Source organism: Erythrolamprus reginae, chromosome 10 (assembly GCF_031021105.1).
Source record: "Erythrolamprus reginae isolate rEryReg1 chromosome 10, rEryReg1.hap1, whole genome shotgun sequence".
Taxonomy (NCBI): domain Eukaryota; kingdom Metazoa; phylum Chordata; class Lepidosauria; order Squamata; family Dipsadidae; genus Erythrolamprus; species Erythrolamprus reginae.
Genome location: NC_091959.1, coordinates 49,757,435 through 50,025,545, shown reverse-complemented (window position 1 = coordinate 50,025,545; position 268,111 = coordinate 49,757,435). Strand labels below are relative to the sequence as shown.

The 268,111-nt window shown below is 58.3% G+C and overlaps 17 protein-coding genes across 46 annotated transcripts in view; 7 read left to right on the top strand and 10 right to left on the bottom strand.

Moving 5' to 3' along the window:
- The window catches only part of MYO18B (myosin XVIIIB), a 33,516-nt gene extending 3,888 nt beyond the window's left edge, over nt 1-29,628 (bottom strand). The window contains 45 exon segments of the mRNA XM_070762018.1: nt 529-570; nt 1,803-1,924; nt 4,163-4,348; nt 4,435-4,572; nt 4,832-4,915; nt 5,185-5,301; nt 5,385-5,498; nt 6,766-6,924; nt 7,009-7,113; nt 7,208-7,318; nt 7,407-7,607; nt 7,718-7,841; nt 8,234-8,388; nt 8,632-8,756; nt 9,359-9,467; nt 10,060-10,179; nt 11,816-11,905; nt 12,610-12,753; nt 12,883-13,011; nt 13,106-13,171; nt 13,859-13,968; nt 14,709-14,904; nt 15,080-15,263; nt 15,841-16,000; nt 16,168-16,300; nt 16,442-16,522; nt 16,776-16,968; nt 17,342-17,432; nt 17,980-18,138; nt 19,899-20,043; nt 20,425-20,488; nt 20,876-20,976; nt 21,076-21,218; nt 21,290-21,488; nt 21,609-21,785; nt 21,897-21,953; nt 21,955-22,010; nt 22,371-22,458; nt 22,818-23,216; nt 23,218-23,301; nt 23,303-23,335; nt 23,337-23,348; nt 23,536-23,691; nt 28,418-28,546; nt 29,378-29,628. Of these exon segments, the coding sequence (XP_070618119.1) occupies nt 529-570; nt 1,803-1,924; nt 4,163-4,348; nt 4,435-4,572; nt 4,832-4,915; nt 5,185-5,301; nt 5,385-5,498; nt 6,766-6,924; nt 7,009-7,113; nt 7,208-7,318; nt 7,407-7,607; nt 7,718-7,841; nt 8,234-8,388; nt 8,632-8,756; nt 9,359-9,467; nt 10,060-10,179; nt 11,816-11,905; nt 12,610-12,753; nt 12,883-13,011; nt 13,106-13,171; nt 13,859-13,968; nt 14,709-14,904; nt 15,080-15,263; nt 15,841-16,000; nt 16,168-16,300; nt 16,442-16,522; nt 16,776-16,968; nt 17,342-17,432; nt 17,980-18,138; nt 19,899-20,043; nt 20,425-20,488; nt 20,876-20,976; nt 21,076-21,218; nt 21,290-21,488; nt 21,609-21,785; nt 21,897-21,953; nt 21,955-22,010; nt 22,371-22,458; nt 22,818-23,216; nt 23,218-23,301; nt 23,303-23,335; nt 23,337-23,348; nt 23,536-23,691; nt 28,418-28,480 (5,525 nt within the window). The 5' untranslated portion in view covers nt 28,481-28,546; nt 29,378-29,628.
- Nucleotides 29,629-29,933: 305 nt separating this feature from the next.
- Nucleotides 29,934-43,324, bottom strand: GRK3 (G protein-coupled receptor kinase 3). The gene is given in 24 exon segments (XM_070763402.1): nt 29,934-31,778; nt 31,987-32,058; nt 32,060-32,101; nt 32,187-32,246; nt 32,248-32,324; nt 32,556-32,718; nt 32,909-33,003; nt 33,080; nt 33,111-33,171; nt 33,647-33,747; nt 34,062-34,128; nt 34,335-34,442; nt 34,658-34,752; nt 35,100-35,230; nt 35,412-35,490; nt 35,987-36,086; nt 36,521-36,612; nt 36,896-36,947; nt 37,586-37,647; nt 37,935-38,009; nt 38,150-38,251; nt 38,650-38,723; nt 41,620-41,696; nt 43,130-43,324. Coding segments are annotated over 24 exon segments (2,061 nt in total). The 5' UTR covers nt 43,243-43,324; the 3' UTR covers nt 29,934-31,616.
- A 3,171-nt stretch (nt 43,325-46,495) lies between these two features.
- On the bottom strand, nt 46,496-47,988 carry LOC139173495 (beta-crystallin B2-like). The gene is made up of 5 exons (XM_070763401.1): nt 47,880-47,988; nt 47,621-47,739; nt 47,355-47,487; nt 46,952-47,094; nt 46,496-46,811 (listed from the first exon to the last, which is right to left on the bottom strand). The coding sequence occupies exons 1-5, from the start codon at nt 47,925-47,927 to the stop codon at nt 46,643-46,645; spliced, it is 612 nt and encodes a 203-aa protein (XP_070619502.1). The 5' UTR covers nt 47,928-47,988; the 3' UTR covers nt 46,496-46,642.
- A 1,291-nt stretch (nt 47,989-49,279) lies between these two features.
- KIAA1671 (KIAA1671 ortholog) lies at nt 49,280-68,732 on the bottom strand. Of its 15 annotated transcripts, XM_070763399.1 has the most exons (14): nt 68,654-68,732; nt 66,657-66,845; nt 63,381-63,496; nt 61,886-63,197; nt 61,499-61,601; nt 58,274-60,595; nt 57,980-58,030; nt 52,491-52,570; nt 51,743-51,965; nt 51,465-51,645; nt 51,214-51,326; nt 50,952-51,094; nt 50,737-50,816; nt 49,280-50,603 (listed from the first exon to the last, which is right to left on the bottom strand). In XM_070763399.1, exons 4-13 carry the CDS (start codon nt 63,157-63,159, stop codon nt 50,738-50,740), a joined length of 4,569 nt encoding a protein of 1,522 aa, XP_070619500.1. In that variant the 5' UTR covers nt 63,160-63,197; nt 63,381-63,496; nt 66,657-66,845; nt 68,654-68,732; the 3' UTR covers nt 49,280-50,603; nt 50,737. The 15 variants fall into 15 exon arrangements, 14 of the variants coding, with proteins under 14 accessions (XP_070619500.1, XP_070619499.1, XP_070619487.1 ...); XM_070763398.1 differs by lacking the exons at nt 50,737-50,816; nt 66,657-66,845 and having other exon boundaries at nt 51,214-51,323; nt 51,453-51,645; nt 57,980-58,108; nt 68,654-68,708; XM_070763386.1 differs by lacking the exons at nt 66,657-66,845; nt 68,654-68,732 and having other exon boundaries at nt 51,453-51,645; nt 57,980-58,108; nt 63,381-63,469.
- Nucleotides 68,733-70,571: 1,839 nt separating this feature from the next.
- SGSM1 (small G protein signaling modulator 1) lies at nt 70,572-88,457 on the bottom strand. Its single transcript, XM_070763383.1, has 24 exons — nt 88,177-88,457; nt 83,820-83,895; nt 82,969-83,131; nt 82,220-82,372; nt 81,928-81,995; nt 81,410-81,555; nt 81,046-81,177; nt 80,640-80,764; nt 80,381-80,448; nt 80,045-80,208; nt 79,664-79,790; nt 77,338-77,476; nt 76,731-76,795; nt 76,383-76,528; nt 76,169-76,297; nt 75,795-75,968; nt 75,536-75,607; nt 74,881-75,414; nt 74,537-74,661; nt 74,337-74,419; nt 73,971-74,080; nt 73,684-73,780; nt 73,273-73,440; nt 70,572-72,978 (listed from the first exon to the last, which is right to left on the bottom strand). The coding sequence occupies exons 1-24, from the start codon at nt 88,342-88,344 to the stop codon at nt 72,890-72,892; spliced, it is 3,321 nt and encodes a 1,106-aa protein (XP_070619484.1). The 5' UTR covers nt 88,345-88,457; the 3' UTR covers nt 70,572-72,889.
- Nucleotides 88,458-88,592: 135 nt separating this feature from the next.
- On the top strand, nt 88,593-98,219 carry LOC139173488 (sodium-dependent serotonin transporter-like). Its single transcript, XM_070763381.1, has 13 exons — nt 88,593-88,768; nt 92,305-92,439; nt 92,703-92,925; nt 93,071-93,209; nt 93,386-93,520; nt 94,337-94,440; nt 94,831-94,958; nt 95,401-95,513; nt 96,061-96,192; nt 96,640-96,739; nt 97,034-97,134; nt 97,810-97,977; nt 98,081-98,219. Exons 2-13 carry the CDS (start codon nt 92,331-92,333, stop codon nt 98,159-98,161), a joined length of 1,533 nt encoding a protein of 510 aa, XP_070619482.1. The 5' UTR covers nt 88,593-88,768; nt 92,305-92,330; the 3' UTR covers nt 98,162-98,219.
- A 397-nt stretch (nt 98,220-98,616) lies between these two features.
- On the top strand, nt 98,617-99,414 carry C10H12orf76 (chromosome 10 C12orf76 homolog). Its single transcript, XM_070763382.1, has 2 exons — nt 98,617-98,815; nt 98,903-99,414. Exons 1-2 carry the CDS (start codon nt 98,698-98,700, stop codon nt 98,986-98,988), a joined length of 204 nt encoding a protein of 67 aa, XP_070619483.1. The 5' UTR covers nt 98,617-98,697; the 3' UTR covers nt 98,989-99,414.
- Nucleotides 99,415-99,675: 261 nt separating this feature from the next.
- On the bottom strand, nt 99,676-105,250 carry ANKRD13A (ankyrin repeat domain 13A). 2 transcript variants are annotated; one of them, XM_070763379.1, is made up of 16 exons: nt 104,636-104,839; nt 104,522-104,549; nt 103,837-103,969; nt 103,609-103,733; nt 103,260-103,305; nt 102,940-103,083; nt 102,654-102,849; nt 102,441-102,507; nt 102,226-102,307; nt 102,068-102,129; nt 101,810-101,940; nt 101,374-101,531; nt 101,180-101,293; nt 100,891-101,051; nt 100,592-100,659; nt 99,676-100,338 (listed from the first exon to the last, which is right to left on the bottom strand). In XM_070763379.1, exons 4-16 carry the CDS (start codon nt 103,687-103,689, stop codon nt 100,146-100,148), a joined length of 1,503 nt encoding a protein of 500 aa, XP_070619480.1. In that variant the 5' UTR covers nt 103,690-103,733; nt 103,837-103,969; nt 104,522-104,549; nt 104,636-104,839; the 3' UTR covers nt 99,676-100,145. The 2 variants fall into 2 exon arrangements, with proteins under 2 accessions (XP_070619480.1, XP_070619479.1); XM_070763378.1 differs by lacking the exon at nt 104,522-104,549 and having other exon boundaries at nt 104,636-105,250.
- GIT2 (GIT ArfGAP 2) lies at nt 104,871-113,100 on the top strand. Of its 8 annotated transcripts, none has more exons than XM_070763373.1 (19): nt 104,871-104,934; nt 105,652-105,785; nt 106,348-106,460; nt 106,802-106,907; nt 107,056-107,142; nt 107,238-107,368; nt 107,541-107,635; nt 107,757-107,802; nt 107,984-108,032; nt 108,164-108,236; nt 108,370-108,467; nt 108,732-108,843; nt 109,035-109,180; nt 109,367-109,471; nt 110,663-110,896; nt 111,106-111,188; nt 111,296-111,469; nt 111,559-111,622; nt 111,716-113,100. In XM_070763373.1, exons 1-19 carry the CDS (start codon nt 104,886-104,888, stop codon nt 111,926-111,928), a joined length of 2,112 nt encoding a protein of 703 aa, XP_070619474.1. In that variant the 5' UTR covers nt 104,871-104,885; the 3' UTR covers nt 111,929-113,100. The 8 variants fall into 8 exon arrangements, with proteins under 8 accessions (XP_070619474.1, XP_070619472.1, XP_070619473.1 ...); XM_070763371.1 differs by having other exon boundaries at nt 109,367-109,516; XM_070763372.1 differs by having other exon boundaries at nt 107,981-108,032.
- A 160-nt stretch (nt 113,101-113,260) lies between these two features.
- On the bottom strand, nt 113,261-117,062 carry TCHP (trichoplein keratin filament binding). The gene is made up of 12 exons (XM_070763384.1): nt 116,261-117,062; nt 115,954-116,164; nt 115,808-115,864; nt 115,639-115,707; nt 115,373-115,546; nt 115,039-115,151; nt 114,655-114,721; nt 114,362-114,534; nt 114,146-114,227; nt 113,848-114,033; nt 113,618-113,761; nt 113,261-113,503 (listed from the first exon to the last, which is right to left on the bottom strand). The coding sequence occupies exons 1-12, from the start codon at nt 116,449-116,451 to the stop codon at nt 113,471-113,473; spliced, it is 1,500 nt and encodes a 499-aa protein (XP_070619485.1). The 5' UTR covers nt 116,452-117,062; the 3' UTR covers nt 113,261-113,470.
- On the top strand, nt 116,701-121,709 carry GLTP (glycolipid transfer protein). Its single transcript, XM_070763385.1, has 5 exons — nt 116,701-117,321; nt 119,887-119,948; nt 120,157-120,290; nt 120,412-120,562; nt 120,810-121,709. The coding sequence occupies exons 1-5, from the start codon at nt 117,219-117,221 to the stop codon at nt 120,990-120,992; spliced, it is 633 nt and encodes a 210-aa protein (XP_070619486.1). The 5' UTR covers nt 116,701-117,218; the 3' UTR covers nt 120,993-121,709.
- Nucleotides 121,710-123,366: 1,657 nt separating this feature from the next.
- Nucleotides 123,367-134,173, top strand: TRPV4 (transient receptor potential cation channel subfamily V member 4). 2 transcript variants are annotated; one of them, XM_070762558.1, is made up of 16 exons: nt 123,367-123,438; nt 127,058-127,437; nt 127,547-127,719; nt 128,102-128,254; nt 128,705-128,845; nt 129,417-129,715; nt 129,862-130,041; nt 130,134-130,292; nt 130,447-130,539; nt 130,750-130,823; nt 131,046-131,211; nt 131,911-131,977; nt 132,096-132,412; nt 132,497-132,624; nt 133,266-133,387; nt 133,484-134,173. In XM_070762558.1, exons 2-16 carry the CDS (start codon nt 127,064-127,066, stop codon nt 133,636-133,638), a joined length of 2,601 nt encoding a protein of 866 aa, XP_070618659.1. In that variant the 5' UTR covers nt 123,367-123,438; nt 127,058-127,063; the 3' UTR covers nt 133,639-134,173. The 2 variants fall into 2 exon arrangements, with proteins under 2 accessions (XP_070618659.1, XP_070618658.1); XM_070762557.1 differs by lacking the exon at nt 123,367-123,438 and having other exon boundaries at nt 126,922-127,437.
- Nucleotides 134,174-135,787: 1,614 nt separating this feature from the next.
- On the bottom strand, nt 135,788-201,350 carry LOC139173485 (mevalonate kinase-like). 6 transcript variants are annotated; one of them, XM_070763366.1, is made up of 11 exons: nt 201,022-201,200; nt 199,464-199,611; nt 198,848-198,995; nt 197,895-198,050; nt 196,617-196,720; nt 196,315-196,360; nt 193,615-193,705; nt 192,660-192,776; nt 192,358-192,511; nt 147,679-147,808; nt 137,485-137,574 (listed from the first exon to the last, which is right to left on the bottom strand). In XM_070763366.1, the coding sequence occupies exons 1-10, from the start codon at nt 201,097-201,099 to the stop codon at nt 147,699-147,701; spliced, it is 1,152 nt and encodes a 383-aa protein (XP_070619467.1). In that variant the 5' UTR covers nt 201,100-201,200; the 3' UTR covers nt 137,485-137,574; nt 147,679-147,698. The 6 variants fall into 6 exon arrangements, with proteins under 6 accessions (XP_070619464.1, XP_070619465.1, XP_070619467.1 ...); XM_070763365.1 differs by lacking the exons at nt 137,485-137,574; nt 147,679-147,808 and adding exons at nt 190,492-191,322; nt 201,259-201,350 and having other exon boundaries at nt 201,022-201,106; XM_070763368.1 differs by lacking the exons at nt 137,485-137,574; nt 147,679-147,808 and adding an exon at nt 190,492-191,322 and having other exon boundaries at nt 201,022-201,201.
- A 68-nt stretch (nt 201,351-201,418) lies between these two features.
- MMAB (metabolism of cobalamin associated B) lies at nt 201,419-205,587 on the top strand. The gene is made up of 9 exons (XM_070763350.1): nt 201,419-201,601; nt 202,110-202,174; nt 202,312-202,405; nt 202,747-202,804; nt 202,938-203,010; nt 203,351-203,448; nt 203,632-203,696; nt 203,985-204,044; nt 204,439-205,587. Exons 1-9 carry the CDS (start codon nt 201,474-201,476, stop codon nt 204,530-204,532), a joined length of 735 nt encoding a protein of 244 aa, XP_070619451.1. The 5' UTR covers nt 201,419-201,473; the 3' UTR covers nt 204,533-205,587.
- A 1,261-nt stretch (nt 205,588-206,848) lies between these two features.
- UBE3B (ubiquitin protein ligase E3B) lies at nt 206,849-221,079 on the bottom strand. Of its 2 annotated transcripts, none has more exons than XM_070763346.1 (28): nt 220,955-221,079; nt 220,486-220,674; nt 220,191-220,359; nt 219,853-219,967; nt 219,595-219,654; nt 218,660-218,764; nt 218,441-218,537; nt 217,693-217,778; nt 217,372-217,454; nt 217,173-217,278; nt 215,877-215,997; nt 215,031-215,208; nt 214,100-214,269; nt 213,413-213,580; nt 212,743-212,914; nt 212,522-212,640; nt 212,290-212,404; nt 211,309-211,408; nt 210,975-211,094; nt 210,695-210,871; nt 210,486-210,596; nt 210,088-210,225; nt 209,641-209,706; nt 209,449-209,507; nt 209,123-209,305; nt 208,019-208,130; nt 207,712-207,804; nt 206,849-207,212 (listed from the first exon to the last, which is right to left on the bottom strand). In XM_070763346.1, the coding sequence occupies exons 3-28, from the start codon at nt 220,349-220,351 to the stop codon at nt 207,021-207,023; spliced, it is 3,207 nt and encodes a 1,068-aa protein (XP_070619447.1). In that variant the 5' UTR covers nt 220,352-220,359; nt 220,486-220,674; nt 220,955-221,079; the 3' UTR covers nt 206,849-207,020. The 2 variants fall into 2 exon arrangements, with proteins under 2 accessions (XP_070619447.1, XP_070619448.1); XM_070763347.1 differs by having other exon boundaries at nt 220,621-220,674; nt 220,955-221,058.
- A 147-nt stretch (nt 221,080-221,226) lies between these two features.
- On the top strand, nt 221,227-228,648 carry KCTD10 (potassium channel tetramerization domain containing 10). Its single transcript, XM_070763349.1, is given in 8 exon segments — nt 221,227-221,310; nt 222,277-222,490; nt 224,587-224,756; nt 225,560-225,646; nt 226,047-226,099; nt 226,261-226,456; nt 226,686-226,787; nt 226,789-228,648. Coding segments are annotated over 8 exon segments (942 nt in total). The 5' UTR covers nt 221,227-221,307; the 3' UTR covers nt 226,906-228,648.
- A 1,011-nt stretch (nt 228,649-229,659) lies between these two features.
- Nucleotides 229,660-266,511, bottom strand: MYO1H (myosin IH). The gene is made up of 32 exons (XM_070763348.1): nt 265,942-266,511; nt 256,780-256,944; nt 256,037-256,152; nt 255,440-255,638; nt 255,052-255,132; nt 254,345-254,524; nt 254,143-254,241; nt 253,921-254,034; nt 253,527-253,598; nt 252,442-252,561; nt 252,195-252,262; nt 251,164-251,269; nt 249,729-249,809; nt 248,292-248,383; nt 248,053-248,147; nt 247,286-247,332; nt 246,546-246,626; nt 245,326-245,431; nt 244,997-245,114; nt 244,517-244,630; nt 243,762-243,838; nt 242,560-242,628; nt 238,365-238,449; nt 237,960-238,119; nt 237,195-237,278; nt 237,010-237,103; nt 235,201-235,256; nt 234,938-235,073; nt 234,648-234,718; nt 234,142-234,239; nt 232,929-233,028; nt 229,660-230,343 (listed from the first exon to the last, which is right to left on the bottom strand). The coding sequence occupies exons 1-32, from the start codon at nt 265,957-265,959 to the stop codon at nt 230,320-230,322; spliced, it is 3,126 nt and encodes a 1,041-aa protein (XP_070619449.1). The 5' UTR covers nt 265,960-266,511; the 3' UTR covers nt 229,660-230,319.
- Between the last annotated feature and the right edge of the window lie 1,600 nt (nt 266,512-268,111).

Here is a 268,111-nt window from a genome sequence, read left to right as displayed (position 1 = left end):
GGGCTTTGGGGCAAAGGACTTGCAAACATATGGACATCTGCACTGCCCTTTCTCAACCTTGGCACCTTCCAGCTGTGTGGACTTCATCTCCCAGAATTCCCCAGGCCGCACGTCCTGTGTCAGTTGAGACCAGCCCCCTCCTGCTGCTCCTGCGGGATTCTGGGAGTTGAAGTCCACCAGGCTGAAAGGTCTGAAGGCCCCCCCACCCCACGCGTAAGAGCCAAGGGGGGCTCCTCAGTGCCCTGAACCCCCCCCAGAGGCATCCCGTCCAGTGGGCCCCCCTCCACTCCTAGTGGGCAGCCTGGAAAAAGCCTCTTTTGGCCGCTGCTGCCCTGGACCACCAGGCGGGAGAAGCAAGCGAAGTCTGGATTCTGAAGCGCAAAATGGGATAAATCTCATCTGCCCCCCCTCCCCTTTCCACTGGCTCCCACTCAGCCAGACGCGTTTCTCACAGCTGCCAATCAAGGGGCTTTATTCTGCAGCCGCCCATCAGCCCCAGCCGGGACCCCCTTGGCCTCCTCCACTTACGTCTCCTGCCGGGCACCGAGGGAATCCTGGGCCACCTGGACACTGCGAGGAAGGAGAGGTCAGTGCCAGAGACGCCTCCCCTCCCCTGCCCTCGGACCCCCAGAAGGCAGGATCGGGCCCCTCTGGAAAGACAGGCGCTCCCCGACACCCACGCGGGGAAACTGAGTCCAGCCCCCCAGGACGGAGGCTTCAAACAAGGGTGGGGCTTTTTGGTTTTTAAACCCTCTCAGCATCCGTCTCCTTTGGAAATTCGGTTGATGTGAACAACAGGTGTTGGCATCCTTAATTATTATTAGATAAACACACCTGCTCAAGACCTGAGAGTGAGGGGGGGGGGCTCTGGGAACAGGCTGAATCACTGCTAGCCCCAAGGGAAATAATTCTGGACACCCCCTGCCCCCCACCATTGACTCCTGGCCGTGACTGGGGGGTCCGGGGAGCCCCCAAAAGGTTCCTTGTTCTGGTCCCTCCGAGAAGCATCTTGCTCTGAACTGCAAGGGAGGGGCACCATTCTCTATGCCTGCCCCCCCCCCGGTAGTGTTTGCCATCCTCTCTGTTTCCCCCTCCCAGCCGGTCTTGTTGCTGGACTTTGTTCAAGTTGCTGCTCCGATGGAAGCAAGCGGGAGGGGGGGAGGGCAGTGCCCCCCCCCACTTTCCTTTCCCCCCGACTTCCATTTCAGTCACGCTCAGCAAGGCCCACATCACAATCGGCTCAGTCTTCACACACTCACGCACACACGCACGCACACATCATCCCTGGTGGGTCTGCTTTTGAAGAGGGTCCCTTTGGGGGTGGGGCTCCTGGGATCCACCCCCCTTCCTGTCCATTACACGAGGCTGAGAACAAGGGGGGCAGAGGCTCTGTCTGTGTTGGCCCCCCTTTCCCCAAGCCACGAAAATGGCTCAACCTCAAGCAGGAGGAAGCTGGGATGGAGCCCAGCAGTCCGGACCACGGCTGAACCCCCAGGGGGCAGGGGGGGCAGAGACACCTGTCCACTCGCTGCACAATCCCCGGCTACAATCACCTGGAAGCCCCCCACCCCTTCCGGCCTGTCTGGACACTGGAGCCAGCTATCAAAGCCCCTGGCGGAGGTGACGGCAGCTGCTCCCCACCAACAGCCGGGGTTCTGGTATCCAATCGCCTCCCGGCCGCTGTCCGTGGTGCTGACACTCTCTCGGTTCAGCCAGGGGGGGCCCTAAATCTGGCTGAGCAGCTGACAAGCCGAGCCCTGGTGGGCAGCGGGGAGAGCCGGTCTGGGCTTTGGCGCACTCACCTCTCCTCGCTCGACTGCCCCTCTTCCAAAGCCCCCTGCAGGCCTGCAATGCGCCGGAGGGAGGTCTCCAGGTCCGCCTGCAAAGTCTGCCTGGCCACCAAGAGCTCGTCCACTTGCTTCTCCTGGGGAAATGGGGGGGGTCTCAGGAGGGGGGCTCCCTCTGGGGATGCACGCGGGGAGACAGCGCGGGACTCCTGGCTCAGTTACGGCTTCAACCTATTTCCTGAGCTTAACCCAAAGCTGAGCCTGGCACAAGCCCCTTGCTGTGTCCACTCTGAATCAGCAGGGCCAATCTGGCTGGCACCGGCAGGCCGGAGCATCTCAGGGCAAGGAATTCTCACGCCCTGCTCTCAGGTGGACCCCTCCCTCCCTCCCCCCTGCCAAAGAGCCGTGGGTGCAATTCCTCTGGATGGACGCTGCCAGCAATCAAAGCCCCATCACTGCACCGGTGACAGGCAGCTGACCAAGAGCCAGGCACCCACCAACAGCCACAGGGCCGGCTCTGAAGGCCCGAAGGGGGTCAGAGGAGGCAAGAGGGAACCGAGCAGGTGCAGAGTGCGGAAGGAGAAACCCCTCCGAAAGAGGCCCTGCCGGTTGCAGAGCGGCATCCTTCAACCCCAAAGGGCAGCCGGTGGAGAAGGCCAGGGAAAGCGGGCACAAAGACCCCTCCCCTCTTTTCTTGGAGAAGAGGCTGGGGAGACACAGCACGGCCAGGTCTTTGGGGAAGGGGGGCAGGCTTCAGCCGGGACCAAGGGAACTGGGAGAGCCTTGGCCTGCCCCCCCCCCCTCCAAGGCAGCAGAGCAGCACCTTCAATCCCAGCCTCCTAGACGCTAACAGATGCAGGGCCTCCTCTGGGGCTTCCTAGAGAGCAGGAGCCTAACTGGCCATTTGGAGGGCAAAGAGCCTGCGGATCCTCAAGGTGCTCGGCCAAAATTCGCCAGAACCCCTTCCTGGTCTTTTCCCCAGGGAGGAAGCTCCGGTCTCGGGGAAACGGGGCCACCAAGGGGGAGGCCTTGAGAGAGGCGGCTCCTGTTTCCTGGGGGCGGTTTGGAGACTCAGTGGGTGGAGGCCGCCTCTGTGCGAGCGAGAGATATGTTAATGCCACGAGAGGGAGGTGGGTGAGGGGGCCGGCGTAACTGGACGTCTCCCCCCTCTCTTTTGCCCTTTGCCGTTCTAAGTCTGCCTGGGACCCTCGGACCTGCTCAAAACCTCCCTTGGGAGCTCTGGGAGCAGGAAGCCAAGCGGGGGCCCTCCCCCTCCCAACTGTCCTGTGAGGGAGGCCAGAAGGGCAGCCCAATTCCAGACTCCCCAGGGGCAAATGGAGTAAATCCCTTCGCAGGGGAGAGAGCCCCTCCGTGGCTTTCACTCAGAGGCCGAGGGTTTCACGTCTGGGGAAGAAAGCCCCCAACCCCCCACCGCTTCCACTCCCAGCAAGGGGCATTCAGGCACTGCTGCCCCTCCCCCCCCACGAAGCCAAAGCTGAGAAGCGATTAAGGCCTGAAAGTGAGAAGCGGCAGGCGAGGGAGGAGGTGTCGGAGTAACAGCTCTGGCAATTAAGGAGGGTGCCCGCTGTCAGGGAGGCCCAGTGGCAGGCAGTCCCAAGGGGGAGGAGAGAGAGTTCGCCCTTTGCCTGCTTCTTGCCCGGAATCTTTGCTTCCTCCCCGCCAGAGCCTCCGGGTAGAGGAGAAACCCCTCCCTGTTGCCCCCCCCCCGCAGCTCCTCCACCCACCACGGCTGCTTTGCAGGCAAGCCAAGAGGCCGGAACCTAAGGGCAGGTGGGCAGCAGGGCTTTGCTCTGCCAAAGACGCCCTGGCCTCCTCCCGCCAGTGCCCAGACCAGGAGGGTCCGTGGGCAGTTTTTCACACACTGTCACACAAGGATTGGCCAGACTTGGGAGCTCAAGGCCCAAGCTTCCTGCAGCCCCCCAGGAGTGAAGACAGCACCCTCCACAAGGTCCCTCCCCACACACACATTTCCCGGGGAAGACCCCTGCCAACCACGCGGTGAGTGGCTCCTACGGCAAGAAAGGGGGCGAGCCACTAGACTCCCCCTGCCCGCCCTGATGGGTGGAAGAGGCCCCCGCGAGGGCAGGTGTTCTGCCCCCAAAGAAGGGGGTAGGAAAGCCCTCCAGCTGCCTCCCCCAAGGAACCAGCCCAGCGGCTGAACCGCAGAGGGGCACAAACCACCAGTGACGCGTTGGTTGGCCAAGGAAAAGGGACCGGGGCTTCCCAAGTCAATAGAGGCCCCACCTACGGCCATGCGCCCTGAGCCGCCCTGCCAGGAAGGGCTTTTCTGTCCTCCCCCTCCCCCTCCCTAACCAGACCGAGCCCCCCCCCACCCCCCCTCGCTTGACTCTCACCAGATCCACCCGCCTGCGACTGGCCTCCAGCTCCCTCTGGGCCACCTCGCTCATGTCGGCCTTCACCTCCTCCAGCCTCAGCTGGTAGTAGTGGACGTTCTCCCTCTCGCGGGCCTCGCTCTCCTTGGCCTTCTCCAGCTCCTCCCCCATCTTGACCATGCTGTCCCGCAGACGGAGCACCAGAACCTGTGGTGGGGGGGAGCAGCCCCAGGGCAGCTGAGCAGCCCCTGCCCAGGAAGGGACCCCCCCTGCCCTGCCCTCACTCCCCCTACCTCAAAGCGCTTGATCTGGACGCTCTGGAACGCCACCTTGCTCTCCAGGTCGCAGATGACCGCCTCCTGCCGACTGACGATCGACCGCTCCACCGTGGCTTGCTCCAGGTAGGAGAGCCTGGCCTGGGCCGCCTGCAGCTGTTGCGGGGGGGAGGGGAAGGCGGGCCTCAACCTGGGCTGCCCCCCCCCTCGCCCAGTTCTCTGGTCGGTGGAGGGTGGGGGGGCAATGGGGTGGACTTGCAGCAAAGCACCATTGAAACCCAAGAGGGGAGCAACCCCAAAGCGCTATGGGGCAGGCGGCATTGCTGGCTGGCAGCTCGCCAGGGATCGAGGCCCCCGGAAAGGCCCCTTGCCCCCCCCGCAGAGCCCCCCCCCCTCCCGGCAGCCCCACGCTTACTCTCTCCTGCAGGGCCTGCTTCTCCTTGGTCAGCTCCTCCAGCTGCCCCTGCAGTTCTCGGATCTGAGCGATGTCCGTGGCCGACTGAGGGAGGGAGAGAAGCCGAGGCCCCTGAGTGGCTGCGGGTGGGGGGCCGAGGTGGGGCAGGATGTGCTGGCTGACCCTCGGCAAGGGGGGAGGCTGAACGCGCCTGCCCCCACCCACACCCCTGAGCAGAGTCCCCCGTCCCCCCGAAGGCTCCCTCCAGCTCTCTGGGGGGTGGGGATGGGGGTGTCTTGGGCCGGATGAATGACCGCAGGCTCCCCCAAAAGGAGAGGGGGCCAGAGGGGAGGGGGGCCTAGCGATGGGGAGACCTGTGCAATCAGGGCCTTGTGCTTGGCCATCAGGTCGTTCAGGTCCTCCTGGTCCTCCTCGAAGCGCTTGAGCAGGTCGGCCGTCTCGTGCTGCAGCTGGTACAGCTGTTCGTCCACCTGCACAAGAAACAGCAGGGCCTCTAGGCGGGGGAGAGGGGAGGGGGGCATCTGGGCCAGGGGGCAATTGTCCAGCCTTGTACCAAGTGCTTGTTCCTGGTGGCCGCCTCCAGCTCCGAGTGCAAGTTCTCCACCTCCAGGGACAGCATCTTCTGAGACTCCTGGGCTTCGGCACATCTGGCTGCACTCTCTTCCCACTGGCAGAGCAGGGAGGGAGGGAGGGAGGGAGGGAGGAAGGGCCTCAGCGTTGGCCGGCTGGCTAAGCCCCCCCCACCCCACCCCCCCACTCCTAGGCAAGGGAACCTGGGCGAGGGGGGGGAGAACGGGGCTGAGATGGAAGCAACTTGAAGGCAGAGTTCATAGACCATTTGTTTCTTAAGCAGCAACGACTGCAACCAACAGGCACAAACCCAGGGGGCCTCAGGGCTCTTCCCCCCCCCAGCGGCCCCCTGCCACCCTCGCCCAGGTCCGGCTGTGCAGCCTGAAGCCCCCTCCCCCCCCTCCGTGCCCCGTTTCTCCACCTGGTCTGGGCCGCAGCATGCCCACTGGGCCTCGCTGCCCTCACCCCCGACCATGCCCAGCCTGGACTCCGCAGCTCCCGTGGGCCTCCCTCCAATCAACCCCCACAGCCCCCCACCCCAGTTTGCTGACCGCAAAGGCCGGTCTGCGGCTGGAAGCTTCGGTGGGCAGGGGTTTTGCCCTAAAAGCAGCAGCAGCAATGGCTTTTTAGGCAGAGGCTTTGGAGATGGCAGTTAAAGCCCCCCGCCCGGGGGCTCCCGTTACCCCACATTAAAGGATGGGGATTGAAAGAGCAGCAGAAATCCCTGCAAGGGGGGGGACCCGAGCCAAGAGCCCCCTGCCACACAATCTCTGCTGGGCCAGGGGACTTTGGAGGGAACCGGCAAGGCACAGCCCCCATGAGGTCCGTGGGGCAGCCCCAGAATCCCCCGGCCCAGATCTCTCCATGCAGAGAAAACCAGGCAGGGCAGAAAGGGGGCAGTGCCCCACATAAGGCCGACCTAGAGGCTGGGACCGGGCTCCAGGACAGCCGCCCCCCTCCTCATCTCCAGAGGCCCCTGGGCTTCACCCGCCTCTTTGTGGTTGGACGGCTGTGGCCACGTGGTCCCTCCCATCGCCCGGACAGCATCTCTCTCCCAAAGGGACCGGCCACTCCCCCGCCAGGTGGAAACATCTGCACTGCACAGATGCTGTTTACACAGAATTATGATCCCAATTACCGGCTCTAATTGCTCCCATCTCCGGAATGGGTGTTTTTGGTGGGAAGAAGCCAGGGGGGTTATTTATGGAAGGTCTCCGGAATGCTTGTGCATCTCCATTGGAACTGCTCTTCCTGGGGGGCCCCAGCCATGCCCCCCCCCACCCCACAGTTGCAGGATCAGATGAGTGGCCACCTCTGGCTGCCCCCTCCAAAGCCAGCCAAGGGGGTCTCCGCCCCCTGCTCACCTGGCTGCGGAGCTTGGCCCACTCCTCCTGGCTCCCTGGGGGTCCTGGCTCGGCTGACCCCGAGGTCTCCAGCAGCAGCTGGACGTCTGCCAGCAAGGCGTGGGTCCTCTTCAGGTCGCGCCGGAGTCGCTTCTCCACGTCAAAGTCCCGGTGGCCAATCTGGAGGAAGGGGGGAGCTCAGGGGGGGAGGGGGGCCCGGAGCCAAGATGGACGTTGCCTCCCTTCCCTTCCGCCCCCCCTCACCTGCTCGCAGAGGGTGGCCACCAGGCCCTCCAGGTCCCTCTTCTCCCGCACGAGGCCCTGCTTCTCCTCCCCCTCCTGCTCACACTGCCACTCCAGCTGGCGAAGCTGCAGCCGGGCCAAAGGGAGGGGTGAGTGGAGGGGGGGCTCTCCTCTCTGGCCAACCCCCCCAATCTCCCCCCCCCACACACGCAGGCCGTACCCTCTTCTGGCAGGCCGTGCGAGTGTCCTCCAGCTCCTCCTCCTTGTCCTCCAGCTCCTTCTGGTGCAGATGCCTCGTCCGCTCGATCTCCAGCTCCAGCCGCAGGTGAAGCTGAGGGGGCCAGTCAGGGTGAGCGGGGGGGGGGAGCAGGGACCCGGAGGGAGGGGCTCCCCCCCCTGCAGAAAGGGAGGCAGGTCACCTGCTCCAGGTGCTCCACCGCCTTGGCCCGCTGGCTCAGCTCCTGCTGCTGCTCCCGGGTCCTGGATTCGAGATCCCACAGCTTCTTCTGCAGAGCGGCTGGGGCCCCGGCGTCCAGGCCGGAAGAGCCGCTGAGTTCCTCCACCTGGCGGGTGAGGGTGGCCACCCGCTGGCCCAGGCCCTCCTTCTCCAGCTCCTTCTGCTGCAGGGCGGGGCAGGGGAGGGGTTCACTCATGGGTGGAGGGGGGGGGGTTCAGCCTGGCAGGAGGGCGGTCCCGGCCAGCCTCCCCTCCGCCCCCCGCGGTGCCTTACCTGGAGGCTGTGGCGCAGGCTGCCCAGCTGGACCTGGAGGCCGGAGTTCTCCTGCGCCACCTTCTCCCGGAGGCTCCTCTCAAAGGCCGACTCCCCCAGCGCCTGGGCCAGCTGCAGGTCGAACCTGCGGGGAATCAGCCTCCCTACAGAACCCGCCCAGCTGTGGGGAGGCGCCCCTGGAAGCCCCTCCCCACATGGCCCCCCTCCTCCTTCTGGGGCCTTCCCCGCTCACAAGAGGCCCCTGCCGTCACCTGGGGGAGGGAGACCAGGAAGGACCCCCCCCCCAATTCCCTGATCCGCTTGGAGGGCCGGTGGCTGCCACTGCCCGGCTGAAGGAGACCGGGGACCGTGGCCGAAACGCCACCTGTTCAGCCGGGGTCAGCAGTGCAAGGCCTTGTGTGAATGCGCAGAGGGGGGTGGGGAAGTGTGTGCCTGGGTGGCGCTTGCGGAGGGAAGGGGATTCCCCTCCTGGGGTGTGTGTGTGTGTGTGTGTTTGTGTGTCTCCTGTGCTCTCACTTCTTCTGCTTCTTCTCCAGTTCGTGGTGGCGGCTCTGCTGGTTGTCCATCAGCACCCGGGCGTCCTCCAGCTCGCCGGTCAGTTGCCGGCACTTCCGCTTCAGCTGCTGGGCTGCCCGCCTGGCCCCCTCGTACAGCTGCTGCACCTGGCTGAGCTGCAAAACAGGAAGGCCCCCCGTGAAGAGAGCCCCCATCGGCCCCCCCAGGGCGCGTCACACGGACAGCCCCCCCCCCTCAGGAGGCCTCAGGGCCCGGCCACGGAAGAGGAGTCGGGTGTGACCCTCACAGCCCCCCCTCCCCACGGGGGACCTTGCAGAGGCTCTGCCTTATCCCCAGGGCCGGCCAGGCAGTGGGGGGGATCCCTGTGCCCCCCCTCATGCCCCCCTCGTGCCCCCTGCCTTCTGCTCCAGGCCAGCCTTGGACTGTTGCTCCCGCTCCAGCCTCTCTTCCAGCTGGACGATCCTTTTCCGCAGAAAGGCCGCCTCTGTCTCTGCGCAGTCCAGGCGCATCTGCCACTCGTGCCCTGTGGGTGCCAGAGGAGCCACGTTCGCCCAGCCGGACAGCCACGCCCAGCCTCAGGGCAGCCCTTTGCCCACCCGCGGAGGAAGGGCTCCGGCAGCCTCCAGCCTTCTGGCCTCGGGGACCCCTTCGCAGTCTTAGCCCAGGGGTCCTGCTTCCTTCCCTGGATCGGAGAGGCCCGGGGGGAGGCGGAGGGGCCCCAGAGCCCCCCAGGGGTGTCCCGCCCAGCAGCCCAGCCGTGCCGCGGCCTCTCGAGCCTTCCCAGGCGGGTCATCATCCTCCGAGGGAGCCGGGCGCCTTTCACGCCACACTGGCCATAACCTTCAATGCAGCGCTCAGCTCAGCTGGGCTCCCTGAGACTCCCTGACAGATCTGGGGCAGGGCCTCGATGGGGCCGCCAGGGGCGCCTTGTGGCTTGACTCAAGCTGACAGGCCCCCACAGCCCCCATCCCACCCCATTGAGAGGCAGGTGTCGCTTGGGAGGACTTTCAGGCGCCCCAGTCCAGCACAGCAGTGGGGAAGGTGGGGTGCTGCTGCCCCCGGGTGACCCCCCCCCACTCGCAGCCAGGGAAGGGAGGGAAGGGCGGCCCCCCTCGGCCCCCCCACCTTTGCCGGAGCTCTTGGCCTCGACCTCCCGGAGATGGAGCTGCTGTTGTGCCTCCTCCAGCTGTTTCTCGGCCTCTTCCAGCCGCTTCTGGAGCTGCAGCTGCCGGGCCTGGAAGGGAAGAGGCGGGTGGGGTTCCAGGAGGGGCCGGAGTCCCCACCCCTCCAGGGCTGCCTGTCCCCCTGCTTCCCTCATGGCCACGGGGCTCTTTCGGGGGCACAGCTGCTCAGGGGTCCACTGGCCAGGCGCCTTGGGGCAGGGATAGGCAGGTTCAAGCAGTGCCTCCTTGGTGGCGGGACCGCAGTGCCTGACCTGCCGCCCAAAGAAAGGGGTCAGCTCGGCTTCCTCCTTTCAGAGCCCCTGTTTGAACCAGCAGCTGCCCCGAACGGAAGACGGGGAGTGAACCTGTGCCTGTACTGCCCCTTGGGGTCGTTTGCGCGCAGGCAGCCTGTGCTGGGCCCCAGGGCGGCTAAACTCCCCCTCCCTGGTGGGGCTCATGCTCGGTGCGTCCAGGCCCCACGCTGAAGTCTCCCAGGTAGACAGGGGGGTGGGGAGGAACCCCATGGGGGGGAGTTGAAAGGAGGGCAGCTGTGGGGGATGGGAGTGGCAGGAGGAGAGTGGGGTGGTCATTGCTGGTGAGGCCAGGGATGGAGACCTCTGCCGGCCTCTCTGCCCCCATCAAACGCCCCCCCTTCACACACACCTGCAGCTCCTGGGCCTCTTTCGACACCCGCAGCCTCTCGGCACGTTCCGCATCCAGCACCCGACAGGCGGCGTCTCCTTTCAAGCGTTCGTCCGACAGCTCTGCGGTCAAGTCTATGACCTAAACAGAGCAGAAACAAGCGGTGGGAGGGAGGGAGGGAGCCCTCTCCAGGGACACACACACACACACACACACACACACACGCTGCAGGGGTGCTTTGGAAGAGAGAGAGATGCCTAGGAGAATCGCCCAGGGCTCCCTGCGTGGATTGAGAGCAAGGGGCCAATGTTTCCCAGCTTCAGCAGCTGGAGACATATAGACATATAGATCTATAGGGGGTGGGTGGCAGGTGAGAGAGGGAGGGGGATGGATGGATCCTCTCTCCCTGAAGCCACGCGGTGGGCACCAATGCCAGCAGCGCTCACAGGATCTGCCAACATCTTCTGGCTTCCAGAGTGGCCGGCTGGGACTGGGGGGGGAGGGGGGAGCAGTTTCCATTCAGTCAAGTGGGGGGGGAGGGGAAGGAGGGGGCAACGTGGGGGGGCTGTGTCTGAGCGCAGGAAGAGGGGTTGTTGTTGCTTCGGACCCCCCCCTCTCACAAATCCTCTCTGCACGTTTATTGGAAACCTGAGGCCCTGTGATAATCTCTGGGGGGGGGGGTGCTGGGGGCATAATGATAGTGTTAATTAATTAATTGCTGGAAAGAGGCTTTGGTGGGAAGGTGCCAAACAACTGTTGCCTAATTCCCTGCACAGCCAAATGTGCAACCAACGCCTGCCAAGTCCGGGGGAGGAGGGGAGGGGGCGGGGGGGGGAGAAGCCCATCTGGCCAAACTCCAGCTTCTGCCTGGGAAGCCGGGAAGGGCCCCCCCTCCCCCCCCCGGCCGGGCCTGGCAGAAAGAGAGTGGGCATACGAAGCCCCTCCCGCCCGAGACCAGAGCATGAAAGACCCTCCTGCCCCCCCACCCCCCAGCCTCTTGAAATGTGCCCAGGGCAGTTTGCAAGAAGAGGAGGGGGGCTTCCCTTCCCTCCTCCCACCTCTGCCCTCCCCTTTTATGCGCCACCATTTTGCAAGCCCTCCCTGTTCTCCCCAATCTCCCCATTGTTCGTGGTGAGGAAGGAGAGAGGAATGCCACCACAACCACAACCACAACCACAACCACGCAGCCCTTTCGTGCTCCTGAGGCTCCTTCCAAGGAATCCACGCCAGGCACTACCAGCCGGGGGTGGGGGGTGGATAAAGGGGTGGGGGTGCTTCTAAGCCTTTTTCCAGGCTGAGCCCCCCTCCCGCTAGCAGCAGCAGAGCAACGGAAGAGCCCCCCCTCTGTGGGTGTCTCCAGCCGCTAGGCCACCCAAAACGCCCGGCTGGTGGAGAGGCCGCGCGAGGCAGCAGCCGTCCAGGAAAGGCCCCCAAATTAATTCCCCGACTGGCAGAGCCCGGAGTCCAGCTGGACGCCCCTCTCTCCTGCCAGAGAGAAGCTGCCCTACGCCAGCCCTGAGCCATTGGGGGCGCGTGGGGGCCCAGAGGAGGGGGGAGTTGTGGCTCAGTTGTGGAAATGGACTCCACCCCCCCCCCAATGATTTGTGCAAGAGCGGGGGGACCTGGCCCCACCAGTAGGAGAAGCCAACCTGTAGGCCCCAACCTGCGGGGGCAGAGCATGTCCATGCTGCCCCCCCCCCCATGAACACTTGTGAACATGCAACTGAATCATCTCCTGGATCTGCCGAGGCAGCAACCCCCCCACCCCCCCACCTACCTTGGTCTCCAGCAATTCAGTGCTCTCCCGAAGCCCCTGACGGGAACCCTCTGAACGGTCCAGCTTTTTCTGCAGCATCAGAAGTTCCTCCTGAGGGGGAGGGAGGGAGGGAGGGAGGGAAGGAAGGAAGGAAGGAAAGAAGGAAGAAGGGAAGGAAGGAAAGAAGGAAGGAAGGAAGGAAGAAGGGAAGGAAGGAAGGAAGAAGGGAAGGAAGGAAGGAAGAAGGGAAGGAAGGAAGGAAGGAAGGAAAGAAAGAAGGAAGGAAGGAAGGAAGGAAGGAAGAAGGGAAGGAAGGAAGGAAGGAAAGAAAGAAGGAAGAAGGGAAGGAAGGAAGGAAGGGAAGGAAGGAAGGAAGGAAGGAAAGAAGGAAGAAGGGAAGGAAGGAAGGAAGAAGGGAAGGAAGGAAGGAAAGAAGGAAAGAAGGAAGAAGGGAAGGAAGGAAGGAAGGGAAGGAAGGAAGGAAGGAAGGAAGGAAGGAAGGAAGGAAGGAAGGTGGTTAGTTCTTCAGGGCTGATTCGCCATCTGCAACCTGACTTCAGCCTGGAGAGGCTGCAGGGGCCCCTCCCAGAATGGCTACCTGGAGGAGGGGCTCAGGGGCCCACCACCCCAATGAGAGGGAGGGCTGCTGATCTGTGTCGGTCTGGGGCATTGCAGCCAAGGGAGCTGGGGGTGAGTGGTGGTGGGGGGCAGGTGGGGGATATTCTGTCGGTCAGAGGACGGATGAATCAAAGGGAGACCAGGATCTCAGCCTTGCCCCCCCCCCTTTTTTTCTTCCCTCCTGGCAACTCAGGTACCTCCTTGAGTCGCAGCTGCCCTTCTGCCAGGCTGATGGTCAGCAGTGGCCGGACACCACACATCAGCCGCCACCAGGGCCAGCCCTTCACGGCTTGGTAGGCGGCCAGGTTCTTCTGGATGCATCGGGCAGCCAGGCTCTGGATCTGAAGGGGGTGGGGGGCAACACCTCAGAGACAAGCATTAAGGACCCCCACCCACCCCCGTAGGACCCTGAGGCGGGAGGGGAGCAGGGAGGGGCCGCAGGAGCCCCCGGTAGCTGGATCGGGGCCCACCTTCAACTTCCTGAACCTCTGGCGGGAGAGGAAGCCCCTGCCGGCCGCCTGGAGCAGCACCAGCACCGGCCACACCAGCTTCTCTCGCTGCCTCTCCAGCCGCAGCAGGACGCCGGCCTTCAGGAAGACCTGGCCGGAGGGAGGGGCGGAGGGTGAGGCCGCTGTCCGTCCCCCACCCAGAGCGGGGGCCCAGGAGGACGGAGCAAGGCGGCTGCCCCAGTACCTGAGTGTGGCCCACCGCCAGGCTCCTCTTCTCCAGGTCCAGCGCCCGGAAAAGCTCCTCCAGGGCCTGCAGGGGGAAGAAGGGGCACCCACGTCCAGCAGCGGCCGAAACCCTCAGGCTGCCCCACATCGAGCCCCACAGACAGCCGGGCACCGACATTTCAGCTGCAATGGGCCCAGGGGAGATTGGGCTCTTCTCTCCTTCTCTTCTCTCTCTCTCTGTTATGGGTCAGGTGGGGCAGGGGGGATTTTGCCCGCTAACAGGGGAGGAATTTACCTGGCAGGCAGAGCTTCACGTGGGGCAGCCACGGCTGCAGAGCTGCAGCAGGAAAACCCCCCTGGCCCCCCACCTTCAGCTGCTGGGCATCTCTTTGGGGAGACGTGGGGAGGAACCAGCCCTGTGTCCCTAGCACGGAACTCGGGAAGCCTCCTCGTCTGCCCCCCCTCCCCACAGCCCCACATTCCTCGGGCCTCTCGGATCCTCAGGACCCCCGGGGCAGGCGAGGGAGCGGGAGCACTTGTCCAACACGTCCCCCTGCAGCGCTCCCTGCCCGGCGTGGCCTTTCTCCGCTGCCGGGCGCCTCTTGTGCTCAGCCCCACACGCTGGGAGGAGCCCCCAGGGCAGCTGCTCTCACAGCACAACGGCACAAGGCTCCTCCTCCCCAGAGGCTGCGGGGCTCATGGCCAGGGGGTGGGGGTGGCAGTGGGGGGGCTGGACCCTCCCTCCCTCTCTGCCCCCCTCCCTGCCCCTGACCTTCTTCTCATCCGTCAGCTCATAGGCCGAGCTGAACCTCTTCATCTCTGGCTGAGCCAAGCTCTGGAAGCGCCGCCGGAACTGGGCCAGCGCCATGCGATCCGCGTAGCCTGCCGGAGCAGAAACGCAGGTGAAGCGCCCGGTGCACGAGGACTGGACTGGCAGGCCACCCGAGCCATGGGGACCCCTCCCACAAGAGTCCGGAGCGGCAACTCCCACCTGGCATCCTCAGTTCAACACCAGGCGTCCGACCCCGGAGAGCGGAGGGCTGCCCCCCCTGCACAGCTGGAAATTAAACGGGGGGGAGGAGGGGAGGGATGTTGCAGCCCCCGAGGCCCCGAGAGCTGGTCCAGCAGGGAGGGGGCTCCTTGGCCGGCCTCCCCGGCAGCTGAACCTGGGGGGCTCCGGGCTGCCCGTCTCAGGGTTCCCGCTGCGTTTCCTTGGCACCACGGCCCTGCTGGAGATTTACGCGGCTCTTTTACTGAGCTCCGTGGTGTTTGCACTTATCATTTGAAAGCGTGGGCTGCCCTGGGAACCACGTGCAGGAACACTCTCCATAAATCCCCCCCCCCAAAAACACACAAGGAGGAAGAAGTGGCCTTTTCTCATCGCAAACAGGAACAAGCTGCTCACAAACATTGGGGGCACTGCGAATCAGACAGCTGTGTGGAAGGGGAGGGGGGCAACCTAGTCCTACGCACCCCCCCCCAGTTTTCTGGAGATGCTCCGCCCCTCCTAGGCTCCCTCCCTGCATCCCTCAGTCGCCTGTTGTGGAACCTGCCCCACAACTGCCCTCCCCACCGGGCAGGGAGACCCTCAGGAACCCCCCCTCCCTCCCTCCCTCCCGCACCGATTCTGTGCAGCCGCAGGGCCTCCAGGACGAGGCTGCCGGAGAGCTGGGCGCGCAGGGCGGGGAGGTCCCACACCAGGGGTCCCGGGGTGGCTTCCGTGGCCTGCGTGGGCAGCCGAGGCTCCTGCAGGGTCCCCGGGTCCAGGCAGTGGATGAAGTGGAGCCTAGAGCGCTTGAGCAGGTTGCAGAGGGCGTCCTGGGGGGGGGAAGGAGGGGGGCTGGTGGGTTGGGATCCCCAGCCTCTGCTGTGGGGGGCCCCCATGTGGACACCCTCCCCGCAGGGACCCCCCCTCCCCCGAGAATGCTCTCCTGCATCCCCAACCAGCGTCCACTCCCTCCCCCCCGGCCATCGGTCCCTGTGGGGAGCTCACCAGCTGCAGCTTGATGTGGGCGCACACCGACCTCTTCTTCACGGCCGCCAAGCTGCCACTGAAGGTCTTCCGGAGGCAGCCGATGCGCTGCAGGGCCTGCTGCGAGTGGCCCTCCCAGCCCGCCACTGAGCGGCAGAGCAGGGGCACGCGGGCGCGTGGCAGGAAGACTTTCCTCAGAGACCCTCTGAAGGGGGAGAGGAAGGAAGGGGGGTGCGTCAGGAGGAGGGGCCCTCCCTCTTCTCGGCCTCCCCAAATCCACCCAAAGGGGCACCCCGACTTCTCCCCTGGCTCAGCCATTCCTCTCTCCACCCACAGGCCACCTGGCCGGGGCTTCTGGGCAGGAAGACCCCCACCGAAGGTTTCATTCCCACCAGCCCCCAGCCTGCTCTAAAAACGCCCCTCAACACCCCCCCCCCAGACCCTCCAGTGCAAAAAAAGCTGGTTGGTTCAGGAAAGAAAGGGCAGAAACCCCCCCATCCCCCAACTGCCCTCCTGGCAAGGTCTGTGGGGGAGGGAGGCAAGAGGGGGCAGGGCAGCCGGGCCCCAACCACCCCCTGGGCCTGGAAACGCCCCCCCTTCCAGAGAGGCCCTTCCTTGCTTGCACAGTTGGGTGGACAGATGGGGAGCCCCAGAGCGTCAGTGGGGATGAAGAACGCAGCCCCCCTGGAAGCTCACCTGGCCACCCCCAGGCAGGCAGGCAGGTGGGGGGTGGGCAGCCCTTGAAGCCCCCCCTTCCCTCCGCCCCCCGCCCCCCTACTCACATCCTGGAGTGCTGCAGGAGCTGGATGGCATTCTGCACGGAGAGGTTCCACTTGGCCTTGCCCACCCAGCCGGAGGCATCGTAGCGGACGGGGTCCTGGCCCAGCCGGTGGGCCACCTCGAACTGCAGGGGCTGCTCACACCTGCGCAGGGCCCCCTCCTCTGCAGCCGAGAGGTGGAGGGAGGCTCAGCGGCCTGGCCAGGGGGGGCCGGAGGGGACGCAGGGGAGGCAGGGAAAGGCCCCACGGTCACCCTGCCCCGAGAGAGACCCCGAGACCCCAAGGCAGCAGCTGGCATTGCCCAAACCCTTCCTCCCCGGCCTGGCCTACCTTCCTTCCCGAAGGCCGAGCACAGGCGGTCAAGGGCCTTGCTGTCGCTGGACCCCTGCGCCAGGGCCTCCTCCTCCAGGATCCAGAGCAGGCCCCGGGGACCCTCGGAGGGGCCCCCAGAAGAGAGGAGCAGCTGGAGGGGGCAGACTGGCTTCAGCCACGTGGCCCCCGGCACCCACAGATTCCAGCACGGCTCTCGGCACCAGGGAAGCTTGGCCCGTCCAACGAGCCCTCGGCAACCTGCCCCCCGCAGCCACGCCAGCCTCTGAACTACCTGGGGGGGGTTCTGATCCACGAGGGCCAACACGGCGGCTGGCGAGAGTTCAGGCAGATCAAAGGGCACGTCCACCTTTTCCTGGGAAAGAGAGACGGGGGGTGTTATGCCTCGGAGGGGAGGGGGTGGGAACAGCCCCCCTTCTTCTCTTCTGCCACACTGCGCCCTCTAGTGGCCTTTCCCCAACGTGGCCCTTGACCGGGGTGTGGGGGGCGCAGCAACGAGCCCAACGCCCAGCCAGCCTCAGAGCCCACCCCCCCAGTCCGGGAGGCCCTCCTGGGAGAGGCAAGGAAACCCCCCCGGGGGTGGGAGGTGGGGGGGGGGTGAGCCTGACCTCCCGGTATCTGCCCACTTCGGCCTCCAGGGTGGCCCTGTGGAAGAGCCCCTGCAGCCGCTCCTGCCCGTAGTTGTGGCAGAACTCCTCAAAGGTGGCCGCCCGCTCTCTCTGCTGGTGCCGGGGGCTGAGGAAGCCGGGGGTGTCCACCACCATCAGGGAGGCCATGGAGAGCTGGCTGGAGGAGAAGGACCTGCCGGGGAGGAAGAGGAGGGGCCCCGTTAACCCCCCCCCCCCCGCCGTCCCTGGGCCGCCTCCCCCTCCACCCTGGAGCAAGGCTGCAATTCTGGGCAGGGGTCTGCTTGCCTTGCCCAGCCACACAAGGGTGACCTTCGCCACCTCTCCCCCCATCCCCTGAGGCCCCCCTTTCCCCCACCTGCCCATGGCACAGTCCCCACCCCCCAGAAGCCCCCCTTCCTCAGGGGAGGGGCAGAAAAGTCTCTCCTTTGCCTCCCGCCCTCTGTTTATGGGCCTTCCCCACCGTTCACTCGGTCCCCATTCATTTCAATGCAGTCTCTTTCCCAGGGAGTCTGCCCCCCTCATCCTGGGGGCCAAGGGGGGCCCACCTGTTGACCAGCATCACAACGGCTGCAAAGAGCTCCTCGTACAAGCCGGCCGCCATCCCCTCCAGGCACTCCACCCCGCTCAGCTTGGGGCCTGGGGGAGAGAAAGGCTGGTAGGTGGAAGGCCCCCTCCCCGTGGAACCAGAGCAGAGCCAAAGACCTTAGGAGTCCACTCAGCCCCCCTCCCCCCAAAGGGACCTCTTGAGTGGAACAAAAGGCCGCTGGAGAGCGTGGCCACTCCCAGTTCTGGTCAGAGGCGGCTTTGGTGGCAAAATTGAGGGCAGTCACTCCTGGGTCAGTGGCCTCCCCCCCCCCAGGAAAAGGGCCTGTTGGGCACATCTGCTTTTCCCCCCACTGAAGTAACAAGTGGGGAGGGGGGGACAAAGCCTCTGGGTGGCAGAAACGCCCCTGCCTTCTCCTCCTCCAGGAGACCCCTGCCCGTCCTGAACAGGGGCCAGCTGCAAAGGAGCCAAGCCGGTCTCACCTGGCCTCTGGTCTGGTTGCTAGGAGACCGTCTGGGGCTTCCTGGCTGCCTCCCAATTGGGCAGCCCCGACGGAGAGCTGGTGGCAACAGAGCGCACAAAAGCCAGGCCCAGCGGAGGGGAGGGGGACAGGGAGGGGGGGGGGCGCCTCCTTCCTACCCTCCAGGGCCTCCGCCGAGGGGGCCCCGGCCGTGACCTGCTGCAGGATGCGTTGCAGGTGGTGCTTGAAGACGGCCGTGGTCAGCTCCTCCGTCTCGCAGCCCAGGACATCCGCCGCCCGGTTGACCCACTCGAACCTCAGGAACTGCTTCCTGCCCACTGGAAGGAGAGGAGAGCCTGCACACCCAGAACACGCACACAAACACACACACACACGCACACACACACTGGGGGTTACTCAGCCCCCCTTTCCCACTCCCCAGGTCTTGGGAGGGGCAGTCCCATCGCAGCCCTTGGGCCAGGCCAATGCGCCCCGACAGGTCCAGGGCAGCCACCGCAGCTAAACCGCCAGGCACAAGGGGGCCATCCCTTGTGAGACTGGCAGTGGACGGAGGCGTTTCCTCTGCCGATGCGCCCAGGAGAGCCGTGACCTCGGAATCAGGGCTGGGCCCAGCGCTGCTCGGCGGGCCCCAACTGCCACGGCCCAACCACACAACAGCCACGCAGGCTTGTGTGAGCGCCGCCATCTTGGCTCTCCAGCCCCAGAGCCGCCCAAGAGTGGACGCTGGCTGCCCGGGCAGGAGGTCAGGATGGGGCCTGCCAAGCCTTCCTCAAAGGAGAGGGAAGAAGGGAAGAGGGGAGCGGCCCCAATGAATGGCTGCCCCAGGGGAGGGCGTCTGCAGGAGCCCCCTGCCCAAATCCGTCCCCTCCTCAGACCCTCTCTGGCCATCCTGCCACAGACCCTGCTGCCCACCCAGCCGGAGAAGCCCAGTGGCACAACCTGCTTTTTCAGAATCACCATTTGACCCGGGGACAATTATTTCTGCTTGGCGGGTTGGAAAGAAACCAGTCAACAGGCAGAAGAAGCAGGTTATAGAAGCAGCAGCCACAATGGCAGAGAACCAGCCCCAAGCCTTCTTTTGGGGGGGGGGGCTGGAGGGGGGAGGAGAAAAGGGGGGAGGAGAAAAGGGGGGAGGAGTTGCCAGTGGAGACCAAGAGGGGCAGGGAAAAGCCTGCGGATGGAGCCACGGCTGCCCCACCACCACCAGACCTTCCCCAGACCAAGCAATGCCCCACCAGGATCAGCCAACGGAGGCCCAGCCCCTTCGGCCCCCTCCCATCTCCATGCTGCCAGGCATCCCCCTCCCCAGCCCCCTGCCTGCCTCCCTGCGGCCTCCGATCGCCCGGAAGCCTCCCCCTCTTGAACCGGGATCCTCCCTCTCCTGCCAGTCCCAGCAAAGGCCCCGTGGAATGCCACGGCCAGCGGGCCTCTCCCTGCCCACAATGGCCACGCGGGCAAAGTCCACGGGAAAGGCTCTCCTGCTGAAGTGGGCCTGAACCGGGAGGGCCCCACAGTCCCATAAGGCCCCACACGTGCCAGGGAGAGGCCTCAGCAGATTCCCCAGCCGGCCGGCCTGTCTCTTTGAGAGGGAAGTGCAGAAATCACCAGGAGCGACTGCAGAGGGGGAGGGAGCCCCCCACCCTCAAGTCTTCAAGAATTAATGACCAACTTCACAGCTTCTCTCTCTCTCAGTCTCTCTCTCTCCCTCTCTCTCGTGGTCACCACCTTGAGAGGGATTCCCAAGCAAGAACCGCTCCCAGCCAAGAGTCTCTCCCCACTTTAACTCCAACCCAGTCGGGGAAAGAAGCAGAAAGAGGGAGGGCCAGGTCAGGGGAGGGGGGGTCCTTGAGCCCGTCTCCCAACTCCTCGGGCACACAGACAGCCCCGCCTGGGCCTCCCACCGCCACCCTGGCCAGCTCTCCGGCCACCTCCCCTGGCAACTCGGCCTCTTCCGGCCGGCTCAAGGGGGCCCAGGAGTGGCTTTCCCCAGCCTTGCCCAGGGAGTCGGTGCCCATGGCCGGGCTGACCGGCCTCTCCTTGGCCTTTGGAGCTGTCCTGGGCAGCATCCCGGACGTACCTTTGCAGACACCGGCAGCCCCCAGGTGATAAATGCCGGCCAGGACCCGCCAGAGGGCTTCCTGCTCGGCCGCCTCGACCCCCAGGGTGCCCAGGGCCGCTTGGAGCTCTGCAAAGGCCTCCGAAGCTCCCCGCTTCTCTTCGCCCTGCAAGGAGGAATGGTCAGCAGCACCTGGTCACTCCCAGGCTAAGCATAATGTTAAACATAATGTTGTATGCCGCCCCGAGTCTGCGGAGAGGGGCGGCATACAAATCTAAATAATAATAATAATAATAATAATAATAATAATAATAATAATAATTAAAAAAATAATAATAATAATAATAAATGCTGATGCAACTCCTGTCCAGCCAGCCCCTCCCCTCCAATTCCCTCCCCCCCATCCCGTCTGTGAGCAAGGAAAAGGGGAGCCGCGTCCAGGGACTGAAAAGGGGCAGAGACCCAGCCGAGCCCCCTCCTCCGGCGGCCTTCAGCCCCAGTCAGGGGGGTGGAGGGGACAGAGCGGGGGGGCGGGGGGGCGCCTTACCTTGAGGCTGGCTGTGATGCCAAAGCAGCTGTTCTCTGCCATTTGGTGCAGGTGCAAAGTTGACCTATTGGCAGAAATTTTTTGGGGGGGGGGCAAAGTGAAGTACTTGCTGAAAGCAGGGGGGGTCTGTGAGTCTTTAGGGGCTAGTCAGCCTCCCCAGTGCCAGGCAGAGCGCATCGAGAGGGCTGAAGGAAGGGCAGGGGGCCAACACATGGCCGTCTTTCCTGGCTCTCTGGCACCCTCTGCTGGGGACGGCCGATCAGAAGCCGGTGTGCGGCAGCCTCTCCTTTGGGGTGGGAGGAGGCGTAGAAGAGCCCCCCCCCCCTCCCGTGACGGCTCCCTTCACTCCCACGGGAGGCCCAGGTGCCCCTCCCAAGCCCTGACTGGGTCCCGTGAGTTCTGAGGAAGCCCAAAGCCCCCCCCACCTCCACCCTCTGCCCCCCCCGCCTACCTCTGGTCCAGGTCCAGCCCCGCCAGCATCTGGGGGAAGACGTTGAAGGTCCCCTCCCCCTGGGGCTGCCGGGCCACCCGGGCTCTCTCCAGCAGCATCGTCTGGGCAGAGAGAGGTGGGGAGGGGGCTCAGTTGGAGGGGGCCCCTCAGCCGGGCCCAGCGAGAGCCCCCCGCCAGCCTGTGTCAGCCCCCCCCCTCACCTGCAGATGGGCAGCTGTGACGCGCCCAGAGGCACTGAAATCCAGCGCCACCACCATGGAGAAGCGGGTGGAGGCTGGGTTGAGCCCGGTGGACACCGTGCCGAAGGCTCTGAGCACCGTGAACATGGCCTGGATCTTCTCCACTGCAAAGGCAACAGGGCCTGGGTCTTCCCCCTCGCTGCCCCCGGCCCCTCCCTCCCGGGGCCTGGCCTACCTGTCACCCGGCCGTCCAGGCTGCCCGCGGTGGCCACCAGGTGCTCCAGGAGGCTCTGGCAGGCGGCTGTCTTCCCCGCGTTGCTTCTGCCCAGGGCCACCACCGCCTGGTCCTGCCTCTGCGCCAGCAGATCCCAGTAGGCCCTCTGCCCCACTGCGAAGAGGTGTGGGGACAGCCGGTCCCTCCTGCCCGGGAAGGCCTGGGGGCGGAGACAGGGGGCAGCGGGTGCCGTGCACAGCCAAGAGGGGTGTGTGGGGGGGGGGAACAACGCCTGCCCCTCCCCTCCCCCCTCCACGCAACGGCAGGGCCCCCCCTCTACCTTTCTGGAGCTGCTGGCCGAGGGAGGATCCGCCTTGAGGGCCAGCAGGTGGGGGCCGGAGTAGGTGTAGGGCAGCTGGGACTGGTATCTCTGGTGCAGGACGTGGAGGACGCTGGCCTCGTTCAGGCTGACCAGAGCGGCCAGGTCCTCGGTGTAGTCCAGGCTGGATGGGTTGGCCTGGGGAGGAGGAGGAAGAAGGATAAAGCCTTCCTCTGCCCCCTCTCCTCCCCCAGCCAAAGGGAGGGAGGGGCCCCCGTCATTAGGGGGACAGGGGATGGGGGCCCTCACCTTCTGGACATGCTCCTCGTCCAGCTCCACCACGGAGCCATCGGAGTCCAGACGGGCCGCGCACAGTTCCTGGGGGCAGCTCCAGGGCCCCCACGTCGGGCTTCAGCTCGGTGGCTGCAAAAGCAAGGCTGACCGTCCGGCCCCTGGGCAGCCCTCCCCCCTCCCCCTGCTCTGGGCCGCTGCTTGTGGCCCTCTTCCTCCGCCCCCCTGCCCGCCTTCCCCCCTCTCCGCCTGCTTCAATGGGGCGCCACTCACTCACACACTCACACAGCAGTCACAAAGGCCCCCGGCAAGGGGGGGGGGGGCTCTTTGCCTTTCACCTTATTCATATTCCACCAAGGCCTCTCGGGAGCTTCCACAATATGAAAAATTAATTAAAACATTCGCGCTACATGGAACATCCAGAAAAATAAAATTCTAAATCATCAAATCCTAAAATAATAAACCGTCTGGGCGAAGCGCAAATCCCGGCACCAGCACCGGCACCAACCCACCCAGAGCGAGGGGTCTCCTTCCGGGCCAGCCAGATCTTCCCCGCTTCGAACCAGGGGTCCTCGGGGGCCTGTGGGGAGAATGGGGGGGCACCGTTCCACGGGGGTCCCTGCAAAGGCCTGGCCTGGAGGCCCCGTTCAGCCCCCTGCTTCTCCTCAACTCTTGCACACACCCCTTGCAATCCCAGGGGCCTTCGGGGCAGAGGGGGGGGCACGTTTCGTGGGTGCAAAGCCCCTTCCCTTTGAATGGGGAGAGCCAGGGCTGCACCCCCCCTTTCAGCGGAGGGGAAAGAGAAGCGCTCTAAGCACCTGTTTTTGGGGGGGCAGGAAGGGGCTGCCCAACACACCTGGCTGGGAGGGGGGCTCTCTTGGGACGCCCTTCTCCCTCCACTGCTGCTTCTCCTCTTCCTCTTCCTCCTTCCGCTGCTACTTCCTCTTCACTTCCTCCTCCGGCTGTTGCTCCTGCTTCCCGGGCTCCTTCAGCCGCTGCCACGGTCTCTCCGGGGCCCTTCCAAGCTTCGGCCACACCCGCTGCCTTCTCTGCGCTTGCCCCCGCCTCCTTCTCTCCCTCTGCCCTCTTCCTCATCCCTTGGGCCCCCCTGCCTGGCTCGGTCCCCCCTTCGGCCGGCCCCTGCCTGGCGCTCTCGCGGCCTCTGCCCTGCGTGGCTGCCCGGCCAGGCCCGGAGTCCGGCGGTCCTTGGCCGGCTTCTGCGGGGGAGGCCTTGGGTGAGGGCCCTCCGGCCAGGGGCGCCTCCTCCTCCTCGGCCTTGGGAGGGGCAGCCGGGCCCATGTGGGGCCCAAAGAGCCTGGCATTCCTCCTGGGGGGGCCCTATCCTGAAGGGCAGCGTCTTCCCTTCCCCGGCCGGCTTCTCCCCGTTCAGAGGCCCCTCGTGGCTGGCCATGTCGCCCCCCCCCTTCCAAGAGCTCCGTCTCCTTGATGGCCGCTGGGCTTCCCCGGAGGCTGGAAGCAAAGAAGGGGGGGGGCCGTCAGGACTCTGGCTGGGGGAGTGGGGGGAGGCAAAGCATGGAGGGGGGGCTTCCTGAGAACTGGGGGCTCCATTGCAGGGGGAGATCCAGACTGGCAGCCTCCTCTCCGGAGCGCCCCCCCCCCCGCCTTGGGGCACTCCCACCAGCCCCCCCCCACTCACGTCTTCCTGGGCAGTGGAGGCCGGGTCCCCCTTCAGCCTCAGGGCCTGGGCCTGTTCCTCGTTCTGCCGCACCAGCTGCTTGATGAACCCCCCAGGAATGAGGGGGAAAGGCAGAGGTGGGGAGGTGGGTGGGGGGCTTCGGTCCTCTTCCCTGATCTGCTCACACCAAGGGGCTCAGTTAATCGGGGGAAAAGCCTGAGGGGAGAGGAGACCCCTCCCCAAGCCCCACCTGCAAAAAGGGGACTGCAGAGGCCAAGCCAGAGCCCCACAGGCACTGCGGGGGTGGGGGAGGCACTCTGCACATGCTCCAAAGGTCCTAATGGGACTGAGGGTGTTTGCAGAACAGCTCTGTACACACACACACACACACACACACACGGTTTGCAAGTTCTGAGATCTAGGAAGCTGCCCGTTTGTTCGGACAGAGGTGGCGCTTCAACGGCTGTCAACTCTGAAGCCAAAATCTGGGTTAGTTGCCCGTCCAAAGCAGAGCAGCTCATGAACGGAAGCCCGGCCCACGCAGGGGCGTTAGTAGCAGCCGCGGGGCCTTCGTTTGGGGCTGGCGGGGGTCTTTCCAGGGCACTAAAGCTCCCCCCCCCACTCTCCTGCAGAGCTCATGCTGCTCCCCACGGTGCCTCATGCGCAGGAGGTCCACTTCCCTTCTGCTCCCACAGAGCCAGTCGTGAGGAGATGGCCATCCTGACGAATGGAGACTCGCCACAGCCGCCTGCGTGTGTCTGTCCGGAGGGGCCGGAAGGAGAGGAGGGACCGGTCAGGCCGGGCGGGGCAGCCTCCACTTTCCCTCTGCTTTCCCAGGCCCCCCCTCCCCTGGGCAGCCCCTCTCCCTCCAGGATGTGGGGACGCACCCCCCAAGGCCTCCCCCCCTCGGGTCTCAGCCGGCCCATCTCCCAGGCAGCCCCTCCCCAATATTCCAGCGGCCTCTCCGCTTGGCCTCCTTGCCCAGCCCCACACACCTCTGGGACAGGCTTTCCCTGGACAACGGGTGACCTTTCCTGCTGACCTCCTGGAAATGCAGCCCCCACCCCACTCCCAGGCCCCTCCGCCACCCAAAAGCCTCAGCATGGAAGTCACCGGGTTGTGCCCAGACCCAAGCTGACCTTGGGAAACGGCATAAAAGCCCCCCAGCTCCACCTAAAGAGAGAGGCCCCCATAGGGCACCAGGAGGAGGGGCTGCTAATTGCCTGAGCCTCCCCCCACCCCCCCAAAGGCTTCCCACCGGTCTCTCCCACTGAGATCAGGACAATCCGGGGGAGGGGATCCCACTGGGACGCCCCATTTCGGCTGCCGGTGCTTTGGAGAACGGGTAGTGGTGGCTGTGCAAGGCCACCACCGTTTTCTTTAGCCCCCTGTGGACGCGCATTGGATGGGAAAGTGCGTGTGAGGGTGGCACGCGGGCACAGCCTGTGTTTCTGAACCAGCAGGGGGGGTGACCGGATTCCTCCGCTGGGCAGGGTCCGTTCCTGGAGAAGGCAACCGACCGCCCCCTCTGGGTCACAGCCCCAGCCCCCACCAGCCCCCACTCTTCTTCGAAAGGCACCAGGAGGCCTCAAGGGGGGGCCACATTGGGCTTGGCTCCAAGGACAAGGGAAGTGGGGGGGGGAGTGACCCAAGGTGGGGAGAAGGTGGTGGGCCAGAGCTGAAGGCAGGGCTCCATTCAGGGCTCCCAGAACCTCTAAACCAGGGGCATTATCACTGCTATTGTCATTACACGCACACACACACAAACACACCCAGAGCGCCATGGGTGGTGCATTGGGGAACAAGAGGACGGCAGCCCCCACCCCCCCAATCTCTGTCTCCCTTGAGGCAATTGGCCAGCGCTAAAAACTACGTGAATGTAAATGCCTTTTGGGGGCGTCCACCCCAGCCACCCCCGTAACCATGGCGACATTTTTAACGGCCAGCTGGCTGGGTCCCTCGGCCACAGAAACGCAGGTCGAACCCATCTGCACAAAACAGGGAAAGCAGCCCCCACCATCCAAACCACAGACAGGAACGGACAAGGACCCCCACCGCCAGCCACACCCTCGCCCACCGGCAAAGCTGCCCCGGCCACCTCCAGCTCAGCTCAGCTCTGTGCAGAGGCCGAAATCGGAGCTTCGGCCACCAGAGAGGCAGAGACAGGCGGAAGGAGGGAGGGAGGGAGGGAGGGGGAGGAGGCCTTCTCCAGACACCCAATCTCTCCCCTCCAGCCGAGGGGCTGCCTGGGGGGCTACCCAGAGTCTGGGTCAGGCTGGATCCCTTGCGGCCTCCACCCACCCACAGCCGCCCAGCCCTGCTCTGACCGACCAGGGGGACATGTCCTTGCGCACGGCCGCTTCCACAGCCCCAGGCCCAGCCCCGGCCCCTCTCGGCCGCATTCTGCCAGGCTCGCTCAGGGTCCAGAATTTCCAGGCTTCTCTCCGGCCTTCTGGACTAAGCCACCATCGCTCTCCCACGGCCCCTCTGGGCTCACACAATCCCGGTTTCCCAAAACAGCCCCAGGAGAGACCAGGCCCGGCCCGGGGGCCACGGCACGAATCTGCCCCACCGAGACCGTCTCGGGTTTCTGGATGGACCCATGTTCCATCTTTACAGAAAACACAGCAACAAAATTCACCACCCCCCCGGGGGTATTTGGTCTTGGGTTATTTCCTTTCCTGTATTGGTCCAAAACAAAGGAACCCCCCCCCCAACTGACAAGACGGGAGGAAGGAGAGGGTTCCCATACAAGGCCAGGCTGGTGGGAGGAATGGAAAGCAGAGACGGTCAAGGACTGGGCAGCAGCTAGAGGCCCACTTTCTGGGAGGGACGGCAGCCAGTGACTGAAAGGGGGGGGAGATACATAGAAGCAGGCTCTTCTGCCCTTTGTGGGGGGGCCTTTTCTCCCCTCGGCCCCTGTGTCCTGCCCCCTCCCCAGCCGGGCAGGGCAGCCTGTGGACCCCGGTTGTGGGTTCCTGGGAGGAGCCACGGAAAGAACTGCCCAGGCGAAAGAGGGCGGCTGGCCAACGCCAGTGCTAGAAATCCCGAAAGCCTTCGAGGAAGCCCAACTCTGCCACACACACACACGCACACCCCCGTGCCCACCACGAGAGCCCACTCTCCTTCCCAGCCACTTTGTGCTTTTCCTACACAGCCACAACCTTCTGGATTCCACCTTCCGCAGCGTTGGGGCACAGCAGGGCCCCTCCCTGTAACAGAGCAGCCCCCCAGCCCCAGGATCTCCCCCTAAAGCATGCAAGACAGGTTGGCCTTCCAAAAAAACCCCAAGTTTGGGGGCTTAGGATTCCACAGCAGTGATTTCTAAGCCAGCCGCCCCCATTACCCTCCAGGGGACACTGGGATCAGGCCCCGAAAACCCTTCAAGGACCTGGAGGCCTCTCCTGACTGACAGGAAAGGGTTAAACACACAACCCACACAATGTTCAGGCGTTTAAGAAAATCCCCCGAGTCTCCCAGGCTCTCAGCTGGTCAGTTCTCCCAGGGGGGGGGTGTTTGTCCCCATGAATGTCTCTGGGTCCAGAAAATGAGGGTCATGACCCCCCTGGGCTGGGTCATTCCTCCCCCCCTAATTTCCTTGGGGATCGAGCACAAAGAGAAGCCACAGCCCTGTCCACTTCTGGTGGACAATCATCCAGGGAGCTTCTTCCTGAGGCCTCGGCCGAAGGAAGGTCTTGGTCAGCCAGGGCTCTCCGACGTTCCTGCTAAAAATAGCCCCCTGCTGACCCCCAGGCCGACATTTGGGAAGCCCAGGCAGGGTTCACTCCAGACCCTCGCCTCCCCGGTCGTCCCCCCCCCGCCGGCCGGCAGTCCCAGAGGTCGCCTACCTTCTCTATCAGCCCCCCCTCGGCTTCCTACACAAAGAGCCCCCGGCACAGCAGCAGCAGCAGCAGAATCCCAGGAAAGAGCAGGAGGAGGAGGAGGGGCGGGAGAAGCGGCTAAGACGACCCCTCCCCTCCCACCCACCCACCCACCCCAGATGAGCGCCAGCAGCTGAACTGGACGTGTCATGGCTAAAAATACCGCCGGGTGTCAGGCTGCCTGCCTGCACACTGCCAACCAGCTGGGCAGGGAAGGGAGGACTGGGGGCCCCTCCCTCGGGCACCTCCACGTAGGGCCTGGGACACAAGAGGGGCGCAGAGGTGGGCTTGGACGCTGCAGTCTGTCCTTCCAGGTTGAAGAGGGGCCATTCTCCGCCCAGGGCCGCAAAGGAACCGCAGCCCATTAAGTTAAGCGGCACCACAACCACAACCTCTAGGTCTCCCTCCCAAGAAGCCGCTGACTTCTGCCAACTGAGCCTTGAGGGGGGGGACACCTCCTTCCGCCTTTGCTAGGGGCTCCCCCACACCCGTCTACTGCTTAGAGGACTCGCTTAGGGGCCAAGAAGATCCCTGGACACCCCCACACACACACTCTGGCCATCAGCTGGTAGAGCCCAACTGACCCCCACCTGGCTTGCTTTCCCAAGGAAGATCCTGGCTCTGACCGGCACTGCCCAGCCTGGAGTGAGTCATATGGCTTTGTCCAGAGAGGTTGGGTGCCTCTGCCTCGTAAACGGACCTCTGACCGGTTTCCTTGAGCCATAACACTGCTCACCATCTACCCTGACCATGATGAGTCCCAACCTATTAAAAGCAAGTGCATATGTTAAACAACTATAACAAAAAGAAAACCCTACATAAACAACCAACACACACACACACACACAAAATGAAAAAAGAAATTTTAAAAGAGAGAAATATCCTATTTCTCTCTCCTATTTTTTGATTATAGTTGTTTAACTTATGCATTGCAATTTGGATATTGTATATGTTTTTTTAAGATTCTGAATAAAAATAAATTGATAAAAGCAGGCACAATTTTAGAAATAAGGATGACTCACGTGGAGGGTCAAGGCGCTGGTCCGAGGGTCCCCGGGAGCCTTTGCTGTGCTTCTGCTGTCCATCGGTCACCAACGCTTCCACTGGGTCCCACGTGGCCACTCACACCTTCTTCAGATCTTCATCCGGGTCTAAGGCAAAGCGATGACCCAGCTGAGAAGCAGCCCAGCCGTGGGCACAAAAGCCCCCCACCTCCAGGGCCAGGGAGGCCAGCAGGCCTCACCTGCCACAGAAACGCGAACATGGATGATGGGGTTGGAGGAAGCTGTCCAGGAAGCTCCTTCTCCCAGCTCCAAAGAGCCCTGGAGGATAATATGTCAGGTAACACCTGTGGTCACTGGATACCCTGAAAAATGGAGCCTTTGGGGGAGGAATTTGGGGGGAGCCGGGTCAACAGCACAACCGGCTGCTGTCCGTCCATGAAAGGCGTTGTGCTCAACCTCCGGGCCTGGGTTCAAGAGGACGTGTGGCCAAATGGGAAGAAGAGCAGCCCTGGTGGATCGGGCCAAGGGCCTCCTCGGCTAGTCTCCAGGGTCCCAGAATGGCCAGACAGGAGGCCCCAGTGGGGGGGATCGCACAGAAGAACAGGGCCCAACGGGGAGGGCAGCCGTGGTCTCACTGGCCTCAACCTCCCATAGCCCCATAGAAGACCCTGGGGGAGAGGGACCCATCTCCACCAAGGACACCTGCAGGCAAATAACACAAGGGGGCCATTCTGCTCTCAGTCTTCTCTAGGGTTTGCAGCCTCCCTCCTTTTCATGGGGGGGGGGGGAAATGAGATTTTTCAAAAACTGCACGATCCACCAGGGGGCAGCAGAGATGAACTTTTGGGTGAAGAGAAACTCAGGTAAAACTCCACAGGGCTCCTTTCCACCTTTAGCAGGCAGCCCCCCCCCCGGAAGGGAACCACCAGGGACCTGCAGAGCAACCCCCCCCTCAAGGTGGGACTCTTTTCTGCTCACCTGGTGGAGGAAAAGGGGGCAGCCCCAAACAACGGGGCTCCTTCGTGCTTGAAGGCTGGAAGAGCAAACGCACCGACCGGCTGAACCTTCGTGGGCTCGGGATGTTGAGAGGCAGGTCCCTTGGCCTGGAGCGGCAAAGTCCTTCCGCCGGCCCTCTGGCCCTTGGTCTTGGGCTCCCTGCACCGACTGAGCTGCCCACCGGACGATGTCCTGGGAACGCCCACCCTCTGTCCTCCACGGGCAGCCTGGAACGTCCCGGACTCTCCCTCCCTTGCGGGACCCTGCCAGGGCTCGGCTCTGCACACGGGCCCCCAAGCACCCACCTGCCCAGCCCGGCACAGCTGCAGGCTCTGTCCAACCCCCCAGACACACACGAGACACACACACACACGCACACACAGTGAAAAGGCTGCGCGACCCCTGAAGCCGGAGGGGGGGAGGAGGGGGGGGGAGACCCGCTTCTGTGAACCCGCCTTATTGGGGAGGGTTGGTCAAAGGGAATCCGGCTTGAACAGCAAGTTTATGAAAACTCTAATAAAAAGTTATGGAGCCCAGCTGGAAAAGGACCCTTGTTATTATTGTTTGAATAACGTACAGAAGATGAAGAAAGAAATTGTACAGGGAATTAAGCAAACCAAGGTGCCCAGGCTTAAAAATAAATAACATAAAATTATGCCTCTTAGTTAAAAGGTAATTCTCGGATTTCTTAAAATACTTCTGAAGATAAAAGTAACTTAGTGTTGTACCAAAATAAAACTTTTGATTATTAGTTTAACGCTTTAAAAAAATAACAAGTTATCAGATGCTCTAATATTCAGGAGTGCTGAAACCACATAATATTTACATCATGGAAAATAACAGCAGGCACAAAAAAATTTCTTATGATCTTTTGGATATGCATACATATTTCAGTGTTTTTAGGTATATTTCTCCCATTTCGTGTGCAATACTGAAAGTAAGCGATGTAATCTTAAGGTCTCCAAAATGTATATTATCCCAACATTTTAAAACCGGTTTTTAACTAGAGGTTCCTCTCTCTCTCTCTCTCTCCAGCATATGTCATGCTCCAAGGTGGTTGAAGTGCTCTAAAACAGACCCCTCTAATGGCAGCGGTGCATTGTCGGAGGAGGAAACACTGTGGATTACAATTTGCCCTCAAGAGATGCTGCACGGAGGCCCTATTCCCGGAGCCCTTTAGCCTCCTCTGGGTCAGTGGAATTGCCCCCACGGCCGGCCCAGACCCTCCGCCCGGGGCTGCTTTGCAGGAAGCCCCTCCACCTGCTGATTTCACTCTGCCCGGGACACAAGCGAGCGGCCACTCGCCACAGACAGACAAGAGGCGAGGGCGGGCATTTCAAGTCGGAGGAAAGGGGAAGGAAACTTCCGAGGCCTTTGTGAACCTCCGTTCTCAGGACTTATTTCCCATCTTCCACCCATCAAATGCCCTCAGGAGATGCTCTCTTGACCAATTGGCCTCCGCAAGAGGCCCCAGGCTCCCGAGACCCAACCGCAAGGGGACGGACGGACGGACAGACGTACCAGAGGGACGGAAGAGTCGAGCCAGGCCAACTGGCTGCCTGCAGGCCAATTCCAGCGTCCAGAGGCTCCACGTCCAGTGACTGGATTTGTTTACAGTGTTTTTAAAAGTGCCACCAAGTCAGGAAAGTCACAGGCGCCTCCGTTGTGTGGCTCCCCCAGCAACACGTGTGCGAGGAGAGGAAGACGGGCAGACAAACACACACACACACACACACACACAGACAAGGGCAGCACAATCACCGGGTCTCCCCAGCTCCTGCTTCTACTGGCACCAGTCCAGGCCCAGGTCAGGGGAGCAGGGCCCACGGTGGACGCTGGCAGGACGGGCAGAGCAGCAGGCGAGGGAGGCGGAACGAGAGTCCGGAGTCACTTCGGCCGAAAAGAAGCAGCAGCAGAAGCACAAAACTGGAAGCCACACAAAACATGTCGAGGTCAGCTGGTCAGCGTGTGTGAAGGCCCCAGGGAGGCCCCAGGGTCTCTTCGGCTTGGCCCCAGGGTCTGTGGAGCGCCGTCCCTGACCAGGCCAAAACAGGCGGCAGGCAGGGGCCGATCCCTGGGGCCGGACGGCTGGGTCTCCTCCAGGCCGGGCAGCAGCGTCTCCCTCGGGCCGGCTCTCCTTGTGCTTCTCCCTGGCCGGCCCCTTGCAGGACGCGGCTCTGAGGCAGCAGGGCTCACCCGCCAGTCTCCTGCCCACCAGCCGCTACAGGCCGTTGCTGTTCCTGTGGCTCAGGGGGGGCTTGCTGAGCTCCACCCCCACCGAGCGGGACTTGTTCAGGAACTTGGGGGCCCTTCGGAGCAGCTTCTGGGCCTCCGTGAAGGCGTCGGTCAGCTCTTTCTTCCACTGCACAAACTCGGGGTCGCTCTGGGGGGAAGCGGAGGGGGGGAGGTTCAGCCCCCACCGGAGAGACCCTGGAGGCTCAGCCCCCCCTCCAGGCCTGCAGACCATGGGATGGATTTCGTCCCCCCTTTTGGTTGAGAGGTCAGGCGAGGGAGGCGTCCCGAGAGATCAGCCCAGGAGCCCCAAAGCCCCCCCAAAGAATAAAGCCCCCCCCCACTCCCGCCCCGCTTACCTCGCACTGCAGGACAAACTGCTTCCCCCCCTTGATCCGGAGCATGAGGCACCGCTTGTCCTTCACCTGCGTCCTCCTCCACCAGCAGGATCTGCTCCATGGTCAGCAGGCTTTGCTGTGGGGCGGAAGGAATCCAGAGGTTGCCCAGCCTGGGGGAGGGGGGAGCCAGGGGGGAGGGGGAGGGCAGGGGGGGCACTCACCCGGGACTCTCCTTCCCCTCGCCACTCCAGCCGGTTGGGGAAGAGGTAGAAGTAGCGGCGCTTGCCACTGCGTCAGGAAGGGGTTGCCCAGCTTCAGCATGTAGCCGTGCATGATGCAGTCCTTCCCCAGGGCGTAATCTGGGGGGGCAGTGGGGGGGGGGGAAGAAGAACAGAAGGGATCCCCTCGGGACAGCTGGCACGGCCGGGGTGGGCTGCCCCTGTGCTGGAGGGGGTGGGCACGGCTGGGCAGGCGCTTCCCGAGGCCCAGGGGGCCCAGCTGTGGCAGTTTTGCCCTCCGTGGGCAGGAGGCCACCGGCGGCCCAACCTCGCATGCACCCACGCAGAGGGGCAGGAGGGCCCTGGGGGTACCTTCCTCGTGGCCCAGCAGCTTGTTCTTTGCTCGCTTCCGCAGCTCCGTCTTGTCCGTGTCGGCGTTGACCGCCTCGAAGACCGTCTCGGCCACCTCCTGCTGCCAGCGCTCGGAGACCACCAGGGGAAAGTTCTTGTAGAGCTCTTGATCGCAGTCCAGCAGCTGCCGGGGGGGGGGAGGGAGGGAGGGAGAGGGGAAGGATTCGCTCCCAGAACCAGCCCCTGGCTTGCAAGCGACAGGCCCAACGCCCTCCCTTCCACCACGTGAGTAGCAGACGTCCCAGTGCTGTACCAGCCTGGCCGTAGGCTTCAGGGGGGGTCCCTCAGGCAGGTTGCAGAGACCTCCCACCCACCTTGATTCCCTTGGTGTCCTCTTCGTCGAATGAGCCAATGTCGAAAGCGTCCGCTGCGTTGACCTCTCCCCTGGGGGGGATCAAGGGGGGGAGTACTGGCAAAGCAAGGGGGGCAGAGTTACAAAGGCTCCGGATTTGGCCACTGGGGACCAGCCGAGCCTTCATTTGGACACTGGTGCTGAAGGGCCACCGCTAGGCTCACCTTCTGCAGGTAGACGTGCTGCCAGTCAATCCCTTGGAAGAAGGGGTGGGCCTTGACCCTCCTGGGCACTGCGGGATGAAGCACAAACACAAACGGGGCGTCACAGCCCCGAAGCCCCCCCCGGCCGGCAGCCCCTTTTCTTCCCCCGGGGGGGGCATTCAGCCCGGCAGTGGCCTCTTCAAGGACCGATGCTGGGCTGCAGCCTGGGGGCCCAGAGTGCCAGGACAGGCAGGCAAGGCAGGGGGGGGGCAGGCGGCTGTGAGGACCCCCTGGGGGAACCCCACCTTTCCCTTGGAAGAAGAAGCCGCTCTGATGCCATCCGGGGGCAGCTCCGCCCAGCCAGGGAAGGCTCCGAGGGGGGGGGTCCCACCCAGGGGCTGCAGAGAGGAGGGGACAGGGGGGGGCTCCACCCTCTCTGCCTTCGTTTGGACTGCTTGCATGGAAGGGTCATCGGGATTTTGGCCTTGGTTCTTCAGTCAACTGGCGATCAGGAAAACGCCACTGGACTCCCACCGCCCTCCCGGGGGGGGACTCACCCGCCACCCTGGCAGCCGAGCCGCTTGGTGATGTCCCGCTGGAGAAGCCCCTCCAGCAAAGCCCTGAGTTCGAGGGAAAAGGAGTCCGGCAGCTCCACGTTCTGGGGAGGGAAGCAGAGGGGGCTCTGGGAGCTGAACCTGCCCTGGGACGGGGGGTCCTCCCGCCAGGACCCCAGGGCCGGACTGCCCCCCTCCAAAGGCCCCTCCCCCTCCAACAGTGGGGTGTGTGGGGGAGGGTGGAACTGAAGCCGGTGGGAGGCCCGTGGCTTCAAGGGCCCGCGTGGACTTCCTTGGAGGGGAGGGGGCCCCTTGCTGCTGGCTGTGGGAGTTTTGTCCCCGTCTTTCAAACTGCCGCTGAGTGGCCCCCACGCGCAGAGGGCTCCCCTGGCAGGAAAGGGGGGCTGAGGGCACTTACCACGGTGAGCGTCATGCGGTCAATCTCGTGCTTGTCTTTAGTCTTGTGCTGCCTGAACGGGCTGTGCCTGCGGGGGGGGGGGGCAGGGGGGGAGAGGCGGCACAGGGGCTCAGCAAGGCAGAGGGGCAAAGGAGGGGGGGGGCAAAGGCCCCTAGGGGCAACTCCCCTCCCTTCCCTGGAAACGCAGCTCCGGCCCCTTGTAGACCTCGGAGGGTGGCGCCCCCTGCTGCCTGGCCACAGCCCCCCCCTCCCCCCCCCGGCCGGCCGGCTCACCCTCTGAGGAGCTTGAAGAGCATGCAGCCCAGGGAGAACCAGTCGGCCGTGCTGTCGTAGGACGTCCCCTTCTGCAACACCTCCGGAGCCATGTAGCCGTGAGTTCCCCTGGAAAAGGGAGGCAGACATGGGGGAGGGGGGTCTGCGGAAGAGGCCCTGGCCACTACATGGGGGAGGGGGGGGCTGGCCAAGGCTTGGGGACGGCTCCCTCCCTTGGCCGAGGGGGTCCCAGGCACAAGCTCCGGCATGACCCGCAGGAACAGCTGAACTCAGGGCTGGGGGGGGGGTCAGGCGGGGGTTGCGGCATCCCCCCTCCCACTCACACACTGGCGTGGGGCTTCTTCTTGGAGAAATCGCAGGCCAGGCCCAGGTCGGAGATTCGCGCATGGCCGTGTTCGTCCAGAAGGATGTTTGCTGGCTGGAGAGGAAGCAGGGGGGCCCCCCGCATGACCCGGTGAGCCAGGCAGCAGCCGAGGACGAGCGGGGCAGAGGGCGAGGAAGGCACAGCCCCCCGCAGAGCCTTTGTGGGGGCATCCCCAGGGGAGGAGCTCCAGTCTGAGCGGAGGGTCCAGGAATCCCCCAGCCACCACGGGCCCCAAAGGGAGCGCCCTTGGCCAACCGCCGGCCTATTTCTCCCGCTCCGACCCACAACGTGTGTGTGTGTGTCCCAGGACGAGCCTCTTCAGGGGGCAGGGGCTGGTCGCAGAGGCCGTCCTGCAAAGCCCCCGCCCCGCCCTCCCCCGGGGGCTTCCCGGCAGGAGTGACCTTCAGGTCCCGGTAGACCACGGAGCGTCCGTGCATGTGTTCCAGCCCCAGGACGATCTCGGTGGCGTAGAAGCGCATCTCCTTCTCCGAAAAGACCCCGTGCTGGGAGAGGTGGTAGTGCAGGTCCCCCCCTACGGCCAGGAAGGTCCGGGCTCAGCCACTGCCCCCCGGGTCCGAGTTCCCCCCGTGTCCCCGCCCGCACCCTCTGCGGCCTGGCCCTTCATGTCCAAAGCCCCCCCCCTCAACACACCCTTGGGGTCCTGCTGCAGAAACGCAACACAACACACGCACACACGCAGGTCCCTCGCTTACCGTTCATCAAGTCCAGAATGAAGCAGAGCTTTTCGGGGGTGTGGAAGGCGTAGGTCATGCACACAATGAAAGGACAGTCCTGCGGGGCGGTGGGGGGGAGATTGGCTCAATGCAAAGACCCCCTCCCACCTCAAGGGGACCGTGCTATCTCAGGGAGAACGGCTGGCCTGAAAGTGGCAGGGGGACCCGGCAGCTGCTCGCAGGACCCCAGGCACCATGGACCCCCACCCGGCCACACACCCCCTCGGGACAGAGGCCCTGAACCGGGCATGGAAGCAGGCGGGCTGGCCAGGGGGTCTTGAGAGGAAGACCCTTGCCATTTCTTTCTCCATGCCCCTCCTCAGGCCTGCCCAGCCCCAGATGGATTGACCAAGGCAGGGACGAGGGGGGGGTGACGTCAGTGTTCAAGGCCCCCCCCCCCCCCCCAGGATTCCTGCTGGAGATGTTCGGGGCTTCTCCTGCCGACTGCCCCAAAGGGGCTGCAGCTGCGTCCACCCGGGTCCACTGGGGATCAGCCACCGTAGGTGAGGACCCCCCCTTCGTCCCCCCCCCTTGCGCTGCAACCTGGCGCTCACCCCGGTGCTGACGAGGGAGAGCATGATGCGCTCGTTCAGGGCCAAGGTCTCTCCCTGCTTCATCTTGATCCGCTTCTTATCCAGACACTTCATGGCGTACCTGGAAAGTGCCACAAGGAGGCTCAGGCCACGCCAGGCCACCAGGGCCTCCCCCCCCCACCGAGAGGGCAGCACCACGTCCTCGCTTGCCCCCAGGAGCCTCGCTCGGCCACTTGCCGCTTCATGAATTAGAAGGATTACAGCCGGGGATTTCCTCTCAGGCCCAGCCCATCTCCGCTCCGCGTGGGGGCCTCTCAGGAGCTGTGCGCAGCCCCCGTGCGCCCTTCCCAGGGGTCCGGCTCCCCAAGGAGGGAGTCCAGGCGGGCAGCACCAGCACAACCGGTGGCCTTTGCGTGCTCACAGCTGAAGCACCACTCCAAGCAGAGGGGGAGAGAGGAGCCCTGCCTGCCTCCACTGGGGGGCATTAAAGGCATAATAATAACCCCCCCCGACCCCTCAGGGTTTGCCCTGCGACAATCCACGTTTCCAACTGACATTTTCCCTGTGTCCGCTTTGCGGCAGCCGTAGACTTCTCCGAAGCCGCCCCTCCCAATAATCCGATGGACACTGAAGTCATTCATGGTCAGCTGTGGAGAGAAGAGGGGGCAACGCACAGCCATTCAACACCCCCCCAACTTCCCAGGGGCACTAAAAACTTTGGAAAGCCCAATTACACGCTGGACACTTCAGGCCGATGGAACTCGGTGGGGGCTAAAGGCGATCTCTGGGTCACACTGAGCCCCTCTGAGACCGACGTCGCTTACACGACCCTCAAGCCATCATGACCCCGCCCACCCCCAATGCCATACCCCTGCACAGAACGTCCAGCAGAGCGCCAGGGACACCCCTCAAAGGTCAGGAGACACTCACATGAATGTTCAGCTCCACGTTTTTCCACTGGCAAAATCGCGTAAACTTATCACTGGAAATGAGGAGGGGGGGGAGTTATACTCCAGGACCACAATGAAAACAAAACTCTCTCCGAAAACAAAACAAAGTTTACGAAGGTCCCTTGACCAGTGTCCCAAATCAGACCTTTAGCAAGAGTTTTTTAAAAATCATTTTTAGTATTTATTGGATTATTATTGTACATTGTTTTGTTACTGCTGTTAGCCGCCCTGAGTCTCCGGAGAGGGGCGGCATACAAATCCAATAAATAAATAAATAAAATAAATAAAAGGCAGGAGAGATTCCAGTATTTCCTAATCTCCCCCCCCCCCCCCCCCCCCCGTGAGGCTCTATTTGAAATGCCTGTTAAAAGGTGCTGGGGGAAAATGAACAGTGTCATTCAGAGAACTCAGCATATAAATAAGAGAGAGACTCTTCATAGAATCTCCCCGATATGACACAATGGCTACGGTTGTTCGTTTGGCACAAGACGTCTGGGGTGCAAGGGCCCCCAAGATTTCTGGGGAGGAGGGCCCACGGGGGAGGGGGGGAGTCCACTCCCAATGGGTTTCCATCTCGCACCTCCTCCCCAGCCGCTGCCTCCTCCCTCAGCTGACCCTGCAGTGACCGCCCCCCCAGAGGTCAAGGGGGAGGGGGTGCAGGGAGCCCCACCTTTCCAGAAACAGCTGGAAGACGCCCCCTCGCAGGCTGTCATGGATTTCTTCCAGGTAGGGCTGGGGGAGGAAAAGCCGAGACGATGATCTGCCGTCCTCCAAACCACACCGGCTCCCATGCCACAAACCCAAGACTAACGTCCACTTCCCCCAACCTGAGGAATCACTTGGGGCCATGCCTGGACTGGCTGAGGAGGATGGGCTTCAGAATCCAATGCATTTTAAGACTATCAAATCGGGAGAGGCTGACCTAAGACTTTTTTGAGTCCACCTCTCTCTTCTGGAACCAAACCGTAGCCCTTCTTCTTTGCTTTACAGCGGTCAGTCTGCCCAAATCTCACGCTCACCTGGAAAAGGGTGATGGGCACCTGCTTCTTGGCCAGGCGGGTCTGCACGTGACTGACCGACTGTTTCGAAAAGGGCTGCAGGGAAAAGGCGCCTCTTTATTCAGGCACTCCAGGACGTTTGCAGCGTGACCGCCCTTCCCCCCCCGTCAGGCCAGAGTCCCAGCAGCCCCCAGGCCACACAGTGGACCCCGGGGACCGGCCCTGCCCGCACGCACATGTGAGCAGGAGAGCAGCTCCTTCATAATGAAAGTGTCGTAGATCTGGCGGCTCTTGACCAGACGATCCTCCTCGGAGTCCAGTTTCTCGTACTCTTTGATCTGCAAGAGCCAACAGGGTTCAGGGGTCAAGACCAGGCTTGGAACAAAGCCCCTTCGTGGTCACGATGGGGGTCCCCCAGGGAGGGCTGCAGGTTGGGAGTGGAAAGCTGTGGGTGGGCAGACCCACTTGGAAACGAGTCTCAGGACCCCATGAAACCAGGCCACCCGACCCCTTGAAAGCCATCCTGGGAAGTCCCCCCCGTCCCCTGACCACTGGGGGGAATCACTCCTTGAGACTCACGGGGCGACAGGTGTGTGTGTGTGTGTGGAGGGGCTCTCTGCTCCTCTGTTCAGGTTGACTCCGTGCCTAAATGCGCTGAGATTATACTCCACTCGTTCCCCAAATGTGGCAAGACCCCCCCCCTTCTCCAATTTTTTCCTTTTGAAAACTCCCTCACCTCTTCGTAAAACTTCAGCTGCGGGATGCCCTCGTCCACGTCACTCTGGCAAAAGTCTCGGAAGAGGAGGAATCCTAGGAGGCAAAGGAGCCAGCGTGGTGGTGGTGGCGGTGGTGGTGAGAGGCGCGGAAGACCGGACCCCAGGCCAAAGTGCCAACCGCTGGCAGTCGCCCCAGAAGCCAACCCACCGCCGGGCCTTCCTCTCTGGGCCTGTGACCTTGGACAGAGGACAGGAGGGGTCCCTGCTGACCCCCATCACACACATGGGGAGGGAGGGCTGAAGCTCCCAAGGACACCCCCCCCGAGGGGGAGGCTCAGTCCGACCTCTTCACGCGGCCACTAAAGAGGACACGGCTGAAAGGAGGAGGTCAGGGCCTGCCTGGGTCAGGATGACCTTTTGGTCAAGGTACAATGGAACGGAGCCCTGCTGCCGAGGCCGGGCAAAGGCCGCTGTGGCCCAGGTGACCCTGGTCAGGGCATGGCAGGGCTCGTCCTCCTCTCTTCCACCGGCTGCCAGGCCACCCCGTTTCCAAGCCGGGAGAGGCGAGAGGGGCCGTTCCCCACCAGGCCAGTTCAGGGGCCTCCTGGGCCCTTTGGCCTCCGGTTGCCCTCATCCCCCCCCCCCCCCCCGAAGGGACGGCAGCTTCATCCCCACCTTAGCCGCTGCAGAGGGGGTCACAACCTCAAAGCGCTGGAGTGGCTCACTTGCCCTCACGGAGAGGAGGTCTGTTTGGGGGAGGGCTGAGGAGGGGAGAGTCCGGCCTCCCACTACGTAGCCCCTGGCACTTGCTGATGGGTTCAGGGGCTGCCTGAGCTTTGTTTGCAGAGCAAAAGTAAATATTGGTTGGGAGAAATAAGGCATCTTCTCGGCAAGGCCTGGCAGCCCTGGCATCGATCTCTGTACCCGAACCTGCTGCCCTCCATCAACACTGGGCCCCACCCTTTGCACTGTGCGCTCCGACCCCTTTCGGTTAAAACACAGTGGTCAGCATTTCTGGTCCCCAGAATCTCGGCCGCTTATCATCCCCCCCCCCGAGTGCTTTTGGGTGCCCCTCCCACTGCCTGTTAACAAAGGGAGCAATTCAAGGGAAGCCACCTGCCCCACCTGTAGCAGGAAAACCACGAATGATGGAAGATTCAACAAAACAAAACCATCACAAGACAAAACCCACGTCAGCCCAAGCGGGGCCGCCCCTTTTTCCTAGCACAGGTGAGCCTCCTCAGGTGAGCAGCTTGTGGCCAAAGGAGCTGGGCCGGAAAGAACCAAAGTCCAGCACATCTGGAAAGCAGCAGCTGGCGAAGGGCCCAAATGCCGGGACTATTTTTCACGCATTTCCTGCAGGACTTTGGTTCCTTTTTGTGAACAAGGGACCGGACCGAGCCGCCTGGGATGTTTTCGCCTTCGAGGGTCAGGAGAGGAAGGAGGTGGGGTGGGGCGCTGATTAATCAGCAGATGAGCCTCGGTCTGAAATTGACCGTCCTCCCCCCAAATGCTGGGACTATTTTTAAACCCATTTTATTTCTGCATCTGCTTCCTCCCCATTGCCTTTTTTAAGAAGGCCACGTCTTCTGCCCGGTTATCCCAACGGCCAAGCGGGCGCAGAAGGACTCGGCCTTTAGAAATGGGGTGGTGGGACCCCCGGCGGAGGCTACGGCCCTCCTCAATGGGGCTGCTCACAGGGTCCCTGCCTGCCTAGCAGCCCTTCAGGGTAGCCCAGGCTGGGAGGCCAGGACCATGCGGGCTAACGTTAGATTGACACTTGCTGGTCTTGGGTCCAGGGGGGTCAGAGGCCTTGTCTGGCACTGTGCTTCTAGTCAGGGGGTCAAGGCTATGGTCTCCCTCCTGTTCCTTACTGCCTCCAACACTGCATAGCCCCACAAGCGGTGCTACGCGATACAACCGACAAGGTAACAGCACCACAGTGTGTTCAGCAGCAGCTGATTTTTCATATTTTCAAAATACCCTTTTAAGAAGCCCAGGCCTCTCGGTGCAGAGGTCATCCCCTGTAAGACTTGTGGACGTCAACTCCCACCTGTGCCGCCTGGAGAATTCTGGGAGTTGAGGTCCACAAGTCTTAAAAGTTGCCAAGCTTGGGCAGCTCTGCCGTGGTGTATAGAAGGGTGTGTCCCTTTGACCACTGGTGTTGCTTTGCCGCCCAAACAAGCAGCTGGCAGGACCTTGACAAGCCTTTCAAAGTCCAGACCAACGTTTAAACCGTTCTCACGCGAGTGACCCCCCTGGATGAAAAAAAGCATCTCTAGAGAACTTCGGCACATAGGGCCAAGCACCTGACCTCAGACGCGGGTGAAGCTTTTGCCTTTTCCTACCGACAGCCCCACCGTCCGTCCGGGATTTCTTCCATCCCAATCTGATCACAAGGGACAAGACTGGAGTGGGGGGGGGGGACCTCCCCCTCTGAAGATTAGTTCACGACAGAGAAGCGCCCGGAGCAATTGGCTGGATTGTCCACAAAGCCCGCTTAGAGATTTGGCTTTGCAGCCATGACACTCGGCCAGGCGTTGCTTACACTTGCCGGGATTTCCACAAACTGGAGCCAACCCCCCCCCCCCCTCAGCCTGCACTGCCTGTCACCCACAGTCCCACGGAAGGCACCCCCCCACACACACCTTCCAGGAGGTTCCAGCCGCTGCAAGCAAAATCCCGAAGGGCAGGCGGGGGTCCAGCTCTGCCACAGAGTGGCCACCGCTGGCCTGAGCAGAGAGCCTGAGGCAGAATGCCTGTAGAGCAGCTCAGCCACACAAAGAGGGCCGATGTGTGTGGCTGGCAGGAAAGGGGGCCACCCAGCAAGGCCACGGCTCAGCCCCCCACATCCCCCTCTCCAGCTCAGGCCTCTGCAGACCGGCCCAAGCGCTCCTCTGAGGCGCCTGGAGGTCCAGCCATGCCTCTGCCCGCGCTCCCCCCCCCATTGGCCAGTGTGACCTCAGGCCCCAACGCACCCCAATACTTACCGATCTTCTGGTTGAAGACCTTGTCAAAGGTCAGTTCTCCCCTCTCCTCCAAATACTTCTGCATGACACTGCGGACACTGAAAGGCAGAAACAAGGGGAGGGGGCTTCCTCTGGCGGGAGTCCAGGCAGACTCAGGAGTTGTATCAGGGGCTGCCAGACCCCCCCAGCCCCCCTCCCAAGAGCCCCTCATGAAGCCCCCCTGGAGCCCCCTAGTCACTTTGTGGGGTGTCTCTTAGGGGTCCCCCCCGCCCATCCCCTCTCGGAGTGGATAAAGAAGGCAACTGAGGGCAGAGACGTTTCAGCCAAAAAACCCCTGACCCCCCGATTCTTAAGCAGAGGAGGGGCTCCTTCCCAGCACCCACTCTTTTTTCTTTAAAAAATCCATTTCTTATTAAAACATTGGACGCCCCCCAGCACCCACTATTGGGGCCTCCCCCCCACCCTGAAGGAATGCCCACCGCTCCTACCATTGGTCTCGCTGGCCAAGTGACAGGTAGCCCCCCCTGGGTCTGAATGCTATTTCTAACAGCCCCAAAAGGTTCTGCTGACTGGTGAGGAAAAAAGCCCCCCCCCCACCCCCATGGCTCTTGCTGCAGGAAACATAAATCACACAGGTGGGACATTTTCTCTGGCCCCTTCTTTGACTTCTAGGTTTCCCTCAGCCTCTGCGGACTTCAACTCCCAGAATTCCCCAGTCTTTGCCTCAGCTGAGGTAAAGCGGCACCTGGCAGGCCACAGACCCCCCCCTCCCCCTCTGAGACTGGCCGGAGGGAAGGCCCCCCCCTGAGGTTCATCCCACAGTCCGGCCGATCGGAGGCCTTTGGGGGGGACTGATCCACCACAGCCCCCACAGCCCCGACACTGAGCCAGGCCCAGATTCAGGCATGCGGCCACCAGACGGACAAGAGTGCAGGGGGGGGGTCTCTCGGCCAGGAATCCAGAGACGGGACCCTCACACGGAAGGGTCGGCCCCCAACTCTGGAACGGGGGGCAGGGGCAAAAAGGTAGCCGCTTCACCCCCCCTGCCCCCTTGCCCCCCCCCCCCGCCCCGGGGCCTCTTGTGGGGCTTCAGCTTCCCAGGTTGGAAGGCGCCTTTCCCTCAGCCCAGCCCCCAGGCCTTGGGGCAGAAGGCCGGCTCAGGGGGGCCACCCGGGGTCCAGAGGGGCCTCCAAGGGGCTGCCCGAAGGGGGGGCACCACACTCTTTGCCCCTGGAGTCCAAAAGGTCGCCCGGGGCTTTCGGGGAGGGCCAGGGGGGGGGATGAAGGGGCCCTGGGTGGCGGGAAAACGAAAGGCGCCTCCTCAGCCGCCCTGACCGACCCAGGCGGGAGACGGGAAGCAGCGGCCCTTCAGGGTCTGTTCAAGTCCATGGGGGGTGAGGGGGGGTGTAGCGCCACCTGGAGACCCCCCCGGGAGTCCGGCCCCTTTGGGGGCAGGGCGGGAAAGAGGCACCTGAGGGAAAGGCGGGGGGGGCCGCGGGGCGGGGGGGGCACTCTCCCCCTCCCCCCTCACCTGGGCTCCGGCAGGGCGAGCTTCTTGCTGGCGCGGGCGGCGGGGGAGCTGCGGCTCTTCTCCATGGCCATGAGGTAACTGACGTCCGCCAACACCGCCTCCAGGTCTGCCATCTTGGCGGGGCCCGCGGGGCCACTGGACGCCGGACGCCTATCGCCCGTGCCGCCCCATCGCCCGCCCGCCTGTCTCCGCCCCCCCCCCCGCCTCCGGGCCGAGCGCAGCCGGGACGGGGCTCTCTAGGCGGCGGGGCTGCGGAGGGATGCGCTCCGCCGGCCCGGCATCGTCCTCCGCGCAACGGCCCGGCCCGGCCGCTCCTCCGCGCGCCGCTGCACGACACCGTCTCGCGACCGGCTCGCCCCACCGCTGGAGAAGGAGGCGGCGGCGGCGGCGGCGGCGTCCTTGGTGCTGCGGCGCGGGGCTGCGTCTCCGCGGCGGGCGGGGCGGGGCGAGGGGGCAGCGGCGGGCGGGGCGGAGGGTCCCGGGCGCCCCCCCTTCAGCCCCGGCCTTCCCCGCTGCGCCGCCCGGCCCGGCCGCACCTGAGCGCTCCTGCCCGGCCCTGAGCGGCCTCCTCCCTTGCCGGAGCCCCCCGAGCGGCTGCTGGGGCCTCGTCCCCCGCCCGAGGCCTCCCGGGGCCAGGCAGAGGGGGGCGCAGCGGGGGGGGGGGTCCTGAGCCCCGGGGGCCAGGGAGGGCTTCCTTGGGGGGGGGACCCTCCGCCCGGGAGGTTTAGCCAAGAGTTTGGGGGTTATTTTCCCTGTTCCTGCTGCTGTAGGTCCCGTCATAGTTGGGGCATAGAAAAAATAATAATTGGGAAGGGGTCGAATAATGCTGCGAAAGTGAGTCAGTGAATTGGAGAGTGAGGGACTCAACCGAGGAGCCCTTCCTCCTTCCTAACTGTGCGGAAGGGAGACAGGCTGCGTGTCCCCCCCCCTCACCCCCCTGGCAGCAGAGAAGCATCTGGGCTGAAGGTCCTGCACCTCCGGCCTCCTCTCAGGTATGGCCTTCCAAAGGTTAAGGGTCAGACAATTGGGGGGTGGAGGGGTCATGACCGGGTTTATTACCTGCAGAGCCTTCCCTTAAATTGCAATAATCCCTGGCTTGCTTGCCCCTCCCAGCACAGGGAAGCCAGCTGAGGTTGGGGGGTGTCCCCTCTGCAGCCCCCCTTTGGAGAGAAGCGGCCTCAACACAAGCATCACTGGGGATTCTGTTTCCTTCCGGTTCCTGTTCCACCAAAGACCCCACCCGGCTCAGCCATAGCTGTCACATTTGTCATTCTGCAATGGGCCTATTGTCATCACTCTCCCCCCCAACCCCCCCCCCCCCCCCAATCACAATCTTTGCACCTCCTGGTCAACAAGTGTTTTTAAGAAGATATAGGCCAAGGGATTGATTGTCCTACACAGAAACACCTTCCCGCGTAAGAAAAGCCCCCCCCCATCTGATATGCAAACCCTCCAATGAGGAATTGAAAAGGCCACAAATCCATTAGCAGCAGCGCCACCACCACCACCACTACCACCACCACCACTACCACCACCACCACTACCACCACCACTACCACCACCACTACCACCACCACCACCGTAGCAGCCTGGCTGGCAGGTTTCCCTTCCCCTAAAAGCCATTAATGAGCCGGGAGCCGCCGGGAGCCGCCGGGAGGGCTGCAGGGGGCAGGGGGGCATCTGTCGGGGGTCCCTTCCTTCGCGGGCAGAGCCAGACACTGCCAGAAGGCTCCCGTTCTGGTCCAAAGGTGGCGCCCTCACCAAACCCAGCCTATCTCTTCCTCTGGCAGCTGCCTTTGTTCAGGCTGTGTGGGTGGGGTGTGTGTGTGTGTGGCTCCCCCAGTTCTCTCTGCTGCAGCCTGGCTAAGATGGCCAGAAGCTCCCAGGGCTCCAAGGAATCTCTCCTGGGATCCAGTCCCCTGCCAAGGCCGCCATCGGGAGGGAGGAAAACTGCAGCCACGGGGCTCAAACTCCCTCCCTGCACCGCCTCCCTGGGGGAAATTGCAGGGGACCCCAGGCTGCCTCCCCACCTCTCCCCGCCCAGGAGGGTCCAGCTAAGGGGCGCTGGGTGAGCTGGAGCCGAAGGAAGTAAGGTGCCCGGCGTCTCCAGATGTCTAAACGGCTTCCTTGTGGCCTCCAGGGAGGGAGAAGAGAGGGGCGGACAAAGCAGCCTCTGCCCAGGGTGGGTGACATCTTCCCTGGCTGCTACCGAGCCTCCTCCAGCCACCTGGGCCCCCTGACTCTGGCCACCCTGAGGGAACCCACCCGCTGCCCTACGCTTCCTGGCAAGGGCTGCCTGAAGCAGGCGTCTCCGGCCTCGACAAGGCTCGTGGACTTCAACTCCCAGAGTTCCTCAGCCAGCGTTGCTCCTCTTCCTTCCTCAGCTGGGCTGGGAGTTGAAGTCCACAAGCCTTGAAGTGGCCGAGGTTGGACGAACCTGGTCTGAAGGGGGAAACTGCTGGCGGCCCACCCATCCCAGCAATGAGAGGCACAGGCTCTTCCCTGTGTGTGTGTGAGGCCTAGGCCCCCTCCCCCCTGCTCCCCCCCACCTGAGAGTGAAGAAGAGAGCCCCAGTGACCATGGCAGAGGCAACCCGGCTCCCTCGCGCCCCCCTTCCTTCCGTCCCGTGGGCAGAATGTAAAAAGGGGCCCAAATGTTTTGCAGGGCCACCCGGTGCCTGGCTCCAGTGCTCTTGCTCTCTCTGCCCTCTTGGGACACGGGGCACAAACTGCTCTGAGCCGCCCCCCCCTCCCAGGGCCTCCCGTCAGCTGGCACCACTTAATCCCATCTGGCCCCACCTGGCTGGGCAGTGAGGAGGCGGAGGAACGGAGGGCGGCCGGCCAGTAGCCAGCTGAGTCAACCTTTTGCTCTGACTGCTTCCTAGAGGGTCCAATGCAGGCGCCCCAAAGATTTGTCCCACTCAGTGTCCACCCACACAGGCCCAGGCCCTTTGGCCATGATGGGGGGGAAGGAACCCGGGCTGCCTTGTGACTGTGTGTGTTTGTGTGTGTGTGTTTATCAGGCAAGCAAGGCCCCCTGTGGGGTCTCTTGCTCCCCTTCAAACCTCGAGGCCCCTGGAGTGGCTGGGAGGCCAATCGGGGCCAGAGAGACGGGGGGCGGGCTGCACCCTGAAGGCCTGGTGCCCCCATCCCGGGCACAGCTGTTCTCTGAGACCCCCCTCCCCCGCATTCAAAGGGGAGGATGCTTATTCAGGGCTGCAGAGGGGCACCCCCAAACCGAGAGCAACCTTCGCTGGCCCAGCCCCTCCTTGCAGGCATCTTGGAGGGCTGATGCCGGGCCGCCAGGAGCTTCTAGCCCCCCACCCTGCCCCACCGCCAGCAGAAACGGAAGCCGAGGACCAGGGAGGGTGTTTCAGATGACAAAAGCTTTATTCAGGGTTGGAAGCAGAGGCAGGGGGGGCAGCGCGTGGAGGGGGGGCCCGGCCGGGCAGCGGCGGAGGAGGAGGAAGACCGGGAGGCAGGGGGGGGTGCTCGGGGGCCCTCCCGGGGGGGCTTAGCTGGTGCGGTAGAAGGCCCCCTGCTGGTGCCACTGCATGTCCCGGATGCGCCGGACCGACTGGATGTGAGGCTGCTGGGCTCCGAACTCCAGGTTGTCCTTGTAGTCGCCCTTCTCAAACAGGCACTGGTAGCCGCGGTAGCCCGGGTACTGGTAGCCCACCCACCTGCGGGAGGGAGGGAGGCCGGCTCAGGCGGGGGGCGGAGGGGGGGGCTCAGCCCTCCACTCTCGACTGGATGCCCCGGGACTCAAGCTGCTCCCTTCCCGAAGGCCCAAGGGGGCTCCTGCCCAGGGGGGGCCACTTACGTGCCGCTCTGCACGCGCACAGAGGACACCTTCTCCTGGTAGCCATAGGCATGGAAGCTGGGCACGTCATCGTCCACGATCTCGATCTTCTTGCCGCTGAAGCTGGGGTTCTCGTAGAGGACGATCTTGTGCTCCTGGCTATCCTGTAGCGACACGGGGGCGGAGGGGAGTGGGGGGGGCATCCGAGTGGGGTGGGGGTCCTGGCTGAGTTCCCCAGGCCCAAACACCAAGGGGCTGCCCAGGTCAGGGACCAAGGGGCCTCTGGGCGCCCCCTCCAGCCGCTGCCCCTGGCTTTCTCCCTGCCCTCCCCTGGGGGCTCTGCCCGGCTGCCCCTGCCATCCCTCCCCATGGCAGGCTTGTGGGGGGCTGCTCCCTCCCGAGACCCCCGCCTCTGGGCACTCACCACTTTGATGGGCCTCAAGGCACAGAGGCTATCGCTCCTGCGGCTGCTGCTCCAGGAGTCCCAGCGGGGGTACTCCCCCTTCTCAAAGATGAACTGCTCCCCCTTGAAGTGGGCCTGCTCATACCCCACCCACCTGGGGGCAGAGAGAGGCCAGGGTCAGCCCCACCGGGGCAGGAGAGAGGAGCGACCCACAGGGGCACCAGCCCCACATGGCCAGGCCAGCCCCACGGCCTCCGTGCGCCCAATGGCCTCCCTGCCCCACTTACGGGCCCGAGTGCACCACGATGGAGCTGACTTTCTCTATCCCGGCCTCTTTCAGGTTGGGGCAGGGGGAGTTCAGTTCCTGGCAGCGCCCCTGGAAGTTCTCCTGCTCAAAGAGGGCGATCTGGAAGCGGAGAAGGGGGGCCGTCAGGGACCCTCCGCCTGGGGGCCTGTCCAATGGAGGAGCAGCAGCCGTGGGGGAGGTCGTCTCCCTCCTCTCCTTCTCAGTGGGCCCCCACCCAGCTTGCTCTCTGCCCCACTGACCTTGGAAGTGGCTTGCAGCTGCTTCGAGGTCTGATGGTCCAAGGCCATGGTGAAAGGGGGCTGCTCCCTAGGGAGAGAAGCCACAGCAGGGATGGCACGCAGCCCCCCTCCCCACACGCCCCAGAAGGGCCCCCACCCCTCCCGTCTCCAGGCAGGGGAGGAGAGGGACGGCGAAGGACCCGCCAAGGGGCGCTCGCCAACGATGAAGGCACCGGGCGCATTTGCGAGAGAGCAAAGGGAATAAGGAGGAAGGAACGCCGAAGCCCCTTCCTCCAATCCTGGGAAGCTCAGGGGGGATCCGGGCCTGTTTAGCCAGAGAGACCTCGGCTCCTGCCCCCACGACCTGCTCGGCCCTCTGACCCTTCGTCCACTGCGGGGTCCCTGTCCTGGTTTTGGGGAGGGGGCTTCCCACCGTCCGCCTCTGCTCCGCCAATCTGCCCCTTTCGCCTACAGGACCCAGCCCCTCTTGGGGAAGAGCCCCACGCACCAGGCGCCCTCCAGCCCAGGGAAAGGACGCCGTGGAGCCCTACCGGTTGCACCAAAATTGGCTTCTGCTGCTGAGGACCGGCCGCCGAGCCCCACCATTTATAGCGGGCGGCAGAGTCCCAGGCCAGCAGTATTGATCGGCATGTGACCCGAGCCAAGAATGCCGGATTAAAGTATAATGCAAACAGAGGCAGCTGCCCCCCAGCCTCCCTTTGTCCTGGCCGAGTTATTTCATGAGCTGTCACTTTGGAGCGCCCGCTTTGCTTGCTCAGCTCCAGGGCGAGGGGGGCAAGGAGCGCCTGGTTTTGTTGACCTCAGCACCCCCGGCCCCCCTCTCGCCCCCCACCCGAGTGGACCCAGGGCTGTGTCAGCCGGAGCCGGCCCCTGCCACACGCCCTGCCCAGAGCGAGCCCAGCTGGCAGCCTTTGAGGGGGAGAGGCAGGGGGGCTTCTGCACGGCACGAAGGGCCCCCCTTCTCTCTCTGTGGGCAGCCAGAGACCAAACCCTCCATCGGGTTCTGGCCTCTGCTTACAAGCAGGCGGGGGTCCCAGCAGGGACAGAGCCCCCTCCCCGAAAGAGGCTCCAGCCCAGGGGGCTCTCAGCAGCCAAGCCGTCCTTTTCCAGGTGGTCCCTTTCCAGCGCTTGCTGCTCACAGGGAGACCGACCAGACGGGGGTCTTTGCAGGCACCTGCTGGCTTTGGGAGACAGGACGCCTCAAGCGCTCCCCCTTGTGGCAACGAACGGAAGGGCGTCTGACTGGAGGATGACTGGCAGGGTACAATGGGGTAGCTGCTCCCTTTGAGGTGGAAAGGAGGCAGCGGGAGGGGGTCAACACATAGGGGGCCCTCTGCACAGCGCCCCCCCTGGGAAGTAATCAACGCTTTTAGGAGAAAGAAAACCTCAGCCACACCAGGTCGCTCTGAGCAAGCTCTTTAATCAGATGGCGGTCGAAACAGAACGGCTCCCTCCGTGCACAGCTGCCCAGGGACCTGCCCACCACATCCCCCTGGCCTCAGAGACGCTGGCACTGCCCGGAGGGGCCTCCTCCTCCAGCTGCCACGGGTGGTGGGGTGGGTGTCCAGGGAGGGACAGGGGGAGCGGGGAGCTGTGGCCCAGGGCCTGGATAGGAGGCAGCTGGCGGTCTCACCCCAGGCCCATCGGCCGGCTGCCCCTGCCCCCTCTGGCTGAACCCTCGGGGGAGCATTTTGAGAAGAGCACTTAGGGGGGGGGCTGGGTGGAATGCAAGATTCTAAGCACAGCAGGGGCTCAGGGGGCAGGAATGCCCCACCCCAGGAGGCAGCCTTGGGGTGCCCCCCATGCTGCTAAGAGGGCCTCCAAAGGGGCACAAGGCAGAGTGACACCCCCACCCCACAGCAGAGCCAAAGGGGTCTTCATCGCTCACAGACGCCTTCACAGAGCGGCCCAACTCGGGATTTCTCCAACTGACCAGGATGGAGCAGGGAGGGGCCAGGGAGGGTCTCTGCCCTCTTCCCAGGGACACCACCACCACGGAGAGGCCCCTTCGTTGGCTGACCGATAGCCCAATTGGGAGTGGTCTGGGCACTGGGAAGGACCAGGATGTAAACATTCCCCAGATATTTACAGGAAATTCTACAGCAAAGACCAGGAGGATTCTGTGGCTGAGGCCCAGTTTGTCTTTCTTTCTTTCTTTCTTTCTTTCTTTCGTTTTCTTTCCTCTTCTCTCTCTCCCGTCTGTCTCCCCTTTCGGAAGGGAAAGGCCGTGGGGGATGGGGGAGTCGGAGAGGGAGTGATCTACAGCCACCCTGGAGGAGACGCTGGACTTCATGTCTCTCTCCTCTGGGAAAGGACGGCTCAGTTGATCCACAGCCGACAAAACTCTGGCCGCAGCAAGACCCCCTCTCCCCTCTGAAGAGCAAGAGGGACGGACCATGCTGCAAATCCACCACGTGTCCAGCCGATTAAAAACAGATCCTGCCGAAATCAGCGGGCCCTTCCCCTTCTGCAGAGGGCAGCCAGGAGGATCCTCTTCTTCGCCCGTCTGCGGAGGGGGGGAGAGGAAGGCTGCGGCCCCTCCCTCCCACAGCCGGAAGGCAGCCCCAGGGGCAGGGCGGTGGGGGCAGGCCCCCTCCTCTCGTCCTTCTGGGGCTGGAGCCAGGCAGGGCCCCAAGAGGAAGGCACTGAGCGCAGAGCAGTCGGTCAAGGAACGGGTGGTGGTAAGTTAAGGCAACTCCTCCTCCGGCCAGTCAGGGTTTCCACCTGGAAAAGAGGGGGAGGGGCTCACCTGACCTGCCTGGGACTCCACTGGACCACCTGCGGCCTCCTCCCCCTCCCAGGCAGGCTCACCCCCCCACACCTTTGCCTGGCACCCCCAGCAGTCCCCCCCCCGCACCTCAGATGGGGCTCTCGGGCTGCCCCTGCTTCCTCCTGGACTTCAGCTCCATCAGCCATGCGGGGGACCCCTCCTCCGCCCTGGAAGGCAGCAGAGCCTCAGCAGCCGCAGAGGGAGGGGGATATTGGGGGGTTGGCTTTGCAACCCTGCCCTCCCACCCCTTGTGGCCTACATGGTCATGTGACGCAAACACCCCCATGCCCTCCTTCTCTCACCTGCCTTCCTTCTCAGGGGGGCCCCCCAGTGCCTGGCCCCCAGAGCCCCTGGCCGGAAAGGAGCCCTTGGGCGACTTGCAGAGGGCGGTGGGGGGGCCTCCCTCCCTCCTCTCTTCCGACTCCGGCCTTTTCCTGAGTTGAGCCTGCGGAGGGAGCCCCAAATCCCCCTCAGGAGAAGACGGGGAGCAGCCGGTGCCCCCCCCAAACACACTCCCCCTCCCCTGCAGCCTCTTCCTGGAGGGGGTGGGGGGGAGTGAGGTACCTTGAGGGCGGAGGGGCCCAGGCCCGGGAAGAGGGGCAGGCGTGGCTGGACAGGGGGCAGCCTCTCTGCTGGGGGGGGCTCCTCTTCCTCTCCTGCCATGGGGGGGCTCTCTTCTTCACCACGGGAGGGAAGGAGGGAGGGGAGAATTACCACCAGGCCAGAGGGGGGCTTCAGGGCTGAGAGGGGGCTGTGGCTGCTCCCCCCACCCTCTTCCCACAGCCCCCCCTCCGGTCACTCACCAGGGGCCCCACCTGCGGAGTCCCTGAACATCCAGGCGCCGGCTGCCCCCTCCAGCCCAGAGACAGGGCCTGGCTGAGCGTCTCTATGGGGCCCCCGCCTGAGGGCCTGGGAGATGGGGGTCCGGTGCTGCCGCCGCCTCTTGTCCAGCAGGATGCGGCTCTTCAGGACCCTCGAGTCCAGCCGGGGGGTCTGCTGCAGGAGATGGAAGAGGCCGGCTTGCAAGGGGAGCTCAGAGGGCCCTCCCCCCCTCAAAAGAGCCAGAGGGCCCCTGACCCCCCCTGCAACCCACCTCTAGGAAGGGAAAGTCCGGGCTGGCCCTCTCCGAGGGGGGGGAGGCTGAATCGGCCTCCGGGCTGGAATCGTCCAGGCTGCGGCTCCTGGGGTCCCTGGAGGCCTCCTGTCGGTCAGTGGCCGGAGCCCTCTGGGCAGAGTACAAGGAGGCTCGGCGGCCGGGAGATGGTCTTTGTGTGGGGCCCCCGCTGCCCTCCAAGGACGGAGCTTCTGGGCTGAAGCTAGGACAAGGGGTGGGTGGGGGGCTGGGATTAGAGCCCAGGGGGCCAGTTGGGAGCACGGCTGGTGGCAAGGGCCCCTCCCTCACCTGAGCCGGGGGGGGGGGGGCAGCAAGGGAGGGGAAAAGGGTCCTAACTCCTCCAGCTCATGGAGGGGGTGCGTGAAGGGAGGGGCACCTAGAAGCGTTGTCCTGCAGCAGAGCCCAGCAGCCACAAAGGTTTGCAGGAGAGGCCGGCTTGAGGGGGGGGGCTGGCTGCAGTCGGCCCCATCCCTCCCCCAGGAAGCCACTTGGGCAGCTGCATGCCGGAGGGGGCCTCTCGCCACCTGGGTCCTGGGCAAGGAAATGGCTGAGCAGCAGGGGGCGCTGTGGGCTGGGAGAGGCCCTGCCCCACTTCCCTGGCTGCTGGGAAGCCGGAGCTGCTTTGGGGGCTCTTGCCCATCTGCTGGGCTGCAGGAAGTGGGCGTGTGGATGCCCTTGATGGCCACAGCCTGGAGACCCCCTCCCCGTCCCTCCCCAGGTGCCCTACCTGCCATCGGCCTCCTGCACGAGGGCCTCGGTGTCCCTGGGCTCTGCTGACCGCCGGCCAAAACACTGCGCCAGGTGGTCCTGGGAAGAGGAGAAGGGAGCGCTGGCCTCGGGCTCTGGGTCTCAGGGGGGGAGGGGGGAGGCTGGGGGTCAGCGGCACCTCCTCCTCCTCCCTTTCTCAGCCCCAGCCCGGGGCCACCAGGCCGGACTCTGAGACTTCCCCAGGGCAGCAGATTCCCCGGCCTTCTCTGCTCTCCAGGGAGCCTTTCATGAGGACCAGAAGCCCAGAAAAAATCCCCTTTGCGACCATGTCTGTACAGGTTCAATCTCAACAGATGTCGGAGAAGTTCAGGACGGTGAGTTTAATTGGACACGTCATGGATTGTTTCTTCTTGGGGTGTAAGAAGTTTTAAGGAGGGAATTTTGAATAACACAAAATAGAATTTGGGTTCAGGAAAGTTTGGACCGGCTGGCAGACCGGGGAGATTGGAGACGCTGGGGGCTTTCGCATGTCGGTAAGTGGGGAACCACCGAAGTGGAGCGGAACCGGGGGCAGGAACGGGGGGGCAGGGGGGGCTGCAAGGGGCCAGCTGGAAAGGAGCTGAAAGGGCTAGATGGTCAGGGGGCTTTTTCTTAAAAGGTTTTTAAATGTGGACTGAAATATCAATAACTGACGTCTCAGAAAAGGCGCAGAGTTCAACGAATCCACTTTCAGGAGATGCCGAGATGGGACGGACGGACGGATGGACAGACGGACAGACGGAGGCCCCAGGGAAGATGACAAAAGTGAAACGGACGGAGTGGGACTCCAGGGAAGGGTCTCTGGCCAGCGTTCGCTCTGTCCCTGAGTGTCCAGGGCCCCCTTCAAGGCCAGCAGGGACCCCCCCCTGAGAAAAACCTCCCAGGAATCTCTCTCTGACGCCTCCCAGGCCCTGCTGTCTCGGGGGGGGGCACCCATCACCTGGCTGTGCAACCCCCCAACAATGCAGCTTTGCTACACAACTACTCACCCAGATACACATTCGCGTGTCCAGGCTGCGGCCAATCCCTCCGCCTGCTTGGTTGGGGGAAGCTCTGCGCTGCCCCCCCCCAGCCAGCCAAAGGAAGTGGGGCTGCGATCTCCCCCCACCCACCAGGGAGATGAAGGAGGGGTCTTCCCTGGCACGGACGGGCAGGGCCAGCCGCTCTCAGCCAGCGCTCCGGAGGGTCACCCAGGGACGAGACCCCCGCTGGAAAGAGCGCAACCCAGAGGGGCTCCCCAGCTGACCCACTGGCCAGGGAGGAGCCAGGGGTGGCCGAGACCCTCGTGAGAGGCTTTTCAAAAGGAGCCGAAGAAAACCTCCTCCTCCTCCTTCCCAAGGGGGGGGTCCCCTTCTCTTGGTCTGTGTGGCAGTCGTGTCTCCTTCGAGACCCCCAGCTCAGCCACCACAGCCCCGGGCCCTGCTCATCCCGTGGCCAGTGCACAACAGCACACACCCCAAAATAACAATACAACCCCTGGCTCACACACACACACACAACCCCGGAGGAGGGAGGGAGGGAGGCCGGCGTCTGGAGCCACCGATAAGCAGCGGTTCCTAGAAGGGGCTGATCTCACCAATGACAGGCGCTTCTCCCCAACCCCCCCCCTCACGTCACCACAGCTCTTTCCTGGGGGGGGGGTGTTGTGTGTGTTGTGACTCCTTCCTAGAAGCAGCAGGGCACAGAGCCAAGGCTTCAGCCAGAGATGGGGGGGATTCACAAAGGCCCCCAAAGGAACAGCCAGCCATGGGGCCAAGCAGGGGGGGGAGGAGGGGGCTCCCCTGCTCTGCTTCTCCCCTTCAATGCTTCCGACTCCAGCAGGTTTTCTATCTCCGCCCCCCCCCCACAAAGTTCCAGAGTATTTTTAACCAGGGCCAGAACAATTCAGCCCGACATCTGCAGCCCCCCCTGTGCAAGTGGATTGGGGACCCTGGCCCAGTTCTCCCTCCAGCGGGAAAGCCCCCAAGCAGCCACAGCTGGTCCAGAGGGGGCCCAAGCAGCCCCCGCCCTGGACACCGGAAGGGAAAGCCGACCTCCGGCCAGGGGAGGCAGCAGCCCCTGCGGTGGGCTTTCCATGCCTGTGGGGGGGGGGCAGAAGGGGAGCTGTACTTAACCCCCAGGCTCAGGAAGCCCCCTCCCTCTCCCTGCTTGCTGAAGGAGGCTCTTGCCGGGGTTGCCAGGACCAGCCAAAGGCATCCTGGGCATAAACAGACCCACCCCCCAAAGGGTCAGCATCTCGTAATGCCAAGGCCGGGCTGCTGAAGGGGCCAAGCAGCTAGTGAAAAGGGGGGGGGGCGCCTGGCTGGGCCCACAGCCGCTCAAGTCCCGGGGGGGGGGGGCCGACTGTGCCAGGGCCTTCTACCTGAGCTCTACCTGTGGGGAAACCTGGTCTATCACCAAGCACCGTCTGTAGCCATTTTCTGGAGAAGGGCTGAATTCTGCCGAGCATATGACGGCAGGAGGTGCTGTCCGGCCGTCCAGGGTTCAAATCCCCCCCCCCCAAGAAGCCTCTTGCCAAAGGATGCGCTCGGTTCGTAATGGGAAGCAGTCCCCCCCCCCTCCAGTCTCTCCACCAGCCACAAGAGGTGCCACGTTCCCACAGGCGGAGAGGGGTTGTGGCCCAAGGACAGGTCTCCCCATGGACAGTGCCCAGCCACCCCCTCTCCCCCCAGGGCTGGCACCTCCCAAAGAACGTAACACCCCTCCCCAGCACGTTTTCCTGGCAGACCCTGTGTGCCATCCATGCCGCCCGGCTAAGTCCTCGGTGGGCAAATATGTGCAGAGAGAATCAAAGCAGGCCAGGCGGCTTCCCCTCCCCCCCCCCGGGGGTCCTCAGAGAAGCCCCTCCCAGCCTCAGCCCCTTTAAGCTGCCTGGACTTCAACTCCCAGAATTCCCCAGCCAGCACAGTCACGGCTATGGCAGGGAAGCCAGGAGTCCAAGAAGTCCTCGGTCTTAAAGGGGCCGAGGTGGAAAGAAAGGCTCCTGCAGCTCAGCTTAGGCCTTTTCTTTGGGGTGGGGTGGGGGTGCCTTTCCTCCTCTGGGGAGGCTGGGCGGCCAAAGACCCAGCAGGCAGAAGGGAAGCCCACTCCACTGGAGCCCCCACCCCGGTTGGAGGCAGCTTCTGCCCAGGACATCAAAAGCTGGTCTCTGCCCCCAGCCCCCCACCCACCCGAGGCAGCCTGGCCTCCGGGGGGGGCGCCTCTGCCCTGCCTGCAAGGAGCAGGAGAGCCTTCCCCCCTTGAGCCCCCCCTCATATTCCGGAGAGGTCAGCCACCTGCCCCTTTTGGGTCGGGGGTCCTGTCTCCTCCCCCACCTTCGCCCCCCCCCTCCGTCCCGTCCTTACGAGCTCCGGCGAGGGCTGGTCGGGGCCGCCGTCGGGCCGCTTCCTGAGCGAGGCGAGGCGGCGCTGGCCGCGCACCGAGAGCTGCCGGAAGGAGTCCCGGCCCCGCGCGGCCAGCTGCCTGAAGGAGGCCGGGCGCTTGAGGGGGGCCTCGCCCGCCGCTGCCCCCACCAGGCCCAGCGCCTCCTGCAGCGAGCGCCGCACTGAGCCCGCCCAGCGGCTGACCTGGGCCGGCGCCCCCGCCAGCTTCTCCCCCAGCGAAGCCATGGGCGGCGGGCGGCGCGGGGAGGGGCCGGGGACCCTCCGACTCAGCCCCCGCCCCGACCCTCAGGATCCCGCGCACGGCGGCTCGGCCCGGCCAGCCCGCGCATCCCGCCCGCAGGAGCCACCGCCGCCCGCCAAGGAGGCGCCAGTCGCCCGCCCGGAGAGCGCAGGAAGGCGGCGCGCACGGCTCGCTCGCGAGGAGCCGCCTGGAAGCCCCGCGCAACGCCCCCCCCGCCCCCGGGATGCCCCCCCCGCCGGGAAGGGGAGGAGGGCGGGGGGGCGCCGCTGGAGTGCGGGCGAAGTCGCCATGGCAACCACCCGAGGAACAGCCGCATCCCTCGGCCCGATGCCGCCGCCCCTGCAAGCCGCTTCTCGCCCCCCCCCGTAAGCACCGCCCTGTGCCCCCCCCTCCGCGGATACCCCCGCTGCCCAGCCCGGTCCTCCCGCACCCAGGTGGCTGAGCTCAGGTGGTCTCGGGAGAGCGGAAGGGAGGCCTTCTCCTGCCCTCCCCTCCCAGGCCCTGAGCTGCCCCCTCCCACTCTGGGGGCCTCTGCCCAGGTGACGTGGCCTTGACTGAGCTCTCTAAAAATAGCCCCGGGAGGGGGGGGACACAGGTGCTTGAGTGAGGGCCCCCCCCCCCCGCAGTTCCTGTTTATGCCACTGGCCCCAGGAGAGGCGCAAGGAGGGCTAAAAATAGCCCCAGCTTCATTGATCTGAAATCTGAGGGGGGCAGGTCCTCCCTCACCAGCCCCCCCCCTCCCTCCTTAGGCAGCAGCCTCCAGGCATTTGTCACCCCAGCACCCATCATCCTTCACCCTGACTGAGCCGGTTGGGGGAAATGGGAGCCCAAGGCCTTGGAAGCCCCCCCCCCCTGCTTGGACCCTCCCTGCGTGTTTGTTTGTATGCTGCCCCTCTCGGAGGACCCAGAGCAGCCCCCCTTCCAGGCAGACCGGCTTGAAATCCCCCCCCCCCCCCGAAGACAGGTCTGTCCCAAGCAGCCCTGGTCCCTGGGCAGCCCAGCAGCTCCAGAAAGGCCAGAGTCCAAAGCGCCTTGGAAACCAGCTGCCCCAGGCCCTGTGGGGACAAGGCTGCTGCTGCTGCTGCCCTCGTCTGGCTGGCCCCAGAACTGCATGCATGGAAGAGGAAAAGCCTGGCCAGCTAGACTCCCCCCAGATGCCCATGGGTGTGTGTGTGTGTGTGTGTGTGTGTGTGTGTGTGTGCTGGGGCAAGAGGCACATTCGACACCTGTGGGGCTTATTTGCCAGGGAACCGCTCTCTGCCCCCCAGGCGGCCCCCCGTTTCCAGTGGGCCAGGCAGCAGGAGGAAAGCTCTCACCCCCCCACCCCCCCAGAGGCTGCAAAGGGGCTTCCAGCCCCTTCAAGGGAGCCAGCCACGGAGGGAGGGAGGGAGCGGAGCCCCCAGGAGAGTCGGTCCCAGGCCAGGGGGGGCATCTCTCCAGCCCCCACCCCGTTGCTAAGCAGGGAGAGGCTGCAGCGCCTTCCTTTGTGGCCAGTGACCTCATTTCCTGCAAGGGGGGGCAGATGGGGGGGCAGAAAGCCGCTTAAGGTTTCTGTTGAAGCTGCTTGGGGGGACGGGACAAAATCCTTCCAGGGCAAGCAGCCGTGAAGCCCCCTCCCCTCTCGGGAGCCCCCAAAATGCAGAACCCACCAGGATCCTTCAAATTCTCCATCAGCCTCCCCCTCCCGTCCTGCCCATGGGGGGCTCTGAGGCTGCAGGACCCCCCCCCCATGGAAACCATTCTGCTGGGGAAGAGCCAAGGAGCCCCTCCCCTCCACCCACGACCCCCCCCCCGGCCCACGCTGAGTGACCCAGGGCACCCCAGCCCTGCAGACGCCCCACTCACCCCTGGCCAGTGGTCAGTCCTCCTCTCGTGGTAGAAACTGCAGCTCCGTGGCTGGGGAAAGAGGTAGGGAGAGCGCTGGGGGGCCGGGGGGGACTCCTCCTCCACTCTGAGGCCGCCTGCCCCCAGGTCCTGTTGGGAGGTGGGGACCCATCAAGGGGGGAGAAGTGGCCCTCCCTCGGCCACTCCCCCCCCCAAAGCATCGGGCGCTTTCTGGAGCCTGGAGGGGCCCGGCGTAGACGTCTGCAGGGGGGCCAGGCCCCCAGCCCTCCCCTCTGCCAGGCCCCACACACGTACCCTCAGGTCTCCCTTGCTCCGCCGGAGCCCCCCGGGCCTCTCGGGGGTGTAGGGCTGATCCAGCTGGGGCCCCAGAGGGAAGCTGAGCCTGGCTGGGCTGCGGTGGGCCTTGTGGGGGGAGGGGCACTCCAGCTGCTGCAGGGGCTCCGGGGACTCGCTGGCCCTGGTCCGCTCTGCTGCAGGGGGGTCCGTCGTCTTCACCCCGGCTCCTGCCAGGGGCTCCACTTTCCAGCCGCCCCTACCACCCCCCCAGTCCCTGCTGGGGCCCCATCCCCCGGCCGGCCCCAGGACTGCCCATTGCTTCGGACTGGCTTCCTTCCACAGGCCCCCCCGGTCCATGCGGGCCCCGGCCTCTCTGGCCTTCTGCCCGTCGGCCCCTCCTGGCTCCAGGCCACTGAAGAAGGCCGCCTTGGTCCTGGTCCCGGGGGGTTTCTCTGCGTCCGGTCGGCCCCACTGAGGCCTGGGCTCCTGGGGGTGGGTCTCCAGGGGGGGCGCCTGGCTGGCCTTCTCCCTCTGCTCAGAGCCGCAGGGGAGGGTCCCGGAGATGCTGGGCCTGGGGGGCCACTTCTCCCCCGGGAAGAAGCTGCTCTCTCTGTGGCTCTCCCGGGCACAAAGCCTGTGGGCCTCTGCCCCATATTCTGCCATCAGCTCATCTATGTCCACCGCCCTGGACCTGTAACGGTCGGGCGCCTCCTCTTCCTCCTCCTCTCTGCCCAGGCAGAGCGGGCCAGGTCTCTTCTGCTGTCTCTCCGGCTGGAGGGCAGCCAGGCAGGGCGGGGACCTTGGCCCAGGGCAGAGGGGCAGCTTGGCTCCGGCCTGAGGCCTTTCGGCTGATGCCTCCGGCGTCCTCTGCGGCAGCTCCTGGGCTCCAGCCTGGCTCTCCCCGGCCCCCGTGTCTGCCCTGCCCCCTCCCCCCGGACTGGGATCGGCTCTCCTGCCAGGGCTGACGGGGGCAGCCACAGCCGCAGCTCTCTCAGGCCGCGTATGGCTCTCCTCCAAGATTTGGCAAGTGACCGCAAAGTACGTGGCCTTGGGCTCGGAAGGAGAGCGCGGCTTCTCCGGGCTGCCGGGGGAGGTGACCTCCGCCTGCCTGGCCTCGAGTCCGCGGAGGCTCCTCTTGGCCGCTGGGCCTCCCCCCAGGCGCAGAGCGTCTCCCCCGCTGGCTGACTTGGTGGGGTCCTGCGGGGGCTCCATGGCAACCTCGAACCTGGCGGAGCCGTGGGGCAGCGTCCTCCTTCGCCAGCGCTCTGGGCCTCTGTGAGCAGAAGCGTCGCGGAAGCTGCTCGGCCACCTGGCTTCCATGGGCGGCCCTCGCGATGCCTTTCCTTCCGCCGCAGCCTCCTGCTTTTCTTGGGCCGAGTGCAGCTTCTGTCCCTCAGGGTCCTCCTCCGGCCCCCGAGGCGGCTTCAGGTCCGGGCTGAAGAGGAGTCCTGGGCATGGGGCACTTTGCCCCCGGCTGCTCTGCGGACCAAGCCCGCCGGCCCCGCCTTCCCAGCCCTTGGCCTCGGTGCCCCACAGCACTTTGGGCCCCACCATCACCCCAGCAGGAGCAGGCCGCCCCCCCTCCTGTCCAGTTTCCAACCACGGGGCGAAGGTGCCGCCGTCCTTCCTGCTCCTGAAAGAGTCCGCTGGCTGCCTGGCCCAACTTCCCTCTGGCCCGGTTCCTTCTCTGAGGAAAGCCGGCTGGTCCTCCTGGCCACAGCCCCCGGCTCTCCGGTTCTCCCTCAGGTTCCTCTGCCGGCGGAGGGTGACGGCCTTCCCTCCGGAGACGGCAGCCACCGCCTCGCTCCGGGCCCTCTCCCCCACCGTCTGCAGGACCTCGTACCGGGGCTCGATCCTCTGGGCCGCCAGCAGGGAGTCCTCCGAAGCGGGCTGGTCCCCCTTCTCCCCCTGGGTCAAAGGTCTGGGGTCTCTGGGTCTCCCGGGCTCCCCTGAAGCATCGGCCTCCCGGGCGTTGGAGGCCTTGGTCCACTGGCCCCCTGCCATGATTCTCTCCTTCCGAAGCTCCTGGCCATGGGACAGGGAGCCCCCGAGGGGCAGCACCAGTGACAGCAAGGCCGGTTCTCCGCCAAGCGGGCCGGCCACCAGGCTGTGCCTCTGCACGTGATGTTCAAACATGGTGGCTCTGACCGTCTTCAGGCAGCCGTCCTCGGTGGACGAAGTGGACGGTGTTCTGGCTTTGGGGCTGAGGGCCGGGTCTGGGTCTCCCTCTGTCCGAGGGGCATCTGGTCTGCCTTTGGCAAAGCTGCCCTGCCCCTTGGACGGTGTTTGTGCCACGCCGGCTTCTGCGCCATCTGCTCCACCCGCAGGCGGCGTCTCCCCCTGAAAGAAGCAGGAATACGGGGGGGGGGGGGGTTATGAAGCCGTTTGGGACGCAGACCGAGTCTCCTTTATTTTAAGGTCAGAGGTGAAAGCCTTCAGGATCACGATGTGGTCACCCCCGGGGTCCTTTCTCTTTAAACACTTCATCGCATTCTCTCTCTTTTTTAATGCAGGGAACAACATGGACTACGTTACACTCCACCATCCGTCCCGCATCCGGGGGGGGGGGAGCTTTGCCCCCTCGGGTTTAAATTTCAGGCTCGTCCAAAGAATGGACTCCGCCTTCACACAAAAGAAGGGGGGTGTCTGGTGGGCTCTCTTTGTGAAAAGACCACACTGGACACCACAGGGGGCTTTGCAAAAGGGCCCAATTTTATTAAACTGGGATTTATACAAGGAAAACTGCCCCAACCTCTTGCCCCCCCCTCCAGCCCCACCTACACACTCTCCCTCCTAGGGGGCAGGGCCCGCTAAGCAGCACAGTCCTTGGACAGACCAATGAGTCACCGGGAGGAGGGGGCCAAAGGCTGTGCGGCCACAGGCTGCTTGGGAGGAGCCCAAAAAGGGCACGGTCCTTTCGTTCACCTCCGGGGACTCCCGTTCCCATAACCCACACCCTGGCTGAGGGATTCTGGGAGTTGAACTTTAACCTGGCACGACAGACAGGCAGCGATCGAACTGACTGGTCAAAAGGGACAAATCCACCACTGGTCATCCTGGGGAGCTGCTCCAAGCATTCCCAGGCCGGGGGGAAAACGCCGTTTTCTGGGCCACCCAAAAGAGGCCCCGTGGGGACGAAGCTCTTGGGGACCAAAGGGCCCGTCCAGCCCTCCTGTCCCAGCTACCTCTTCCTTTGGGGGGGGGAAGAAAAGGAGTCTGTGTGTTCTCCCCCCCCCCAAATACCTCTGGAGCCTCTTGCACTTCCCCGGCCGACGGCTTCTTCCTGCTCCACTCAGGGGGCTCCCTCTGGGGCTTCGGCTCGCCTGCCGCTATGGGGCCAGAGAACCTGTGGGCAAAGATTCCACACGGTGAAGGAGGAAGAGGGGAAACACCTTTTGTGCAGCCCCCCCCCAACCTTTGCAGCAGGTGTGTGTGTGTGTGTGTGCCGGCTGTAATTGTCACGCACTTGCAAAGCCTTCCATGCTGGACTCTCCCGAGGGTCTCCACTCCCCCCTGCCCCGGAATGGGTCTGCCCACACAGGGCCAACAGGGGGCTATGGGGGTGGGTGGATTTGAGGTCCCACTCCCCCGGAGGGCATCGGCTCCAGGGCTTCTCCCACCACTCCTCACCTCTTGGTCAGATCCGCGGAGAGTGGCCGGGAGCGGAAGGACCGTCGCAGGCCGCCTGCCTTGGCCCCCGCGGCCTCTGCCGTCAGCACTTGAATCCGCTGCTGGATGTTCAGGGCCCGGGCCTCCTTCCGGGGGCTGCCACGCAGGGACTCCCTCTCGGTGGGCCGGGCCGGCAGGTCCAGGAGCGGGAAGGTCATTCTGGCACAGCCCCCCTGGCTCCCCAGCCCCCACGGAAGAGCCCCCTCCTCCTCCTCCCCCTGGGTGCAGTTCTGCCCCACGTGGCCTGGGCCCACCTGGCTGGGGGCAGCTGAGGGCAGAGGGATTTTGGGGGGCTCATGTTTCGGTCTGGGCCCTGGTGGGGCAGCCCCACTCAAGCCGGCTGCTGCGAGGAAGCCCTCCTCCTCCTCCCTGGTCTCGGCCGGGCCGGGCGTCTTCTGCCAGGGGGGCTCCTGGGTTTCCAATCTGCCCGTGAGGTCCGTGGGGAGGGGCCTTGGCTTTGTGGGGCGTGGGCCAGGAGGAGCTGGGGGTGTCTCTCCCTGCCAGGGGCCCCCAAAGCCAGCCGGGGCTGCCTGGATGTGCGTCCCAGTGGCCAGAGTTGGGCTCTTCCGTGTCTCAGCACTGCCAGCTGGACCCCTGGACCCTCCCGCTGAGGCCTCCTTCCAGGGAGGGGCCCAGGAGACCGGCCGGAGGTCCGCGGAGGGGGAGGGCTGCCTCCGGGGCCACTTCTCCGACTGGGAGCGCAGCAGCTGCCCCTCCTCAGCCCTCCCCTTCCCGGGCCGCCTGCTTTCAAAGAGGATGACGGTGTTGGCCTGGGGGCTCAGGCAGAAGGGCAGGGGGGCCACTGACTCCGTGGGGCTTCTGCCGTCCATCGGTTTCTGATCCAGCAGCGGTGGGACGTTTCCAGGCGACCCCTTGGCAGCGTCTTCAGATGTTTGGGCAAAGGCGGGGGGCTTTGGCATGGCACTGCCGGGCCTGAGTGCCTGGACAGGCGGCTTTACCGTGGCAAAAGTGTCGGAAGAGATCTCCCGGGAGAAGGGCTTGGGGGCCCAGGGGGGCCTGGAGGCGGTGGAGGGCATGGTGGCCGGGCTGCCCTTGCCCTCCGGGAGGGCCAGAGTACGGGGACCCTCCCCAGGCTTCCGGCTGGCGTCAGAGAGCGAGTTGATGACGGAGTGTCGGAAGGCGGCCTGGCTCCTTGGTTCGTTGATGCCGGCCAGCGAGGTCAGGGCAGAGCCGAGTTCGACCTGGGTGGCCATTGCTGTCCTTAAGGGCCTCATGGGACCGGGAGGGTGAGGGTCCCGGGGGAAGCAGCCCCCTAGGAGAAACGGAGGAGACACCGGGCATTAAGGGCAGGTTCCAGCTAGGGCATTGTCACGGGAAGAATCCCAGCCGCCCGGCATCTCTGCTCCCTTTCTCTCCAGCACAGAGACACCCGGGTGTGCAAGCCCCCACACACCCCCTCCCACGGCCACGGCCCCACGGAGCTCTTCCACGCCACCTGAGCATCCTGGGTCGTTTCACACGGACTCCGCCTGGGAAGGGCCCTGGACTGGGGCAGGGTCATCCTGGAGGGAGCAGGTCTTCTCAACCAGAGCAGCCGGCAGGAGGGCGGTCCTGGGAAGGGGGAAAGGAAAGAGGGGACGTTCGGGGGCCTGCTAGCCAGGACCGAGCCCCCTGCCCCCTCCCAGCCCCCCTCCCTCCAGGCAAGAGAGGACTCGGGGCGGCTGACAGTCTGTGAGCAATGGCACTTTTTAACAGGGCCAGCCCTCAGGGGGCTCTGCTTAAGCCTTTCACCACAGAGGCCCCTGGACACCCCACCCCTAAGTGCAAGCCAGGCTCAGGGCAGCTCCCAGGTGCTTCCTCTGCAAAAGCCCCCCCCCCAGCTCCGTCGGCCAAGGCGGAAGGCCCAGTAACCGAAGGACCCCTCCCCCCCCCCCGTGAGAGGTCTCGGCCTCTGGGCTTAGACAGGAAGCCAGCCGCGGTTTGTGGACGGCATTATAAGCAGGCTGGTCTCTGTAATCAGGCCGGATTGCGGCCTTCGCCCTGAAATTACAGCAGAGCAATTAAAGCGGCTTTACAGTAACCGGCAGGCCTTAATCCCCCCCGGCCCCCCCTTCCCAGGCTGGCTGGAACCCACAGTGGGGGGGGTGGGAACCCAGGGCCCTTGACCCAGAAGCAGAAGAGGAGAACTGGGGGTTGGGGGAGACTCAAGGGACTGTCACGGACCCCCCCCCCCCCAGGGCCCCTCCCTTCAGCACAGGGAAACCCCTCCAGGGAGCAGGAGAACGGAGGCGGGAGGCTGCCCAGGGGGAGTGGACCTCTGCCCAGTGCAGCCGAGGCCAAAGCCAGCCTGTTCTGCAGCTGACCCCGACTCCGCCTGGCTCCCAGGATCAGAGGGGGCTTGGGGTGAGCTGAGGGGCTCTGGGGACGGCAGGAAAGGAGCCCATGGGCCACAGCAAGGCCGGCTCCCTCTCTCGAGCCCCTCCTCCGGCCTTGCGGGGGCCAGAGGGCTGCTGACCCACCAAGCCCCAGGCTCAGACCCACTTCGGGTTCTCCAGCCGTGGCAGCAGTCGACCCGAGACCCCAAAGACCCCAAAGGGAAGCCCCGGGTGCAAACACACCAGCAGAGTGGTGTGGCCAGGCGGCCCAGGAGGGAGACTCTTGGGCACAGCAGCCCCCTTGCGCCAATTCCTGGCAGAGGCTCTGCTCCCCCCACCCTCGGCAAAACTGACCCTCTTTGTCCTTTCCGACAAGGCCACTCAGCACATTAAACCATGTCTGCAGCTGGCGCATCCATGCACGCTGCCTGCAAACAGAAGGCCAGGCCGCTCCCCTCCGCAACGGGATCCCCTCTCTGGCTTCACTCAATTTATTGGACTTCTACGCTGCCCAATCCCCATGGGACTCAGGGCGGCTAACAACAATATGACATGCCATATAAAAAGGCAAATATGCTAAAGGCCACACATTCTAAAACCCTGCAGCTCTAAGGGCCCCGGTGTCCGGAGAATGTGGATGGGCCCAGAACGGGAGCATCTCCAGTGCTGGGGGGGGGGGGGGGGGTTGGGGGGAGGAGACTCCCAGAGCCCCAGCCGTTCCCAGGCTGCTGGTTCCAAGGCAGAGTCCCAGGCGGGGTGGGTGGGGGTGGAGGCAAGCTGGCACAGGACCGGCGGCATCTCTGGGCAGCCAAACAAAGGGCTCTTGCAGGCCGCCCACGATTCCTGGCACCCGGCACAGGAGGAGGGGGGGCGGGAGAGCCCCACAGGCCAGGAGGCCCCTCCCCACACAGCCGGGTGTTCTCACCATGGCACAATGGGAGGCTCACCTGTCTGACCCTCCCCAACCTGCCACTCAGCAAAGGGGTCCAAGGCAAACAGCTCAACACCCTGCCTGACCAAGGGGCTGGACCAGCCTCCTCCCAGCAAGGGCAGCCCCCCCTCCCCGCAAAGCCCCCCCTCCCAGCCAGCGATCAGGGCTGCTGCTTTTACAATCCTTTGACCGCCCTCAAAATCCACCATAGACGGCTGCAGGTTCTGGTTTATTTCACCCAAAACACGGAGCCCTGATTATTTCCGGGGGGGGGGGGGGGACACCCACGATGGCCTGCCTCCATCCCGGGCCCTCTTCAAAGGGGTCCCTGCAGGGGAATCGGCCCTTCTGCCCAAGCAGCCTCTGGCCCCCATGGACACACCCGAGGGAACCTTGGCCCACTGCCCAGCCGAGGGCAGAGCGCTCCGTCCGAGCCGCCCCTCAGCCTATTACCTGCAGGCAGCCGGTCACCCCCCTCCTGCCTGGGCCAGGTGCCTCTCCCGCAGCACATACAGGCCGCGGCCCAGGGCTGCCTTCTCTTCACCGGCAACCGTGCCCACAGGACATGCTCCAACGGAGACGGTAAGCAATGCCACCCTGGCCAAGGACTGGCAGTGGCCTGCCCAGACCGGTTCCACCACACCTCGCCTGGCGTGCCGGGCCGACCTTTGGCCTGAGACTCTGATTGGGGCTGGTTCTCCTCGGGGCCTTCGGAAGGTGGCACCAGCCCCGTTATATGGCAGGGGACGCCGCCCCCCCCCTCCAAGATGGACTATGGAACCAGCTCCCTGCGTCTCGCCTCCGGCTCCACGCCTCTGCCGAGAAACCCGATCCCTCCCAGCTGCCTGCACCGAAAGGAGCCCGTTTCCTTAAAAGCAGAACTGTTTCGCCACACCTATCCACTTCAATTAACCTGGGTGGAACTCACAGCCCCCCCCCCCCGCCACCCCCACTATTTTCATGAAAAGGCAGGTTCCTGCGAGGGAGGGAAGAGCAGGCAAGTTCTCACAGTCCTTGAATTAGATTAATAAACAGATTGATAAAAGTTCACCCAGCTGCAATCTCCGAGCCTCGCCCTGAGCTGCCCTTGGGAAGCCTCCTTTCAATATCCTATGGGCATCGGGAACAGGGCCGGAATAGCCGTTTCCCCTTTAAAACCTGTCCCGTTTGTCTTCTCTGATTCACCTTAAACAAAGCAGGCGCCAATTGGGGAGCCCCACAGCTGAGGAAGTCTCCCCCCAAAGTCCAGCAGGCTCTGTTCCCCCTTGGTCTCTCTCCCCGCCTTCTTTAAGGCTCTTTCAGACCGGACTGGCCGTCCTTCTAGAAGGCCTGGACCTCCGGCGTTACCATTTCGCTTCTGTTTTGCCAAACCCAGGGCTGCCCGTGGCTGCTCTCTGCCCAAACCAGAGCCGTGTTTGTCTCAGAACAGCCTCAGCCGCCACCTGAGAAGGAGCAGCCATCTCACCTCCAAGGAGCCAGTCTCTGCCCCGGTGACTCTCAGCTCCCTCCTGGTCGAACTGGTCGGACTGGCCTCCGCATTCCTTCGGAGCTCCGTCCACACGGCTTAATAGGTGAATTAACTCTTGCTCCAGTGAGTAAGTTACCACTTAAGCAGCACCGTCCAGGCTCGTGGTGCTGGGCAGGAAGGCCGAGGCTGAAATTTAAGGCAATTAGGTGATGGGATGGCTGGAGGACTTGCACGGATGGGCAACTGAAGAAGCCCGGGGAGCTTTGCGCTTCCTGCCTCCCAGGATGTGGGATCCTGGGTCAAAAATCTCCCATCACAACAAAGCAACCAACCTTGCGAAAACTAAACATTGTATTTGTATTTATATCATTGTCGTAAGTCGCCCTGAGTCCTTTGGGATTGGGCAGCATAGAAGTCAAATTAACAACCACCACCACCACCGCTCCAATCGATAGAGCCCAGGATGGCCAGGGGCGCGTGAGCTGTCCAAGCAGCCTTTCTTCCTCATCATCGTTGGCCAGGAAACCCCAAGAGAAAGAAGCAGACAGGTTCCTTCCGATTAGCTGCTCTATTTCCTGTCATGGTTGAGAAGAATGCCAGGAATTCTCTTCCTGAAACACTCGACAAAAACACACTCACAAGAATTGCAGCCAGCGCAGGAGGGTGACCGGAAGGCCCCCCCCCACACACACACAGGTGGGTTGGCAGCCTCTCTTCAACAGCCGCCTCGGACGGAGCGGCTTCAATGTTCCCATCTAATGCACTTCCTGTTCACAAAGCCTCCCACCTCTGGCGGCCCACCTGGACCTTTCTGCGTGGCCTGGACCTTTCCCCCAGGAGGCAAAGCCCGGCAGCAGTACGGCCTCCTCCCCTCCGCCACCATCCCGAAGGGCCCGGCAGCTCCAGGAAGGCGGCCAAGCCTGGTTGTTCTCCTGGGCAGCTTCCCCAGCAAGGCCTCTGTAAACACGCATTGTTTATGAAAGCTGCTTAAGAGACTCTATTCATAACTCTCCTTGCGCAGACACACCTCTCTCTCCGGCGGCACAGCCCACGTGAGAGGGAAGAACTGCTGGGCACAGATTTCCCTCCACAGCCACAGCAGCAGCAGCGCCCAGGTTCCTCGGGGCAGAAGGGCTCTCGGGATCTGGCTGTTTTCCTGGCCACAAGGCCTTCTTAGAATGGCCACTCAGGACAAAGGAGATTGACCACCCAGCCGGCCCTCACAGGCTGCAATGGCCCAGAATGGCATGTCCACTTCAGCGGTTCTGCTCCCCAGATCTCAGGCCTCTGAAAGGCCTGGGAGGGGCAGGGGGGGCACCCAGAACTTCTGCAGCCAGTGGAACATCAGACTGGCCGCCTGGCTCCCTGCAGCCCCAACAGGACTTTGCCTGACCCTAGCTTGGCTGCTGGAGACACGGCTCCCCTCCTTCCAGAATAGGGGGCTCCATCGAGGCCCCGTTTGCAGGGGGGTCCTCCGAGGGGCCAGTGGGGTTGCTGGGGGAAACGGAAGGCCGCAAGCGGGCAGGAGGGGAGCCCCAAGTGACACCTTCCACCTGCAGAGCCTCGAGCCCCTCCAGGCCCCAGAAAGCCCCGCGGGTCCCACCTGGCAAACGGGGGGGGGGGAGGAGGCCCCGGGGGAGGGGGAAACAAGGGGGGGTGACTGGGGCGCCGGGGCTCCCTGGGCCTTTCGGGGACTCTGCCGCCCCCTCCCCCCCACGCAGGGCTCTCGGCCGGAGAGAGCGGGAGAGGCGCCGCCTGCCTGCCTGCCTGGAGAGGGGGGGGCGGCGGGGCCCCCTCCTCAGAGACGGCCGGGGGCAGACGGGCTGCGGGGACCACCAGGCCCATACGCCCCAGCCACCCGCTGCCAGGCCGGGGTGAGGGGGGGGGGGTCTTCCCGGGGGGGGCGGGGCTGTGGGGGGGTCAGAGGTGGGGCGGGGGTCCTGCCCCCTCGCGCCCCTCACACACGCGCACGCACACCGGGCCGCAGTCCTCACCTGGGTCGGGCCGCCGCCTCCCCGCGCGCCGTCCTCCTCCGCGGTGCAGCCGTGATTGCCGCTCGGGGAGGCGTGGCCTCGATCGCTCAGGGGGCGTGGTCCGCGCAGCCTAACCTGCTCGGTCGGCCCGAAGCCTGGCGCGAGGGAAGCGCCTCCGTCGCCATGGCGACCACACGTCCCCCCCCCCCGAGAGCGGGGCTACGTCCGGCCCGGCCCACAGCGCAGGCCCAGCTGCCCCGGGAATGAGGGGGGGGCGGGGGTCCACCTGCAGAACCCCCCCCCGATGTGAACGACATACTGCGCCCCGGAAGAGCCCCCCCCCCCGCACCCAACTCCCCCCCGGAATTGAGCGGGGGTCCTGGCGGGGAAAAGGCGGTCGGGCTCCTGCAGGCCGCGCCCCCGCCCCCCACTGAGGCGCCCAGAGGCGGAACCGGTGCCCCCTCTCCGACCACCACCCCCCCCCGCGGCAGAGGGCGCTTCAAAGACTTGGGGGGCTCTGCCTCTTTTTTATTTTTCTTTTACTTTGGATTTGAAAATACAGAAAACCATCTAGACAATATAGATATAGAGATATATACAGTATATGAACTCTCTCTTTTTCTGGCCCCCCAGAGACAAATCCCACCCAGAAGGAAGAAAACCCCAAAGCTTCGCTGAGCAACAGGCGCAACAGTCAAACTGAGTTTTTATAAAAACCCCAAACCTGCAGCATTTTTTTAAAAAACCGGACAAAACGTGACCCATAGAAACGCTGAAGCCAGGAGGCCCTTCCGGGATGGATGCACACACAGACATAACCGGCTCCTTCGCTTCCCCAAACCCTCCTGGGGAATATTCCTGGGGGGGGCTGGAGAAGCCCAGAACTCCCAGTCCCCCGTGTCTCAGCTCCCCAGAGAGGGAGGCAGGTCTGCTTAGCCCCCTGGCCCACAATTTGAGGGCCGAAGCCCTGATCCAATCTTTTGGCACCCTCACCCACCCCCGGCCTTAAAGCGGTCAGTGCCCCTGAGACCCAGAAGCAAAACCGTCAGGGAACTTGTGCATCGCAGCCTCTTCTGCCCACGCAGCCTGGGGGACTCATTGGTGGGGTAAAAGAAGGAACGCAGGGACCTTTGAAAAGCTCCTGGTGGTCTCTGCTTTGAAACCTGGATCTCAACTCCTCCAATTAAAACCCCTGGAATGGGAAGTGCACCAAACGCTCACGTGTGCACACACAGACCCACAGTCACAGGGAAACAGATTGGTTGCGTCCTTCGGGTGGTCCAATAATCCCCATCATCTTCATCACCCCCACCCCCAATGCATCCAGCATCAGAATCCAATGGCAAGCAAGGATGAAACTGGGATCCTTTGCTCAAGACTTCCTGGCTTCACTGTTCCAACGGTGGGGCCTCCCTCCTTCACCCCCAGCCCCCCCTGGAGTTTCCAGGCCTGTCCACCAGCTTTACATTGGATTAGTTTTATTCTAAGGCAGTCAACAATCACCAGGCTGAGCCAGGACAATCCCTGTCCCCCCCCCCCTGCCCTACAAGACAAGCACTCAGCAGCCCCCCCCCCCGGCCCAGAGGAATTATCTGGACGGCTGAGGCCGGCACCCACCGCTCCCCCTGCGGGTGGAACGATCATCGCCCTGTGAAAAGCCTCTCCCGGCAGCAGAGAAAGGGGACGGCGGCTTCTTATGCTTATCTTGGGGTGAACCTGGACTCTGCCCCCTGATCATACAGGCACTCTGGCCAAAGGGGCGTAACTGATAAATGGTTCCCAGGTATTTCATGGGAAGCCGTATATCACTTCAGCTGTAAATCAAGAGTCATGTCATGAGCTGAGAAGGCTTCCCTCAGAACGCTTCCTTTCCCAGACACTGACGAGGAAAAACGCCTGTTTCGCCCTTCAACACACACAAGGCTCTTGCACCGCATGATCCAGACACCTCCTTTATGCATGGATGTGTGTGCATGCACACTTGCTCACGCATAGATATGCATACCATAGTTACCTGTGTAATAAGCAGCTTATATACAAGACAATTTCCTGCTGAAATGTTTACAAGACACGTCTGAGACAGCGACAAAAAACACACCTCTAGTTTGCATAGGGATTCATGCACACAGACCTCAAGACACACAGGATTCATAAACACACATAAATAATAAGTCTCTGTTGCATTGTAACTATTCCCCCCACATGGGCAGCCCCCACCGAGACCCTGCCCTCCCAGGGACACCATCCACTCTCTGCCTCAATCGGCAGCCGGGCCACGAATCGACCGCTGGCCCTTTGCAAGGAGAGAAGGTGCTTTCAGTGGAGTCCTTCCAAGGGGCCTGAGCGGCTGCGTCTCCCTGGGAGGGTCTCTCCTGGCTGGACATACCGGGCACGCCCAAAGGAACCAGGGATTAGCTCCTTATAAACACTTGCTGCCCTACAGGGTTTTTTTTGGGGGGGGTCACCCAAGAGTCACTGTGGGTCTTGACTGTGGCATCGTCCTGCCCGGAATGAAATGCCCCCACCCCCATTGACCAGAGGGCCCCCGCCCCAGCCTTTACGAAAGGGATCTGGCTTTGTTTTCTTGTTCAAAAGCCCCTCGGTTTCCTCTGCAGGAAGAGACCACTGACACAGGATTGTGCTTTTAAGACAAATCACATACCCAAAATTCGATAGCTGGGCACAATTTGCACACATACACACTCGCACACGTGCTGGATTTTCTGGTTGTCCAACTGGTTATAACCCAGAGAAAAAGCCCAGAGGAAAAACTTTCAAAAGTCTCGAAACCCCCCTCTCTAAATGCTCCCTTTCCTCTCAAGTGGGCTGGGGAGACTCAGAGAATGAAAGACCCCCAAGAACGGAGCGGGCAGCCTGGGCAGTTTCCTTGCCTTCTCCCCAAGACCTGGGCCCAGGCTGCCCTTCCACCCTGCTGTTCTCAGGATCACAAGAAGCAACTTCACTAAGGAAGTTTGTGGAAGGGCAAAGGGGGAGAGTGGTTTGCCCCCTGCTCCCCCCAGCCTCACCCTCTTCCTCCTCAACTCAAAGATGTTTACCTGCCCTGGTACCTCTGCCAAGTCTGCTTCCTCCCTGGGCTACACAATTGGGAAGCCGGCCACTCCCATTTCCTGGAGGGAATCTCCCTGGGACTGGCAGGAAGGAAGTCAACGTTTGAAGTGACCGTAGAAACAGCAGCCAGAAAGGAGCCGTAACTGCAGACCTTCCTTTCTTTGGAGTCCAGCAAGGACCTCGCCCAGAACGGCAGAAGGTTCTGCTTAGCTTCAGCAGACAGTGTTAAATACACACAGACACACACACACACGTATCTATGTGTACCAGGAGTGCACAAACACATATGCAGGCAAGCTAACGGAGAAGGACGGAAGCCTTTAAAAGCGGCTCCCCAAAACGGACTGGGGAGATTAGAAGCCCCCAGCGGAGGAGCTGCAGCACTGTTAGGAGGAGGAAGAATGGGGGGGGGCTGGGGGGGGCGGGGGGGGGGGCAAGAGACCTCTATGGCTAAACGTCTTCTGGCTGCAGGGAAACATTTTCATGGCAAAAACCTGGGAACTTGCTCAGACCAAACGGAGGCTTTTTCCTGGCAGCTTTTGCTTCTCTTGAGAAACACCTGAGTTTAAAGAGGAGCATTGGCAGGGCTCTGGCCGCACTGGCCCCTTTCCGTGGCTTCAGAAGGCGGCCGGCTCCCTTAGAGGAGTTGGAGGAGTCGGGCTGGAGAAAGGATTCCCTGCTCCGGGGTCAGAACAAGGAGGAGGGGGCCAGGCTAGGTGGTCTCCCTGGCAGCCGGGGAGGGGGGAGGCCCCCAGCAGGGGGAGTCAAGCGCAGGAGCCAAGGTCCGTTTCCATGAAAACAGACGCCTGTCAGTCAGCATGGCAGCAGGAGGTTGGCACAAAGGCCTCCAAGAAAAGCTTGAGGGCAGAGACAGGGGGGCCAATCCTGAAGGCGGAGAAGGCCCATCCCGAGCGTCAGCCGGGCCCTCCAGTGGGGCCGCCCCATGCTCCCGGCCCACAGGCAGGGCAGGGAGATCTGAAGGGAGGGGGGAAGCAAAGGCCGGGCCCCTTCTTGCCTTCTTCTCCTCCAAGGCCCCCATCAAACGCTTCCCCCTCCCTGGCCAAGACGGGGGAGAGAGGGAGGGAGGGGCCAAGGTCTTTGGTCAAGCGTCAGAAGCAGCTGCTGGGCAGGCCAGGTGGTGGGACACCAGGAAAGACCCTCCGGGGCCACTTTGCATCCTTCACCCAATCACTTGTTCTCAATGAGGGTCTGGACTTTGGAGACAAGTTCCCGGGCCAGCTGCAGGATCTGCTTGGTGTTGTGCCGCTCGGCCATTTCTGGAAGGGAGAAGCAGGGCGGAAAGAGACCCAGGGGAGACCTCAGCGCAGGGCCCCCCGAGAGGGAGCAGAGCCAGCTGGGGAATTCTGGGAGTTGACGTCCAGAGGTCTGAACAGGGGCCCGATTTGGGCAGCCGCAGCGGGTGAAAGCAGGCGGTGTCTGCCTAAACCCCAAACTGGGGCCTCTCTCTGCTGACCGCTGCAGAGGGAGGGGGGGGTTCTCTGGGAGTAGCAAAGACTCCAAGCCAGGATCCCCCCCCTGACCACCACCACTACCCGGGGAGGGGCTCGTACCATTGAAGAAGCGGATGATGTCGGTGAAGTCCATGTTGTTCTCCAGGATGATGTCCCGGTAGACCTCCACCAGGGCCAGGGCAATGAAGAGGCCGCAGCAGGGGGACGAGACCTGGGAGGCCGCCCAGATGGTCTCCCAGACAGTGAAGACATCCTCGTAGACCAGCTCTGGGGGAGGGGGGAGCAGAAGCCATGGGAGCTGCCCGGCCCCACACCAGGTCCTAGGAGCCTCCTTACACACACACATACCTAGGCCCAGGCCATGCCCCCAACGTCCACAGCCAGGAGGACCACGCTGCCCATAAAGCTGTGCTGATCAGGGCAGCTCCGGCCAGCCTCCCTGGGGCCTCTCCCACCCACCTCTCCCCAGCTGGCCCCCAACGGGTCTCGGGGCCTCTCCTGCCCACTCACCTCGCTTGAAGTCCAGGAGGAACCAGCGGTAGCAGAAGTAGAAATGCGTGTAGTCCCCGTTTTGGTGCATCAGTTCAAAGAGCTCCGAGTCCAGAATCTGCCAGGGAAGCCCGTTTGGGTCTCTGCCCCAGCCGCCCCTTCCAGGAGGGTCCGTTCAGCCCCTCCCCTCCCCCCCCCACCCCACAGCCCCTCCTGCTTGAGAGGAACAGCCCCCCATAGGCCCCTAAGCCAGGCCAGCCAGGCCACGGGGGCCCCAGTGACAGGACTGGCCAGCTGCCCCTCCGTACCTGGATGAGGGCCCGCATGTTGGCAAAGTGGGTGTCCATGGCCCCCCCGTGGGGAAAGTTCTGGTTCATCCTCTTCATCAGCTCCGTGAAGCAGCTGAAGGCCAAGGCCTCTGCCAAAGGAGCAGAAAGGACCCACGTCCACGACCCCCCCCCCACTGCTAATGCCAGAGGCTGCCAGCCCCAGACGTGAGGGTCTGCCCTCCCTCATCCAAGGGCCCCAAAGCCTTGCCGGTCATTCCTCCCACTGCAGCCAAAGGAAGGCTGTTGACCAGAGCCCCCTGGTGGATCTCCGACCACGGCAAGCAGGCCTCTGCCACCATTCCCCCCCCAGGCCGGCTGGCCCCTGAGGGACCCAGGGCCACTCACCCTCGTCCAGGATGACCAGCAGAGGAGCCAGCAAGTCACACATGCCCTGCACGTAGCCCACTTCCAGGTGGTGCCAGATGTAGCTGCAGGGAGGAGGGGGCGGTGAGGAGCTGGCCGGGGGTCAGCCGGGGCGGGGGGCATGGGGAGGCTCTGCAGCAAAGAGCACATACCCCACCCCAGGGAGAAGGCGGGACCCCCACCTGCACATGACGTTCCGCAGCTTCTCCAGGTTGGCCGGAGAGAAGTACCAGTAGTTCCGGTCGCACCTCTGGACGTCCTTCTCGATCCGGTGCAGGTTGACCGTGTAGAGGTCCAGCAGCTCCGGCTATGGGGCACAGATGGAGGGGAGGTCAATTGAGAGGAGGGGGGCACAGCACCATCTGGGATCCCCCCCCCCATGTGCTACCGATGGGGGGCGGCTTCTGACTGACCGCCTTTCCCCCCGAGAGGAACTCCGGTGTTCACAGGCCCCAAATTGGGGCGACCTTTCCAGAGGGCAGAACCCCCCCACCCCCCAATTCCTCTGCAAAGAAAAGGAGCCCACCGCGTAGGTCACCCCCGAGGAGGAGACAGGGGAGACTTCGCTCAAGGTGAGGTCGGTGACGGCCAGCGAGTGCGAGTCCAGGGCCGGGTAGAGGCTCTCCATCTCGGGCTCTTCCGAGAGGTCGTCTTCGCTCCCCATTGAATCCGGCTGCTTTGCGCTGGGGAGGGCCCAGCGGTCCGTCACAGAGGGGGGGCCCTCCTCCTTCCCGACAAAGGCCTCCAGGGTCCCGGCGGCAGAGGCTTCCCCCTGGGGTTCCCCGGCCTCCCCCTTGCCCTCCTCCATGGCAGGGAGGTGCCCCTCCCCATTGGTCTGGGCGGGCCCCCCCTTCCCACCCTCCGGCCAGCTCTCCTCGGTGCTGAAGCTCTGCTCCGAATAGGCCGAGGCCACGGAGAAATTCTGGGAGGAAGGGTGGCCGGAGTCGGGGGAGCAGGGCCCGGCCTCATGGACCCCTCCATTGGGCAGAGCCCCCCGCCGGCCGGCCTCCAGCTTCAGCTCGGCTTCCGTCGGCTCCAGCTCCTCCACCGACTCAAAGACCTGAGGAAAGACACAGAGTGGCCGCCAACCCCCATTGCTGCTCTCTGTCCCCTCGGCGGCTGGTGGGGTCGGCGGCTCTCCCCAACGGCTGCCCCCAACAAGGAGGGGGCCCTTTCCTCACCTGGGTGCTGCCGCTGGAGTCGCTCTGCAGCCGGCTGAGGTTCTGGGGGCCAAAACTGCTGCTCTGGGAAGACTGGGGGGGAGGGGGGGAGGCAGCCTCAGCCTGGGCTCTTCCGCGTGGGTAGAGGGGAGGCTCAAACACGACCCAGCCCACTTCCAAAGGTGGGCAGGGTAAAGAAGTGGGCGGTGGCCAGGCCAAAGCTGCCCATTGCATTCCAAGGCTCGAGGGAATCCCTGGGGAGGCCCCGGCCGATGCTTACGCCACTGCTGACGATGGAGTCGCGGTGCCTTGCGTGGGAGTCCAGGCTGGCCCCCGAGGAGCACTTGGCCAGGGCCACTGCGTGGGACTCCTTCTCCCGCTGCCGGACGATGGCCTCGCAGCCCAGCCACTCGGCCATGGTTTGCTCGTAGTGGGCGCGGGTCTGCAGGTCCACCTACGGGCCAGAAAGACAGGGGGAGGGGATAGCACGGCCAGAGCCTCCTAAAGACAGACCCCCATCCCCACCGGACAGAGAACCAAACGAACGAGGGCTCAAGCAAAGGTCCAGTGTGGAAGCCCTCCCGCTGACCCCAAGCATAAAGGGGGGGGCCCGAATGCACACTTGGGGTCCCAAATGTCTCCAGCCAGGCTGACCTCTCTCCGCTCGGCTTCCAGCATCCCAAACTGATAGTGTCCGAGCAGGAAAGGCCAGGCGGATTTCCGGATCTCGTGTTGGATCCCTCCGAAGTAGATCAGCCGCAGCAGCTCTTTCTCCTCGTAGCTCTGCAGACAAAGGTGCCCTTGAAAGGGGCTGAAGGGGGGGGCAGGGGGGAAGGAGGGGGGGGCTCCAGAGGGGGCCTCTCTCTACCGTGCCGTCCTGGAGGAAGCGCTCCCAGATCTCCACCGTCAGCCCCGAGCTGGCATCGCAGGGCACCTCGGGAGACACGATGGTGTGGTTGACCAGGGCCGAGAGGTGCGTCCGGACAGTGGACAGGTGTCGGCAGTAGGCCAGCCCTGGAAGAGAGGGGGCAGGGGGAGGAAGAGAGGGTCCCCAAAGGGCTCCCCTCTGAGAGGCTCTGGTTCATCTCCACCAAGGAGGGAAAGAGGGCACTGGACACCCCCACGAAGCCCAGACCCCGTGCCTTCGTTCTGCAGGGACCCAGAGGGCAGCCAGGAAGGCTCGGCCTTGGACGGTCACCGGGTGGGATATACTCACAGCCGTAAAAGGCCCGAGAGATGATTTGGTACTTCATGTTGTCACACAGCAGCTTCAGGGGGGCTCTGCAGAGGGGGGGAGGGAGAGGGGGGGGCAAGTCCCCTTCATTGGACCGTGTGGCTTGTGGTCTCAAGATTTTTATTAATATGGGTTGTTTCCTCATGGCTTATTTGACCCCTATGACCATCATTAAGTCAAGTGCATCTTGTCTTTCATGCACACTGAGAGCCTCTGCACCAGAGACAATTCCTGGTGTGTCCAGTCACACTTGACCAATCAAGATTTAGATTCTGTTCTATTCTGCCTCATGGAGGCCGAACTGAAGACCAAGGGGAGTCTGGGCTGCTTCTTCCCCCCCCTCCCTATCCCCCCCCCTTTTAAAAAAAGAGGCGCTGGGGCAGACGGTCAGTCCTGGCAGCCGTCTTCCGGGTTTGCAGCCAGGCCGTTCTTTACCTCCCCTGCCCCAGGAGGAAGAAGACCACCGGGCTGCCCAACCCGGCTACCAGAGGGGCTTCGGCCTTGTTGCAGGCCCTCATTTTGGGCTCCCTTTGCCCCCGGGGTCCCCCAGCCCTCCCCCCCTCCCCCGAGGCTGCCTGGCCTCCTTCACCTCTCGTGGTTGCAGCCGTTCAGCAGGCCGTTCTCGCTGGACACCCCCTGGCTGCAAGAAGCACAGGAGGCCTTGCGGGCACTCGGCTGCCACATGGAGGGGAGGGCGCTCCCGGGGGTCTCCATCAGATCCTGGGCGGCTGCAGGGGGAGCCGGAAACGGGCTGTTAATACGGCATGTGGGGGGGGCAGAAGCAGCGCCAATCCAGGGGCCGAGAGAGAGAGAGAGAGAGAGAGCGGAAGCCAGGAACAATGTCCAGTCAACGAAGCGGTGGAAGTGATGTGCCGGTGCCTGGAGGCTGTTGGGGCCTGGATGGGTGTCAACAGACTCAAACTCAACCCGGATAAGACGGAGTGGCTGTGGGTTTTGCCTCCCAAGGACAATCCCATCTGTCCGTCCATTACTCTGGGGGGGGGGAATTATTGACCCCCTCAGAGAGGGTTCGCAACTTGGGCGTCCTCCTTGATCCACAGCTCACATTAGAGAAATATCTTTCGGCTGTGGCGAGGGAGGCGTTTGCCCAGGTTCGCCTGGTGCACCAGTTGCGGCCCTATTTGGACCGGGACTCACTGCTCACGGTCACTCATGCCCTCATCACCTCGAGGTTCGACTACTGTAATGCTCTCTACATGGGGCTACCTTTGAAGAGTGTTTGGAAACTTCAGATCGTGCAGAATGCAGCTGCGAGAGCAGTCATGGGCTTACCCAGGTATGCCCATGTTTCACCATCACTCCGCAGTCTGCATTGGTTGCCGATCAATTTCCAGTCACAATTCAAAGTGTTGGTTATGACCTTTAAAGCCCTACATGGCATCGGACCAGAATATCTCCAGCACCGCCTTCTGCCGCACGAATCCCAGCAACCAGTTAAGTCCTACAGAGTTGGCCTTCTCTGGGTCCCATCGACTAAACAATGTCGTTTGGCGGGACCCAGGGGAAGAGCCTTCTCTGTGGTGGCCCTGACCCTCTGGAACCAACTGCCCCCAGAGATCAGAATTGCCCCCACCCTCCTCGCCTTTCGTAAGCTCCTTAAAACCCACCTCTGTCCTCAGGCATGGGGGAACTGAGATATTCTCTTCCCCCTAGGCCTATACAATTTATGCATGGTATGTTTGTGTGTATGTTTGGTTTTTAAATTAGGGTCTTTTAAACTATTTTAAATATTAGATTTGTTATACTGTATGTTGTTTCACTATTGTTGTTAGCCGCCCCGAGTCTACGGAGAGGTGCAGCATACAAATATAAATAAATGAATGAATGAATGAATGAATAAAATAAATAAATAATAAAATAAATAAAATAAATAATAAAATAAATAAAATAAATAAAATAAATGAAATAAAATAAATCATCTTATTTTTCTTCATTTTCTACTTAATCTAAACCTGTCCGTGAGAAACGCTTCCATCTGGGGCTCTTTCAGCGAAGGCCGAGGGGGTGAAGTTAGTTAGACGTCTCCAACTGGAATAAAAGGCCCTTCTCCCCTCTTAGGGTCCCTCTCTCTCTCTCTCTCTCTCTCTGAAGGAGGAAGGGGGGGCCCAGGAGGAAGACACACTTTCCCCCCTCACACGAGGGGCATGGGGAGAGGGTCCCTGCCTTGCTTGCCCAGCCTCAGGCCCCCTGACACCACCAAGGGTGAATGGGGCATTACAGCAGGGCTGTCTGGACTCCGAGCTGGTGGGGGAAGGAAACCCCCCCCCCAGGAAGGCTCAGGGGCCATTTGGGGATCACCACGACTTTGCCAGGGATCCCGGCCATCCACGTCGCCTCTTGCCCAGAAGCACCAGGGTTGGCAGAGGGGGGGGGGCAAGGCAAGAGCCGTTAACCACAGCTGAAGAAGCAGAAAAGGGGGAATATAAGGACAGCCCCCCCCCCAACCAGCCTGTTTGAAAAAAAGAAACGCCCAGAAAGAGTTTGGACGTTTATCTAAGTGACCGTCCCTCTGTCTCTTTAGCAGGCTCTGGAGGCTGGGGGGAGGGGCGAACCTCTTGGAATTACAAGACTCCCCCCCCCAAAAGAAAGCACCGGGGGTGGGGGGCACCCGAGCCCCCTCCCCTGCTTCCCAACCTCTGGGCTTTCAGAGGCTCCTCCTTTTGCAAGGGAGCCCCAAGGGAGTGGGCTGGATCACGAAATGCCCCCCAGAGACCCCCCCAAGCCATGCCCCCCCCACTCTGGCCAGCATTCAAGGCAGCTGACCAACCAAACCAATTCGGAATGGTCTCGCCTTCCAATGATGAGTCAAATGGGCTGCGTTGCCCCTTGGGGAAGACCCCTCTGCGGAAACAAAACCCCCCACCTTTGGGGAAGACCCCTCTGGGGCTCCTCACCGAAGTCCTGGGCGCCTGGGGAGAGGATGCGGAAGACGTAATCCGTGGCCTCCTCTTCCTCCCTGTCCGAGGAAGACTCCGGGGGCCCCTGCAGGTGGCGCTTCTTCAGCCTCGGAAACACTTTCCCCTTCGGGAACCAGAGACGGACGCGAAACCTCTCAGCTCCCAACGGGAGGGAGCCAGAGGGGATGCTGCAGCCCACCCCCTCCCCAGGGGGCCACCCGGGCAAAGCAGCCAAGGCCCTCCTGCCTCCCTCGTCCAGGCAGCCCCAAAGAGGCTCCAGCTGCCGGTCTGGCGTCTCGCGCAAAAGGCCGAGCATCCCGTTCAGACAAGAGGCGCTTTGCCCCTGCCCAACCCCCCTTCCCCCCCCCCCAGCCTCACCTTCCCCCTTTGGGACCAGAGAGGGGGGTCCAGCTGGCCGTGGGGCAGCAGGCCGTTCTCCAGGCAGGAGAGGAACTGGAGCAGATGCCCCCCTTTTGGGAACCTCAAGGGGGGACGCTGGATGCCGTCTTGGCTGACCAGCACAACGGTGCCCCCGCTGTCCACTGTTGGCGAGAAGGGGCAGAGAAGGGCACAGGGCGGGGGCGGGGAGAAGCAGATTTGGCCAAAGCAAGGGCAGGAGGGGGCTCGGTGCCGCCCCCTCCTCCCCTGGGCCAGAGAGGGCCGTCTCAGAGGTGCCCAGGGCCAGCTCCAGGCCGGGGCAGCTGTGTGCCTTACCCTGCTGGTGGCAGTGCAGGTAGACGATCTCTTGCAGGCGGATGGTCATGGCGTAGTCCCAGTAAATGCTGCAGAGGGGAGACAGAGCCCCTCAGCCGCCAGGGATGCCTTCTCCCCCCACCCCCCCAGGTGAATGGAGCCCTCAAGGGACCCGGCTGAGCCCCCAGGGAGGGGAGCACAAGCCACAGTCCCCCCGGCCTGCCAGTCCCCATTCGAAAGAGGCTCAGGGGGGTGGGGGTTCGCATGGAAGGGCACCCACCTTTTCTCGTAGTCCAGGTCGCCCACGGAGCCGTTCATCAGCTGGTTTGGGGTCCACTTCAGCGTCATGACTTCGGCCGTCTGGTGAAGCGATAAATAGCCCGGAATGGCTTCCATGTCGTCTCGCTATCGGGGGAAGGGAAACCGGAGACACAACCGACTTGCGATGTTGTTCCCCCACGGAGTGAATTTTCAGCCTCCAGAAAACAGGCAGCCTCCCATTAAACCACAACCGGAAAACCAGCCAGGCTCTTTGGGAAGGACGAGGGCAGTGCTGGCCCTTCTCTGGCCTCTTGCAAAGACCCCCCGAATTTGCAGGTGGCATCGTGGGCGCCCAGGGAAGGCGAAGGGCCCACGAGGCCTCCTTGAGGTCAGGCGACCCCACTGGCCCCTTCCGGGCTGCTCACCGGCTGCACCAAGACATTGTTCTTGCCGTAGAGGAGGGTGGCCCTGGAGTTCTGGTGCAGCGACTCCACGTAATCCCTGGCGGACAAGGAGGGCCGGTCGTCCATGCTGCCACTGGAGTGCCTCTTCTGGATCTGGAGGCCAAAGCGAGGGGATTCCCGGCCTTAACGTTTCCATATAATTGGACTATTCAGGGGGACGTTTCCGCACTCTCTCTTTACCCCCCCCTTTTTTGGACTCTCTGAATCCCAGTGGGGTCTTTCCAGGCAGCCCCCTTTTCCCCCCTCGAGCCCCCTGGTTCAGGGATGCAGCCCAGCCCTGCCGGCCCTCCACTCCCAGCCTCTGACCGTCCCCTCCGAGACCTACGCAGAGCGCCGGGCGCTTGGTGGGCGAGTCTTGCCGGCAATGGGATCCGTGGATCCTGTGTCTCTGGACCAGCTCGTCTGCCGAGGGATCGGTCCAGAAGTGGTCAGCCGTCTTCATCTTAGTGTACTCCAGGGCACAAGGGCCCACTGTGGGAGCAGAAAAAGGGGGGACCGGGCACAGAGAGAGAGCGACGCTGAGTCTAACGTTGGTCAGTTCTTGAATCGGCCGTAGAAGAGGCGCATGATGCCTATCATGGGTTTTAATTTGTTTTCTAATGGTTTCTCTTTTTAGCTCTTCCAATACTGATACTGTACAATGTCCGTTCTGGCTGTGAGCCGCCCAGAGGCCCTTGGGAGTCGGGCAACATACAAATGGAACGAATAAGCAATAAATAAGTGATGCTCCCCCCACCCCCAGGCCCACGTTCCCTTCCTCCAGCCCACAGGTCAAGACGCCCTGGGCGGGTGTGGATGAACTGCAACCCCCCCGGCATGCCCAGCCGGCCTCCGGCCCCTTACCCAGCAAAGAGGCCAGGATGGGCCCGTCCACTGGATCCATGAGCAGGGCCTCCTTCTCGTAGTATTTGCTGCAGGGGAGGGGAGGGGGGAGACACCCAAGGGTTACGGCTGGGGAGACGTGGGGAGAAGAGTTGAGAGGCTCCCCAGCTTTAACTGTTTCTACGCCTGTTATTGCAGGAGGTTTGGTGGCTGCGGCCAGAGCTTGGCTGCCCATAAGCGGGCCCGAGAGGCCCAGCGGCCGAGGTGGCAGCGGAGCCTGGGATGGCCAGCCGAGGGCGGAGGGGGCCTTCACCTGCTGTTTTCCACCAGGTGGTGCACAATTTTGTCCAGGACCTTCTCAAAAAGTGCCGTCCGGATCCAGAGGTGCCTGGCGGCCTGTGGGGAGAGGCTGGGGGGCTTTGGAGCTTTGCGGGCACCGTCCTGCAAACTGGAGCCCTGGCTTCTCCTGGAGGGGGGCAGAGAAGAAGGCGCCCCACATTCACCATCACCGGGGCATCGCACCCCTCCCCAAATCCAAGAGGTTTTATCTTTGGAGGGGGGTGAAACCTATGTTTACATTTGCATTTTATCTGCCTGATACACGCAGGAGACCCACCGAATCCAAACAGGTTCTGATGGAACCTCAGCCAGTGGGCAAGGCAGGGGACTTGAACCCAGACCCCGGGGGCTTCTGGTGGAAATCCATACATTGGCCGAGAAGACAGCGCCCCCCACAGGGCCACCCGGAACTGACTCAACTTATAGAAGACTCCACTTTTCTGAATTACCCTCAAACTAAAGGCCAACCTGCCCCCCCCCACTGCAAAGGGGTGCAGGGGCTGAGGGGATGGCTTGGGTCAAATCTCGCTGGGGACCCCCCCTTTCCCCACCCACTCAGCACCAGCAACTTAATTGGATTTATTAGACTTCCGAGGCGCCCACTGCCCTGGGGACTCAGCGAGCTGGTCCAACTTCAGTGCATCTCTCAGCACCAGCCCGGCCCACAAGGCCCCCCAGCCCCATTACCCCCCAGCCCCCCCCTCCAAAGGCAGCGGTTCTCACGTGCTCTCGATGAGCTGCTCCAGGTCTTGGACTTTCCGGGAGAGCTCCTCGGCCGGAGGGAAACTCTTGCCCACCTTCATAAACAGGGCGGCTATCTTGTTGCTCCGCAGAAAACCGGCTGCCCGCCGCCTGAGTCCGTGAAGGACACACGCTTCGACCGCGGCTGGGAAGAAAAGCCCCAAGTCTGAGAGGCCCCCCAGGAAAGGAGGAATCTGGCCGAGGGCCCCTCCCCTGCAAAACTCAGCCGTGTCCGCACACCCCTTAGCCAGCCGGCCAGCCCCTCCCCCGAGGAACTTCCTCCCCCCCCTCCCCGGTCAGGCTGGAGACTTCTTGGGTCCAGCAGCGGCTTCCTCCAAGGAGACCCTCCCCCCATGAGGGTTGTGGGTCAAGATTAAGAGCCCGGCTGCCCTTCTGACCACACCAGCATTTCTTAAGGCCTTTGGAAGACCCACAAACACACACACACACACACTTTGTTGCTTCTCCTCCTGGGCACTGGGCAAAAATCCCTCTGTTCAGCAGCACCTCTCACCCTTCAGTGTCTTTAGTGCCTCAGTACTCCTAATTGTAGTGATAACTTTCCACTTTGTGTTTGCAAACTCTGCTCCCTGCCTGGGGGGCTCCCCGAGGGTGGAGTGCAAGTCCAGTCAGTAGGTTTTTCCTCTTGCCCTCTGCTGGGTTCCCCTGCAGCCAGGCACGGCCGTGGCCAGAGACCGTCAGCTGTTGGTTCTCAGGCCAACCTCAGAGAGGCCGGCCCGGGGCCTGCAAGGAGCTCGGGGGACAGGTAGGCCCAGCGACCAGGTGGAAGACACACACACACACACACAAAGGCCTAGGCCAATCCATCTTACCGCAGAAGGAAACGATGTGGCTGCTGTCCTCGTGCACAAACTTCCTCGTGACCGCTTCCTCCATTATTTGCTTGACCTGCAAGAAACAAAGTTCAGAGAAAGGAGATTTCTCTGCCCAGACAAATTGAAGGCCAAGAGCGGGGGAGGAAAACGGCCCCTGGAAAGGCAGGAACGGAGGAGGGGCCTCTCTAGGCTTTCCTACTGCCCCCCCCCCCCGACCCTCTTTTCCCAACCGGTCATTCCAGGCAAAAACAAGCATCTTTCACACACACACACACACCAAGTTGAAGCAACTTCCTTGCACTTCAGGAAACTCCTGGTTCGAATCCAAGGAGTTTAGAGACCAGCGGGATCTGTCGTGTGCCTCCCAGCGCCCTTTGCTGCTTTGTGAGGGGGGGGCAGCAGAGAGACGGAGCGAGCCCCCCCTTAGCCAAGCTCACCTGTGGCAGTAAACCACAGTTGCCTGAAAGGGCCACAGCTCCTGGGCCTCAACCCACCCTGGGCAGCTGATGTTGTGCTATCAGGGCAATGTGTGAACCCAACAACAGCCTCTCTCTCTCCAGGCAGCTCTGTTGTGTTTCAGAACTGTGTCCAATATGGTCTTTCCAAAGAGAGGAAGGGGGGAGAAATGGGCCCAGAGCAGAGGCCCCCCCCCCGGTCTCTTGAGGGCCAGCTGAGGAGCAAAGGGGAGGGGTCCTCTCCGATGTCCATAGGCCTTGAAATGACCTTTGCTTTGAGATGGTCTGTGGGACAGGACTTCAAGGGGGAGACAGCCAAGCTCATCAGCTCTTGTGGCTTGGAGGCTGGTCACACAAGCGCAAGGCTGCCCGGCAGCAGGGGAGGGGGGAGGGGTCCGGGCAGCCCTCATGCAGGGAAGCCGGGTGGGCTGGACGATGCTCCAACACCAAGCCAGGCGGTGGAGGCAGCAATTTCATGACAACGACACAGCTGGAATCAAGCCCATCCAGAAGGGATCTGTAGCCGCCTCCTCCTCCTCCTCCTCCCTGGCCATTTATTCGGCCATTTATTCCGGGCACAGCATCCCTTCCCATTGCTATGGCAACCCTAGTGGGAGGGAGGGCGGGAGGGGCGTTCTGCATCCTCTGGAGATGGAGGGGCTGGAGAGCAGTCTCCCCGGCAGCCCCTCCCCGAGGCCAAGGCCCTCATCTCCGGCACCAGGCTGGCGAAAGAGAAGGAGGGGCAGGCGAGCAATGGCCGCCCAAAAGCCACAGGAGGGGGGGGGACCTCTGGTGCTTTGGATCACGGCACGGCTCCTGGCTCCAGCCTCAGCCTCGATCTGCCCCCCCCATCCAATCCCCCCCCAGCCGAGGGGCCAGAGTTTGCTCCCTCCCATCCAAAGGCCAGGGGCTGCTGGGCAAGGGGGCAGCCTGAGGACCAGGAGAGCTGCCATGTTCCTAGCTTCCTTAACAGGAAGGAATTGGCCTCCACCGAGACCCCCCCTGCAGAAAAGCCCCCTCCCCCCACCCCGGGGCCCTTCGGAGCACTTTTGCACACGGGAGTGGCTTCCCACAGAGGCAAGGGCCACCCAGGGATGACCCTCCTGAGCCTCGCCTTTAAAAATATTTTCTTAGGCCACTCATGCAATAGCTCAGGGCCCCTCCCGAGCCTCGTGCACATCGGCCCAAGCAGGCGGGGGAATCGCTTGTCCAGCGAACCAGGGGCCATAATCGGAGGTCAGTTGGGGGAAAGATCAGAAGCCGCGTGAGAAAATATGATTTGACGGAAAGAGGAGAAGATGCTTGGAACAAACTCCCAGCAGACGTGGTTGGTCAATCCACAGTCACTGAATTTAAAATATGCCTGGGATAAACCCTGATCCATCCTAAGATAAAATACAGGAAATAGTATAAGGGCTTTTTCTGCCATTAATCTTCTAGGTTTCTAGCTTTCTATCTCTCAGACCGGCATCTCCAATCCGTCTGTCCTGCCGAAAGGACCTTACATCCTGCCAGGGAGGTTTTGCCACATTGCCCAGCAGGCTCCACTCTGGAAACACTCATAAAAGTGACACCTGAAGAAGGCCGCTCGATATGGGTTTGGGCCCCCTGCCCCATCCACCCTTCCACCTTTTAAAGAAGGAAGCAGATCCCGGAGGGAGGGAGGGGGTCTGGTTGGGGGAAGGACCCCAGAGCCACTGTGGCTAGTCAGGGCAAAGGAGGCCTGCCAACGCTGCCGCCCAGGGGGCACCAGTGGGCAACGGACCCTCTCCTGTGGCCCCAGGGGGGGCAAGAGTAAATGGTTGACCCCCTCTTCTTCCCCTTTGCCTAAGCTGCTTTCAGAAGCCAGGATCCGTTTTGAAGGAAGCCACTGGAGCGTCTGGAGCCCGGATGAAACCCGAGACCCTGGTCTGCTGCAGCCAAGACCCACCGTGTTGGGTCAGTTGGGGCCCTGTGGGATGACCCCAGAGCAGCTCTGCACCCCAGCCCCCCTCACAACGCAGCAGGGAAGCTCAGGGAAGCATTTTGAGGTCAGCTGAGCTCTGGGGAGGGAGTGAAGAGGCCGACCTCCTCCCAGCCACTGGCTATGAACACACGGAAGGCTTAGGCCATCCCCTCGGCCATCTGTCCCTGTACACTGCCACCAGCCTGCACCAAAAGGACCAAACAGGAGCCTTTATTTTAATTTTTTTAAAAAATGGGGGGAATGGAAGGAAGCGAACAGCAGCTGCAACATTTCCAGCATTGGGTCGCTCTTTGCTGCGCATCCGGCAGACCCTGGCTGGGGGAGCAGTGACGCCCCCTCGCAAGGAGACCCCCAAGGACAGACCCACTCCCAGCAAAGCTGAACACATGGGTCAGGGGGGAGGGGGGAAGTTCCCACATTTTGCATAAAATGCTGCTCAGGACCCTCAAGACTGGAAGCCCTCCAAGCTTCCTCCAGGCTGTCAAGGGAGGGGGCGAGCAGCCGGTCCAGGACCCCCAGCCTTCCCACCCCCACCAATGACTCCGTTTTGGGGGGGCACCCCCAGGTGCAAGAGGGGCTGCCTGACATCATTTCACTCAACGTGGCTCTCCTCTCAGAACCACTGAATTTTGCACACGCCTGACGAGTGTGACGCACAACTCCCCCTCCTCCCCCCTTTCCTGGGCTCCCTTTCTGGCCCTGGGCTGCTTCGTGTGGGCCTGGTGCTGACTCGGTAGAAGGCAGCCGTTCCCATGGAAACAAGCCGACATTATCAACCCAGAGTCTGCACTACCGGGCCAGGATGGGGAGAAGAACCAGGGAGACGGGACTGCCCCCAAATGCTTGAGGGCACTGCAGAGGGGGAGGACAAGAGCCCTTTCTCTTCCACGCAGAGACCCCGGGCTCTCATCCTCAAACGGAGGGGACATCTCGGCCTCTCAGAAGCCTTCAGGGGGGGGCTGTTATGAGTTCTCCACCTTCTGTGCTGGGTTAATCACAGCTGGGCAGAGTCGCCAGCCTCTCCTCCTCTCCATGGGGGGCATCTGCCTCTCCGCAGCAGGACACGCCAAGAGGCGGTCAATCGGTGGCAGACACACCGTCCGGTGAGTGCTGCTGCCCACCTGAAGGACCATAGCCAGAAGAGAGGCTGTGCCCCCTGCATCTTTAGAAGAACCCAAAATGTAAACATTGGTAACTTGGAATCCGGCTAAAGAGTTAAAGGACGTTTTCATCCATGGCTCAAATCAACTCAAGCAGCCCCAAAAATTGTGCCCAGTGTCCAGTGACAGGCCGGGGGTGCCCCTGAAGCCGGGCAGGCAGGCCACGCAAGGCAGGCTGGGCAGCCAATGAGCTGAAGGGGCTGCGCTGGCAATCCCCCCCCCCTGCCAGGCTGGAGCCCACAAGGCGGAGGCGTCAGTGGCTGCAGACCAACCGCGGGGCCATCAATAACCCCCAGAAAGCGGATGCCGAGCAGAGGCCTTGAGAGGCAGGCGGCACAATGGCCCCGCTTCATCATTAACCCATAAAGCCAGGGAAGCGCCCGGCTGGCAGCCCAGTGAATCAAAAGGCCTTTCAAAGGAGGCAGAGAGAAGCGGCAGAAACCCCACCGGCCCCACACAAACACACACACCCTTCCCCGGGGCCCCCGACCGTTCAGACGGGGTGGGGGGGCAGAGGAGGGCCAATCCGGGGAGCCGCTTCCTGGGCCCCCAATCCCCTTTCGAAAACCTCCAAAGCAGGGCCGGTCACTGAGGGAACAATTCCGGGTCATGACCTCTCCTGCCCCTTGACCCCGTCAACCTCTGACCCCGAGGGGAGGGGGCGCGGGGGGGGGCTCGGAGGCCTCCGAGGGGCGAAGGAGTCGCGCTCAGCCTCGGGGACCAGGGGGGCGGCGCAGGCCGGGGGGCTCGGCGGGGTCGGCGGCCGGACTCACCTCCTTCTTGGCGGTGCGCAGGAGGCGCTGGCGGGTCTCGGTCTCGGCGGGCAGCAGCAGGAGCGAGGCGGGCGCCAGACCGCGCAGGGCGGACGAGCCTCCGGACGTCGCCCCCGCAGCCCGACGCCCGGAGCCCGACACCGGAGCAGCCGGAGACGCCGCCGCCATCCTGCTCGCCGGACCTCCGGACCTCCCTCCGGCCCTCCTCCGCCCGCTGCCCTGCCTGGCTGCCTGGCCGCGGAGACGCCGCTGGGAGGCCGGGCGAGGCGAGGCAACGCGCACCGGGCTGGCAGGAGGCGGGCGGCTGGAGCCCCGCCCTCTTCCTCCTCGCCCGCCCCGCCCTCCGGCCCCCGGGCCTCGGGGAGCGGCCGGCAGCGTCTCCGCCTCGGTGCCCCCTCCTCCTCCCCCTCCCCCCCTTCACAAGGGCCCCGCGAGGCGCCAAGGCCCCGCCCGGGAAAGCCCTGAAGCCCCGGCTGGCCGGGTGGGTGGTGGCTGGTGCAATGGCCTGGGCAAGTGCCCCACAGGCCCAACCGGTCATCACCGGGTGAAGCCAGTGTTGAGGGGGGGGAAGGGCCCAGACTGGACTCTCCAGGTGTGTCTGGAGATTATGTTATTGCACAATGTTTATTATCGATGGGCAAATCCAGTTAATAAATAAGATAAATAAAAATAAAATCTGCAACACCTCCAGAGGCAGCTGAGCAAACGGGGGGGGGGCCTCCAGCCTCAGAACAGGTCAGGCAGATCCGCCCCCCCCCCAAAGGGTGTTTTTGCCCTTCTCAGCTCGAGGTGCCCCCCCACTCACTCCTCCCAGGCAAATGCGCATCAACCTGGCCACGCCTGTCAAGCCCATCGCTTTGCGCTTTGCGTGAAGGGAGCCACGGGGCTGGTTGGGCTGCAAGGGAGCTTGGCTGAGGCCGTGCTGGGCCCAGTCTGGCCGGGGCAGAGGGGTCCAGGCGGCGCCGGGGGCTCCAAGCTCACTGGGATCACACTCAGCCCAGCAGGGGGAAAGAGGACCCCCACACACACCGCCTGCCCCTCTGACTGACACATTCGGAAATGGGAGCTGTCGAAGCCGAAGGGAGATGTGAACATGCGGTTGACAGGTGGCAGAGGAGAAGGGGAGGCAGCTGCCCAGGCGTGAAAAGGTGCCGGGTGCACCGGAGCAGAGAGCCCTGGGCATCCCAGGCACCGGCCCACCTCCTCCTTCCTCTGCCAGTCTAGGTAGGGCAGCCAGAGAGAGAGGCCTCCATGGGCTGCAGGTGGAGCAGAGGGAGGGGAAGTAGGTGCCGTGGCCTCCTCTCGGCCGTCCGACTCCAGATGCCTCTCTCGGGCTTCTGGATTCCCAGCTGGGTGTGGGGAGAATGCTGCCCCTCTAGCTGCCCTTAGCAATAGCATTTAGACTATTTATTTTTATTATTATTATTTTATTATTATTATTTTATTATTATTATTATTATTATTATTATTATTACTGTTACTATTACTATTATTTAGATTTGTATGCCACCCTTCTCTGATGCTTTTCCAGCCCCCTCTAAGCGGTTTACAGAGAGTCAGCATATTTGCCCCCAACAATGTGGGTCCTCATTTGACCCACCTCGAAAGGATGGAAGGCTGAGTGAACCTGGAGCCGGTGGTGAGATTTGAACTGCTGAACTACAGTTAGCTGAAGTAGCCTGCAGTGCTGCCCCCTAACCACTGCACCACCCCTGGCTCTTTGCATGGATGCCAGGAACAGCTCATCTAACCCAGCCAATAAGGCCCACCTGGCAGGGTTGTTGTGCAGGAGGAAAGCACCTGTGGAAGAGCCACTGCTCCAGGCCTCCGAGAGTCTTGGGCCTCCATCGCTGGAGGCTTTGAGGGAGAGGCTGGACAGCCCTTTGCCCCACACGGTGCAGGGTCAGGCTAGAAGACCTCCAAGGTCCCCCCCAGTGCTGTTACTCTGCAAAGGGAGGAAGCCAGCTCTACCGCTAGCGGTTCCTGCTGAGTCCCTGCTGGGCCAGGACGGGACCCTCTTCTAGGGGGCACAAGATGCCCAATTCTGACCCTGAATCAGTGTCCCTTGGCTACCACGTCAGAACTGCATCTGGGCCCGAGAGCGGGGGGAGGCGCAGCAGCCCTCCTGCCTGGAGGGGCTCAGACTGTGGGGCTGAAATGAAACTCCCAAGCTGGGCAGCTGCCCCACAGACCCTCACCCGGAGGCAGGAGAGGTCCCTCGCCTCTTTTTCCTTGCAAACTCCGGACAGAGGCTGTGCAGCTGGGGCTGTGGGCAGAAGACCCCCGCCCCCCACCCACCTTGTGCCTCCCTAGCTCCTGAAGCCAGGCCAGGCACAGTTGGGGAGGGGGGCTCCTCCTCTGTCTCCTCCCCCCACCGCCCGTCTTCCTTTGAAGTGAGCAAACCATCCTGGCGGGCGGCTGCAGCACTGACCGTCCTCCTGGGTGCGCCTGCCCTCCGCCAACTTCTTCAGCCCAGACCCTGCCGGGGTGTTGGGGAAAATGCCGGCTTCTCCCACGGCCTGCCTTGCCAGGGCGGCTGAGACCCCCCGGACCAGCTCTCTGCTTGACCAGAGGGAGCCCCGGGACACCTGGAGCAAAAAGGTGGACTTCCTTCTGTCCGTGGTCGGATTCGCCGTCGACCTGGGCAACGTCTGGCGCTTTCCCTACGTCTGCTACCAGAACGGAGGGGGTAAGCAGGCGGGGGGTGGGCGGGCATGGATTTGGGGCACCCAAGCAAGGGGTCCCTTATTGTTCTGGGCGAGGGTCCCTCCCCTTCTCTTCCTTCCCAGAGACCACCGTCTTTCTCTGCCGGTGCAATTTGGAAGGCTGGACCTTAGAATGGGGACAAGAGAAGGACGCAGATACAACAGGGGGCCCGTTGAAATCCTAGTGTCTCTGTAGCTTTCCTGGAGAAGTTTGCCATTGTAAGAAGGTTCTTCTGTTTTCCTCCCCAGAGTTTCTGGGGTCCAAAGTCTCTGTGCTGACCCAGATTAACATTTCAATCTCAGGAGAGCAAAGAGCTGCCATTAAAGGGGATTAAGGGGAACTGTCCATGGTAGTTTTTTCCCCAGCCTCGCTGAAATGCGTGTCACACCGACACACAAAGATGTGGGAAGGCAACGCGGTTTCTCTTTGGCCCCCTGGGAAAAATATTATAAAATCTGAAACATGGCACCGCTTGAATGCGGAGCAGCCAAAATGTGGTAACATTGCAAACCATTTTTACCGTCACTTGTTGTGGCATTATGGGCTTAGTTTATAACATCCAACTGTAGAGACCTACAAGCTATTTTCCCTCTAATTCTTTCTTACATTTCTGCCCTCTTTACCAGCAATTAGGGATGTTTGTGAAGTAAAATATATACAAATGATCACAGGAAAGCTACTTAAAAAGGGAATGTAAATAAATTAATGAATAAAAGTCAAAAGCCACTGATTGAATTTCTGCCTACAAATTGTTAAATGTTTCTTTTAGATTTTTTTTAATTCTGGAAAAGCATAAAAAAAGTGGCCAAATGCCTTTCTATAATGAGGGGGGGGTCTGAATTTCAGCTTGTTCTGGGGGCCTTTTCGGGCCCATTTTATTCCAGGCAGAGAATGAGGTGGGTTGCACAGCCAGCCTGGGGATCTGCGTATTTTCAAATGTTTTCCCAGGACGCGGGTGGCTACTCCCCGATCTCACGGCCACGCGACTGTCCTTTTCAGCTTGTCTTATTCATTTAGCTTTCACCTGTTTTGCCTTGGACACATCATATTGTGCTGTAACTATAGGTGCCACGATTTATGCATGTTTCTAGACCACATGAATGCGGAGAGAAATCAGGGGACCTTCTGGACCTCTTCACCTGTGGGCAAGCGGCTGCTTGGAGGGCTTTTAGGAAAGGGGAGGGGGAGAGTGGGAAGAACTAGTGGGGAGCAAACCATGTCCGTCCCCCCCCCCCCCCGTTGCCTCTCCTCTAAAACACTTGTTACGCACATCACCGGGAGAATCGAGGCAGCTTCACGAAGCCTCTTAATGAGATGATTAATTGAAGCGCTGAGCCCGCTGGTCTGCTCTTCCTCCTGGCCAGGGGGGGGGGAGAGCATCCGGGGGGGCCCAGCCCTTATCTGCCCCCCTTGCTCTCCCAGGAGCCTTCCTCATCCCCTACGTGCTGATGGCCGTCTTTGGGGGGGTGCCCCTTTTCTACATGGAGCTGGCGCTGGGGCAATTCCACCGGGTGGGAGCCATCCCCATCTGGAAGAACATCTGCCCCATCTTCAAAGGTGAGTAGCCAGACAGGCAGCAGGCCTTCTCCCACCTGCACATCTGTCTCAAGGCTCAGGATCCCTCAAGGGAGGGAGGGGGGCTTCAAGGGAAGAGGCCAAGCCCTTATGGGGAGGGGCAGTCTCAGTGCTTTTCCCGGGAGGGGAGAGGGGCTGGGGGAAGCCGAGGTCAAGGGGGTCTCTGGGTGTCAGCTCCCGCCAGCCCCCCCTGGGGAATGAGGGTCTGGGGGGGCCCTCTGCCCACCTGTCTCCCCCTCCTGCAGGCATCGGCTTCGCCATCTGTGTGATCAACCTCTACGTGGCCTTCTACTACAACACCATCATCGCTTGGGCCCTCTTCTACCTCTGCTCCTCCTTCGCCCGCCCCCTGCCCTGGGCCAGCTGCGGCAACCCCTGGAACACCCCCAGCTGCCTCAGCTACTCCGAGGTGGGCAGCAACCTCTCCTGGACCAACCTCTCCAGCTCCCCCGCCGAAGAGTTCTACATGTAAGGGGGGGGACGACAGAGGGGCTGCATGACGGGGGGGGTGGCAGCTGTCTTTGGGAGCAGAGCCAAGGCTGGACCGTGGGGGGGCACTGCTGGCCTGGGAGTCTCGGGCTGCATCCTCCCCTCCCCCCTTTGCCCGCCACAGGAGACACGTCCTGCAGCTGCAGAATTCCCAGGGCCTGTCGGACGTGGGCCAGATCCGCTGGCAGCTGGTGCTCTGCCTCTTCCTCATCTTCGCCACGGTCTACTTCAGCCTCTGGAAGGGGGTCAAGACCTCAGGGAAGGTAGGGGCTGCCTGAGGGCCTCCTGCAGGTTACCCCGGGGGCCGGGCCCCTTGCCCACCCCATCCCCTCGTGGGCCCAGGGCCCCAACCCTTCCAGGGCAGAATGCCACTCCTGGGCACTGGGGTGGGGAGTGGGGAGGGTCTTGGCCGCCCCCCACAGCCTGGCTCTCCCTCCAGGTGGTTTGGGTGACAGCCACCCTGCCCTACGTCGTGCTGCTCATCCTGCTGATCCGTGGGGCAACCCTCCCGGGGGCCTGGAGGGGCGTTGCCTTCTACCTGCAGCCCGACTGGCAGAAGCTGAGCAGCGTGGCCGTACGTTTCTGGCAATTGCCAGGCTCTTCCCCCTAGGCTGACAGGGGCTGCCCTAGAGAAGGCCCTGGCGGGATCTGGAGGCAGGCAGAGGGGGGCTGGCTCTTGGCCCCTACGTGAGGCGCACAAAAGGTTTCCACCCAGGACAGAAGCACCAGGGACCCCCATTTCAGGGCAACGGCTTCTCCCAGCAGGAGGCTTTGGGGAAAAAACACCCATGGTGAGGCTGACCCAGAGCAGTGGGCCCTACGTCTCCAATTCCAGCACAATCCTGACTTTTGTAGGGGATCAGAAGGAAGCCACGCCTTCATTCAACCCTGCGGAGATCCACTTGATCCCAGATTCCCTGCCCTCCAGGAGCTTTGACTGTTTTAGCTGCCTCGCCACAGAGAGGGGACAGGGGTTGCTGGAGCTGGTGGGGCTCTGCCCCCCCTTCCCTCTCCAGCAGGCCCCCTTCTGCCAACCCCCCTCCCTCCCCAGAGAGGAGATCAGAAGGCCAGTTGGGGAGGGGGCCGTTCTTTCCCTGGCTATTCTTTGGCTCCCTTAGAAATGCAAATCAGGAATTGAATCACCCATGTCATTTGGGAAGAGAATCATCGCGCGCGTGGGCAATGGACTCCTTCCTGCCCAGAATGACCTCTCCCAATGCAGGGATGAATTTTCATGAAGGGGGCAGACTGGCCAGAACCTTGCTGCCCTCCTTGGGCCGAGCACCCCTGTCCGAGGGCAGCCCCTGCCAGGCAGGAATCCGGCCTGCTTCCGCCCAGAGTGACCCCGGGGCTCCTCGGCGGTGTCACCACTGTCCCTTCCTCTGCTCAGGTGTGGGTGGACGCGGCTGCCCAGATCTTCTTCTCTCTGGGGCCGGGATTCGGGGTCCTCCTTGCCTTGGCCAGCTACAACCCCTTCCACAACAACTGCTACCGGTGAGGGTCCCCCTCCATTGCCCTGTTGGCTGGCTGCCCCTCTGGAGGGCTGATCCTGCCAGTTGGGGGGAGGCCGGCCTCGCCAGGCATTGCCCCCATTGCTGGGTTGGGGGCCGAGGGCCGTGCGGGGCTGCCGGAGAGGGCAGGGAGTGGATCCCAAGGGGGGCAACCCAGTGGATCCCGGCTATCAGCCAGCTGCCTTCTTTCTCTCTGAGGTTGCCACAATCCTTCCTCTGGCACATCTGCATTATCTATCTATCTATCTATCTATCTATCTATCTATCTATCTATCTATCTATCTATCTATCTATCTATCTATCTCTGCCTATCTCTCTCTCTCTCTCTATCTATCTATGGCTCTGGCTCACGGCTCTGTCGCTTTCTTTCCAGAGATGCCATCGTGACCAGCCTGGTCAACTGCTTGACCAGCTTCCTCTCGGGATTCATCATTTTCACCGTTCTGGGCTACATGGCCGAAATGCGGCAGATGGACGTTGCGGACGTGGCCAAGGACAAAGGTGTGTGTGGGCCCCTCGGGGGCTCAGCCCCTCCCTCCCGTGGGGAGGGGGGCAAAGGAGGCTACGACAGCTTCCTCAACAGGGGAGGAGGACCACGAGGGAATCTTGGCTGGTGTCCCTGGGCCCCTCAACTCCACCCGCCCCCACTGAGCCCCCTCTTTCCTGGATCCAGACGTCCTTGATCCTTAACTCTGGATTCCAGGAAGAGACACACACACACACACAGCTGGGAGTGGCAGAAAGCCACGCGTGTCCCTCCGTCAGGTTCCTGCTTGGTCCCCACCCACCCAAGAGCGATTTGGGGGGCGGTAGGTGGCAGGGGAGGCCACGGAGACCGTTGGAGGAGGGGGCTGGAGACCGGCATGCTTCGGCACAGCCTCCCTGGGGCCCATCGTGTGCAGAGCCGAGGGGCTCCCGGTGCCACCCCGAGGGTCTCTTCCAGGGCCCAGCCTTCTCTTCATCACTTACCCGGAAGCCCTGGCCACTATGACCGGATCCTCCTTCTTCGCCGTCCTCTTCTTCCTCATGATGGTCACGCTGGGACTGGACAGCACGGTAAGGCCACTTCCATCCTGCATTGGGAGGATGGGAGACCCTCTCGGCCGCTGCCCTGCAAGGGGATCAGGCCCCACCTGGTGTGCTGCTTCCTTCCTGTGGTCTTTTGTCTTAAAAAAGAAGAGAGGGCCCCCCTCCCCGAAATACACTGCTCAAAAAAAATAAAGGGAACACTTAAACAACACAATAGAACTCCAAGGAAATCAAACTTCTGTGAAATCAAACTGTCCACTTAGGAAGCAACACTGATTGACCCTCAATTTCATTTTGTCGTCAGCACATTCCACTTTTTACAGAACAAAGTGTTTAACGGGAATATTTCATTCATTCCGGTCTAGGGTGGGGTCTTGGAGGGTCCCTTTATTTTTCTGAGCAGTGTATTTCCAAGGCAGAAACAGGGGTGTGTGTGTGGGGGGGGGTCCCAATTTGTTTCCCAAGTGAACCTCGGGCTTTGCGAGGGGCAGGCTTCCTCTGGGGTGGAGGCAGCAGCAGCCGCTCCCTGGGGGGGCTCTGCCTCAGACCGGGCTCTCCTGGGGGCTGCTTGCAGTTTGGGGGCCTGGAAGCCGTGATCACCGCCCTGATGGACGAGTATCCCCACATGCTGGGGGAGCACCGCCGGCTGTTCGTGCTGGGACTCATCGCCCTGTGCTTCCTGGGCTCCCTGGCCACGCTGACCAATGTGAGTTCTGGGGACAGCGGGTGTTCCTTGACCCCTTGACCACAGGGCCAGGCAGAGGAAGGCCAGCTGGGATGTTGCAGGACCCGGAGAGGGCTGCAGGTGGAGGGGGGCTGATCACTCGCCTCCTGTACGGATTTGGGAGGAAGATAAGGATCTGGTTGAATATTTGCCTCGTGAGGTGGAGAGTTTATTTTGCTCCTGTAACGGGGGTGGGGGGGTGGGGGTGGGGCAGAGCAAGCTGGAAGCCCCCAAGGGATCAAATTGTGGAACCTGCCCCCACTAGAACCAGCCAAAAAGGGCAGCGTGGGGGCACCTGGAAGGCCAACAACCCAGCCCTGGGCCGTCCTCCACCCCAAGCCAGCTCTTCTGGGGGGGCTTACAGCCTACCAGTGCCTCCCCCTCCCCTCCCAGGTTTACAGTGGGCTCTTTCCTGGTGTTCCAATCCAGGGAGGCCCCTATGTTGTGAAACTCCTTGAAGAGTTTGGGGCCGGCTGCTCCATCTTAGCCGTGGTGTTCCTGGAAGCCATTGCCGTCTCCTGGTTCTACGGTGAGCAGGGGGGAAGAGGCTTTGGGGGCCCTGGGTGGGGTGGAGGGGAAGGCTTTCAGTGCCGCCTTCTGAGGCCAGCTTGGTAGGGTGACCGTCTCTCCCCCGCCCCCGCAAGAAACTTTCCCCACCCTCTCTGCAAACCTCCCTCCTGACTTCCAAATCAGGGTCCCCTTTTGCTGGGAGGGTTTCTGCCCCCGGAGGGTCCAGGGAGGGGGCCTGGCTCCTTAAAGGTCACCCAGGGGCAGCCTTGACCTTTGGGCTTTGAGTGAGGAACGGCTCGGACTTCTTCCCTAGGGATGCAGCAGTTCTGCAGGGACGTAAAGGCCATGCTGGGTTTTGGGCCAGGACCGTACTGGCAAGTGTGCTGGGGAGTGGTCAGCCCGGCCACCTTGGCGGTGCGTAATGGATCCTCCCCCTCCCCCATCACCGTTTCTTAGGTCACTGGGTGCTTCCCCCCCCCCAAAGCTTTTGAGTGAGATATTGCTGAGGAAGATGGGGGTGGGGGGAGCAGGAGGAAAGGGAGGGAGAGTTATGGGGCAACATCAATCAAGAACAAAAACTTGACCCTAACGGAATATTCTCTTTCAAAAAAATTAAGACTTTATTTAAACAATTAAAATAAACAAAATTAACAAACATGCTTAACATAGGTTGAAGCTCTTAGGCTTCCATTTCAATAGTTTACTCTTCTTTTTTCTATATACATTCTAAACCAATGAAGTATATTTAATATAATTTGTTCTTATTTAATACCCCAGTTGTCACTGAATGTTCCCTTAAGAAGGTTTCCTGAGCTTTTATTGCCCTGCCAGGATTTCGAGAGCTCCCATCTTCCCCCTCCCCAACAATCTTTTTGCAACATCCCCCCCCCCCCGTGTTCAGAGGAGACCCATATTTGTGGGTCACGGCCCCCTCGGGGAGCCAGCTGGGGCATTTCCAGGAGAAAGGGGCACGGAGGGCAACACCCCCCCCCTCGGTTACTCTCTGGTGCAGGGGCGATGGGGAGGGGGCCGTGGGGCTGCCTTCTGCCAGGCATGACTGCCCCCTTTTCCTTGGTTCCCCCCCCCCAGTTCATCCTGGTCAGCTCCCTCCTGGACCAGACCCCCCTGGCGCTCTTTGACTACGAGTTCCCCACCTGGAGCATCGGACTGGGGCACCTGATCGGGGCCTCCTCCTTCCTCTGCATCCCCACCTACATGGTCTACAAGCTGGCCTGGACCCCCGGGTCTCTGAAGCAGGTGGGGGACCGGGTCCTGAGCACTTCGTCCGGCACGGGGGGGGGGAGTTGCTTTCCCAGTGAATTCTCTAACACTTGCCCCCCCTCTCCTTGCCCCCCTCCAGCGCCTTGCCCTGTGTCTCCGGCCAGAGAGGACTGCCCAGGAGCTGAGCCTGGAGAGGGTGGACGTGCAAGCCCCCCTTTAAGTCTGGGAGAGCCCCCCAAAAGAACCCTGCCCAAGCCAACTGCCCGCCCCCCCTTTTCCTGGAACTGTGGGCCCCTCCCCCCTTCGCCTCTGCCCAGCGGGGCCTTTGATCCTCGGCCGACTCTTGCGGGGAGGGGGATCAATTCCCTGGCGGCCTTTCGGGGGGGGGAGGCTGCCTCTTTCCCATTAGGGCTCCGAGAGCAGCCAGCCAGGCGCCCCGACCCCGGCTTCCCACCCGGCGCCCCGGAAAGAACGGCGAGGAAACCGTGGCTTTGCTGGGTTGGGTCGTCCCGCTTTGCTTCTCCCCCCCCCCGAAGACCCCCAATAAAACCGCCACCTGCCGAATAATGCCTCAAGATCGGGACTCACGAAGGACCCCCCCCCCCCGTCTGTCCGAAGGCTGCGGCTGCAGGGCGTCGGCCGGTCGCTTGTCCGGGATGAAAGCCACGCCCCTTCCGTGTGGGGGGGCGCTCTGCACATGTTCAGAGGCCCCTGGGTGCGGGGTTGCGCGCGCCTCCGCTCTCCACTGCCGTGAGGATGCCGCAGAGCCGCCCGGGAGCCTCCCTGCTGCCGCTGCTGGTCTTCGCGCCGGGCGAGGCCGGGGAAGCGAGCGGGCAGCAGCGTCCCTTCGCCGTCCTCCAGCGGCAGAACCTGGGTAAGGAGCGGCGGGGCGGGCTCGGCTGCCCGTGGGGGGCGCGGGAGGGGGGTTCTCGCTGACCGGGCCGCCTTTTCTCACCGGCAGCTCTGCTGGGCAGCGTCTTCGGCCTCCTGCTGCTCGCCGCCCTCCTGCTGGCCCTCTGCGTCTACCGGCCGCTCCGCCGGAGGTAGCCGACTGCTGATGCCCGAAGCGCCCACCGCCTTGCTCCGCCCCGACTCTCCCTCGGCCTGACCTGCCGCGTTGCCCCCGGCGGGCTGGAGAAGCTTTTGCCGGCTGAAGCTCCGTCGGTGAACTCGGGATCGATTTCTGAGCTTCCACGGAAAGTCCGCCTCCCTTCCGCTGTCCAGTTGCCAAGACCGCCCCCCTAGTTCCCGGAATCTAAACGGGGGGGGGGGGGGTTCTCACCGGAGGGGCGTCCAGCCGGCAGAAGATGCCCAGGGAAAGCCCCCCCCCTCCCCCCAGGGCTGCCCTCTGATCGGCCCAGGCGGCTGCCGACACCTACGTGATTCTGTGCTTTTTGTTGCTATGCTCCAGTGGGATTGTCCTGACCTGCATCAGCTACTTTGGGGTCTCTAATAAACCCGCTGTCTTTGTGATTCTGCTTAGCCATCTCCATCAATTCTCATGGGGGGGGGGACATTTCCTGGGGCCACCTGGCCTTCTCAGCCAGCAGGACCCCCAAAGCCTTGTGGGGAGTGCGGAGCTTTTGCTGGGGGGGGGGACACAAAGTACGCCATCCTAGAATTGCAGCCTGACCCAATAATTCAAATTCTCTCTGCAGTTTCCCTTTGCCAACACTCCCAAAAGAGGCCCACCCCCTCACCTTTTTTTTCCCAGGTAAGGAACTCAGCCAAGGCGGGAGTTGCCCCCACTTTATTTAAAAACACAAAGCCCCCCAAATTTGCCGGGAGGGGCCTGAGAGGGAGGGGCTGAGGAAGGCTAGCGAGAGACGGAGAAGCGGCTGGAGGAGTCCGAAGGGAGGGGCAGGACGCGCCGGTGGGCGAGGCACAGGGGGGGGCTCTCAATGGACACCTGGAGGTTGCCAAAATCTTTGGTGGGTGAGGAGCTGAAGCACGCGCCCCCCCCCCCCCTCACGTTCAGGCCCCCCTTGAGGCCGGCAAGAGTCTGCGCCCCCTTCAGGCAGGCTTTGGCAAAGGGGGCTGGGCTGCCCCCTTCGTGGCTGCAGAAGGCCACGTGCCCCCATCTTTGGGCTCAAAGCTTTGGCGAGTGAGCGGGAGAGCCCCCTCCCTGGCAGCAGAGGGCCATCGAGTGGCCAGGCCTGGGAGGGCCGGCCATCTGGCGCTTGCTTCCCGTGGGCGTCGTCCCGCTACTTTTCCAGCAGGGAGCGCTGGAGAGCCTCCTTCAGCTCCTGCTCCTCCTCCTCCTGCCTCCGCTGCTCCTGCTCCTCCTGCTCCTGGAGGGAGAGCGCCATGGCCAGCTGCAACTCCCGGTCAAAGGTGGAAGACCCCCGCAGGGGTGGGTGGCTCACGCCGCTTGCCAGGAGGCTCTCCTGCAGGGCCCTGCGCGGGAGAGGGGAGGAGCACCGTCTGACCGGGCGGGAGAGGAGGCCCCCAGAGGGAGGGGGGCTCCATAGGACTTGGGGGAGGGTCTCCTGGTGGACGGGGCAGGCAGCTGCCCGCGGGTGGAAGGAGGCAACCTGGAGCCAGGAGAGAGGGGGCTCTTGGCACCACCCATGCCTGCCCACCAGCCCATGGGGCCCTCGCTGGCCTGGGTGCAGCCCTGGGGGATCCTCCCCCCCTCCCCGGGCCTTACCTTTGATAGTGGAGGTGGGGGTCCTGGGCGTAGGAGGCATCCCCGTTCAAGGCTGGTCCCAAGAGCTCCTGGGAAGACACACGGGTGACAGGCAGCTCCCCCTCCCATCCTGCAGGGGGCGCTGTGGTCCCTGGGCTGACCCACCCCTCCTCCATGGGCTGCCTCCAGAGCAGCCAGGTGCCACCCCTAAACAGGCCTGCGCTCTTGGCTTTGAATGCCAAGCCCAGCCCAGTGGGTCCAATGGCCAGGCCTGGTGGGCCGTACTCTTGACCCTGTGCAGGACAGGGAGCAAAAGTCACCTGGCTGTGGCCGGACTCCATCAGGCTCTGCTGGATGGCAAACTGCATGATCTCATTGTCTTCGTCCTGGACGTGCAAATTCCGGCCATCGTCTTGGACCCGGTAGGATTTGGGGATCTCGAAGACGGAGGGGTCCACCACGAAGGGGGAGGCCGGGGCAGCTGCAGGGAGGGAGGGAGGGGGCTCCGATCAAGACACATCTGGGACTCCACAAAGAGGCTGCAGCTGTCCCCCCCCACCCCAGACGGCCTTCCCGTGTGTTCCCCCTCCCCCAGAGCAGCTCCCTCACCAGCGCCCCCACTGGGGCTCTCGGGGCCCTGCGGCGGGGCCTCGTCCAGGGTGCTGCAGCAGTTCACGCGCCCAAAGGTGATCCTGGCGTTCAGGATGTGGAACAGGGGGATTTCTGTGGGGAGGAGGAGGGAGGGGGGAGTGAGCAGCTTCCTGGCGCGTTCCGGGTATCGCAGCAGACCCCGGAGGCCGTACCGATTTTAACCGGGAAGCCAGGAGGGAAGTCCAAGGTGATGAAGTCCTTCAGCCGAGCGAAGTGGGCGCTGGTCCTGGCCATCAGGTCCACGATGGGGGAGACCTGCTCCACCAGCGAGAGCGGGAACTCTTCCGACATCCACAGGGTGGCTTTGAACCTGGGCAAGGAAGGCAGGGGGGCTGCCTGGGTGGGGGGCAGAATCCTTCGGGGGGGGGCTTATCCCTGTGGGACCTGCTCCTAAGGGCCTTTCCCCACCCCTAAGCCAGAGACACGGTGGGAGATTTTGGAAGGGAGAGCGGCTCCCTTGCAAACATGGAAAGAGAAATGGGGGCCACACTCACACACACACCCCAAATCCTCCCTCTTGCTGAGCGGGTGCTGGCTCTTCCTGGGGGTGGGGTGGGGGTAGAGAACCGGGGGAGCCAAAGGCTTTACTTCTGAGTCCGAATGGTCACTTCTTTGGGCCTGCCGATATCTCTGTCCTTCAACTCAAACTGGGGGTCGAAGTATTCCTCTGGCGTGATAGCGGTTGGGTTGTTGGTCGAGGCAAATTCTGTCGTCAGGTCCTGGGGAAAGGGCAAGGTGACTGCCCTCAGGGGCGGCTCCCTCCCCCCCCCCAGAAGCCCCCCCTCCCCCCGTCCTCTGGCTGAGAGCAGGAGGGGGGCAAGGGTGGGGCAGCCCTGGGAGACTCACCTGCTGGGCCCCGTATTCGTGCTCAATGGTGCCCAGGAAGGACTCCAGGGGGTTTCGGTCAGCTAGGAGGAGGGAGGGAGAGTGGCCAGTCAGCTCCAAGCTGCTCTCCGCCCCACAAGGACCCCCCCCTCCCCAGTCACCCCCAGCAAGGCGCCCACCTTTGTATCTTCTCTTCTCCTCCTCGGTCAAGTGCTCTGTCCGGATCCTGGTCACCACATTCACGTTGTTGGCCGTGAAGACCTGGAGGACGGAGCGAGCGGCTCACACCTGCCCCAAGCAGGGAATCCAGGAGGAGCGGGAGGGGCACAAGAGAGGACCCCAAGGGGAGCAGGCTGCCCGGGGGAAGGGAGGAGGAGGAGGAGGCTTCTCTCACCTTGGCCTCGTAGTCGTTCACCACTTCACTCCGCTCTGTCTTCCAGACCCAGAAGCCAGAGGTGTCCCTGCAAGGCAAACATCTGCTTCCAGGCCTCTGGGCTGCGGCCGTGCTCGGCCCAGGACCCTCCCGGTGCTCCCCAAGCCCCCTTTATCCCTCGGAGGGAGGAAGAGAGGCCCCTCTCGCGGGCCGTGGGCCAAGAGGCTCTCCTACCTCTCGAAGGCGATGTTCCTGGTGTCCAGGGAGGTGGTGAGGATGGGGGAGGTCAGCCGCCGCTCCACCTCCTTGTTCTTGGGGACCATGGAGTCCAGGGTCAGACGCTTGATCTGCTGCGTGATCTCAAAGCGTTCGGCCGCCACCACTTGGTCATCGTGATTAACCTCAATCAGCTCAGCCCAGTGCCCGGTATCTGGAAAGCCAGGCGCAGAGGGCTGGTAAAGAGGGGCAGGGTCCTTTCCCCCCTCCCTCCCCTCCCCATGGAGCCCTGGCCCTGCCTCACCTTCCCCTCTGAAAATCAGGCTGCGCCTCCCTCGCTCCCAGCTCATGTTCTCAAAGCCCAGCAAGGTGATGTCCACGCGCAGCTTTGCCCCACTCTTCCAGATGCGGCAGACGTCACTGGGGCAAACTCTGGACACCAGTGGGACTGTGGGGAGAGGGAACGGGGGTGGGGGGGCAGAAGAGCTAAGAGACCCCTGCGGGCCACAGGAATCCACACAATCCACAAGATGAACACCATTATTATTATTATTATTATTATTATTATTATTATTATTATTATATGAAATGTATATGCCATGAGCCAGGCTGATTCAGACTCACCCCAGCTGGTGAATTCCCACTTCATCTCCACATAAAAATCTGGAGTCTATGGGGGGAGATGAGACAAGAATGAAAGGGGGAGGAGGAGGAGGAGGAAGCAGGACTGGGCTTGCAGTGAGCCCTCCAATTTGAGGCTGGGGCATTAAGGGGCAAGGACTCACGTCCATGGAATTTGGGGGGAGGGAAAGGTCGCTCAGGCCAGTGCAATGGCCGAGGGAGAGCCCGAGGGTGGGGCTTTCGGAGGGGAGGAAATCGCCCTCGCAACAAGGGCCGATCCCCGCTTAGGACACGGAGGCTGCCCGAAGGGTCTCCACCCAGCTGGCTTCTTCTGTCCTGCCCCTCCCTTTACCTCACTGATCTTCTGGAGCAATTCGGGGACCCCCCCGAGGGTCGTGGACGTCTGCTGGTAGTCCCGGTGCTGGAGGACCATGTGAACTATTTCCGGGTCGCCGGTGCTGATGGCCTCGTGCAAGACTGGCAGGGAGGGAAAGCGAGATGAGTGCGCGGAGGAGAGAGAGAGAGAGAGAGAGAGGCAGCGCTGCCCCCCCCTTCCACAGACTCCGGTTCCTCCTCTCACCTGTCCACCCCTGGCCGTTCTCCTTCGTGACGTCCGCCTTGTGCCGTAAGAGGACGCGGACAGACTCCACGTAGCCCAAGGAGACCGCCAGGTGCAGGAGGCTTCGCCCGCGAGGATCCTGCTGCTCGACATCCTGGGGAGAGGAGGGGGAGAGCTCTTCTGAGGACCCCTGGAGCCCCTTCACCAGGACACGGACGAGATGGTGACCGTTGGGCAGACACACCACGGGACCTGGGAAGCAGCTCCAGCCCTGCGGCGGCGTTGCTTCCCTCCGACACACAGACAGGCAAGCTCAGAGGTGGGGAAGCGTCCGGTGAGGCCCTTCCTCCTCCCTTGCCTTCCCTCTGCCAAGGGAGCAGGAGCAGGAGGAGGAGGGGGTCCCTTTCTCCATCGGTGGGGTGGGGGCGCTTGAGTGGGGTGTGGGGGGCGGTGAGCTCCCCTTCTTAACCAGTCTGGAATTTGGGGAGGGGGCGAAGGAGAAGCCGCTTCTCAGAGGGGGACCTGCTGGTTGGGGGGGCGGGGGGCCTCCTGCTGATCCCAGCCAGGCCCGGGGCCATGGGGGGGGGTCCAGCACGGGGGGAGGGTGTCAGGGGGTGCTGGGATGCGAGGCGCACAGAGACAATGATCGGACGTCCGGACGGCACGGATGCGAGCGCGGCCGGCATGCGAGGCCCGCGCCCCTTACCTCCGCCTCCGGCCACGCGCGGGGCGAGCTGAAAGAGAAGAGCACCTGCGGCTGAGGCCGAGCCCCGGCCCACCTGAGCGCCGCCCCCCCGCCCCGCCCCGCCCCCCGCGCTACCTGGCCCGGCAGAGCGGCCTCCAGCTGCCGGAAGTCGTTCCGCCAGACCAGCCGGTGAAGCGGGAACCGGGCGGCGGCGCTCATGCTGCGGCCCCGACTTCTACGCCGCCCGGCCCGCCATGGTCCAGCCGGCTCAACACCGACCCGCCTCTTGCCCGCCGCCACAGCCGGGCCCGGAAGAAGGGAGCTCCGCCCTGCGGCGCCGCTGCCCCTGACGCCCGCGGGGCCATCTTGGGTCAGGGCAGCCGCCATGTCGACCCAGGGCGCCGTCGGCCGCCGCGCCCCTCGGGGACCAATCGGTAAAGGGCGCCGTGGCTCCTCCTAGTGGCGGCCATGTTGAGCGAGGGCAGCCCTCAAGAAGCGTGTCCTGAGGAGACCCGGCAGGGGGCGTTTTTTTTCCGGGGGGGGGGTGGCAAATAGGGAACGCAGCGCCTTCTGGTTTCAGGGCACGTTGAGGACTAAACGGCGGCCAATTCATCCCACCGCTCCTTCCGGCGGCCTTCGTCGCAGGGAGAGCCGTGGAGCGGCGGTTCTGCCCGCTCTAGACATGGCCGCGCCTGCCTTCCTTCGCCCGGCGTCGGCATGTCGCCCGCAGCTCCTCTTCCTTTACACACACCCCCTCGCGCGACGTACGGAAGCGTCTTGGCGAATGACGCCGCTTGCGCAGCGAGGCGCGCCGGCGGCGTGCGCGTGCGCGGCCAGGCTGCTCAGTGACTGGCGGGGCGGAGGGCGACCTGCGGGCGGCGGCGGCGGAGACCCCGGCCCTCCCTGCCCGCCATGTCCAAGCGGCTGCGGAGCAGCGACGTCTGCGCGGATTGCAGCGCCGCCGGTAGGGCCCATGGGGGGGGAGGGGAGACCGGGGGCAGAGCGGCCCGAGGGCCACACGGGGGGCGGGGCCTACCCAGCCGAGGGGGGAGGGGCCTAAGAGACCCCTCCCGTGAGGGTCCCGCTCTGGGGGGTGGGGGGTCCGGCGGGGGTGGCGGCGTCCGACGCTCGTGCGGCTTCTCCCCCGGCAGAGCCGAGCTGGGCCTCCGTCAACCGCGGCGTCCTGCTGTGCGATGAGTGTTGCAGCGTCCACCGCAGCCTCGGCCGCCACATCTCCCAGGTGCGGCACCTGAAGCACACGCCCTGGCCCGCCACCCTCCTGCAGGTACCGCCGGCGGGGGAGAGGGGGCCGGGCAGAGCTGGAATCCCCCCCTCCCCTTCCCCCCCCCCCACTCCGGGTGCCTTGATGAGATGGAGAACCGGGGCTTGCCAGCATTTCCTGCCCCCCCGGGAGGAGGAAGAGGGCTCCGTGGTTTGGGCCCAGCCAGGCCCTGGTTCCCTTCTCAGTGGGAGCCCCTTCAGGGGTGGGGGGGTGGGGTGGAGGTTCTCTGGGCCTGGCACCAAACAATTGAGGATGAAGTCATGTGTTGCCATGGGCTTTGTGTCTTAAGGTGAAAGGCCTTTCAGCCAGTGTTTCCCAACCTTGGCCGCTTGAAGATATTTGGACTTCAACTCCCAGAATCCCCCAGCCAAGGTTGGGAAACACTGCTTTAAGCAACCCAGTCTGTAAGGTTCCTGGCTCCGGCCAAAGGAAACGGGCTTTGGTCAAGCGATGCCATTCAGACTGCTCCGGTTTGCAAAAAGCTCCAAGTGTGACCGAGCCACCAAAGAGGAGGAGGAGGAGGAGGAGGAGAGGCAGCTCCAGGGCTTTGGCTTCTGTTTTGCAGATGGTGGAAACTTTATACAACAATGGTGCTAATTCCATCTGGGAGCACTCCCTGCTGGACCCGGCCTCGGTCATGAGTGGACGGCGCAAAGCAAACCCTCAGGACAAAGTGCAGTAAGTGGAGCCAGGGCGGGAGACGCTCTTCAGCTGGGGAACAGCTCGCTTGGTCTCACTTTTAAACACACACACACACACACACCCTGCAAGGCCGCTATTGCCTTTTGTGCCTGGATTAAAGTTGAGTCTCCGCTCAGGGCGGCCACCCCTCCCGCAGCAACATCAGGGGATGCCCTGGAAATAAACACACTGGGGACGAGGAGCTTGGCCCGACCCCTTTCGTGATTGTCCATCTCTGCCTCCCCCGCGTGCTGCCCCCTCCTCTGCCTCCCGGGTCCTCTGCAGGAGTGGCCCCTCAGCTCCCGCGTTGCAGCCTTTTCCTCTTTCGTGTCCTGCAGCCCCAACAAGGCGGAATTCATTCGGGCCAAATACCAGATGCTGGCCTTCGTCCACCGCTTGCCCTGCCGAGACGACGACAGCGTGACCGCCAAAGACCTCAGCAAGGTAGGCTCTCCCCGGGCAGGTGGCGGGAGGGGCCCCCAGCGTCCGGCTCTTCCAGGCGCCCCCGTGCGTGGCTTCAGCTGACTGGTGGGGGCTCCGGGGGGGGATGACTGGTGAGGTCTGTCACGGCCCCTCTGGCCTTTGCTTCCAGCAACTCCACTCCAGCGTCCGGACGGGCAACCTGGAGACCTGCTTGCGGCTCCTCTCGTTGGGCGCCCAGGCCAACTTCTTCCACCCGGTGAGCGGGGGAGGGGGGCTGGCCTTGCTGCGGCCCTGGGCAGGCACGGGGTGGAGGGCGTGCGGCTGAGCCAGGCTCTCTTGGCCCTTGTGTAGGAGAAGGGGAACACCCCACTCCACGTGGCAGCCAAGACGGGGCAGGTCCTGCAGGCGGAGTTGCTGGCCGTGTACGGAGCTGACCCCGGCACCCCAGACTCCTGCGGGAAGACCCCTGTGGATTACGCAAGGTCAGCCCTCTTTGGCCAGGGGAGGGGCCCAGAGCAGAGCTCCCTCGGGATGGACTGCGGGGGGGGGGGGGGTCCCCAATTAAGAGCAGAGCTGGGCAGCCCCCCACCCGCTTTGCCCTCCCCAGGAGCCCCAGGGAGGTCTGAGTGCCCCTCTGCCCCCTTTTCCCACTAGGCAAGGAGGGCACCACGAGCTGGCCGAGCGCCTGGTGGAAATCCAGTACGAGCTGACCGACCGACTGGCGTTCTATCTCTGTGGCAGAAAACCAGGTAACTGGACGTCCTGGGTGGGCAGGTGTCCCCCTCCGCTGCCCACTTTTATCTCTCTCTGGCCCCCCGTCCAGGTGGGCAGCTTCCCTGCCCTGATGCCCTTTCGAAATCCTCCTTTCAGATCACAAAGGCAGGCAGCATTTTATCATACCTCAGATGGCAGACAGGTAAGAGACCAAGGCCAGGTGTTGGGGGTGTGAGGGGCAGGTAAAGGCTGGCGTCCTTCCCCCTTGGGAAGCAGGAAGAGGGAGGGTCTCCTCTGTAGTGGCTCCCTTTGCTCCTCTGCCCAGCTCTGCCCTCCCGGAGGGGGGGGGGGGGGCTCTGAAGGGCTCTTTGTTCCCGCAGCAGCTTGGACGTCTCGGCCCTGGCCAAAGCAGCCAAGAAGAAGCTCCAGTTGGTGAGTCTCCACTTGGGTCTGCCTTCCCCAGCTCCCCTCCCTTCCTGAGACCCCCAGCCGATGGCCGGTCTCGGGCCCCACTCTGGCAGGCCCAGCTTCCCCATTCAGCCTCTCCCTCCCTCCCTCTCCAGCTGAACAATCACCTGTTCGAAGAGCTGGCCATGGACGTCTACGACGAGGTGGACAGGCGGGAGACGGATGCAGGTGCTTCCCTCGGGCAGCCCCCCCCCTCCACACACACCCCCTTGCTTTTGCAGGGCTGGGGTCCAAATGGATCCCCGGGGGAAGGGCAGGAGCCTCGCGCCCCCCTGACCTCTCCCTCTGCTTGCACCGACAGTGTGGCTGGCGACCCAGAACCACAGCACCCTGGTCACCGAGACCACCGTGGTCCCCTTCCTCCCGGTCAACCCGGAGTATTCCTCAACCAGGAACCAGGTGCGGATCTGCCTTGGGTTCTGGCAGTTCCCGGGAGAAGCCAGCGCCCATTGGGGGGGTCGGGGGACACGGCCCCAGTCTTCCCATGCCGAGTTGCCCTTGGAAACGGGGTGGGGGTTCTAAACGGGAGGAGGGGCCGGAAGCGCCCACTGCCAGGAAAGGCTAGTTTGGGGGCAGCCTCCAATCTCTGTGGGAAGGAGCCCCACTTCCTGCCCCAAAGGCCTCTGGAGTGTTGAAGCCCCCCCCCCCCCCCCGTGTCTGCAGGGCAGGCAGAAACTGGCCCGCTTCAACGCCCACGAGTTCGCCACGCTGGTCATCGACATCCTGGGGGACGCCAAACGGAGGCAGCAGGGGAACCCCGTCCCAAGTGCCACAGGTGAGGGCCCCCCCACCAGAGCCCAGCTCTTGGGATGGTCCCCTGTAGGCAGCGGGAGGGGGGAGGGGGGGGAGAGAGAGGAGGGGCCTGGAGGGCAGAGGGGTCCCTGGGAGAAGGTGCAAAGAAGACCCCCCCCCCGGCCAAGGCCACCCTCAGCCCCCCCCACACGCATATTCTCTCTCTGCGCTCAGAAAACGTGGAGCTGGTCCTCAAGGCGGTCAACAGCCAGCAGGGCTTGGGGGGTCACGATGCCTCCGACCAGCCCGACTATGACAGCGTGGCCTCCGACGAAGAAGGCGACCTGGAAGGCAGTTCGGGGAAGGCCTCTCGGCAGAAGGTGGGTGGGGGCAAGGGCTCAGCCTTGGGGGGGGCGGAGGGGGGGCTTCCTCTGGGATCCTGGAGGGGGGGCCGCCCTCTTCCTTGCCCCCTCCACTGAGGCCTGGCTCCTTTGGGGCAGCCTCCCTCTCAGCAGAGAAAGCGTAGCCCCCTGGTAAAAGTGTGCCCCCTCCCCCTCTTTCCCCAGAGCCTGGACTCGGACCTGTCGGACGGCCCCATCTCGGCCCACGAATACCTGCAGGTGAAAAAGGCCCTGGTGGCTTCGGAGGCGAAAATCCAGCAGCTTTTGAAGGTGAACGTCAACTTGAGCGATGAGCTGAGGACCATGCAGAAGAAGGTAGCCCTGCCCTCCACCCCCGGCCTGTCCGGCCCCAGGCCGCTTGACCAGAGTCACCGGGGGCCTTTCTGCCCCCCCCGGCCCCCAGTAGAGTAGCCGTTTCCCCCTGGCGGGTGCAGCCCTAAGCTCTCACAGGCTGGGGATGATGGGGAAGGGGAGCGAGGCCGTCTAGGTAGTGGGCAGTGGTTTTAGCTTGGAACGGGATCCGAATTCTGACCCCCCCTCCTGCCTTTGGTGTCCCCAGGGCGGGTGGGGCGTGGTCACCTCTGCTCTTGCCCACCCTCCCCTCCCTCCCCTGAAAGGCCCGCAACACCTGGGCTCCTCCCTTCCTCTGGCTGGGCAGCTGTGGCCCTCTTTGGGGTTGGGCATTTAATCTGGCCCTCGGGAGCGCTTCCCCGAGTGCCCAGGCAGGGCTGGCAGCAGTTGCCAAAAAAGAGGAAACACAGCCAACCCACCCCCCCCCCCAGTTGAGATGGGGAACTTCAGGAAGTGCTTGGGGGGGGGGCTTCCTCTCTGCCCCCTGGCAGGCCCTGCCCTCCTCTTTTGCCAGGGAGAATGCAAGCACGGCCCCTCAGCCCCACACTTGGGGGGCTAGTTTGTGTATTCCAGATACGCAGAGAGGGGATTTGGGGAGTGGCCATTCCACACGCAAGCAGGAATCCACAGCCTTGCAGACCATCCGCCCATGGGGTTCTGCCGCTCCCCCCCCCCCCAGTTCTCAGCAGGGTTCTCTCCGTTGCCCCTGCCCACCTGGGTGGGAGGGGGCCCTGCCAGGGCTGTGGGCTCCTGGGTGGGAAGCGTCAGGACTGGGGTGTGAACCCTCTGGGCAGCTGGATTGAGCCCCAGGCCCTTGCCCCCCCCCCACTTGAAGGCCTGGAAGGAAGTGGGCTGTGTGTCCTCCCGCTCTGGCCGTCCACTCCGCCTCGTTTCCTCTTCCCCTGTGGCTTCGGCATTTCCACACTTCCCCTCCCGGCTGGCAACCCCCCCCTCGCGGTTGCACCCGGGTGCCTCCTTCGCTCAAGGAGTGTTGCTCAAGCCGCTGTCCCTCTTGGAGGAGGCCTCGTGGGAGCGGCTGAGCCCCGCCCGGCTGCCAGGCCCCCCTCCCTCCGCGCAGAGTGGGGGGGACGATTCCGCCTTTCCTTCCAGCTTCAGAGCCTGCAGAGCGAGAACAGCAGCCTCCGCCGGCAGGGCCCCCCCAGCGCCCCCCCAGCCCCGGCCGTCTCCGAGTACGCGGACGTGCCCTCCGCCCGACGCCCCTCCTTGCGCAGCAGCCGGCCCATGTCGATGTACGAGACGGGGTCCGCCCAGAAGCCCTACCTGCCCCTGACCGAAGCCCCCTACCCGGAGGAGCCCCTCGGCCCCCGGCTGCAGCTCTTCCATGTGAGTCAGGCTCCCTCGGCCCTTCTGGCGCTCGGCCCACTCCTCATCCTCTCCCCGGCCCTCTGCCAAGTCTGGGCTCCAGAGTCCCCAAGCCCACAAAACATGGGGGGTCTCTTTGGGGGGGGGGCTGGCAAGAGGCAGGAGGTGGCTGCGGCTGGCTGGGTGGGGTGGCAACTCTTTCTTTTCCTCTTCCCCATCTCCCCTCCCAGATGTGCCGGCTGGAGAAACAGAGCAGCTTGCCCGAGGGGGACTACGACAACACGGGCCCTGTGCTGGAGCTGGAGGAGGCGGGGTGAGGGCCCGGGCTCGGCTGACTGAAGGCTGGGAGTTCAGCCCAAGGGGGCCGGGGGGGGGCACGGAGCAGGCAGTCTGGGGACGCAGCGTGTGTCTTTTGGGCAGGCTCACGAGGAAGTCCAGGCATCGGAGCCTCCTTGGGCCAGAGGGCAAGGACCCCCAGGCCCACCCCAGGCCCCCCAGCTTCCCCAGCACCGAGGACGTGATTCGGAAGACGGAGCAGATCACCAAGAACATCCAGGAGCTGCTGAGGGCGGCCCAGGAGAGCAAGCACGAGAGGTGGGGCCTGGCCCAGGGGGGCGGGGAGGGAGGGGCTGGGGAGAGGGAGAGCCCCCTCCCCTCTGGAGACTCACCCGCCTCCTCTGCAGCTACGTCCCCTGCTCGGAGAGGATCCACCTGGCTGTGACGGAGATGGCCGCCCTCTTCCCCAAAGTGAGTGGGGCTTCCGGGGCAGGAAGGGGGGGGGTCCTGGACTGGGGAAGGCCGGGTGGGCCGAACCCTTCCGCCTCCCCTGCTTCCTTCCAGAAGCCTCTGTCGGAGCTGGTGCGCACCCCCCTGCGCCTGCTGACCTCCAGCGCCTTCCGCCTGTACTCCGAGTGCGCCAAGGCCCTCCCGCCTGAGTCCTGCTCCACCGCCGACGTCCAGCTGGTCACCCAGCAGGTCATCCAGTGCGCCTACGACATTGCCAAGGCGGCCAAGCAGCTGGTCACCATCACCACCAAAGAGAACGCCAACTGAGGGGGCTCCGCCTCGGCCGCCTCGGACACTGAGCTCAGGTCTCCAAGGGAAGGGAGCCCTTTTTACAGGAATATTTGAAGCGGTGCGTTGCCCGTTTTTTAAAGGAAACTCAGTATTAAATTTTTTTGCATGTTGTTTTTCTAAGAAAACTCTTTCCCAGGACTGTCGAGACCCCGCTGCCTTATTTGGTGCTCGTGTGGGCCGGCATGGAGTGCGCGTGCACTGGGAGTCCGCCTTCTTCCGTCAGCCGTCACATCGTCACCAGCTTGCAGGACTAATTTTTTTTTTTTGCTGCGGTGAGGAAGGGAGTTCGGACCCTGCGCCCTTTTTGTTACACCCGTTGTGAACGTGGACGTTCAGGGACTTGCTCTGGAATCCAGCTGTGCAGTTGCTTGGCACCATTGAACCACTAGAGGGCGACACCTCTTGAGATACAGGGAACCGTCACATGGACACCCCCCCACACACTTCCTGTTTAGTCTGCCTGGAGTCCCCCCACCCTCCCTCTGCTGGGGCCAAGGGGCAGCCCCCCCACTTCTCTGCTCCAGAGGGCAACATCTGAGGAAGAGCCAGGCAGGCCCATCCCACCCCCCACTCCCCCTCCCCTCTTGCTGGGTTTTCTGGAAAGTGCTTTTGCAAAAAAAGGCTCTGCCTTTTTTTGCATCGACTCCCCCGACATGGAAAGCTCCTGTCCCCTGCTCTTTTGTCCTTGTGTCTTTGTTTTGGGACCCCCTGCCTTTACCCATGATGGGCGCATGAGGGTCTTTTCTGGAGTGCACGCGGAAGGCCTGGCCAGGAGAGGGGGGAGCAGACCCCTCCCGGCCCCCCTGGCAGTTGGGAGTGTGTGCGTGGGAGGGGGGAGATGTCCAGGCAGCCCCCCCCTCCTGCTGGCCCTCTGCCTCTGTGCGAAGCATGAAGAAAGCACAAGGGCCAGTCAAGGCAAAGAGAGAAAAACAGAGCCTGGACGGTCCCTCAGGACACTCCCCTGCGGCCAGAGAGCAGTGGCCGGCTCTGCCGGACTGGCCTTGCTCAGGAGCCCCTGCAAGAGTGGGGCACCCTTCAGATCCCCCCACCTCCATTTTGAAGCCACAACCGAGTGAGGACTCCGTGCCGTGTGTGTGAGTGTGTGCATATGTAAATCTTACGTGTATAAAAAAAACCAAGTGCCATAACACCTGGAATCCTGGCCTCTCATTGCGGCTCTTTTCAAAAAGCCTTGTGCCGTTTGGGGGGGGCGGGGGTGGAAGCGGGGGGGACAGAAATAGAAGAATCTTTGCATCGCCCGCCCTTGCCCTCAGCCTTTCTGGTCCGCACCCGGCCAGAGGGACCCAATGAAAAAAGAAAAGTAGCACTTTATTGACCTTACGAACACCCCTCTTCCATCCCCTCCGCATCCCCTCTTCCGTCCTGCCTTGGCAGGGGCGACAACCACCGGCCAGCAGCTGCTCCTTCAAGGGCGGGGGAGGCGGGAAGACCACTCCTGGGGGGAGCCAGCCCAGGTGGTCAGTGCAGCAGGAAGCAGCAGAGGGCCCAGGCTCCTCTTCAGCTCCAGGCAGCTTTGGGGCAGCGGTGGCCCTAGAAGGAGAGAGGGAGGTTGGGCGGAGGAGGCCAGTCACCAGTCACCCACCCTCGAGGGCCTGTAGCACTTGGTCAGTCCTGGCTGTCCGGGGGGGGGGTAGCGGCTCCCACCTGGTTGTGATGGCCAGCCTCCACCATGCGCTTGACCTCCAGCTCCTCCAGCTGCCGGTGCCGCTCTTCTTGCTGCTGGGCCTCCGTGGCCGCCTCCTGCTCGTGCCGGAGCTCCTCCTCCTGCTGGCACTGCCGCTCTGTGAGCTGGAGGGGGAGGGGGAGGGAGTCAGCGTGGGAGGGAGGGGGAGGCACCTCCAGGCCCCCACCTGCCCCTCCCCCGGGAGCCCCACCTGGGCCTGCAGCTCCTGCTTGCGTGTGGTTCTGCGCTCAGCCGCCGCCTCCTGTTCCCGCTGCGTCCACTGCCTGGCCTCTTCCAGCTGCTGGATCAGCTGCTCCCGGGCCCTGACCGACTCCTGCTGGGCCTGGCGGTTGTGCCACATCTTCCGCTGGATCTGCTGCTCCCGCTCGGCCAGGACCTGGTGGGAAGGAGCCACAGACCGGGGGGAGGGGGGGAGGATTGGAGCTGAGACCCGGCCCTCCTTTGCTTCGGGAGAGCAGCCCCCCACGCCCTCTAAGTCCCCTCCTCACCTCCGCCATGAGCCTGTCGCGGGCCTTCCGCTCTTTCCGCCACTCCGCCTCTCGCTTCTCCCAGACCTGCCTGGCTTCCTCCCTGGGGGGGGGGGAGGGAAAGACAGGACAGAGGTACCCACTGCCCAGCAACAGCCCCAGCCCTCCCGCGTGCGCTGAGCGCCTCTAAGGCCTTGGAGGGGAGGGTCCTGGCTCCCGTCCTGAGCCCTCCTTCACCTGAAGAGGGTCTCCAGCTCCGCCTCGCGTTCCCTTTCCAGCTGCAGCTGTTCTTCGATGACCGCTCTCATCCAGGCCACAGCGGCCACGGCTTCCTCCCGCCGGGCGGAGTGCAGGTGCTCCTGCTCCTCCTCCTTCTCGGACAGCGCCAGGAGGATCCGCCGGTCCTTCTCCTGCAGACACAGAGCCCAGGAAGCCTTCGCCTCCCTCGTCTTTGGGGGGGGAGACCACTCCCGCAGGCAGGGCCCCTCCCAGCCCCGTCAGCAGCTGCCCCTGGTGTGGGAGAAGCTTACCAGCTCTTCCTGGACCTGCTGGGCCCGTTTCCTCAGCTGGGCCTGGACCTGGTGCTTCAGAAAGCGTCTGGGGAAAGACGGGGCCACGGAATGAGGGGGCAGGCACCCCTGAGAGCAACCTGGGGGACCAGCAGCCCCCCAAAAAGCTCTCCACGTCCCAGCAGAGCCCAAGACTCTGCGAACAGCACGGCTGACCGGGCCTAGCAGCCGCTCCAGAAAGGGCGGAGCAGAATTCTGCAAGAATAGACGGGGGGAGCCATCGGCCAATTCCCCCCCCTTGACCCCATCGTGTTCTCTGTCTGGGCCCTGGATCCCAACCCTTTGGCTGCCCCCTCCTCCCAGAGCCCCTGGAGGGAAGCTCCCCACCCCCGCCCCGTGACCTACCCAAGCTCCGCCTTCTTCCGCTGCTCCTCCTCCAGCTTCCGCTGGGCTTCCAGGGCCTGCAGCTCCCAATGCTGCTTCATCAGGCCCTCCTCCTCCTCCTTCAGCCGGGTGGCCTGGCCAAGAGAGAGAGAGTGGGGGGGGCAGAGAGTTCCCCCTCGGTCCATGGCTGCCTCGGCTGCCTCTACAACCCCTTCCCCCTCAGCCCAGGTGGGGGGGGGGCAGATGGGCCCAGGAATCCTAATGGGGCAGAAGCTGCAGGCTGCTCCCCCCCCTTGATGCTCCGGGAGGGAGGGGGCCGCTCAGTGGGCTCTCGGAGGACCCGCCCTTCGCGCACCTGGCCGTCCCTCAGCTGGAGCTCCGCCATCTGCTGCCGCAGGACCTCCGCCCGCTTCTCCTCCGCCCGCCTCCTGCGCTGCTGCTCCTCCTCCAGCCGCGCCAGGGCCTCCCGGCGGGCTCTCTCGTACTGGTTCTCGCAGCGGGCTTCCTGCTCCTGATCAGCTGCTTCTCGCTGGATTGGGAGGAAGGCAAAGCAGGCGTGAAGCCTCCGTGTCCCCCCTTGTCCTGGGAAGGGGCAGAGGGGGGGGGGGCAGGTGCACCTACCTGGTGCTTCAGGGCCAGCTGGTCCCCCCAGGCCTCCACCACCTGCTTCTTCTGCAGCTCTGAGCTCACCTGAAGGCCAGCAGAGACAAACAGCCGGTCACTGTCTCTTCTCGGTGGGGGCCTTCCCCACCCCCTCCGCCCCCCAAGAGCCCCCCCCCACGCTCCCCACCTCTCGGAGCTTGGCGCTGCTCTTCCGCCAGCAGTCGTGGAGACGCTCTTCCGCCACCTGCGAGCCAAGGGCAGGACAGGGGTCACTCAGGCCCACCGGAGGGGGAGGCCCCCATCCCACGCGCCCCCCTCGGACCGAGGCCCGACCTGCTTCCGCCGCTCCTCCCGGGCCGAGCGCAGCGCCTGGCTCCGCTGCCGCTTCTCCTCCAGCTCGGACGCCCCGCCGGCGCGCAGCCCCCGCAGCTCGGCCGCCAGACCCTCGCGCTCCCGCCACAGCAGCTCCCGCAGCCGCCGCCGCCGCCGCTCCAGGCCCGCCGCCGCCTCCGCCTCCAGCCGCTCCCGCCCGTGAGCCTCCATGCTGCGGCCGGAGAAGGAGGAGAAGGGAGTGGAGGGGGGCGTCTTCCCCCCCCCCCGCCTCGCCCCCCCCTCACGACGACCCCCCGACCCCGCTCACCTCTGCTGGAAGGAGCGGCGGGAGCTCCACTCGGCCTGTTTGCGGCTGTGCAGCCCGGACTGCTGGAAGGAGCGGCTGTAGAGGTCCCACTGCCGGCGCAGACGGGCCTCCTGCTCCCGCCGCCGCACCAGCTGGAGCTCCATTGCGCGGCACCGGCTGCCCCAGAACGGCGGGGGGGCGGGCACGGCCATGGCTGGGGGGGAGGGAGGGAGGCGCGGTGACGTCACTCCGAGGCCCGGCCGCGCGTCCTGACGTCACCCGCTCCGCCGCTACGGGACCCTTCCGACGCCTCCGACAGGAGCTCCGACGCCGCCTCCGTTCGAACGCTCAACGGCCCAGCTCCTTCCGGCGCCGCCGGTCGTCTCCATGGCAGCGCTTCCGGTCGCTCTACAGGGGCCGCCGAGGGACAAGAGGCCCCGTATCGCGCAAGGGGGCGGAGCCTAGCTGGGGCTCACAGAGCCAAGAAACAGAGGCGCCTCCGGGGCTCAGGGCGGGCGGCTTCCGGGCGCCGTTTTCGGGATGGACTGAAGGAGCAGCCGCAGCGCCCGAGGAGCCTCCGCTCCCGTCTGGAAGTCTGGGGCCAAGGCGGGCGGGCTTCACAGCAGCCCTGCAGGGCGGCCCGGCTCAGGCTTTGGCCCCTCCCGGCGGGGGCTTCGGAGCGGAGAGCCGGACTGCCGCGCCCATCATCCCCGGCCGGGCCGAGGGAAGCCGAAGCTGTGGCCGCCGCTGCAGAGTTTCGTGGGAGCCGTCGAGACCACCGCGCTCTGCACATGGGCCGAGGCAGCGCCGCCCGGACTCTGCCCCCCGCCCCGCCCAGGCCGCGCTCGCCGGTAGACTGGGCTGGGCGTCCCGCCCCCCTCCCTCCCTCCCTCCCTCCCCCGGGGGCGGCGATGGCGGCTCCACCCCGACGAGAACCGCTGTGCTGCCGACGGGCCCGGGGGACGGCTGGGCTCCCGCCATGGCGCTGCTGCTGGAGTACGAATTCCGGACGCTGCCGGCCGACAAGCAGATCGACACGGCGCCCTTCCTGGAGGCCGTCGCGCACCTCCCGCCCTTCTTCGGTCAGCGCCCGGGGGGGGAGAGGGGTCGGGGGGGTCTGGCCGGGGGCCCAACCGCCCTGCAGGGGAGGCTCTCGGGGGCCGCGTCCAGCCCGGCTCTTCCCGGCGCCCGGAGCGGAGAATCCCGCAAGCCCCTTGCCACGCGCCCCTTCAGCCCCGACCGTCCGCGGGGCTTCCGCTGAGATCCCGGCCGGGCCGCCAAGCCCTCCGCCCCGCTGCCTGCCTTGTCCCCGGGAGGCCCGGCTCGGTTACCCCGGGGCGGCTTTGGGCCAAGCGGCGGAGCTTCTCGGGGTGGCCGGAGGGGCCGAAGTCCTGAGCCTCCGCGATCCCTTTGGTTTCCCTGCGGGGTTCCTTCTCTTGGACTCTCTGGGCGCGGGACGAGGTGGCTGAGAGATGGTCCTCACGTGAAGCCCGGCCTTCCCTGGGGGGCCCCTCCGTCTCTCGCGGGCATCTTCTTCCCGGACAGATCCGCGCCCCGAAGCAGGCGGGAGGAGGTGGATGGGGGGGGCAGCCAAGAGAGGGTGGAAACGGGACCCCTGGGCTCTCAGCTCGGCAGAGGTTTCCACAATGCCCGTAACCGACACCGATAGGAACCGGGCCAGGTCTCCTTGGCACCCAACAAAGGCTGGAGAGGCCAAAGAAGAGGCCCTGTGGCTGCGGGAGGGGGGGGCCTTCCCAGGGGGCCTCCAAGAAAAGGGGGTGGGCCTTTAGTTGGGGGGGGATGAAAACTGACTTCCTTGGAGGAACAAAGCACCTGGGACTCCTGTGGGGGGAGGGGCACACTGAGGATCCTGGGCACCTGGACATTCCTCCCTTCCCTGCAATGGCCCCGGTAGAAAAATGGACACTCCATGGACAGGAGCAGCCTACCAGGGAAGACTGGGCACTTGGACTAGACATGGCGGACTCATTCAGGGCCTCCTTAGGTTGGCCCCCCAACTCCTTCATTAAGGGCCCCTTCCAGGCTTTTCTGGGGGCTCCAGGAGCTGCAGAACTGGGGAATGGTGCCTGAATCCCTGGGGGCTTCTTGAGTTAGCCCCCCTCACACAAAGCTGCAGAAGGGGGGCTGGATGGCAGGTCTTCCAAGGGGGCTTCTTGCAAGTCCAACTCTCTTGTGCTTGAAAGCTGGGCACCCACTGGGGGAGCTTTGCCGCCCCTGCTAAGAGCTGAGCAGCCTGTTTTTCTGCTGGCAGGGAGTGCCAGGAGCCCAGGCCTGCTCATCGCCCCCCCTTCTCCCCCCCCCCGTGAGAAAAGCTTGCAGGGCCTGCCCGGTGGTGCCAGCCTATCCCTTCTCCCTTGTGCAAGGCTCAGGGGGCGGATTGCCTCACTCTGGCTCAGCCTCCCCCCTCCGGATAGGCATGGGCATCCAGGTCCTCCCAGCCCCCAGACGGGAGGGGAGGGGCCCTGGCGGGGGTGGGAAGCCCTGCTGAGTGGCTGCCCGGAGGCCCTCTGCCATTCTGCCATTCCCGGAAGCCCCAGGGGGGGAACCGGAAGAACAGGAAGAACCTGTTGCTGGGGGATCTGGAGGAAGAGGCAGCCGTGCCCCGAGGGGGGTGGGGGCGTGTGGTGGAACAGGCCTCCCCAGCCCCCCCCCTCCAGACACTGAGCTGCAGCTTTTTTCTCCAGGCCCAAAGCTCTGAGCCAGCGGACGGAGGCGTCTTGGGGAACCTCCTCTTGCCTTCTGGCTGGCAAACTGCTTCCCTTCGCTTGGCCCTGCTGCCCCTACACACACACACACACACACCCTGCTAGCATCCCTCCCCCCAGGAAGCACACTGTGGGCGTGGGGCTCCCTGGGGCTCCGGGTCCTTCGGCCTTTGCATGGCAACGTGGGGGCTGAATGGCTGAGAATCCACCAGGTGCCCTATTGCACAAGCGGAAGGCATCCTTTCCAGCCTGTCAATTTGAATGAACGATACAACGTTTATGTGTCTTAAGAGGAAAAAAGTAACCCAACTCTCTCTCTCACGCACGCACACACCCCTTCAACACTCCTGGAAGAGAAAGGCATGTCTCCAAGGCCACTCCCCCAAAGACTGACAGGATGGGGGGGCTGTTTTGAAGCCCCCCAGCCTCTCAGGAAAGGCCGCATATGGGGAGGTGGGTGCAAGGCTTAAAGGCACCAATTTCTGACCCCACAGCCTTCTTCTCTGTGGCTCCATCCTCCTGTGTCTCGCAACATCCCTGCAGTGTAGGTCAAGCCTAAGGGAGCAGGAGAGGGCAAGAGGGAGGGCTGAGCTCCTAAGGGTCATCTAGCCTCACTCCCCCACTTCCTCCCTGAGGATGCCCAACTGTGGGGAAATGCCACTCAATTAAATCCTCCCCAACATCCAGATGTGACCCCTCCCTGTCTGAAGATGCTCCTTCTCCCTGGAGCATTCTGGGGTGGGGGGGTTCCTCTTCCCTCCCCTGCTTTTGTCTGGTGGGGGGCTGGGCTCTTTTCCTGTCTGAAGTGGCCCCCCTGCTGCCCACCCGCCGGGTCCTGGGTGCCCCTTGGCAGGCTAGATGGGGGGGGTCCCACCACTGCCGAATCCAGAGCCCCCCCAACCTTTGCTCTCTCCTCCGCAGACTGCCTGGGCGCCCCGATCGTCTACGCCCCCGTGAAAGCTGATCTCTCGGGGAACATTAAGGTAGGGGAGGGGTCTGAGGGGAGGGGCCGCTGGGCCTGGGGCTTTGACCAGACTAGCCTCCACCTGCGGCTAGGGGGGCTTGCAAATCTGGGTGCTGTGTGAGGGCAGCTCATGGACAGGGCTTCGGCTGTATAAGAAGCAGGATCTGGGGGGGGCTGCACCCCCTGAACCACCCCCAGGGTCAAACGCATGTTTCTGTTCCTTTCAGAAAATCCGGGCGGTTTACGAATCGAACCCGACCAAGTTCAAGACCCTCCAGAACATCTTGGAAGCGGAGAAGGAAATGTATGGGTCGGAGTGGCCGAAAGTGGGGGCCACCTTGGCCCTCATGTGGCTGAAGAGGTGAGGGGGGGGTGGCCAGAAAGCCAGCTCTGTTCCTGAGGGGGGCAGCTCAAGGGTGGGAGGGCCTGGGCATCCTCTCAGAAGCCTTTCTCCTCCCCCCTTCTCTCCCCCCCCCCGGCAGGGGACTGAGGTTCATCCAGACGCTGCTGCAGAGCCTCTGCGATGGGGAGCAGGACAAGGAGAACCCCAACCTCATCCGCGTGAATGCCACCAAGGCCTACGAACTGGCCCTGCGGAAGTACCACGGCTGGATCCTGCAGAAGCTGTTCCTGGTGAGCCCCCCGGGGGCAGGGGGTCCTCCAGCAGAGAGCCCGCCCACCTGGGGAGCTTGTGGGGGAGCTTGTGGGGGAGGCTGGGGGGTGGAGGGAGGCAACACCCCTGCCTGCACTGCCCCCCTTCTGCAAGGACGGGTGGGGTGGGGTTCTTGCGCTGGCCCTACATTTGCGGGTGGGACATTTGGCCAAGGCAGGAAAGGCAAAGGTGCCGGGGGTCCCATGACCGGCCTTCCTCCCCCCCCAGGGCTCCGTCTACGCTCTGCCCTACAAGTCGGACTTGCTGAAGGCCCTGGAGAAAGGCCAGGAGGTCAAGGAGGAGGAGACCTTTGAGAAGGTCCACCAGTTCTTGTCCAAGGCCACCCCCATCCTCGACACCATCTACGAGATGTACATGAAAATGAACGCGGAGCTGAACTACAAAGCTTGACCCCCCCACACCAGGCCCTCCCCTCCCTCCTTGGCCTCCCCCCTCCCCTCTGCAGCCCACCAAGTGCCTTCCGGCCCTCGAGGTCACCTGGACTCAAGATCTGCAGCACTTCTAGGAGGCCAAGCGGCCACAGAAAGGGCTCTCCTCTCTGGCCCAGGCTGATGGGCTTTGATGTTCTTTTGTGGACTTTCTCTAACGGCCTTCCTGCTTCTAGGGACACAAGGGAGGGGGGGGGTAGCAGCCCCGCCCTGCCCACTGAGGCTGCCGGCCAGGGAGAACCTGTCTTCCGCAGAGCCGTGGGCAGACGCCGGTCGGGCCCCAGGACTGGCTAGTGGCCAAGCGTCCCAGTGGCCATGCCAGGAGGGCGCGTCAAGCAGGGAAGCCTCGTCTTGGGGACCTTCACCCCTCGGGAGGCGGCTTCCTGGCCGTGGGGCCTTGGTGGGCTTCCTCTGGGTGGCCTTTGACCTTCTCTGCTCCCCTGACGACATCCCGGCCGATTTCTGGAGAGTGAAACCAGCCCGGCACGACCGGTCAGTGACTTTTCAGAGCGACTCTTGCGGTGAATGTCCAGGAGGCCCCTTTGCACAGTGGATTTCTTCAGGGAGCTGGACATTTTCTGTCATTTTCTGGGGCATGGAAACCTATGTCCAGCCTTAGTGGTGTTGCTGCTGCTTGATGCCTTCCGTGGAGGGTTTTAAATTAAAGTTTTGTGAGAGAGATGGTGCAACTTCTTCTGCTTTGCCCAAGGGAGACTCGGTGGGTGGGGCATCTCTAGCACTCTGGCTGGGGGTTATGGGGGAGGTCGAGTGGGGGTCACATACGGGGGTCAGGTGTTGCTTGAATCCATGCCCCCAAACTATTTTGAAAAGGCCCTTTAGGGCAGCCTGTTAGTCCGTGGGTTTATTTGCAACTCCTGGAGGGGGAAGGGTCTTCTCAGCTGGTCCTGTGGCCCCCATTGGGCGGTGGGCATCAGGGGCAGGGGGGTTGCCCACCAGGCTCATTGGATCCCCAGGTTTTCCCGACGCTGGACTTTGCTGCATCACGCCAGCAGGGGGCAGCCTTTCCCCACAGATGGAGCAGCAAACAATGGTTGGGGGGGGGAGACTCCTGCCATTCCCCCCTTGGGAGGGAGGGGCCAGCAGATGGAGCCCTCCCAAGTTTGGCAGAAGGAGAAAAAGTTTATAAGGGGGCAAAGGAGGCCTTTGGGGATGGGGGGCCAAGGGGGGGGGGGGCTGAGTCCTGGGACTCAGAACAGTCTGCAGGGTATCCAACCCACTGAACTCTAGCAGTTGTCTCAGGCCCCCACTGGCTGCAGCCTCAGCCCCCCCCCTGTTTACTTTCCAATTACAGCCCCCCCCAGCTCCTTGGCTCTCCTGTCGTCCCTGGATTGCGTGTGGGGGGTGCAGCCCAGGCCTGTTCAGGCTGGCCAGAAAAATTCCTGCGTCCAGCACAAATCTCAGCCCTTGGCTGCTGCCCACTAAACCCCCCAGCCCAGCGGGAGGGAAGCAGGGGGGGCCCTGAGACTCAATGGGGATCTGTAGTCAGGGAGGGGAGGGGGCTCTTTCCCCAGGGAGCCCAGAGGAAGGAGGGGGAGGGGCTGCAGTTCCTGACCACCCTCTGGGCCTTTGGGGCCTCCAGCCACGGCCTTCCCAGCAATCCAGGAAGATGCCTCCACCCCTTGTGGCAGGGAGTTCCATAGTTTCTTTGAAGAGATGCTTCTAGGCTCTCCAGGCCTTGGGTTCTACACCTGCCAGAATCCGTCCGCTCTATTCGCTCCTAACACAGGGGGATTTTAAAGACCCCCCTCCCGCCCCCTTCAGTCTGGCAACTTTTCCTCCTTGGGGGGCTTCACCATCTCTTGCCAGTTTTCTGCCCACCTGCTGGCAAACTTTCAAGAAATTCACTCTGCGGAGCCTCTGGAGCCACCTGGAGAGACGATGATAACGCTGTTCACCTGGAATGTTGAGTCCCACCTGGGCTCAAAAAAGGGTTTTCCAGGTAAACAGGCAGTTGAGAGCTGGGTGTGGGCACAGAAGCAGCCTCCCCCTCCCCCCTTCCTTTGCCCACCTGCAGCCCTGGTGGGGTTTGGGGGAGGGGAGGGCCTTCCTCTCAGCCCCTGGAGGGAGATTGACAGCTGCCTCGCGGCTTCTCCGGAGGTCAAAGGGTCCAGAGGGCGGGGGAGGGGGCTGCTCTTGAGAATACCTGGAGCGTTTCAGCGAAAGTGGTTCCGCCCCACAGGACAGACGGGGGGGGGGGGGGGTCTGACGAGTGACGTCTCCGCGAGGCTGGCGGCCCGGGAGCTCCTTCGGGAGGGGAGGGGGGCGAGGGGGGTCGTTCCTCTGCGCGGGGCCGGAGGAGCAGCGCCACTCGCGGGGGACCTGAAGCCAGAGCAGCCCGGGCGGCGCCGGGGGATTTTCGGCGGGCGGACTGGGACAGCGGCGCTAAGGTGAGCAGGGCGCGCCCGGCCCGGGGGGGGGGGGCAAAAAATGGGGTCGGGGGGGGGTGGCTGCCCTCCCGTCCAGGCAAGGCGGCTCAGCCAAGGGCCGTTTGGGGGCTGCTTCTCCGGCCCTGACCTCTCCCGCCAGAACTCCGGGACTCCAGTGCCCATAATCCCCAGCCAGGACAGCTCCGGGAGTCCAAAGAGCCCGAGTGAGATGAGCCAGGCTCCAAGGCGCATCTTTGGGCCCTCGTGAGGCCACATCGGTGTCAGCCTCGGAGGCCGGTGGGGGACTTTGGGGAGGTGGGATTCGCTTTTCCGGGCGAGAACCCTTCGTTCCAGTCCGGGGCAGAGACTGCACTCAAGCGGGAGAGCTTCCCCCGGGCGCCCCCCCCTCAATAGTTCCGGAACTGAAGGGGCCACCATCCCCCCCCCCCCATGGAATCTGGTCCTGACGGCTTGGAAATGGTCTTTCTTCCCGACTAGCGAGTCTGCGCACTTCAGTCCGATTCGTGTCCAGTTTCAGCCGCGAGGCAGGCGATGCCCCAGCCCCACCCCCGCCCCACTCGGGGCTTTCCCCCCGCCCTTCGGGTCCCTTCCACTCCGCGTGGGGCAGAGGAATGCGCTCCTCTCCTGCTGTGGACCCCGCGTGTTCTCGGGAGTGGAACTCCTTCCTGCGCCTCCACAGGTTCAGCTCTGCCTCTTATTTTGGGGTGGGAGGGGGGTATAATTGAAAAGCTCCCCCCCTTGAAGGCGGCATGGCCGGTGACCCATGCAGGGGGGCCTGGGCGGCCTTCCCACCCTCCCCCTCCAGCAACGGATGATGGCCGGGCGTTGGGCTCTGCTGGATGACCTCCACCCACCCCTCTCGCTCCAGGGCCCCAACGGAGCCTGCTTGGGCACGTCGGTTAATCCTTTGAGCTATGAAAGCCCCCGCACACGTCAGCTGCAGGGCCGCGGGGGGGGGCATGCGCAGCCTCCTCGGCCCCCCAAGACTGAGCGGGCCCCTGTTGGAGCAGAGGCGCAACCGCAGCCGAGGAGACAAACTGCGCCTCCGGCCAAGCTTCGCCCTGCCCTGCCTTGGACTGCAGGACCAGGCGCCTCCCTCTGCCGGGAGCCCCCTCCCCACCCAGGGCCTCCGGGATAGGTGCCCCTCCCCTCTGAGCAAGGCCTCCGCCCTCCCGACCGGGCTGGCAAGGAAGCTCCGTGCGGTGAGGCTGCACATGGAGGCTTTGGATAGCTGCGGAGGGGCAGCGCCATTGCTTCCCAAAATAGGGCTGGGGGAGGGGAGGGCCTCTCTGACACACTTTCATTTGGGGGGGGCACAGCTGTAAAGGTCCAGGATGAGCCCAGGGGGGACTCCGATTCCTTCCCAGGGTCTCCCCTGGTGGTGGCTCCTTGGGGGGGGGCGGAATCCAAGGCAGGACGGGAGATTGGCATTTAAGGGGGGGCAATAAATTGATCCCATCGCCTGCCCCCACCAATAATTGCCACATCTTGTGGTGAAGAGTCCCACCACCACTGAATTTTTTCACCAGCCCAGAAGCTGCTTCCCAGAGGGGGGGGGCTGCCTGTCTGCCTGCTGGAGGGGGCCCCCTCCCCCCTTGTTTCTCCAGCTACTGATTTGTGGTCCTTTGATCTCGGAGGAGTTGAGCTGCCCCTCCCAGCCGGCACATTCCTGCTCTGAACAGCTTTGCCTGAGCTCTGCTGGACAGAGAGGAGCTGGTCAGCTTCCCTGGGTGGGTGGGGGGCAGAGAGGGGGCTCTGAGGTGCCTGGAGGTCTCCAGACTTCCACCAATGCTTTGTTAAAAACAACAACAGAGTTGGAAGGGACCTTGGAGGTCTTCTAGTCCAACCCCCTGCTTAGGCACTACTTCAGACAGATGGGTATCCAACATCTGCTTAAAACTTCCAGTGTTGGGGCATTCACAACTTCTGGAGGCAGGCAGTTCCACTGGTCAACCGTTCTGACTTCCTGCAAAGATGTTCTCACCCTTCGGGACCCCCAGGAAAGAGCCTGACTGGAGATTCCAGGCTCATCCTCAGAGGTTTCGTGCACCAGGGGCTCCTCCGCCCCCACCGGACCCAGCCAGCCGTCTGTGGCTTGGCTTCCTCCTCCTCCTCTCCCTCTCCCCCCTCCCCCACACACTTCCTTCCCGCTTGAGCTGGAACTCCCAGTTCCCAACTGACTCCCCAAAAGTCCCTGCGGCTCTTCCGAGCGCCAAGGCTGCCTCCCATCTTGGCTCTGGGAACTCGGAAGCAGAGCACAATGAGGGTCTCTTCTGCGCCCAGCCCCCCTACCCCCGGGGCAGACGGCACAGCCGGCCCCTTCCCTGCCTATAAGGAGGCTGCTCGGTGGTCCCAGCTTCTGCACACGGGGGGGGGCAGTGGGGAGAGAAGGCCTGGGGGCCGGCTGGCGGCTGGGGTCTCCCTCTGGGCCAAGGAAGGGCAAGGAGCGAGGTGCAGGGGGGGCAGCCACAAGGACCAGCCTGGGGAGCTTCAGGGTCACTGGCCGGCCCTTTGGCATGCCTCGTCCATCATGTTGGCTTTCCTGGAGGTTCCCTTTCCCTGGGAAAATCCTCAGGATTCGAATTGACAGCTCCAGGCAGGGATGGAGAAGAGAAGCCGCTTTAATGTTGTTTCTTCAAAACAAACCACGTTGGGGGGGGGGGGCTACTGGCCTCTCGGCACCTGAATCTTCCTGCCTGTGGCACCTGGGCCCCTCCAGGTGCAAACCCCCCCACCCCCCACAGGAGAAGCCCCCCCCTCCCGGCTGGGGAGGATGGGCGGAGGCTTCCGGGAGAGGTGAGGGAGGGCGTGTGGCCCCCTCTAGAAGTCCGCAGTGGATCTTCCCTCCGCCCCCCACAGTCGCCTGTCTGGGTTTTGGGTGGGGTCCGGCTGGAGTTTCCAGGAGCAGTGAAAGCACTCCTTGTTCCTGGCTGGGCCGGGCCTGAAGTGAGCCGCGGGCCGGTGGCCAGTCTCTCAAAGGCCTCTCTGAGTCGCAAGCAGGCTGTGCCCCATGGGAGGGAGGGGCCGTGTGGGTCAGGCACAGCAGCCCCCCAGCCAGGACAGCCCCCTCTGGGAAGACGCTGTGGGTCTCCAGCCCAGACAAGCAGCAGCCGTCGTCCCGCTCTGCAGAGACAGCAGAGAGCAGAGGTGGGTGGTCTTGGGGCCCTAAATTGGGGGGCTGGGGGGGCAGTGGGCCGAGTCTTCAGCTTCTGTGGAATAGGAAATCTGGGCCCCCTTCTGCTCTGGGGCAGGTCAGGGTCCGAAAGGGCTTAAAGGCTTAAAAACCTTCCCTGCTTTGCTCCCGTTTGGTCAGTGATTTTAAAAAGAGAATTTGAAAGAAGCAGAGCCATCGGGGGGGGGGGGGGGGGGGTTTGTGGTCCTTTTCTGACAGACGTGTCCAACACTTCAGGCTGCCCATCGCTGCCCACTGGGGCAGTTTCCGCGTGTGTCTGTGCATGTGTGTGTGTGACGGGTGGGGGTTTCTCTGGGTTTCCAGCATGGACAAAAGAGGCCAATGTCCAGTCACAGCGCTCAGAGTGACTGGCAGCAGGGGCAGCCGAGTGTTGCAAGGCCACTGCTGCCCCCTGCCTGGCCTCTGACCGCCCCTGACCTCCACCAGACCGTGATGGCCGACCCAGAGGACAGCCCCCAGCCCGGCCCTGGTGAAGCCCCCGAGGCCCCAGCCGAGGACTCCCCCCCGCAGGGCGAGGCCTTCCCGCTCTCCTCCCTGGCCAACCTCTTTGAGGGCGAGGAGGGCGCTGGGCCCGGCGAGGCCCCCCGCAGCCCCCCCTCGGGGGATGGCAAGCCGAACCTGCGGATGAAGTTCCACGGGGCTTTCCGGAAGGGGGTCCCCAACCCCATGGAGCTGCTGGAGTCCACCATCTACGAGTCCTCGGTGGCCCCTGGGCCCAAGAAGGCCCCCATGGACTCCCTCTTCGACTATGGCACCTACCGCCACCTCCCCAGTGACAACAAGCGCCGGCGCAAGAGGGTCCTGGAGTGAGTAGGGGGCCCATGGGCCTCTTGGGGGGAGGGGGGCAAATCTCCCTTTGGTTCGGTTGAGGGGCCACGGTGCTGAACTGCCCTCTCCCCCTGGCCCCTCCTCCAGGAAGAAGCCCCCCAGCACCAAGGGGCCCGCCCCCAGCCCCCCGCCCATCCTCAAGGTCTTCAACCGGCCCATCCTCTTCGACATCGTTTCCCGGGGGTCCCTGGAGGGGCTGGATGGCCTCCTGCCTTTCCTGCTCAGCCACAAGAAGCGACTGACCGACGAGGAGTTCCGAGGTTGGTGAAGCAGGGGTGGCCTTGGGGGGAGACACGGGGGGGGGGGCAGAAAGGAGAGGGGGCCATCTTGGCCGAGAAATTTGCACCCAAGACAACATTGGTAAATGCCACCAAGCACCATTGCAGCCCATTCAGGTTTGGGGGCAGAAGGAAAACCACGATGGGCTGGACCCAGGCCACAGTGGGGCAAAGGCGGCCTGGGGGCCAGACAGGTGAGGAGGCACTGCTGCCGATATTAGTTTAGGACGGCCTCCCCTTCCTGGCCTGGCCTACATCACAGAGTTGATGTGAGGACAAACTGGGGTAGGGGAGTAGTCTTGGGTTCCCAGGAAGAAAGGGGGGTCATCGGCATAACCGAGGTGCCCATTCCACCTGTCTCCAGAGCTCTCCACCGGCAAGACGTGTCTTCCCAAGGCCCTGCTGAACCTCAACGGCGGCCGGAACGACACCATCCCTCTCCTGCTGGACATTGCCGAGAAAACGGGCAACATGCGGGAATTCATCAATGCGCCTTTCCGCGATGTCTACTACCGAGGTGAAGGTCCCCTTCCGAGGGTCCCTGGCTGGGCTGCTTCTTTCCCCAGCGACGGAGGCTCAGTTGGTCCCCACTGTCTCTTGCGTTCTTCTGTCTTTACCTGCCCCACCTTCACCATAATTTCAAGCCACACTCTCTGTGGGGCAGGGACTGTCCAAGACCAGCGTCTGGGGAACAGCTGTGGGGTGAGGAGTTGAACCGGGCACCTTCATGAGTCGGGACCAGAGGACACAATTAGATGCCCGTTTGAGCCTCGGTCTCCGGAGCTGAATGAGTTTCCGGCATGGAAATATAGGGTCTTGGTGGTGCGCTGAGCCACGTCCCAGCAGCTGCTGGTTTCAGGCCCGTGGCAGGAAGTGCTCAGAGGGCCACAGCTTTGTGGGCCACGAGAGGGTCAGGGAGCGCTTGAAGGGGCAGCGAGGTTCTCCATAACCGGTTGTGCTTCTCCAGGCCAGACCGCCCTGCACATTGCAATCGAGCGACGGTGCAAGCACTACGTGGAGCTGTTGGTGGAGAAGGGGGCCGACGTCCATGCCCAGGCGCGGGGCCGTTTCTTCCAGCCCAAAGATGAGGGCGGCTACTTCTACTTTGGTGAGTAAAGCTCCCAGACTCCGGGAGCGCTTGCCGATGTCTCCCAGATGTCCTTCTCCTTGGGATTGGCCACTGAGGTCCCAGGGCATTGGTGGGACTCTTGCTGCAGAGAGCCTACCGTCCACCTGTGGGCCATGAGGGCGACGAAGAGAAGACTGCAGGGGGAGAGGAGGAAGGAAGGTCAAAGGGCGGGGAAACTTCTGAATGGAGGAAAAATGGAGGGGTCAAGTCACAGAAGGGCTCCAACAAGGGGCAGAAGCAGCGTTGGTTTGCTCCTGGTTTGGCCTGGTTCTACGAACTGGTAGCAGCAGCTACAGGAGGCTCCGCCCACCTGCCTGGGATGATTCTGAACATGCACAGAAATGTTGCCCGTGTGTGAACCAGTAGAGACAGGATTTAGAGCCCACTGGTGGACCGAAGGGAGAATTAAACTGGACCCCATAAAGTGGAGGAGCCTTGGAGATTCTGCGTGTTCACTGCTCATCTCCAAGCTGGTTCGGGCTGCCGTGGATGAGCTGAGCCATGCGCCTTTGCAGACTCGGCACCTGCCCGTTTCTCCGCTTCTGTGCAGGGGAGCTGCCTCTCTCTCTGGCCGCCTGCACCAACCAGCCCCACATCGTCCAGTACCTGACCGAGAATGCTCACAAGCAGGCCGACCTCCGGCGGCAGGACTCACGGGGCAACACGGTGCTCCACGCCTTGGTGGCCATTGCGGACAACACCCGCGAGAACACCAAGTTCGTCACCAAGATGTACGACCTGCTGCTCATCAAGTGCGCCAAGTTGTTCCCAGACACCAACCTGGAGTCTCTGCTGAACAACGACGGCCTCTCGCCCCTCATGATGGCAGCCAAGACGGGAAAGATCGGGGTGAGACAGGGCCGGTGGCAGAGAGGCTCCAGGGGTCCCGTTTGGGGGTGGGAATCTGTCTCCGATCCCTCCATTGCTTTGGCCAAACCAGCCCCCCCCCCGCAGCTCATCCGAGCGATTTGCCCTCCCCCTCTCCCTGCCTGCAGATGTTCCAGCACATCATCCGCCGGGAGGTGAAGGACGAGGAGGCGCGACACCTCTCCCGCAAGTTCAGAGACTGGGCCTACGGGCCTGTCTACTCCTCCCTCTACGACCTCTCCTCCTTGGACACCTGCGGAGAGGAGGCGTCGGTGCTGGAGATCCTGGTCTACAACAGCAAGATTGAGGTGAGGCCGCGAGGAGACCCAGAGGGGGCCACCTGGGTGGGGAGGCTCCGCCCACCAGCTCCTCACGGGGCGCTTGCCACCTCCCGCTCCAGAACCGCTATGAGATGCTGGCTGTGGAGCCCATCAACGAGCTGCTGCGGGACAAGTGGCGCAAGTTTGGGGCCGTCTCCTTCTACATCAGCGTGGTCTCCTACCTCTGCGCCATGGTCATCTTCACCCTGGTGGCCTACTACCGCCCCCTGGAGGGCACAGTGAGTACACACACACATCCCTTGTCCAATTGTGGACGCAGGCAGGAACTGCAGCTCTGAGGTGCCCCAAGAGAGTCCCAGCTGAGGGACCCCTGACCCTCCCGTCCTCTGGCGGCTCTGCTTTCCTCCTCAGCCCCTTCCCTCCCTCCCTCAGCCCCCGTACCCATACAGGACCACCCCGGACTACCTCCGCCTGGCTGGAGAAGTCGTCACCCTCTTCACAGGAGTCCTCTTCTTCTTCACCAATGTAAGTGCAGACGATACGTGTGGGTCTCTTCTTGCCTGGGGAAGGGTCCCTGTCCTTCTCCAGCTCCCTTCACAGCCCTCCTTGCTTTCCCTGCATGCTGGGAGGTTGGGACCCCCCCTCTGCTCCCCCCCGTCTTCTGAGCCTCCTCGGCTTCTGTCTGGAGATTTTGGCTGAGGCTCCAACCTGGACCTCTGTCCCCTCCTCCTGCAGATCAAGGACCTGTTCACGCAGAAGTGCCCCGGGGTCAATTCCTTCTTCATCGACGGCTCCTTTCAGCTCCTCTAGTGAGTGGGAGAGGGAAGGGCAGCTCTTTTTGGAGGGGGAGGTTTTTATAATACTGACCACACATCCCCCCCTGGAAGCCATTAACCCTCAAATGGGGCCGGCTGGAGAAGGTGCCTCTGCTGCGGGGTCTTCCGAAGGGGACCAGAGTGGCCTCGCGGATGGGCTCCTCCCCCTGCGTATTAACCTGCTTGACCCCTCCCCTGACCCTCCGCCCCCTGTAGCTTCATCTACTCTGTCCTGGTGCTGGTGGCAGCCGCTCTCTACCTGGCCGGCATCGAGGCCTACCTGGCGGTCATGGTCTTCGCGCTGGTGCTGGGCTGGATGAACGCCCTCTACTTCACCCGCGGCCTCAAGCTGACCGGCACTTACAGCATCATGATCCAGAAGGTGAGGAGGGGGAGACAGGCGCCCTTCCTTCCCCGGACGGCCCTCGACCCGTGGCCAAGGGACCCCTGGAGTGGAAACAGTGTGGCACACAAAGCCACCTCCGCCCGGTCACCATCACCGGGTCAGAGTTCTGGCCTCATGTGGTGTTGAGTCAGGGGCCGCCTGTCGTCTCAAAAAGGGCCACATGGAAATCTAATTAATTAAAACTAATTAAGTTTTTTAAAAAAATAATCTTTATTAAATTTCTACATAAAAAATCAAAGAAAATATACAAAGAAAAAAAAGGGGAGGAGGAAAGAAAGTAAACAAATCAGCTTATAAACTTACAGGACATATAAAAAATGATCATTTTCAGGAGTGTTTGATATATGCACATAGATAGTTATTTGCTTATCATCAATTAATATTTTCTTTCACTGCATACATATATTTATCTGTTATATGAAAGACATGTTTTTAAGTTTTATTTATTATTATTATTATTATTATTATTATTATTATTATTAAATTAGATTTGTATGCCGCCCCTCTGCAGATGTCTTTTTTATTTTGCTTTTTTTTGTTTTCTAAAAAAATGAATAAAAAATAATATTTTTTTAAAAAAAGAAGAAATCTGATAAATGAATAAATAAACCCCAGCCCAGCTGAGGTCCCAGCGGTGGGACGTCCCGTCCAGGTGCCCTTCTCCTCCCTCTGCAGATCCTGTTCAAGGACCTTTTCCGCTTCCTCCTGGTTTACGTCCTATTCATGATCGGCTACGCCTCCGGTAAGCCCCCCCCCCTGCCCAGTCTGGCCCTGCCGGGGGAGGGGGGCCTCTGGTGCTGCTACACCTGTGCTAGGGGGCAAGGTGCTAAAGCCCCCCCTCTGCCCCCCTGTTCTGTCAGCCCTGGTCTCCCTGCTGAACCCCTGCCCCAGTGCCGAGTCCTGCCGCGGGGGGCGCCCCAACTGCACGGCCCCTGCCTACCCCTCCTGCCGGGACAGCAAGACCTTCAGCACCTTCCTGCTGGACCTCTTCAAGCTGACCATCGGCATGGGGGACCTGGAGATGATCGAGAACGCCAAGTACCCGGGGGTCTTCGTCATCCTGCTGGTCACCTACATCATCCTGACCTTCGTCCTGCTGCTCAACATGCTAATCGCCCTCATGGGGGAGACGGTGGGGCAGGTGTCCAAGGAGAGCAAGAAGATATGGAAGCTGCAGGTGGGCTCGGGGGGGCCCTGGGGGTGGGGGGGCAGAGGGGTGGGCAGCATGGCTGAGGGCCCCCTGCCTCTCCTCCGTCCCTAGTGGGCCACCACCATCCTGGACATCGAACGCTCCTTCCCCGTCTTTGTCCGGAGGGCCTTCCGCTCGGGAGAGATGGTCACTGTGGGGAAGTCTCTGGACGGGGCCCCTGACCGGAGGTGGTGCTTCAGGTACAGACGACCCCCCCACCCACCCCATTTGAGGAGGAGGAAGAGAGGTTCCCCCCCGTCCAGCTGTGCAGAATCAGCCCATATTTGTCCTTATTGCTTTTCCCTTCCCAGTGCGGATGGTCCTGGAAGCCCCCTCCACATTTAGAGACACCCCCCTCCAGCTGCTTTTGAAGTCTCTGAAGGGTCTCTCCTCCCTTTCCGGAAGGGTTGGGGGGCCCAGGAGGGGGCTGGATGCAACCACGTAGAATTCACTAAATGATAGAAGGGTGTAGAGACTCCAGCTGGAGTTCCCAAAATGGGCATTTATGGGGTGGGGTTGGGGTTCTGGGGTAAGTCCTGGGCAGGTCAATTATTTATTTATTATTATTATTATTATTATTATTATTATTATTATTATTATTATTAATTAGATATGTATGCCGCCCCTCTCTGTAGACTTGGGGCAGCTAACAACAATAATAAAACAGCATATGACAAATCTAATATTTAAAATAACTAATGCCGTATGAAGGGCCCCCTGGGAGCCAAGAGATTCAGCCTGGTGGAGAAAGGGCTTGCTTGCCCACTGGTCACCTGATCTTTGGTCCTTCTGATCACCCCCCTACCCCCCGTGGCATTTTGACCTGCTTTTCCACTGGCAGAGTGGACGAGGTGAACTGGTCCCACTGGAATCAGAACCTGGGCATCATCAGCGAGGACCCTGGCAAGAACGAGACCTACCAGTATTATGGCTTCTCCCACACCGTCGGGCGCCTGCGCAGAGGTGAGGGGGTGGCCGGGTGGCTTCCCGAGAGGCCGGGGCTGCTGCGGCCGTTAACAGTGACCACCCGCTTCTCCCTCTCTGTGTGTGTGTGTACAGATCGCTGGTCCACAGTGGTGCCTCGAGTGGTGGAGCTGAACAAGAATTCCCAGCCGGACGAGGTGGCGGTGCCCCTGGACAGCATGTGCTCAGCCCATGCGCACAGCAAGCCCAGCTACCCCCACAGCTGGAGGACGGAAGACGGGCAGATCTAAGGGCCAAGCAACCTCCGCACTCCGGGACAGCCTTGGTGGCCTCGTGGGACCCCCTCAAAGGGGGATGTGGGTGGAGCTGCCTACCAGGTCCCATAATTCGAAGGACCCGGGGTCAAGACCAGAGGCCTTGCGTGGACCTGGCTTGAAGGGGACAAGAGAGGCCCAGCCTCTTGCATTTTAAACGTTGCTTTTAAAAACACTCCTGCCTGGGTTTAGGGGGCCACATGCGGCCCCCCAAGGGCAACGCTCCGGATCCGAGACTTTTGTCCTCGCAGGAGGCCCTGAAGGCCGAGCCCGAAAGGATCCCACCAGGGCCACGATCCCAAAGGCCTCAAGGGAGTGTCCAGTGGGTCCTCTGAAGTGCCCCGCGGTCAGTTTGGCAAGAATTTCCTGCAGCCTGGAAAGACGCAGGGAGGCTCACGAGGGTGGGGGTGGGGTCAGGCTGCCTGGGGACTGCGAGCCCCCTCTGCTGGGATTATTTTGCACATGGCTTTATCAAATTATTTATTTAGTAATAAAATCCAAAGCATCTCTATTGTACTCTGTGCTTTTGAGGGGGCGGGGCTTGGAATCAGCCGGTCTGGACTGATTCCAGAAAAGCTTCCCTGCAAGTTGGGACCTGGGCCACCAGAGGGCAGCAAACCCCAATGGATGGCCTGCAAGTCTCCTCTGCCAAGGTCAGGCCCAGGCGGGCGTTCAACAGGTGGAGCATCCGCGGGTGCATTGAGTGGCTGGAGACCCTCCCGGAACGAAGGGTGGGGAGCCTCCAGAAGTGGGGGGGGGGAAGAGCAGGGGAAATAAATTCAGAAGGGGCCCTCGGCCGCTCCCCCCCCCGCCCCACTGATACCATGCAAAGGGAAGCTGTGATGGCTTTGCCCAGTGGAGAAAGGGGGGCTTCAGGGCGTCCCAGGTGGGGCGGCAGAGGGGGAGGGAGGGGGCCCAGGCTGGTGGTAGGGAGACCCTCCTTGCTTCCCCCCCACCCACTTCCTAGCAGGGGCTCCAGGGGGGGGCGAGAGCAACAGGCAAAGACCATCCAGAACACAAGGATCCAGTGAAAGCCTCGGTTTAATGTCTTCTGGGGGGGGTGGGGGGGGGGAAGAGAAGAAAGACAGACAGACATTCGGAGACAATTCGGGTTCTGGGTTTCCGCCCCCCCAAGCTTCTTTCTTTTCTCTCGTTTTCAAAACAATACAGTGCAGAGCGCACGTCCGACAGTAGAATATAACGGTTGCTTTGTGGTATAAAAACACATTCTCAGTTTATTTGTAAATGCACTTAGTGCTGGGAAAGGTGGTGAAGGACACAGTACCTCTGCCTTTGGAGACCCCCCCCTCTGCCCCCTCTGCCCCCCTCCTCTCTGCCTCCATCACAGGGGAAGTCCGAAATGCCGGCCAAGGAAACCGCCCCACTGCCATCCACGAAACCCCCTAATTCCAGCAGGACAACTGCAGAGCCGGAGGCGGCTGCCTCGCTTCCTCTTTCGGAGGTCGAAATTAAAGGATGAGAAAAATGCTTAAGAGCCTGGGAACCCCCCCCCCATACACCCCCCTCCCCTTAAGAGAGGCTGCAGCTTCTGGAGGGCGCTGGGTGCCCCCCCACTCCTGGGGAAGAGCCCCCCACTCCTTTTCTAGAGCTCACTCTGGGTTGGAAAGGTCAGTTCACATTCACACACACACTGCAATGGCCAGATCCCAGCTGGGGATTGTGGGAGGAGGCAAGGGAGTGACCCTTGACCCTTAGAGCAGGGCTCTCCAGCCTTGGCCACTCGAAGACTTGGGGACTTCAACTGGCTGGGGAATTCTGGGAGTTGAAGTCCAGGTATCTTCAAGTGGCCAAGGATGGGAGACACTGCCTTACACGACCCTTCTGGCCTCTTCCACCTCTATCATTCATGGCTGGCTGGGAATTCTGGGAGTTGAAGTCCACATGTCTTAAATTTGGAGAGGATTTCATGCCCCCCCCTTGTGCAGCCAGATGCTACAGATCTGGGTTCCAAGCGAGGCTTAAGAGAAAAGGCCCACTGCTCCCCCTGGGCCTCTCCTGCAAATGTCCACCCCCCCTCCGGCCTTCCTGCTTCTCACACGCAGACAAGTAATGAAATGAAATACTGCTGTTTTAAAAAATGAAATAATAATAATAATAATAATAATAATAATAATAATAATAATGTTTTAATTCAGAAATCTCCTGGGGGTATGCGGATGGGATGGAGGGGGGGGGGGATCCATCTTATAGCAGCCAAAAACTGTACAGCAGGTTCAAACTAAAAAAAGTCACTTCAAGTTTTCAAGTGGGTGTTTCCCCCCCTTTAGGCGGCCTCCAGACCCTTCGCCCCCCCCCCCCCCATTATTAGCTTTCAATTGAAACAGTGCAAGTTACAGACTTCATCTAGAAAGGAGGCGGAATTGCTAAACCCCCTGGATTAACGGGGGGGAGGGGGGAGTCTGCACCCTTCCTTGCCCTCCTCCCCCGCTCGTTCACAATGCCTTTCCAATGCCCCCCCCCGTCATCACCCAGGGCAGATAGAGGATAGGGGGGGGTCTTCCCAGGCAGCCACACCCCCGTTCTCAGGGGCCCCACCCTGGAATAGCAGCAAAATCTCCCTGTGGTCCGACTCCTCCCTTTGCGCCCCCCGCTTGGGCAGCCTGGCTGGGGGTGAGGGGGGGCGCCTCTGCCCTCATCTGTAGACAGGCAGGCGGATGTGGGCGTGCTGGTGGTCCAGGAGTCTGGGCACGGCGACCGTCTCGTAGCCCTTGCCCAGCATCTGCTCCTTGATGCAGGGCGGGTGGAGGCCGTTGATCAGGTACTGCAGGGACTGGAGGCTGCTGCTCAGGGCGGAGGAGGCGGCGTTGCAGGCGGCCTGGCTGGGCAGCCCCTCCGAGGGGTCCAGGTCCCGGGGGCCGCCGGGCAGCTCCTGGCCGTGGTAGCAGTCGCTGCTGTTGGGCGTGGCCAGGACGCTGTTCCAGGCGGGGGCGAAGTAGGGCCCCACGGAGAAGTTCCCCTGCAGGCCCCCCACCACGCAGTGCAAGGGGGAGGAGCTCACTTTCTCCGTGGCGCTGGCACCGCCCGCAGGGTAGGCGCGCAAGAGCCCCGCGCACACCTCGGGCGACTTGCTGACGGCCCCCCCACTGCCAGCGCTGTACATCCGCAGGGGCGGCGGCGGCGGCTTCTGTTGCCACAGCAGGTAATCCAGGCTGTCCGGGTACAGGCCCGGCTTGGGTCCCGCCAGGCCACTGCCAGGGTTGGAGCCGGCAACCAGCTCGGGGCCCTTCCGGCAGTCGGGCAACACGGCCCCCGCGTAGGCCACTGCTGCCCCCACCGTGGCCATGGTGGCGAACCCGCCCGCGGTGCCGTGCTTGGCCGGACTGGGATTGGCCGCCCCCACCGCCTGGCCCACCGCCTGCGCCTGGCACTGCTGATTGATCTGGAAGATGATGTTCTGGACGGAGGGCAGGTTGGCCTGGGGCAACCCCAGGCTGCGGCCGGCGTGCGGGACCACCGAGGCAGCCACCGTGACGTTGGGGGGGGCGATGGGCGCCTCCACCTGCTTCTGGCTGCCAGGGTAGCCGAGCTGGGCTGCGCAGGAGGGGCCGGGGGCTAAAGTGCTGGTCACCGAGTAGGGGGCCACGGCCACGTGGGCCGGGGACATCTTCGTCCGCTTGCCCTCGGCGCTCTTGACGGCCCCTTTGCCGGCGGAGGCCTTGACGACGGCCAGGAGGCCCTGGTAGCTGCTGGCGTGCAGAGAGTAGGGGCTGTAGCGCTGGCCCATCGTGTCGTACCCGTTCACCGTCCGGTTAAGGTGCTTGTGCTGGGGGACCCTGATGTTGGTGGGGAAGATCTTGATGGTGAGAGGGTTGTTGGCCACCTTCTGTGCGTAGGCGTCGAGCTCAGCCGGGCTGGGGTATCGCGGGGAACGGACAGGAGCCATGGCGTCACCTGGGAAGGGAGACCAGGAAGAAGGGGGTGAGATGCTTTGCTTGTAATGCCTGTAGCCACCCCTAGAGGTCACTAGAGCGCTCTCTGCCCAAGGGGCAACTTGGAGGAAGAGATGGATGGATGGATGGACCGGGAGGAATTCTGGGCGCTGAAGCCCCCCTCTCTCACTGATGGCAAACCCATGGCATGCGGAGCCATTGCCCTCGCTCAGCTCCAACGTGCGTGTGTGTGCCGGCCAGCTGATTTCTGGCTCACACAGAGGCTCCGGGAGGGGGGGGGGGGTTGGCTTCCAGGGAGCCTCCAGGGGGACGGGGGGGGATGCGTTTTTCCCCTCCACCAGCCGCAGGGAAACCTTTGGAGCCTGGGGAGGGTGAAACACGAGCCCACTGGGCCCACCAGAAGTTGGGAAACAGGCTGTTTCTGGCTTCCAGGGGGCGGGGGGAGCTGTTTCCGCCCTCCCCAGGCAATGAATTATGGGTGTGGGTACTCGCGCATGTGGGATAGCTCACATTCTTTCGGCACCCAGGGAAAAAAGGTTGGCCCCCACTGCCCTCTCTGCTTGCCAAGGGAGAGGAACAGGGAGGGGAAATAAAGGCCCCTGTGTCCTCCCAGGGTCATCCAGGGACAGCGCTCTCTGCACGCCAAGCCCCCCCACCCCCATCCCAGGAGAGAACCAAACCAGCCCACGCAACTCCCCCCTCCCCTTCCCCACTTCCGGGAGAAAGGGGGGGAAGCTCAGCTATGAAGAGGAAGGACCCGAAAGAAGGAAGGACCCAAGTGCCGGAGTCGCTCCTGGGGGAGGGGGCTGCACGCCATAGGGGTAAATTCCCACCTCTCTCCCGGGCTCAGCCATTAAGGCAGGTTGGCCCCACTCTGGTCTTCTGCCCCTGCGGGTGGAGGCTCTGCTGAGCCTCTGGACACAACCCAACGAGCACCGGGTTCAGTTGGCTTCAATCCTTCCCAGAGGGAGCCACTTTGCCTGCCTTCTTCCAAATGGGCCCCACGTTCTCAAAGATCGCCCCCCCCCCCCCCGCGGTCCTTTTCGGACTTCCAAGGTTGTCCATCAGGCGGGCGGCAGCATTCCCGTGCGGGGAAGAGTGGAAATGTCTCCTTACTCGAAGGTGGCTGAGTGGGGAGGGGGAAGGGAGGGAGGGGGGAGCCGGGCGCTGAAAGATTGGATTTAAACCATATTATACAAGCAATTTCATGGCTGCTTTGTGGCACTAGGAGCGAGGGGAAAGAAATCCATTTACCAGCTATAAATCAGCACTTCTTATAATGAGCACAAAAATGTCACTTTTATGCAATTTTACAGATGAACAAAACTGGTGAAATTAACTGTGGTGACCGACTGTAGTCAGCAGAAGACGGCTGGGAGGAGGAGGACGGAGGGAGGGAGGGAGGGAGGGAGAGGGGGGGCGATGTGGACCCTGCTTCCCTCTCTCCCTCCTTCCTCGAGTCAGTTTCTGGTGTGAAAACTCATTTGTTGGTTCCATTATGCTTCCATTTGGAGTTTATCTTGAGTATCCAATGAGCCACCAACTGTGAAAATGATTAAATCTACAAAATCTATCTAATAGATTGAATAAATTAGGGGTTTGGAGAGGCTTCTGAAAAGAGGGGCAAGGAATAAGGGAGAATTACAGGCCTGGACAAGCCCCCCCCCCCCCACATCCTCCATCCTCCCCCCCCCCATCTGTCACCTCAAACTCAGGTGAGAAAGACGGCAGCCGGAGAAAAGGTGTAGTGGACCCAAAGTCCTATTTCTGACCCGGAATCGCCCATCTGCCACTTTCTAAAAACAACCCAGATCGGCTTCAGAGACAGTTTGCAATCATTGAAGGGGAAAAACACCCACTGGAAAGTAAATATCCGAAGAATTCGCACACGGATCCCAGGGAAATGAAACAGCGCAAGACCCCAGACTCTGCCCAGTGAATGCGTAGGGGGTTTGTAGCGTGTGTTTAAATGTTTTCATTTTTAAATGTTTAGCTTTTTAAAATATTTGAAACTAATTATTCATCTTAATTGGATTTATATACTGTTTTATTGAAATGTAATAAAGCATAAAACCTATCAGGAAAGACTTAATGAACTCAATCTGTAGAGTCTGGAGGACAGAAGGAAAAGGGGGGACATGATCGAAACATTTAAATATGTGAAAGGGTTAAATAAGGTCCAGGAGGGGAGTGTTTTTAATTGGAAAGTGAACACAAGAACAAGGGGACACAATCTGAAGTTAGTTGGGGGAAAGATCAGAAGCAACATGAGAAAATATTATTTTACTGAAAGAGTAGTAGATCCTTGGAACAAACTTCCAGCAGACGTGGTAGATAAATCCACAGGGACTGAATTTAAACATGCCTGGGATAAACATATATCCATCCTAAGATAAAATACAGAAAATAGTATAAGGGCAGACTAGATGGACCATGAGGACATTTTCTGCCGTCAGACTTCTATGTTTCTATGTTTCTAAAATAAAGAAGCATCCAAGTCTCTCAACTGAGGGGCAGGATTCAAGCCCCAAAATGCCGAGTGTGTCAAGGGGGTGTATTTCTCCAAGGGGGCATCCTGCTCTGGGGAGGGAGGGGGGAGGGAGGAAGGAGAGCCTCCAGCTGCCAGCAATGCCAGTCTGCCAGCCCCAAAGCCTTTGGGGAGGGCTGCCACTTGAGCCTCCTGCTGCAGGTCGGCCTCTCCTGGCCAATGCAGGGTCTTAGAGAAGCTCCTGACCGCGCTTGCTGACCCTTGGAGCCCCGTCCACCCACTCACCCGCTCTGGGCGCCCAGGCAGTGCCCGCTTGTGCTGTGGTGACATTGCCTAGTTGACGGGACGGGGAGAAGGCTGACTCGGTGGGACCTGACCGGCCGCTTGGACTCATGTGGCATATCAGAGGAGGAGGAGGAGGAGGAAGGGGACCGACTCCTTCGTCACTGCCGAGCGCAAGCAGGGACTGGATATGACAAGCCGCAAATTCCCGGCGTTGTCACCACTTGGGGGGGGGGGGTGCTGGGCGCCCTGCTGTGAAAATGAGAGAGGGACCAATTTCCGAGGGGCTCCTGGTGCGTTTCTTGGGAGCTGGGCTGGCAAGCGTCCCTCCCTCCCGGCAGTAATTACTGCTTTCGAACGGACCGTAATTGCTTCCCTTCGCGGCACCCTCCTCGCCACTCTGCCACCACCACGCCTGCCTTGACACGCTGCCGCCACTGACCCACAGCGCTGCCCGCCTGTCCCTTGCCCGCTGCCATGCCAGGTGGCCGTACAGACAGGGCTGCTCCCTGGCCCGGGGGCTCTCGCTGAGGCTGCCCCCCACTGCTCTCACCTGCCTGCCGGGCTTGGCCTGGGGGCTTCCGGGCACCAGGGGCCGGAGGTCAGCCTCCTCCCAGAATTCCCCAGCCGGCGGCTGATCCTGTTTTAGAACTTCTCAGTTTTCCCCTCTTCTAATGCCGCCAATGCCAACCAGACAAAGCTGCCGTGTTAATGACCTGGGTTTTGTCCAGCCTTCCAAAGAACGGAAGGGGGGCAGAGGAGTTTTAGGGGCTGAACCCGAAAAGCAGCCAGGAAAACCTCCACCGTTCAAAATCCTCCGTAGGTATTAAAGGCAGAGGCAAGTCTGACCTCCAGTCTCTGCCGTATGGAATTTGAAACGTTCCCGGCGTCTTCCATTAACCAGTATGCCGGCTCTCTGCACCATTAAAGATGACATACCTCTTTCTTTAGGGGTGGGGGGGTGGGGGTCCTTTCCTAAGCTCATTAACCTAGAAACGGCTTGAGTTAAGGCCCCACTTAATCCACTCTCATTAAAGGGACACCTATTTTAAAAGCACATTGAAGTGACCTGCAGAGGGAGGGAGCTCAAAGCCAGCCAGAATCCTCCAAACTGACCATGTGCTGAACCTTCTTGTGTCTTATTCTGTCGTTTGCTTTTTCTGCCTGTCAACGATAGATATGATATATTTATAATTTGCATTTCTTTTGTAGGAAGCTAAACCTCCCTGGGAAAATAGCAGAGCCGAAGGCAGGCGTTTCATTTCCGCCATCAGTGCCTCTTGTCTCCGTCTCGTCTCCTCGTATTATTTTTTTTTTGGGGGGGACACGATCCCCAAATCCCCGTCAGGAGCAAAACTCCCCTCCCTCCGACTTCCGAGCTGTTCAATTTCCCTGACTTTGCATTCAATAGCAGCTAAATAATTGAATCATCCCGGCTGCCGAAGAGAGGCTTTGGATTTTATTAGAATTTTAAATTGTTTTGTTTCTTCAGTATTTTATTACAGTAAATGGAAAAATCCACGGCCCACAGTAATCGTCGGGTGGCTTTTGATATTATTCGGATGGGAGCAAATAGAGATGGAGCCGCCTGGACCACTGATGAAATTAGCCCTGGAACGGAAGGACTTTCCGCTCACCCAAATTGGTCAAGGGACGGGGGGGGGGGGGAAATTGGTCTCGAATGGAGGGAGGGGCTGGCTGGACCTCCCCAATATCCAGGGTTCCTGCAGATTGATGGTGCATCCTGAAGCGAGGGAGCCAGAGCACCATAGAAGCACAGAAGATTGACGGCAGAAGAAGACCTCCTGGTCCACCTCGTCTGCCCTTGTACTATTTCCTGTATTTTATCTTAGGATGGATCTGTGTTAATCCCAGGCAGGTTTCAATTCAGTCACTGTGGATTGACCAACCACATCTGCTGGAAGTTTGTTCCAAGCATCTACTACTCTTTCAGTAAAATAATATTTTCTCCCATTGCTTCTGATCTTTCCCCCAACTGACCTCAGATTGTGCCCCCTTGTTCTTGTGTTCACTTTCCTATTAAAAACACTTCCCTCCTGGACCTTATTTAACCCTTTAACATCTTTAAACGTTCCTCCTGTCCTCCAGACTAGACAGATTGAGTCCATGAAGTCTTTTCTGATATGTTTTATGCTTAAGACCTTCCACCATTCTTGTAGGCCGTCTTTGGACCCCTTCAATTTTGTCAATCTCTTTTTGTAGGTGAGGTCTCCAGAACTGGACACAGTATTGTTCCAAATGGGGTCTCACCAGTGCTCTATCCAGCGGCATCACCATCTCCCTCTTCCTGCTTGTGACACCTCTAACTATGCAGCCAAGCATTCTATCACTCCATCACTGGAGAGAAAAAAATAGCAAAGATCAGACCGACCTTTGACCAGGATGGTGCTGAGTGGTCCACTCTGGAAAGGGAGGTTTGGAGAATCTGCTGGGTCAAGGCTGCCAAAGGCCCTGCCCATCTCCACCCGCAGGAACACTCACTCTCTGCCCTGCTGTGCGGCACTTGTGCATCGGCCGTGTTTTGCACCTCCAGTCAGGTGTGAGAAAAGTGACCTGGGCGGAGGAGGACAGAGCTGGCCACCATCTCCGCCTTCTTCTTTTTCACTTTTTCCAATTAGGTCAACATCCTGTCCGTAGCCTGGAGATGTCATGTAATGGAGAGGAAACTGAACTGACCCTCTCTTTGGCAGATGCTTTTGGGGGGGTGTTTCCAAAGGAGGCCCCCACCCCAAAGAAGACCAAGGGAGGATGCCTGAAACACTTCTTGCACCTTCACTGAAAAATTGGATTTGGGGAAAACTTGTGTGTCTATGGCGGCTTTCTTTCTCGGCCCCTGAGCCTCAACTGACCAAGGGAGCTGGAATGGGGCATCTGGGGGGAGGGGGGGCACCGGGGGCAGAAGGCTCGCCAGACACCCTCTCCCTTTCTAAGCAGGGGCTGTGGGCCCCCCCTCCAGAGACTTGGCCCTGCCTCCCCTCTTTTGGAGGGAGTGGGTTGGTCGCCCCTAGGGACCCCAGAGCCCCTTTCACCAAACCTAGAACAGTCGTGGCAGATAAAGCATCAACTTCTCATGGCTGAGCCCTCCCCCCAATAAGCAAGGATTGCACGCCCCTCCCCAGGGTCCAGGCAGAAAGGGTGTGGGGAGGCGAGGGGTCCACAGCCCCCACCCCACTGGTTTTCCTGACCAGCCCAGAGATGCTCCTCTTTAGTGCAACAGCCAGACCCCCTGGGAATTTCCAGGAGGGGGCCATTTATTCTTTAACCCCCCTCCCCCGCCCTGATTTGTGCCAGGAACAGAGTGGTCAGGCTGATGCTTTGCCTCAGGCCACAATCTCCACCACTTAGCCGTGGCTGGTGCCCTCCGCCTGCCCGCCCCCCCCCCCATGCACCAGCCAGCTCAGTGCTCAGCCCCCCCCTGCAACCCAGCTATTATAGGGGGAGCTCAGCCACCCAGGCACTTCTGGACCTGATGAGTGGAGGCTGGTGGTGGGTTCACCCATCCGAGGAGGAAGAGGAGGAGGAGGGGGAGGGGGGGCTGCTTCGCTCTGAGCCAGTAAAAAGCAAAAGGCTTAGTTTGCGCTGCTGTGTGACAAGTGGCAGAAACGGGGCTGTGTTTGCATCACAATGGGAGAGATTGTCCTTTGTTTGCCCACAAAGTGATTGGTTGTGCTGTGGGGAGGAGGCTTGTCCCTGGGCACTAGTTCCATTAAGGGAGGATTATGCCCTTCTCCTGGGACCTTTGGGAGAGCCCCCCCTCCCCCCCTGGTAGGGTCCTCCCCCCCAAAGGACCGTCGGAGGTCAGGGGAGTGGGCTGCATAATTTCCCAGGGTTTCTCGTGGACGTCTCCTGGCCCAAACAAAGTCACATCGTCCGGCCGTCTGCGAGAAAGCCACCAAGGGCAGCACCCTCCTCTTCCCCCCCCCACCTCCCCCCCGCCTGCAAACCCCTTCCTCCTCTAGCACTGATCCTGTTGCCTAGCTGGGGCCATGAAAGGTCTGCAGAGAGAGAGAGCCACCAAGCCCTCGTTTCAACCCCGAGGCTGCAAATATTCTCCTTCGTGTCTAGTAGCCCCCCCCTCCTGGGTCTCATGAACAATCCACCCGTGGGTTACAATCTTTGGGTGGGGGGGAGGGGGCTGCGGAAGAACGTGAGGGTCTGCAGGTAGCTCCGTTTCGCCTCCAGCCAGCATTGATGCTCTGGGTCAACCCACACAGCTGCCGGGACCCCTCCGGACGCTTCGCCTTAAAAACTCTGTTCATTTTTGCAGGGAGGCCTCAGGATCCCCTACGTTTTGGGGCTCCAGTTCTCCGGACAAGGGGGCTGCCTGGCCTTCCCTCCCCCTTCCCTGCCCCCCTCCCCTCTCTCTGCCAGCCATGGCATGTGGGTGGTGGGGGAAGGAGAGTGCCCGCCGGAGATCTCCCGTTTGCCCACCAACCTGCTAAGCAGCCATGCCAAAAAACGGGGTGGGGGGTGGGGAGGCGGCTTTGGCGAAGTCTGGAGGGGGGGGGGAAAGGGTTGGGGGAAACGTCACTCTCTTCTGTAGCCTCCAGCACAGGCAGGGGGGCCAACATTAGCCGGCACACCTTGGATGCAAAATTAATACCGAAATTAATCAACGGCACGGGGGCCTAATAGGATTCTGCAGCCGCGGTGGACGGCCACGCTGGGCGGGCCGACTTATTTCCTGCTGACGGAAAGGAAGCCGGAGGACATGACATAAGGCCCATAAAGATAATTACCGAGATACTTGGGAGCAAATTAAGTAATCAGAGGCCCTTCTAAATCATGTCTCGTTTCAAGAAGTGCCATCGTTCCTGATTACTGGGAAAGGGCAGGACAAAAACACACACACACAAACACACACCCTTCCTCAATGCCCCCAGGCTAAGGCAAAGACCCCACCAACTTCCCACAGGGCCCCCAATGTGGCCCTTGGGGCAGCATCTCCTCTGGGGGTGGAGCAACTGCCTTGGCAAGGAGATGCCCAGGGTGGGGGGGCTCCCTGACCCTTCATGTTTTGCAGGAACTGGGCCTGGCTAGTTTGATGAGCAGAAGGACCAGGGGAGACAGGACAGCAGCCCCCCAGCATCTCAGGGGTTATTGCCACAAAGAAGATGGGGTCAAGCTATTCTCCAAAGCCCCTGAGGGCAGAACAAGAAGCAACAGGTGGAAACTAAACAGGGAGAGAAGCAACTTCGAACTAAGGAGGAATTTCCTGACAGTCAGAACAATTAACCCATGGAACTGCCTGCCTCCAGAAGTTGTGAATGCCCCAACACTGGAAGTTTATAAGCAGATGTTGGATAGCCATCTGACCAAAGTCGTGTAGGGTTTCGTGCCTGAGGAGGGGGTTGGACTTGAAGACCTCCAAGGTCCCTTCCAACTATGTTGTTGTTGTTGTTATTATTATTATTATTATTATTATTAATTCCGAGGAGGGGGAGCCAAGCGAGGGGGAGGGCGAGAGAGCTCTGTTCTCCCTCTTGCTAAGCAAACCCGCCCAGGCCGAGAGAGGCCCAAGCAAACTCAACCTCTGCCGGTTAAAATTCAGGCTAAACAAAATTGGAAGCCTGAAGTTTATTTGGTATTTGGAGGACGATGATGGTCGTTAATTCTGCTGCTTTGCAGGGACCCCGAGAGCTTCTGCACCAGCATCTGATCACACCTGGACAAATAAAGCCTTCAATTCAACCCAACTCAATTCAACTCCTCCCTTCCAGCATGAAACAAATGGAACCAGGCAGAAGGACAACCGGTCAAGCCTCCCTTGGGAAATCCTGGGAGGGAGGGAGGGAGTTGGTGCCAGGCGGAGACGGCTGGGCCGGCACCAGGATCCGCAGAGGATCAGCACCAGCCGGGGCCACGCAAGGCCGTTTCCCGAAGGTCTTAAGAAACAGGCTAATCTCCAGCGGAACTGCCCAGCCCTGGGAGGAAGGGACGAGGGGGGCCAACCCCTGCAGCCATCGCCCCCCAGGCTGTGTCCGTGCAGGGGGGGAGGGCTGGCTGGCAGAAAGGGGAAGAATCATAAAAAGGGGGAAAGGAGCCCCCCCCCTGCTGTCTAAGACCCACAACCCTCACCTGACAATCTCCGTGGGCCTCTGCAGCCCAAGAGGTCACGGCTGCTCACCTAAACTGGGCTCATTAAATATACACATAATCAGAGCTTTGGATTTAGAGATAAAAGAAGGCGAGGAACAGGTGCTTGGCCAGGTGAGCTCTGGGGACCTACTTTAAGGTCAATCCTTTACGGCTTCTGCAAAAGCCCCCCCCCCCCCCCCCAGCCAGGAGGAAACCTTATATATACTATATAAGTTATAGCAAGCAGGAAGAGGGAGACTGTGATCCCGCTGTATGGAGCGCTGGGGAGACTCCGTTTGGAATAATACTGTGTCCAGTTCTGGGGACCTCACCAACAAAAAGAGATATGGACAAAATTGAAGGGGTCCAAAGACGGGCTACAAGAAGGGTGGAAGGTCTTAAGCATAAAACGTATCAGGAAAGACTTCATGGACTCCATCTGTAGAGTCTGGAGGACAGAAGGAAAAGGGGGGACACGATTGAAACATTTAAATATGTGAAAGGGTTAAATAAGGTTCAGGAGGGAAGTGTTTTTAATAGGAAAGTGAACCCCAGGACAAGGGGCCACAATCTGAGGTCAGTTGGGGGAAAGATCAGAAACCACATGAGAAAATATGATTTGACTGAAAGAGGAGTAGATGCTTGGAACAAACTCCCAGCAGATGTGGTTGGTCAATCCACCGTATCTGAATGTAAACCTGCCTGGGATAAACCTAGATCCACCCTAAGATAAAATACAGGAAATAGTATAAGGGCAGACGAAGTGGACCAGGAGGTCTTCTTCTGCCATCACTCTCTGTGTTTCTATGGTGCTCTGGCTCCCTGGGTTCAGGGGGCACCATCAATCTGCAGGAACCTTGGAGGTTGGGGAGGGTCCAGCCAGCCCCTCCCTCCATTCAAGACCAACCCACCCCCCCTCATGTCCCTTGGCCAATTTGGGTGAGCGGAAAGTCCTTTTGAGACGAGATGGACCAGGAAGTCTTTTTTTGCTGTCCATCTTCTATGTTTCTATTGGCCTGAGTGGGAATTAGGAGGGAGGGGAGGGAAGCTACAACAGGGCAGATGGTCTAACAGTGCCCCCTCCCCATGGCACTCACGCCATGCCAAGAGCCCCTTCCTCTCCAGGGCCCCCCACTCCAAGACAAGGGAGAAGGGGCGGCTGCCTCTTCTGCCAACAGCTGGTCCGGCCCCTTGGCCCGCCTGGCCGCAGCCCCCAGCCCAGAGCAACGGACTCACCCTTGCGTGGCTCCAGGGCCTTATTCGGACAGCCCAGGGGCTGCCTGGGGGGGTTCTGGGTCCTCTGCAGGCAGGCCAACATGGCGGAAGAGAGGCCGAGACGACGCTGGGGGCATCACTCCAGGAGACCCTGCAAGGAAGCCCAGAGAAGAGCAACGGGGTCAGTGTCCATCAGCCGGAAGGGTTGCCCCCCCCACCAGCATCACAAACCGCCAGGGCAGAAAAGTTTCACGCAGGGTTCCAGCTTCGAAAGGTGCTGCTTGTACTCTGGACAAGCAAATACTGACCATCAACACTTCTAGGCTTCTAAAGCAAAGTTTCCCAACCTTGTTTCCTTTAACACAGGTGGACTTCAACTCCCAGAATTCCCAGCAGGCGTGGCAAAGCCAGGCCACCAAACAAAGCCGGGCAATCAAACTTAAGGGCAGCGGGCATCCAGGTGCCAGGAGGAGGTGTCCGAGAGCTCTTGCCCTTGACCGATGGCTAGATCGAGACCATTTTAGGACAGGGACTGGGTTCAGGAGCAGCCCAGCAAGAGCTCCCCCACCTGCCAAGGTGAGCAACTCGGGGGGGGGGGCCTTCAAGGGTCCCTCCCAGAAGCACAACGGTTTATTTATTATTATTATTTATTAAGACTTCTATGACTTGCAAGCAGAATTAAAAACCAGAGACCCAATGGAGAGAAAAAAACAGACAGGAGCTCTGCCCCTTTCTCTCTGCTGCTGCTACTATTCTACTACTACTATTCTACTACTAGGGGATTTCTGCCCCCCCCCCGGGCATGTTGCCCCTTCAGTCCCAGTCAAGAGGGGGCACTGGTTCTGTCGCCTCGCACTGGGGTGGACAGGTTAATGGTCCTGTCAGAGAGATTTCGCCCGGCGTACTTCTGCCTGCACACAATGGAGAACACAATGCGTGTGTGAGTGTGTGAAGGCAGCTTGAAGCCCCCCCCTCCAAGGCTGCTAAATGAGCAGAGGGGAGTCCAGCAAGCGGCTCCTTCCTGGCTCTCCCCCTGCAGGGCCACCTAAATCTCCCCCCACAGCCCCACTTCTGAGAAAGGGGGGGAAACTTTTCCATTCCCCGCAAGAGGGTCTCCCCACCCGCTCTGGCCCTCCCCAAAGAAGGCTCTGCCCCCCCCCAGCTTTACCCAGGCCCCCCGCCCAGCCACCCATCCTTCTTTCAGGCGGGATCAGGCTGGGGCTCCCCACGGCTCGACCCCCCCCACGGAGGGGCCAAGGGCCAAGGGGGAAGTGACGGTGGGGCCCTGGGAGGAAGCCAAGACCTCCGCTGCTGCTGCTGCTCCGGTTGAACCTCTGCCTGGAGTTGCCAAGGCCGTTCCTGGTCCTAAGGAAGCATCCAGGAATAAAAGCCCCTTTCAGGACCTTCCTCAAGATGCTAATTTCACACCAAGAATTCGTTACTGCATAATTATCTCAATCTGGGTTCTCCCCCCCCCCATCTGTGCCAGCCTTTCTCTCAAAGAAGTGGGGGGGGGAAGGAGAGAGAGAAGAAAAGGGAAAGCGAGGAAGTCGGAGGCACTTTCATCATCATCATCATCACCAGCCATTTCATTTCCCCTTTGAAAGAAGCGTTTTCACTCTGAAAGAGACTTATTCTGTCTCCCAGCCAATTCCCCCCTATTACTGCCTGGAAGAGGAAAGGGGGCAGCAGGAAAACAGGCCCTGCAAGAGCCAGACCGGGGGGGGGGGCATTTCCTCTCCAGCGGCCCAAAGAGAGGGGCTGCAGGGAGCCGGCCCAGGACCCCCAGCCCTCCCCTACTGCATCAAACCCCTTTGCAAGATCTGGGGGAGGGAGGTGTCTCCTAGCCCCCCACTCTCCTCCTCCCCCCCCCACACTCAGGGCAAGAGAGAACCCTTGCATGAAAGCCATCGCGGGTCCCAGGCCCTTTGGAACCAGGCAGGGCAAAGCCCATAAGGCTGACTCAGTGGTTCTCAACCTTCCTAAAGTCGCGGCCCTTTAATACAGTTCCTCATGTCGTGGTGTCCCCCAACCATAAGCCGAGCGCCAGTTCTCCCAACAGAGCTTGAAACTGATTGGCAGGAAGATCAGACGGACACCCCCACTGTCAACGCCTGATTGGTCGGATTGTAAAAATATGTTCCAAGGTGCCAGAATAGAAACTTTAGTTCCTGACACTGTGGGACATTTGGTCCCTGTGAAATGGTCATTTGACACACACCCCAAACGGGGTCCCGACCCACAGGAGGAGAACCCCTGACTTAGAAGATCCGGGCTCTTCTGCCCCCCGGGGTCTCTTTGTGCCCGGCTGCCTGCGAGGTTGCCTGGAGGGGAGTGCTTCCTGAAGCTGAGGACCCCCCTCCACCCACACCCACCCACCCTCTGTGTGCAGGGCCGTGCCAGCTGCTCTGCCCGTCTTAAGAGGGATTGGCCACCTGGGCCTCCGGCCTCAGCCTCCTGCCCCGGCTTCCCCTCCTGGCACTTGAGGTTAATCCTGCCGGCAGATCCACAGCCCCCCCCCCACTTGCCCCCAAGGAGCCGCTCAGGGATCTGGCCCGCCAGGCACCCCCCCACTCCAGCCAGGGGGCAGGCACTCCGCCCGGCATGGGCACAAGGAGCAGCTCAGAACTGGGGAGAAGATCCCGGGAGGGGGGTGGGGGGGTAGGCCCCCTAGGAGACATTCTCTCCTTCAGAGCCGGACATCGAATTCCGGGGCATCCGGCCCCCAAAGCCCCCATGGCACAACCTGCTTTGACCCCACCTGCAAATCCCCCCAGCTTATTGGCTCATCTGCCGTGCGGTCAGGGAGCTCAGGGGAAAAAGTCCCGTCTTTCTTGGCCTCCCCCCCCCCCCCAGCACTGGAGTTGAAATAAACCTCAGCCGTCCTGGGTTCCCTTGGCAGCCGGGGGGGGGGGGGAGTGTTCAGCTGGACTTGGCACTTTGGCCCACCTGCCCGGCCCCATCCCTGGCCCCCCTGTCTCAGCCCACCTGGCCAGAGAAGGGGGTCTGCCTGGCCTGCCCCCCTCCCCCCCGGCTCCAAGAACAGGACACAGCCCCGTCCTTCCTTTAAAAATAGCCACCTCCAACCAGCCCTCCCTTCCTCGTGGGCACAAGCGCCCCTTTCACAGCCTTTTCTCCAACACCTGCTGGTTTTGAAAGCCTGCCGTGAAAACCACCACGGGGCTATTTATAAGCCCAAGGTCTCTCCAGTAACCCCCCCCTCAAAAGTCACCTGCCCAAGGACCTCCCTCTGGCACCTTCCAGCTGGCGATAACAGGGGCCGGAGAAACGGGGGGGGGGCAGCAGTGGCAGGGAGAATTTTAAAAGCAGGGTTGCTCCAACTTCCAAGCCATCGGCTGCTGACGCGAAGGCCCAGTTCCAACTCAGGAGGCCACTTGCAAATAATTGATGCTCAACCTTCAAACCCCCAAAGGCTGCAACTCAATTAGCAGAGCTGACAGTCTGGGTGCCGGAATGAGTTCATCTGGGGAAGGGTCACCTGTCTCTAAATTATGGCAAATAAATAAAACCCAAATGGAAAGGTTTGCCAGCACCTTGCCTCAGGCAGCCAGTAGGGCAGGCAGGCTCTTTGGGGGGGGGGCGCCTGCGCTGGGGGGTCCACATTGGGGGGGGGGGGCTGGAGAGACCCTGACTGGCTGCTTGCCCCCTCCCCTATCACGAGGAAGCCCCGAGCATGCTGGGGAGCCGGCAGGGGGGGAGAAAGAGGGGGGGGCATCGGTTAATAATTAAATGTTAATCTAAAAAGCAATTTCAGCTGCACTTCAGGATTATATTGGCCTGCAAGAGTCAAGGGCAATTTCCACTCCCCCCTGGTGGGATCGGCCACAGCCCGGCCACCTTCATGCCACACACAGGCTGCTGATTAAAAGGGGGGGCAATGGGGGAGGGAGGGACCGGCCAGGACATGGGGGGGAGGGGAGCTGCCAAGTTTTAACAATTGTGCAAAGCTCACATAAACTTTGCTGGTGGCCCAAGACTCTCGAGGCCTTTCTGGGACAGCCCCACCATCTTTGCCCACCTGGTCAGCCCCAAAGCCATGCTCCCTCTCGGCCGGGCAAGGGGTGGGGGCTGGGGGGGGCTCTCAAAGGAATCCAGGCAGGTGTCCCATCACTCATGCCAGCCACGGTTTCTCAACACCTCCTCTGGTGATGGCTGGGGAAGTGGACGTCCACACTCAAAACTCACCAAGGTTTAGAAACACAGACCCCCCCCATAGTCCTCTGTCCCCTCCCTGCCCCAGACTCCCCCCTTCCCCCCCCAAAAATCTCTTGCCCTTTGGGCGCATTCGATGACCTCTGTCTATTTCAGCCTCTTTAATGTTAGCTTCCCCTCCCTCCAGAGCCCTCTCTGTCCCCCCCCCCAGGCTCCCCCCAGAGTCCAAACACTTTCCTCATTGCAGCTCATCTTCATTTCCCAAATGCCGGCAAACGTGGCTTCTCTGCCTGAGGACGGTCCACAAATATTGGAAGTGAAGAAACCAGGAGATTACAGCTTCCACCGCATGGGCTCATTTCTTATCTGGTAACCAACAAGCGAGGATTGTGAATGCCACAAGTGCCCTGTGGTGCCATTGTTGTGTTTGCTCTACAATTTATGGATTTTCTCCCCCTCTTTCTTGTTACACCAAGGAGACCTTGCCACAAGAGTTCGGTTCTGGCTGGAGCTGGAATGAGGAGCCACCAGCGGGGGAGGCCCTGGGCGGAGAGCGTGGCTTTGCCAAACTACGGGGCCTCCCTCCCCCCCCTCTCTCGTGCAACAAAAGTGAGGCAGCTTTGCACAGGGACAGTTGTTCCAGGTGTGAGGGGAAGAGAAGATGTCCAGGTCCCAGGGCAGAGAATGTAAATTAAATGGCCAAGGCAAATAACTGGGCTCTCAAAGTTCCAGGCAACATCTGAACTAAACCAGAGTCCAAGACTCCAAGTATTCCTCAGAGTCCCTCTCAAAGGCTGGTCAAGAGGGAAAGGTCACCGGAAAGCAACTCAGTCATTCGGAGCCCGGCCAAAATTCACCAGCAGGACCATGGCAAGCCACCCGTAATTGGGCCACCCCGTCTGGCCATCAGGTCAGAAGACGAGGCCTCTCTCAACCTCAAAGGCCGGCAGTGAGAAACACAGAAACACAGACGGCAGAAAAAGACCTCCTGGTCCATCTCGTCTGCCCTTCTACTATTTCCTGTATTTTATCTTAGGATGGATCTAGGTTTATCCCAGGCAGGTTTACATTCAGTGACTGCGGATTGACCAACCACGTCTGCTGGAAGTTTGTTCCGAGCATCTACTGATTCTTTCAGTAAAGTAGTAATATATTCCTATTGGTTGCAGAAACACCCACTGCCCTCGCGCAGGGGCAGGGAGATGCCAAGCACTTGAAATGAACCGGCAGAACACGGGTGCGATGGGGGGAAGGGTGTCAGGGCTGGGGGGAAGAGAGGAGGCCCACAGAGCACGCTCCCCATCCTTCCTTCCTTCCCTTTCCTTCCTTCCTTCTCTTTCCTTCCTTCCTTCTCTTTCCTTCCTTCCTTCCTTCCTTCTCTTTCCTTCCTTCCTCCCTCCCTCCCTCCCTCCCCTGTTGATAGCAATTGTATGAAAATGTACAACAGGGATCGGCAGCAGCTGACAAATGAGATCAAACAGACGCGGTTTGGAGTTGGCTTCATCCCGAGCCCTGATTGGCATTAATTGTGAGCCTTTGCAAAGCACAACGCCGAGAGAGGCCGACATGCGCTCCGAGCGAACATTTCCCTTCTAATAGTTTTAATGATTACAATGGGAGCCCGTCATCGGCTCTGCGCATTAATAACTCTGGAACAGCTGGGGAGGCGGGCGGGGGGGCGTGAGGGAGGGGAGGGGCACAGGAGCGCCCGCCCTTCTGCCTGTGCAACACCCATCCGCTCACGCCTGTGCACCACCGAAACTGATCCCCCCGCCCCACAGAAGGAGGGTCACGGGCAGAGAGTTGGGGCTCCTCCAGCTGCTGTTTTCGGCTGGTTCGCAAAAGCCTCACAGAAGAGGGCGGAAGCACAGCTGGAAGGCGGAGGGGTGGCGAGAAGGGGCCAGACACACCCCAAAAGGGGACGCCCGTCCCGTGGCAGAAGTGGGGGGCCCTCCTGCACCATCCCCCCAGCCAGGGCCCCTGCTGCCCCTCAGGGCACAGAGGGAGGGCCAGAGGCTGCCCCATAGAAGAAGGGGCCGGAAAGAGGCGGCCACGTCCAGCAATGGTCCAGCTGACCACCCCGAGGCTTCTGAGAGGTCCCCAGGGCCTGGCTGGTCCATCTCGGCCCCATCTTCGAGCACAGAGCATGTGCAGAGGGCACCGCTCCCCCTTCGGAATGGAAATTCTGAGGAGCCAGCCCCCCAAAATGAAGATTGATCGAAACATTGAAATACGTTCAAGGGTTAAATAAAGTCCAGGAGGGAAGTGTTTTCAATAGGAAAGTGAACCCAAGAACAAGGGGACACAATCTGAAGTTAGTTGGGGGAAAGATCAGAAGCAACGTGAGAAAATATTGTTTTACTGAGAGAGTAGTAGATCCTTGGAACAAACTTCCAGAAGACGTGGTTGGTCAATCCACAGTGACTGAATTGAAACATGCCTGGGATAAACATAGATCCCTCCTAAGACAAAATACAGGAAATAGTACAAGGACAGATTAGGTGGACCAAGAGGTTTCTAAGATTTGAGCCAAGCACGGCAGCCCCATCGTCCACTTCACAACCCCCAGAAGCTTCAAGGCACAAGCTCCATCGAAAGTTCTTCCAAGCGCTGAAACGTCTGCTAGACGTTGTCCGTCTCCCAAAGTGACAGAGATTTCGATTCAGACCGTCCATTCAGACCGTCCACCTGCCTTCGAGTCAACTCTGCTGCTTCAAAGGACTTCAAAGGGTTTCTACTGCAGCTGGTGCTTTCATTGCACGGCTACTTTGACCTCAGACCACCTCCTTTTCCAGGCAGAGACGCAGCTTCAGGCTTCCCATCATTTCAGAAAGCCCCCCCCCCCCACCTGTCTTCCAAGCAGGCTGGACCACAATACCCATCGCCCTCAGCCACAGGCTTTCTATCTCCAGGAAGAGGCTGAAGAACAGCCTGGGGTTTCATCAATAAATGTCTTCCGCCTCCTTCACACCTCAACCTTGGACCTCTTCTTACAAAGAGGAAATTGTCCCCCTCCCAGCCCCTTTTCAGGGCCCCTGCAAGAGGCAGCTGAGGCATGGAACCTGCGTGGAGGCACCCCCACCCACCCCAAAAAAGCTCCAGTCTTACAGCCTGATGAGTGGGGGGCCCTCAAGTACAATCCAAAAGCCTGTTGCCCCTCATGAAGAGACAGCTAAAGGGGTGACGTACAGCCCACCCAAAGAAACCCCATGTCAGAGACCCCCATCCCAGGCCAAGCAGGCTGGTGTGGGAGTCCATCGAGCCCTCGCCTGCCCCAAGAGAAGGCCCCTCCCGCTCTCTAGCCCAAGGCCAACTTTCCACCAGGATCCAGGATTCACAGAGATAATGTGGGCATCAGGAGTTAGGAGGGGAGCCAGCAGGCAGAAGTGTTGAGTGGCAGGGAGTTCCAGGTGCCCTCGAAGACCCCGGAAGTGCAGGAAATGCCAGGCTTGACCGGTCCGAAGTTAGAGGGGAATGAGGATGAGGGACCAGCATCACACAGCCCCTCTTAGTAATCTATCTATCTACCTGTATCTACCTGTATCTATCTATATCTATCTATACATTGATTGATTGGACTTTTGTGGTGCCCCACTCGGAGGACTCAGGGAGGCTTACAACCCACAAAATAACAATATATAACATCCTGAATCCAATCAGCAATTAATACTCTAAAACCCAAAGACGCTAAAAGCCCTCAGACCCATTCAATCCACTAACACACATAACTTCCTCTGGCCAGAGGGGCAGAAGTCCAATCGGCCCAAGCCTGGGGACATAACTATGGGGCTGCCCTCCTTCACCTGCTCATCCGCCTTTGCTTCTTTCAAGCCAGAGGGGGGAGGGGAGGGGGGAGGGCAACTCTTTAATTCTTTAATTCCACTGGAACCATAGTTCCCTCTAAGCTGAGCAGTGAGCAATCGCTCACTTAAAAATCATCATCAACTCAGAGTTTTCCAAACCTGCCCAGAAGCCGAGAGGGAAAGAGTGAGAGGGAAGGAGAGAGAGAGGAAGAGAGAGACACAGATAGAAAAAAGAGAGGAAGGAAAAGAGAAAGAAAAAGAATGGGAGTAAGGAAGAGAGAAAGAAAATCAAAATCTAGTTTGAAACTAGCTCAACTATTTAAGTGGCATTTTGATATTGATAGAGTTGCTCTATTATGAGCTCACTGTTATAGACACACAGGACAGTATTTTATGTTGAAATTCTCTGAGGCAAAATGGTGTGTGTGTTATTTATTTGTTTGTTTGTTTGTTTGTTTATTATTTTTGTGCCGCCTAGTCCCAAAGGGACTGCCGCTCAGAGACTATACTTTTCCGCCCACCCACCCCAAAAAATTAGAGGGAACACTGACTGGAACCACAAAGGAGCCATTGCCCAGTGGCATTCAAGCTGACACCCCAAAGGTTCAACCTGCAGGTGGTGACTGATGGGAGTGGGGGAGTGGAGGATTCACAAAGGAGGGGGCTAATCAGCCAACCTCCCCCCTCCAGGAAAAACACAGGCCCATCAGGATCCTTTCTCTGGAATTAAAAGGCCAATTCGCTGGTCTGCAGGAGGGAAGATGCAAAGCCATTAAAGTCTTGGGGCCTTTTCTGCCCCCTCCCTCTCTCCTTCCCTCCCTCCCTTCTTTCCTTCCTTCCATCCTTCCACTGGGGAAGCAGCAGCAACAGCAAAATCCCTTCGGCTCCCAGGGAGTCCAGAAGTTCAGCCCAGCTCTGCAGGGACCTCCTCTGGCATCTGGCCGGCCGGGGCAGCGGGCAGAGGGGGGTGGGGGGACGGGGGCTGTGGGGGCGTGTGGAGTTCAGGGAGCTGAAAGGCTGGGGGCCAAGTGCAGCCGGCCCTGGGAGGGAGGGGGCTCTGGGAGGGAGGGGGGGCGCTTAAAAGCCGCCTTCCACATTGTCTTCCGGGGCCATAAAAAATTCCCAGCAGGCTCTTGTCGGTTTCAGGTCATTAACCTGTTTTTATTGAAAGGTTGTTTACAGCAGTCATAAATAGATTCCTTTCTCTGCCTCTCCAGCAAAGAGCCATCGTGAGACCCCGGGAAAGGGGGGCGGGGGGGGGGGGCGGCAGCTGGGAAGGAAGCCGCAGCCCTGAGACCCGAGAGAGAGAGAGAGAGAGAGAGAGAGAGAGAGAGAGAGAGAGAGAGAGAGGGGGGGGGGGAGGGGGCTCTCCTGCTGGGCAAGTGCAATTTCCAGCAAATGGCTCTGGATTGGATGAGGCCAGCGGCTCGGGAAGCCTGATCTGACCAGGAAAAGCGTCTCTGGTCTGCTTAAATCCACCCACTCAGCTGGGGGCAAAGCAAGTGGACTCTGCAAAGGTCAAGAGGGGGAAAAACAGGGGGGTCAAGCATGGCCAGCCAGGGAGCTGAACCAGAAGAGGGCCACAGTCGGATTCCTTCCAAGGACGGAGGCCCATAACTCAGTGCCCTGCAGGGAGGGTCTCGTCAGCAGCTGCGGAGTGTTCTCAGAGGGCCTGGAGCGAGTGGCCCCCCTCAGCCCATCCTCAAATCCCACCACTGGAAGCAGTCAGGGGGCACATGGGGGAGGCTGCCTTTCCTGGCTCCTGCTGGACGCGGCGCTGGTCCCTGGTGATCCAGGCGGAATTTGGACCCGGGGCTTTCAGAAATTCCAGGCCTGGCCACAAAAAAGGGGGAATTCCCAGCAGGTTTCCCCCAAGGAGGCTGGCTGACCATCCCAAACGGACCCGTGAGCTGGAGCCGAGTTGGGGAGGAAGCGTAGAAACACGGGAGATCATTACAACCGGGAGAAGCTCTTAATGATTAATTGTATTCCAACGTTTAATTTTTAACTTTTAATTGCTGCCTCTCTCCTTCCTTTTAGTGCCGGAAGCTGCTGCTGCTGTGGTCGAAGAAACCGAAAGCCCAGTCGGAGGGGCCATAAATAACCGGATCAGCCAAGCAAACACCTGCACGCATCTTCTGTTGCTCGGCTATGCGCAGCCCCCCCAGCCCCCCCCCCCCCACGAGGCCAGCTGCCGTCTCTGGCAACACACAAAGCCCACTGCAGACGCGAGGCGGGGGGGAGGGAGGAGGAGATGGGGGACACACACACACATCGCAAAACCCGTCTGCCTCCCCCAGGGCAGGCGGAATAAAAGCCCCCACCACCACCACCATCCTCGTAAGTTATTAATAAGTTATTCCCTGTGCAGGCCCCCAACTTTCGGTCTCTCCAGGCAGTGCCTGGCATGGGGTTCCCCTCCCCCCCTGGATTGTCCAGTCCCCTCCAGGGGGGGCAGCTTTCAAAATGCGGAGATCCCCAGAGAGCTCTCTCTTCTCCTGCGGGGCTCACCAAAGGGGGAGGGATGGGTGTGTGTGTGTGTGTATGTGTTTGTGTATGTGCAAGGAGAGATCGGGGGAAGGGGGGAGGAAGGGCTGCTTTCCACACACCCCTAAAAGCAGTGACAGCAAAGAGGGTGGGTGGGAGTGAAAGGTTGGGCCTGGAGTCCTTTTCTATCATACTGAATGGCCTGTATGTTTGGGAGGGAGGGAAGGAAAGAATGAAAGGAGGAAGGAAGGAAGGAAGGAAGGAAAGGAGGGAGGGAGGGAGATGCCTTCCACTCAAAAAGTGAGGTCCCACCAGGCCTGGCGGCCCTGGGTGATTGAGACAGGGAAGCAGTGACTCCCTTGAAGGTGTGCAAGTGCAGGGGGGACAAAGCCCCCCCCCCGTTATCGTCCAGCCCCCTCCGGCCAAGGCAGCCCCCTAGGCATCCTCTCTTTCCTCCGGAGGGGAGGGAGTCAGGCAACTCCCCCCCCCCGTGTCATCTGGCTGATAATTGTGGAGGGCATCTCCCCCCTCCCCTCGCAGGGGAGCAAGTCACTTAGCAACGGAGGAGCGGTGCCCCTGGAGTGGCCGAGAGCGGCCAGCCATCTTCCTGGTGGTGCCAGGCCAGCGCAGGCAGAGATAGGCAGCCGCACAATCGCTCTTGACACGCAAATAGGTTAACATAATAAAGCCAGCTTTAGCCGGCTCACTCCAGGGAGGGCGGAGTAATAAAGCCTTCGGCAGCAGTGGTGGCGGCGGCTTTTGTGCGCGGCATTAACCGGAGAGGGGAATTGTTGCCCTTTGATTGAATTACCTGGCGTGGATGTTAGCTTTTCCCCAGGCCTTGCAGGTCCTGTCCCCCACCCCTGCAACTGACCACACTGCCTCGAAGCACCCAGCTTTTCCTATTGGGGGGGGGACAGGAACCGCCCCCCACCACAAGTGCCTTCCACAGAGAAGGCGTCTCAGAAAAGACCACAAACCTCTTTTGTGATTCCTCTCTTGGACCCTTGCAAGCTGAGGAGGGAGGAGAAACAACACACAACTCAAAAGTGGGACCTTTAGGGGCTGCCTTTCGGACCTTTCACACACCCAACAATGTGGACTAGCAACGTGAGCATGGACACAACCCTCCAGCAACAATAACACACGCCCTACTCGGGCAGCCCTAAGCCAAACGTATATATCCTAGGCAGACGCTTCAAGACCTGGGAATTGTGGGGGGGGGGGGAGGCCTCACATCCATCACTATGGCCACACAATTGAGCCCGGAGCAGAATACAAACTCCCCTGCCAGGGGTGAGTAATGTCGCAGAACCAGAGCCCCCCCCCCCCCCCCCCCCCCACATCTCTCTCCTTGGGAAAACAGGCCCCACCCCTCTGCTCCTCTCTGGCCATCCAAGTGAAGCCCACTCCGCACCCCAGGAGGAGCCACTGGAGGGACCCTCTCCCCCTCTCTCTCTGCAGCCTTGGGCAACGGACGGAGGGAGATTCGGTGGCTCCAGGGCTTAAATTTTTAATGCGTTTCCCTCTTTAGACTTGAAAGATCTCCCAGCGTGAAACTGAGAGGCAGGCGGCAGAATGGAGATTTATTGACCCGTTCGGATCCCTGCAGGCAGGGGAGGGGGCGCAGAGGCCGGCCGGGGAGGCTCCGAGAGGCAGGGAAGACACAAAGGACTCCCCACACTTCTGTCTCCCAATAGAGATCAGCCAGGGCCCCTCCCTAGATCAAAGGGGGCGACCCACCCTTCCCGGCCCCTGAGATAAAAGGACCAGGGACCCACAGGAGCTTTGGAGCTCTGCAAAGTTCCTGACCTGGCAGAGGAATATAAAATTCCAGGGGGGGTGGGGTGGGCAAAGGAGAGAAGGGGAAGGGGCCACTTCCGAAGGGGGCCTGGGGTTTCCTCCCTGTGCTGCAGCTCAAAGGCTTCGCTTGAGAGGGCTGACATTCAAAAACGTGCAGATTTTGAACATTACACAATATATTTTATCTCTGCTCCATATGGGAAAAAGTCTTTGCAGTGACCGGTAAACCAGCCCGTTTTACACAACTGACAGGGCAGCCTTCCTAGTCAGAAGGGCTGTTCCAGGAAACCCACAATCATAACCAGGGTTAAAACCTGGCCAGTTCAAAGGGGAACCAACCACCTCCTTCCTATCTAAGCCTCGGCCTAAGAGCAGGTCCCTCACTCGGGTGGTGCTGAAAGTCTCGGCCTCTTTCATTCCCTGCAAGACCAAATTCGCTGGAACTTGAAAACTTTTTTTCCAAAACAAGCAGGGAAAGAAATAGGGGGGGAGGGGAGGCAAATGATCCCATGCTTTATTTTGCACACGCCCCCTCCTCACACACTTTTCACAATAAGGCCTTGACGTCCCAAAGCAACAGCCGCCTACACTTGACCCCTGGACTCGGGTGCCCAGACGCCTCCCCCACTGTAGAAAGGCCTCTGGATAGGAGAGCCTCCTGGTAGCAGATGGGGAACGGGGGGGGGGGGGGGGGGGGACACAGGGGGAAGAAGCTTCACCTGCAGCAGATCCAGACAGATTTTACAGTGGGGGGGGGGGCAAGTCCAGGCTCAGCAGGACCCTCCTTCCAGGGAGCCAGAAAGACTCTGTGGGGTGGGGTGGGTGGGGGAGATTTAACCTTCCTGATTATGTTTGTTCCATCTTTCTGAGGGGGGTGGGGGCTTCACAAGGCCACCGTTAAAGTTTTCAGCTGGGTGGTAGGAGACCTGGGCCCCGAGGAGGCTAAAAACCAGGCAGCCCCCTGCATGGTCAGAGGGAGCCCCTCTCGCAGGCTTTGGGGAGGGGGCAGCACTCCCACACCACCTTCTCCCAGGGCCCCCGCCGGAAGCAGCCCCTGAAAGGTCTCCCTGGACCCTCTGGCAGTTAGGGGAGAGGCCACCCTTTGCAGCAAGGGGGGGGAAATAAATAAGTGATCTCTGAGGCTGCCCCCCCTTCAGCCTGTCCTGGCCCCATGGGTCAGATGATATTTCTTCCTCCCACCTTGGGAAAGGAAGCAGGTCTTGTGCCTGGCAGGGCAGCTCCAGCCGTGGCTCAAGGGCAGCAGCAGAGCCCTTGCGAGGAGGGGGGCCATTTGCTGGGGGGGGGGGAGAAGGGCACCTGTCAAAGCCCCCAGTGAGGCTGCAAAGGGAAAGGAAAGCCAGGCCAGGGCTGCTTGCCCCCCCCCCCCCCGATTTCCCTGCAGAACCCTCCAAGTGCCCCAAAGGGGAGTCAGACCCCTTACAGGGAGCCCCCCTCCATTCTGCCGGCCTGGGAGTTTCTGGGGGCATCCCGAAGGGCCGGGGGGAAGCTCAGGGACACCCACTCGGCACAGCCTCGCAGGGGAGCCCCCAGCCCAGCCCCACAAGGACCCCCGACCCGAGTGCGGTGGCTCTCGTGCGCAGCCATCGACCGGGAGGGACCCGCAGGCCTTCCATCTCCCGGGCAAAGCGACGGGGGAGTCTCAGCAGCCGCAGGAATCGCGCCCCCCCCCCGAGCGACCCTCGGCCATGGGAGGGAGGCGCGAGGACGGGGACGCCTCGCCCTGCCAGCCCCCCGGCCCGCCCAGCCCCCCAGCCCCGGCCCTCCGCGTGCCCCCTCCCGCCGCCGCCCGCTTTACCGTCTGGGGGGCTCCGGCGGGCCTTCAGGGCGCCTCGGGCGAGAGCAGCAGCCGCCGCCGCCTCCCCCACCGCCGCCGCCGCCGGGTCCGGGCGGCCATGAAGGGAGCCGAGGCGCCGCCACCGCCGAGGCCGAGCCGCGCTCCTCAGGGGCCGCCCGGGCGCGACGTGGCCCGGCCGGGGCTGGGCGGAGGTCGGCGGCCGCCCGCGGGGCTTACATCCTGCCGGGGCCGCGCGCGCCGTTGCCGGGGCGGCATGGAGGAGGGCGGCGGGGCGGCTGCTCCCTTTGTGTGCCGCCGACGATGCCGCCGCCACCGCCGCCGCCGCCGCGCCGAGCAGCCGGCCGGGCAGAGGCGGAGCGCGGCGGGCTCTCTCCGGCCGGGAGCCGCCCCACCAACACCGCCGCCGACGGGCCCCGAAGCGCCGAGCGAGGCGAGCTGGGCGGGCGGCCGAGGCTGCTGGACGGGGCCCTGGCGGCTGCAGGCGGCGGCGTCCCCGGCTACAACCTTCCTCCGCGGCGGCGTCGGACACTCTGAGCCGCTCGCTCTCCCCCCCTCCCGCCGACGGCACACGCGGCCCGGCCACGCCCCCCCCTCGACCCCCCCGCCGGGGTTGCCCGGGCGACGCCACGACGCCTCCTCCTCCTCTCCCCCCCGACAGAGGGGGCGGGGCCTCGGCAGCCGGGCGCCCGAATTCGAAAGTGGGCTCGCGCGCCCTGCCGGAGCCATTGAGCCGCTGCTGAGCCATTGAGCGGGTCAGGGCACTGAATCCCATGCTCCCCGGCCGGGCTGGTAGAGGCCTCGGGCCAAAGGGCGTCTGCCCCGAAGGCGATGCTGGGCTGGGGCTCCAGGGATGCCGCTGAAGGGCTACCTGCACCTTGATTTTGCTCCTGCCTGATGCTTCTTTGACAGCATCTGGGTCAGGGTTCCATGCTTCCCCCCCCCCAATTCCCCCCACACCTACAAGCCCTCTTAATCCTCAGCCAGCACCCCCCCTCTTTCTCCCCCGAAGTCCCACCCCCATACCATACCTGATATGGATGGAATGGAAGGGGTCCAAAGACCGGCTACAAAAAGGGTGGAAGGTCTTCAGCATCAAACTCAGCAGGAAAGACTTCATGGACTCCACCTGTAGAGTTGGCCACTTTAAGACTGAAAACTCCCAGAATTCTCCCCCAATCTTCTAGGTTCCTATGGGCTTCCCTGCCTCATGGGACTGGGGCACCTGCCCCCTTCATCCCCCACCCCCTCAAAAGCCACAAACACAGCCCCCTCCTGCTTGGCTGTTTATAGACCACACAAGCCCCCCCCCCAAGGACAACAACACAGGCAGTGCGCTTCCTCTTTTCACCGGTCTTGCTGTGCTGTCACCCAGAGGGACGGAGGGAGATTTCCCAGGGATTAAAAACTGGCCTTTCTACTCCGCCTTCAAGGCCCCACCAGAGACGCTGCTTTCTTTCCCACAAAGTTATTGACTTATCAAGGTTAAAAGACGCCCGGCGCAGTCCAAGCCGAGAGGGCTCCCTCCGCATGATGCTGTCATCGGGAGCCGTTTTCATGGCAACGGGCCTCCTCTCCTGCACATTAAACGGTTGAGTTGTGCAAAGTTCAGACATTACATAAACAGAGAGGTAACAACAACAACAGAAATCAATGGGCACGCAGGCATGGGGAGAGGAGATAGCATTGATTGGCTGGGCCGTCAATAGGTGGGCATCATCGGGCCTCCTTGGCCTCCCCAGAACCTTCCTGCCCGAGTGAGAAAACAAGGAGAGAGAGAGAAAGTCCAGCTATCTTCAAGTGGCCACGGTTGGGAAACACTCCTGTAGAGAGGCGGCCACTTTGCCTGGGTGGGAGAAACCTCTTGTCTCGTGAGGTCTTCGCTCTCTGAAGGGCTTTGATCCGAACTCGCTTCCCAGCCCAAAGAGGGACCCCGTGTCTCCCACCTGCCTGAGCAAGAGAGAAGGTAGCTGGGACTCCAAGCCCCCCACCCACCCAAGGCAGGTCGAAATGTCAAATAGGGTCCCTGCAATCTCAGCCAACCTCACTTGAGAAGAGGGTCCGGAGCCCCAACAATGAAACCTTGCGGTCCTTCTCCATCCCAGCTGCCCCCAAAGCCCGGTCCAAGGAGAGGAGAGAGGACACCAATACACAATAATAGGCAATGAAGGTTATAGAGGATATAGTAGAGGAGAAATAGGAGATGTAGGAGAGACTACAGGGCAGGGGACGGGAGGCACTCTGCCTCAAAAATAATTTAAACTCCAAAATGTTTCCACTTTGGAGCACATTATCTGCCTGGATCGCTGGGGGACACCCAGCTCCCCCCAGGCCAGGCCGGAGCTGTGAGACAGAGGTGGACAGAAGGGGTCAGCTGGCCTCTCCCGCCAGCCAAGGCTGCTGGGCCAACCTCTCGCCTTACTGAAGGCTGAAACAGGCCCAAAGTGGCCTCCATCAGGAGCCCCCAAGGGCATCCGGAAAGGCGGCATTGTTAGAAAACATGCCCACCCACCCCAAATGGCAGGGGGGGGCCTGATAGGATCAAAGGGGAGCCCTTTGACAGGAAGGGCAATGGACCAGCGGGGTGCGGAGGGCCCCCTGTGTTGATTGCTTCCTGCAGCAGCAACAAGTTGGCACCTCTGGAATCCCTTGACCCCTGCAAGACTTTGATCTTTCACGGGGCTCTAAAGCACCCTGCAAGGACTTCCGGTGCCCTTTGACTGCGCAGGGGGAGGCTGCAGGGGGGGGGGTCGGAAGTCTCGGCCAATAAAGGAGGGGAAATTGCAGCCGGCCTTTGATGGCGTGTGTGTAGAAATTGCACCTCCTTCCCACAAGGACGTGGCAAAGAGACACCCCCCCAGTTCATTCCCCCAAGGCTGCCCCATAACCGAGAGAGACTCTTCCGAATGTCCCTGTCTTTGGACGCATCTTCAGGAAGAGAAGGTCCCCTTCCTCCTCCTCTGGCGCCACGTTTTGCAGGCTGACCCCATGGCAGGGAAGGACGGGAGGGAATCAAGGAACACTGACCCTCAAGTTGTGCCCTCAAGGCTCTCTCCCCCACCAAGGCAGAACTCCTCACGGGACAGGTTGACCCCAATCCCCCCACTGTTCCTGCCACTGAAGGAGCACAGGGAGCTGTGGGCAGCCCGGTCTCTTCAGACGTGGCCGTAGCAATCGCAGGGATGCCGGGATGTGGAAAGGAAGAACCAGAGCAGAAGAGGGAGGGAGAGAGAAGGAGGGAAAGGGAAAGAGAAGAAGGGGAGGGGGAGCAGGGCCCCCTCCTGGCTGGGTTCCCACTGGGACGATGCCCACTTCTCAAACAAGCCTGTTTTGCTGCTGAAATCCCAGATGGAAACGGGAGAAACATTGGCAGTTCCCACCAAGGCTCCAGAGAGGAGGGATAACAAGGCCAAAACAACAGAGCCACCACTTCCAATATTTCTCTGGCACAGCACGATGGGCATCGACTGACTGGCAGGGGAAGAGGAGGGCTGGGCTGAAGGCTCTGGGTCCTTTCAGCTGCCCCCCCTCAATTCCCATTGTGCCCCCCCCCAGCTGCTCTCCCACAGGGCTACAAAGCTCCCCCCTTTCTGAGAAAAAAAAAAGTCCTCCATTGGGACTAAGGCCAGGGGAGCCTCCACCCCGCTCTCTCCCTCTGCCCCCTTTTGGTCTCTTATCCAAAGCAGCTGCTTTGATGGGGGGGAGAGGAGGGAGGGGCTGGGGACTCTCCCCCAGAAAGGCTCCCCAGGAAAGGGAAGGCAGACACCTGGAGAACAGGGGGAGCCCCCTCCTTTTGCCTGCTGGACCCCCAGAGCTTTGGAGGGGGGGCAGCCCTAAGAGAGGTAAAAGCTCCCCAGACAGGGCCCTGATCCCTCCCTTGGACCTGGGAAGTGTGGGGCATACCAGCCCCCCACAACTCCTCCCCCGACCCCCTTTGCAGAGCCCACCGATCGCTTCTGGTGCCACCTGGGCCAGGTGAGGACGGGGCCAAAGGTGACCGGAGACCCTCTGGGACTAGTTACAGGTGAAGAGGGAGGGGGGGCTGCTCAGAGCCCCTCCCCCAAGATTATGATGAGCTTGATCATGGTCATTAACTCCGCCCGTCAATTTCCCCCTTTTATCCCTGGCTTCCATCAAAGAGGATTGTGGGGGTTCCCCCCACCCCCACTTATTAGCTTCAGTGAAGAAATTCTGGGCAAACTGAGCGGTGCAATTAACGGTGCCTGTGGCTTCATTGGTCCCTCTCTCTGAGTGTGTGTGTGTGTGTGTGCCATCTATTTTTGTGTGTCCCTTCTGGGAAAGGGGGCAAGCACTGGGCCTCCTCTCGCACCCCCTCCCCCCCCTCGGAGGAAGCCTCCATTATCCACAGCTGCTTAATTGAAGAGGGGAGCTCGCTGGCGCTGGAGTGGAAGCCGCCTAAAAGCCTGGCCACGCGGGAACCTCGCCTCCTAAATGGGTTCGCAGGAGAGGAAGGGAGGGGGAGGGAGGGAGGCCTTAATTACACAGGCCTCTACGGCACCGGTGGGGGTTTTACGGCAGCCGGAACAGGGCGGGGGGGGGGGGCTGCTGGCTGAAAGGAGCGGAGTGGCCTTGAGGTCCCTGGGAATAGTAAGTGGGCCCTGGAAACCGATTAAAGGCTGACCGGCCATCAGGAATTGATGAGCAAGCACAGGACCCGGGGAGGGGGCGAGGGAGGGGCCGGTAGCCCATTAAAGATGCCCTCCCCCTCCCCTGGGGGGGATCCAGCCCCTCTGGCAGGCTTGGGCTAGTAGAGGGCCCACAAGGGAACCGGGCTGGGGAACATGGGCCTGCAGGCTCTGCTCACTTTTCATCTCCACAACTCCTCTAAATGGGGACACCACCCGCCTTCCATGGAGGCCATGGCAAGAAGCCCCCAAGCTCTAAGGCAGTGTTTTTCAACCAGTGTGCCGTGGCACACTAGTGTGCCGCGAGACATGGTCAGGTGTGCCGCGAAGCTCAGAGAGAAAGAAAGCAGGAGAGAGAGAAAGAAAGAGAGAAAGAAAGCAAGAGAGAGAGAGAAAGAAAGCAAGAAAGAGAAAGAGCGAGAGAGAGAGAGAGAACAAGAGAGAGAGAAAGAAAGCAAGAGAGAGAGAACAAGAGAAAGAAAGAGAGAGAGAAAGAAAGAGAGAGAAAGAAAGCAAGAGAGAGAGAAAGAGGGAGAGAAGGAGAGAGAGAAAGACATAGAGGGAGGTAGTGAGGGAGAGAGAAAGAGAGCAAAAAAGAGAGGAAGGAAGGAAGAGAAAGAAAGAGGGATGGAGAGAGAGATAAAGAAAGAGGAAGGAAGAGAAAGAGGAAGAGAGAAAGAAATAGAGTGAAGGGGAGGAATGTACCCCAGGGTTTCGTAAAGGTAAAAAATGTGCCGTGTCTCAAAAAAGGTTGAAAATCACTGCTCTAAGGTGGCTGACCCAGAGACTCCCAAATCCAGAAGGCCCAGAGTGGCTTGAAAGGCTCCAGAGTGCGGATGGACAGGGCACCGCCTGTCAATCACTCCTCTAAACCAGTGTATCTGCCTGCGGCTCCCCAATTAGCTGGGGGGGTTACTCATCTTCTCCCTAAAATGCAAACTTTGGGGAATTTAGTCTCTACGGCCAGGGACCAGGGAGGGTCATCCATGGCCGGGCTGGCCCCCTAATGGCTCCCCTGATGCAAACTGCCCGTCTCAGGGGAGGGGACAGGGGAGACCCTCGTCTGGGCTCAGTCCTGGAGGCAAGGGGGGAGGGGGGCCAGGGCCTGGTGAGATGCTCCAGGTATCCAGGAAGGCCTGGGGAAGCCTCCTCCCTCCACAGCTCGGCCACTTCCCCCTGCCTGGGCTCTAGCAAAGGGGGGACGCCTAATCCTCGGCCATGGCAGAGGTCACTCCAGCTGTCCCTGGGATGAGTGGGCAGGAGAAGCCGGCCAATTGACAGCGGGCCCCTTCCTGGGTGGATGGGGGGGCGGTTCAGGGCAAAACCACAGGGGAAAGTCGAGGGGTCCCCTTCTCCCCCAAACGGCAGCCAGATCAGGGCACCTGGAACCAAAGGCTGTTGGCCGACAGGCAGCCCAGCTCCATGGATTGTGCACCGGGGTCCAGAGCTAACGGGAGAGTCCGAGGCCGGAGCCATACGCCCAGAAGGAAGCCGCCAGCAGTTGGGCCACCCACGTCTGGGGAGGGGGGCAAGAAACCTCCATTCGGTGCCATTAGGGGGGGGGGCAATTCCCACCTTCCCAGAGATGCCAAGGAGGGGGAGCGCAACCCCTGGGAGAGCGAAGCCCCCGCCTGGCTAGTCATGGGGTCGTGGAGGGCCTGCCGTCCTTGGCCAAGGTTGAGGGGAGGCACAAGGCTCATTGGGGAGGGGGGTGATGGGGGGGCAGCTTTCCTCAAGGTTAGAGCTGACAATTAAAGGCCGACATTTGCATGCGGCACCTGACTCCGCTAATTGCAGGTTGGAGGGGGAAATCAGTTGTAGGTAGAACTGTTTGCAGGGGGGGGGGGAGCTCAGCACCTGCCGACAGAGTTAACCCTTCGGGCTCCTCAGGGCTCAGCAGCCCAGCGGGCCCAGGGCCGGTCCGGCGGGGGGGGGGATTCAGCCCCAGGGCCAGGAGCCCATTCAGGACCCACCCCAGCCCTCCCCTGCCCGTCTGGAGCCCAGGCCTTTGGCCAAGCGGTCCTAGAGCAGGGCCGGGACAGGCAAGGGGGCCTGCAGGTGGCCGAGGGGTCAGCCCTCCTGCCTGCCGGACCCTCCTGCCTCCGCCAGCCATCTGCAGCCCCTTTGCAAGCGGTTGGGAAAGGCACCTGGGAAGGAGGGGGCGGGGGGGCTTAATTTGCTCTCCTCATTTGATCAAGAGCAGGGTGACATTTGGCAAAAGTTGCTGATGAAGGATTGAGTGATTAATTGCCATGGCAACCAACCTTCGGCTTAATGATGGGGATGAGTCGCGGCAGAAGACAAAAGCCGGCCCTGCGGGGGCGCAAGTAACAGGGGGGGGAAGGGGGGGAAGGAGGGGGAGGCAGACCCCCCCAAATCAGAAAGGGGCTCCTGGGGAGGGGGATCCGATCCCCAAGTAATTACCCGAAATGGAAGGGGGAGCAATCAGCCTGGGCCTTAATGAGACTCACCTGCGCCGTTGCCATGCCAACCAAATTTAGAGGATCCACACACTAAAAAACAGGAGCCAGGAACCAGGGGACCCTCCAAAAGAGCAGGACTACAACTCTCAGAATTCCCAACCAGCATGGCTCCTGGACGGAAGTGCGTCCACTCTGCCTCCTGGGTCTATCCCCAATTCCCCTCTAGGTTGCCCCAGTTTGGTGGGACTCCAGGGTAATTCCAGCCCTGACCAGAGAGGGCACCAGAGGTCCATCAAGGAACAGCGGCTCCCCCTGCTGGCAAGCTGGGATATTTCAGTGGTACCACAATACAGATTCATTTCACAGCTGAGGCCTCCTGTTCCAATCTTGATGGATGGGTCCTCTAGGACAGTGTTTCCCACCCTTGGCAACTTGAAGATATCTGGACTTCAACTCCCAGAATTCCCCAGCCATCAAGTTGCCAAGGTTGGGAAACACCGTCCTAGGAAACTCCCTGGAGCAGAAGGCTTCAAATTTGGCCACTTTAAGACTTGTGGACTTCAACTCCCAGAATCCTCCAGGCAGCGTGGCTGACGGAGAATTCGGGGTATGCAAGTCTTAAAGTGGCCAAGTCTGGGGGCCTCTTGCCCTGGAACAAACCCCTATCAAACTCGGAGGATACCGGAAGCTCTTTGCCGTAGTTCCCATGGCAGAGCAGCCCCAGCTGGGAGGCAGATCCGAGGCGGCCTGGCCGTGAATTAAACTGGATTGGGAGACATGGCAACCATTAAGTCGGAGGGGGGGCGGCAGAAAGGCCTCCTCCTGGGCAGAAGGGGGATTCGGCCAGCGGGGGCCACCCTGGGATCCATCCATAAAGGCCCACCCCTCTTTTCCCCATCCCAACTGCAGCTTTTGTGGGTTGAGGTGGACTCAGCCTTCCGTCCTTCCCAGGGGGGTCAAATGAGGACCCAGACTGTTGGGGGGCAAGAGGCCGACACTATAAAGCCCTTAGAGGGGGCTGGAAAAGCACTAGGAAGCGGGATATAAGTCTGAAGGCTCCGGCTCCTTTATTCCTCTCCCCGGCAAAGCTGATGGGAAGAAAGCCCCCCCCTCCAGGGCCCCCCTCTCTTTCTGGCAGCAGCTTCAGGAGGCTGGCAGTAAATTGCAGGCAGGCAGACGGATCCCCCCCCCTGCAATCCTGCTGTGAATCTTGCTCACCTGGAAGTCCATAAAACACCCTTCCCTGAAGTTCAGCTCCCCCCCCTCGCTCCCCCCCCAGAATGAGTGATGGGCTTCAGCATGAAATACGGCAGCCTCTCCCTGACATCAAGATGGATGCTGCCCTCTGGGGGGGGGCTCTCTCCCTCCCTCCCAGGTGTCTCTCCTGGCACTCGGCTCTCTGGGGCAGGCGGGCAAGTCACCCGGGCTTCCTCTGCCCCAAAGGGCAGCTCCTGGGGGGCGCAGCGGTCACCCAGATCCCCCAGCAGGGCAGGAGAAAGTGGGCAGAAGGCAGGCTGGCACCCGGGAGCTGCTAGGTCAGGCGTCTCCAGTCCAGCTCCCCAGCCCTGTCCTCTAACCCCCCCAGGCATGGGGAGGGGGCTGCTTCTCTGTGCCCCATCCAGCCCTTTGCCAGCCTGGGAAGCTGTCTCTGTGCCTCAGTCTCCCCGGTGGCTTTGCTCTTCTCTGAGCATATACCAATGGGAAGCAATGCTACCCCCCCCCATCTTCCATCTCCCCCTGCCTGCCCCCCCCCCCAATTCAGCCAGGGCAGGTTTCACTCGAGTGCCCCCCTGCCTGGCTCCAGGTAAGGCCAAGGGCAGCTGACAGGCACCAGGCAGCCCTTGGCTTTCGAGAGGCACTCAGCCCCACCTCAAAGCCAGGCTGGCTGGGGATTATGGGCACTGAAGTGAGACTCTTCTGAGGGTGCCAAGTTGGAAAGATGGGCACAAGTAGCACCAACAACCTAGAAGGTTTATTGGCCCTTGGACCCCCAGGGACTCTGGGCAGTTGAAGGACCTCCTTTCTTGGACAGAGGGGAGCAGCCAAGGCCTCTGTACGTGCCCAGGAACCCCTCCATTTATGCCCCGTGTGGCTGCCTCCTCCCTCCCGCACCTGCTCTTATTAGCTGAGCAGCCCCCGGTTGGTTTTCCTGGAAACCTGATTTGTGGTGTTTTGATCCTGGTTACATGTGACACATTTTAATATCAGGAAGAGGAAAATCAGATTTGAAACCCAACCGCCACTTAATGAAGATGTTTGGAAATCGCACCCGGCTCTTCCCGAGGCTCCTTCTCCTTCGCTCGCCCACCAAGACGAAAGCCTCCGAGAGGGAATCTGGGCTGGTTATGCAAATCCAACCTTCTGTTTCCTCATAAATAAGGGATGGGCCCCTCCCCCTCCGAGCCTTCCAGAGGCCTCCCCACAGACTGAGGGGCAGGGGTGGGGGGGAGATGCCTTTGGATGGGAGCCCACTTGGAGGGACCTTCTGACGAAAGAAGGGAAGGCCCCCTTTTACTTCTCCAACTCAAGTCCTGGGCTTTGCAGGGTCAGTTTGGCAACCCAAAAGTTTGGGGTCAGCCCCCTTAGGAGAGATGATCCCACTGCCCTCTAGGGAGGGTCCTTCTGCCCCCCCCCTCCGGTCCTTCTTCCCTCTCCCCCCCCTCCACCCGGAGTCAGTGCCACCTTCCTCTTCGCGGGCTGGAAATCTTCCCTAATTTAGAAAAATGACCGCACGTCGCCTCCTGGCCCCACAACCGCTTCTGAAAATTTACTTCAAGGTCCACGGTTGCCAATGTCAAAAGTGATGAAAACCAATAAAAAGAACCAGTGCAGCATGAATGGCTCTCTGACAGGATTGCTGAAGAGATTTGGGGGGGGTCACCGGGGGGGGGGGGAAAGGAGCCAGGGGCTTCTGTCTGCACCCAGATGGATGGAGACTCCGTGTGGATTCCCGACTTCTGCTAAGAGGTGCTCGGAAGTGGCACTCAGAGCCCTCCTCCTTGGGGTGCCCCAGAGACCCCCCCCATGTTGCTTTCCCAGGGCAGGAGAAGCTCAGCCTGGAGCCCAGGCAGGGGGTCTCCCTCCTCTCCCCTCGAAGGCACCTGGAACAGTCCCTACGCCAAGCAAGGCCCAGGAGGGCTTAAGTGTTTTCCATAGGAAACTGGACCCAAGAACAAGGGGGCACAATCCGAGCTCAGTTGGGGGAAAGATCAGAAGCAACACAAGGAAATATGATTTGACTGGAAGAGTCATAGATGCTTGGAACAAACTTCCAGCAGACGTGGTTGGTCAATCCACAGCAATTAAATTGAAACCTGCCTGCGATAAACATAGATCCATCCTAAGATAAAATACAGGAAAGGGCAGATGACCAGGAGGTCTTTTTCTGCCCTCAATCTTCTAGGTTTCTATGTTTCTATGTTTCTTCCGCAGGGGCTCTGCGGCCACCCCCCACCCCCCAATTTTCTGCCTGTCCTCCCGCTTTGTCCCTATTGCTCTCAGCACCCACTGAGTCCAGAAACGCCCCCCTCCTCTCCTGGACCCCTTGGCCATCTCTAGTGGCCCCAAGTGGCAGGGCTGGGAGGGGGGTCCAGGGAAGGTTAGGGGAGACCCCGCCAGGATTTCCACCTGAGAAGCATTATAGGGAAGGGGCTACATCTCCCCCCAGTCCGTATCAGCTTTGAGGAGGAGTTCTGCTTGCGTTTGTGTTCTGCGGGACCCCCGTCCCTTGCTGTCCCCCCCCCAACGCCAGCCTCTGGCCCCCTCCCCCTTAACCTGGGGAGAAACTAAGCAGAACTTTAATTTTAATGTTCATTGAGCATGGAAGCACCACGGCAAAAATCAATTTAATAACCAATATTTGCAAACGGAGCCTGAAGGAAAAGTGGGGCAGATTCTGTCTGGGGAAAACTCCTCCTAATAACGTTTAGATGGGGAGTGGGAGTTCACACACACACACACAGAGACACCCCTGAAGCTAAGGGCTGATACTTCTCAATCTCTTAGCTCTCCAACCTGAGGAACTGGGCAGCCTTTATTGGGTGGAAACATCACCACAAGGTAATCCCTGCCTTGTTCCCTTCTGAGGAACAGCTTCAATGGGCCGAGGGGACTTTGGGTGGACTAAGCTGGGACAGAGGCCTCCCATCTCCCTCGTGGGAAAGCTGAAGTTCTCCGAAATCAAAACAAAGTCGGATTTCAGAGTTTGCTCTGCCGGCTGGGTGGGGAAGTCCTGGCTGAGCTGGCACCGCTCCGTCCTGCCGCGGGATGGGCTCCCTGAGCAGCTCTCCATGGTCCTGATCCCCCCAATCGGCAGATTCCCCTGAAACGCAGGTCTGGTCTTTTCTTTTTTCTTTTAAATTTTTTTTATTTAATTTTAAAAAAACAAACACTAAACAGCATCATCATTAAACTTCCAATAAACATGTATATAAATGCCAAGAAAGTAAAAAGAGCAGAAGAGAGAAAGGAAGGAGAGAAACAAGTAGGAAGGAGGGAAGACGTAAATAAAAGAGACATTTGGGGCGTTTCCCCCCCGTCTCATTCAGTCAGAGATTTCCACATTCTCAGCCTATTGTAGTCAACGGGGGTCTTTTCATGGGAGTGAGCCAACACCAGAATGGCTGCAGGTTGCACGAAGTGGCCGGAGAGGGTTGGAATCAGACCTCCCGCCTCCCTTGGCACTGATGTGGTTGCCTGGCCAGGCTGTGAAATGTCTACGGGAAAGCCACCGAGGTCAAAGGTCACCAAAAAGACCCCACCTCTCTCCCCAAGCTACCAATCCCCACACCCACTCTCTCTGCCTCCTGCTGGCCTCCCTGCAAAGGGGGTCTCGCCCCACACCGACTCATGGCTTTAACCACCCCGAAGCCCCCCCCCAAGAGAAGGAATCCCCTCCCTCTGGAGCGATTGGGTCTTGCAATGATTGCAGAGTCCGGTCACTGCCCAGCCTGTCCAGTTGGGGGGAAGGGCCTCTTGCCCACCCAGCTTCCTCCACCAGCCTCGACTCCCACTCCTTGCAACCCAGAATGTGGGGAGGGGTCTTGGGGCTGCTGTCCATTTCTGCCCTTCTTCTTCTTCTTGGGCCTTTCAATGTCCCCAGCGTTAAACTTTCCTGGTGGCTGCTCACTTTCGCCTTTTCCGCCCTGCTATTCTGGCCTTCAGGGAGGAGACTTTTGGGGGTCTGGGTGTTGGGAAGCCCCCCCTCCCTGGGGCTTATTTGTGCGCAGTGCCCCTGCCTAGTTTACCGCCAGTGACACCCAGATGAATAGCCCCTGTCAAGCGTCCCCAGTCCTGCAAAGAGACGGTGTCGGTGTGATTTATGACACTATCTCTGCAAGGCTCTTCCCACATTTGGTGGGCAAGCAAGCATCCCACCCCCCACCACGCAAATAGCGCTTCCCTCCTCCTCCTCCTCCTCTCCATCCATCCCCCCAACACTTCTCTCCCTGGGGGGGCACAGGAGAGGGGAGGCAGGCCCAGAGAGAGGGGCTTCCCCACAGATGCCCCAAGGGGAAGGCCGCCCTGGGGGGGGGGCTTGGCTGATGGGATGCAGCTCATAGACCAAGGGAAGGGGGCCCTGCCTGGGGCCTTGGCCTGGACCTCTCTTGCATGGGGCAGCATGGGGGGTGGTCTCCCATGGTGTGAGGGATGCCCCCAGCCCAGCAGTGCCCCCCAAGGACCCTCTCCGAAGGGCTGGCTTCCCAGCACTGCTCTTCCCTCCTTCCTTAATAATAGCCATAGCACTTGGACTTACATACCACTTCACAATGCTTGTCCAGCCCGCTCTAAGCAGTGGACAGGCTCAGCCTCTTATGCCCCCAATAATCTGGGTCCTCATTTGAGCCCCGTGGGAAGGAGGGGAGGCTGAGTCCACCTGGAGCCAGTGGCAGGATTTGAACCGCTGAACTACAGCTAGCAGTCAGCAGAAGGAGCCTTAATTAAATCGTTACTGGAGCTGCTTGAGGGAGTGGATTCTTGGACCACCAAGCCCCTCCCTCCCCAGCCCTCCAACTCCCAGGCTGAGGGGGGTGGGGGCTTCAGATCCTGACCCCCTTCGTGCCCCCCCCAGGCCTACTCAGCTTGGATGCCAGGGCCCAGTGGCGCTTCAGTGGTGGCTCCTCTCTGGAGCAGCGCAGCCGGTGCTGAGTGCCGCTGGTTGCCAGGGTAATGGCGTGTGCCCGGAGGCAGCGATGATGCCTGGGTTCTCCCGCGGACCCATTACCATAAATTCCCCTGGAAAGATTTACTGGGGGCCGGAAAAAACTGAAGGAGCTGAAGGAGGAGCAGCCTCAGCAGGAGGGGCCACGTTAAGAACCTAAGAAGGGCCCTGCTGAATGGGGCCAAAGCCCCTCGAGTCCATTTGGACACTGAGTAGGCTGACTCTGTGGGACCTAGGACTCATGCGGCAGGAGGCGGTCCGGCAAGTACATACTTGTAAGCCCCCCCCCTGAGCCCTCTGCACTGCTCTCTTGGCAGCCTCTTCTCCCCCCCCTTATTCCCCCCCCCACCATCTGCAGCCAGAGGGGTCCAGGCTCCGAATCAATGAAATGTTAACAGCCAATTAACCTTCAAGGGACAACAACCCTTCAGCCAAGACGCCCCGGGCTCTGCACCCGTCCAAAGGCTCCGTGCCCCTTGCGCGGGTCTGGAGGGCAGGCGGGCCAGCTGGCAGGGAGGGAGGGGCAGGGGACCCCCCAGCCCACCCCCTCAAGACCCTCGGTTCCCTCCCACCCATTTCAAAAGGGGCCTTGGAGGTGGGACCAGGAAGCTGCAGGCGCCACCACAGCAGGCCCCGAAGGCTGCTTGGAAGAATTTTCATCCGCTGGACACTTTAATTAAGAAAAGTTCTAGGGGACTCAAGATCCTCCCCCCTCCCCACATCTCACAAGCAGAGTTTTTAAAATGCATTGAATCCTATTTTTTGAGACCAGAATGATAGGCAACAGCTTATACGCTGATGGGATAGAAATAACACAGTCACTCCTTCGTTAGCAATAGCTGGAGCCCTTAGACTTATACACTAGTCCCTCACCTATCGCTGGTGTTACGGTCCAGACCCGGCCGCAATAGGTGAAATCCGCGATGGGGAATTTATCGACTGATAGTACTTATTTAAGTATTTATATTGTAATTGTTTGGTAAGTTTTCATTGTTTGAAGTGTTTATAAACCCTTCCCACACAGTATTTATATTAGATACAGTATTTAAATACAGTATTTACAATTTTAGATATTTTTTTTTAAAAAAAACACCTGCCGATCGAGTTCTGTGGGCTGTTTAAATCTGCCAGTCGACTTCCTCAGAAACCCGCGATGAAGTGAAGCCGCAGTAGGTGAAGCGCGGTATAGCGAGGGATGACTGTAGACCACTTCCTGGTGCTGTTACGTCCCTCTCTATCTAAGTGGTTTACAGAATCAGCCTCTTGCCCCCAACAATCTGGGTCCTCATTTGACCCACATCTCTCTCTCTCTCTCTCTCATCTCTATCTGGCAACAGCACTTTGAATGTTCACGCTAAGCCATGATTCATAAACCACACTGACTGGGGATTCACCACCAAACCAGCTTCTTGGCAAGAACGGCTGAAGTTCGAGTTTCCCTCCTCCCTTTCCCCCACTTTCTCCCTTTATCTCCTGCCCCCCAACCCCCTCTTCTGTCAGCTGTGTTAACCTAGAAACCTAGAAGATTGACGGCAGAGAAAGACCTCCTGGTCCATCTCGTCTGCCCTTACACTATTTGCTGGATTTGATCTTAGGATGGATCTGTGTTTATCCCAGGCATGTTTACATTCAGTGACTGTGGATTGACCAACCACGTCTGCTGGAAGTTGGTTCCAAGCATCTACTCCTCTTTCAGTCAAATAATATTTTCTCCCATTGCTTCTGATCTTTCCCCCAACTCACCTCAGATTGTGTCCCCTTGTTCTTGGGTTCACTTTCCTATTAAAAACACTTCCCTCCTGGACCTTATTTAACCCTTTAACGTATTTTAAATGTTTTGATCATGTCCCCCCTTTCCCTTCCATCCTCCAGACTGGACAGATGGAGTCCATGAAGTCTTGGTATTGGCCGGCGTGGGAAGAGCATCTCCAAACCTGCCCCTTCCTTTCCAGCCCCACCGGCTGCTCCCCCCCCTCCACTTTGCTTTCTGCCGACAAAGCAGGGTGTGAACCCCCCCCCCTATTTGTGTCACTCCCCACCTGCCACCGTGAATCAAAGGCTCTGAGACGCACACGCCACAGCCCTTTCTTCTCATATCAGTAATGCAATTTCCAAGCTACATGGTGACAATGGGGTGTAATTAAGGTGTCAATATATCATTTAGCCTTTTCAGCGGGAAAAAGGAGGATGCCGAAATCTCCCTCCGTGGAGGAGAGGAACAATGAAGGGGGGGGGGGGGGAGCCACAGCAAAGCTGGAGTTGGCAAGGACAGAAATATCTTTCCCACCCGCCTCCCTTCCCCCTCCTCCTCTGCTTCACCTTGCAGGACGGGGCCAAGGACAGCGAGGCCCTTCAGCCCCACCATGAAGGGGATTCTGGGCTCGCAGGTGGGTCACTTAAGTCCCAGCAGAGGCTCCCACCAGCGTGGCTCCGGGAGGGGAACACACAGCTGATCTGCCTCCCCGGCCCCACCACCAGCTCCCCTCTGGGCTGCTCCAGGTCCTCATTGTGAGACTGGAGGGTAATTCTGCCCCTGACCAGAGAGGGCGCAAGGGGTCCATCAAAAGAGCAGTGGCTCCACCTGCTGGCAAGCAAGGATATTTTCAGTGGCATCCATGCTGCAGATTCATTTCAACAGCCGAGACCCCCCTCTTTCAAACTTGGTCTAAATGGATGGGGCACCTAGGAAACTTTTTGCCCCCCCCCCCAAGTGAGGTGGTAGGGCAGTTTAGAGTGAGCCAGCTCTGCCGGTTGACGCCCAACTGTTGCTCTTAGAATGGAGGGCCAGCAATTGGGGGCTTCGGCCTAGGAATTCTTGAAGGGAATGCAGCATCCAACACCCCCCCACCAAGAACCCCCCCCCTCCTGGCTGAGAGAACGGACTCCAAGCAGAGTGGACCTGTGTCCAGCTGCCTCAGCCTCTTCCTCGCTTCTCTTCTGCTGGGGGTCCCCCTCTCGGCCTCAGCTGGATCTCTTTTGGGAGCCCCCCACAGGGCTCTCTGCCCACCTCCCCTCCAGCCCCCATGCACTGAGTGCCCCCCCTTCCTTGGAGGCAGCCTGGCTGCTCATGTGATGTACTTAATAAAAACAAATTAACCTGCATAAGCATTAATTTCCCAGCTACACATACATCCTGCCCTCATTAGAGTCGCGCTCCCAGGGGCCCAGGAGTTCTGGCACACGGTAATGAGGGCGCGCGGGAGGGAAGCCCCCCCCTTAATGGGATTTATTTACTGCAATTGCCATTCAAGGCACACGGCCCCAATCCAGGAGGGGGCCGAGCCAGCTGGGGGGCTGCAGCCGGGCCTCCTGGACGCCCCTCCAGCCCCCAGCCCAGGAGATCCTGCATGGGGGAGTGTGTGTGTTTGTGTGTGTGTGTTGAACAAGCTGCTCTAACCACTGCGCATCACAGGCACAAATAAGAAGCAAGGAAAGAGCTCCACTCACTCATGCAGAATTGGGAAGACCACCAGCTGCCAATGTTGGAAATGTTGCGTCACCTTGTTGTCTCCTGCACAATGTGTGAGTTTTGGGGGCACCTCCCCACTCCGAGTCATCTCTCCTGGAGCAACATTGAGGAAATGGCCCAGATTCATAGTCTCTGTGCTCACCAGGAAGGTCCCCTTAAAATGCAAACAGGGAAAAGGAGGCCACGAGTTGGACGTGGGTTGGTAGGAAAGTGGCTCCCCTCCACAGCCAAATCTCGACTGCCCCTGTGGCACACACACACAACCTGGCACTAGCGAGCAACAGATTGTGGCGCAAGAGGCAGGTGACCGAAGTGGGGAGAGGGGGCCTTCCACGAATAAAGGCTGATTAGCAGGAAAGCCCATCAAAGCAGAACGCTCCCTAATGGAGAAAGGGGCCAAGGGGGGGGAGGCTCCTTTGACCCCCCCCCCAGTGGTCTCCCCTGATCAGAGCTTCAGGAGGGAGGGGCTGCCAACGCAGGCACACAGCCCAGCCCTCCCCTGCAACAGGCTGAAAGGACTACCGCTCCCATTGTCCCCAGCCTGGCCAGAAGGGCCGATGGGACACCTGGTGGGTGAATCCTGCTGGAAGCCCAGGCCGAAAGTTTCAGGGAGGGGGGAGGAGGGGGAGCAGACCCCCTGACATCAAGCACAATGGCCAGTTAAGCACACCAAATGAGAACCCAAACACTTGTGGGGGGAAAAGTCCACTGATGCTTTTCGGGGTTTTATTATTATTGAATTAAGAGTCCATATGTCTTTGGTGGGCTTCTTTCAAGCGTCCGGTCTTATTCAAAGCCGCCTCCGGGTCCTGACAACCTTGCTGATGGAAAGGCTTTGAGACCTGTCAATGGCCGATGTAACTGGACACGGATCAGAGGGAGGGGAGGGCTGGGGGCCCTTTTGTTCAAGCCTTAATGAGGCTGCCTGGGGGGGGAGACCCTTCCCCAGGGCCCCAGAACTCCAGAGCATTGAAAGGGATGTTTTGAACCCTCCGTGTTTAAGTTTGCACCCAGAGATGAGACTTGACTTGTGCTTAAACATAGAAGATTGACAGCAGAGAAAGACCTCCTGGTCCATCTCGTCTGCCCTTCTACTATTCCCTGTATTTTATCCTAGGGTGGATCTATGTTTATCCCAGGCATGTTTCCATTCAGTTCCTGTGGATTGACCAGCCACGTCTGCTGGAAGTTTGTTCCAAGCATCTACTACTCTGTCAAACAATATTTTCTCATGTGGCTTCTGATCTTTCCCCCAACTAGCTTAAATCCCCCCTTGTGCCTTCTGCCCTCCTTCTCTGCCTCTCTCTCTCTCCTCCTCATCCCTTTTTCTCTCCTGCTTTCCATCTTTTCTGTGTCTCCACTTAGGGCTGATCAGTCGAGTCCATTTCTAGCTGATACCCACGTAAATTGATCGTCCTCTTTTATCTGAAAAGACCACTCAAGTCCGGCCGATCTATGTAAGCAGCACATGACTAAGTAGCTCTGGCTTTGCACGATTTCATGGCCTCCCTCTGAGTTTTGTATGCTGCCCCGAGTCTACGGAGAGGGGCGGCATACAAATCTAATTAATAATAATAATAATAATAATAATAATAATAATAATAATAATAATAATTTTCCCATTATTTTTCTTTGCGCCTTCCGTCAAGGGCGCAATGCGCTTAAGGGAGAGAATGGAGGCAGCATTTGGGCTTCAGTCTTCCAGGGTCTCCTTGTGCCTCAGAAACTCAGACGGCCCCCTCTTCCTCTGCAGACCCCAGACTCAAAACCAGCAGTGGCCCTCGGCTCTGACCTCTGGCATGGACAAACTGTGACCCTCAGGACACTCCTTCCACCAGGTCTGGCCCTGGGTTGAATCCACCTTCTCAGGTGTGGCCTTCTTGGGCGATGTCCACTGGCTTAGTGGACATCCCCCCCTTCGACCACCACCCTTGCCTTCGTGCAGAGAAAGAGCTTTTGAATACTGCCTGGGTTTGGGTGCCTCAGTCCCCTGGCCGAGGAGGGGCAGCAGTCGAGGGTTGAGCTGCCCCCTCCAGCCACGCTGTGCCCAATGCTCCAGCCTCCAATGAGCTCCAGGAGGGCTGAGGAAGGGTCCCGGTTCTCCTGGGGGGACGGTGGGGTGGCCCTTGCTGGAAAAGGCAGCAGGGCAGAAAGGGGGTTGGAGGAGTGAGTGCAGGGAGAGCGAGTGCGCAAGTGACGCTTTGCAGGATTGATGCTCACCACCCCCTCCTCTTCCTCCCCCCTCCTGCCCCTTGCAAAGAGGGTGGCATGGCCCCTGCTGCCCTCTCTGCCTCAATGCCCCCCCAGAACAGCTGGGGAGGGGGGTGTCTTTCTCCAGCCCTTTCATGGTGCACACACACACAACAAACACACACACACCCGGCCGCTTCCCTCCGCTTTGCCTTGGTGCCTGGGTGTGATTATTCCTGCTAATTAGAAAAAAGAGGCAGGAGAGAGAGGTCCTTGTCTAATGGCAGCGTTGGGGGGGCTTCTACTTCACACCCCTCTGCGCCCGTTGTCAGCTACTTCACAACCTTCGCTCCTGCTGGACCATTTGGTGGAGTGTTAACAGGAGCTTTCCATTATGTAATCAGCCGCCATAAAAGTCGGGGAGGGGCCTCAAAGGAAGCAGCCCAGCCCAGCCCCCCCTGCACTTGGGGAAAAGGAATCCTCCATCTGAGTCTTGCATTGGCAGTTCTGGGTTAGCAAAAACTTCAGAAGAGAAGGATTTAGGGGTCGTGATTACTGACCGTCTCAAAATGGGTAACAGTACAGTCAGGCGGTAGGGAAAGCGAGTAGGATGCTTGGCTGCATAGCTAGAGGTATAACAAGCAGGAAGAGGGAGATTATGATCCTGCTATATAGAATGCTGGTGAGACCACATTTGGAATAATACTGTGTTCAGTTCTGGAGACCTCAGCTACAAAAAGATATTGACAAAATTGAACGGGTCCAAAGATGGGCTACAAGAATGGTGGAAGGTCTTAAGCATAAAACGTATCAGGAAAGACTTCATGGACTCAATCTGTAGAGTCTGGAGGACAGAAGGAAAAGGGGAGGACATGATTTAAACATTTAAACATGCTAAAGGGTTAAATAAGGTCCAGGAGGGAAGTGTTTTTAATAGGAAAGTGAACACAAGAACAAGGGGGCACAATCTGAGGTTAGTTGGGGGAAAGATCAAAAGCAACGTGAGGAAATATTATTTGACTGAAAGAGGAGTAGATGCTTGGAACAAACTCCCAGCAGACGTGGTTGGTCAATCCACAGTAACTGAATTGAAACATGCCTGGGATAAACAGATCCAATACAGGGAATAGTATAAGGGCAGACTAGATGGACCATGGGGTCTTTTTCTGCCGTCAGTCTTCTATGTTTCTATGTTTCTAAGAGAGGGGGCTTCCAGGCAGGTGGAGAACTTGCTCTTCTCCTCCTCCCCAGGGAACGAGATGGAGCCTCCCTGTGCAGAGGCAGTCTACCTGCGCTCTCTCTAAGCGGAGGGTGAAGGGATCGGGAAAGGGGGACCACCACGAAAGCTCAGATTATCTGGGATCGGAGGAGATACAAGCTAAGGGGGGGGGGGTTGCTGGTGCTTCTTCTACCCTTCCTTTCAGTGCCAGGATGTAGGGTGGGGGCTATACTCTCCTGCCCCTCCTTTCAAACTAGTTGGCTAGAGTCCCATCCAGAAGCAGGTCCAAACCAGGACCCTCTGGCCAGAAATAAGTTCATTTCTGAAGGTTATATATCGCAATGCAGGTAAACGGTCTGTAACCATGGGAAGAGGCCATCGATGTGAGCCATAATCAGCATGTAATCGTGGGTTTGCTAATTGTACTGCAACCTGATTGGCTGTAACCTATATAAAGAGGAACACCCTTGCATGGGTGTGGGTTTTTACAGAGTGGTTTGTAGTTAGTGGTTAGTGCTTAGTGGTTGCAGTGGTGGATATTTTAAAAGTTATATACTAGTATTGTATGATAGGTTATTTAGAGAAGCAGTTTCATAAAAGAGAAAGTAAAACATATTTTTACAAGAAAACCTGCTGTTGCGTTTCATCCAAGACTTCAATTAGGTATAGTGGTTAATTGTGGCTACTTGGTGGCTTAACTTCTGTGTACGCAAAACTCTCTCTGCCCAACAGGTTATGGGCCACGTAGCTCTGCCCAACCCCTCCGCCCTTCAGTGGTCCTGGGGAGGCAGCCCCCTCCCAGATCCAGGGCTCCCGGCTGGCCAGCACTTCAAGGCCCCTCACCACGCAGCTTCCGGCTAATCAGCTCAGCTTACGCAGACGAAAACAAACGGGCGGGCGAGCGAAGAGTCCAATCTGGTGGCTTTGCGATGACCTACGGTGGGGGCGCCCAGCTGCTCATTTGTCTGGAGAAGCAGCGACCGAGGTGTCAGGCGCAGATACGGACAAGGCCTCCTTATCTCTCCGAGCACACACGCCGGCGGCTGGGCTCCCTCCAGGCTCCCAGCCACCCTGGCCGGTCATGGGCTCAGCCTCAGCCCTGGATTTGGAGGGGAGGGAGGAGACAGATGGTCTGAATCAGCTGCAATCGACCAGTGCTCCCCAGCTAGGGGCTCAGCCAAAGCCCCTCCACAGAGGCTAGCCGGCAACCGAGGGCTTTGCCAACATCATGCACTTCGGAAGGAAAAGGAATCCTCCATCTGAGTCTTGTATTGGCAGTTGTGTGTTAGCAAAAACTCCAGAAGAGAAGGATTTAGGCCAGGGGTAGTGATTTCTGACAGTCTCCAAATGGGTGAACAATGCGGTCAGGGGGTAGGGAAAGTGAGTCGAAGGCTTAGTTGCATAGCTAGAGGTATAACAAGCAGGAAGAGGGAGATGGTGACCCCCCTGTATAGAGCGCTGGGGAGACCCCATTTGGAGTAATACTGTGCTCAGTTCTGGAGACCTCGCCTACAAAAAGAGATGGATAAAATTGAACGGGTCCAAAGACGGGCTACAAGAATGGTGGAAGGTCTCAAGCATAAAACGTATCAGGAAAGACTTCATGGACTCCATCTATAGAGTGGGGCTTTCTCAGAGCTGAAGGGGCAGCAGGTCAGGAAGGGCTCCCGGTAGCAGGAGGCCGGTCCCAGCCGAGCTGCTAATGCACAGCCCACCCCAGAGGGTTTTTGGAGGAGCAGGAGGAGGCCTCTCCTGGCCTTTGACCTCCCTCCCCATCCTGCCCATTGAGTTTGCAGGCGGTCAAACTTGTACCCAGAGCCTCCCTGCGGGGTGGGCTGTTGGGCCAGGGATCTACCCCGCTGCACTTGGGGGAAAGAAGAGCGTAGTCCTCAGGGAATCAACCCGGATTTTCCACTTAGCTACGCTACCTGCAGCAAGGAGGGCCATGAAAACACACTGATGTATGCCAAACGGATACGGGTGTGTGTGTGTGTGTGTGTGTCCCAGGAAGGATGCCCACGAAGCCGTTCCAGCCATGAAAGGCTCTCCCCCCCTTTACAGATCAGAGGAAGTTAATTTCCTGCCCCCCTCCCTCCCCAAAAGGAGGTCTGGCCCTCCAACTGGAAAGCAGGCGGCTGCCTCTGAGGCTGGAGGCTCCCTTCAGCCATCCGCTGGGGTGGAGGGGCCGCCAGGCTGCCTCCTGCTGTGACCCCAGAGCCCCCCCCATGCATGCCGGTTGTCACAAGGGGCCGGTGGGCACCGAAAGCCTCCCGAGGCCTCCTCCTCTTCCTCTTCCTCCGCTGCTGCTGAGCCAGGCAGGCCAGCGAGGGGCTCAGCCGAGTGGAGCCACGTAAGTGCAATCCAGGGTGGACTCGGGCGATTTTCAAGCACAAGTCATCTTCATCCACCCGACAGGGAGTGAAATATCCCCCCACCGTCCGCAGTAAATCACAGCCGCCGGCCGGGGCACATAAACCATCCCTCTCCCGCTCAGGCCGCCCGTCCTCTGCGCTCCCTCACCTGCCTCTCCCCATAAATCACCCAGCAACCGGCTGCTGCCGATGACCCCCGAGGACTGTGGGGCCACCGGTGGATTTATGGAGGTTTGGAGGGTCAAGCTGCCCCGGGTGGCAGCCTCGGAGTCCAGAAGGAACCCGGTCCCCAGAACCCCCTGCGGGGCTGCTTCTGCTGTCAGATCCTGGCTGAGGGGTCCGGGCACAGGTGTAGAAGCAGGGCCCTTTTCTCAGGAGGAGAGCTTGGCACTCCCGGCCCATCATCCCCAGCCAGGAGACCAGGACCACCTTCCTCTCCTTGCAGCACAGAGCCCCTTCCTCCAGCCTGTGGGGCCGGCAGCCTCTCCCCTCTTGGTCCACCTGATCCCTCTCTCTTCCTCTTTTGAGGGGGATCAGCCAAGGGTCAGCAAAGGATCCAGTCCATGTGGCTGAAAAGCGAGAGGAGCCCGCTGGGTAAAGCGCTGGTGAGACCCCACTGGGAATAATACTGTGCCCGGTTCTGGAGACCTCACCTACAAAAAGAGATATGGATAAAACTGAACGGGTCCAAAGATGGTGGAAGGTCTTAAGCATCAAACTGATCAGGAAGGACTTCATGGACTCCATCTGTCCAGTCTGGGGGACAGAAGGGACAAAGGGGGACATGATCGAAACATTTAAATATGGCAAAGGGTTAAATAAGGTTCAGGAGGGAAGTGTTTTTAATAGGAAAGTGACCACAAGAACAAGGGGCCACAATCTGAGGTCAGTTGGGGGAAAGATCAAAGGCAACGTGAGAAAATATGATTTGACTGAAAGAGTAGTAGATGCTTGGAACAAACCTCCAGCAGACGTGGTTGGTCAATCCACACAGGAACTAAATTTAAACCTGCCTGGGATAAACATAGATCCAGGGCAGACTAGACAGACCAGGTCTTTTTCTGCCCACAATCTTCTAGGTTTCTGTGTTTCTAGGAGCCCACGGCTGATCCTGAGGCGCCCAGGGACGGGTGGGGGGGGGAGTCCCTGCCTTCCTGGTGGCGGCAGAAGGCGAATCAGCACCATGCCTTCCACGCCCCCCCCTCGTGTGGCTGCATTTGGGGAGACGTGATTCCCGATGACAGACAAGGGCAATTATCGGTTATCCACCAGTAGTTTTAGCCTAATTTCATTACGGCTGCGCAATTCTTCCCCGGCTACTAGTCTATCAATGTCGCCCAGAAAGGATTAGCCGGCACTTTCTTCATCTTCAAATGAATTTTAGCTGTCACTCCCTTCGCGAATGGAAGAGCGGGGCTGCCGACCCTCACGCAGGGAAGGGGACAGCCCGGCCGGAGACAGGGGGGGAGGCTCCCGGAATCCTCGGTGCCCCAGGAGGGACAGACGGACGGGCAGGTGGGCAGCAGAGAGGGCCCAGTGGGAAGCCTGGCCCCACGGATGGGTTACACACACACACACGCACAGCGGTTTCCTCACCACCTGGGCAGCCATACCACCAACATAGGCTGGACATCTCACGTACCTTTTCTCATTTGTAATTCCTTCTTTCCTTCCTTCTCTCCTTCCTTCTCTCCTCCCTCCCTCCCTCCATTCATTCCACTTCTATGCCACCCAATCCTGAAAGACTCAGGGCAGCTTACAATAATAATATAAATAGAATAGAATAGAATAGAATTTTATTGGCCAAGTGTGACTGGACACACAAGGGATAGAAAAATAGAAACACAGATAGATACAGAACAATAAAAAAAAGGTCGGATATAATCTACAACTAAAAAACCCCGTATTAAAAGAAACCCGTTAATTAGAACGCAGTCATAATCCCATCCATTAAATCCAGGGGTGGGCTACTGCCGGACGGGGGGAGGACGCAGTGGGGCAGCGGAAATGGAGCCCCACCCCAGAGCCCCCACTTTGCACTGAAGGGTGTTGAAAGAAAATGCACCAGCCTCGCCCGCAGTGGGGTGGTGGAGATTTTGGCAGCCCTTCGGTGCCTGTGTGGCCCTGGGTCAGTTGTAAGGACTCTTTGGGGGACCTCTGAGCATCACGCACCCCCCGGGGACTTTCCCTTCCTCCCTTTTTGCAAAGTGCTGCCTTAACCTTATGGTGTGACCCTTGGGAGCGCGATGCCCCTCCTGTCCCCCAGACCACACCAGGGGGGTGGGCTGGGGGGGATTGGGTTTCAGAGACAGCACAAAAAGGGCCAGCGAGGCAAACGTTGTGTCCTGACGGCGTCAGCAGAAAAATGCAATATAGGCTGAGATTTCAGCTGATCTCAGGGTGTTGCAGGAGGGGGGGGGGGGAGGCTCCCTCAGGAGGGGCAGGACCCCCAAATTGCTTGGAAAACTCAATAAAGCCATGGAGGGATGTCAGGGAGTGCGAACTCAGCAACCCTGCTTGGCTGAAGGAAATCTGACCTGTTTTGAAATCCAGCTGACCCGGCGGTACCACGACATTTAATCTCCCCTGGACGCTCCCCCCACCGGAAACATCTGTCCGCCTGCGCTGCTGCTTTGCTCTCTGTGCCTCCTAGTCAACCTTGAGACCCCCAGCCCCCCCAATAATTACTGACCCCCACTTCCGAGCCCCCAGCCTCTTCCGACCGCCCTCTCTGCCGCTCTGGAGAAACTCAATGGCAAATTATTTTTTTTTAAAGAATTATTTAAAGGAATTTCTTCGTATTCATAATTCATATTTTATTTCAAGACATCTGCTGCTGATTACATTACATTGAACTAAAATTAGATGAAGCTCTCAGAATGCAATTAAGCCCCTGCCAAAATCCCTGGCCCACCAATACCAGCCGAGCTCAGCGGGGGCCGTTTGGAGCCTAATATGTAATTAGGAGCTATTTTCTAGCTGTTTTTAAAGTCTGAAAATTAGCTGCCTTTATTAATCACACAGACAAATATAAAGCCAAGCCAATGCTCACCGAAATTTCTAAAAAGGATTTTTTTTTAATTATACACCACATTGCACCGAGACTCATTTTGAATGTTGATTTGTTGTGCACTGACATTTTGACAACTAGTTCTCAATTTGTCTGTCGTAGTTCGGCAACAACAAAGCCGACAGTAATACTTAACTTTCAAAACCTTCACGGTGCCATGGGGGGGGGGGGTTCTGGGGGGGGGCAATTCATGCCTTAAATCCATCACGGAGTAACAGGCTGCCACTGGTGCCCTTCCACGCTGGGGGAAGGAAGCCCCGGGCCCACCTGCCCTGTCTCACCCCCTCCCACTCAGGAGGGAGGGTCTCTCTGAAGCACACCCCCCCCCTTGGTCAAAAAGACATTCCCACCCCTTCAACAACGGTCGGCCTCCTCGCTGTTTAATGACACCTAATAATTCTGCTCACCGGAAACTACAAGGTGGCCCAGCTAATTCCAGACCCCTCGGCCAGACCCTGCCGGACAACAGCCAAGCCCCTTGACTCCCTCCCCCTGCGGAGAGCTTTGGGGTCCTCTTGGTGGCCCATCTGGAGTGGAGGGTGGGCCTCCATCCAAGAAAGGCTCCCTGTCAGGGGCAGAGACCTGGACCCTGCGATACGGCTTTTCCTCCTCCTCGTCCAGATCTTGGCTCTTGACCAGGGAGATGTCCGGCGTGGAGAAGAGAGGAGGAGCCTTCTGGGATACTCCAGGGAGTAAATGGCGAGAGGTCATGTAGGAAGTCCTCTCCTAGGACCCTGCCCAGTTAAGTTAGTTAGCTATTTATTTATTTTGTTTGTCTGTTTGATTTATATGCCCCCCCTCTGAGAACTCAGGGCGGCTCACAACATATGACATATAGCCTAATATTTTTATTAATACTGTTTCTTCATTGCTCATTTGACCCCTGTGACCATCATTAAGTGTTGCCCCACATGAGTCTTGATGGACATGTCTTTTCTTTTATGTCCACTGAGAGCATCTGCACCAAAGACAAATCCCCTGGGTGTCCAATCACACAATAAAGAATTCTATCCTATTCTATTCCATCCTCTATTCTATTCTATCCTATTCTATTCTATAAAAGGAAACAATGAAATACAATGGCCAAATCCAATGAATTAAAACTAGATAAATTAATCTAAAATCCCCAATTATGTTCAAAATCAATCGTACCCACTCAGACATCGACCATGCGTGACATTGGTCAGCCAGGGGGTCGAGGTCTAATTGTCCTGAGCCCGGCCACATAAATGAGTCTTAAGGCTCACAGGACAGGGCACCTTCTCCTAGATCGGATCTTCATCAACTCGGCTCTGACCACTATGTCACACTGTTAAAGAGTTGCCGGTCCTTCCACCCTGGGAACCAGGCCCACTTGGAGGGCTCTAGAAGTGTGTTGTGTGTTTGTGTGCGTGTGACCCATTTCCACAGGGGGACATCCTGACCCCTTCTCTAAGGCTAAGCCCTCAATGGCCGGGGGGGCTTTGGCTTAGAGGGTCGACCTAAAGGTAAAGCAGCCACGGCGGAATGTAAACCATGGCTTAAGTCTGTGCACAGAGTCGGGCAATTATGGCTTGGCGCAAAGTGTCAACTCCCACATGGCTTCCCACTGATGGGGCCACGTTCTTGCCCCCAAAGGCAGGATTAACAAGTGGAGATCAAACCCACAACATGCGCCCTGATGCAATGCCTTGGGGGGGGGGGGGCTTTGAGCCACACAACCTCCCCCAGCCCCCCCTCCGATCTCAGAGAGAGAGGGGGGCGCTTCCTTTCAGTTCCTGCTTTGGCATTTTCTCTCCTGACCCCTTTGCCCCCCTCTTATCGGCCCCAACCATTCAAAGCAGCCCCTGCTGACCTTCAGCATAAAACCATCTGCCCCTCCCAGCTGGGGTCTCCCACACCTGCCACTCTGGGGGAAGGCAGAAGCCCCCCCCTGGGGTGAACAGGGCAGGCAGGGCGTTGTGGACCCCCAGGAAGGGCCAGGAGGACCAGGAACAGAGGAGGAGCCCCCCCGGTTGGGCTGGGCTGTCTCCCACTTAAAGCCCCCACCCCTCCGATGGGCTTCTCCCCCCCCCCGTCCATCCCGATTCTGCAGGTGGGGGGAGACCGCTTGCCCCCTTCCCGCCCTCTTGGCAGTGGAGCATGGTTTCGGGGGTTGTGTAAAAGAGAGAGAGCCTTCCAGAGAGCTCCGGTTACCAGCCTGTTGCTCAATGATTCAGGGCCACAGTCTCTGTGTTGCCACTTTCATTTTTTGGGTACAATTTTGATGCTTTTTATTGGCACGTGGCTGAAAATCTTTACACAGAGCTGAGCAAATGTTTGGAAAAGTTGTCAACAACGTTTTGGTGTAATTGCCTGGCCACCCTCCCCCTTCATGGGGATGAAAGCAGCCCAGGGACAGAGCCAGGAGCGTGGTGGCCCCGGAGTGCCAACCCGGATCTTGGAAGACCCACCGATTCCAACTGTGGAACTCTGTCCCCTCTCCAGGATCCCCTCTCCAGCGGTTTCACTCGGGTTCTCCAGGTCTTGGTAGCCTCGCCCCCCCCTGCCCCCTCCCACTTACTTCACTGCTGCTTCGCTTCCTCCTGTGCTCTTCCCCCCCCCCCCACGAAAAAAGCCAAAAATACAATGGCCTCTTGGCGCAGTACCGGAAACTCGGCTTCTGCCCATGCTCAAAAGAAAAATAAAACCGGAAACCCCCCCCCCCCCGATGGTGGTATCCATGGACCAGCACCAACCCAACTGATTCTGTGATGTCATTGTGATGTCACCAGTGGATTGCTACTGGTTGAGGTGAACCAGTCTGAACCCACCTCTGGTGTGTGTGTGTGTGTGTGTGTTTGCTCAAATAAGTCAGCCCCCTCCCCACAAGGGACCTGCTCTATCCCTGATCAGAAGCCCCCCCCAGCTCCCCCTGCTCTGCCCCAAGAGAACCAAGGCCCCCCCTCCCAGGCAGTGGGGGAGCAGTCTCTGCTTGAGGGAGGGGAGACCCCAGCCCACTTTTGCAAGATCCTGAGACCCTTTAAGCCACATCCCCTCCATGGGTGGGTCTGTGCTGCCCTCTGCTGGTCAGAAAAGTGCCTGCGCCCACTGAAAAACCTGGCTCAAACCAGCTGCCAGTTCAGGCCAAGAGCCTGCGCCCCCTCCCACCCCCACCAGACCCCAGCAGTGGCTGTTGCTGGGAAGACCCCCCCCTCAGCCCAGGACAGAGAGCCAGAAGAGCCGTCTTTGACCCCAGCCTTTATTCAGAAGCCTGCAGACGGGGTCGCTCGCAACACCAGGGAAAGCTTGAGTTGGTGAATACAGCCAATACAACCGACCAGAGGTTACACGGGCATTCAGAAGTGCTAAGATTTCACTCCCTTTAAGCCCCTCAGCCCCTCATGAAGGAGGGAACCTGCCTGCCCCCCACCCCGCACAGGCCAGGGAATGCAGGGAAGCCATGCCTGCAATATTCCCCAGGAAGCATTAAAAATTAGGCCGCTAATAGCTCCGACCCCCAGAGCAAGCTTGCCAGGCAGTGTCAATTGCTGGGGGGTGGGGAGGGACAAGGGGGGTGGGCATTTCGGGGAAGCCACTGAGTCCAGGAGATACCTGGCAATTTGAGGGACCGCAACCTGGCAGTGTGGAAAAGGTGCAGGGATTCATACTCGTGTACCCAAAGACCCCCCTCCCCTTGTTAGCAGTAGAGCCACGTCAATGGTAGGAGAGTGGATAGGGAGATCCCAGATACCTGCCCCTGCCCCCCCCAGGTGCTTCAGCAGCCCCCACTCCTGCTGGAGGGACCTGCGCCCTTCCCAAACGGACTGACCGAGTCCCAACGGGCCGGCTTGGGAGTTGCCTGGATGTCCAGTGGGTGTCAGGGCAGGTCCCAGGCCGAGGGAGGCGGGCTCTTCGCGGCCACCATCACCTGCCCGTCAAGGCCTTCTGCACGTCCGCTTTCAGGCACGACAGGGAGTGGGCGCTCACCCCAGGGGCCCCGATGGCCGTCTCCCAGCACTCGAACCCACAGCGGGTCAGTTCTCGGATGGCGCCTTCCACCGCCGAAGACGTCGTTCCTGCCACGAGACGGTGCTGCCCAGTTAGGCACCGAAAATGTTCAGGTGTGGGTACAAAGCTGCCCCCACCCCCCAAGCTGGTGCCCCAAGCGGCATAAGAGCCACGAATGCCGGATGGAGAAAGGCAGGAACGTGGGGTCACAACGAGGCAGAGTCTAAGAACGGCCCCTGCTCCTGGCCCTTAAGGCAAATCCCCCAGAGGTCTTTCTCAGCCTTGACCACTTTAAGACCTGGGCTTCAACTCCCACAATTCCTCTGCCAGCTACTCCGGCTGGAGAATTCTGGGAATTGGAGTCCACAGGCCTTAAAGTTGCCAGGGCGGAGCGTCACCGCTTTAAACATCCAACTGAAAGCCAACATGGTTGTCTATATTTTAACAGCCGCCAGGATAGTTTATGCACAAAATTGGAAAGGGGAAAATATCCCCCCAAAAGAGGATGCAGTTAAAAAAATTCTGGACTGTGCAGAGATGGATCTGATGACAAGAAGGCTGAATGATCGAGAAGAATCTGACTTTTATATCACTTGGGATAAAGTTTATACATGGATAGATAAGAATAAAGGTGAAAATAAGGTCATGAAAACCGTATGAATATAATCAAATGTTATTGATATTTCTTGCTGTTTCCATTGTTGTTGGTTTTTCTTTTTTATCAATTGAACCTTATGTTTATTAGAATATGTAAACAAAATTATTTTCAATTAGAATGTTAGTTTGACTTAAAGATTTAAGATTTTATCCTTTTTTCTGTATTAAAAACTGACTTCAAGAAGAGAGGGGGAATTGTAATCCCAACTATGTGTTTAAATGTTTGTGAGTTTGTATGTCTTTTTATTGAAAATTAATAAAGTTTATGGGGAAAAAAGAAAAGAAAGCCAATATGCACCCAACAACTGTATATTATAACACACCTGTAGGGCCCTTTCCCTTACACACTGGACTGTGAACTCAACGGACCCGCAACCCACAGAGATTTCAAGAGCAAGAGTGACACCTGCGCAAAGGAAGGCAAAAGCCAGCCAGCAAAGACTCACCTGGTCGAAGCAAAGTGATGGCGCACCCGCCCCCTCCAGCCCCGGTCAGTTTGCTATGCAGCCCGTGGGAGGAAGTGACCTGGCAGACGCGGTCCAGCTGGGCGTGGCCGACCCCGATGCCATTGAGGAGGTGCTGGTTGATGTCCACCAAGTCCTGAGGGGGAAAAGCAGCGACACCCATGGGAGGAGAAACGTGGAGAAGCAGGGAAGGTGCCAAAAAAGCCCAAGCTCGTTTTTCTATTTTGAAAGCAGGATCCTAGTCCTCATGGCACAAAGGAAGGAGTCAAGAAAAGGGGGCTTACCTCCAGCCTGCAGTAGTGTTCCTGAGATGGGTCTTCGGCCATTGCCTCAAGAACACCTTCGCATTCCCCAGAAATTGCATCTATAGCAGTCAGCATCGGCTCCATGACAGCTGGAAACTGCAGGAGGAAAAAATTATTTAAGCTCTCTTGGCATGGTTATAATGTTTACTTTTAAAAAAATAAATACACTGCTCAAAAAAATAAAGGGAACCCTTCAATAACACATCCTAGATCTCAATGAATGAAATATTCTCATTGAATAATTTGTTCTGTACAAAGTTGTGCACAACAGCAGGTGAAATGGATTTTATTTATTTATTTATTAGATTTGTATGCCGCCCCTCTCCGTAGACTCAGGACGGCTCACAACACGATAAAACAGTTCATGACAAATCTAATAATTTACAATTTAAAATATTTAAAAAACCCAATTTTTAAGCAGACATACCTACAAACATACCATACATAAATTGTATAGGCCCGGGGGAGATATCTCAATTCCCCCATGCCTGACAACAAAGGTGGGTTTTAAGGAGTTTATGAAAGGCAAGGAGGGTGGGGGCAGTTCTAATCTCTGGAAGGAGCTGGTTCCAGAGAGTCGGAGCTGCCACAGAGAAGGCTCTTCCCCTGGGGCCCGCCAACCGACATTGTTTAGTTAATGGGACCCGGAGAAGGCCAGTGTTGCTTCCTAAGTGGACAGTTTGATTTCACAGAGGTTTGATTGACTTGGAGTCATATTCTGTTGTTTAAGGGTTCCCTTTATTTTTTTTTGAGCAGTATAGTTAGCCAGAAAGGGGCCCTCGTGAATTTATACGCGCTTATTATTATTTATACATGCCTATGCTCCTTATACAGCCCCTCTTTCTCTCCAAACCTTAATGTATTCCGACATATCACCAACTATAAATTCTGAACAGTCACAAAGGCCGCAGAGAGGAACCGGAGGGAGAAATACCTTCAGGAGTCTGGCTTTAACCCCAGCAACCAGGATCTTGGTGCTGCGTGGAACCTTAGTGTTGGTCAGTAAGATCCGTAAAGAGGGCACGCTGAGAAGAAAAAGAAATCCAGTTGACCGTCTGGGAATTGCTATGCAACAGCTAAGAATGCGGGCGCCCTCACACACAGCCTAAGGAGGAAGGGGGGGCTTTTCCCCCTTATATAGAGCGCTGGTGAGACCCCATTTGGAATAATGCTGTGTCCAGTTCTGGAGACCTCACCTACAAAAGATATTGACAAAATTGAACGGGTCCAAAGACGGGCTACAAAAACGGTGGAAGGTCTTTAGCATAAAACGTATGAGGAAAGACTTCATGAACTCCATCTGTAGAGTCTGGAGGACAGAAGGGAAAGGGGGGACACGATCGAAACATTTAAATGTGTGAAAGGGTTAAATAGGGTCCAGGAGGGAAGTGTTTTTAACAGGAAAGTGAACACAAGAACAAGGGGACACAATCTGAGGTTAGTTGGGGGAAAGATCAGAAGCAACATGAGAAAATATTATTTGACTGAAAGAGTCGTAGATCCTTGGAACAAACTTCCAGCAGACGTGGTAGATAAACCCACAGTAACTGAATTTAAACCTGCCTGGGATAAACATCGATCCATCCTAAGATAAGATATAGGAAATAGTATCAGGGCAGACGAGATGGACCAGAGGGTCTTTTTCTGCCGTCTTCTATGTTTCTATGTTTTATTTCCCCCCTAAGGACCTGGAAGTTGACAGCCTGGGAGGGGGGGGGGAGATTTCACTTCCTCACCCAGGGGTGGGCTGCTGCCTGGACGGGGCAGGGAGGGGACGCAGTGGGGTAGCGAAAATGGAGCTCCACCCCAGAGCCCCCAATCTGCACTGAAAGATGTTGAAAGAAAATGCATAACCCACATCTCCAGTGGGGTGGTAAAAATTTTGGTAGCCCTTCGCTGTCCTCCCCCCTTTTGTCCACAAGAATCTCTACAGCAGGAAAAGCGAAATTCTCCCAGCAGGAAAAAGCCCCCCGGCCCCCTCCCTCCCTCCCCAGGGGGACTGAAGCATCCCGCCGCCTCCACTTCCACTCCCGCAAAGGCCGCACAGCCAGTGGCTACCAGGAAGGGCCCTTCGCTCGCTAAGCTTAATCACCAATTAGAGCCACGGTTTGGTTAGAATTAGCCCGGCAGCGTGTAGCAAGCGCTCTCGGCCCGACCCAACCAAGGCCCACATTCTGCAAAGCCCAAATAACTTTGTTTTCTAATAACCGCCAACAGAATAAGTGGTGTCTAACATTAGCTGCTAATAGAGCAATTTCACGCCCTGCGAAAGATTCTAATGAAGTCCGATTAAGCCAGGCTGGCGGAAGGTGCCGGGGGGGGGGATGGGGGGGAGGCTGAGCCTTCACTGGCAATCTCGTTTCCCAAGCCCTGGCAACGCTTAGCACGCACACTCTCTAATGGGATGCTCGCTTAATGGAGGCTGCCTGCGCAGTGGGAGACCTCAGGCCCAGAGGGGGGTCAGTGGAAGGGTTAAGGGTGGGTCTGAGCGAGTTTGGGGGCATGGCAGGCCTTGGGTCACTGCCGGTTTGTCTAGTGTGTGTGTGGGGGGGAATTCCTGCTACTGGTTCTATAGAACCAGCAGGAACCCACCTCTAGGAAGGATAGAAACATAGAAGTCTGATGGCAGAAAAAGACCTCATGGTCCATCTAGTCTGCCCTTATACTATTTTCTGTATTTTATCTTACAATGGATCTATGTTTATCCCAGGCATGTTTACATTCAGTTACTGTGGATTTATCCACCACTTCTGCTGGAAGTTTGTTCCAAGGATCTACTACTCTTTCAGTAAAATAATATTTTCTCATGTTGCTTCTGATCTTTCCCCCAACTAACTTCAGATTGTGTCCCCTTGTTTTTGGGTTCACTTTCCTATTAAAAACACTTCCCTCCTGGACCTTATTTAACCCTTTCACATATTCAAATGTTTCGATCCTGTCCCCCCTTTTCCTTCTGTCCTCCAGACTCTACAGATTGAGTTCATGAAGTCTTTCCTGGTAAGTTTTATGCTTGAGACCTTCTGGGGCTGGGATGCTGGGGCTGTCCTTCCAGAAGAAGACTCTGGGTCAGTAACAGCGATAGGGATATAATTACGGAAGTGAATTCCACTGTTGGTATCTGTCTGTCAGCGAACCAGCTAGCCTCTGAGAAATAAATCCCAAACCACTGCTGTGTGAACCCAGAAAAGTCCCATTTATAACCAGAGCCATGTCTGGATTCTTGCCGTGAAATACCAACCGTGGAATTCTCTTCCGTAATTGTCTACCACAACCCCACTCCCGCAAGTGAGCCACATGTGCCAATCCGGGGAAGGGAAGGCTGGCTCTCTCCTTGTGCAGTCGATCTCGGGCCCTGCACAGAGAATGTGCCGCGGTGCCAATCTCTCCCTCCCACCCCTCCCACATCCCTAGCGCTGTTACTGAATCAGCCTATCGAGGCTTCTCCCTTTTTAAAAAAAAAAATCAAATCTTTTTAACATGCTGGACGTTGAAGAAGAAAACTATCTTTTCATGAAGGAAACACCAACAGCTGCGATCCTACTAAAAGTACCACTCAATTAAAAAAAAAAAGATTTTATAAAGCCACCAAGTCTCGTCAAAAGTACCTAAATGTTGAAGCTCAAGCGACCCTCACCTTTTCAACGCAGAGATTTTTCCTGAAACATAGCGCAAGGCTCCACCTAAAACATTCGGAAAAGAAGGAAAGGAAAATTGCTCCCCAGATGTTTCGCCTTCCCACACTCGGCGGAATTGCTTGGTTTCATCTCGCAAGAGGGAAACACCCGTCTCCCCCTTTGCCACAAGCCCAGAGCAGGGGGGCCTGGAGCATTGAATGTGACAGCTCAGTTCGGTGCCTAAGAGGGGGGGGGGGCAACACCTCCCCCTGCTGCACCTGAGCCCCTTCGGAAATGCAGAAGAAGGACAGAAGAGACCAACCCCAGGTGCTCACAGCGTTGTCCACTCCGGAAGGATTCCCATGGATCACTTGCTCTCCTCGGAAGGCCAACCGGTTGATCACGTCCAGCTCCTCCTTGGTCCACCTGGAAGAGCAGGAGAGGCCTCGGTTGAGATCACCCTCTCAGCAGACCTCTTGTCCCCCTTTGACCAGCTGCTTCTGGTCCTTTAAACCAAAATGCACCTGGGCCCCTAGAAGTGCAACCTTATCTCTGAGTGACAAGGGCCTTTAAGATGATTGAAAGCTGCCATAACACATGGCCTGGACAGGTGGAAACAATTTCCTAACCCCTCTTTCTTTCTTTCTTTCTTTCCTTCCTTTCTCTTTTTCTTTCTTCCTTTCTCTTTCTTCCTTTCTCTTTCTTTCTTTCTCTTCCTTCCTTTCTCTTTCTTTTCTTTCTTCCTTCCTTCCTTCCTTTCTCTTTCTTTATTTCTCTTTCTTTATTTCTCTTTCTTTATTTCTCTTTCTTTATTTCTCTTTCTTTATTTCTCTTTCTTTCCTATCTATCTATCTATCTATCTATCTATCTATCTATCTATCTATCTATCTATCTATCTATCTATCTATCTATCTATCTGTTGTGGTTCAGCCTGGGACCCCTCCGGGAATGGCTGATTTGCTGTCGGCTTCCAGCTCAGAGGGAGAGGCTGAGGACCAGGAGGTGCAGACTGACGAGGAAGCGGAATCCCAGGCTGAAAAGAAGGACAGCCAGAGTTCCACCAGGGGGAGCTCTCCCCAGCAAGCAGCCTGGATTCCCTGGGGGAAGATGCTCATGACATCATAGATATGCGACAAAGGAGAGCTAATCAGAGACGAACTCAATTGGCTAGGTATTTCCAGCATTAGAGGTCACAGCTGGGTTTGGGTGTGGTGCTTGGGAAAGGATAAAAGGCGGCCCCACCCTTCCTGGCTTGTGGAGTTTTATCTTGGAGATTCGTGAGACCTGTCTGTGAACTTTGGTGGCTACAATCCTGGTTTGTGCCTTGGACTATTGAAACCTTGGGGGGGTGTGCCAGCAAGAAGCTTGTGAAATTGACTGGACATCAGGACCCTGTTGTAACGTATTGTAACCTGTCTGCTGTGAAGACAGGTTTTCCTTTGTGCTTATTTTTTCCTGCTATAAAATACTTTTGGATTTTACCAGAGTGTCTGGCTGTTTTTTCAGTGGGTGTGGAGGTCTGGGAAAACCCAGACAGAACATCTATCTATCTATCTATCTATCTATCAGATTTGTATGCCGCCCCTCTCCGTAGACTCACCTAGCTGCTTCCTGGCCCTCCTGCAGAGGGTAGCCGATGATGCCACATCCAGAGAGCAAAGCCCCTGCCAGGCAGACCGAATACGCTGCACTGGACCCTAACCCAGCGCCAGGGGGCAGCTCAGACCAGACCAAGATGTCAACGGTGGGCAGAACCCTGAAAGATAAGAACACTGCGAGCATTAAAGTTTTGCAATTCTACTCCTTCCTTTCCTCACGCTGAGCAGAATTTAAGAGTCTTTGCTTTCACGACGAGTCCCAACAGGCTTACAGAACGAGTAAGAGCACAGAACCGGTCTTTCTCCTCTGGTTTTTTTTCTAGATTTGGGCCTCAGAAACAAGCGAGTGGTGTCATATGTTGCCATCTCCTCGTTTCCTGATTTTTAATCTACACCCTGATTTTATTTCATGGCTCACGAAAGAGTTATTTTGTGCAAGTAATTATCCCACACTCCTGATTTTAAATTCAGGTAACAGTAAAAACATCTATTTCTCCTCTGTTGTCTTCCACTGTCAATCTTTGAGTCTGCGGAGAGGGGCGGCATACAAATCTGATTAAACTTAAACTTAAACTTGGCTGTATCCCATTCTTTCAGTCTAATTTATTTATTTATTTTATTTATTTGTTCAATTTTTATGCCGCCCTTCTCCTTAGACTCAGGGCGGCTTACAACATGTTAGCAACAGCACTTTTTAACAGAGAATCAGCCTATTGCCCCCACAATCCGGGTCCTCCTAATGTATCTTGCACTGCACGTTCTTTAGGATCCGTATGAACCGTCACCTGCACATTCGCCAAACCCTCCCGACATTCCCGGAGGAGGGCAGGGAAGCCCCACACTCCCCACCCATGCCTCCAGATCCTTCCTGTGGAGGTTGGGAAGAGAGGTTTAAGCAACCCTGTCTGCCCGGAGCGAAGGAGCCACAAGGCAAAGGTGAGACCCACCGTCTTACCCGCATTCGGACGCCACAGATAGGTACAGATAAAGGAAGGCTGCTGCAGCTACACCCTGGGCCGCTTCGTGTCCACTGTCGCCCCCCGCAAACTCTTTCAGCTTCTCCACTTGTTCGGCGCTGGGCGGCTGCGCTTCAGGCCATTCAACTGAGGAGAGACAGCAAGAGGCATCGTCTTCCAGGCCCAGAAGGGGAGGCAATACCCATTCCTTCAATGTCTTTGGACAACACGTTCTAACCATTCCAGGTACATCAGGATGACACCAGCAGCAAGTCCCAGACCAGAGGCGGAATTTGAGGGATGCTGTTTTGAAAGCACACGGCCTGATTGCCAGGTAAAGACTATCAGGTGTGCTTATGAAATAGTGAACACACTCTCAAAGGGGGTTTCGGGAAACCTCACCCCTTGCAGGGTCCTCTGAGGCCACCAACCAAAAGCTTTAAGATCAAGCTGGTTTTTGGAGCCCTGCAAAGAGAGCGAAGCATCGTAGAATGAGAAGACGAGGATGAGAGGCTGCCTGTTGTTGCTTTTGGGGGCGCAACAGGCCCATGTGCCCAGCCTCAGAGGGGCTCCTTGGGGGTCAGGAGGAATTCCCCAAAGGCGCCTTGTGCCTACCTGAGAAGGTGGCTAGCAGGGGCTGGAGCTCCGCTGCTTCCCAGCTTAGTTGGGTCCCCAGATTCGGCAGCTGCAGGGAGATTTTCCCGTCCTGTCGCGGCGTCATCCGGAGGAAAGTCCGCAGGTTCAGTGCCGTTGCCAGAGCCACCTGTATCCCAAAGGTATCCGAGGAAAGCATCAGAGGGTGGAAGCCTTGGGGACCATTTGGGGATGGATTGACACTGATAAAAATCAAGGGCTGGAAAGGAAGGAAATGGCCCCCCTCCCTCCCAAAGGGCATAAAATCAAGCTTTCTGAGACAACCCATGAAAGGGATCTTGGGGTTTTGGTGGACAGCTCAATGAAGGTGTCAACCCAGTGCACAGCAGCAGTAATAATAATAATAATAATTATTATTATTAGTGGTACTTGGCACGCTGGGCGCAGTACCAAAGGATCTCAGCGGACATTTGAAAACCATCGGAATTGACAAAATCTCCACCTGTCAATTGCAAAAAGCCACTTTACTGGGATCGGCAAACATAATTCGTCGCTACATCACGCAGTCCTAGGTGCTGGGGAAGCGCCCGACTGGTGAGGAAATACGAAATCCAGCATAGTGATCTCGTTTGCTGTGTTGTATTGACCTAATAATAATAATAATAATAATAATAATAATAATAATAATAATTTATTAGATTTGTATGCTGCCCCTCTCCGAAGACTTGTAAAAAAAGGAAATTCCATGCTTGGCACGATTATGAAGGGAATTGAAAATAGGTGGGCAAGTGTTCTATTGCCTCTGTACAAATCGATAATGAGACCACACTTGGAGTCCTGTGTACAGTTCTGGTCACTGCACCTCAAGAAGCATATAAGGGAAGTGGAAAAAGTGCAAAAAAGGGCAACAGGGATGATCAAAGAAATGGAGCCCCTCCCTTATGAAACCAGGTTGCAAGGCCTTGGTCTCTTCAGCCTTGAAAGACGGTGTTTAAGGGGTGACTTGATCGAAGGGTATAAAATCATACATGGGATAGAAAAGGTGGATAGAGAAAAATTATTTTCTCTATCACACAATACTAGGATGAGGGGGCCCTCCCTAAAGCTCACAGGTGAGAAAGTGAGGACAAATAAAGGGAGATATTTCTTCCCCCAGAGGGTCCTTGGTTGATGGGGTTCCCTTCCAGAAGAGGTCGTGACAGCTGTCAGCCTGGAGAGCTTCAAGGCAGGATGAGACAGATTCAGGGATGCCAAGTGTATCATAGGTGGTGATTGAAACAGGTGTCCAAGTGTTCCTCCCACCCCCCCTCCCTTTTCGAAAGGGAGGTCCACGTGCCCCCTCCATGCAGGTGGAGGCAGGCGGGGTTCCCTTGTGTCCTATTGTTTGGGGGGTGAAGGGAAAGGGGGGGGTCTTTGCCTCCTCTTTCTGCTCCAGGTCCCCCTGGACAATTGGGGGGGGGGGCACTGGGGCCACAGAAGGCGGGACTCGAGGGGCTTCGGCCCATCCATCCGGGCTCTTCTCAGGAACCCCTCCGCCCTTGGGGGGGGGTCCTCGGGGGGGGGGGCGAGCGCGGCCTACCTTTCCGTGCACCACCGCATGCTCGCCGTGCAGGATCACCTTCCCTGGGGCCGAGAGCACCAGCTGCCGCTTCCACATCGCCGCCCTGTCGGCAGAAACGACCCGTCCGTCCGCCCGTCCGAGGGGGGCAAAGCTGCCCGCCTCCCCCGCCTGCGTCCCCGACCCGACCCTCGACCTTTGCCCCCTGGGGAGAACTTTTCGCGCAATGCATGCTGGGCCGCCGGGAGAGACCCTCACCTGCCTCAGCCGCCGCTCCAAGTGAGCCGAACATTCCGAGGGGGCGTGGCCGGCGCTCCGCCTAATCAGGCGACGCGGACACCGACTTCCCTTCCCGCGATTGGCCGCTTCCCGCAGGGTCGCGCCCAATCGGGAGCCGAGGGAGGGAAACACCTGCGACGGCTGCCGGGAAGGGCCAAGCCTGTTGGGTTTGCGCTTCGTCTGCGTCCCTGGGCATGGCGGCTGGCGGGGCGGGCTGGCGGGGCGGGCGTTTCCTCCTGGCGCGAGTGGCGGCCGGGGCTGCCCGCGGCGGGGCGAAGAGGAGCCGGGCCTCTTGCAAGGAACCGGGGGCCGACCCGCCCGGGTGAGGAGCACGTGCAGGGGGGACGCGGCGGGAGGCTGCCGAATGCACGGGGGGGGGGGGGGGGGGATGTCCTTGGCGCGGGAGCAGAGTGGACGTCCTAAGGAGCAACGGTGGCCTGGGCTCGCCCCCGTGGCTTTGAGGGCTAGCCGAGTCCAGTGCAATTCTGCTGCTGCACCTGGACAGGTAGCAAAACCGTGCATGATTTTGCTACCTGCCCAGGTGCAGCAGCAGAATTTTGCTTCCTGCCCAGATGCAGCAGGAGAATTGCACTGGACTCGGCTAGCACCTGCGTGTCTGCTAACACCTCCGTGGCGCTTCTGCATGTCCGCATGCGATTTTTCTACCTGCCCAGGTGTGGTAGCATAATTGCACTGGACTCCGCTAGCACCTGCACTCAGAGGCACGAGGGCGAGCCCACCTCTGGGCGGGAGGGGGCAGAGGGGTTTGCGGGAGACAGAGGTGGCCCTGGGGTTTTGCCTTCAGGCGGCTCCTCTTTGCTCCTTTGCAGGCCAGATTCCAAGCCCAGGAAAAGCCCCGGAGCCCCCAAGATCTACACCAGGACGGGAGACCAAGGTAGCCCCTCCGGAAGGCATCAGGACTGGCCCTAGAGTGCTGGGTCCCGTCGGGGTTGAATCAAATTGAATAAATGAAGTTGGGCCTCCTCCTTCGCTGACCAAGTCCCCATTTTCTGTCTCTTGTTGGGTTTCAAGGCTTCTCAAGCACCTTCACCGGGGAGAGGCGAGCCAAGGATGACCAGATCTTCGAGGCTTTGGGAAGCCTGGACGAACTGAGTTCGGCTCTAGGGTAATTGCACGATTGACTTTGAGCTTTTATGCCAAGATATTTCAGTGCCGCCGCCTCCTATTCCCATTAAGTGTTGCTGGCTGCCTGTCAGGAATTGGGCCTTTGCCCCTTGGCCAGGGGGAGGTAAAAGTTCGCTTTGAATTGGAAACACAAATCTTGCAAAGTAATTTTAACATCTAAAAGTAATGGCAGCGTTCTTGCTACACACCCACTCTGTAGAGGTTGAGGAAAAAATGTGACACTTTCATAGATTTCAGACTGCCTTAATAGTGGCTGCATAGTAGTAGAGGCGGGGTGGGGGGGTCACATCTGGCGACTCAGTCTGTTCTTTTCCACTGCAGCTTAAGTGCTGAATTTGGCAGTGAAAGTGGCCACACGTTTGTGGAAGAACTCCACAAGGTGAGAAATATGTTGGAACCATCCTTTCTATCTGGGCCAAGCTGTTGCTCCTGACTTTGAGAGGCGCATAAGCTCCCTTGCAGGTGACACCACCCTTCTGTACCCCAAACATGTCTTGGCTTCCTCACCGCAGGTCCAGTGCATGCTGCAAGACGCCAGCTCTAATGTGGCAACGCCCATCTCTTCCGCCAGGGAGTCTCACCTGAGTAAGTAGGACTTCTCTGAGAAGCTTGGCAAGGAACATGCTTTTCAAACAAGCTGCTTTGTCTGCCAAGAGTTGAAAGCCCAATTTCTCCCATGGCTGTTTCACCAACTGCATTGACCACCTGCTTTTCCTGGTTGTAATTCGAAGGGTCCCCAAGTGAGGGGAGCCTGCTGTCGGATTTGAGACTCTGCAGTCATTCTGGGCAGATCCATGTTCTAACCTGGGAGAGGGAGAAGCATTCTGGGCAGGTTCCAAGGAGCTTGAGGCTTTGACCAGACTTTGCTCCAGGCCCACCTTGTGTGACTGGCCTTCCTCCTCTTCCTCCTCCTCCTCCTCTTCAGAGCGAACATCCTTCAGTGAGGAGCCCGTGCTGGAGTTGGAAAGCTGGATAGACAAATACTCAGATCAGCTCCCACCGCTCACCTCCTTCATCTTGCCAGTAGGTTCTTGATGTGCCCTTCTGTGTTTTGTGCCTGGAGTCAGGATAGAAACCCAAGTGTTTTTTCCTGCCAGGATCACAATGTAGGATGTGTTCAAAAAGGCAGCCAGAGGGGTCTTCTTTGAGAGGGCCCCTAAATCATAGGACCCAGCGAATCTTGTCTTGTCTTTGTTGTCATTCCAGTCTGGTGGGAAGAGCAGCACTGCGCTCCACCTCTCCAGAGCTGTGTGTCGCAGAGCCGAGAGGCGGTAAGGGACGGGGCCCGGAGGCGGGTTTGGGAATAAATGCTCCCCTAGAAGGTGCTGCAGGGGACCCCGGCTGGATTGGTGGCTTTTAGAGTTGATAGAGCCGTGGGAGACAGGAGGAAGCCATTACCCAAATGGTGGCTGTCACAAATTAGACCCCTGGGCTCGAGGGAGGGCAGGCACAGAGTTGTGGCAACGCTGATCCTTGGCCAGGATGGTTTTCTTTTTGTGAACTTCAGTTGCTTTGTGGCATCGTGGCATTTGGGCCCCTGTCTCCTTGTGCCTCCACAGTGTGGTTCCTTTGGTGAAACTAGGAGAAGCCGATGCAAATGTGGCCAAGTATTTAAACAGGTAAGTTGGGTTTAAATCAGCAGACAAATGTTGCAGGCTGTAGCTGTGGTCCAACCACAGGGAAGAGCAATTTGGCTTTCTGCCCTGCGCCAGGCAGGCAACGGGACATTGCTGGAGAGGCACAGAAAACATTGCGACACTGCCAGAAAGAGACCGAAAAGGCTCGGTGCTACTTTACACTAGGCCTGTGGTTCAAAGTGCTTCAAGGGGGATATTGGGGCAGAAGTGGGGATTCTTGTCTCTGTACAACCATGGGCTTTTTCTGCATGTGGGAATTGGAGGTCGGGCCTGTCCATCCTCTCCCCTCTGCCCAGGTGCCACCCCCATCTCTGGCTGGGGTCTCTCTCTCCCGTCCTGCTGTCACCAGGCTGACCCTTTTCTCCCCCATGTCCAGGCTGAGTGACTTTCTGTTTGTCTTGGCCCGGTTTGCTGCAAAGCAGGAAGGGAAGGTGGAGCAAATCTACCGAAGGACGCAGCCCCGAGACTGAACCCACGAAGGCACGAGGTGCAACGGACAACTAGTAGAAGGCAAAAATGGAGCGTGAAATCTGAAGTGCCAGTAGGAACCCACGGAAGTTCAGATTCCCGACTGCTTTGTGGGGAGTCCGGCTGGTGAATTGTGAACTCAGAGGAACAACTGAGATGCCTGAAGATGCCGTGGCCGCTTTCTTGGAGGGAATTTAGCCTCGGTCCAGCCCTGCTGGCTTCAGTGATGCCCAGTGCTGCCTGCCAATTTCCTTCGAGCAAGACAAAAAGGGATCTGGATATGTCTCGTCAACAATCTTGAAAAGTGCAGCTTTTGAAAGACGGACACTTTTGGCAAATGTCCCAGAATCCAGCCTGGCCAGTTAAGCTCTTTCGCTGGCTTCTCTTTTCTCCCAGACCTGCCGGGGGGGGGGGGGGTGTTGTTGTTGTTGTTTTTAAAAGACCACATTCTCAACAAAATTTTCAACTTTATTTCCTGAATTTCCAGTGGGAAGAATGTGCCATAGCTAATAATAATAATACTAAGTGATCAAAGAGCAAAATAATTTATTGATTTCCTCTGCCCAAAGTCTCCTGGGAAAAGAGGCATGCAGGGGGGGGGAGAAGGGGGCTTCCGTGGCTCCTGCAGAAGGACCCTCCAGCACCCATACCTGAGTGGCAGCGCAATGCAGGAGGGAGGGGCCTGTTCATTATTGCAAAGCCCGAGTTTGCGCACTGAAGGTTGTGGGAAGCCATGTGCTGCTGCAAGCCACTCCTGCATCCCAGTGGGAGGGAGGGCAAGCACCCCCAAAGGGGGGGCTGAACCCTCCTCCAAGGGGGCAATTTGAAACAGCTCTTTGCGAGGCTTGTAGTGGGGGCCACAGGTCAACCCCTCCAAAGTCCCCAGTGGAAAACCAGGAAGGAAACTGGGTGAACTAACACCCAGAACAGCTTGGTGCTTGTGAAGCTGTCTGGGCCCAGCCCTTAATTGAGGGGAGGGGGGGTATTTCAAGGCAGCAGCTATGTTCTAAAAATTAAAAAGATCTGGATTTAAATAAAAAAACCAACATTTTCAAAATACCTTGCACTGTTTTTAGTTTGTTACAAACCAACTCTTCTCTCTTCATATTTCACAACATTTGTGCAAAATGGTGACAACGTTTGAGCCTTGTATTGTACTCGGTCTTCCTAAAACAAACACACTCGCGCACAAGCAGTGCGGCTACCTGGGAACAGGCTCCCAATCGGGTCCTGGACACGCTGAGCTGCAGAGCCCTATGGGAAACCGCCACTCAATATACGGTGGACTAGGAGCGAAAGGAATTTTCCCACGGACAGATTAAAAGGTGGACAAACGCGGGGCAGCCTTCCTTGACCAGCCTCTTGTGTCTGTTCAAAATCTCAACACCCATGTGTGTGCACACACACTTCTGAGGAAGACCAGACCCACAGAACTCATGCCGTGGGGTTTGGGAGACTCCAAGAGGGGGACAGAACAATTGGCCCCAGGGCCAGACAGTGGGTGCCAACGTCCACTTCCGCCTAGGTCAGGGCTCTCCAACGTTGACAAGCGCAGCATAATGGCTGGGAAATTCTGGGGGTCTTAATTAAAGTTGCCAACTTCAGGAGCCCCCCACCTGCGATCAGTGCTTCCTTCCACAAGCGGTCAAACTCAATGTCAAAAGAACAAAGTCCCCGAGAGAAGTGACACAGGACCACCCTGGGCTGTCCAGCAGGGTCCCCCTCCCCTCTGCCTCACTCTCGGGGCCGAAAGACCCCACCGGTCACTTCCCCCTCCTCAGCCTGAGTCCACTTTTGTGCCAGGCCATCCCGCAGGAGGGGCCCCTCCAAGGACTCTCTGGGCACTCCAGGCAGCCTTTCATGGTTCACACCGGAGTCACCTTGCCCTGGGTCTTGGTCACGCAGCTGACCGGTGGGTCCCAGTCCTGTTCTTTGTTGGGGAGGGCCTGGGCGCCTTGGGAGAAAAGTCCATCCAAAGCCAAACCAGTTTGGCCAGCAGTTCAGGAGAACGAAACTCGGCTGAACAGTTTTGGGTCAAGAGGTCAAGGGCCGCCTTGCAGGTTCAGTGAGGAACAAGGTTTTCTGGCCGCTGCTGGCTCAAACCTCCCACCCTCCCTGAGCAGCCTCGGATTCAGCAGAGCCTGGGACAGTTGGGAAGTCTGACCAGGGCAGACGGGAAGGTCTGAGCAACGCAGAGGAAGAGACACGAGGGCAGCAATGGGGGGAGGGGGGGCTCTTAACACGAGGGGCCTCCTGCCCAGCCCTCCAACGCGGCACGACCTCCAGGGACCCCCTGCCCGCAATGGGTAACCACACGGTTTGCAGGCAAGGCTACTTTTAATGGCAGGCCAGCTGCGGTCTTGGGGGGCAAAGCAGGGCTGGGGGGCAGCTGCTTCTCTGTCTGGGCACCGGAGTCCCAAGGTCCTTGCTCGCTCGGGGAAGGCGCTGCTGGCGTGGTCAGCCAGTCCCTCCTGTCCGGCGGGGGGGCTGCTAGGAGAGCTCGAAGCCCGTGTTCATGCTGATGGCGTAGCGCAGCTTCTCCCGCAGGACGCTCTTCTTGCTGTAGTTGGGAAGCTTCAGGAGGTTGAAGCAGGTGGAGGAGGTGGGCAGCCGGCCCCCGGGCTCCTTCTTCCGGATGGTGAAGAACCCCCGCAGGACGCTGCCCAGAGTGTCCCCCGTGTCCTGGAAGGCAGGCAGGAGTAAGGGGGGGGGGCTCCCCTGCCTCTCCTTCCCCTGCCCTGCCAGGAATGCCGGCCACCGGGCATCTCAGGTTGGTTTTCCAGAGGTTGAGTTAATCATTGGTACGTTCTGATTTCACTTGTGGGTCATCTAGAGGCCCTAGGGCAGGGACGGGGAGCGTGCGTGCCCACACCCATACTTCTATGCCTGGGGAGAGTGAAAACTGCTTCCCCCACCACCCCACAGAGATCCTCTGGACGCTGGAGATGGTCTGTTTCCCAACTTCTGGTGGGCCCAGTAGGCTCGTGTTTCACCCGCCCCAGGCTCCAAAGGAGGGTAAAACCGCCCCCCACCATCCCCAGGGAAATGGGTGGCATACAAATCGAATGAATGAAGGAATGAATGAATGGAGGGAGGGAGGGAGGGAGGGAGATACATTTTGCCTGGGGACACGAGCACAAGCTTGGGAGGCACCGTCCCTGCCCCACCACCAGCCACGCACCTGGTCATCTGACACTTCCACGCACCGGATGGAGAAGGGGGGCTTGAGGTAGACGAAGCCCAGGAGTGGCGGCCGGGAGCAACTGGTCACAAACTGAAAGGGAACCGGAGAAGGGGAGGGCAGTGGCCCCTATGGGCCTGCAGAGGAGGGGCTGCCCCACTGGGGGTGGGATTGCAGCTCTTGGCCTGGGGGTTTGGGGAAGGCCACTGGGGGGGGGGTGTTCCCTTGGCCTTCCTCCAAACAACACCCCCCACCCCCCCACCCCCGGATTGGAATCCTCCCTGCTGGCTGCACAGAGACACTTTACCTTGAGAAACATGGCTCTTTCCTCGGGGCTGAAATCGTGGGCAAGGACGTCCCACAGCCAGATGATGACCCGGTGGCTGCCGTGGAAGCCCCCGTAGTAGACCGTGTGCTTCCTGGAGGGAACGAAAGGGGTCAGGCGGGGCACAGGGTTACATAGAAACCTAAGATGGACAGCAGAAAAACTCCCAGCAGACGTGGTTGGTCAATGCACAGTCACTGAATTCAAACATGCCTGGGATAAACATAGATCCATCCTGAGGCAGGAAGTAGTATAAGGGCAGACGAGGTGGACCAGGGGGCCTTTTTCTGCTGTCAATCTTCCATCTGGGCAGGCTCTGGGCAGAGACCTTAGAAAGGAAGTCTGCCCTTATGCTGTTCCCTGCATAAGGGCAGACTTCCTTCCCCAGATCTCTGCCCAGACCCTGCCCAGATGGAAGATTGACAGCAGAAAATCTTCAGAGAGGGGCGGCTTACAAATCTAATAAATTATTATTATTAAATTATTATTTATTAGATTTGTATGCTGCCCCTCTCCGAAGGCATTTTATCTCAGGATGGATCTATGTTTATCCCAGGCATGTTTATATTCAGTGACTGTGGATTGACCAACCACGTCTGCTGGGAGTTTGTTCCAAGCATCTACTACTCTGTCAGTCAAATAATATTTTCTCATGTTGCTTCTGATCTTCCCCCCAACTGACCTCTGATTGTGCCCCCTTGTTCTTGTGGTCACTTTCCTATTAAAAACACTTCCCTCCTGAACCTCATTTAACCCTTGAACGTATTTAAATGTTTCGATCATGTCCCCCCTTTCCCTTCTGACCTCCAGACTCTACAGATGGAGTCCATGAAGTCTTTCCTGATACGTTTTATGCTTAAGACCTTCCACCATCCTTGTAGCCCGTCTTTGGACCCGTTTAATTCTATCCATCTCTTTTTGTAGCTGAGGCCTCCAGAACTGGACACAGTATTATTCCAAGTGGGGTCTCCCCAGCGCTCTATACAACGGGATCACAATCTCCCTCTTCCTGCTTGTGATACCTCTAGCTATGCAGCCAAGATATTGATAAAGTTGGAGGGGTCGAGGCTTTGGGCCCGGCCTTACTTCAGGTCCTCCAGGTCAATCTCAGCGTTGTCGCCCGATATCAGCCGCTGCAACTCGGGCGCGGAGAAGACCCGGATCCACTCGGGTTTTATTATGGACCGGAACCCAGCGATGAAGGCGGCCGTCTGGTTCTTGATCTGGGTGTGCATGCGGAAGTGGGCCATCAGGTGGATGTAGCTGATCCTGGCCAGGGAGAGGAAGCCGGGGGGGGCGAGAGCTGAGCTCCCCGGAAAGGCCGTTCCCCCCCAAGCCGTCCGGGGACGAGGGCCAGAGCCAGCCCAGGGGCCTTGGGGGACAGGTGGGGAGGCCAGCCAAGCCAGGCTTACTTGTTCTCGTTGGTCACGGGGATGGTCTTCCCTCCCGGAATGAGTTCGTGGCACACAAGCTGGAAAGGGAGGAATGGAGGGGGGGGGGGAGGAAAAAAGGAATCAGCTGTTCCTGCAGGAACGGGGAGGGGACAAGGCCGCAGCCGGTCACTCCGGGAAAGCAGGTGCCGCCAGAGGGTCCTCAGAGCCTACCTGGCCCATCACGTCCTCATCGTAGGAGAGGGTGAGGCCCAGGTCGCTGGTGTCACCTTCATAGCGCTGCAGGGGGACGAGAAAGCGGCTCCGTTGCTAAGCGGTGGCAGGCAGGACCCGCTTGACCCTTGCTTGGCCTCAAGAGAGAAACCCTGCCCCAAGGGAAGGCCCACTCTGCCCCTTACAAGCCCCCCACCCCCAGCACAGCAGAATAGCCCCTGTGTGCCACTTTCGAGTTTTAACTACTTTTAGATTTTAATGGATTCAAGATATTATATGTTGTGAGCTGCCCCGAGTCTTCTGAGAGGGGGGGCGTAGAAATCCAATTAATAATAACCATATTGTGCCCCCCCACCCCCAATGTGTGAGGAGGGGAACCACCAGGGGCTTTGCTAGGCATCGACTGCCCCGGGGACCAAAGGAAGGCCGCCAGAACTGGGAGTGGACCTTGATGGAGGTCAGGTTCTTATAGAACTCTGAATCCAAGGAGGGCAGTTCGTCCACGGAGCTGTAGAAGACGCTGTGATGATGGCCGAGCAGCTGGCTCAAGAAGAAGGAGGCAAAGGGGACGTCCACCACAATTCCCTGGGAAGGAGAGGGAATTATCTGAATTGAGCCACTGCCCAAGTAGGGGACCTCGTGGCCCCCGCACCCCTAGCACCGACTGCGATGCAGACGCTTGGGCAAGGAGGCAAGGCAGCTCTGGCAGCACCCAGGGCCTCCCCCCCCAGAAGACGGAGGGCAGGGAGGGGGGCTGAGGGAGAGCGGCCCAGCTACCAGAACCCACAACCTCCCAGGCAGCCCCGGAGCCCATCGTCCCCTCCTGGGCTGCAGACCCGGCCCACCTCGTACACGGCCTTGCCCAGCATCTTCCCAACAAACTCGAAGAGCTGCAGGAAGTTCTCGTGGATGTAGGCGGTGGGGGAGGGGTACAGCCGCTCGTCCCCACTGGTGGTCTGTGCCGGAAAGAGAGCAGGGGGGGCAGAGCTGAGCTGAGAAGCTCAAGGCCCCAGAGCCCAGCCCCCCACCCAGATCCCAGCCCCGGAGCGGCTACCTTGAAGAGGTTGAGGGCTGGGTCAAAGACCTTCTTGATGATCTCCTCCAGGAACTCCTTGAAGACACCGTCCTGGTCGATGCCCGCTTCGTCCATGCCCAGGTCGTTCACAAACTTCACCCGGATGACCCCCTTCATGGCGTTCTGGGACAGCTGGCGCAGCTGCTCGTAGCCGTCCTGAGAGGGAGGGGCAGGGGGGGTCAAGGGGGGGAGGCGAAGGGGAGGGGCGCCCGAGAGCCCCCCGCCCACCAGCCCAGGCCCTCCCCTCCCTCTCGCTCACCTCCAGCATGCGGGACCGGCGGATGGTGATGTGGGTGACGTGAGGGGACGCAGAGCTCGTCTCCACCAGGCCCAGCTGCTCCTTCTCTTTGGTGACCATGTTCCGGAAGAGAAGGACCCGCTGATTTCGGGGGGGGGGGGGGGGGGGGGACACGACACAAAACGTGGCTTAGTCCTGCTGGGCTTCCCCAGGGGAGACCTCGCCCAAAGACCCCCCCCCCCCCCGAGGATCAAGAGGCCTCATTTCCCACCTCCACCTTGGGCCTACCTCCCCACCGGTCAGCCCTGGCCGGTCCCCTCCTCGGCCCCCTCCCCCAGGCTCAGTGCCCACTCACATTTTTGTGGGGGACGACGTGCGGGATGTGTTGCAGGACCAGCTGGGCCCGCTTGCGGTCTTTGTCCAGTTCCTGGAAGAGCAGGTTGGGCTTCAGGTCCCTAAACAACACGACACACGCGGTAGGGTCAGCCGGAGGGCCAGAGGCCAGACTGACCTTCCATGACGGACCAGCTGTTCTGTCCCGGGGCTGCGCAGACCGAAAACCCAGCAGGGACCCACACGCTGGTGTTTTCAATCAACCTCTTCATACGGAAAGCATCACAGCCGCCCCGAATCTAATATATTATTATTATTATTATTAATTATTATTCTGCAAGCCCAATTCATGCGAGTTCCTCTTGGCAGCTTCTCAGTGAGGGGAGGTAAAAGATAAGAGTTCAGCGTCTAGCCGGCTGCTGAAGGTCAAAGCTAACTGCACGTTCCTTCATGAGATAAAGAGTCTCCAGTTTCACTGACTCACACTTACAACTTCCCACAGACAGGGCACTTTTACTGCAAGGATTTCAGCAGGGAAATAACAGTTGGCTGGCGTAACCTGGCTGAAACCTCAAACGTCAACCGACTCCATTACAAAAGGTTGAAACTCCAAATTCCCCAGCAGCCACCCTTAAATACTTATGGGGAGTGGTCCACAATTCCCTAGAGTTACAAACTACACACGACTTCCTTTTCCCATACAAGTATTCTTGTCTTTTTCTTAGGCTCCTGGTCTTCCTCCTCCTCCTCCTCCAAGTCAGACCCTGCTGTCATTGGCACCTCTGCCACCTCTGGTGGTCCTTCAGGGTCATCTGGGTCTGTTTCTCTCTCACTCTCTGCCTCTGCAGGCAAGACCCCTGGCCCAGGGTATCTAGATGGGCCGGGCTCATCCTCCTCAGAGTTTTATCATGTCCAGAGTCGGTCGAGGAGCACTCACAACTGATCGGAGGGCCAGGAAGCAGAACCCACGAAGGGGCCAACCCAGCAAGGGAAGGGCGCTTACTTGCGCAGCCAGTGGTCTTCGGGAGCGAAGCGCCGCCGGCAGTCCCTCTCGTAGAGGACCATCAGCCAGTTGTGGACCGAGTGGAAGAGCTCCAGGGTTTCCCCCTTGGCATTCTCTGCGGCCGAGAGAAAGGCAACAGCCACTCTGAGAGGGGGGTCTCCCCAGAAGCACAACCAGCCCCCCCCCCGGTCAAAGAGGAGGGGGCAGAGGGCGTGGCAGGGGGGGGGCTTACCCAGAATCCCATCCCAGATCATCTTAAAGACAAAGGAGTTCAGGAAAGAGGAGATGGTCACCAGCTCCTCCAGCTTGAAGGAGATCTGCTCCTCGTAGACTTCGATGTCGTCCAGGATCCTGGGGGAGGATGGAGGGATGAAGGCTGCACTCTTATCCACACGGGGGCGGGGGGGTTGCGCTCTCTCAGGGGCCCTTTTGCCCCCCCCCCCGCCAACCTACGTGATCAGGTGGCGCGAGCAGTCGCAGAAGAGCATCAGCATCGCCAGCAGCCGCCTGGACTCCTCGGTGTGGTTGTTCAAGCACTCCAGGAAGACCTTCAGCCCCCCCTGGGGGCCCAGCTCGCAGATGAGGGCCCAGAGCTTGGGCAGGAGGTCGTCCAGGTACGTCAGGCCTGCAAGGAGAGCGAGGAGGTCGGGCCCCCTGGGAAGGCCTAGCCAATCCCCCTCCCCCTCTCCACACACACACACCATCAACCACAAGGGTAAAAGGATGGAGCCCACACACTCAGTCTTCTCTGGGTCCCATCGGCTAAGCAGTGTCGCCTGGCGGGGCCGCAGGGGGAGGGCCTTCTCTGTGGTGGCCCCAGCTCCCTCCTGAGATCCATGCTGCCCCCACCCTACTGGCTTTCTGGAAAGCCCTGCCTGGGGCCGTGATCAATCGACACACCTGTAAATCCGGCCATGACAAGACTGCTTGATTGTATTAAATGGGATTTTATATTGTTTTAAAATTGTTTCTCTTTCCCAGAGCCCTTCGGCAATGGGCGGCATACAAAATTTAATTTACAAAATAAAATAAAATAAAGAAGGCAGCCTGACAGGGAAGGAGGGAGGGCAGCTTTGACCCATATCTCTTCAGCAGGTGACCTGGTGGAGGCCCCCAAACCGACCTGTGAGGATCTGCAGCCGGATCTGCGTCAGGGTGGTGAGGGCCATCTGGTAGAGGACACAGATGCTGCACACCTTCTGCACCTCCGCCGAGTCCACCCTCTTGCCCCCGATGGGCTTGAGGATGTTGCGGACGGCGGTCGACTTCTGGAAGGCCCGTCTGAAGAGGCCTGGCGGGGGGGAGAAGCAAGGCGGGACGGAGCCCGAGAGAGACCGGCTCTAACTGCGGTCCCTTTAAGACCGAGGGGGACTGCAACTCCCAGAATTCCTCAGCGGTGGGATTCTGGGAACTGAAGTCCACCAATACTGACTGGAGCATTCTTCAAGCTTCCTTCCTTCCTTCCTTTGATTGTTTAATGCCGTCCTTCTCATTAGACTCAGGGTGGCTTATAATATGTTAACAATAGCCCTTTTTTTTCACAGAGCCAGCCTCTTGCCCCCCCAAAATCCAGGTCCTCATTTGACACCCCCCCCCAGAAGGATGGATGGCTGAGTCAACCTTGAGCCGGTGGTGAGAGTTGAACCGCTGCCCTTCCGATCTAGTGGCCTTCAGTGGCCTGCAGTACAGCACTCTACCTGTTGCACCACCTCGGCTCATAATCATGTCAGTTTGGGACTCACTGACCCCGAAACAACACAGGGACACCACACACCCCCGTGGAGGATGCTGCTCATTGTCTGCTACTCACTCTTGACGGGCAGGCTGTTCTGTGGGGAGGGGGCTGGCTGGCTCTGCCGAGAAGCCTCTTGGCTCTCCAGGAGCTTCTTGCTGAGCACGTCGCTGAAGAGGATGCGGATCATGTGGGACCCCCAGAGGTGCTGCAGCTGCTTGGTGAGCAACGGCATCGACTCGTTCAAGCTGAGGGGGGAGGAAGAGGAGGAGGAGGAGGGAGCGGCTGTGGCCGGGAACCGAGAGGGTCAAGCCCAGCGCCTCCAGGGGGTCTCAGAGGTTCAAGGAAGGACCCTCCGGTTCTTTTGACTTTTTCCATTATTGGACTTTTCCTTTCCAGCTTATGAACATTTTTTCTTCTGGTTGGGAAGAGGCAGCCGGGGCTTTCAGTCACTTTCAGGGAGTGGAGGGGGGGGGGAAGGGGATCTAAGGGCATGTTGGAATCCGCAAGAGAAAGATGGAATTATTTTAATCAGCTCAGAGGAAACCAACGTGGAATTCACTCAGGAGAAACTCTGGGTGTCTAGGTCAGTGTGTCCCAACCTCCCCAGCCAGCAGAATCCTGGGAGTTGAAGTCCAAATACCTTCAAGCTGCCCAGGTTGGGAAACACTGGCCAGATGAGAAAATTAGAGGTGGAGGTTGGGAGGTCTGACGAATACCGGAAGTAATTAATTTGGAACTATTAATTTTAATAGTTTTAGTTTTATATGTGTTACTAATCTGATATTGTTTTTATCGTAACCTGAAGGGATTTGGAAATGTATTTTGTATGTTTTGTTTGTTTAGATTGTTTTTTTATATGTAAAAAGTTAATATTCTTTTTTAAAAAAGAAAGAAAAAAATTGTACAGAGGAAAAAATAAAAAAATTTACACACACACACGCACACACAAAAAGGACATTCTAGCGAAGGCATTTCCGCTGCCTTGGCACTTTCAGGGCCTGCTCACCCGTAGTCGACCGTCTGGGAGAACCAGCCCAGGAGCGGGTGCCAGTGGGTGAGGTTGGACTTCTTCTGCGCGACGTACTTCTGGCAGTAGCAGAGCATGTGGGTCAGGACGCTGACAAAGGGGGCCGTCTCCTCCTGCAGCACCTTCTCGTTCAGCGAACCCAAGTAGATGAGGTTGCCTGGGGAACAGCAGCCACCGCAGCATCCTACACCAGCCCGGCCCCCAAAGTCTGCCCCCAAAGCCAGGCAGGGCGCAGAGGGCCACAACTACGGCTGCGGAAGGGATGCTTTATGGCCGGACCCTGCCTGGACCTTAGGAGGAGGGAGAAGACTCTCTTTGGAGGGCAACCTGGTCTCCCTGATCCCCCCAGCTCATTCTCCCTTGCGGAATGACAGGGCTGGAAGGGGCCTCGGAGGTCTTCTAGTCCAACCCCCTGCTTAGGCAGGAGACCCTCCACTACTTCAGACAGAGGGTTATCTAACATCTCCCAGTGTTGGAGCATTCACAACCTCTGTTGGCAGGCTGTTCCACGTATTAATTGTTCTGACTGTCAGGAAATTTCTCCTTAGTTCTAAGTGGCTTCTCTCCTTGTTTAGTTTCCACCCATTGCTTCCTGTTCTACCCTCAGGTGCTTTGGAGAATAGCCTGACTCCTTCTTCTTTGGGGCAATAACCCCTGACGTATTGGACTATTGCTCTCCTGTCTCCCCTGGTCCTTCTTCTCATTCAACTAGCCATGTCCAGTTCCTGCACCCGTCCTTCCTCTGTTTGAGCCTCCAGTCTCCTAACGGTCTGATACTCTGCAGGCTACGTGCGAACCCTGGCCCCAGGCCACCGGAGGTCTTACCCAGGAGGCAGAGCGTGTGGCTCCCTTCCAGACACACGCAGACGTCTCGGCACGGCTCCTCCCGGCTCAAGAAGAGCAGGAACCTGCGCAGGAGACCCTGGGATTCCACCACTGCCAAGCGCTGAAAGGAAAGCGGGCGTTTCACCCGCGGAGCCTCAGAGAGACACAGACGGAGCCCACTCCTCAGCCCCCCGGGTCTTCCCAAAGTTTTCTCTGCCTGCCTGGCTCTGGCCGAGAGGGGGAAGCCACCAGGCCCGGGAGATTTCCTGCCAGCATTCTGTACAGTGGTGTGCAAGCAACGGACATCTTTTCACACCTCCTGAAAAGCCCCAGCCCTGATTGACAGGGATAAAATCCAGGACGATCCATACAGGCAAAAACTGAGACGGCCTGAACAACTCTGTAGAGAAGGCTTTCTCGGCCTTTCCGACTCTGTCTGGCCTAGGATTCCACAAAGTCCGTCCCCCCCTTCCCCCAAAAAACCCCTTTTCATTAAGTTACTGCGGATTCTTCTCATTCACATCCAGCAAAGGATCTTCTCTGGCTTGGACCTTCTCTGGCTTGGCCCATACCTTCAAAACTGGGCAAGGAGTCTCTGAGAGTCAGGAACCAATCAAGCTCTAACTGTCTCCTGCAAAAGCCCCCTCCCCTCTGACTCCTCTTTTATGCCCTATATGTAGATTTCAACTCCCCAAATCTACAGCCAGTAGAGACCTTCGGAGTTGAAGTAGCTGTGGTCCACCAGCAGCCAGCAGAGTTGGCAGCAGATTCGGACAGTGAGGAGGTTTGGGGGGAATATGGGCCATTCATCGCCCACCTGTGGCCTTCCTCCCAAGTCGACCCTTGTTCCTCAGCTGCCTGGCAGCTCTGCGCATGCGCACTCTGGGAAGAAGCCCCAGCTGTTCCTCGGCCTCATTGGTGCCTGACCCCGAAGGCAGCTGATAACTGTCAGGTGGCCCTGGCGCCCTCTCTGCCTTGGATGCAGAGCCCTCGTCAGAGCCTCCCCCAGACTCCAGGACTGACTGGCCCATATTCCCCCCAAACCTCCTCACTGTCCGAATCTGCTGCCAACTCTGCTGGTCGCTGGTGAACCACAACAACTTCAACTCCGAAGCTCTCTGCTGGCTGTAGATTTTGGGAGTTGAAATCTACATATACATCTTACACTTGGGCCAAGGCTGAGAAACCTGCTGGTGAGGATGCAGGCCAACCAGGACCAATTCTGGAATCCTAGAAAAAGGGGGCTCCACACGGGTCCCCTCCTCTTTTCGTCCCGCCTGGACAGGACCTGCCTACCTCCGGGGCAAGTGTTGCGAGATGGCTCATGATGGCTGGCACGGACATGATGTGGATCAAGAAGGACCGCAAGAGATTGTCAGAAAACTGAGCCGCAATGACCGGTCTGGGGGAGAGGGAAATATATCACAAGGGTTTCCGAGAGGTCCAGAGTTCCTTAAAAGAATCCCTGAGTGGCCACTTCAGCCGTTTGTCTTACCGCAGCGCAAGAGAAAAAGCCGCTGTTAAGGTCCCTTTGGAGAAAGAAGGTTGAGACCTTGCCAGGCCGTTGGTCAGCAAAATCTGGGAGGGGAAACGGTTGAAAATACATTTAAGGGTCAAGAGCAGGGGCCCCCAGGCTGGCAATTTCAAGACTTTCAACTCCCAGAGAGTTCCCAGCCTCCACAAGGCTCAAAGTTGCCAAGGTTGGAGAGCCTTGTTCCAAATGAGGAAGTCATAGCCGGGGGCAGGGGGGGCGGGAATCCCCATGAAGCTCTTTCCATCCTTTTTTTTCCTGCGAGGAGACCAGAGACCAACACACCTGGAGCACAGAGTAGAAGCCTTTCTGGTTGAGGTGTCCCATGACATTTGCACAGATGTGACTCATAGCATGGCGGAGGGCTTCTCCTGCAGAGAGAAGGACTCAGCTGCAACTCTTCCCTTCGTGGCCAGACACCCCACTCCCACCAAGAGCCCCCCAAAGCTGGGGGAAGGCAGGGAGGGGATCTGTTTCAGCAACTAGAAGCAATCGAGAGGTGTGGTCTCCTTCGAGTTTACACCCCAAGCCTCTAGGATTTATACTTGGATGAGCAGCTTAAGAGACATTGTTAGGCTAAATAGTTTTTAAAATATATATTTTTAAAAATTCAATCAGCAAATGTTTTTTAAAAATGACATAAAATAAGCCGCCAAGTGGAAAGCTCCCGACACAAGCAACAAGGCCTTAGCCTCACCCTCCCTCCCAGGGAAAAGATTTGTGGCTCAAAGGCTGCATAATTTATATAAGGAAAAGCTGCCAAACAGCCACTCTCTGCGGTCAAGAGGACATCCACGCTTGGCAAACCAATAGGACCAAGCTAGCAGAAAAGAAGAAACAAGAGGCACTTTTTGGCAAACCAAGCAACGTCTAGATCAGAGGTCTTTAAACTTATGGCAACTTTTAAGACCTGTGGACTTTGACTCCCAGAATCCTCCAGCTGGCTGAAGTATTCTGGGAGTTGAAGTCCACCAGTCTTAAAGTTGCCAAGTTTGAAGAGCCCTGATCTAGAGGCAGAATTCTGCAAACCTACCTTTTCCCTGGAGGAGTTTCCAGGTGGAGACGTCCGTAAAAGTCACCAGCATCGTGAGGTGCAAATTTACCAGTTTTGAATCTTGCAAGATGTCTGGCTAGAAAAACGAAGCCCCAGAAAGTTGAAAAGGGAACAGACTGCAAAGCTAAGAGCAGGGTGGGGGGTGGGGGGGGTTACCCCTAAAAAATTCTGTGCCCCAGAGACTGGGCCTCTCTGCACCTTCAGCAGCTTCAGAAATTCACAGCAGATCCACAGCACGTCCTTCACTTGCTGGATCCACAGGAGAGTGAGCTCCTTGGAGAGTGCGAGGGATACGTACCACACCTGCAAAACCAAAAGGCCCCCGGAGTAAATTGGCCCCCAGTGGGGGGGGGAAAGTCCCCCTCTTTTCACTAGATTGCGAGGTCAAAGGGCAAAATGCCACAAACAGTCACACATAGTCCCGGGTAAAGCTTTAATAATAATAATAATAATTAAGCTCCGAGAGGAATATCATATCGGGTGTGTGTCCACCCTCGTGAGTCGGACCCTGAACTATTTGAGTCAGGTCCATGGCTGTCATGGTGGCCATGACCTCCTGTGCCAATCCAGAGGAACCGGCGAGTGATGGTAGATTGAAGTCCCCCAGGACAATAAGTCCGGGGAACTCCACCGCCAACCCAGCCACCTCTTCGAGTAGCACAGGCAGGGCTTGTGACACGCAGCTGGGAGGCAGGTACATGAGTAACAAGCCCACCTGAACCCCTGAACCCAACTTCACCAGGAGGGACTCACAACCCACAATCTCAGGGGCAACAAGTCTACGCAGGCAAAGGCTCTCCCTGGCTACAATAGCCACTCCCCCCCCCTTCCCTGGGGTCGAGGCTGATGCCATATCTGAAACCCGGCTGGGCATAATTCCGAGAGAGGAACTCCTCCCTCTGGGCCCAGCCAGGTTTCAGTCACACATGCCAGATCGGCCTCCTCATCCAGGATCAGATCCCGGATGAGGAGAGCTTTGTTAGCTACTGATCTGGCATTGAGCAGCAGCTAAATATAATTTAGCTGTGGCTTTGTCATTTAAAAAGTTCCTTGTGTCTCTTTTGGTTCTGGAAAACTACACAGCCAAACGCACAGGTGTGCACCTTCACCCCGTGGAAAGTGACCCTGCTTACCTTCGGATCGCTTTCCGCCTCCATGCTGCTGAGGATGCAGCGGCACAGCTGTTCAAACCTCTGCAGGGCGCAAGAGACAGACTGGGGGTGAGATGAGATCGGCCTTTGCCAAGAACTAAAGAAGCTCTTGAAGTGCTTCTTTCCTCCGCTTGTTGTCCAAGGGCAGCCAGGAGGGATTCTTCCGTGCCAGAACTGGGCAACCAAGGGACCCGCCCTCTACGGGTGCCCCCTCCTCACCAAGGCTCAGAGGCGCTGTACCTCTTTGTCCTGAGGGAGTTTGAAAACAAAGAGCAGCTTCCGGGAGATTCTGAAGAGCGAAAGGGCCGTCTTCTTGGCAGGACCGCTGGGGTGAAAGAAGTCGTCCACCTCGCTCCTGGGCCAGAGGGGAGAAGAAACAAGGAGGTTCCAGCTGGCAAGGCCTTGAGTTTGGATCCAGGGATCCAGGAGGCTGCTGGGGCTGCGTCTCTCGCCTCAGATGACCTCCCTGGCCTCTTGTTCTGGGACTGGAGGATTTCACGGGTGGCAACAGATGATTGTTCCATGTGTCCAGGTACCTGCTGCAGGCGAAGTTTCATCCCATCCATAGTTCTACGCACCTGATTTTCCGCTGCAGCCGACAGCGGCACAGAAACCTTCGGACAAGGGCCTGAATCCGCACGGCCGCCTGATCCCGTTCCTTCTGCCCCCGGCGCTCCTCCCGGGCCTGCCGGGCTTTGTCCAGGAACTCGGCCTTGGATGACTGGGCTGCGCTGAACATTTTGGCCTCTGCCAACAAAAGACCAAGGAGGGAAGACCTGAAGCAGCAGCCCCCAGACCTTTGCGTGCGGTCCAGGAAAGGCTGCTCGGACGGTCCCCCAGGGGAGGGGGAGGTGGCTCTGGTGTGGGGCTCACCCAGGCGGGTGTGTTTCTGCAGAAGAGCCTGGAGGTCACCTGTGGACACACATGGTTCACCCTCGCTCCAAACTGCAGCTTCTTCTGGCTATTGGGGAGAGCAACCAGTTCATGCTAGGCAGCTTCCCATCACACCTCTTGGCTGCTTCCAAACGCTGCTGCTTCCGCTGGGCTCCTCAGGTGGACACGCTGCAAGGACGGAAGGAAGGAAGGAAGGAGAGAGAGGGAAGGAGGAGAGAAAGCAGAGGAGAGAAGGAAAGAATGGAAGGAAGGAAAGAAAAGAGAGGGGGGGAAGGAGGCTCCTGATTGACCTGCCCAGCAAGGGAGTCTCGGGGGGTGGGGGGGGAGCCCACCTCTCCCAGCACCAGCCCAGTTGGGGAAGGGGTCTCCTGGGGGTCCGCGGGGGGGGCAGGCCGGAGGGGCACAGACCCCCCCCCCCTCCGCGCGAGAGGCGCCCCGCCTGTCCTACCTGGCAGGGGGCGCGTGGGCGGCGAGTCCCTCCCGGGTGACGGGGGCTCCGGCCGGGCTGCGGGGCTGCTACGGGTCGAGGTCCTGGACGGCGCGCCCCCCCCATCCCTCGGCCCTCCCCCCGCCGAGCGCCCGCGGAACTCCCAGGACCATAGAGTCAGGCCGGCAGTGCCGCTTCCGGCCGTTGCAGCGGAAGCGCCTCCGAAGGGCGCCGCCCGCCCGGAAACGCGTCCCGCCAGGCCGAGTTCCGACCTGGGCCCAGGCTCCTCCCCCGCCACCCTGCGTCACCCGCTCCTTGCCCCGCCCGGGAGGACCGTCTGGCCCAGGGGAGGCGGGAGCGTCGCGCGGCTGTTCATGGTGAGGGGGGGGCGCCGGAGGGGGGGGAGGGAGGGGGGGGGAATCCTGGCCGCCCCTCTCCCTCCCTCCCCCCTCCCTCTCGGGGGCCTCATCTTCACCCGCCCAGTGAGGAAGGAGGGAGCGGGGGGGGGGAGTTTGGCGGGGGGAGAGGCAGCGGGGTCCCCAGGGGCATCTAGTCGGTCCCCGCGGGGAAAGGGCGGGGGTCGCCGCTCGCTTTTCTCGGTGTCTTTTCCCCGCCCGCTTCCGCCTTCCGCCCGGCCTCCTCGGGGTCCCCGCTGGGGAAGCGCCCTGGCCAGGGGGGGAGGGAGGGGGGGGGTCTTCGGCCTTCGGGTGGGGGGGGGACAGGAGCCTCCCTCCTGAATTGCAGGGAGGACGGGGGGTGGACTCTCCTACGAGGCCCCCGCCAAGGTCCCGGGATTCCTGCTCTGGAGAGTTGCGGTGGGGGGGGGGCTCGCCCCCATGGGGGGGGTGTCAAACGGAGCCCCCTTTGGCCCCTCTGCTCCTTCAGGAGGCCTTGTTAAAATTATTTTTATTTTCATGAAGAGAGTTGGAAGGGACCTGGCAGGTCATCTAGTCCAACCCCCTGCTTGGGCAGCAGACCCTCCCTCATTTGCTGGCTGGGGAATTCTGAGAGTTGAAGTCCAGATATCTTCAAGTGGCCAAGGTTGGGAAAACACTGTCCTACATGACGCTAGTCCCGGGGAAGGCCAAGTTGGCTCTATTTAGGACTTGTGGACTTCAACTCCCAGAATTCCTGAGCTGGCATGATTGGCTGAGGAATGCTGGGAGTTGAAGTCCACAAGTCCTAGAAGAGGCAGCTTGGCCTTAGTCCGATAGCAGTCCAGTCTTTTCATGGCCACTGTCCCTCTAGGGCTGTGGGCTAACACACATGCTCCCCCCTGGCCCTCCTGGGCTCCTGGCCTTCGCTCCCCCCCCCCCCCTGAAGGCTCTCTGCCGCCCTTGCAGGAAGAGATGTCCGGAGAGACAGTGGTGAGCACCACCGTGCCAGCAGCCACCACCCGCACCACGTCCTTCAAAAGCGGCAGCCCCAGCTCCAAGTATGTCAAGCTGAACATTGGGGGTGGCCTGTACTACACCACCATGCAGACGCTGACCAAGCAGGACACCATGCTCAAGGCCATGTTCAGCGGCCGGATGGAGGTCCTCACCGACAGTGAAGGTAAAGGAGACGGGGGGACAGGAGGGGGTCCACTCTTGCAAGGGAGGGAGGGGAGGCTTTGGGGTCAAGGGGGCATCTGGCCACACTCCAGAGCGGCCTGGGTCCCCAGGAGGTGGAACCCCACGTGCTGCTGCTGCCACTGGCTTCAACAGGTGTTCATTCCCGGGGGGGGGGGAGGGTGTTTCCAGTAGGGGGGGGCTGCCAACCGCCTGTCCAGTTCTTGTGATCAAACTCCTCCTGCCGTTTCTCCTGGGCACAAATGGCCAGGAGGAAGAGTTTCCAAATACCGTGTTTCCCCAAAAGTAAGACAGTGTCTTACTTTCTTTTTATCCCCAAAAGCCCCACTATGTCTTACTTTTGGGGTATGTCTTATATTGGAAAAAAATTGTCGAATTTTTTGTTTTAACCATAAAATTAACATTTAGACGCGGTGACTTATGGAGGGGGGGCGGCGCGGAAGTGGGCAGGAGGCGGTGCGCAGCTAGATGAGAGGGAGGCGGCAATACCCCCGTGTTTCCCCGAAAGTAAGACATATGTCTTACTTTCGGGGTATGGCTTATATTAGCCGACCCCCCTGAAACCCCCGATACGTCTTACAATCGGGGGTGTCTTACTATCGGGGAAACAGGGTAGTGCTCTGAATTTATTTACTTTATTTCTTTTGCTGTGTCTGGTTAGGTCCCATCAGCCAGACAATGTCGTTTGGCGGGACCTAGGGGAAGAGCCTTCTCAGTGGTGGCCACGGCCTCTGGAATCGGCTCCCCCTGGAGATTTGTATTGCCCCCACCCTCCTCACCTTCCGCAAGAGTCTGAAGACTCACTTATGTAGCCAGGTTTGGGGCGATTAGATCTTGGCCCGCTGGCCAATAAATGTGGTGTAAGGCTGCGATTGAATTGTTTGATTGATTTTAATATACTGGGTTTTTAGCATACATAGTTTTTTTAATTAATTAGATTTGTTTTGTATTCACTGTTTTATGTTGTATCCTGTGAGCCACCCCGGGGCTTTGGGGAGGGGTGGCATACAAATCTAAATAATAATAATAATAATAATAACAATAACAACAAACAACAACAACAAACAACAATAATAATAATAATAATAATAATAATAACAACAACAACAACAACAACATGTTCCATCATTGCACAATCTCTGAGAGTTTTAAGAGACTGCTTGGAAAAAGTCGAGTCTGGTTTTGAGTGGCCCAGCAGGGGGAAGTCTGGGGGTGGGCAGGGGGGAAACGAGAGGAGACGGGTGTTTGAAGCTTCACTTTGTCGTAAAAGTAAAGTAGAGAGATATGCAGCACAATAACCTTTGTGCAATCTCAAGGGAAATTGATTGATTGTCTGCAATTGTTTGATGAGGGAAACTGGGAGAAGAGAATCTCAATGGAAGAGATTTTTCAACCGTTTGTTTGCATTTGAGGATTTAAAACTAAGAGGAAGGAACAGGGTCAACTGTCAAAAGTTACTACAGTTTGACTCCAAAACCCCCAAACCAACAACCATGACTTCTGGTTACAGTGGAAGGAAATTCACAGCTTGCGCAATTGAGAGCCTGATCGGATTTTAGCTGCTTAAGCCCCTTAATTTGAGACTGGCCGGGCATTCTTTGGCCAGCCCAGCCCTTATTTGTCAAAGACCAGCGGCCGCCTTACGTCTCCCCCCCCCCCCTTGACATTCTTGTGTCTCTGCCCACAAAGGAGTTGAGCTCATGGAAACGGTGGCGCCCTTGTGAGAGATGTGGACTCTTCCCAGCTGGCTGGCTTGAGGCTGCCGGCCCCCCAGGAAGCCAAGCTATTGGATTGGATTGTTATATATTGGATTGTTATATGCTGTTTTTATTACTGTTGTTAGCCGCCCCGAGTCTTTTGATATAATAATAATAATAATAATAATAATAATAATAATAACAACAACAACAACAACAAAACAATAATGATAATAATAATAATAATAATGATAATAATAATAATAATAATAATAATAATAATAATAATCTGCTGCAAGTTAAAACAAGCCAGGGATCGGATTAGGGTTCGCGTGGACTCTTCGCTCCTTCCAATCGTGGCCACGTTTTCTGTCTCTTCCAGGCTGGATTTTGATTGACAGGTGTGGCAAGCACTTTGGGACCATCTTAAACTACCTGCGCGATGGGGCCGTGCCCCTCCCAGAGAGCCGGCGGGACATTGAGGAGCTGCTGGCTGAGGCCAAGTACTACCTAGTCCAAGGCCTGGTGGACGAGTGCCAGGCTGCCCTCCAGGTAATTCTGCTCAGGGCAGGGGCAGCCTTTCCGCCGTGCTCTGCTGCCCCCCATGGACCCCTCTGATGGGGAGCGAGTGGATGAGGCTGCCACCTAGAGGTGGGAGGGTGAAGTGCAGCCTTGTGGGGCTGGAGACACCCCCTCCCCTATTGCTGTTGGTGCTTCTAAGGCGGTGGTTCTCAAACCTATTAATACCGCGACCCCTTAATACGGTTCCTCATGTTGTGGTGACCCCCATCCATAAGTCTAGTGCCAGTTCTCCCAAAAGAGCTTTAAGTGATTGGCAGGAAGGTCAGAGAGTGTAAACACATGCTCCAAGGCGCCAGGATAGAAGCTTTAGCCCCCAACTCCATGGGGAATTGGCCTTTTCCCCCCAGGGTCTTCTTAGACCAGTGTTTCTCAACCCTGGCCACTTGAAGATATCTAGACCTCAACTCCCAGAATTCGCTGGCTGGGGAATTCTGGGAGTTGAAGTCCAGATATCTTCAAGTGGCCAAGGTTGGGAAACACTCTCTTAGGCGACCCCTGTGAAACGGTCATTTGACCCCCCCCAAAGGTGTCCTGACTCCCAGGTTGAGAGCCACTGTAATCTAAGGCATCGTCTCCCAACCTTAACAACTTTAAGACGGACTTCAACTCCCAGAATTCCCCCACATTGTTCTAAAGGAAAACCTTTGCCAGCGACAGAGTCCTCCAGGGTTCCTGAGCTTGGCCAGAGGAGGGGGGCTCGTCCGCGGTGAGCAGCGTCCGGCTTCTGTCTGACCTCGCTTCTTCCCTTCCGATCCGCCCCCTTCTTTCCCCAGAACAAAGATGTCTACGAGCCTTTCTGCAAAGTCCCCATCATCACCTCCTCCAAGGAGGAGCAGAAGCTCATAGCCACCTCCAACAAGGTAAAAGGCCTCGCGTTCAAGGTGGATTCCGAGGCTGGGGGGGGGGGGGTCTTCCAGTCATTCCTAGTGACTCTGTCTCCCCCTTAGAGCCAGGAGAGGAATCGTCATCCCCTTCCTCCAGGTCTTCACAGTGACCAACTCTGGGAGTGGGGACGGGGACAGCGGGTCTCCAGATGTTTGCCTCTGCAGTTCCAGCCATCCCCTGTAGGGCAGGGGTAGGCAAAGTGGGCTCATCTATAACTTGTGGACTTCAACTCCCAGAATTCCTGAGCAAACCATGCTAGTTCAGGAATTCTGGGAGTTGAAGTCCATGTGTCCTAGAAGAGGCCAGCTTGCCTTCGACACCTAGTGGCGGCTCATGGAACTGAAGGCCCCTCTCTGCTTTCTGTGTCTTTGGCAGCCGGCAGTTAAATTGCTGTACAACCGAAGCAATAACAAATATTCCTACACCAGGTAAAGTCCCAAGAAGGGGGGGAGAGTTTGGAGAGGGGGCGGGCGGAAAGGAGGGGCAGGAGGCAGCCCGGTGTGTGTGTGTGTGTGTGTGTGTAACTAAGAGCATTGGCCCATCTCTCCCTTCTGGGACCTTTGCCCGCCCCCCCTCCTGCCCCCGCCAGCAATTCGGACGACAACATGCTGAAGAACATCGAGCTCTTTGACAAACTCTCTCTGCGCTTCAACGGGAGGGTCCTGTTCATCAAGGACGTGCTGGGGGACGAGATTTGCTGCTGGTCATTCTACGGGCAAGGACGGAAGATCGCGGAAGTGTGCTGCACCTCGATTGTCTACGCCACCGAGAAGAAGCAGACCAAGGTGAGTGGCTGACTGCCCCTGCCCACCCCCCCCGCCACCCCCCGTTCTGTGCCCGGCCCTGGGAGTGGACCCACCGACTCCAAAGACCCTCAGTTCATAGGAGAATCGAACTCTTTATGGATAAAAACACACGCAGTGAAAAGCAGATTTGAACGGCAAGGAAAAGGGAGCTAAGCACCAACAGAGTCTGGGGACCTCTCTAAGCCCCCTCCCCTTCTGGCATCTGCAGGTGGAGTTCCCGGAAGCCCGGATCTACGAGGAGACCCTCAACATCCTCCTCTACGAAGCCCAGGACGGCCGGGGCCCCGACAATGCGCTGCTGGAGGCCACCGGGGGGGGCGGCCGGGCGCTCCCACCACCTGGAGGAGGACGAGGAGCGCGAGCGCATCGAGAGGGTCCGGCGGATCCACATCAAGCGCCCCGACGACCGCAGCCACATGCACCAGTGAGAGGGGGGGCCTGGACCGCCCTTTTCTGCCCAGAGTATTTTTGGGAATTCACCCGGACAGACTGCCCCACCCCCCCATGCCCCCCCGTGAAGGATTTCGGGGCGCAGGTCCCGGGCTCTGCAGCACTTCTGGGTCCAGCCTGTTTTGGGGAGGGCCAGGCCGCCTCCGCTTGGCTCCTTCCCAGGGAGGGGATGGACAGGGGAGGGGTGGGCAGGAGGACAAAGAGTGGCAGGGTCTCTCCCCCATCTTCACTTCACCCCCGCCCCCCCCCCAGCCCCCCCTTCCAGTCCGAGACCAAAGGCCTCCTCTTCCCAGCAATCTTCCCCTTCTTGCCGTCTCCGCGTGTGTCCTTCATTCAGAGGAGGTCGGTATTCTGGGACCAGCAGCCCCACACCCCACCCCTCGGCCCCTCTGAATTAGGGACCGTTTGTCAAATGGGTAGAACGAAGGTCCCAGGGCCCCAGCAGTGAGGGCCCCCGAGGCGTCTTCTCTCAGGCCCCTCGGAGTCCAGGCACTGAAGCCCCTTGGGTTGGAAAAGGGGCCCAAGGAGGAAGGCGAGGGGGCCGCTTCTGCCTGTGTGCCCCTCCCCACCCTGAAGCCCCCAGGTAGGCGGGAGAGCACCTGGCTGGCCGGAGTCCACAGGACCAGCCTTGCTGCACCAGGCAGGGGGTGAGGCCCCCCTCAAACTCCCCAGCCTTTCTTTCTTCCGCGGCAGAAACCTTATTTGTGAGACTGGGAGTGTGAGTGGCAGCACAAACCCAAAGGTGGAGCTTCGATTAAAATGTCCTGCAAAGTGGTCAGAGCTGCAGACCAAAGTCCGGAATTGGCTTATTCCCGTTTAAAAAAAAAAAAAAGATGTTTTGTTTTGTGTGTTTCAAAGTTTAGGGAGGTCAAGCAGAGTAGCCAAACGGCAACCGTTGAAAGATGCTGAAAACCAAAAGGGTGCTGATCATGTTAGCCGTCCAGGGGAACCCAAGGCGGCCGGATGACCCCTTCCCTGAGATATTTATTTTGCAGGGTTGCAGGCGAGCGAGTCTGTTCCCCAGCTGCTGAATCGGAAAGCGTCTTTGTGGAGGGCTTGGCTGCCCCCCCAGAGGAAAGGGTGGGGTGCCCTGGGCTTCCTCTCTCTCGGGCCCAGGGAGGGGCTCTCGGGCCAGGCTGGTGGAGGGGACAAGCGGTTCCAGGGAGAGGAGCAGCCGTCAAGGGGACCAGCGAGGAAATGTTTCTGGGCCGGGATGACCAGCACCCCCAACCCCAGAGGGAACTGCAGCTGCAAACGTTTGTTCCTTAGGCCAGAGGTCCACAAACTTGGCAACTTTAAGACTTGTGGACTTCAACTCCCAGAATTCTCCAGCCAGCTATGCTGGGAGTTGAAGTCCACAAGTCTTAAAGTTGCCAAGTGTTAGGTCAGAATGCAGAGGAGTGGCTGCCTTGGTCCGAGACTCTCCTTCTGCAATCCGGACTCCAAAACCCATTTGGGCCACAGGAGAAGGTTGCACCCCCGATCACCCCCCCCAGCCCAGCAGTGCCTTCGCTTTCTGGCTCAAGGCAGCCGTGGGTCAACAGACAAGGCCCCCTTCCCCCCCTGCCTTGGTGCCGGGGGCCGAGCCCGGCCTCCCTCGAGCGGTCGGTGCAGAATCACTTCCTCCTCTGTTGACGTGGCTTCTTTTTCTGTTTGTGTGAGTGTGTTACAGCGTTTGACACAGATTTTAAATACAGAAAATAAACGAGACGCGTTTCCTATTCCCAGCTTCTCTCGGCGTCTTTTGGGGCAAAATCAGAGTTTCAGCAGGGAGCAAAACCCAAGAGGGGCGAGAAACAGCACCGAAGCAGGTCCTCAGTTTCTGGGTGGAGGGAGGTGCCAGCAGCCAGTGCCGATAGAAGGTCCATCCCCAGTCCCTGACCTATGCAGCTATGCTGGTCACTGGGCAGTCCGTGTGGATACAAGCATCGGGAGAGAAACTGCGGAGAAGGCGGTGGGGGTGGGAGAGGACACACTAGCTACTGAAAGCCCCGTTTCTCCCACAAGGTTCCTGCCCTCGGCATCACCGGTTGGGCTGCCCAGAAGCTTCCGCCAGGCTGCCCTCCCCTGGGAACACCACCTGCATTGCCCCCCCTCCTCCCAAGGGAGGTCTCTGTGTTAGGGCCGGTTTTGCAGACCCCCTTCAGTCCTCGGGGGGCCTTAGGAGACCTTTTTAAAAGCTGGTCTGGCATTTTAAACAATGTCCCTGGGCTGAGGTGGCTGGGAGATATAAGAACCTAAGAGGAGCCCTGCTGAATGGGCCAAAGCCCCTCGAGTCCAGCCTTCTGTGTCCCAGAGTGTCCCCCCAATTGTCCATGGGGATCTGGAGCAGAAAGGAGGCAAGACCCTCCCTTTCCCTTGACCCCCAACAAACGGGACTCAAGGGACCCCTGCCTGCCTCAACCATCCTAGAGGCGGCACTTGGGCATCCGTTTCAATAAGGGAGAGAAGGAAGGAGAGAAAGAAGGAAGGAGGGAGGGAGGGAGGAAAACTTGGACATCCGTTTCAATCACCACCTATGATACACTCGGCATCCCTGAATCTGTCTCATCCTGCCTTGAAGCTCTCCAGGCTGACAGCTGTCACGTCCTCTTCTGGAAGGGAATCCCATCAACCAAAGAAACACCTCCCTTGATGTGTCCTCGCTTTCTCACCTGTGACCTTTAGGGAGGGGCCCCTCGTCCTAATATTATGGGATAGAGAAAAGGATTTTATGCACAGGCCTGTGGACGTGAATTTTCCTTTCACCTTTTTAATTTTTCATAAATACATCACAGGTTGCTAATACAGAGAATAACGTGGGGTCATAACTCCAGGAGCGGAAGGACCTTCCGGGACCGACTTGCTTTGTCTCGGAACGAAGAACCTCGGTTTGCATTTCACAAATGGGGCCGATGCCCACCAGGCCCCGCTAACTGCAGAGAATGTGGTTGAAAACAGACTCGCTCGAGGCGCAGGGCAGAGTTCCCCGGCCGGCCATATCACTCCTTTTCCAGTCCTGCTTTAGAAAGGCCGTTTGGAGTCCTTCGTTTTTGGCCTGGAGATTCTTTTCTGGAGTTCTGTGGTTTAAAACCTTGGGGGCTGTTTGGTGCAGTTGGTGGTTAAATTATTGCCAACTGGAAAGTTGAAGCCGAGGATGATGGAAGCACTCGGGCCTCAATCTCTGCATCAGTTCTGGGGAAAGTTCACTCAGGCTGTTCTGGGATTAACGGGTGGGCAGTGTTCACTATCATTGTTTTTAAAAGATGCAAATGACCTCAACTCCTGCAATCTGACCGGGTCAGCATTTGGGCTGGTTTACAAAGACGGCCTCGACCCTCCACGGAGGAGATTTCGGGGACTTTCTTTCCAAGCAGACAGGGATTGGATTTGGTTTCCCCCCAAAACAAACTTCAGGACTTCATCTTGGACGAGACCTTCAGGGTTTAAGCATAAAAAGAATCATTTCGAGATCCGTTCTTTACACTCCGAGGACCTGGAGCCACAGAAACGCCAATGGAGAAACGGTTTCCTCTTTAAATAAAAAAGGGAAGTTTGTTCCAAGCATCTACTACACTCTTTCAGTCAAATCATATTTTCTCACGTGGCTTCTGATCTTCCCCCCAACTGACCTCAGATTGTGCCCCCTTGTTGTTGGGTTCACTTTCCTATTGAAAACCTTAGAAACATAGAAGATTGACGGCAGAAAAAGGCCTCCTGGTCCACCTCGTCTGCCCTTATGCTATTTCCTGTATTTTATCTTAGGATGGATCTGTGTTTATCCCAGGCAGGTTTCAATTCAGTGACTGGATTGACCATCCACGTCTGCTGAAAGTTTGTTCCAGGCATCTACTACTCTGTCATCAAAGAATATTTTCTCACGTGACTTCTGACCTTTCCCCCAACAAACTTCAGATTGTGTCCCCTTGTTCTTGTGTTCACTTTCCTATTAAAAACACTTCCCTCCTGGACCTCATTTAATCCTTTAACATATTTAAATGTTTCGATCATGTCCCCCCTTTTCCTTCTGTCCTCCAGACCAGCGTTTCCCAACCGGTGTGCCGCGGCTCCTACCCGATGCCGCGGTTTCTGGCGCTCTCCTGCTGGGCCCCAAAGAAGGAAGGCAGGAAGAAGGAGAGCTCCATTCTTCGCGCCTTTCCCCCGCCTTCCTTCTTTGGGGCCCAGCAGCAGAGCGCCAGAAACCGCGGCATCGAGCAGGAACCGGGAGGTCGCAGGCACCGGCATGGCAGCGCCCCGCCCAGCTGGAGTTTCCCTGTCGTCGTCGGCACACCTGGCCGTGTCGTCGTCAGCAAGTGTCCTTTGGGGCCCGGCGGGAGGGCACTGGCGGTGGGAGCGGGAGGGGCGCTGCAGCGGCGCAGGCAGTCGCGGGGAGATGGCGGGGGGCGGCTGCAGCGGCCCCGGGCACCGTTCCCTGTAGGCTTTTCCAGGGGTGCGCAGGGAGCCGCAGCCACCCGCCCGCCTGCTGGATTTCCCTCCGCGCAGCTGGGGAGGTGGATTCGCCGCCCCCGCCAGCCCAATCTCCCTCCAGTGGCTGGTGACGCAGATCTACCGCCCTCGCCAGCCTGATCTCCCTCCGTGGGGGGGTGGGGGGCGACGAACCGACGACCGGGGGCTGTCCGTCCGTGTTGGGTGGTGCAGGGCAGGCACAGGCAGCCCCAGGGGAGAACAAGGGAGGGAGGGAAAGGAAAGAGAGAGAAAGGGAGGGAGAGAAAATTGAATGAAGGAGGGAGAGAAAGAAAGAGTAAGAAGTAGAAAGGATAGAGAAAAAGGAAGAGAAAGGGAGGGGGAGAAAGGAAAGAGAGAGAAAGGGAGGGAGAGAAAGAAAGAGTAAGAAGTAGAAAGGATAGAGAAAAAGGAAGAGAAAGGGAGGGGGAGAAAGGAAAGAGGGAGAAAGGGAGGGAGAGAAAGAAAGAGTAAGAAGTAGAAAGGATAGAGAAAAAGGAAGAGAAAGGGAGGGGGAGAAAGGAAAGAGGGAGAAAGGGAGGGAGAAAAAGAAAGTAAGAAGTAGAAAGGATAGAGAAAAAGTAAGAGAAAGGGAGGGGGAGAAAGGAAAGAGGGAGGAAGGGGGGAGAGAAAGAAGATATGAAGGAGGGAGAAAAAGAAAGAGAGATAGGAAGGAAAGAGGGAGAGAAAGGAATGAGAGAGAAAGGGAGGGAGAGAAAGGGAATGAAAGAGGGAGAAGGGGTGAGAGATAGAAAGGATAGACAGAAAGGGAGAGAAAGGAAAGAGAGAAAGGGAGGGAGAGGAAGGAAAGAGATGAGAGAGGAAGGAGGAGACAGAAAGAGAGGAAGGAAGGAAGAGAAAGAAAGAGGGATGGAGAGGGAAAGGAAGGAAGAGAGAGAAAGAGGGAGGGAGAGAGAAATAGAGCGAAAGGGAGGAAGAGAGATTGTTTTTGTCCAAACTTTTTTTAGCGCCCCCCCCTCCATGTTCCCCAGGATTTTGAAAATATGAAAAATGTGCCGCGGCTCCAAAAAGGTTGGGAAACATTGCTCCAGACTCTACAGACTGAGTCCATGAAGTCTTTCCTGACACGTTTTATGCTTCAGACCTTCCACCATTCTTGTAGCCCGTCTTCGGACCCCTTCAATTTTGTCAATATCTCTTTTTATAGGTAAGGTCTCCAGAACTGGACCCAGTATTATTCCAAATGGGGTCTCATCACCAGCGCTTTATACAGTGGGATCATAATCTCCCTCTTCCTGCTTGTGACACCTCTAGCTATGCAGCCAAGCATCCTACTCACTTTTCCTACTGACTGACCGCACGGTTCACCCATTTTGAGACTGTCGGAAATCACGACCCCTCAATCCTTCTCTCCTGGAGTTTTTGCTGGCACAGAGCAGCATTGGCTAAGAGCGAATCCCCAGAGGTCAATTGCCTCCACCGAACCTCTTTCCATCTTTTGAGGGGGGGAACCGCCGATTGGCCGGGGAGGGAAATAATATTCAGACGCGGCTGGAGGCCCCAAAGCACCCTGGGGTTATGCGCTCTGGAGGCTTACCACGGTCAGTTGTCCATTTTTGGCTTTGTAGACGTGAGGCTCCTGCCCGGTGGTGAAGACCATGGTTCCTTCTTTCCCGGGACTGATCTGGAACTGGAGGCTGTGATAAAAGCCAGAGGCCAGGCTCAGCCGCAGAGGGAGACTAGGCAATGTTGCCTGGTGGAGCCTGGGGGAAGAGCCTTCTCTGTGGCGGCCCCGGCCCTCTGGAATCAGCTCCCTCCGGAGATCCACACTGCCCCCACCCTCCTCGCCTTCCGCAAGAGCCTCAAGACTCACACCACCAGGCTTGGAGCCATTAGACCCCAGCCCCCTGGCCTAATGAATGTAATACATGTTCACTGTGTAAATGGTAGTGACTGGTTTTAATATTACTGAGGTTTTAGATAAATTTTTTTAAATTAATTGGATTGCAATGTATTGTTTTTTTTAAATTTATTTATTTATTTATTATTTGGATTTGTATGCCGCCCCTCTCCGAAGACTCGGGGCGGCTCACAACAAGTGGAACAAATCATAAATAATCCGACTAAATTTAAAATATTTGAAGATTTAAAAAACCCCATATACTAACAGACACGCACACAAGCATACCATGTATAAATTAAACATGCCCAGGGGGAGATGTTTCAGTTCCCCCATGCCTGACGGCAAAGGTGGGTTTTAAGGAGTTTACGGAAGGCAGGAAGAGTAGGGGCAGTTCTAATCTCCGGGGGGAGCTGGTTCCAGAGGGCCGGTGCCGCCACAGAGAAGAAGGCTCTTCCCCTGGGGCCCGCCAACCGACATTGTTATGTTTTGAGTTAAGAAAATAAATACACTGCTCAAAATAAATAAAAGGAACCCTTAAACAACACAACATAACTCCAAGTCAATCAAACTTCTGTGAAATCAAACTGTCCACTTAGGAAGAAACATTGATTGACCATCAATTTCACCTGCTGTGGTGCCCATTCAACTTTGTACAGAACAAAATATTCCATGAGAATTCATTCAGACCCAGGATGTGTTATTTGAGGTTCCCTTTATTTATTTATTTTTGGGCCACGTAGTTTGGGACATTTAAGTTGTTCAGGATCCAGGCTCTAACTGCCCTGCGTGGTGAAAGGGAAGCCTTAAATTACTGGACCTTTCTCCAGTGAGCTCCACCCAAGTGGTATTAAAAGCAAACACACACGCGTGCCAGGACTGCCACCACAAAGGCCACCCCCCACTTTACCTTCCCTGGACCACGGCCACCAGGTCCGGCCTCTTGGCTAGCATGCAGAGCTTGGTGACGGTCTCAAAAACGTGGTCGCACCGCAGGATGGCGTCTCCCTGCAAGGAAGGTCGGAGGAGGGAGACCCTCGTTTCTGACCCCGTCCTGAAGCAGGAGGGTCTCCAGGAGGAGGAAATGAACAATGACAACCACAACAAGAGAGTCGGGAGGGACCTTGGAGGTCTTCTAGCCCAACCCTCTGCTTAGGCACAGAACCCTACATGACTTCAGACGGATGGTGATCCAACCTCTGCTTCAATGCTTCCATTCACAACTTCTGGTGGCAAGCTGTTCCACGGAATAATTGTCCTCACTTGTTAGGAAATTCCTCCTTAGTTCTCAGTTGCTTCTCTCCTTGTTTAGTTTCCACCCATCGCTTCCTGTCCTGCCCCCAGGGGCTTTGGAGAATGGCTGGACCCCCTCTCCTTTGGGGCCACCCCTGAGACACTGTCCGAAATCCCTCTCACCTTCTCCTGCTTGTTGTCTTCTGGGACGTGAAGGACGAAGATGCCGTCGCTGAGGCTGCTGGTGGAAACGCCTGGCCGAAAAGAAAGGGACACAGAGCGAGTGACCCAGAGGGAGCAGAGCTCCCCCTGCCCCATGGGGTCCATTTCATGGAAAGGGGGAAGGAGGCCTCCACTCTTCCTTTAAAAGTCTCCTTAGTCGAGCGGACACTTTCACGCCTCTGGTGAAATTGCACAGATGGAGCCCTGCGCTCTCCCTCCACTTGTCTCTGAGAAGCGACCCCAGCGGTCACCTTTGAGGGCGGCGTACTCAATCTTCTGCTTGATCCTGGCTGTCTCCACCACGTAAGCGGCCACCCGGGTGAGGACCAGCAGTCGCTCTCGGGGCTTGAACCCGTTCCGGTCGTATTTCACCACCGCTGTGACATACTGGAAAGCGGCAGGAGAGACCGGGGGGGTGGGGGGGTCAGGAACCGCAGCAGGGCCGGGAGGAGACCCTGAGAGCGGCTGGGACCTGCCCCCTGGCTCACCTGTGGGCTGCCCTCCTCTGCCTTACCTGGACCTTCTCGTGGCGGATCATCTGCAGGACTTTGGGGCACAGGTCACTCTCACCTGGGGGGGGGAGAAGGGGGCAGAAAGCGCTTCTGAGGCCCTCAAAGAAACGGCAGGAAGGCCAGGCCACTCCACTGATTGAACTACATGGCATCAGGCCAGAACACCTCCGGGACCACCTTCTGCCGCACGAATCCCAGCGGCCAATCAGGTCCCACAGGGGCTTGTTGACTAAACAATGCCGTTTGGCAGGACCCAGGGGAAGAGCCTTCTTTGTGGCGGCCCCAGCCCTATGGCATCAACTCATCTTTTAAAATTTGGTATGCATAATCCAACAAATGCCTCCTTTACACCTGGACAAAAATTAATAAGAAACATAGAAACATAGAAGTCTGACGGCAGAAAAAGACCTCATGGTCCATCTAGTCTGCCCTTATACTATTTTCTGTATTTTATCTTAGGATGGATCTATGTTTATCCCAGGCATGTTTAAATTCAGTTACTGTGGATTTATCTACTACATCTGCTGGAAGTTTGTTCCAAGGATCTACTACTATTTCAGTAAAATAATATTTTCTCATGTTGCTTTTGATCTTTCCCCCAACTAACTTCAGATTGTGTCCCCTTGTTCTTGGGTTCACTTTCCTATTAAAAACACTTCCCTCCTGGACCTTATTTAACCCTTTAACGTATTTAAATGTTTCGATCATGTCCCCCCTTTTCCTTCTGTCCTCCAGACTCTACAGATTGAGTTCATGAAGTCTTTCCTGATACGTTTTATGCTTAAGACCTTCCACCATTTTTGTAGCCCGTCTTTGGACCCGTTCAATTTTATCCATCTCTTTTTGTAGGTGAGGTCTCCAGAACTGAAAACAGTATTCCAAATGTGGTCTCACCAGCGCTCTATATAGCGTGATCACGATCTCCCTCTTCCTGCTTGTTATACCTCTAACTATGCAGCCAAGCATCCTACTTGCTTTCCCTACCGCCTGACTGCACTGCTCACCCATTTTGAGACTGTCAGAAATCACTACCCCTAAATCCTTCTCTTCTGAAGTTTTTGCTAACACAGAACTGTCAAACTCAGATTGAGGATTCCTTTTCCCCAAGTGCATTATTTTACATTTGGAAACATTAAACTGCAGTTTCCATTGCTTTGACCATTTATCTAGTAAAGCTAAATCATTTACCATATTACAGATGCCTCCAGGAATTAATAATAATAATAATAATTTATTAGATTTGTATGCCGCCCCTCTCCGAATTACTCTTTCCCATATATCCTTAATATCAATTCCATGTATATCTCTTAACCCTACTTTTATAACAATTGCCCTTTAACAAAGAAAAGAAAGGAAAAAGAAATATTCCCACTCATATTGACTAAATCCTAAATTTTATCTAACCATGACAGGGATCAAGATTATATCAATTCGGGGGGGGGGGGGGGGTCCAAATAGTTTATTGTGTATGTCCCAGTAAACCTAATTAGTCATAGTTCCCCCTGGCAGGTAAAACAAGAAAGAAAGGTAAAGGAAAAAAGGTGTCTCTCTTTCAGGCATCTCATGTGAACCCAGTATAGTCATCGTACCCTACACTCACTTTCGTGGTACAAAAAAACCCATTAAAATCCTCACACTCTCTTTCATATCACTGTAAATCCTCCTTTCGGTTTCAGGTGCTCAGGTGACCCTTGGGAGCCTCCTGACCCCCCATTCTATGCTTCCCCTGACACCCGCCCCCAAATTACACCCAGACAGGAAGGGAGGGAGGGAGGGCCCTTCATTTGAGCCGGGGCCACTCACTCACTCACCCAGCCGGCTGTCCAGAAATGGCTGGTCCAGACTTTCCACGTAGCCCACTTTCCTCCCAGAGAAGATGGCACTGGCCAGGGCTTTCTGCTCCATCTGTTTGGGGGTGGAAGAAGAAGCGACGTCCGGCTTCAGCCCCCTGGGGACCCCTGGGAGACCCTCGCCTGAAAGGGCCTCAGCCCCTCACCTGGGCCTTCTTCTCGGGGCTGATTCCACAGCAATATTTCCGGACCAGGTTCCTCTTGCAGAGGGTCTTCAGGAGGGCAGAGGTCTGGGGGGTGGAAGGGGAGACGACGGACGTGAGATGGACACTAGAGTCGGCCCCAGACGATGCCCCCACTCACGACCCCCAGTTTGGGGCATGTCAAATTTACTGATTGATTTATGAGGCTTCTATGCCGCCCTTCTCGAAGCGACTCAAGGTGTCGTACAACATTGTCAATGCAAACAGTATATATGAGAACTCTTATTATTTTTAAAAAGACATATACAAAAGTAATAAAAACCTAAATATGTGGTCATTCAACCAATTCATCATTCACACCGGTCGGTGACAATCGTGTGGCTCACGCCCCCCCCACCCCTGGCCACTGTCAGAGCTGGGTCTTCAGAGCTTTACCAAAGACCAGGAGGGAGGAGGATCTCCGGGGGGGATTCGTTCCAGAGGGCCGGGGCCACCACAGAGAAGGCTCTTCCCCTAGGCCCTGCCAGACGACATTGTTTGGCCGATGGGACCTGGATAAGGCCGACTCTGTGGTGGGACCTGACGGGACGAAGTATAGGAGACCGTCTCAATCTGACGACCCCTCAGCCAACCCCAGGGGAGGCCCACCCTCCCTAGAGCGACACCCCCTGGCCCCCCTGCCAGAACCCCCCAAGCAGAGGCCTCCTCCCTGGACTCTGCAGCCGACTGCCCCTGAACACGGAGGCTGCCCACCAAGGCCGTTCTCACTTGTTGCAGGATCTCGGGCGGCTTGAGCCAGCTCTTGTCCAGCACGGTCTTGGGAATGAGGTCCCTGAGTTTCAGGAGGTAGGTGTGCTGCACAAACCTCACAAAGTCCACGTTGTCGGCATTCAGGGGCTCCCTGCGGTGGATGAAGCCTTTCAAGAACCTTCAGAAGGGAGAGAGGCAATGGTCAGCACCCTCCTTCCTCCGTCCCCAGCCCCCCCCAGCTGTGTAGGCATGCGTGTGTCTACAGACCCCCGTGCGAGACACGGAATAAGTCTTCGGAGAAGGGCGGCATACAAGTCTAATAATAATAATAACAACCCGGTGAGCAGGGACTCCCTCGGATGGCTCCTCAGGGCTGAGAGGCAACGGAAAGGGAGGGGGGGGAGTCCCAGGCAGGACACTCACTTGTGGATTGTCTCCACTGCCCACATCCTCTTCTTGGCCAGCCTGCGCGCCAGCACCCCCCTCCAGGCCGCCTCCAGCAGGATGGCTGCAAGGCAGAAAGAGACCCCCCCCCCCCAGCTCAGCCAGGAGAAACATAGAAAACACAGAAGAAGGTGGACGGCAGAAGAAGACCTCCTGGTCCATCTCGTCTGCCCTTATACGATTCCCTGCATTTTATCTCTGCAGGATGGATCTGTGTTTATCCCAGGCATGTAAGGTAATTCTACCGGCGTCATTTTGGAAAATGAGTTCAGAATTAGCATTAAAAGATGTATGGCGAGAACAGCATTTAAAAGATAAACAGTATACTTTTTACTCCAACCCGCATAAGACATGGTCTAGAATTGACATGGCTTGGGCCCCTTTGCACATAATGGAACAAATAAGCGAAATAGAAATAGAGACAAATACTTGGGCGGATCATAACCCCTTATCCTTATATTGGAAAGGTAAAAGGAGAATAAAGAATTGGTCAATGAATAGAACTATAATAACAGATCCTGAATATAAGAAATGGATAGAGAAGGAATTAGAGATTTTTTAAAAAATAAATAAAAATACAGATACCACACCTCAAAATTTATGGGATACAACTAAAGCATATATACGTGGACTAACAATATCATTTATAGCAAAAAAAAATAAAGAAAAGAAAAAATATCAAGGAGCATTAATAGAAGAATTAAGAAAATTAGAAACTTCAATGCAAAAAGAGGACAAGGATGACAAATTAAAAAACCAGAGAGAATTAATAAGACATAAACTGAGATTAATAGAACAAGAATCGATTGTAGAAAAGCTAAAGAGAGCAAAACAAGATTATTTTGAGCATGCGAATAAACCGGGAAGATGGCTGGCATATAAACTAAGAAAAGAGAGAGAAAATAAAATTATAAAAAATTTGATAGATTCAAAAGGTACAATAAAACATAGAAGAGAAGATAAAAAGGAAATAGTATCGGAATTTTATAAACAATTATATAAGAAAGAAGAGATAAGTGAGGATTTAATTTTTAAATATCTGGAAAAAATAGAACTTCCAGTCTTAACCGAAACACAACAGCAAAGATTAAATAGACCTATTACAGATATAGAATTAAAACAATCTATAAAGAATAAAAAAAATAACAAAGCGACTGGTCCAGACGCAAAACCAGCTGAATTTTATAAATTAGAATTAGAAATACTTTTTTCAAATATGCTTGAGATATATAATCAAATATTGACAATAGGTAAATTACCAAAAACCTGGTCAGAAACTTTAATAACTTTAATACATAAGGCTGATACTCAGAAAGAAAAAATCGAAAATTATAGACCCATATCATTGTTGAACGTTGATTATAAAATCTTTATATCAATATTTGCTAATAGACTTAAAAGTATTATAAATAATATGATACATAGTGATCAAAATGGATTCTTACCAGGAAGACAAATCAAAAATAATTTAAGAATAATAGTTAACACTCTGGAATACTATGAGCAGCATCCAGAAAAGCAAATGGCACTAATATTTTTGGATGCCAAAAAAGCATTTGACAACGTGGATTGGAATTTTATGAAAATACAATTAAATAAGATGGAAGTAGGAACAAATTTTTTTAATATAATAGACGCTATATATTCTGAACAAACTGCTAAAATTATTATAAACAGTGAACAGACAGAAAAAGTAGTTATACAAAGAGGAGTAAGACAAGGTTGCCCAATATCACCATTGTTATTTATTCTAACTTTAGAAGCATTGTTGATAAAAATAAGAGCGGATAAGGAAATAAAAGGATTGGAAATCAGAAAGGAAACTTATAAAACACAAGCATTTGCTGACGATGTAGTGTTTGTTTTGGATGACCCAATAGAATCTATTTTAAACTTAACAAATGTGATAGAAGAATATGGGAAAGTCGCAGGATTGAAAATAAACAAGGAAAAGACACAGATATTAACAAAAAATATGACTGAAACACAGAGAAAATATTTAGGAGAATTATCAAACATGAAGATCACGAAAAAAGTTAAATATTTAGGGATATGGATGACTTCTAAAGCCTTATCCTTAAAAAATGATAATTATTTAAAATTATTAAGTCAGATTAAAAAAGACTTAGAAATATGGAGTAATTTGCAATTATCACTCGTAGGAAGAATCTCCACAGTTAAAATGAACATTCTTCCAAAAATATTGTTTCTTTTCCAAGTGATCCCAATAAATCCAGGTACGAAATTTTTTGCTGACTTGAATAAGATAATAAAAAAATTTATTTGGCAAGGTAAAAAATCAAGAATAAAACAAAATTCACTAGAAGATCGTAAGGAAAGAGGAGGCCTAGGTCTCCCAAATTGGAAACTATATTATCATGCCACAGCCTTGACATGGATAAAAGAATGGCTGACATTAGAAAATCAAAGATTACTCAATCTAGAAGGTCACGACCTAATGGTCGGATGGCAGGCATTTGTATGGTATGACAAATTAAAAACTCGCTCATATTTCAAAAACAATGTTATTAGGAAAGCATTAATAGAAGTGTGGAATGAAATAAAGAAAAATCACTTTTTAGTTATGCCAGAATGGGTTTCACCCTTTGAAGCTATTGTACACCCGAATCTTAAAGGAAAAGGTAAGATCTGGAAATATAGTGACTTGTTAGATAACCAATTAAAACTAAGAACAAAACAAGAGTTATACGAGTTAGGTATAGATTTAGATTGGTGGCATTATATGCAGATTAGTTCTAGATACCAAATAGACATAAAGACTTATATTTTTAAAAAAGAAAATAATGTATTGAGTAAATTATTATTCCAAAGTCAAACAAAGACAATTGGAAATGTTTATAAATATTTATTAAATCATAGAACGATAGGTTGGATATTGAAAGATAATATGATCAGTTGGTGCAAAAATTTTGGTAAAGAGATTGATATAGATACTTGGGAAAAGGTATGGAAGTATAATTGGAAAATAACAAAATCAATCTCTTTCAAAGAAAATCAAATTAAGATGTTTTATAGATGGCACCTTCCACCATATAGAATTTCTAAAATGTTTCCATCTGTATCGCCTATTTGTTGGAAATGCAAAAAAGAAGTTGGCACATATTATCATGCATGGTGGACCTGTTCTGAGACAAAAATATTTTGGAATAAAGTAGAGAATTGGATAAATGAAATAACAAAGGAGAAGATCGAAAAATCTCCTGAATTTTTCCTATTGGGTATTTCAAATATAAAGTACAAAAAAGAAATTTACTATTTAATAATACATATATTGGCGGCGGCACGAATAGCATTTGCACAGAAATGGAAAGAAAAGACGATACCGAAAGACACGGAGGTATTTAAAAAAATTATAGAATGTGCAGAATTAGACATGATGACTAAACGTTTGAATAACCAAACTGAAACAGAATTTTACAAAATATGGGATAAAGTATATGATTGGTGGAATGTTAAAAATAGTACAAAAAATTAAATATATAAGAATAAATGACTATTTGAAAAATTATAAGATAGAATTAAATAGTTTATATGATAACTTAGAAGTGTTTATTTTATTTTCTTCTTGTATTACTAATAATTTGTTTATTGTTCTTCATATATATGTATATATATACAAATATATCATCTTTAAAAAACAAAACAAAACAAAGAAATTTAATTAATGATTTTAATCTTAAAAACACAAAATTAAATTTAATGATAAAGTAATCTGCTAAGATCTGGTAATAGTTAAGAGTTTTTTATATTCTGTATTAGTGAGACTTCTACGATAAGCAGAGCAATGGTAGCTCCTTAAATGTTCAGTGTTGTATGTTTGTTTGTCCTTTTTTGAAAATAATAAAAAAAAAATTGAAAAACAAAACAAAACACTTCTCTCCTGAACCTTATTTAACCCTTTAATGTGTTTAAATGTTTCGGTCACGTCCCCCCTTTTCCTTCTGTCCTCCAGACTCTACAGATTGAGTCCATGAAGTCTTTCCTGACATGTTTTATGCTTAAGACCTTCCACCCTTCTTGTAGCCCGTTCAAACCTTCTTGATTAGCAGGCGAAGGGCAAGCGACGCACGTTTTCCCAAAGCATCTCCAGTAACCGAATTGTCATATCTCCTTCTCGAGAGAGAGTTTTCGCTTCCAGCCAACTCATCCTTACCGGCTTGTCTCATCTTCTGGAATTCTCGCTTCCCCAGGCAACCTCTGTATTTGGCTTGGATTCTGGAGACTGAAAGAGAGCGAGGAGAGGACTCTGCCCCAATGCCTTTGCCAGGCGAAAGTCCCCCCTTGTTTCTCTGGGGAGCCCTGGACTATGACGACTCCAAAGACTGTATAACTCTGTTTCCTTTACCAGAAACGTCCCTTCTAACTGCAAATTACAAGGACAAACACCTGGGACTTTGTAGCCCAGAAGATTCCTTGAAATTGAATCAAGCATTGTGATGCACCAACAGTGTTATCTAAGAATTCCCCTGCGATAAAAAGGCAGCTGGAAGGATCTTTCTTCAACTGGTTCTGTGGTGGTTGTGCAATGCCAATGGGAAGGCCATCCCATTTAGGTGGCTCCTTCCATTTCCAGTTAGATTCAACACAACGTTGCCCAGAAGATAAGAGTTCGTTTGCCTTTGACCATCTCCAACATTTCACCCCTCAACTTCTCTAATGTCTCATTTTGACTCCAAATTCAGGGGATGAGAAGAGTCATAGTCAAGATAGGTAAACTCTTAGGTATCGTTTGGCGGGCCCCAGGGATAGAGCCTTCTCTGTGGCAGCCCCGGCCCTCTGGAACGGCCCCCACCCTCCTTGTCTTTCGCAAATTACTTAAGACCCACCTTTGTCGCCAGGCATGGGGGAGTTAAGTTATCCTTTCTCCCTAGGCTACTACAAGTTATGCATGGTATGTTTGTTTGTTTTTTATAAGGGTTTTTTAGTTGTTTTTATTAATTGGATTGTTCATGTTGTTTTACCACTGTTGTTAGCCGCCCCGAGTCTGCGGAGAGGGGCGGCATACAAATCCAATAAATAATAATAATAATAATAATAATCTTTCCCACCAAAGCTCCCTGGCTTCTTCAGAGATTGAGCACATCTTAGTGCAAAGGAGACCACCCCAGAATTAGCCCTAGATAGTGCTGGCTTGCAAGGCTAAACCTGGAGGCTCCTCTTTGGCCAAAGCTGGGAAGGACGACAAGGGCCAGACTGAAGAGCCCAACAGGGATTTTTGTGCCGCCTTAGGACATCTGGGCCAAGAAGTCGTATTTATCAGGAGGTCACCCAGGGCTCTCAGGGGATGACTTCCTCATAATGTCCAGGTAGAAAAATATCATTCTGGTCAAGGGCCAAGGAGGCCCACGCACATACTCAGGAGGTGTTTCCGATGTTCAAAGGCATCTTCGGTGGCAAACAGGGTTCTCGGGAAGCGAATGAAGAGCTTGGTCCTGAAGGAGACAGAAGTCATTATTATTTATTATTTATTTATATTATTATTTATTATTTATTATTCGTGTGGCCTTCTGCCGCACGAATCCCAGTGACCGGTTAGGTCCCACAGAGTTGGCCTTCTCCAGGTCCTGTCGACTAAACAATGTCGTTTGGCGGGACCCAGGGTAAGAGCCTTCTCTGTGGTGGCTCCGACCCTGTGGAACCAGCTTTCCCCGGAGATTAGAACTGCTCCCACCCTCCTTGCCTTTCGTAAACTCCTTAAAACCCACCTCTGTCATCAGGCATGGGGGAACTGAGACATCTCCCCCGGGCCTATACAGTTTATACATGGAATGTTTGTGTGTATGTTTGCTTTTAATAATGGGGTTTTTAGCGTTTTTTAAATTATTAGATTTGTTCCACTGCTATATTGTTTTTATTACTGTTGTGAGCCGCCCCGAGTCTATGGAGAGGGGCGGCATACAAATCTAATAAATAATAATAATAATAATAATAATAATAATAATAATAATAATAGATTTGTATGCCGCCCTTCTCCAAAGACTTGGGGCGGCTCACAACAGTAATAAAAACAATACAACAGTGGAACAAATCTAATATTAAGTTGCATTTTAATGGGCAGCCCCCCCTGCACGGGTCGGTGATGGAGCCAGTGGGCACCGTCTCCTCTTTACCTTCCCATCTTGAACTCTTCGGGCTTGTAGCCGATGTGGTGGACGAGCCTCTCCACCCCCTTGGCTGCAGGGCCTCGCCACTGGGGCCAGGTGTCCGGGCAGAGCGACTTGTACCTGGAATCAGTCGGGAGAAAGAGGGTTCCCAACCACAGAAGGGGCCTGCTGGGACTCCCACAAAGAAGGCAAACTGACCTCCGCCTTCTCCATCCAGCTGGTCCCCCCCAGAAATCATGATTATGAGCAAAGCTTGTTTAGGGGATGCAAACTCCAATCCCCCTCCACAAGCCCCACAGCAAAGGGAGGGGCTGTACAACGAGACAATTCCACAGGTGACCTCGGTCTTCCTAATGTGTTGCTACACAAAGGGTGCCATTCAGGTGTCCAATCTCCAGCAGAACGTTTTAGGGCTGGGGGGGGGGGGAAACTAGGTGGCCCCCTCCTCTTGCATTCTCGGGGGGGGGGGATGGAGAGGAGCCTCACCTTTGCAGGAAGTGCTCATACTTCCGTCGGTAAGCGAAGCCAGCTCTCCTCACCCGGAGGTGCTCCATTAAGCCCAGGTATTTCACCTGGTGCCTTATCAGGGAGTCATCGAATTTGTCTGCACAACGAAAACAGCACCTTGTTCAGGGCCTTGGCCCCCCTCTTCTGCCTCCTCCCCCACCCCCCAAATGGTTAAAATCCCCCCAAATGGATTCCCAGGGTCCAAAGTCAACTGTCCAAATGCTCCAAAATGTTTGGCTTCAAAAGAGATCCTCAAAAGTCCTTTCGGGCTGAGGTCAGATCCATGAAACCGCCAGAGGTCTCCGTACCAGGTTCTTTGTCCCCGTTGGGTTTGATGCACCGGATGTAGGAGGGCTCCTTGGACATCAGGATGTCTATCAAACTGGACAGGCTGCTTTTGAACTGAGCTGCAACCTGGGCGCGACAGAAGAACTCGGTTACAAGCACGGAAGGAGTGAGACCCCCGTCCTGCAGCTACGAGCTCACACCAAGCGGGGGAGTGTGATCCTCGGATTATTAGAACTGCCCCCACCCTCCTTGCCTTTCATAAACTCCTTAAGACCCACCTCTGTCGTCAGGCATGGGGGAACTGAAACATCTCCCCCGGGCAGATACAATTTATGAATGGTATGTCTGTATGTATGTGTGTTTAGAATATGGGGTCTTTTAAATATTTTTAAACAGTAATTTAGATTTGTTGTAGATTGTTTTTTTTCACTTGTTGTGAGCCGTCCCGAGTCTGCGGAGAGAGGCGGCATACAAATCTAAATAATTAATAAATAAATAAATAAATAATAAATAAATATGTGAGAATGAGTGTGCGTTGTGTGCACTCCGGACACAGTGTTCTAAAGGCCACCGCAAGTCTCGTTTCCATGGGCACTTGGTCCCAGATCTGTTAATGGTGAGGAAGGGACTGCACGAGTCAAATAGAGGGACGTGGAAATATTGACTGACCCCTCGCATCCTGGACACAAAGTGTTTCAACTCCTACCCTCAAAATGTCACTACAGAGCCCTGCACACCAAGACAAGTAGACAAAAGGACGGTGTTTCCCCATCACTCTGCTAAAGAAAGAATTCCCTCCACACTATCAAACTATTTACTAAGTCTGCACTTCTATCAGTAGTAGCTTTTCCCCATCGTTCCTATCACCCATCTCCTCCCACTCAGGACTGTAGGGCTGTCACTTGTTGCTTGTATCCTTAAGATTTTTATTAATATCGATTGTTTCTTCATTGCTTACTTGACCCCTATGACAATCATTAAGTGTTGGACCTCCAGATTCTTGACAAATGTCTCTTTTTCTTTTGTTTGTTTATTTATTTAATTGAATGTGTTTGCACACAAATGATTTAATTGATTTTTATGTACACTGAAGACAAATTCCAAAGACAAATTCCTTGTGTGTGCAATCACACTTGGCCAATGAAGAAATTTCTCCTTCCCCCAATTCCACAATCTATTGCTGGGCTCCGAGCTAAAACATTTCAAGAGCTCCTCCAAACCGCCCAGGGGAGGCACTGACCGTCTCGGGCCTTCTCCGGTTGTGTAGCTCCGATGAGCGGAAGCATTCTTTCAGGATACCATTTTTGGAATTGCACAGCACCTGGAGACAGGTGAAATAATAATAATAATAATAATAATAATAATAATAATAATAATAAATGATTTATTGGATTTGTATGCCGCCCCACTCCGCACACTCGGGGCGGCTAACAACAATAATAAACACAACATGTACAATCCAATAATAAAAACAACTAAAAACCCTTATTATAAAACCAAACATACACACAGACATACCATGCATAACCTGTAATGGCCTAGGGGGAAGGAATATCTCAACTCCCCCATGCCTGGCGGTATAAGTGAGTCTTGAGTAGTTTACGAAAGACAGGGAGGGTGGGGGCAGTTCTAATCTCCGGGGGGAGTTGGTTCCAGAGGGCCGGGGCCGTCACAGAGAAGGCTCTTCCCCTGGGGCCCGCCAAACGACATTGTTTAGTCGACGAGACCCGGAGAAGGCCCACTCTGGCACCTTATTGGTCGCTGGGATTTGTGCGGTAGCAGGCGGTTCCGGAGGTAATCTGGTCCATTGCCATGTAGGGCTTTAAAGCAGGAGGCGGGGGCAGAATTCTTCATATACTCATTTTGAAACTCAGCCGCCCTAAGAATTCCTGCCACTCTCCCTCCCGACCTCTGCTCTGTCCCTTAACCCCCACAGGGCAAGAGAGAAGTCCACCTCCATGGGTCAAAACGTATCCTTACCTCTTTGAGGTTCCGGTAAAGCAGGTCATTATTTTTCTCCAGAAATCCTAAAGACGGCAGGAAACAAAGTGGAAACAATGCTAATAAAATTAGGAAACGTCTTCCTGAAAATGAAGCCAGGGGGACACCTCAGCAAAGGCTCTGCTGGCTTAAGACCAGCGGTTCTGAACCCTGGGAACTTTCAGATACTGTATCTGGACTTCAGCTCCCAGAATCCCCCTGCCGGCTGAGGGATTCTGGGAATTGAAGTCTCAAAGTTGGCATGGTTGAGAAACACAGTCTGAACAAATAAAATATTGGGATTGTGGGACTTATCAGACTCTTTTGCCAGGAGGTTTTGGGGAAGAGAGACACAAAAAGAGAAACTTCACCACCCTCGCCAACTTGGTGCCAACTATCCTGCACCACCCCTGGGGAGTCCGCTTGCTGGGAATGATGGGCTATAGCTTAGGGGACTTGAGTCAGCCAGGTCAAATCGAAGGGCCCGCAGAGGAATTACGGGAGTTGTAATTGGTGCCTAGAAGGAGGCTTCGGAATGAGGGGGCCACAGGGCCATTTTCCAAACTATTGGGGAGACCTCTTGCCCAGGTCAGTTGCTTCGGAAAGCGAAATGTCCCTGGTTTTGAACTCTGGACAGGAGGCGCTTCCAATCGGCCGGACGCCTCCTTGAAGCAGGAATCCTTCTCATGAGCCTCAAGCAAGGAACTAGCCAGGATTAAGCCCCCTCCAAGCCAGCTTTCTCACAGCGCCCCCTCTCTCTTTCTTACCCACTGTGCAGTAGGTCACTTCTCCAGCATAGTGAAGCAAGCGGAAGTCCACCCAGTCGATGGACTTCCGGGTCTTCATATCTGCAAGCTTCCGGCTGCAGAGAGAAAAGGTTTCATTCACATTAACTGGGTTTATATGCCGCCCCCACGTCCCAGGACTCCCAGGTCAGAGCGGGTGGGGCCGGACTAGAGCCCGCTCCAAGGAGGGCCCAGGTGAGGCCATCCCCTCTAGCACCTACGTCACAAAATGGGCATGATCCCCTACTTTCTCCTCCAGTTTTTCCAAGAAACTCAGGTCAGTGGCTTCACCAGGCCGCAAGCATTCTTCATCCTTTTTAAAAAAAATAATCTTTATCAAGAATTTACATCAAAAACAATGAATAGAAAAACAAAACGTATTGATTATATATGTCTATGTTTTGTCTGTGTTTTTCTATTTGTTGTTTTTGTTTTTCAACTTTCTTCGTCCTTAAACCCGAAAGACCAAAGACCTTTGCTGGGTTCCCACCTGAGCAATAAATGGCGCATCAGGCTTAAGGTAAGGGGTCCACCAGGGTATCCTAACTTCTTCAATGGATCCTGCCGAACCATCCTGGTCAGTGGTCAATGTGTCTGCTTCTTGAATCCAAACCAGATGTGTTGGGTTTATATTTGCACATCTGGAGGTCTCCTGATCCAGGGGAATGGACGCTGGTAGCAAGTCCAAACAGCAAAGAAAATTGCTCCTCCTTCCCAGGTCGGCCCAGGTCCTGTCGAACCACCCTGTGGTCCACTTTCCCTTCTTTGCCACTACACTACAAAACCAGAACTGTACTTTTGTAAGAAAGTCAATAGCGCGTTGATAGCATCTCCTAGCTATTTTAAAACCTTTTCAGTCCCCAAAATCCCTTTAGAGGGCAACCTTGCTTGGAGCCGGTCATATTGTGTGCCTTCCGTCAGTGTTCCCTCTAATTTTTTGGGGGGGTGGGCGGAAAAGTATAGTGTCTGAGCGGCAGTCCCTTTGGGACTGGGCGGCACAGAAATAATAAATAAATAAATAAATAAATAAATAAATAAATGAATGAATGAATGAATAAACAAACAAAGAAACAAACAAAAACCCCACCCTGTTTTGCCTCAGAGAATTTCAAAATAAAATACTGTACCGTGTGTCTATAACAGTGAGCTCATCATAGGGCAACTCTATCAATATCAAAATGCCACTTAAATAGTTGAGCTAGTTTCAAACTAGATTTTGATTTTCTTTCTCTCTTCCTTACTCCCATTCTTTTTCTCTTTTCCTTCCTCTCTTTTTTCTATCTATTTCTCTCTCTTCCTCTCTCTCTCTCCTTCCTTCTCTCTCCTTCCCTCTCACTCGTTCCCTCTCGGCTTCTGGGCAGGTTTGGAAAACTCTGAGTTGATGATGATTTTGAAGTGAGCGATTGCTGACTGCTCAGCTTAGAGGGAACTATGCCTTCCGTCCCCTGTCCATTGTCTCTCCTTATCTCCTTTATCTTTTCTTCCTTTCAAATATGTTCACCTATACTTTTATATCTTAATTCTATTCTTTTCTTTACTTATATTATTACATATCTTTCTCTTCAATGTGTGTTATGTATTGGACAAAATAAATAAATAAATAAAAATAAAATATTGGCGGTGGGTGAACTTACTCAAAAAAACCAATGTTTTCTTACCAGGATGGAAATGATGCCTCTGTGCTTTTCCTCCACAAGGTCACAAATGATCTTGTTATTAAAATATGGAACCGGTTCCCACTACAATTAGGAGACAAACATAGGAGGTCAAGGCACAGCGTGGCCATATTCGCCCAAGTAAAGTTCTATTTACTTCATAATAATAGCAGCGGCCTCTGGAACCAGAGATTTAGATGGACCCTGGGAAGAAGTCTTACAAGTTTTGGGGGAAAGGGCAATTGTCCACCATTTGGGTTCGGAACGCATACGTTTTCTTCACATCAAGCATCCTGGTTTGGTCAAAATTGGCAGGATTTTGTTAAGAGCTGCTTGACCGGACTCAGTGGATGGATAAAATGGGTAAATGTGGGCAGGATGTAAAAAAAGATGCTTCTGTTTATTAATTTGTTTATTAATTTGACTTCTATGCTGCCCAATTCCTGCAGGACCCATTTTTGCTCTTCAAAAGATGGTTGCCTTCTCCAACCCTTGGGCCATTTAAATGCCCCCTGGAGAAGCAGGGGAGGCCCACTGCCCCGACACAACTGCCCCTTATATTTGGCCTCTTCCTGCCCTGGGGCAGCCAAGCCTGGTGCTGCCTTGGGAGGCTGGGGAGGTGGGGAAGAAAGCTTAGAACTACGACGCCTCAAACATGATCTAAGCACAGCCCTCAAGATCTATATGCTACAACGTCCTCCCTGTCAACGACTACTTCAGCTTCAACCACAACAACACACGAGCTCACAACAGATTCAAGCTTAATGTTAACCGCTCCAAAGTTGACTGCAAAAAATATGACTTTAGATTAGATTAGATTTATTGGATTTATATGCCGCCCCTCTCCAGGACTCGGGGCAGCTCACAACAATGGTGAAGAACAGTACATAGTAACAAATCTAATATTTAAAAATCTAGATTACAGTTTTAGATTAAAAAGTCCAAAAAAGAAACCCCAATATATAAAAAACAACACACAATCGAATCATACACAATTTAGTAATTGAGTTGGTGAAGCATGGAACTCTTTACCAGACTCTGGGGTGTCATCCCCTAACCCCCAAATCTTTACCCTCAGACTGTCCAGGGTTGACCTCTCCAGATTCCTAAGAGTCTAATAAAGTCTAATAAATATAAGTCTAATAAATTATTATTATTAATTAAGAGGTCAGTAAAGGGCGTGCATAAGTGCCCCAGCGTGCCTTCCGTCCCCTGTCCGAATGTCCCTCTTACGTTTCTACTAGCTCCATGTATATGAACTCTATGATTCCCAATGATTATTTCTCCCATATTATCCCTAATGCCTTATCTTCCATTCTTTTATTGATGCATTTCACTTTGATTATATCCTCTAAAACCTACATGACGTATTGACAAAATACATAAATAAAGAATAAATAAATGAAACGGTTTAAGGGGAAGACGCCAGGAGAGCCACCTCAATGCCTTCCAGCTCGTACTCCTCTTGTTCGGCCTTCAAGGTCATCTCGATCAGCAGCTGGTGGAGTTTCTCGTTGCAATAGTTGATACAAAACTGTTCAAAACTTGGACACACGCAAAACAGAAGGAGAAAGAAAAGAAAACACACAAAGTCACTTTAAGAGATCTGTGTGTTCTGGAAGTGTTTCTGGACTGGACCCCCTGGACCACCCCACTACTAGAGGAAGGGGGGTTGTCTGACCATTCCCCACTCCTGCTTTTCCTCCAAATTCCATGCTCCTGTCTCTCCTTAGTTTATCTCATTTTTAAAATTTATTTATTATTATTTATTCCATTTCTTTCTTTTTTTATAATATTTTTTATTAAATTGCAAAAACAGACAAAACATACATTACATGTAACATTTAGTGGAGCAGCCATCTCTCCTCTCAAAGTAGAAGTCATCTTTATATTTTTAATAAGTAAAAAAGGGAAAAAAACCTAACTTTATCATTAATTTTAAAATACTTGAATATATCAATTGTAAGATAAGTAAAAAACACATCTAAAACATTTAAAAATATATAGAAATTTTTAAAATTGTTATTTATTCCATTTCTACGCCGTCTTCTACCATCTTCTACCTCAGACAAAGATTAATACAAAGCATGTTAGAAATCTAAATAAAACACAGTCTAAAAACCCCAATAGTTAAATTTAATCAATCACGTTCATCACATCACACACCATACACTCAATCGTTGGCCGGGGCAAGTTATTAAAAACTCAGGGGCCCCAAGCTTGTCGGCAGAGGTGGGTTTTTAAAACTTTACGGAAGGCAGAGAGAGTGGGGGCAGTGAAAATCTCTGGAGGGAGTTCGTTCCAGGGGGCCGGGGCCACCACAGAGAAGGCTCTTCCCCTAGGCCCCGCCAGATGACATTGTCTGGCTGATGGGGCCCGGAGAAGGCCGACTCTGTGGGACGTGACCGGTCACTGGGATGCATAAATCATTTTAAAATGTGGTTCGGTTTAGGGTGAGTGGAGACTTACCTGTTTGTCTCAAAGACTTCGAAGCCATAAATGTCCAGTAGCCCAATCACCGTTTTCCGGCTGAAGTCCTGCCAAAGAAAGACCAGCAGTGTGGGGTCCGATAGGAAGGTCCTTTGCGTGTCTGCGCACAAATTGGACACCAGGCACAAAACCCCCCAAGCAGCCCGTCGACCGTCAGCCTCCTCAGGCCGCGGGGGGACGGAAGACTCACGCCAGGAAGCGTGACCATCAGCCGCGAAGGACCCACCTTGTTGGCTAAAGAACTGTTGATCTTGTTGACCAGCCAAGCAAACGTCCGTCCGTATATTGCTTTCGCCACTGCATCGCGAGCGTAAAACGCCAGGTCCACATCGAGCGGGCTTAAAACCTTCAGAGGGGGAAATCACAGCAGGGATACACAGGGGGCAGAGGTGGTCCCGTCCCCTGAGGTTTCTCTCTCTTACTAGTATCAGGTATATAAATATTATCCCTTTGCACACCACCAATACGTACGTGACAAAACAAATACAATATAATAATAATAATAATAATAATAATAATAATAATAGTAATTTATTAGACTTGTATGTTGCCCCTCTCAGAAGACTCGGGGCAGATCACAACAGCAATAAAAGAGTACAACACCACTCCAATAGGCAAAACCCACAGCCACTCCGTCTTGTCAGGGTTGAGTTTCAGCCTATTGACAGCCATCCAGACCCCGACAGCCTCCAGGCACAGGCACATCACTTCCACTGCCTCACCAACTGGACATGGGGTGGAGATGTACAGCTGGGTGTCATCCACATACTGATGACCCCTCACCCCGTGTCCTTGGATGATCTCACTTTCATGTAGATGTTAAATAGCAATAAAATGCTGCACGAATCCCAGCGACCGGTTAGGTCACACAGAGTGGGTCTTCTCCGGCTCCCGTCAATTAAACAATGCCGCTTGGCAGGACCCAGGGGAAGAGCCTTCTGTGTGGCGGCCCTGGCCCTCTGGAACCAACTCCCCCCAGAGATTAGGATTGCCCCCAACCCTCCTTGCCTTTCGTAAGCTGCTTAAAACCCACCTCTGCCGTCATGCATGGGGGAACTGAGATATTCTTTCCCCCTAGGCCTTTACAATTTTATGTATGGTATGTCTGTACGTATGTTTGGTTTTTATATTTATGGGTTTTTAATTGTTTTTAGTATTGGATTATTGTTATATGCTGTCTTGTTATTGCTGTTAGCCGCCCTGAGTCTCCGGAGAGGGGCGGCATACAAATCCAATCAATCAAAATCCAATCAATCAAAATAAACCTGCCATGTTTTTCCTTGCAAAGGGAGCTGGGAGAGAGAGAGGTACCTCTTCAAACCGAGCCTCGATCTTCCTGTGGGTCAGAGACTCTTGGAGGATGGACCGGTGGACGCCCAAAAGCTAGAGAGAGGGGAGCAACAGAAACAACACTAGAGACGCCTGCTCAACTCTTTGGTCAGTTCCAAACCTCGGGGGGGAGGAAGGGGGAGCTTTCACAGGCGATGTGCAACACCCCATGCTCAAAACTACCCCTTTGATGCTGCATGCACACCACAGCCTATGGGAGCAGCGCATGGAATTGTCGCTGGATTTAACATGACAAAACGTTTCCCCATAAAGGCCCTGCTCTGGGCCAGAGTCCAGGGGGGGACGCCATGTGCTTTGCAGCCTGGGCTGGCCTCTCCCGAATTAATCCAGAGTCCCGGACGCGCCCAGCTGGCACCTTGGAGATCCAGTGGAGTTGAGTGCCGTGGGTGATGATGGCGTGGCCGTTGTTGTCTTCTTCAAACTGGATGTTGCCAAGATGCAGGACACTTGCAATGATCCCCAGGAGATTCTGAGAAGGGAGGCAAAGGAGGCGGTCAAGGTCCGCGTTGATCCACCCTGGTCACCAAGGGGGGCTGTCCTCCTCCCCTCTCTGCCCCCTCCTGAGGTCCCTTCCTACCTCAATATCTTTCGGGGCAAAGTCAATGACCGCGAAGGCCTTCTGGACCATCCTCCAGTCGCTTGTGTCATTAATGGAGGACACTTTGGCACAGCCCCCCTGCAGCGGAGGAGGGAGAGAGAGAGGGAGCAGCGTGGAGCTCTTCCCAAAGTCACAGGTGACACAGGAGACAACCCCGCCCCCCCACTCTGCCCCACCTGACCTGCACCAGGTAGGAGTAGTTCTGGGGGCTGCGTCCCAGGCCCAGCCCCTCCAGCAGCTCCTCCTCTGCCCCCTGCAGCAGCTGGTAGAAGACGTGGAAGTTGCGTTCTCCGGGGTTCTGGTGCACCACGCGCGACTTCTCAATCAGGTAGCTCAGGATGTGGCCGCCGACCGGAGCGCCCTGGAAGGAGGGGGGGGAAGCAAAGAGGCGGAGCTGCAGCAAAGGGGGAAAGACTCAGACCCCCCCCCCCCTAGCTGGGAGATGCCCCCCTGCACCCAGCTCTTCAGGGGGAGGGGGCTGGCTGGGGAAGCCCATTTCCCAAGACCCTGGTGCTACTCAAATGTGCCGCAGCTCAAAAAAGGTTGAAAATCACTGACATACAGTATAACTAACAGGGTGGATGGAAAGAGATGCATTTCCACCCCCGAGTCGGAAAGGACACTGCTGGGCAGCTCTTCTCGGTCCCCACCCTGACCTACTTCGCAGCGTCATCGGGAAGATAAAAGCTAAGGAAGGCAGGAGTATTTTTTTCTGATTTTAAAGAATAAGACTATATATTAATCCTATTTATGTGCCACCCATCTCCTAAAGGATTCGGGGTGGCTATATAACCTCTAATAAAAGTTTCTACAAGGTGGCTACGTTTCATTATTCTGGATTTAAAAATGCAAGGTCTTTTTTTTAAAGAAATATTTTAAAAGCTGTACCTTAAAATCAAACTGGATATCCATGTACTTCCCAAACCTACTTGAATTGTCGTTCCGTAACGTTTTGGCATTTCCAAAGGCCTGGGGGAGAAACAGAGTTGAAGAGCGTCTGGGGCTTCCTTCCCCCCCCCCTTAGTCTTATCTACCGCTTCACAGTGTTTTCCCAGCCCCCTCTAAGCGGTTCAGCCTCTTGCCCCCAACAATCTGGGTCCTCATTTGACCCACCTGGGAAGGATGGAAGGCTGAGTCTACCTTGAGCCGGTGGTGAGACTTGAACTGCTGAACTACAGCTAGCTTCAGTTGCTGCACTCTCACCCCGGCTCTTGAGGAGAAGCCCCTCCACCCACCCACCCGGGACCGACAGGCGGGACCCTCAGCTGGCGCCCACCTCCAGAACAGGGTTGGAGAGGAGCAGGCGATCGCGGACCACCTGGAGCTGCTCGGTGGTGGGGCAGGTCATGGCGAAGAACTGCAGGATCTTCTTGGAAGCCTCCGTCTTGCCGGCACCACTTTCCCCAGAGATCAGGATGAAGTGGTTGTTGTACTCGGTGCACATGACGCGGTAGGCGTTGTCCGCAATGGCGTAGCTGGAGGAGACGCGGCAAGTCAGGGGCAAAGACAACACAGCGGGGGGTCTTCCGGGCGAGGCTTCCACTCCCATAATCCCCAACCAGCACTGGGACTACCTCCTGTGGGTTGTTGCTATTGTTGTTGTTGTTGTTATTATTATTATTATTATTATTATTATTATATCAATAAAACTCAGCAAATGAGATCACTATGCTGGATTTTGTATTTCATCACCAGTCGGGCTCTTCCCAAGCACCTAGGACTGCGTTGTTGTTATTATTATTATTATTAATCATCATCATCATCATCATCATTTGGGGTGGCCGTATCTTTTGTGTTTCCACTCCCCTTAAGGTGGATGGGTCCCAGCTGGAGCCCGCAGAGGAGGGGGCGATGGCTGGGCCTCTGTGCTCACATGTGTGGGGGCAGCTCGAAGAAGTTCACCCCCTTGTATTGCTCCATCTGCTTCGTGGTGTAGATGTCCAGCTCCTTGTAGGGATTCACGGAGACCAGAAGAGTCCCAATGTAGGTCTGGAAGGGAAAAGCGAAGGGGAGAGTTCAGGCGGCCGACTGGACGGCCTGCCAGATCCCCAGCAGAAGATAAGGACAGGGGGCACAGTCACCATCCAACGCTGACCCAGACTGGCACTGCCCACCTCCAAGGACCTATCTGGGGGGGCCATAGCGGTGCCTTTTCAGAGTCAGCCCCCTCATTAGATAGACAATGCTGAGAGGCCATGAGCAACAGCACTGAGACTTATGGTGTGGTCACAGCCCCCTCTAAGCGGTTTACAGAGAGTCAGCCTCTTGCCCCCAACCATCTGAGCCCTCATTTGACCCACTTTGGAAGGAGGGAAGGCTGAGTCAACCTGGAGCCGGCGGTGAGATTTGAATGCTGAACTACAGCTAGCAGTTAGCTGAAGTAGCCTGCAAAGCTGCACTCTAACCACTGCACCATCATGGCTCCCTCCCTTCCTCCCTTCCTTCCTTCCTTCTCCATCTCTTTTCTTTCTCTTTCTTTCCTTCCTTCCTTCCTTCCTCAGTTCAGTCCAAGGCTTCTGGCCTAATATTATTTGAGCCCCCTCTTTCCACCCCCTCCCACAGGACCAGCCCCCTCCCTCCTCCCAAATGGACCGGCAAGTTTAAGGCTCTAATTACGTAGATGAGGTTCTCGCGGTATCGCTTGCGCAGGTTGTCCAAGAAAGCCGACTCGCTCGTGTGAGAGTCCAGCAGGACGAAATCTTGGACGCCGACTCTGTCGCGGGCGATCAGGGCGCCTTCCATGTTCAGCTGGTGGGGCTTCTTCCACACCGCCAACGCCTTCTGCAAAGCCACAGGAAAACAGCCCGGTTGGCGGGAGAAGGCAGCGGATGTCCCTTCTGGTCTTGGGAATGTGCTCCTGAGGCAGTGGTGGTGAACCTTCTTTCCTTCGGGTGCCGAAAGAGCATGCACCCATGCTGTCCCACATGCCCAAGGGCCCACACCCATAATTCTTTGCCTGGGGAGGTCAGAGGCAGCTTCCCCCGCCCCACGGAGGTCCTGTGGGGGCTGGAAAAGGCCTCTTTCTCAACTTCTGGTGGGCCCAGTGAGCTCGTGTTTCACCCTCCCCAGGCTCCAAAGGCTTCCCACCCCCCTGGAGGCTCTTTGGAAGCAAACATGCCCTCACGGAGCCCAAAGTCAGCTGGCATGTTGGAGCTGAGCTAGGGCAACGGCTCGCATGCCAGCAGATATATACTATAGCTCCACATGCCATCACTGACCTAAGAGATGGACAGGCAATCTTTTCCTTTCAAGACCACCAGAAAGCAGAAACCTTGTCTGTCTGTCAGCCTGTTTGTTTGTTCATTCATGCATTCATTCGTTCATTCGTTCGTTCGATTACTAGGCTCCCGTCTGCAGAGACTCAGGGCAGCTCACAACATCAGCAACAAGCACAAAGACAACCTTGGCAAGCGCCGTCCAAGAATCCCTGCCAGAGTTTCCCAGGCTGTGATTTATTCTAATAAATGTAGCCAAATTTGCACACCAAGTAAATTCACAAAAACCAGGGGACAAAATGTCATTCTCTCTGTGGATACATTGAGTGGGGTTGTTCCCCCTCCCCTTTATTTCTTTTCCCCCCAAAGCCAAGAAATTCTGTTGCAATATTTTCAGGCACGCCGGACACAAAGTGACGGTTGCAGTCTTCAAATTGCGCTGTAAACCACCACCACCACCCCGGTATCATAGGCTGGACCTTGGCTGGACCCTGGCCTGGCTCTTGCCCCGCCTGAGACAGAAGCGGCTCTTGGCTCTCCTTTGCTGGAGCAGATGAAGATCAGGCCCTGCTGCCTCTCTCTTGCTCTCTCTCTCTCTCTCTTTCGTGATACCCAATGACCGGATCCACAACGCAGAGACTGATTTGCAAGGTCAAAGTTTTCCTTGTGGAAAAGGCTTTGATATCACTGGCGCTCTCTGCGCTTGGTTGTTTTCTTGTATAGGCATCTCATGGCCCTGCTAGGTAACAAGTGCTGGAAGGGGGTGGTAGAGGAAGAGGAGGAGGAGGAAAAAGAAGAGGAGGAAGAGGAGGAAAAGGAGGAGGTGAAAGAAGAAGTAGTGTAGGAGGAAGAGGAGGAGGAAGAAGTGGAGGAAGAAGAGGAGGAGGAGGAAGAAGTGGAGGAAGAAGAGGAGGAGGAGGAAGAAGAAGAGGAGGAAGTGAAGGAGACTCCAAAAGGCTGGAAAAATCCTCCTAACACGACAGCTTTCCCTCAAACCCCCCCCCCCCACTTTTGGGTCTTGTGTTTGGCCTTTTCCACAAAGGAAGCGTTTGTGAGTTTTTTTGCCGGCTGGGACTTAAAGCCCCTTGTGGCAGGATTGGCCCAGACTGGAGCAGCGTCCAAAGCGTGGGAACGTTTCCCCTCGTCCTCCCACCCTGGGTAACGTGGCTGCGTTTGGAGGCGGCTCCTCCTGAAACAGGGGGTCTTGGGCGGCTTCTCAGGCTTGGCCAAGGGAGCCGCCTCGGGCTCAGCAGCCGCTGGTTCCCCCTGATGGACCAGAACCACTCCCGCGCACGGAGGGAGACCTGAAATATCCCCCTTAAGAGAACCGGGCTCCCCATTTCCCACTGGAACTTTGCAAGGCCCCCCCCACCCCTTGCCCCACTTCCCTCTGGGAGGGGTTTGGAGTCCACTCCACATTCCAGTCTAGGGAAACCCAGCCACCCTCCAACTCCCCCCCATCCCTCTTGTGGGGAGAGGCAACTGAAAAGAAAACATCAACCCCCGCCCCCCCTGCGCTTGGCCCAACATTGCAAGATGTGGGACTGAAAATCAATGGAAGGATGACAATAGACGCGCATGGCGGGACCATCCCTCACGGTGCAGTGAAGCCCCCTGCAACTCCAAGTGAAAGCTCCGCGAGGCAGCTAAGAGACCGGGTCCCCCCCCCCTGTGGCCGACCGGAGCCTCCCTGAGAGCTGCTTCAAGAGCTGCTAACGGCTGCAGAGCAAACGGCTGAGGGTGGAAAGAGGCGCAAATGGAAACGAAACCTTCCGGCCGTTCCAGGGAATCTTAGGAGGTCCGGCTTAACATTCCTCCGGCCACACCGCACCTCGGATCACAGCCGAGGACAAGAAGGAATCCGGGCTCACTGACTGAGTGATTTTAGGATTGAGGAAAAAACTATTGCATAAAAGTCCAATTCATTAATGAATAAAATATTGAAAAAGGAGGCTGAACCACGGGGGTCCAAGTTGCACCCTTCCACCAAATGGTGACTGGAGCAGCACTCAAAGGGCTCCTGCAATAGATGGACATTCAGAATTTATTGGACCTGAACCCCTTGGTTTTACAAACAAAACCTCAACACCTTGTTGGGCACTTCCTCTGTTCTCAGGGGCTACTTCACTAACCCTTAAGTGTTCAGGCTCCTACCATACCATGAAATTGCAGATGACCCATCATAACAATCACCATGATCACATCAGTAACAACAACAACAACAACAACAACAATAACAATAGCCTTACCTTTCCTGTCACCGGAGAGAAAGAGAGAGAATGAATAAGCCGTCTGGAACACCCAGGAGCTGCCCGGGGATTAGAACCCTGGACCTGGTTCTTTGCCCCCTGACCTCCCCCTCCCTTCCCACTGGAGGAAGTCCTCCTCCACTGCCCTGAAGCCCCTCGGAAAGCCAGGCTCCCTGCGCACCTCACTCCCCCTCCCTTCCAGCTGCAGCTCCCGTCTCCTTTCCACCTCTTTGGCAAGTGAGAGAAAGAAGAAGAAGAAGAAGAAGAAGGAGGAGGCTATCTTGGCCACGCAAGGCCGCCTTGTCCCACTGACCCCCTCCTCCCCCAGCCGGTCAGAGAAAGAGAGAGAGAGAGGCTCAGTCGTCCTCCTCTGATGTGAGATCTCAGCAAGGGGATATTGGATAGAGGGAAGAGAGGAGAGAGGAGAGGAAGGAAAAGAGGAAAGGAACGAAAAGGAAAGGAGAAAAGAAAGAGGAAGGAAAAGAGGAGAGAAGGTGAAAGAGGAAAGGAAAGAGGAGAGGAAAGAGGAAGGAAAAGAAGAAAGGAAAGAGGAAAAGAGGAGAGGAGAGGGAGTGTCTCCTGCCAAGGCCACCAATTCTGGTCCCCAAGAGTCCTGGATTCCTCCTCTACCTTCTTGCATTCATCACCCAACTCAGAAGGCGCCTGGTAGCAAGAACCCCTGGTCCCTCCGCTCTTCCCTCCTCCTGCACCAGCCAAAGTTACAAGCCCTCTACTCCTCCTCCTACGGGAGGTTGTTGGCCTTGGAGGGTTTGCAGCCTCACTGAGGGCATCAACTGTTCAAGCTCTGCTGCCTCTTGGGCAGCATTTCAGCCGGGGGCAAAATCCACAGGGCAGCTCACTCAGTGACCGTTGCCCCGGCAGAGCTGGGCATCCAACGGTATTTTCTCTCTGGCCCTGCAGTAAAACTCAGCATTTCTCAACCTCTTAAGGGGGGCAGGCGTCCACTCCCAGCGCCCCCCAACAAACGGGAGGGAATTGAAATCCTCCTGTCTGGAAAAAACAGGCAGGGTTGAGCAACGGTGCCCCAACCCATTAAATGGAGTCAAAGGCCCCCAACTGTGGCACTCTCAGGGCTGAGGGGTCAGGGTTTTTTATCAGGGAGGGCTTGTCCAGGACTGCAGAGCACAAGGGAGCGTCCACCCATTCTCTAAGAAAGGAAGGGCAGGTGGCAGGAAGGGGCCTAGCGTGGAAAAACGGGGAAAGAGGCCAGAGGGACCCGTCTTAGTCCCACCAACACTCCGTGAGCTGCACCGGCTGCCGATTGGTCTCCAAACGCAATTTAAAGTGCTGGTTATTACCTATAAAGCCCTACGTGGCTTGGGACCATCTCCTGCCTCACATATCCCATAGAATTGTCCTCATTTTCTCCAGCCAGGTGAGACCTGTTGCAAGGATGCTGGGAAGAAGGGGCGTCCATAAGTCCACTGGTGTGCCTTTTGTCCCCTGTCCAATTGTCTTTCCTTTCTTCCACCTATCTTATATATTCCCTTCCTTTCATGTATCCTCTCCTCTAAGTTCACCTTCACCCTCTTTTATATTATCACATGTCTATCTTTCTTCCTATGTATTTGTGTATTGGACAAATGAATAAATAAATGAAAATAAATGAAAGAAGACCAAACGTGCCTTGCCAGCTCTGTCTCCACAAAGCAGAATCCCCCTTTCCCCACAAGGGGGCGCCCTCAGCTCCTTCCCAGGTCAAGCCTCCCCGTTTCTCTGCCCATCCAAGCGGCTGTCTTCAGATTCGGATGGACGGATGGTTCACTTAAGAGGCTTCTGGGGCTTCACGCAGCTGCAGGGCATCAGGCTGGCAAAGGTTCTACACAATCTAAGTGTCCGTTAGCAGGAGTGGGTGGCTACCAGCTCCGGACCGGTTCGTGCAAACCAGTGGTGGAAATTTGGCCACGGTCGCCAAAGCGGTGGAAAGGCTGCTTTGCCAAGGTCCCGAACCCAGTTCCTCCAGTTGAAAGCAGCTGGCAGATACATTACTCTCTGCACATGCTCAAAGGCTTCTGCGCATACATAGAGGGTCAGTATCCAGATGTGAAGCATGTACACGCACTTCCGAACCAGTAGAGAAGGTAAGAGAAATTCACCCCTGGTCAACAGTGGCCCCCAGCTACAAAAGTTTGGACAGCCACGAAAGACAACACCAATCCTTTGCTCCCCCCCCCCTTCTCCGAGCATCTCTTCAGGTCTGGCCAGTTCCCATGAGTCTGCACTGCTTGAGCATCCGGCCCATTGGAGACGGTGATAGAGTCCACACACCAAGAGAAAGGCAGGTGTCCACACACTTCTGGCAGGTGGCGTGGAGAAGGTCCACTCTTAGCCCCTGGTTTGAACAAACCACCATTTGAACCAAGTCCGCAGCAAGCAACCCTGCAATGGCTTATGAATACTTTGAATGTTATTCGTAAGACTTATGACCAGAATCTGTTCATCCATATGAGCAGGTGAGCCTACAATGTGCAGCTCTTACTGTAGCAATTTGGGGAGGGGGCTGCTCTCCTCCTCCTCCTCCTCCTCCTCCCAGCCACTCAACTTCGGGGGCTGCAGTTAATTTCCCCCACTGTAAACATTGCATCAGAGGCTCCAAGACCATCTGCCCAGGACTGTCTTTGTCACACAGCCCCCCACCCCCCAGCCTGGAAGTGACCTACATCGGCTGCCTGTCCCCCAGGTTTTCTCCCCACTTCCTTCCCTCCGGTTCATTCTGCTCCCAAGCGGAGGGCACAGCCTCCCCTCCCCTGCTTCCCTTGCCCTTCCTCTAAAGCCATCTACTCCTGGGGGCTAGAATCACTTCAACCCATCAAAATTGCAACTAATAAAGATATTTTTTTTTTAAAAAACCCAAAATTGCAAGAAAGCCAGGGGAAAAAACTTCAAAGTCTACGAAATAGCATCCGCTCTTCCTACCTGAATAAAGTGACCAGATTGTAAGATTGGGAAAGAGAGACACCATTGCATAGGGGGGAGGGGGGGCGCTAAAAAATTTCACACACACAAAACTCGGGACATTTTTGAACCACCGCGGGACGCAGGAAAAATCATTCAAAAGCCGGACTGTCCCGCTGAAGGCTGGACGTCTGGTCACTTTATATAGTTTCAATCAAGAATCTGTCTGGCTGAAGGATGCTGGGTTTTTCATTCGTATTTCTAAATTTCATGTTCATAAAAGCTTCCACTCCAAAGGGTAATTATGTGCATTTGATCATTTGCAACATGAGAAATTTGACTGAAAGAGTAGTAGATGCTTGGAACAAACTTCCAGCAGACGTGGTAGATAAATCCACAGTAACTGAATTTAAACATGCCTGGGATAAACATAGATCCATTATAAGATAAAATACAGGAAATAGTATAAGGGCAGGCTAGATGGACCAGGAGGCCTTTTTCTGCCGTCCGTCTTCTATGTTTCTATGTTTCTATGCTTTGCAGCTTGGGGAAAAAAAATATCAGTCATGAACCCTCGACACACGAATGTCTAAAATTGTTTGCATCCCACACAACGTCTGCTAGCCGCCCCGAGTCTGCAGAGAGGGGCGGCATACAAATCCAATAAATAAATAAATAAAATAAATAAATGTTTTCTAAACTTTATCCTCGTCTCTTTCCGAAGCCACCGAAAGTGGAGATTTTGAGGCTGAGCGGTGGGCAAGGAATGCCCGGCAATGCCGACAGTTCCCGGCCCGTAATTTTGGCAGAGCCTTAATCCAAAGAGCGGGGGGCTCAAAGGGGACCTCTGCCTCCCCCTCCAAAATCAAAAGCAGAAGTGGGGGTGGGGGGAAATAAAAGCCCTTCCAGCCCCTAAAACTTCCAACCCATGGAAGGGGCTTCGGGGCTGCCACCTTGAAAGGCCCCGCGGACCCTTTTCTCCACTGCCGCCGGGAGATGGGCCAGGAGGGGCTTAGGGGGCTAATCCCCTGAGAATCAAACCCCCTCCACACGGAGAGAAAACCCCAAAGCCTTTTTCCCAAAGTGCTTGTGAAGGACAACATTTTTGTAGCCGTCGCATAAAACGTTTCTAATACGCTACAATCCTTTACACCGATCTGCCTCCATTTCCTTTCAGTAATTATTCATTAGAAAACATTTAACGTCACTGCAGATTTCACACTGGGCACTCTGGCTACAAAAGCCCAGCCGAGGAGGCCCTTCCAGCGTGGCCCGGGCTAATCTGAGAGACGGCGGGGAGGGGGGGCGGCCGGCACACAACAGCCCCCACAAATGGGGTGGCTAACGGTCAGGGCTCCCCTCCTGCCTCCCTTGACGCTGCAGGTTGAGGACGGCAACAATGGCGGTCTGTTCCGGGCCCTTCCTCCCCCTGGGCAGGTCCAGGCCAGCTCTGACCGGCAGACTGGGATCGCCTTGTGTCCCACCTGCCGGACGAGAGTCCCAGCCCCGAGACCCCCCTCGCTCTCCTGCTCTAGAAGGCAGGCCAAAAACCAGGGGGAGAAGGCAGCCATCAGTCCTGGGTCGGTCAAGATGACCAGGCCAAATCAGTGGGCAGGGGATCCCCAGGGATGGCCCCGGCCTGGAGGGATGGCAAGGCTCCTGGTCCAGCCGCCTCCTCTGCTTAGGATTATTATTATTATTTTATTCGCAAAAAAACAGTAAGACAAAGCAAACGAGATTGATATGCTGGATTTCGTATCACAATATCACAAGTCAAACACTTCCCAAGCGTCTAAGCCCGTGTGATGTGTTTTCCTACGATGCGCGCAGATCAAATGCCGGCTGAGATCTTTTGGCATAGTGTCCCAATTACTTCTGGGACCCCCTGTGCTGGTTTTCGCCAGAGGGGCTGTAGTTGGGCAGAGGGGGCAGAGTTTCCCTTCCCTTTCTGCCCCCCACCCTCCCCCCCGGCTGCCCTGCCAGCCTTCCCTTCGTTGCTCCCCTTGTCCAAACCTCTCAGGAGGTTAATGATCCAAGGCCGGGAACAGCACCTCCGGTCCCTCTTCATAGGCCAGTAAACAACCACACGCTGTCCTGGCAAAAGGCCCCGGACCCTTGTTGCAGCCTCTGGTCAGAGCTGAAATACGGCCGCACTGCAGAAAGCGAACCCTGCAGGCGGTCAATTTATGGCCATGTCTCCTTGTCCCTCCCAAGAGAGAGGGGCAAGCGGGATTATGAAGGCACAAATAATAATAATATATTTTCCTTATATATAGACTTTCAACTGTTTCTTTCGTACCCTTTTCATGGTGTTGACCATTTACGTTACACAAGGAAAAATGTAATGTTTGTTTGTGCTGTTTCTGTTCTGTTCTGTTTGGTTTTCTTGGTTATATATGTTCCTTCCCCCTTTCCCCCTCACCTATGTTTGTTTTTAATATTTATTTAATAAAGATTATTTTTAAAAAGAGGGGGGGTGTTTGGGGGAGACCCCTAGAGTGGCCCCTGGCCTCCTGACCACCCTTCTCTTGGACAGACAGATTCCTCTCTTTTGTCCGCTGATAAATAGACGTCCATAATTGTTTTATTTACCTCCCACGCAAACATTGTTTTACTAATTGGTTTACGAGCTACTTGTTCCCGGACTGAAAGAGAAAGCAAAGCCCCCCCCCCGCCACCTCCTAAGAGCCCCCCCTCCTTCTGCTGTTAATGGGGGTCTCTGACTTCTAGGAGGGAGAAAGTCCTGGCAACCCCTTCTCAGCAGCACCCGAGACGGCTCTTGAAACAACTACAACTGACCACTTATTCAAGGCTGCCACCGTTGTGCTGCTGGTTGCCACAAAGCTTCTCCGTGGCCTGTTTCCTAAATCTACACATCTTAATTTAACACTTTGCTGCAATACGGCCTTAATTTAATTACACATATCGTTTTGCAAGCTGGACTTGGCTTTAAAAGCAGGAGGGAATCCTTCGAAACAAGCAAACCAAGGAGCAGGCGCCAGGTGTTGACGCCTCCCGTCCGAATATATAGATATATTTTGCACACCCCTGTGTGTGTGAAAGCATCAGGCCAGCTGTGCATATGAGAGAGGGGTGGGGGGAGCGAATGGGGCAGCCATTCTGTGTGTGATCCACGCAACAGGTGAGCCTGGCCTGCTTCCTGCTTCACAACCATCTCGGTCTGCAGAATCTGTGCAAACAGCACTCCATGTTCCCTTGGCAGAGCATAAAAGAGCATGCAAGCCCCACAACTGAAGGACTCCCCTCCCCTCCTTTCCCCAGAGAGGGTTCCCGGAGGGCCCTGTGTTCTTTTAACCCTACAACAGCCGAAGGGGGGGGTGTTATAGAGTGAGAAGCAAGCCCTCCCCCTTCTGAAAGGGCCCCCAGGGAGCACTTACCGCCAGCAGCCCCTCCATCCTGGTGCACGGATCCTCACAGGCCCTCCCCCATCCAGACAGCCAGGGCTGGTGTGGGGAGGGTCCCTTTTATTGGCCTGCAGCAGTGCAGCTGTTTCTCTTTGGCTGGGGGGGGGGAGGAAGTGGTAATTGCTCAAAGGAGGTTTGAGATCCTGGTCCTTCTCAAGGCCTGGACCGAAGGGAGAACCTCAGACCACTCGCCCCATTCAGCCTTTGGGGCCCTAGGGAGCTTTTTCCATGGGGGGGGGAGCAGAGAGTTGGAGAAAGCCGGTTGTGCTGATCCCAAGAAAGGCAATGGAGGCTCAGGGGCCTCTGGCTCAGGCGTTTCAACAGGAATTTGCCTATTAATCTCCGAAGCTGCTGATGTTGCCCCAACTTTGAGGAGACGGAAGTTTCACCCACTCCCACCACACGTTCCCCCCCACCCCATTTTCAATAGCAGCCAAATGCTTAACAGGTAAAGAGCCAAACAGGTAAAGCCCCCAGCTTTGAAGCGAGAGGTCAATGGCTCCGAGAGGAACTTTGTTTTGGCCAACATTGTCCGAGTTGCAGAGAGAGAGCGAGAGAGAGCAGCTGCTTTAATTGTAAACTTCCCCTAACAAGCCCCTGCCCCCCCCCAATGCCTTGCTGAACAAATAAATAAAGGAATGCTCAGATTGTGTCCTGGGCTGCTTCACAGCTGGCTGCATTGGGAAATTAGATTTTTATAACGGCCTCCTCCTCCTCCTCCTCGCTGGAAGGAAAAATGAAAGAGCAAACAGAGGACCTGACCCTGCTTTAAATTTACTGCCCTGTCATCTCTGACTCCCAGTTCAGCATAATTGCAAATCCTGTTTGGTAATCAGAATTGCCCGGCTCCACCCTGGACAATGGTCAGGGCGGCATCCAAACCTCCTGGACTTGCCCTCCACCGTGAATCCTTTCGCCCGGTTGAAAGCAAAGCCGCCTTTCCCAGATAAACCTCTGATTCCAAAGAAGGCCTGGTCTGCAACTCCTTTTGCCCTCCACCAGGTATGGTTGGCACACACACAACAAAGACACAAGACTACAAAACTCTTTTCCCTTTGAGGGAGGGAGAGAAAAGGGCCATTGGTAGCAAGCGCCTCCCTTCGCGTGAGGGTTTGGCACAATTTTTTAGAAGAAGTGTTGTGCTAAACCCACCCTGGACAATGGAGGACCTTCCCTCTCCCTTCTGCCCCCCCCCTGTGGAAGCAGTGCTGGTCAAACTTGGCCACTTTAAGAGGTGAGGACTTCAGAGAGTTGAAATAAATCCGCACATCTTAAAGTTGCCAAGTTTGAAAACACTTGTGTTAAAGTAACACAACCCTTTAAGGGGCTACACACAGATCCCCCTCACCTGGGCCAAGGCTGCTTGGCTGGGACAGCGCTGCCCCCCTCCAGAAGAGAACCAGCCCCTCTCTCCGTGGATGCGCCCCACAGCTCTTGCTCGTAGCCCCAAGGGAGCTGAGTGGACCTTTGGGGTCAACAGCTCTTGCCGCTTATCACCCAGACACCCCCTGTTCCAGGGGACAGGTTTGGTTTCACATTGTTGGCGAAAGTTGGGGGGGGGGTTGGCTTATTTAAATAGGAAGGTTTTGGTTCTTGGCTTTACCAAAGAGGAGAGACACACGGGTTTTGCCCTCTCCAAATTCTCTCTCCACATCTACAGCATGGGACATTTCCCCAGAGAGGGGAGGCATATAAATCCAATTAATAAATTAATAATAAATAAATGTGCTTTTTTACTTCATGGGCACGGAGGGAGAGACCCGGACTCAGGAGCAAAGGTCAGCCCCTCTCATCCCCCCTCCCCTTAATGCAATGGCAAAAGCAGGGCACCCCGAGGAGGCCTGGATCTAGGGCTCTGTCCTGCCCAACTGCTCAAGGGTTTGGAACCATGGAAAGACCATGGACACCCGAGAGGAGGAAGGAAGCCCAGGGGCTCCAAGATTGCCCCCCAAAATCAGAGAGGAGCTTTCCGGGCCAAATTTGTTTCTCTCAGACTCCCTCCACCCCCCCAAACGGCCTTTTTATTCCCCTGGCCTCTCTTCCTCCTCCTTGGCCCCGCTGACCGTTACCTGGGTCGCCATCCTGAATGCCGGTCCTGGACGCTGATGGTCCGGCTAAGCCATCCGGGGCTCTGGTGAGCTGG

Bases quoted from the DNA above. Each gene is read 5' to 3' on its own strand.
- SGSM1 (XM_070763383.1), bottom strand. From the start codon at position 88,344: ATGGCGGCGGCGTCTCCGGCTGCTCCGGTGTCGGGCTCCGGGCGTCGG. The intron at 81,996-82,219 runs GTGAAGGCCCCC...CCTCCCCTGCAG, and splicing joins CACCTGGTGGAAAACAGCAG to CAAATACTACGAGAAGGAGG. The intron at 75,415-75,535 runs GTGAGGAAAGGG...GTCTTTCCTCAG, and splicing joins ACTCCAGCGGCAGCACCCAG to GTCTTTGAGTCGGTGGAGGA.
- MMAB (XM_070763350.1), top strand. From the start codon at position 201,474: ATGGCGGCTGGCGGGGCGGGCTGGCGGGGCGGGCGTTTCCTCCTGGCG. The intron at 203,697-203,984 runs GTAAGGGACGGG...GTGCCTCCACAG, and splicing joins TGTCGCAGAGCCGAGAGGCG to TGTGGTTCCTTTGGTGAAAC. The intron at 204,045-204,438 runs GTAAGTTGGGTT...CCCCATGTCCAG, and splicing joins GTGGCCAAGTATTTAAACAG to GCTGAGTGACTTTCTGTTTG.
- GIT2 (XM_070763374.1), top strand. From the start codon at position 105,413: ATGTCCAAGCGGCTGCGGAGCAGCGACGTCTGCGCGGATTGCAGCGCC. The intron at 105,465-105,651 runs GTAGGGCCCATG...CTCCCCCGGCAG, and splicing joins CGCGGATTGCAGCGCCGCCG to AGCCGAGCTGGGCCTCCGTC. The intron at 106,908-107,055 runs GTAGGCTCTCCC...CTTTGCTTCCAG, and splicing joins CCGCCAAAGACCTCAGCAAG to CAACTCCACTCCAGCGTCCG.
- GLTP (XM_070763385.1), top strand. From the start codon at position 117,219: ATGGCGCTGCTGCTGGAGTACGAATTCCGGACGCTGCCGGCCGACAAG. The intron at 117,322-119,886 runs GTCAGCGCCCGG...TCTCCTCCGCAG, and splicing joins GCACCTCCCGCCCTTCTTCG to ACTGCCTGGGCGCCCCGATC. The intron at 120,291-120,411 runs GTGAGGGGGGGG...CCCCCCCGGCAG, and splicing joins GCCCTCATGTGGCTGAAGAG to GGGACTGAGGTTCATCCAGA.
- LOC139173488 (XM_070763381.1), top strand. From the start codon at position 92,331: ATGGCCGTCTTTGGGGGGGTGCCCCTTTTCTACATGGAGCTGGCGCTG. The intron at 92,926-93,070 runs GTAAGGGGGGGG...TGCCCGCCACAG, and splicing joins CCCGCCGAAGAGTTCTACAT to GAGACACGTCCTGCAGCTGC. The intron at 97,135-97,809 runs GTGCGTAATGGA...CCCCCCCCCCAG, and splicing joins TCAGCCCGGCCACCTTGGCG to TTCATCCTGGTCAGCTCCCT.
- ANKRD13A (XM_070763378.1), bottom strand. From the start codon at position 104,887: ATGGCGGCTGCCCTGACCCAAGATGGCCCCGCGGGCGTCAGGGGCAGC. The intron at 103,306-103,608 runs GTAAAGGGAGGG...CTCCCCCCATAG, and splicing joins TGCTCCAGAAGATCAGTGAG to ACTCCAGATTTTTATGTGGA. The intron at 101,941-102,067 runs GTGAGTCTCCCA...CCCTTTCCCCAG, and splicing joins ACGAATACGGGGCCCAGCAG to GACCTGACGACAGAATTTGC.
- C10H12orf76 (XM_070763382.1), top strand. From the start codon at position 98,698: ATGCCGCAGAGCCGCCCGGGAGCCTCCCTGCTGCCGCTGCTGGTCTTC. The intron at 98,816-98,902 runs GTAAGGAGCGGC...TCTCACCGGCAG, and splicing joins CCTCCAGCGGCAGAACCTGG to CTCTGCTGGGCAGCGTCTTC.
- LOC139173485 (XM_070763363.1), bottom strand. From the start codon at position 147,760: ATGTTGGCCTGCCTGCAGAGGACCCAGAACCCCCCCAGGCAGCCCCTG. The intron at 137,575-147,678 runs GTGAGTCCGTTG...CTCCCTTCCCAG, and splicing joins GGCCCTGGAGCCACGCAAGG to GTGACGCCATGGCTCCTGTC.
- TRPV4 (XM_070762557.1), top strand. From the start codon at position 126,953: ATGTCCAGTCACAGCGCTCAGAGTGACTGGCAGCAGGGGCAGCCGAGT. The intron at 128,255-128,704 runs GTGAAGGTCCCC...GTGCTTCTCCAG, and splicing joins CCGCGATGTCTACTACCGAG to GCCAGACCGCCCTGCACATT. The intron at 130,540-130,749 runs GTAAGTGCAGAC...CTCCTCCTGCAG, and splicing joins TCCTCTTCTTCTTCACCAAT to ATCAAGGACCTGTTCACGCA.
- TCHP (XM_070763384.1), bottom strand. From the start codon at position 116,451: ATGGCCGTGCCCGCCCCCCCGCCGTTCTGGGGCAGCCGGTGCCGCGCA. The intron at 115,865-115,953 runs GTCGGGCCTCGG...CTTGGCTCGCAG, and splicing joins GGGAGGAGCGGCGGAAGCAG to GTGGCGGAAGAGCGTCTCCA. The intron at 115,547-115,638 runs GTAGGTGCACCT...CTCCCAATCCAG, and splicing joins AGCTGGCCCTGAAGCACCAG to CGAGAAGCAGCTGATCAGGA.
- LOC139173495 (XM_070763401.1), bottom strand. From the start codon at position 47,927: ATGGCCTTGGACCATCAGACCTCGAAGCAGCTGCAAGCCACTTCCAAG. The intron at 47,740-47,879 runs GTCAGTGGGGCA...CTCCGCTTCCAG, and splicing joins AGCTGCAAGCCACTTCCAAG to ATCGCCCTCTTTGAGCAGGA. The intron at 47,095-47,354 runs GTGAGTGCCCAG...GTGTCGCTACAG, and splicing joins CCTTGAGGCCCATCAAAGTG to GATAGCCAGGAGCACAAGAT.
- KIAA1671 (XM_070763386.1), bottom strand. From the start codon at position 63,159: ATGAGGCCCTTAAGGACAGCAATGGCCACCCAGGTCGAACTCGGCTCT. The intron at 60,596-61,498 runs GTATTTGGGGGG...TGCTTCTTTCAG, and splicing joins AAGTGCAAGAGGCTCCAGAG to GGGGAGACGCCGCCTGCGGG. The intron at 52,571-57,979 runs GTGAGTGGGGCG...TCCTCTTCCCAG, and splicing joins GGACTGACCACTGGCCAGGG to GACCACCTGGCGCAGTGTTT.
- MYO1H (XM_070763348.1), bottom strand. The intron at 235,257-237,009 runs GTGAGTGAGTGA...TCCCCCCCCCAG, and splicing joins ATTTCTGGACAGCCGGCTGG to GTGAGAGTGACCTGTGCCCC. The intron at 235,074-235,200 runs GTAAGGCAGAGG...GCCGCTTTCCAG, and splicing joins TCCGCCACGAGAAGGTCCAG to TATGTCACAGCGGTGGTGAA.
- UBE3B (XM_070763346.1), bottom strand. From the start codon at position 220,351: ATGTTCAGCGCAGCCCAGTCATCCAAGGCCGAGTTCCTGGACAAAGCC. The intron at 217,779-218,440 runs GTAGGTTTGCAG...TTCTCTCTGCAG, and splicing joins GAAACTCCTCCAGGGAAAAG to GAGAAGCCCTCCGCCATGCT. The intron at 209,707-210,087 runs GTCCACTCCCAG...GTCCCCCTGCAG, and splicing joins AGAACCTGACCTCCATCAAG to CGCTATGAAGGTGACACCAG.